This window comes from Bolinopsis microptera, chromosome 9 (assembly GCF_026151205.1).
Source record: "Bolinopsis microptera isolate Bmic1 chromosome 9, MBARI_Bmic_1.0, whole genome shotgun sequence".
NCBI classification, from domain to species: domain Eukaryota; kingdom Metazoa; phylum Ctenophora; class Tentaculata; order Lobata; family Bolinopsidae; genus Bolinopsis; species Bolinopsis microptera.
The window spans coordinates 2536811-2760599 of NC_087080.1; the positions used below are offsets into that span (position 1 = coordinate 2536811).

The 223789-nt window shown below is 37.5% G+C and overlaps 20 protein-coding genes across 29 annotated transcripts; 7 read left to right on the plus strand and 13 right to left on the minus strand.

Annotated features, from left to right (window-relative positions):
• Window positions 1–1996: 1996 nt before the first annotated feature.
• On the plus strand, window positions 1997–43176 carry LOC134820426 (probable splicing factor, arginine/serine-rich 6). Of its 3 annotated transcripts, none has more exons than XM_063830806.1 (6): window positions 1997–2032; window positions 38407–38463; window positions 38874–38930; window positions 41978–42162; window positions 42326–42443; window positions 42662–43176. In XM_063830806.1, the coding sequence occupies exons 2-6, from the start codon at window positions 38415–38417 to the stop codon at window positions 42757–42759; spliced, it is 507 nt and encodes a 168-aa protein (XP_063686876.1). In that variant the 5' UTR covers window positions 1997–2032; window positions 38407–38414; the 3' UTR covers window positions 42760–43176. The 3 variants fall into 3 exon arrangements, with proteins under 3 accessions (XP_063686876.1, XP_063686874.1, XP_063686875.1); XM_063830804.1 differs by lacking the exons at window positions 38407–38463; window positions 38874–38930; window positions 41978–42162; window positions 42326–42443; window positions 42662–43176 and adding exons at window positions 9812–10003; window positions 10173–10293; window positions 10568–10915; window positions 11137–11211; window positions 11717–12109 and having other exon boundaries at window positions 2004–2032; XM_063830805.1 differs by lacking the exons at window positions 38407–38463; window positions 38874–38930; window positions 41978–42162; window positions 42326–42443; window positions 42662–43176 and adding exons at window positions 9812–10003; window positions 10173–10293; window positions 10568–10915; window positions 11137–11211; window positions 11347–11545 and having other exon boundaries at window positions 2004–2032.
• LOC134821067 (homeobox protein 2-like) lies at window positions 19367–20354 on the plus strand. The gene is made up of 2 exons (XM_063831736.1): window positions 19367–19672; window positions 19764–20354. The coding sequence occupies exons 1-2, from the start codon at window positions 19367–19369 to the stop codon at window positions 20352–20354; spliced, it is 897 nt and encodes a 298-aa protein (XP_063687806.1).
• Window positions 23432–54052, minus strand: LOC134820419 (rab-like protein 6). Of its 4 annotated transcripts, none has more exons than XM_063830795.1 (20): window positions 53869–54052; window positions 50825–50959; window positions 49799–49899; window positions 49406–49488; window positions 48920–48983; window positions 48687–48763; window positions 48438–48543; window positions 34748–34795; window positions 33647–33702; window positions 29201–29247; window positions 28404–28463; window positions 27927–28037; window positions 27598–27742; window positions 27231–27443; window positions 26931–26982; window positions 25729–26121; window positions 25340–25474; window positions 24715–24837; window positions 24366–24573; window positions 23432–24152 (listed from the first exon to the last, which is right to left on the minus strand). In XM_063830795.1, the coding sequence occupies exons 1-20, from the start codon at window positions 53990–53992 to the stop codon at window positions 24040–24042; spliced, it is 2394 nt and encodes a 797-aa protein (XP_063686865.1). In that variant the 5' UTR covers window positions 53993–54052; the 3' UTR covers window positions 23432–24039. The 4 variants fall into 4 exon arrangements, with proteins under 4 accessions (XP_063686865.1, XP_063686864.1, XP_063686868.1 ...); XM_063830794.1 differs by having other exon boundaries at window positions 24715–24840; XM_063830798.1 differs by lacking the exon at window positions 28404–28463.
• Window positions 44872–48468, plus strand: LOC134820427 (uncharacterized). 3 transcript variants are annotated; one of them, XM_063830807.1, is made up of 7 exons: window positions 44872–44947; window positions 45151–45245; window positions 45347–45513; window positions 46655–46690; window positions 47090–47140; window positions 47556–47727; window positions 48173–48449. In XM_063830807.1, the coding sequence occupies exons 1-7, from the start codon at window positions 44920–44922 to the stop codon at window positions 48347–48349; spliced, it is 726 nt and encodes a 241-aa protein (XP_063686877.1). In that variant the 5' UTR covers window positions 44872–44919; the 3' UTR covers window positions 48350–48449. The 3 variants fall into 3 exon arrangements, with proteins under 3 accessions (XP_063686877.1, XP_063686879.1, XP_063686880.1); XM_063830809.1 differs by lacking the exon at window positions 47090–47140 and having other exon boundaries at window positions 48173–48468; XM_063830810.1 differs by lacking the exons at window positions 46655–46690; window positions 47090–47140 and having other exon boundaries at window positions 48173–48468.
• On the plus strand, window positions 50515–162330 carry LOC134820423 (AP-1 complex subunit mu-1-like). Its single transcript, XM_063830802.1, has 12 exons — window positions 50515–50544; window positions 148740–148792; window positions 148933–149007; window positions 149604–149753; window positions 150015–150145; window positions 150641–150785; window positions 150992–151182; window positions 151314–151464; window positions 160484–160642; window positions 160872–160997; window positions 161220–161295; window positions 161451–162330. Exons 2-12 carry the CDS (start codon window positions 148751–148753, stop codon window positions 161471–161473), a joined length of 1269 nt encoding a protein of 422 aa, XP_063686872.1. The 5' UTR covers window positions 50515–50544; window positions 148740–148750; the 3' UTR covers window positions 161474–162330.
• On the minus strand, window positions 54304–59355 carry LOC134820422 (RING finger protein 37-like). Of its 2 annotated transcripts, none has more exons than XR_010160888.1 (8): window positions 59028–59355; window positions 58600–58712; window positions 57886–58192; window positions 57666–57727; window positions 57328–57518; window positions 55263–55532; window positions 54581–55011; window positions 54304–54541 (listed from the first exon to the last, which is right to left on the minus strand). XR_010160888.1 is itself a non-coding variant. In XM_063830801.1 (8 exons), exons 1-7 carry the CDS (start codon window positions 59140–59142, stop codon window positions 54690–54692), a joined length of 1380 nt encoding a protein of 459 aa, XP_063686871.1. In that variant the 5' UTR covers window positions 59143–59355; the 3' UTR covers window positions 54304–54580; window positions 54667–54689. The 2 variants fall into 2 exon arrangements, 1 of the variants encoding a protein (XP_063686871.1); XM_063830801.1 differs by having other exon boundaries at window positions 54304–54580; window positions 54667–55011.
• On the minus strand, window positions 59355–60216 carry LOC134820428 (anamorsin homolog). Its single transcript, XM_063830811.1, has one exon. It carries the CDS (start codon window positions 60209–60211, stop codon window positions 59510–59512), a length of 702 nt encoding a protein of 233 aa, XP_063686881.1. The 5' UTR covers window positions 60212–60216; the 3' UTR covers window positions 59355–59509.
• On the minus strand, window positions 60454–61864 carry LOC134820424 (DNA/RNA-binding protein KIN17-like). Its single transcript, XM_063830803.1, has one exon. The coding sequence runs from the start codon at window positions 61824–61826 to the stop codon at window positions 60663–60665; it is 1164 nt and encodes a 387-aa protein (XP_063686873.1). The 5' UTR covers window positions 61827–61864; the 3' UTR covers window positions 60454–60662.
• Window positions 62116–69683, minus strand: LOC134820541 (GTP:AMP phosphotransferase AK3, mitochondrial-like). Its single transcript, XM_063830974.1, has 8 exons — window positions 69668–69683; window positions 65481–65577; window positions 65248–65332; window positions 64989–65119; window positions 63633–63739; window positions 63280–63396; window positions 62912–62979; window positions 62116–62445 (listed from the first exon to the last, which is right to left on the minus strand). The coding sequence occupies exons 2-8, from the start codon at window positions 65536–65538 to the stop codon at window positions 62343–62345; spliced, it is 669 nt and encodes a 222-aa protein (XP_063687044.1). The 5' UTR covers window positions 65539–65577; window positions 69668–69683; the 3' UTR covers window positions 62116–62342.
• Window positions 77964–85022, plus strand: LOC134820418 (integrin alpha pat-2-like). Its single transcript, XM_063830793.1, has 10 exons — window positions 77964–78521; window positions 78971–79106; window positions 79260–79486; window positions 79656–79884; window positions 80103–80572; window positions 80803–81713; window positions 81827–82022; window positions 82206–82403; window positions 82557–82691; window positions 82959–85022. Exons 1-10 carry the CDS (start codon window positions 78018–78020, stop codon window positions 83133–83135), a joined length of 3183 nt encoding a protein of 1060 aa, XP_063686863.1. The 5' UTR covers window positions 77964–78017; the 3' UTR covers window positions 83136–85022.
• On the plus strand, window positions 85244–95419 carry LOC134820416 (integrin alpha-8-like). Its single transcript, XM_063830792.1, has 20 exons — window positions 85244–85443; window positions 85704–85785; window positions 85940–86064; window positions 86171–86286; window positions 86463–86619; window positions 86807–87044; window positions 87280–87393; window positions 87693–87896; window positions 88398–88514; window positions 88944–89036; window positions 89887–89987; window positions 90164–90320; window positions 90497–90603; window positions 90708–90851; window positions 91102–91293; window positions 91558–91656; window positions 93020–93208; window positions 93308–93496; window positions 93647–93784; window positions 93970–95419. The coding sequence occupies exons 1-20, from the start codon at window positions 85351–85353 to the stop codon at window positions 94537–94539; spliced, it is 3225 nt and encodes a 1074-aa protein (XP_063686862.1). The 5' UTR covers window positions 85244–85350; the 3' UTR covers window positions 94540–95419.
• Window positions 96203–103829, plus strand: LOC134821069 (eukaryotic translation initiation factor 3 subunit G-like). The gene is made up of 7 exons (XM_063831739.1): window positions 96203–96251; window positions 98398–98603; window positions 98871–98942; window positions 99147–99279; window positions 102838–102939; window positions 103488–103621; window positions 103776–103829. The coding sequence occupies exons 1-7, from the start codon at window positions 96203–96205 to the stop codon at window positions 103827–103829; spliced, it is 750 nt and encodes a 249-aa protein (XP_063687809.1).
• Window positions 105204–186259, minus strand: LOC134820429 (uncharacterized). Of its 2 annotated transcripts, none has more exons than XM_063830812.1 (9): window positions 186244–186259; window positions 111232–111360; window positions 110815–110947; window positions 110503–110650; window positions 110156–110207; window positions 106866–106944; window positions 105948–105993; window positions 105694–105759; window positions 105204–105514 (listed from the first exon to the last, which is right to left on the minus strand). In XM_063830812.1, the coding sequence occupies exons 2-9, from the start codon at window positions 111317–111319 to the stop codon at window positions 105485–105487; spliced, it is 642 nt and encodes a 213-aa protein (XP_063686882.1). In that variant the 5' UTR covers window positions 111320–111360; window positions 186244–186259; the 3' UTR covers window positions 105204–105484. The 2 variants fall into 2 exon arrangements, with proteins under 2 accessions (XP_063686882.1, XP_063686883.1); XM_063830813.1 differs by lacking the exon at window positions 186244–186259 and adding an exon at window positions 158919–158928 and having other exon boundaries at window positions 111232–111358.
• On the minus strand, window positions 111516–112815 carry LOC134820641 (galactose mutarotase-like). The gene has a single exon (XM_063831145.1). It carries the CDS (start codon window positions 112795–112797, stop codon window positions 111751–111753), a length of 1047 nt encoding a protein of 348 aa, XP_063687215.1. The 5' UTR covers window positions 112798–112815; the 3' UTR covers window positions 111516–111750.
• LOC134821070 (G-protein-signaling modulator 2-like) lies at window positions 119082–124028 on the minus strand. The gene is made up of 9 exons (XM_063831740.1): window positions 123929–124028; window positions 122599–122700; window positions 122266–122350; window positions 121873–122069; window positions 121516–121694; window positions 121103–121230; window positions 120804–120884; window positions 120124–120266; window positions 119082–119901 (listed from the first exon to the last, which is right to left on the minus strand). The coding sequence occupies exons 1-9, from the start codon at window positions 124022–124024 to the stop codon at window positions 119158–119160; spliced, it is 1755 nt and encodes a 584-aa protein (XP_063687810.1). The 5' UTR covers window positions 124025–124028; the 3' UTR covers window positions 119082–119157.
• On the minus strand, window positions 130183–133576 carry LOC134820430 (uncharacterized). Its single transcript, XM_063830814.1, has 7 exons — window positions 133474–133576; window positions 132568–132675; window positions 132299–132420; window positions 131990–132072; window positions 131685–131787; window positions 131434–131558; window positions 130183–131295 (listed from the first exon to the last, which is right to left on the minus strand). Exons 1-7 carry the CDS (start codon window positions 133570–133572, stop codon window positions 131093–131095), a joined length of 843 nt encoding a protein of 280 aa, XP_063686884.1. The 5' UTR covers window positions 133573–133576; the 3' UTR covers window positions 130183–131092.
• LOC134820993 (uncharacterized) lies at window positions 152723–154117 on the minus strand. The gene is made up of 4 exons (XM_063831659.1): window positions 154037–154117; window positions 153702–153862; window positions 153302–153485; window positions 152723–153157 (listed from the first exon to the last, which is right to left on the minus strand). The coding sequence occupies exons 1-4, from the start codon at window positions 154115–154117 to the stop codon at window positions 152723–152725; spliced, it is 861 nt and encodes a 286-aa protein (XP_063687729.1).
• LOC134820420 (two pore channel protein 2-like) lies at window positions 162518–171819 on the minus strand. Its single transcript, XM_063830799.1, has 17 exons — window positions 171604–171819; window positions 171262–171395; window positions 170960–171089; window positions 170748–170827; window positions 170032–170367; window positions 169752–169904; window positions 169465–169630; window positions 169197–169300; window positions 168932–169044; window positions 168580–168726; window positions 168126–168335; window positions 167870–167936; window positions 167560–167703; window positions 167344–167433; window positions 164338–164461; window positions 163242–163505; window positions 162518–162656 (listed from the first exon to the last, which is right to left on the minus strand). Exons 1-16 carry the CDS (start codon window positions 171687–171689, stop codon window positions 163262–163264), a joined length of 2328 nt encoding a protein of 775 aa, XP_063686869.1. The 5' UTR covers window positions 171690–171819; the 3' UTR covers window positions 162518–162656; window positions 163242–163261.
• On the minus strand, window positions 174038–194056 carry LOC134820421 (uncharacterized). Its single transcript, XM_063830800.1, has 12 exons — window positions 193904–194056; window positions 193531–193735; window positions 193275–193419; window positions 192910–192989; window positions 192600–192718; window positions 192248–192379; window positions 179668–179857; window positions 176270–176370; window positions 175391–175521; window positions 175185–175278; window positions 174736–174862; window positions 174038–174402 (listed from the first exon to the last, which is right to left on the minus strand). Exons 1-12 carry the CDS (start codon window positions 194048–194050, stop codon window positions 174236–174238), a joined length of 1638 nt encoding a protein of 545 aa, XP_063686870.1. The 5' UTR covers window positions 194051–194056; the 3' UTR covers window positions 174038–174235.
• Window positions 194057–194173: 117 nt separating this feature from the next.
• LOC134820449 (probable enoyl-CoA hydratase) lies at window positions 194174–195353 on the minus strand. The gene is given in 2 exon segments (XM_063830833.1): window positions 194174–194538; window positions 194541–195353. Coding segments are annotated over 2 exon segments (864 nt in total). The 5' UTR covers window positions 195352–195353; the 3' UTR covers window positions 194174–194485.
• Between the last annotated feature and the right edge of the window lie 28436 nt (window positions 195354–223789).

The window sequence follows — 223789 nt, forward strand, 5'->3', positions numbered from 1 at the left end:
GACTAGATATTATTTGGATTTTAGAAGATTTCGCGTTCGATACACTGTGAATTTGGAATTGAAGGATTTCAGTGCATTATTATGCTTGCTTTCGCTTCAAAGACAAAATCGCAGCAGAGATGTGTCTGATATGAGCTGGAAAGTACAAAATAGGTGCGAGCAATTGGCAATTTATCTCCCGCAAAAGCACATTCGATTTGATACGTATGAAATAGTTTTACCATTTACACTCTATTACTTGCTTTATATTGCATTAAGTTTACACATTTAACGATCAATATTGAAATATGGAGTACGGGTAATCGATTAAAATCACTTTCGAGGCATCTCGATAATAAAGCTACTCACGCTATTATAGCTGCGTGACGCGCTTGTTTCTCAAGTAAAATATACTTGCCGCCTTAAAGAAATATTCCTTTGCCGCCTTGATCGGTGGTCGCGCGCTACTGCAAGCGCAAAGCGCTAGAGGGCTCTGGTTAGAGCAAATTAACTGGCACGGTAGTGATATCATGATATTATTATTATATGTCACGTGGCTGATTATAACTTGCACTTAGAATAGTATAACCTTATTAGAGCACATAACATGCCGGTCATGATATAAGATGATTTGAAAATTAAATCGGTGTCAGGTTATAAGTTATATATTAAGAAACAAAACGATTTTATTTAGTTTCAAATCGACATCAGCTTGCGGCAGTGCTGAGTTCCGGGTCCTACAGATGAGCCGGGGACCTCAGCTAGGCCTAGGCTTTTGTGTTTATACTAAGCTTAATATAAACACAATTTAAAATTATTAAAAGGATTGGCATGCTGAACGCTGCCCATGCAGTGTGCTTTTTAAAAATTTCGAAGTTTCAATGTCAAATGTACAACATGAACATAAAGTGATGAAAGATACTTCTATGGGCAAAAAACAATAACACACTCTTCATTCTGCGTAATGACTCTTTTTCGGTTTAAATGATATGCATAAAATGTAAAATCAAAAATTGAAATAAAAAATTGGTGCGCCGCGCATATTTTAATTAATGCGCCGCGCGTTTATTTAGTATTTTAACTGATTTATACCGCACTGTAAAATCGAGCGCTACATAAACTACTAGTTATGTTGAATCCCCTTTATTTTTTCTTCATGAATTTTCAGATTTACCTCTCACTTTTTTGAATTTTACTTGGGGATCCAATGCTTTGCATTTATAGACACACCGATTGAAGATAATATTAATATGACTGCGAAGCTTAAGTATTACCCTGAAGCAATTATTACTTCGAAGAAATTTGCACAAGTTCTTTAAAACAATCTACACCAAATTATGGCAACATTTAAAACGAACTTCGGTTTTCAGCATAAACATAGTTTTTCAGCAAAATATTGTAGGTTCCTACAAAGTTCTCAACTTTCTGGAGATGGGCCCCTGCCCCACCCCGGCCCCCGCCCCCGCCCCCCCGCCCCCCCCCCCCCCCCCCCCCCCCCCGTCATGCATTTTATGAAGGTAGCTGTTTGCTATTCGCTGGGATTTCAATCACATCACAAAGGAAAAATGACAGTAAAGCTACAAGAGCCTTCTTGGTGTGGGATTCTGCGGGCATATTAAGAATGAGACTTTGTTCTTCTCTACTTCTGAGCATTCTCATAGCTGCTCAAGGGGTCAGGGGAAAAGCTGTCAAAGAAGTACATGTGGGATCCATTCTATTTAATCTCATTCCATCTTTCGAATCATATGACTGTTAACAGTATTCTTGGTATTTTATCTACACAGCTTGGACATACCAGGCAGCTGTTGCTATTTGTTAAAAATAAATGAACATATTCCGGAGATTTCAAAATATTTTTGTAGCAGTGGACCATTTCTGTTACCTTTGTATTGTGCTCTGCCAATTGCATCACTTGATTTAATTATATACATTATACATATATATTGTTTGAATGACCTTTTTTAACAGGGTCAAATAGTATAATAAAGGGAGCCCTCACTCAGAATCTTCCAAGATAATACTTTCAACACTACTATATAACAAATAATTTGAGGTATGACCAAAATGACCAACATGACAAAAATGTAATGTAATTGGAGGTATCAAATCTATTCAATCAACTTCAATCAACTTCAATCGACTTCAATCAATCTTTTTATCTACAACCAACTCAACCAACTCAACATCATGAACGATTCATTGGAAACATTTTTCGGCAAATTATTGATGGAATGTGATACAAAATGTAAAAACTGTTCAGATCTTGAAACTCGCGTGAAGTTTCTGGAGCGTAAAGTGTTCATTTTAGAGGAGATTGTTCAAACCTCACAAACAATAGCAGAGATTAATGAAACTATTTCGCCTCAAAGTGGAAACCAATCAATTGCTCAATACAAGTGTTTCGATGTATCAGTGCAAACGGACTCCAGCAACAATAACATTCAGTATGACAATGAATGCGAGGTACCAGAATCATTTTTGTTGATTGATGATGATGGCTATGTAGAAGCACCTCTATCAATTATTTCTAACAACATAGACATTTCAACCAGCGAGATTACAGACACTTGCTCAGTTATTCCAAGAAGTGGTGAATATTATGCAGGATTAGATTTAACACCTGTGTCAAGTTCAGACCTTACTACAGACTATGAAATCCCTGATATCGCCATCACACCTGTTGAACTTATTGAACAGGCACCATTCAGCAAATTTTCTGTTGAAATCTTATTTGAGGAATTAAAGTTCAGCCACCACTTCCATAACAGGAAATCAGTCTACTTTGGGAAACATCCTTACGTGTACAGTGGAGGAATGCATGACCCAAAGAAGATCCCCCAGGGATCTTACATGGCAAGTATATGTTCCTTTCTAGATGAGCTATTCCCAGAATACAACTACAACAGTGTTCTGGTCAATCTCTATGAATCTGGAGAGGAACATATGCCTGCTCATAGTGACAATGAAGAATTTATTGAAGAAGATTCGTACATTGTAACAGTGTCCCTTGGTGCTTCCAGGATGATGCAGTTGACTGAAATCAAAACAGGACAAGTGGTGACTTCCCTAATTTTAGAACATGGAGATGTATGTCTTATGTCCAAAAAGTCCCAACATCAATTCAACCATGAACTATGTCCCGATCCACTATGCACAGACAAAAGGATCAGTTTAACTTTTAGACTTATCAAACCAGTTGTCTGCAGTCAACCAAGAAAATCACCTTCTACAGCTAGTGGATATGTACCCTACAACGAAAGTGAATTTGAAGTCCACCATTCCAGAGTTCAGAGTTCAGCCAAGTCAACTGCAGCGCCTCCTTCACCTGAACAGATCCCAAGTGACCTGCCAATTGATACCATCTACATCAGCAGCAGTATGTTCAGGGACCTCAACGGAACTCTACTAAGTTCGAGGAAGCAGAAAGCTAAGGTGTTCTTCTACCCTGGAGCGAACTCTGCTCAAATGTTAAATAGGCTGTTACATGATGAGGAGTTCAAAAAACTGGACAAAAAGGATGTAAAGCGTGTTTTCATACTAACAGGCACAAACTACGTAGATTCTGTCTGTAACAATTATATTTCTATGAAAAATGCAACAGAAGGAATTGATCAAATACTTAGTATACTTTGGGGAATGTTTATTGGAGCAAGAATTTCAGTTATAAATATTTTACCTAGGAACAGTTATAACAAAAATGAAGTTATCAACGAATTAAATAGGTTTATTTCTAACACCTGCTCTAGCCATGGGTTAAATTATATAGATTTAGAACGTACCAATAGACTATTTACCAGCCGAGTTACTGGAGTAAGGAAACAGGTATTTTTCAAAAAGGGAATAGATAATGTTCACCTTAATATCAAGGGAATCGCCAGGTTGGCGAAACATTTAAAATATTTATCCCACAATGCAAATGAGCAAACTTAGTCTCTCCATTCAGTTTGTAGAAAGTTCTGTAGTTAAATGAGTATTTGATACTTTTATCAAAGAATCACATTTTAAATTATTAAGTCACAAATAAATCAGCATGACATAAAACTAAATGTCATGAATTTTATTTAAATTGCTTGAAGAAGAAACGTATAGATTTGTCCTCCTTTTAACTTTATTATTACCACATTCGTACCTCAATAAACGATAATCTCTCTCTTGGTCTATGTAATATACAGGGTGGCCTGACTAATCTGGCAAAAACTCTCGAACTACAGGAGCTAATATTTCGCGAAAAGCTTGACATAATTGGAATTAATGAGACAAACCTTAAATCTGATATAGACACTAGTACACTTAACTTCCCCTTAAACTTTGATTTTATAAGGTGTGATAGACCTAACGATAGAGGAAGAGGAGGGTGTGGTATATTGATCAACCAAAATGTAAACCACAAATTACTCAATTTAGATATAACTTACTCTGATATTTCTAAAATCGAAGCTATATGGATACAACTCAAGGATGCCAATCTTTACATTTGCTGCTTCTACAGATCACAAAACTTTTGTCACCTAGATACTTTCCTTGATTATATGACTGAATGTATGATGAAACTTCAAGGTAAGAAAGTAATATGGATTGGCGATGTTAATGTTAACCAAAACTCTTTATCTGATCTAGATTATAAAAAGTTAGATATAACAATGAAGCTCTTTGGAATGATACAGACTGTTACAGGAATTACTAGAGTTGCAAACTTAGATGGTAGGATAACGCAGAGCACAATAGATGTTGTCATGACTAACTGTTACTCTAATTTCATAGAGTGTAAAGTACTTGATGATAGAATAGGAGATCACCAAGCTCTCAAATGTGTTCTCGACTTTAAAGTAAGTAAAGCTAGTAAATTCCAGAAGGTTCTTATCAGAGACCACTCCTTAAACAATCTGAAAGCCTTAAGCTATTTTCTGGGATCCTGCAGCAACTACAGTAATATTCTAAGCTGTACTAATGTAGACCATGCCCTAGATGGACTTAATCATCACATCCAGGAATCGTATGATAATTACTGTCCACCTAAACAGATAAAATGTAATAGTAACTTTCTCTGTAATCCCTCTAAAGAACTGTTGGCAGAAATACGGAAGAAGAAGATGCTTTTCAGAAAGTATAAAAAGTGTTTAGGACAATTAAACAAATTCAAGTGTAATTGTATTAATGGAATATGTAAATGCAGAAAAAGTGAACTACATAAGAAATGCTCTACTTCGTGGGATAACTATCGTCCCCAAAGAAACTATGTGACAAAATTATCGAAAGAAAACAGACGTACAAATATTGTTCAGGACCTTACTGTGAAAAGTGCAAAAAACGATTTAAAAGGCATTTGGAAAACTATCAAACATGCTTCAAACTTACCTGGAAAAATAAGTAGCTCTTCCCCAAGCAACTTAAATGTTAACGGAGTTAACCTGCATTTTGCCACAGTTGGTACAATAATACAAGAATCGATTAAGGAAAAGGATTCAGACGACTTCCTAGAATATATGCCGCCTCCAACAGAGTGTAAACTCTCTGTATTCGAAGAGGTGACTGTTGAACAAGTAAAAGAATATATACTCAGTATACCATCAGATAAATCGATTAACGATATCATGCCCATTAAAATATATAAGTATATTATTCCCCAAATCATCGATCCAGTAGCTCATATTATAAACCTTAGTATGAAAAGTGGAACAATGCCGTTGGCATGTAAAATTGCATCAGTCACTCCAATTCTTAAAACTGGTGACCCTAATGATCCAAATAACTACCGGCCAATATCCATACTCCCCCTACTTGGAAAATGCATAGAATATTTTGTTAACCAACAGCTTACAGAGTATGTTGAAACAAATAAACTGCTTACCAACCATCAGTATGGTTTTAGAAAAGATCATTCCACCACTTTTCTAATGCTTAATCTATTTGATAAAATATTTACGTCTAAGGAATCACAGAAGAAACCTGCAATTGTATTCTTAGATATCAAAAAGGCCTTTGACACAGTAAGCCATAATATTTTATTAAAAAAACTTAAGTATTATGGAGTTGATGGCTTTGTCATAAAGTGGTTCAAAAGCTACCTTGGGGACAGAAAGCAACACACCAAAATACGTGGTAATGTAAGCACATCACTCCCTGTTAAAACAGGTGTGCCACAGGGTAGCATATTAGGACCAATTCTATTTAGTTTATTCATAAATGATCTCAGTAGAAATTGCACACAATCTACTGTTTACTTATTTGCAGATGATAGTGCACTATATTTTGATAACATTTCCCGAGGCATATATGAGAATGTAATTAAGGATATGAAAATTGTGTATGAATGGCTTAGAATCAACAAGCTAAGACTAAATGCTGCAAAATCTTCATTCATTGTATTTGATAGATCACCTAATCTGGACACGTTGTCAATCCCTCTGGATTTGGAAAAAGAATGCCTATTTATAGAAGAAACTAAATCTCAAAAATATTTAGGTCTCATGATAGACAATTTATTGAACTTTCAAGACCATATTGATTATGTGAAATCAAAAATTGCTAAAAGAATAGGGGCATTATACAGGTCGAAAAATCTTCTTCCACTGAAATATAGAAAAATGTTTGTAAATGCTCTTATGCTCCCCCAATTTGACTACCTGGATATAATATGGTGTAGGGCTGCCAAAACCAAACTTAATTCTCTTGATATATTATACAAGAAAGTAGCAAAAATTGCTCTGGATGTACATTGGCAGGAACCATCAGTAAATGTATATAGAAATATGAAGTGGTTACCCTTACACTTAAGAAGACAACTCCATCTATCAACGTATATGTATAAAATTCTTAATGAGGCTGCACCATCATCATTCACAGATAAATTTTCTTATGTATCCGGAGGATCACGTGATGCTGAGAGGTGCAACCTTTATATTCACAAATCCAGAACACACAAAACCTTTACATATTTAGGTGCAAAATGTTGAAATACAATTCCAGAGAACATAAGGACTATAGAATGTAGTGTAAAATTCTCACAATGTATGAAATCTAAATTTATGTCAGATGTAATTCAAGGAGTCTCATCCTATGAAATAAACAATAGTTTCGACTATTTCTACACTCTAGCTATGTGACAACTGAAACAAATTTTATGGTGCTGGAGTTTTTGTCGGGTGGAAAGGCCCCCTGCGTTATATATGACCTAGGTTTTTCCAGAAGTATAGAACTTTAAACATCTCCTTTATTCGTTCCCATTTGTTATCATTGCCAATCTATTATTGTTCTATACTTCTCTGTATATAACTGTAAATAACATTACTAACGTAATCCCAAAGTGGGCATCTATGTAATCTTAATTGTTACCTTCATGCCCACAGTTCACTGTTAAATCATATCTTATTTTATCACTCATTAATTTATTACTCATTATGTTTTACATACTATATCCTTATGTCCCTAGAAGGGTGTTCTGATAACAGTTTTCGACTGACTTGAATGTCCTGCACAGCAGATTGAAGCTTCTTAAATTATTTTTATTCTTATTGTATTGCTGTGTAAATTTGATTCTAATTCTAATTCTAATTCTAATTCTAATTCTAAGACATTTCGTCTTGACCGGTATAATTTACTATGTTGGTGGTGGTGAGTGAGGGCTCCCCGTGTCAAACAATCTACCCAACTGAAGACACTCTTACCATCCAGTTTTCCGCAGTCATTGATTGACATAAGCACTAAGCAGGAACATAAGAAAAACTTTTGTTATGGACAATTTATTATAAAACTTAAGTGTATAGGATGAACTGATAATTGCATGACGTACAATGTACATTATATTTTTTATCTGAGGTCAGACATTACCATTGTAATTTTACTTTTTGAATCATTACACGATGTACATGTACCTTATTCTGATTTGCACTTATTCATCAAAGCTATGAAGATTTGGTGCCCCCTCACAAAGTAGAAAGGTTAAGTTGAACTAATTAGGAGATTTGATTCACTGGTAAAACTTCTTAAATAGTGTGTTTAGCTAGAGAAAAACTGCAATTTTGCTAGCACTTCTAAGTAAGGTTGTCAAGATTGTTACACATTCAAACGATATTTTGGCACCCCACCCCCCCCCCCCCCCCTCTGGACCAGTGGCGTAACGAAAGGCCCTGCTGACCCCGCTGTGCAGGGGGGCGCCGTCTTAGGGGGGCGCCAAATCGTCGTTTGAATGTGGGACAATTTCGAAAACTTAACTAAAGTACTAGCAAAACTGCGCGTTTTGCTCTAGATACACACTTTTTTAGAGATTTTTCCGGCGTATTCTTTAAAATCACCTAATTTGTTCAATTTTAGGGAGGGGCACCAAAAGGGGAGGGGGCGCCAACAGGGGGGCGCTTTTTTTGGCAGGGGGGCGCCAACAGGCAACGTTACACCACTGCTCTGGACGACAGGTTCAGCGTGAGCGGTGCCTTTTCTTATGACACTGTTCCGACTTCCAACTGAAGTCATTATCTACAGTATGTAAATTGATTAATGTTAAATTAAACTTGATTACGACATTTTATTTGTTTATAATAAATCGTTCATCACAAATTTGACATTAGGGAAGGAAGTTATCCAAACAGCAACCATGTCGACGTCACAAAAAATGAAGGACTTCACGTCCGAGCCGATGGGTGAGAAGGCTGTGAAGTCATTGGCTGGTATCGGAGAGAAACTGGGTGATAAATTGATTGATGAGGTATTAAATGCCTTGTGTATACTCTAGATTAGATTTTATAATTATCTATTTATTTAAGCTTTATCTTGCAAGATAAGGTATGAATATGATCAATTTCACATTGAAAATTACAATATAGGGAGTATACTTGCATACTAGTAAAGCACAATAGCTGCCATTTTCCTTCACAAGACAACACTTAAAGAATTTATTTGATTTCTTTCTTGTAGCTCACTATCTTGGCCTTTGCTGAAACATTAATCTCTTACTTTCTTACTTTACCAGGGTTTCCAATACGCATACAACGTGCTTGGACAGTTCTTGGTGCTGGGTAAAAACGAGGACCTGATGGTTATGTGGCTGAAGGACAAAATTGGAGCCAACTCTAAACAAGCCGGTGATTGCGCCAAATGCTTGAATGAATGGTGTGATGCTTTCTTGTAATCTCTCTCACAAAACGGGGTGCAGTTATTAACAAGACGAAACTCAGTACATGAAATGTTACGATTTTTTGTAGAAAACACTTCAACAAATATTGACTGATTACACCGGATTATGCTGTTGAAATTAGGTTTATGTTACCAAACTGTTTTTATCCTCAATCAAGTTCTATATTCTTGTTGTTTAATGTTGTTAAAATTCCTGGAGTTTAATTTTCTTGAGCCTCTTAAATCTTAAATCTATCACTTATCATAAGTATTCCTTCTAATTCTGTCCGAAACTTTTAACTTTGGAACCTGGCCTTTTCGCTATAGAACCTCCTCGAAACTACCCGACCTGTATTTATTTTAACTCATTTGTCTTGCTTGGCGGTGCTGTTTTTAATAGGTTTGGATTACAGAATTGTTATTTTAATCATACAAATTCAAGGTTACTGAATTTATTGTGTTATGACAATTACTTTTAAAATATTTATGTCGAACTATTTATAATTATTTTCACCATTCTGTACCAAAAGATTCTAATTCCTCTTCAATCAGCCTTTTTTAAGGTGTAATTCCCCTTTTATTGAAAAAAATGCTTCTCTTCACCGGAAGCTGTTGATACTGTAAGCAATGATCTTAATATAAAGTTGACAGAATTTGACATTTTTGTTTCTCATATGTTAAGATTTCATCATCATAAACTCCAGTAACTAACCCAACTCACTGCAAGGCATGGCACGAGATAACTGGGACGGAGCAGATCCCAAGTATATCGGTAAGGTATATGTTGGTGGTATCGGAGCTGATGTGACACGCAGTGAACTTGAGGCAGAGTATGGCAAGTACGGATCTATTCGCGATGTCTGGATTGCACATAATCCTGCTGGATTTGCTTTTGTTGAGTTTTATGAAGAGAGGGATGGTAAGTGAATTGTACTCTTTTTGAAATTGAACAGAAACATGTCTTCCGTGTTTAAGGTCTTTCAATTTCGATTTTAGGTTTGTAATTTGAATATTTAACAAGTTTTTCTAATTCGAGTGAGGTAATTACGGCTGGCAACGTTCTTTCACTTACAACATTCTCTCCTCAGCAACGGACGCAATAAGAGCAACTGACGGAAAAAGAGTTTGTGGGTACAAAGTATCAGTAGAAGCGAGTCACGGAAGGAAAAGCAAGCGGAAGCGGTACTTAGAGGATGTGCGCTGCTACAAGTAAGTGTGAGATCCCCCCTCCCCCCCCCCTAGTGTGAGGGTGCGACAAAACAGCTTCACAGTTTCAATAACTACGGTAATAACGGCGAGGGTTCAATACATAGGTCCCACACTCTTATACCATTAACCATAACTTCGTATTGTTTGCACATTCTGGACACTTCTGTTGCATTGTCATGAACATACACGAGTAATGTATAATGTATATCCGTGTTTTTTATGCAATATAATCTATAAAAGTAAATACTTTCTTTGAAAATAACATCTCCCTCAGCTGTAACCGGTGGGGACATCTAGCTAAAGTTTGTACTCGTGCGTATGGAGACTACAGAAGGTCACCACCCCGTGGAGGATCCCGTTCACCGGGCCGAGGATCCCGTTCACCACGCCGCTCACGATCACCCCGACGAAGTGGTAACCGCTCCAGGTCCCGGTCCCGGTCTCCACGGCGCAGGACGAGATCTCCCTCACCTTGCAGATCTAGATCTCCCCGCCGCAGTAAAGACAAATCTCGTGATAGATCTCGTGATAAGAGACGTGATAGGTCCGGGGATAGGAGTAGGAGTAAGAGAAAGACGAAGTCAAGGAGTCGTTCCAGATCTAGAGACCGCAGCCCCAGGAGGTTGGTAATTTAGGTTACCTGGATTTGTTTTCTCGAGTGTTCAAACAAAAATAGTCGTTCTGAGTCTTTGAAGGAAGCAATTTGAGTATCTTAGTGGCGATAATATGGGTCACTAAATAACCTGAAGACAAATGCTGTAACGTTCATCTTTCAAACAATTTGGTTGCTTTTTTTTTCTTTTTCTAAAATGAAGTTAGAAGTGTTACACTCTGGTTTTTCAGGAGCAAATCACGTGAAGACAGAAGTAAATCTCGTGAAAAGTCACATGAGAGGTCACGTGACAAATCTGCTGAAAGGTAAGACTCATTTTATGAACTTGTATTCAGTCATTCATGAAACTAGTCTCTTCTTTACTGGTTTGATTGTCATTATTGTAAGTATTTTATTTTTATGAGTCACATTTGAAAAGTAATCACATGACCGCCACATAGGTGTCAATCTGCATTTCAACATTGATATCAACGGTATTTCAACATTGATATCAACGGTATTTCAACAATCAACATTGTTATCAACAGCATTTCAACTTAAATCCAACAACTACATACGTTTATATCTACGACTTCTTATGAAGCCCAGCAAATTCAACGTTTCGTTTATTCGACTACTTTAAGTTTTAACTGAGCGAAAGTAAGTACTGGGACTTAATGGTGTGGCACATTTTAACTTTTTACAGATAAACAAACTTGAGATTACAATTTATGTGGGCTTTTCTCCTTTCAACAGAGCTTGAGATGCTTTCTATTTCATTATATTTATTAACGAAATATTAACTACTCTCACTACCTGTTCCCTGTTTAGATCTGAAGAAAGGAGGCACTCGATGAGCCTAGAAAAAGATGATTTGAAAGAAGATTTCGTACAGCAAGATGAGGAGAACTAAGAAAGTAGTTAAATTATAATCAGTGAACTGTGCCTGCCTGTTTGTATTGTGGCGAAACTAAAACAAACAGTTTATTAGTGGGGTGATTAAATGTAACATCTTTGTTTTAACTGGAACTTGTCCACGAGGGACATGCTTTTTTGTTTTTATATTTTTACTGAAAGAATGATTGTGCATCTATTTTGAAGTACCGAAACTAATTTTGGTTTGTAATTGGAAAATCTGTGATTGTGCGTTTTTTCAAACTTGAGCGCACTTTATATAAGATAAATTCCCTGTAACAGTGTAACTGTTCGAATGTCGACCCATGATTCAATTGATTTTCTCATTGTCCCAACTAACTGAAGACTATATTGAGGTTATCTGGTCCATTCTACTCAATTTGTCACCCTGCATCTTCAAGTGGGTATAAACGATTTCAGTGTAATTTTCCAATCGTTCATTCGGTGGTCACTCGAGGTCATCGAGTTTACACTCAAGATAATGCATGTCATGGTACATTTAACATTAGTAATCGATCAAACGATGTACAATTCTTGACTATCCCCACTAACGCGCCCGAAACCACCTTTATACGTAAGGCGCGGTAACAACATTGTGTTCAGAGATACCGACTGTCTTACTAATTTCGAGTGTCAGCATTAATTTAAGCACGCGCTAGAATTAACCGCTCAAACAGAGTGTTTAAATTCGATATCAAGGAAAATTCGTTCAATTGAAGAGTAGTAAAGATTAATTTGACAGTCAACCGGGATCATCAGTTAGATAAGACCTCAACAGTGTGATAAATGATTATCTAAACCTCGTAAATCCAAAAACGGGCTGTAACCGCCAAATGTATGATTCGCATAAAATCCACGGTAAAATAATCTTCGACGTAAGGCTCATGGTAGTCGGGTGCCGCGCGGACTTATCGCTCGGTCGATCGAGCGATAAGTAGCTCCTTATCGCTCGTGCGCGTCGTCACTTCAAGCACAATTGCGCGTCGTATCGTACTCGATGCTTGCCAAAGAGCTTTAATACTTTGGTTTTGGCGTGTTACATCTGAAGTCCAGAAGATGAATCCGAGATTGTGGAACCAGATGATACGGTTTTTGAGGCATTTTGATACGGTCATTTCAGTCTTTTAAAGTAGTTTCAGAGTGCTGGAAATGGTTGTACGGTGTAGGGGGATGTGTTTACTAACTATTTTGACGTCAAAATAGTCGCCCAAGACTCCCTGAGTCATGGAATGAACGGAATGAACAAAAATGAAATTTTTTTCTAAAACTCGTCGGATTGCCCCAAAACAGGTCGGAATCGTTTGGTATTGACCCTTATAGTGTTCCTACAAAGTTTGGTGGCCCTAGCACTCCCAGAACGCCCACTAGAGACTTAATTCCATTTCCGTATCAAAAAGCTGGTTCCTGAGTATCCGATATTGATACGGTCATTTCAGTCTGTTAAAGGGGCTGCAGAGTGCTGGAGATGATTGTACGGTGTAGGGGGATGTGTTTACTAACTATTTTGACGTCAAAATAGTCGCCCAAGACTCCCTGAGTCATGGAATGAACGGAATGAACAAAAATGAAATTTTTTCTAAAACTCGTCGGATTGCCCCGAAACAGGTCGGAATCGTTTGGTATTGACCCTTATAGTGTTCCCACAAAGTTTGGTGGCCCTAGCACTCCCAGAACACCCATTATACCCTTGGCTGGATTCAAGAATTTAGAACCAGTTGAGCAGATAAAACGGATTTTGAGAAATTTTGTCTGCTTGTGTTGTTGCAGAGAGTTGAATTTGGTTCAACAGTATTCAAACAAGATGTGTTCCAACTTAGTTTTGTAGCCCTACCAGTTTCAGAACGTCCACTAGAATCCGGTTCCATTTTCTTCCAAGAAGCTGTAGACAAGGTTGTTTGAAATTTAAATTTAACCTCTCTGGTAATACAACTTTTTACTTGGATGGATTTCAATAATTAAAGAGAGCATATTGTTACTTTGTTATTTTTGAGATTTGATTTTTTGATATCATATGTATAAATGTATAAATCAGTTTCTACAAATTGTAACAGCAATTGGCAGTAATAAAGCGGTAGTAATAGTTTTGCACAACATCAATCATAATATCATTCAATACTTCAATACCTTCAAAATAATTTAACTCGGTTATAATAATTTAAACGCAGATCTAAAAGAACTAAGCACAGTAGTAGGATGAACTTCCAGGCAAGGTTGGAGGAAGGTAGAGGTGAAGCTGTGGGTAAGGATAGTAGGCTGGGAAGGATCCATTTCTGATCCAGAGCTGATGATTTGGGTTGAGCTGATGATTTGGGTTGAGCTGATGATTTGGGTGGTACAGATGAGTTGGGTGGTACAGATGAGTTTGGTGGTACAGATGATTTGGATGAGGGACGAGAGGAAGACAGTTCCTTAATACAATCTAGACTATGTTTGGAAATAGATGGATCAATCTTTACATAATCAGAAAACTTAGGCAAATCTATATCTGAACGTTTCAACTTCTTACTCTTAAACTTAGGTGCTTGCTCGAAATCCTCGTCTGAGTCGACAGAGGGTTTGACTGAATGTTTACGTGACTGATTATCTAACTTGGCACCTAGTTCCTTCCTATTCTGGAGTACCTGTTCGGCAGAACAAATCATAACAGAGTACGACTTGTCTGCCCGAACTTCCTCAACAGAATGAAACAACTGGTCAGAGTATCTAACTAAAATCTTAGATATTAAACTTAAGAGACCTATCAGTTATTATGCAGCTATATAAATTTAAGAGAGCCTCTACAGAGCCATCCTTATCTAGTGAGCAGTGGTCAGAACATTCATATACATCTAAAGTGTGCTTACAGGGGAAAAAGTGCTTAAAGAACTGTTGCAACTTATCAGATAAAGGAAACATGAGCTGAACTAAGGAACTACAAAACAATCTAACGTGGGGTATCTTAGGACCTGACTTAAGATCAGAAATGAACACATAAGAACCACACTCTAACCGCAGTACTACAGAGGAGCACACGGTCAGGGGGTCAGAATAAGCATGTGATAAAGGAGGCAAAGCATCCTGCATATTATGATAATATACACCTAAAGATGAATCGAACTTGTGGGAGTCACGAATGAGCTCAACCACGGCATTTACCTGAGATGTATCCATAGGGAGTAGTCGTGTTGACTGAGTTAGCTGTAAAAAACAGCCAATAAGTAAAACTCAGATAGGGAGAAGTGTAGTCAAAGAACTGGTTGTAGGAAACAACACAGTCCAGATAGGAGTAGGAAGGGAGGACTCAGAACTAGTTGTAGAAAACAACGTAGTTTAGAGTAAAGTAGGCAAAGAAGACAGGCACGTAGCGTAAACTACAAAATAAAAATGTGTATTTGAAAGATAGAGCTTAAAGTTGAAATGTCAAAAGATTGTACTCAGTGTGTGAAATAGTAAACTGAAACCGGGTGAGCTATATTTCACGAGGGTATTTATACCCGCTTCATCGTGACAGGGATAACGAGCCAATTGTTTACAAACAAGCAGCAAGCATGTGAATCCTTCTTGATAAGGTTCAGATCACGTTTGATCGCATGCAGGGTTCTTGTCTCCGATAGATCAGATCATTGTCTTCTAAGAAGATCATATCCTCGTTCTTGCCCCCTCTGGCTCCAGTGGATCTCATCATTACTCGATAAGCATCGGATCAAATGATTGCCTCAAAAACCGTATCATCTGGTTCCACAATCTCGTATACTCAGGAACCAGCTTTTTAATACGGAAATGGAACCAAGTCTCTAGTGGGCGTTCTGGGAGTGCTAGGGCCACCAAACTTTGCAGGAACACTATTAGGGTCAATACCAAACGATTCCGATCTGTTTTGGGGCAATCCGACGAGTTTAGAAAAAATTTCATTTTTGTTCATTCCGTTCATTCCATGACTCAGGGAGCCTCTGGCGACAATTTTGACGTCAAAATAGTTAGTAAACACATCCCCCTACACCGTACAACCATTTCCAGCACTCTGAAACTACTTTAACAGACTGAAATGACTGTATCAAAATGCCTCAAAAACCGTATCATCTGGTTCCACAATCTCGGATACTCAGGAACCAGCTTTTTGATACGGAAATGGAACCAAGTCTCTAGTGGGCGTTCTGGGAGTGCTAGGGCCACCAAACTTAGGCGTCCAATCTTTGCAGTTGTTTCTTTCAAGGTAGTTGCGAGCGTCTATACTTTCAGTCTTTAGCTTGCTCATTTTGTATTTACATCATTTGTACAAGACTAGATGGTAGCCATGTTCTGTGTCCTAAACCTAACTTTAGTGTGCATGTTATCTATTATGTTGGTCTCAGTTTAAACCTGAAAGCCATTGAATATGTTTGCCACTGCTTCTCAGCTGATCATAAATAATTTAAAATAGGGTTCAGTGTTCTGACCATTTGTGTATGTAGATGAAGCAAGGTCAGGAACCCAGCACGGTGAAGGATTAGGCCGGTTATCTAGCAAAGATCTCTGTCACTATACTTTTGTTGCTCAGTATCATTAGTATCATCATTGAAGATTGTGCATACACAACTTTATTAAAGTAAATGTTAGACAGTGTTATTTCGAATACATCCCAGCACAAATATTATCAGCTTCATCAATCTTGATATCTTAACGATGACCCTGGTCAAACAATTTAAAACTTCTGTAATTTCATTTCTAGTATGCGTATAGGAAATCGATAAGGCTTCAAAATGATATGTTCGGCGACCTTTTAGCTCAATCACGAGACTCAGTAGGAGTGATTGAACTGTAAGGGACAATTGAGGCTAACGAATTAGCAGTTTCAAGTTAAGTTTAATATAATAACGAATTAATTATAATAACCAATGAATTATACAGGTTGTACGTACACGCCACAGAATTAAAAACGTTCTGATCGAGCTGCACTTGCACTGATGAGCTGAACGTTTGCGGAGTTACAATCGCGAGCTACAAACGCGAAACTTTCAAAAGGCAATTGCGCGGCTTATAGGTAAAATTAAAAATTAGCTTCAGACTATAATTAGATTTAAAAAAAATTGTTGTATTCAGTATACATTTTATTTATAAATTGTAAATTAGATATAATTTAATTCAAAACAATATGCAACAAAATCAAAATAAACAATAAACATTCGAAAGCTAATTTTTAATTTTACTAATAAGCCGCGCAACTATATTCGGAAGTATCGCGTTGGTAGCTTGCGATTTTAACTCCGCAAACGTTCAGCTCATCAGTGCAAGTGCAGCTCGATCAGAACGTTTTTAATTCTGTGGCGTGTAGTGTGTACGTACAACCTGTATAATTCATTGGTTATTATAATTAATTCGTTATTATATTAAACTTAACTTGAAACTGCTAATTCGTTAGCCTCAATTGTCCCTTGCAGTTCAATCACTCCTACTGAGTCTCGTGATTGAGCTAAAAGGTCGCCGAACATATCATTTTAAAGCCTTATCGATTTCCTATACGCATACTAGAAATGAAATTACAGAAGTTTTAAATTGTTTGACCAGGGTCATCGTTAAGATATCAAGATTGATGAAGCTGATAATATTTGTGCCTGTCTAACATTTACTTTAATAAAGTTGTGTATGCACAATCTTCAATGATGATACTAATGATACTGAGCAACAAAAGTATAGTGACAGAGATCTTTGCTAGATAACCGGCCTAATCCTTCACCGTGCTGGGTTCCTGACCTTGCTTCATCTACATACACAAATGGTCAGAACACTGAACCCTATTTTAAATTATTTATGATCAGCTGAGAAGCAGTGGCAAACATATTCAATGGCTTTCAGGTTTAAACTGAGACCAACATAATAGATAACATGCACACTAAAGTTAGGTTTAGGACACAGAACATGGCTACCATCTAGTCTTGTACAAATGATGTAAATACAAAATGAGCAAGCTAAAGACTGAAAGTATAGACGCTCGCAACTACCTTGAAAGAAACAACTGCAAAGATTGGACGCCTAAGTTTGGTGGCCCTAGCACTCCCAGAACGCCCACTAGAGACTTGGTTCCATTTCCGTATCAAAAAGCTGGTTCCTGAGTATCCGAGATTGTAGAACCAGATGATACGGTTTTTGAGGCATTTTGATACGGTCATTTCAGTCTGTTAAAGTAGTTTCAGAGTGCTGGAAATGGTTGAACGGTGTAGGGGGATGTGTTTACTAACTATTTTGACGTCAAAATTGTCGCCAGAGGCTCCCTGAGTCATGGAATGAACGGAATGAACAAAAATGAAATTTTTTCTAAACTCGTCGGATTGCCCCAAAACAGATCGGAATCGTTTGGTATTGACCCTAATAGTGTTCCTGCAAAGTTTGGTGGCCCTAGCACTCCCAGAACGCCCACTAGAGACTTGGTTCAATTTCCGTATCAAAAAGCTGGTTCCTGAGTATCCGAGATTGTGGAACCAGATGATACGGTTTTTGAGGCAATCATTTGATCCGATGCTTATCGAGTAATGATGAGATCCACTGGAGCCAGAGGGGGCAAGAACGAGGATATGATCTTCTTAGAAGACAATGATCTGATCTATCGGAGACAAGAACCCTGCATGCGATCAAACGTGATCTGAACCTTATCAAGAAGGATTCACATGCTTGCTGCTTGTTTGTAAACAATTGGCTCGTTATCCCTGTCACGATGAAGCGGGTATAAATACCCTCGTGAAATATAGCTCACCCGGTTTCAGTTTACTATTTCACACACTGAGTACAATCTTTTGACATTTCAACTTTAAGCTCTATCTTTCAAATACACATTTTTATTTTGTAGTTTACGCTACGTGCCTGTCTTCTTTGCCTACTTTACTCTAAACTACGTTGTTTTCTACAACTAGTTCTGAGTCCTCCCTTCCTACTCCTATCTGGACTGTGTTGTTTCCTACAACCAGTTCTTTGACTACACTTCTCCCTATCTGAGTTTTACTTATTGGCTGTTTTTTACAGCTAACTCAGTCAACACGACTACTCCCTATGGATACATCTCAGGTAAATGCCGTGGTTGAGCTCATTCGTGACTCCCACAAGTTCGATTCATCTTTAGGTGTATATTATCATAATATGCAGGATGCTTTGCCTCCTTTATCACATGCTTATTCTGACCCCCTGACCGTGTGCTCCTCTGTAGTACTGCGGTTAGAGTGTGGTTCTTATGTGTTCATTTCTGATCTTAAGTCAGGTCCTAAGATACCCCACGTTAGATTGTTTTGTAGTTCCTTAGTTCAGCTCATGTTTCCTTTATCTGATAAGTTGCAACAGTTCTTTAAGCACTTTTTCCCCTGTAAGCACACTTTAGATGTATATGAATGTTCTGACCACTGCTCACTAGATAAGGATGGCTCTGTAGAGGCTCTCTTAAATTTATATAGCTGCATAATAACTGATAGGTCTCTTAAGTTTAATCTCTTGGAGAGCCAGAAAGTATTAGATGGAATAGTTGCAAGTTTCCACACCTCCATAAGTTCTAAGATTTTAGTTAGATACTCTGACCAGTTGTTTCATTCTGTTGAGGAAGTTCGGGCAGACAAGTCGTACTCTGTTATGATTTGTTCTGCCGAACAGGTACTCCAGAATAGGAAGGAACTAGGTGCCAAGTTAGATAATCAGTCACGTAAACATTCAGTCAAACCCTCTGTCGACTCAGACGAGGATTTCGAGCAAGCACCTAAGTTTAAGAGTAAGAAGTTGAAACGTTCAGATATAGATTTGCCTAAGTTTTCTGATTATGTAAAGATTGATCCATCTATTTCCAAACATAGTCTAGATTGTATTAAGGAACTGTCTTCCTCTCGTCCCTCATCCAAATCATCTGTACCACCCAACTCATCTGTACCACCCAACTCATCTGTACCACCCAACTCATCTGTACCACCCAACTCATCTGTACCACCCAACTCATCTGTACCACCCAACTCATCTGTACCACCCAAATCATCAGCTCAACCCAAATCATCAGCTCAACCCAAATCATCAGCTCAACCCAAATCATCAGCTCAACCCAAATCTTCAGCTCAACCAAAATCATCAGCTCAACCCAAATCATCAGTTCAACCCAAATCATCAACTCAACCCAAATCATCAGCTCAACCCAAATCATCTGTACCACCTAAATCATCAGTTCAACCCAAATCATCAGCCCAACCCAAGTCATCAGTTCTACCCAAATCATCAGCTCAACCCAAATCATCAGTTCAACCCAAATCATCAGTTCAACCCAAATCATCAGTTCAACCCAAATCATCAGCTCAACCCAAATCATCAGTTCAACCCAAATCATCAGCTCAACCCAAATCTTCAGCTCAACCAAAATCATCAGCTCAACCCAAATCATCAGTTCAACCCAAATCATCAACTCAACCCAAATCATCAGCTCAACCCAAATCATCTGTACCACCTAAATCATCAGTTCAACCCAAATCATCAGCTCTGGATCAGAAATGGATCCTTCCCAGCCTACTATCCTTACCCACAGCTTCACCTCTACCTTCCTCCAACCTTGCCTGGAAGTTCATCCTACTACTGTGCTTAGTTCTTTTAGATCTGCGTTTAAATTATTATAACCGAGTTAAATTATTTTGAAGGTATTGAAGTATTGAATGATATTATGATTGATGTTGTGCAAAACTATTACTACCGCTTTATTACTGCCAATTGCTGTTACAATTTGTAGAAACTGATTTATACATTTATACATATGATATCAAAAAATCAAATCTCAAAAATAACAAAGTAACAATCTGCTCTCTTTAATTATTGAAATCCATCCAAGTAAAAAGTTGTATTACCAGAGAGGTTAAATTTAAATTTCAAACAACCTTGTCTACAGCTTCTTGGAAGAAAATGGAACCGGATTCTAGTGGACGTTCTGAAACTGGTAGGGCTACAAAACTAAGTTGGAACACATCTTGTTTGAATACTGTTGAACCAAATTCAACTCTCTGCAACAACACAAGCAGACAAAATTTCTCAAAATCCGTTTTATCTGCTCAACTGGTTCTAAATTCTTGAATCCAGCCAAGGGTATAATGGGTGTTCTGGGAGTGCTAGGGCCACAAAACTTTGTGGGAACACTATTAGGGTCAATACCAAACGATTCCTACCTGTTTTGGGGCCATCCGACGAGTTTTAGAAAAATGTTCATTTTTGTTCATTCCGTTCATTCCATGACTCAGGGAGTCTTGGGCGACTATTTTGACGTCAAAATATTTAGTAAACACATCCCCCTACACCGTACAATCATCTCCAGCACTCTGCAGCCCCTTTAACAGACTGAAATGACCGTATCAATATCGGATACTCAGGAACCAGCTTTTTGATACGGAAATGGAATTAAGTCTCTAGTGGGCGTTCTGGGAGTGCTAGGGCCACCAAACTTTGTAGGAACACTATAAGGGTCAATACCAAACGATTCCGACCTGTTTTGGGGCAATCCGACGAGTTTTAGAAAAAATTTCATTTTTGTTCATTCCGTTCATTCCATGACTCAGGGAGTCTTGGGCGACTATTTTGACGTCAAAATAGTTAGTAAACACATCCCCCTACACCGTACAATCATCTCCAGCACTCTGCAGCCCCTTTAACAGACTGAAATGACCGTATCAATATCGGATACTCAGGAACCAGCTTTTTGATACGGAAATGGAATTAAGTCTCTAGTGGGCGTTCTGGGAGTGCTAGGGCCACCAAACTTTGTAGGAACACTATAAGGGTCAATACCAAACGATTCCGACCTGTTTCGGGGCAATCCGACGAGTTTTAGAAAAAAATTCATTTTTGTTCATTCCGTTCATTCCATGACTCAGGGAGCCTCTGGGCGACTATTTTGACGTCAAAATAGTTAGTAAACACATCCCCCTACACCGTACAACCATTTCCAGCACTCTGAAACTACTTTAAAAGACTGAAATGACCGTATCAAAATGCCTCAAAAACCGTATCATCTGGTTCCACAATCTCGGATTCATCTTCTGGACTTCAGATGTAACACGCCAAAACCAAAGTATTAAAGCTCTTTGGCAAGCATCGAGTACGATAAGACGCGCAATTGTGCTTGAAGTGACGACGCGCACGAGCGATAAGGAGCTACTTATCGCTCGATCGACCGAGCCATAAGTCTTATCGCTCGTGCGCGCCACCCGACTACCATGAGCCTAAAGTAATATGTATAATGTACTGCAGATTTAAATTTAAGCTGGGCCTCTGACATCGGCGATACTAATTCACTCGCCAGTGATTCAAGGAAAAACACACGAAGCTAGCTAACCTGACCAGTTGCCTTTTCTTGTATCTTTTAAATGTTAGAGGCTAGAGCACCAAGGTAAATGTCAGAAATATTCTATCGGGCATTCCATATTTGGCATCTATCCAACGACGAAAACGGCTTAGCGAAACTGCACACAGCACACGTGCGTACTGCTTCAACCATGACAACGTGAATTTTGAGCCTTTGTTTGCACGCAAACGGTCAGTGCTACTCAAATCATCTCTCTTTTGTGAAGATAAACAACACTACTGAAATGGAACCAAGCACAATCTTGATTCTCATCGCCATCGTCCTCCTCGGCATAGCCATTATGGGAGGAGGAACTATGGTATTTTGCTGCCACGGATTCGAGCGAGGACTTCCCTTCATCTCAGTCCGTGAACTATATGAAGAACTTGCAGATTTAGACAGGCGAACCAGTGAACGGTACAGGGATTTCGCCCTCCTTGTTAACAACGTGGCTGCTGGGCTACAGAAAGAAGCAGCAGGTCTCCCTAGCAAGCTTCTGGTGAAAGACATGTCAACCATCATTGACATAGAAGAAGGAAAAGGAACAGTTGGGTGTCAGAGTACTCCAACTCATCAAGCAATGGTCGCACCTGCCCCAGCTGAGGTGATCATCTCTATCCCTGAAGAATAGGAATTACATTTCTACAACTTCGGCTACCACTATGAAGAGACATTTTATTAACCATCTCTCGGATTTTAAAGACCATTTTTACGATTTTAAAGGCCCAAGCAACACGTAGTGCTTGCGGTCTCAGTGGGGGGAGCAAAATAGTTTTGAACTATATGCTCTTCGTGCCAGCCTTGCAGTTCTGTTAAACCCTGCCTAGTGCCTAGTAACAATGCAAGGTGTAACAGAACTGGAGGTCCCACTGCCGCGGATCTTACCCGGCTGATGATCCTGGAGTGCGGTCAACTCCATCCCCGGCCCTACCCAGACATTAAATAGAGCGTTTTTATTACCCAGTCCATCCCGATTACACCCAACCTTCCCCAGAATGGCATTTTGTACTTTTCTGGTTACTATTCTGACCGGCGATTTCAATCCATTATCCAAACTCCAAAGAGGTTAATTAATTTGAGTGTTTACTGAAATAACGGACGTTGTCAGATTTCAGAATTTGATATGTACACAGCTAAGCCCTAAGGTTGGATTAACATCGCCTTTTCAGTTGCAACAAATGGTCCCACGAATCACTTCCGATACACGAACATCCACGTTACGCTACTGTTTTCATTTGCAAATTTGAAATATACAACTAGGCGAATCTGATTTAACCTCAGGGACAGAAACTCTTAAATTGCAATTATTTGCGATTTACAAATTAAAAAGGCAGTTTATACGAATCGAATGGCAATTTTACGGGAATAAATTACAATAACAAGTAAATCAACAAATTGCTCGTACTACTATACACCACGCCAAGGAAGAAAAACAACACTTTAAAGACTAAATTGTAAAACAAGATTACACAAACTCGCTAAGAAAGTTCACGGCTAATCTTTCATTAATTAACAACTAAATCAAGGACCGTATTTACAATTACAAATGTTAATGTTTGGCTTGTTTATCACAACTTTGTACATGTCTGTGTCATCGTCTCTTAAAGTATTAACGACTCGTTTCAATATTCATATCATAAATTCCTGTTAAAATGTTGCATAAAGTCCAGCTTAATATGCGATGAATGGCCAGAAAATTTAGTTACCGGCAGAATTTTGTATTTCAAAAGTTAATATTATATCAGCAGCACAAGGTATGCCCTAATCTAAATACAACATTGTATAAAGTCATTATTCCACAATCTGTTCAATAAATTCAGTAGAAAACAAGACAAAGTAATATGTAGTAACAACACTAGAAATAGAATATCGGCGACTTATTCTAGTAAATACTCTTGAAATGATTTAAAAGAGAGGAATTATATGCGGTTCTGTAGTTATCTCAAAACTGTTCGTATTCGTCGACACCGGGGTTGTTGGCTGCAGTTCTCGGTTTCTTCTTCTTTGTTTTCTTTTTTCTGGGCTTCTCCCGAGTAGTCGTGGTCACTTCACCGCCTGTAAAATATAACGTCATAAGTTCATAACAATAACATGCCTCGTAGCTTGTGAAATTTGAGCGAGCAGTTCAGATTAAAACAGGTTTTGTTTCAGGCAATATCCCTCTTCTTTTTAATGGCCAATACCTATTTCATGCAAGGACGCTTTTCAGCGAATGGTGGACCATTCATTATTCAAATTGAAAGTGTAAAAATATCAGTTCTGTCGAACCTCCAAAGAAGTCGTCCAATTCATCACGCTCTTTCTTTTCTCTGATCTCGTCTGCAGTTTTCTCCTCCAATTCGTCTTGTCTCTTCTTTTCTCTGATCTCTTCTGTTGGTTTCTCTCGCTTCTTTTTCTTCCCCTTTTTGGGGGCAGGAGTTGGAGTAGGAGCTGGAGTTTCAACAGGTACAAGAGAAATTGGCTCTACGTGGGTAAGCTGCAGGGGGAAGGCTGGTTAGAAGATTTATTTAAACTCTAACTATCATAACGATAAGCTTTCTTTCAAGACTAAAATTACACATATGTGGCGATCATCATTAAATAAATCTTTAACCTTTAAATGTGTCCCCCGTATTACCTTGAGAGAGCCGGTAGAATTGAGTCTCTTGGGGGGAGCTGGATGTGAGACTTCTGGTTCCTCGTACGTACTCATCACTTGAACCGACTCTTCTGGGGTGTGGGACTCTGTAGCTGGTGGGGCCTGCTGGGTGTCGGATTGTGAAGGTAGCGCCCGGTGGGTTACGAAATAACTGTGTATATTTGAACCTACAATCATGGGCAGTTGAAATATGTTGACATGAAGTAACTACACCGGAGTTATTATATTGAAAGACACTATATTACAAAAGAACCTTACTAAAGAAGATTGGGACCGATTATTATATTACAGTTTATACAGTAGTAATACACATTACACATGCACCCTCAGTAATCTATCTGCTAATCCTATAAATGTACTAGATTTGTAGCGTTACAATTAGTTTATATTAGGACGCAATGACTACCGGACCACGATGTATGGGGACTTGCCACCCCATGGCAACATTAAAATATATCGACTCTGTTATATCATGCACGAGAGACGTTATGGGACTGTGCAACCTTAAAGGCCGACAAATGGCCGACAGTTAGATATGCCCAAATATTGCAGCCTTATTGCTTCTGGTCCTTTAAGAGCTGATAAAGTTGACTGATTCACTAACCTCATCATCCTCATCACTACTAGTCAACTGAATGTCGAGCAATGACTTCTTAGGAGGGACTTTCTTTTTAGGGACTACTTCCACCTTTGGACTTTGCCCTCGCTTTGGACTAGAGCGCTTCTTTGTCTTTGGAGACTGAGTAAGTCAAAGATGATTAGATCAAATTTCAAACAACAAAAGATTATTGATCAGTATCTCAATATACATCAGTATCTCAATATACATTATACATTAATATACTTACATTTTAATATATTATACATTTTCATTACTGATTTCCATTATGCCGACGGATTAAATTAAATTATAAATTGAGGTGACCAAAAACATTATAATCGGTCAACTCGAACCCTTCTGCAATTCAACAAACTGAAAATCTAACATCATACCTTCTTCGGTGGTGCCACAGCTATAGGCGGTGCAAACGAGATCCTCTCGAGAACATCTAGATCAATCTGAGGGGCTGGAACCGGAGTAACAGTCTCTGGAGGAGGAGGAGGAGGAGCTATTGTCTCCGACAAAGTCAGATCCTCTAGCGATGTGATTGAGTTGGTTTCCTCTTGCGGCGTCACCTCCACTTCCACGTCATTGATAACTACGATATCAGGAGTGATAATTTCACATGGTTCACTGATGACCTCATCGCTGGTGGCGTCATTTGAAGAGTCTTCATCCCCGATGGAGATAGGTTTAAAATGGCGCGGAACTGATGTGGGGTCTATGGGTTGTAATGGGGAAGGCCCCATGTCGATTACTGAGGCACTGGGTTCTGTTACTGCCACCTGAAACACAAAGCAAGTTAAATACTTTCAAAATCTTTCTACATGTCAAATCTTCAGATGGTAGTCCAACACTGAATAAATTTGGGTTAACTTTGTTGAGCGATTCGGGATGAGCCCTATGTCAACTTTACACAGGGCTCATTCCAAATCGCTCAACTTGAAAGAACACACTTTCAATATATCCCTGTTTAGCCCCTGACCAACAATGGCCGACATCCATAGATGCAACACTTTTTAAATCCCTAATTACACTTTAAGCGTCTAGCCCTGATGAGGAATGTAACATTGTACATTCTGTAGGCGGAGCTAGAGGGAGAGAGACCGTATAGTAGGTATTTGTATAGAAGCTGGATAACTACGATTAACATTTAACACCCATAAGTATTACAGAATGCACGCCCCGCAATGTTATGCGTACTTGTATTACCGTTGGTTGCTGTTAATATAATATTATGTGTTACTTTATTAATAAAGGGTTAGGTTCACACTACCACGAGGTGATTGTCGCACAGTGGTAGAGCCCAGTTCTTCATGAACTGATCAAAACTAACAGAGTTATGCAGAACTCTGATTTTATCTAGGATGAACTCGAGACATGAACGAGGGTATAAATGTGGGTGGCAGTGAGTTCATCTATGAGAACAATTGACGTGCAAGGCTTGACATAGCATGAGATACGCTCTGGTCATGCAATCTAGAAAAATCTAAAATAAATATTTTGTCATGATATTTTGTGGCAATATTACAAATCAAAGCAACACAGCACCATCGCGTCGACAGGTCATTTGGAATGCTGACAATTGACTTACGTTGCTGTTCTTGGTTTCACTTTCGGGCTCGACCGGTAATTCTTCGTCGGCCCTGAAATAATGATTGTTCTCAGTCTTATTTGTTTTGATGGCGGGGTGGCATTTCTCATACTTTTATAGTCAGCTATTACCAAATTTCAATTTCTACATTTAACTCTTATTCAAGGTTTGAACTAAAGGTTTGAACTAAATGCTTTTTTGTGGTGTAGAGTATTTGCTTGATTCAGAACCACTCATATTACTATTATCATGTACATGCAACTGTCAATATAAACAAAGACAACTGGAATTTGTACATACATTACATCGATGGGTTTATATCCATCGTCATACGATTCCTCATCCGAACTCTTCGGAGGTTTCCGTGACTTCTTCAGGGTCTTGGAGGGTTCTGGTTCTGGTACAGGTTCTGGTTCTGAATCAGATGGGACTTTGTACACAACGACCATATCATCCTCGTCAGGTGATTCCTGGTCCATAGTGACCTGTGGATTCCCGGACGGCTCATCATCACTGCAAATCATTTAAAGTTTAACTATTATTCATTATTCATGACATCATTTTTCAGTCTCAATTTTATTGTAATTTTTAGAAAATTAAGATGGTTTCAAAATCTATAAATTCATAAAATATGGTTTACTTAAACTATGACAGCACGATCGATTACCTGTCTGATATATGCACATCATTTATTTTAGCACGTTGAGGTTTAGGACTGGGTTTAGGGCTAGGGTTGTTGCTCTCGGCCAAGAAGTTTGTGTCTAGCTTTCCCTCTGGTACGAAGTTTTCTATTCGTTGCTTGCCCACCCCGACTGTAATAATATAAGCATATGATGTTTAATTAATTAATTAATTAATCAGAATGAAGTACTAAAGTGCAGCCCTGTGAAAAGCATAATCTTCATCTGATCCATAATCACCCATACTTTTAGTTTAGACCTGTAACAGATCAGCAGTGTTTCTAAAAGTTGAAATAATAATGAAGAACAATCTTACCGTCCGTCGGGTTAAGTTTAGCTGGAAGTGGAGTGTTCTGCAACACTTTCTGACTAAGTCTACTTCTAAGGGACATGGCGGTGCCATCCTGTAGTTCCGACACATCTGTTCCTAAACACAAGGAAATATCGTAGAGTTTAGAATATATGCTTAGACGCTAAATAGTGTCACCTAAATGTTGGCTATTGATGATGTTCACAGGCACGGTTATTTCACAAACATAAGTCACATGATTTGATCAAAGGGAGATGCTCAAGCAGCAGAGTTGTAAAAACGAAAATAATGGATAAGATGCAGTGTATCAGGTTGAGCCTTGATAAACTTAAGACATTATACCTGTACCAGTTTGGAGCGGTGAATAAGTGCATTTCCAAAAACAAAAACACAATTTTGCATCTCAAGTCACTAAATAATAATACCAGAGCAAAAGCGCTGTTAACCAAAAATTTATGTGAGTAAGTAAAAGTTCGGCCGAACCTTCAGATGAGGGAATAGAGTCAGCAGTTTCGTTAGCTCCAGCGGACACAGTGCACGGACCTGACAACGAACACAACTTACACTCAACTAGCAGTAGCTTGGCTAGGGGGCGAGGGACACAGGGGGAGGGGGGGGTGGTTTGAGGGGGGCAGCACAGCCGTGAATTTCAAGCTTTTAGTGTAATTATTTGATTGCAATTTCGAGCATTTAGTATTAATTATTTGATCACAATTTCGAAATTGAAGTATAATTCTACTGCAAAATGCACTTTCAAACTTTTAGCGGCTAGCTTTTCGTGCTATCTAGGTTTGTAGACTGGCCCTTCTTTTTAAAATCGCGGCTTAATTTCACCTGTCTTAAACCATTCATAGTGATGGCTTGGATAATTTTCGAATTTCTTGACGTCTCTTTTTGTTCAATTTCATCACAACTGGCAATGCATTAATAGTTGTGTTGTTGTAATCGGGCTGAGTTTAAAACATTGTGCTATTTTAGAGGCGCAGTGCTTAAAGTTGCATAATTTCTTATGAAAATGCTCTAAAAATTTAGCCTCGACTTTAACAAAATGCTAAGTTTAGGGAATTGATTTTATTATAATTTTGCATAATGATATGAATTGGGGGAGTAATTAAAAGAAATCTTGCTACGGGTACTTCATACAAAAACCAATTTATACAGACAAGACGAAATAATCTTGTTTCTCGGAATATGTATACAGCTAACGTCCAAACATTTGGATTAGCGCGGCATAAAATGGTCGGTAATTTGAAATTAAATATCCTAAATTCCCTAAATACCTGTACTGGGGAGTCCTTTTCGTTTCCGCTCTAGGTACTCTTTAAATCTGTAAGCAAACTTATATTTATAATCTTAAACTTATATTTATAATGTTGTGTGGATATTTCTTGAGAAAGTTTGGTAAAGATCGAGGTTAAATTATATTAATGAATGAAACGTGTCACTTTTAAGCACGTAAGAGGAAATATGCCAGACAGAAGCTGAGATGATTAATCAAGTTTTCTTATATGGACATTTCACGTTCTTTTCATAGTGTTTCGCCCATAACTTGTCATGTACGGGGCGCCGCTTATATTGCTACTATTAGTACCGGTGCGGGGTGCCCTTTAGAAGAATCTAGACGTTCCACTGTAAATTAATTTAGTTTGTTCATTACCAGGTCACAGTATAGTACTACACGTACATTGCAGAGTAGTTTTATTTGAGGGACTGCGAGGCTGTGAATACATTTAAAACTTTCAGTACTACAAAATGACAACTGATTTTAGTTAGTGGATGTGTAAGGTGACGTGAGGGTATCCATTACCATCGACTGTCTTCTTTGTATAGTTTCTCTTGTAAAGCTTTATTGTGGGTGACTGCGTCTTGCGTCGTAATAACCGCGTGGTGTAATAATATTGACTGCAAACCTTGCAAAACTAAGATTATCTGTATTGGTAAAGTTATGTTGTTATTGAAAGGTATCCATTTGGCAACATGGTTGTTCAATAGTCATTTACCAACATTCTTACTCTTGGTAGTCGTTAAATCCCTTTGCATATTCACACATTCCACAAGCTCTAGAACGCTAATTACTGTGCACTATACTATATAATACATGCCTATTATAATCTATGTAACTTAACTAGAGTGTAAAATTATGAATATTGAATGTCTTAAATTATACCTTGAAAATCAGCCTAATTTTCAAATTTTTGTATTGCAACATCTTAAGGTTCTTACTTTAGAAACTACCTCATCTAAAACGTTTACCATAAACCTATAGAAGAGTTTCAAGAGTGGAAAACACTAATCATAGAGCAAGTGAAGATTCAACTGCAAGGAGCTAAACCATATCCCTATTATTCAGTATTATCAGATGTTGAAGTCTTAGCAGATTTAGATGAGCTTCATAAAGATTTTGTATTGGTTCCTACCGATAAAGCCAAAAATAATATTACTATTGTTTGTAAAAAGTTCTATATTAGTATGATTGAAAAGGAATTATCATCGAATACATTTACTAAAGTTAATCGTTCAGAAGATGATATAATTAATGAGCATAAAGCATTCTTACTTAAACATCGTATTAAATTTGATGAAGATAATAGCAAATTACCTTATTTATATATTACACCAAAACAGCATAAAAAGCCAGTCGGAGTTAGATATATAACGTCTGGTAGTGGAAGTAGTTTACAACAATTATCAGTCTATCTTAGCATTTGTATTAAATCTATGCTTCACTCAGCTAAAAATAAATCTATATATGATAATAAATTTCACGTTAGAAATGATTATTTTGTTATTGATAATAATGAGCCTATCTTAGATTTTCTTAGTTATGATAATACCCAGAAGGGTTTAAAGTCTGTCAGTACTTATGATTTTTCAACTTTATATACATCTATTCCTCATATTCAATTGAAGGATAATCTTCGTATGTTTGTAGAAAGAGTATTTGATTTTAAAGATAAGTCTTATATTATTCCTAATCTTTATACTAAGAAGGCCTATTTCTCTGATAATGTTAGTAAAAATAAAGTTCATTTTTCTAAAGATACACTTTTGGAATGTCTTAATTATTTGATTGATAATTCTTATGTTACTTATCAGGGTCAAATTTATAGACAAGTTATTGGAATACCAATGGGTACCAATGCAGCACCACAAATAGCTAATGTTTATTTACATGTTTACGAATATAAATATATTAAACTTTTGATAGAACAAGGGGATACAGAAAATCTAAAAAGATTAAAAGACACATTTCGTTATCAAGATGATTTGATAGTTTTTAATGATTTCAATTTATTACAGAATGTATTAGAAGATATTTATCCTAAGGAAATGATAGTAAATAATACTAATATTTCGGCTCGTAAATGTTGCTATCTAGACTTAAACATTAGTATTTATCAAGGAAAGTTTAGAGTGACGTTATATGATAAAAGAAAAGATTATAATTTTAAAGTTATATCTTATCCTTTTTTGGATGGAAACGTTCCAAATAATTTGTCTTATGGAATATTTATTTCTCAATTAGTACGATTAGCCAGAATTAATTCGACACTTAAGGGTTTCAAAAATTGTGTTACCGAACTTTTAGGTAAATTGGTTGCGCAAGGATTTAAGTTAGCTGCTTTGCGCAACAAGTTTGTCAAGTTTTATAAATCAAGATTAAATATTTGGGGTAAATATGGTAGTGATATTTATGATGAATTTATTGAAATGTTTCAATCACCTAATATTATTTTGTAATTTGTATCGACATATATCGTTTTTCAGTTATATAAGTTACCTAATATCTATTAATTATTCTAGTATTTGTGATTAATTTGTATTGATTTATTATTTGTGACTTATAAATTAGTAACCATTATTTTACCGTCTAAAAAATTTTTTTGTCAAAAATTAATTTTATGAAGGAGTAAGTTGACAAAAGATGCGCATTCGTATATTCATTTATTGCATGTTTAATTTGTTTTTTGTGTTTAATTTACGATTATTTGCATTTGAGATTCTGCGATTAAATTTATTTTGTTGATTGTAATGTTATGATATTGCATAATTTATTGTAAATGTAATATATGTTTCAGAAAATTATGTAATGTAACGTGATGGAGGTTCTTTAAGCGGGAAATTCCAGTCCAAACCCTGGAAACATGACATAAAGGATTTGTTTTACTTGTTGCATGAAAAGCACTAATATGACATAATTAAGGGTTGTATTAAATTCAACCCTGAGTTTATTTATTCGGAAACGACCGTATAATCTTCAGAAGCATCGTACCGTGACGAGGAACAAAGCACAAGCTCTGTAAAGTCTCTAAATGATTTACTCACTCCACTTATTCCATAAAGAGCCTAAATTCAGTCGTAAGGACATCTTTACAGACAAGTTCATGATGCACGGAGTTGCGAGCTAGGTACTTATATTACAACCTTGATTTCCGTTTAAGTCTACTTATGACGATATCTGTAAGGACTATGTACCTTATTCGAGAAATTTTATTTGGTAGACAATATTGACTTGCTCTTTTAAAAGGTTTGGGGTTAAGTGCAATTTTCATTTTGTTCGATTTTTAACTGGAGTCAAGCTCTGACGACGTCATCAATTTGGAGATGGATGCGAGATATAATTAACATGCAGGGTATCCAAGAAATGTACTTACAGAATACACAGTTAGTTGTTATCGTCGTACAATTATGCGAGACTAACTAGTAACTATTATATAGTAATGTAAGTTACAAGCACTCATTTCGTCATTCGTGAACTGGTATAATTTACTATTGCCGACCAGCAACCATTCTACCTTATAATTATAATCACCTCGCTTGTATTGGCTGATAATTTTGGGTTCCTTCAAATATCTAAGTGGTTTGATCGTGAGGTTCTTTGCTCAGTTATAACTTCCAGGAAAAGAGGTTGTTTTTGCGCTTATTGTCACGCGCTTGTTTTACTGATACTTTAACAATTACTTATACAGCATTTTATGAAAACTTCCTATAATTTTACGTTATTGTACTCAACATTTTCTGAGTGAATTCAATTCTGAGGAACATAGGGGTCGTTCACATATTTCGTAATCACTTTTTGGATAATTTAATCCCCCCATCCCTCCGTAGTCAGTTTTACACAACACACATAGCTATTGTGTTTACACAGCTATTTTGACAAAATTACACTAGCGTAATAATTTAGAACCCCCCTCAGTGATTACGTAATATGTGAACGAGCACATACGAGAATTTGGTTGACGTGTGCCTGAGAGTCGTTTAGACCATTCCCACGGTTCACACCTTTTATACCATCTGTAGGACACTGGTTCGACATATGCGAACCTCAAGCTGGGATCTCCAGCCCAGCTTGAGTGTTTTGAGTGCACAAATTAAAGGAACAGTGCGTTTAAGTAGAGAGGGCGGGGTCGAGATTGCCATAGAATATTTGACGGGGAGGAAGATAAATTCAGCTCAAATTACAGGACGACAGAATATCTTCTGATTCCTCAATACTTTTTATGGAGTTTTTTTCTGTCGTACGCCAAATTTAAGTTCCCTTCGTTATTTCACTACAAAGCATAAATATTAAATATATTTAGTATTACTAATTTCAATTTTATTTAATTCCTCCTTCCTGAACTTACAAGCTTTATTCACGACATTAACGAACGATTTATAAGATAATTCACCAATAAAACGCTACACTTTAACATGTAAATTAATGGTTTTACAGTATTACTTACCTATCATAGTCTTGTTCCTCAGACTTTTCGTGTACATCTAGCTCTACCTTGATAGCCTGCAACAAATATATTAATCCATTTCTTTATCAAGATAGCTCTAATATTTTTTTAACGCGTGATCTCGAGAACATGTAAATTTTCCATCACGAATAACTTTCCCCATCTTTTTGTTCTCCGGTGACCTCTGACGTAGACTTTTGTCAAGCCATTTCATTGAGAAATAGTATTCAAACTAGCGCGAGTGATGCAAATATAGCTTACTTTCAACCACTTGGTAATTTTGTTATCTGCAAACGTGTTGAACTAAGTGGCAAGGAGGGACTAAGTGAAACTGACGTTAGTTTCACTTCTTATTTCGTTACATTTTCATGAAGGAGGATCACAAACATTCGCTGTTCATTATGAATATTGGATTACCGAAACTAACGGCAGTTCTACTTTGTCCACAAGAAATCCCAAAAAAATAACATTGCGAATACGGCGGTGACGCCCCGACGTTGTCAGATCTCAAATCTTTTTCACGAAACAAATTATTCAAATCATATTGCTATCTTCCGCGCAGTTCCTAACTCAAAACTAAATTAACGTTAGAACAGTTCAGTACTTCACAATTCACATTGGTATCTCGAACAGATAACAAGCCCACAACACACACATTTATCTTAACTTGTGAATCAGGTAGCACCCTTATTAACACCCAATTAAACAAATTATCAGCTAATTAAACTCAACTTCTCCTATCACTGAGCCAGGGAGCCTTGTTTGTTTGTTTCCTCGGTAGGTTAAATTCCCGTGCGACTCTAGGCAGAATAGTTGTCTTGACTCTTGATTACGGTAAAATATTTGACTAAATCTCACAGTCAAATATCACCAGAGAGTTTGATATTTGATTAATGTTTGGCGAAGAATTCATTTTTATAAAGGCTCTATAGGGTCATGCCATGGTTTGCTTTAATTTTATGAAAATGATTGAGGTCATCGATGTGATAGCATCGAAATTGTTTTATCTTGCCCATGTTAGGTCATCCAACGCAAAAATCGTCAAAAATGGGAAAATTGCAGTATCTGTTTTAATTATTATATTCAACTTAATAGATTTACCTCCAGATCCTCTTCATTTCGTCTCAACTGTGCTAACAGGGTCTGCCTCTGAAATAAAAACTTATGTTAATGTTTTCGTATAAAAATGGTGACGTATGAGGTGTGCTCATCGTTTGCTGTACAATCTCGCTGTGTATTTAAGGTTATCACAGCACATAATAGAATTCCAATTGGTTCCATTTTTGGGAGTGTTATGAGAATTGAGTGGATATGGGTTTTGCGGCACTCTTTCACGTCGTTATGACTCTCAATGCATGCAGTACCCTGTTCCAATCATAATATATAGAATTTATGCCCAAAAAGCTTATACACCGACCCTCCGGTTGTATATCATTTTGGCTGTTAAAAATTCGAAACAATTTTAAAATCGTGCCTTCGAAAAGCACATACAAGTCAGAAACCAGTTTGAACTGAGAATATTATACAATGAATTTAATCAAACGATATTCAACTGGCCTGTGCCGTCTGGATACACGATGGTCTTGATATAAGAAAGATAAAGTATTAAAAAGGGCCTACAGTATATTAGGAGTAGGATATTTGATCACCGTACCTTATCACTATAATCAACTATAATCAACCCCTTTAACGTGTTATTCTGTATATTTTCATACCACGGACGAGTTCAGATTTTTGTATAACATGAAAAAATGCCCCCAAATAGAGCCCAAAATTCTCGTAGAAAATTATGCTATATTTAGAAAACAGAAAGGATTGGTTCTCGAGAAAACAGTGGCGGGCGAATCTCGAGACAATGTAGTCAGTTGTTGCTGTGGACATGTTAATTACCACAGCTAGTTGTAACCCTCCCACCACCCACCGGCACCAACACGTACATGCTGAACGATACTACCAGATTATGTGCATGACCAGATCACGCACCCCTTTTTACAATCTCCATTCAGAATCTAAGCTTTGCTTTGTTGTAAGGGAGTCGATCATTCTACAGTACTACAGCAGTTGTGCAATTCGTGTTCATTTCATGCAATGTGGTATCAATGTGCGAAATTGATCGGATTTAAATCCAATCAAATCATACAGAGCTCTAAATCTCAAGCAATTTCAGTTTTCTATGTGTCAAGACATTTTCGTTCAGTTGAGTAGACGTGCCTCTTTTTACAAAGTCATTTCAGGCGTAGTCTTCAAGACTACTAGTCTTGGTAGAGTAACAGTCTTATACCGGGCCTGGGTAGAAAAACCTTAACCTGGTAACCTTGTAGCATGCACAAGAGCAATTTTAACTGCACATCCACATTTTTTTTGAACATACTAATATGAATCCTATCTGCACAAAATATTATGTTGTCTTTTTCTCAACGTATGAATTACCTGGACTGTTCTGAAACTCTCACGACAATCTCACAGCTTCAATCCAATAAAACTTGGTCCAATTTTCTCCAAAAATCAGCACGTACAAAGTACAGCATAAAACATACTTTGATGGAATGACTCTTCAGTGTTCTTCGGAAAATGCATATTCGATATTGGTGGCACCACGTCATTATCCACTAATCAATAACCGGCCATAAAGTGCGCCCCACACACGATGTGTCCCTCCTGATACCCCGTCTATCTATACCCCCGTCTATCTATACCCCCGTCTATCTATACCCCCGTCTATCTATACCCCCGTCTATCTATACCCCCGTCTATCTATACCCCGTCTATCTATACCCCGTCTATCTATACCCCCGTCTATCTATACCCCCGTCTATCTATACCCCCGTCTATCTATACCCCCGTCTATCTATACCCCGTCTATCTATACCCCCGTCTATCTATACCCCCGTCTATCTATACCCCGTCTATCTATACCCCGTCTATCTATACCCCGTCTATCCAACTATTTATACTCGTCACATATTGTTACGGACGGTCATTATAATAGCTTGATTTGTCCAAAATAGCCGTAATAGGAAGAAAGCAGGCTGCTGCTGCTTTACAAATACATACTGGCAGCCAGCAATTATCTCACATCAGCGGATCACAAATAGCTCCACGTACAGGAGAATATAGTATACTGAATGTTGGACTGTGGGTTAGTGGTTATTGTTCTCCAATGGCGGTCAGGCTTTCATACGCTACACTCGGCACACTTACCACTTTTTGTCGTGTTCCATTGGGTCATAGCCAGTGCATGATCTCATGCTATCTTAATCGGTGTAAAGACTTGTGCAGTTTGTGTTTAGTTCTGGTTGTTTATTTATGGTGTGATTAAATTTAAATTGGGATAATGTTTATGATTGTCACAAATTAGTGGTTCTGGGAGTAGTCAGGCTAGGTGGTCTTGATCATGCTTCACTTCAGTATATCAGGCAGAATTGAAGATATTGTCTGTTTAAATATCGATTGATTTTATTATGATGTCAACTTCCAATTTAATTTTCTGGATGGTTGTTTTATAACTGCGACATCTTAGTTCGAATAATGGAGTAATTCGTCTATTGTGTTGGTAATTTGGCTTTGTTTCGAACTAATAATCCCAAATTTGGAGCATCAATATAACATTACAATGTTATATTGTAATATTATTTGACTTTATTAACATGAACTCGTATAAGAACCGCTCTCACACGTACATACCACTATTTCCAGCTCGAGAATTTATTGTTTCAAATTAAATGTAATATCTTAGTTTCTTTTCTTTGTTTTAAAAATTTAGCAGAGCTACTATGACAATACATAAGATATTTAAATGTTCTTTAATGTCTAATATTGATATTCAAGCGGGATGTTTATAAATATAAATATAAATATTCCGCTTCGTTTATTTTCGTTTCACTACTGATTAGTCGGGCATGTGCAGCTTATATTATTATAAGTTAAATACCAATGATCTCCCTAGTTAACGTTACGTAGTGGTCACGTGACGTAACATAAATGGGGGCTTTATATTTGGGTTAAACGCACCAGATATTTAACCTTTTTCCTACATGAAGTCACTTTTTGATTGTACATGCTCCGTTTTTTCGAGTTCTACAAATATTTGTTGGGTTGCAACGAAATAAACCAGGCCTGATTCTCCTTCATTTCAAATTATTTTATTCAGGAAAAGCTTCCATAAAATTAAATCAACGTTGGCTATAAAGGACTAGAGGAGCTATCGTAAAGTTAAATTCTGGTAGGAATATGCTATTTAAATTTACCAAATTAGGAGTCTACAAATAATGCTGACGCACAGGAAAGCTACTGTAGATCCAAAGATCACGTTTATAATGATATAATATGACATCCAGAAGTACAATTTAATGATTAACTACAGAACTGACTAACAGTTGCAATTTTCAGCATGACACAAGTCAGATATTATATAGGAATGGTTTGGTCGCTATAATAGTAACTATAAACACTCTTATTGTAATGCTATTTCTTCTTTGAACATTTTCGACTATAGTTTTCGTAGAATTATATATTTATAAGATCATCTGCGTCACAAATCCCCTACATACATCCAGATGAATATGGTTCTGAAAAACAAGAACCATAGCAAAGAAAGAGGTCATATCACAATTTTAGATTTCTCACGTATTAAAATCGGTTTTGGGACCATAGGATCATGTCAAGCCACGCTTCGATCCAATTTATTGTACATTTTCGAGCTACGTTGATTCAAAAACCGATGGGTTATGACAGTTCTCTACACTCAAAATCACCATCAGTTTCAGTCATGTCCGAACTCAAAGAATGCTTACCAGAAGTCAACAACCATGAAGATCGTAAGTTTATTTTTATTTTCAAGATTAGATATGTTCACTGCCTCGAGGAATCCATTTATTCCTCTGACAATATAAATTGCATTTACCATAAACCGTGTGCCACCTTTTATTGAGATTAATCTCAGGAGGAAAGTCCTGCTTTTAACAATTGATCTTGTTCTTTCATTAATTTTAATTAATTTACAAACGCGACCAAGTCATTTACGGGGATTCCTCCAGCCGTCTCGACTACCCCTATAAAGTATAAAATTGGCCCAAAATAAACATCGTCATTCGAAAATTATGCTTGTGACTCCACACTTATATAACATAAAAAGTGCGGTGGTGATGAACAATCGAATTTGCGTATCATGCGTAATTATAGATGTGGTCAATAATCTCAATGTGAGTCTCATCTAGTGATATTTCAGGTACTCCAACTCCTACGATAAACATAGAGGCTTCACAGGGAGACACAGTATTTACCGGTCAGTAGTTAGTAATCATATCCCTGTTAATTTAGTAGTGTTTACTGTTTATGTCTAATATTAATTGACTGATTTAAAAAAAAATTTCCATTTCAACCGGCCTTTAAAAACTTAAACCAACCTTTTGGTCGTTTTCTGCTTAGATCACTCAAAAATCCAAGGTTTTCCAGCACTTTTGACACATTTATGACAATTTGTGGCATTTTAAGCGGTTTCGAAAGAGGGTTTCTGAGCGCAGCGATTGGTTCTAATAGTTTCTGAAGGTTTTCTGGGATACCTTAATTCTCGAAAATTTGGGCGACAAAAAATTTGAGCGGGCCTCTCGCCCAAATTTTTTGCAGACCAAATTAATTGCATAAATCTTTTCCGTCTGCTAAATTTTTTGCTAACCAAACTTTTGGCATTTGGCCTGTGGCCCTGAAATCTATAGAAAGATGGCTTTTTCTTCATATCCAAGTGAAATAATATTTGAAATTTTAGTTTTCTAATCTGTCATTCATGGCTTGACCAAGTAAAAAGGCTTATATTTTAAATGAATAGAAATAACTGGAATAGCTAACAGCTACTAATAAAACAAATGGCTAGAGGTACGGATAGCTAGAGATTTAAACAAGATCTGCAAATGGATTATCATCCACCGTAAAGTCTGATCTACAAGCATCAGTTATACCCGACTTCTCAAAGCCTTTCCTTATGTCATCTGGCCTCCCTTTTAAATATACAAAAAGTTCGTTGATCCAACGAGCGTGTACTTCACGGATCACTGTCAAGCGGGTATCAATTTTCACATTGTCTGATGAAACTCCTCCATTGAGCTGACACACTATGTTTTTCGCGTACCAATCTTCATACTTATTGCGCATGAATTTCTTAGCCAGTCCATTGATAGATATGTCCAGGGGCTGTAGATGATGGGTCATATTAGCTGGAACTTTCTGTAGGATGCAGTTGTTGGCTGTCATCAGATCTTTTAGTGTCTGTGTGTGTTGGGCCCGAAACACATCTGATATCAGTAGCGCTTTCTGCTCAGGGTTGTTGATGGAGGCTCGAACTGATTCTATGTGGGTAAGAAGGATTTTCTCAAAGAACTGGACACTGGTCAAACCTTTCGACCATCTGGTGAGGCGTCATAATGATAATTGTATGTGAAAGGGGTATGATAAGATATGCTGAGTGTAAGTAGACTAAACTATCTGATTGAGAGACTAAATATCACTATTGTATATCTATCATTTTGTACTGTGCCATCATCACTGTATTTTTTAGTAGTTACTGGGCATATCGTAAATTTCATAATGTGAAACAACTCAGACTACCACCTACATGCTTAAAATTGAAAGCAAAATGACTGGAATAATAATGAACTAAGGCTCAGTAATAGCACATTCACATTTGCTGCTGATTTGTTGCTCTCTTATCGCAGGGCTTATCTCTACTGTTATCACGACACCGCTCAGCCTGTCGCTCGTCTTGTATTGTGTAACTTTAACTGTAATCATGGAAAAGATGGACTTGGAAAGTATTAACTACAGGTGGGATGAGATTTATTCTTGGAGCAAAGAGCAGTTGCGGAACTTTGGCAAACCGTACGGAAAGATGACGGACATAGCAGATCCGAAGTTTGCGAAATCAGTGAATAAGCCAGAACTTGTTGGCATTTGTAGTCGGTCTTATGAGTACATTGGCTATTTAATGGAAACTGTGGAGTCGTACCGAAATTGCTGCACAACTCTTCAGGCAAATTTGATTCAGAACCAGGAAACTCTCATCAGCGTTCAGCAGGAGCTCTCTCAGTGTAAGTCCGAGAAACTGGAATCTATGAAGAAAATCGTGGAAACCTCAGTCGCTGATTCAGTTAAAGAGGAGATTAAGACTTACAGCGCAATTGTAAGCAATTCACAGACGGTAACTGCCCCAGTTATCTGCCCAGAAGCCCTAAAAAATGTTGTGAAGACCGTAGTCGCAGAAGAGGACCGTAGTCGAAATCTTCTTGTTTTCGGTTTGCCGGAGGAGGAGCAGGAAGAGTTAGAGGTAAGAATCGGCGAGGTTTTAGAGGAAATAGGGCAGAAACCGAAGGTGGAAGTAGAGCGACTCGGCAAGAAGAAAACTTCTACCTGTACTCGCCCAGTGAAAGTCTGCCTGACCAGCTCCTTGATCGTACATCAAGTCTTAGCAAACGCTCGGAAATTGCGACAATCAGCCAAGTTTAAGACTGTGTTTTTGAGCCCTGACAGATCACTGGAGCAGCGGGAAGCCCGAAAGGAGCTGATTGCCAGCATGAGAGCTAAAGCTTTAGCGGAGCCGGACAAAAAGTTTTACATTAAGGAGGGACAGATATTCAGCTGTAGTCGCAATTGAGTGTATTTATCAGTACATGTGTGATAATGCTTGTTTTTCAGTGTGAGTGAAGTTTTAGTTAGTGCTAAGCGGGTGCCTACTAGGCTTTTAACTTTCTATACAGGACTGGATAGTCTTCAGACTGTTTTAAAGCTTATTTTTAGTGCAAGAGTTGGTTGCTAGGCATTGCATTTATCTAAGCAGCGCCTGTATTCAATAATTAATGAAATCTTATTAGCGGATTTAGGTATATAATTATTGTATATATAATATATTATTGTATGTATAAATTCTTGAGTAAACATTAACCAGTAAACAAAGCTGGTTCCCAATCAATCAGGCAAATATCTAACTGAAATTTTAGTGGAAAATCGTTCATTTTTCGAAGAATTTGTGCCCAAATTTTCGGTCGCCCAAATGAGTTCAAATTTTCTGCCCAAATTTTTCGGGCTCAAATAAATTGTGCTCAATATAATGGCACACAAATTTTTGGGAACTAAGGTATATCTCTTGACCCGAAAAGGAAATTTGGGTTAAAGAGTTTAGAATTTCAAAAATGGTCTTTAAGCACATTTTTCCGAAAACGGCAGCTTTGCTGTGATGAACGCCGCTGGTAAACTAACATAAGAATTGTAGAAGTTATTGAAGTTAAAGAAGTATGAAAGACCCATAATATAATATTGACTGCACATATGAAACCCATTCCGCAGTGGATATATCCGCCGCAAAGCTGAGATCGAATAGTGAAACACAGTTCAACGAGCTTTCAACTGGTTACCGTGACAACAACTCAGAGTCTGAGCCGCGCAGTTGGGGGGACAGCATGTCAGACATTTCACAGTGCAGTAGCAGCAACAGACCCGTCAGTCTGTGTGTGAAATACGCTGAATCTGAGGTTGGTTGGTAGTAAAGTATGAAGTTCAATGTTGGTGGGGTCGTTGGCAAACAAACCTGCTAATTCAAATTGTACCTTAGTGATTGTGGGGGATGTAGGAGTTCGCTACCGAGATCAGTATTTTTACTTTTCAGTTTTCTAGCGCGACAAAACTATCCACCAGGATAACTTGCTGGCGATAGAATCGGATTTGGAGGCGCTTGAAGATGAGACGAGCTATGACAAGTTGCAACGCCAGTTTGACAACAGTAAACTATCAGATATATTCGACTACGAACAAGGTAAGAAGGTCAAGGTAAGAAGGATTGGGGATACAAGTGTATTATTAGTGAAAATAATTAAGTTATTTTTGTATGTTCTTTCGCTGACAACCATGAATTAAAATAAGGGCTACTAATTAAATGTCCGGAAACAATTTTTTAAATTGAATAACGGACACTCAATAAATGAGACTTTTCAATATTAGCATGTATCTGATTATAGTAGCTCGACCCCTCAGAACAGCGAAGGAGGTCAATGTCAGCGATCCCGACTAAGAAGCCCCGACCCATCTTCCTCAAGGGGAACGAATCCCCAGCCCAGTCACGAGTCACGTGACTGGAAAATAAGTCGGTTGATTTTATTTGATGGCTTATTGTATACACTGTAATCTGTATATTGTATAATGTATATTGTATAATGTATACACTGTATAGTGTATATTGTATAATGTATACACTGTATATTGTATAATGTATATTGTATATTGTATACTCTGTATATTGTATAATTGGTTCATTGATTAACAAATAATCAGAAGCAGTCGAGTCTGAACAGATGACTTTGCTTTTCAAGTTGATGCATCACTCGGAACTAATGGTCTAATGACTAACAATAATTATGAGCGCACTTTTGCAGTGCACCGTGCACGCTTTTCTGATGTTTCGTATGTTTATTTATTTTGATTCACGAGGCTGAAAGTTTTTTTGCAGGTTTTATCGGTATGAAAATGTTGTGATATTTCAAAATTGCTGATAAATTCTGATCTTTTAATTGAGTCAAGTGTTGTGAACTTTTTGTTTGGTACTATAAATATCACGATCTTGAAAAAAAATTCAGAATTGAAAAAAAACCCATCTTGTCACTCGAAGTGGAAAAAACAAATACACACTGTGTACCTAAATTGCTTAAAATTGTTTCGCGAATTTCGGTTTCTCTATTAACTGATGTTTAATGTTTGAGATGGAACCCCGATACATGACAATGGGGGTCACGACGTGACACAAGATTTTCTATAAACTTAATGCTAAATACTTATCATTTTCTTTCTCTCGGTGAATTTCTAAAAGTGCTATCAAAGAACAAATAGTTAAACAATAAATCACGCTGATTATTACTCTCAAGATCGAAGACTTTTTACAAATACCAACAATTATCCTAAAAATATTTACTTCACGAAATATCTAAAGCTTCAACACTTAAAAGTAAAGCGTTTTACGACTGTATGGATTTGGTTAGTGGATCATGGATGCTCAGTGTCCGTCTTCACTGCATTGTGGAATGTGGATTTTCATTTTCATTTTGATGGGGAGCCAAAATGTTTCTTCTCCCCAGGGACTAGGGGAGGAGAATTTGCCTCTGTCATATGATATTCGATTAACCAATCAGCTTCCGGCCTTGACCTAAAAATTGCCAAAAAAATTGAACACGTTATATGAGAACGACCACTTATCTAGATAAAATGTATGAAACCGATGATGAAAAGCCTTTTCTCAACCAGACCGATACATCGGGTCATACTAGTTTTCTCGCCACTGAGCTGTCACAGACTCACATGACAGTTCATCTGATGATGAAATATTTATTTTAAATAACTCATTTTTACTCTTATTGTCCGCATATAATATTATGGTTGGCTCCATTCTTCTGTTCACCAATGACATACAAATTTAAAGAATCTTGAAAATTCTTTGGCGAGTGAATAATAATAGCAATGATAAATAAAACCAAATCACACTCATTTTTCCATCCTTTTTCCGCATAGAGACGAGCATTGCTCTGCTCCAACATCTTCCTCAACAATCACGTGATACGTAACCACACGTGCTGCCAGCCGGCTATCACTTAATACATCACTTTTACACGTGAGAGAAATAATACATTACTCCCACTGGGATTACACACCGACAAAGGTATGTGTACGGCCCAAATTTCGTTTGGTATAATGGATCAGTTTTGGGCGGGGTGTTGTTTAAATCAGACTTTTTAGCACGTGCAAGAGTTGCTAATTACAATGAGAACACATTGCCACATATCGTATTTAGAGATGAAGATTTCGTTTAAGGTATAGCGCCTCGTTATTATGCTGATCTGCTAATTTTCTCATCACATCCTGGGAGACTTTGCACTTGCCGTTAGCTTGTTTGTGTGAGAGTGAGCTACGTCATTGGTATGATTTGTACATTATACCACGTGTTCTTCTTGCTTTGAAACGCAGATCTTACTGGATAAATTATGAGATTGTTGTTTTGTATCTTAATAAATCAGTCATCCATCACACCGATTCATAGGGCCATTACACGCGTAAAATACACGCTAAATGCTAATCCATTCTTATTGTATTGTATTGTGCGAACTTCTTTTGTTACGTCCAATAAGTGATCGTACTTTGCTAACTTGAATTGTAAAATTGAAACTTTGTTTTTTAAGACTCGGTGATTACTTATACAAAGTTTTAAGCTTCTGCAGCAGATATATTACCATGTGACAGAACCAAGTATGGGCGTGGGAGCTTCTTGTGACTCCGGTAAAGAATCCAACTTTCTGATTAAACATCCAATCGTATCTTGTATTTATAATGATCAAACTTCACTTCTTTCCATCCAAAAACAATGAATCAGAATATGTTCAGATCATCACCTCTAACTTTCAAGATTCATAAACATGTACATATTAGGCGTATCGCCTTTCTATTGTAAGCGCACTTATATTTTATATAGACAACGTCAGGTAATTCAGAAAAGGAGTTTCTGTTGATGCAGGCAAAGGACTTGTCTCATGAACTACGACACACCAGAACAGTTTGTGATACTCTAAAAGACGAGGTACACTATTTTTTAATTAATTAATTAATTGAAATGGTTTTTTGACACATTGTTCATCACGTTATCAGAATATGCATACTTTAAATTCCTCCGTTTGCCAGCTCTCAGACAAGAAAGCAAGATGCGAACGGGCAGAGAGTGACAAAAAACAGCTGAAATTTGCGGTGAAACAACTAAACGGGAAGTTACACGAATACGAGATAATGATAGCAAGGTTGCAGCACGCCGTGAAGAATAACGAGATATACGACATGTACGATGAAAACTTGTAAGTTTAGTTTCAGTGGTTAGATAAACGTTATCAAACATGAGGTTCACGTACTGTAGTGCGACACGTACTCTAGTGCGACACGTACCCTAGTGCGAAACCTCCAAGATCGACACTGTCGCAGTAGAGTACGCTACCTGGATCGTAGTGCGACACGTACCCTAGTGCGACAGAGAATTTTCAAGGCCGACACTGTCGCACTACAGTGCGCTACCTGGACTGTAGTGCGACACGAACTAAAGTGCGACAAAACACTTTGCACATTCAATAGAAATTTTACTTTCCATTTTTAATGACAAGAGTGTAGTCGTGTATGAGTAATGGGGTTAAAAATAAATATAAAGTCAAAGATTGCAATCACAATATTCAATTCAAAATCATTGTTCCAACACACTTCAACTAATCCATTCTGTCATAATCATCGTAGCTATCAATCACAGCGTTCAAGCGACGGTCGTAATCAGTCCACTTCTTCAGTCGGCGAGGAGGTAGTTGTCTGAGCATCTTCATTGAAGAAGACATGTTGTTCGATGCTTTGGTAGAATCATCGTGACCTTATTTATGGCCCAAGCATATGAACTTGTTATCCCAATCGGATATATACCTTCATACGATGCGTGTGATAGGAATGAGGATCATATGCTGCTTAAGAGTAACCCAGTGGATCACACACTGCATACGTGGCTTGAACTGACCCGAAAGTTATGATCAGTGGATAACTTCGAAACACGTGATGTGAACTGACGAATCGTATTCGCAAGATCACTTCGAAATAAGTGACGTGAACCGACCCGACGAATCACTTAATGGTCCATAAGAAGGATAGGATGTGACCTGAACTTGAAAATAAGTCAGGATATTTTGTCGCACTAAAGTACGCTACCTGGATAGTAGTGCGACACGTACTGTAGTGCGACAGAGGGTGTTTTTGTCTGACTTCGCACTAGAGTACGTGTCGCACTAGAGTACGTGTCGCACTACAGTACGATTACCCAAACATGAGTACATAGTATAAATTGATAAGAGAATAAAACTGTGTATAATACTAATATAGTATAGGAGATAAGTATAAGATTTAACGTTTAGGATTATAGGATTAATTTCAAATGTCAGTGAACTTAATTTAACCCTAAATCTACAGCAGCTCTCATCGATCAAATACTCCGTGTTCGGCCAGGTGAATACCCGCGTGTGTGTGACTTGGTGGATTAGTGTAGTGTTATAGAGTCTCATGATTTGATAGTTCTTTCATTCAAATTTCTGATTGTTTTTAATACTTTCAACACTACTGTATAACAAATAATTTAAGAATATGAAATATGAATATGACGTAGAAATTTCGATACGTTATTCAGCTATTTATTTCCATTAAAATCTGTCTTCACTGAGTCTATTCAGAAACAATCAGAAATTTTAATGAAAGAACTGTGTGTGACTTGTCAAGCGCATTTTTCGACGCTTCAATTTCTGATTTTTATTTGTGAAAATATAAAGTGATGTAAACCAGTTTTCATTGTCGAGCTACTTGCACAATATGTAGCTTACATTGAAGTTTATAATCTCCCCAAAATCACAGCTCTATGAACTCGTCAGTGTTCAAACTACAGTCACCGATGCCAAAAATGCGGTACTATTATAATATGCACAACGCACACTTCTGGCCTTAACTCTGATTTATTGATCAAATTTCGTGTGTTGAGTGTCTTCTTTAGTTTGTCTGGTATTATCCGCAATTTATAACTGATTGGATATTCTTTTATCCCGGGTGCTACTCCTTATTCATCCTAAATATCATAATTTTTTCTGTTTTAAATTCTCACATAGAATAAATTGCAAATATCCCAGATCAGTTTTGGCAAAATTGGGTGACCCATAGTAAAAATGTGTCCTCATCTAACTTGGGTGGACTTTAACCTTCTTTTATTTTGGTACAACTTGTTTAAAAGCACTTTATTTATACATAGTGATGGTGTGCGTAGTTTATTTAAAAACAAACTACGCAAATTAATAAATTTCATGAAGACTAATTTATTTCTCACCAGACGAAGCTACACGAGCATGGACAGTGGAGTTCACGACACAGCAGTCAGCCCAATGAACGACATCGCAATACAAACGATAGAAGATACTAAGGCATCAGCAGTACAGTGCTCAATGCTCAACGTATCACATTTGCAGTCCATCATGGGAGAAATAGACGCTCAGATTGTTTCAGTAAGGAAGAAATGTTGGATTTAAAGTTGCGACTATAGAATTTTTCCATATTGTTGTATTAGCCTGATTTAAATTGAAATTCAATTGCAATTCATCGCAAGCCGTCGTAAATGCGCATGAAAACCACAATGATTTTATAACGATCTAGTCAACATGTGAAATATGAATCAGTAGTTTTAAGATGGGTTAGAAAGCAGCTTTAAACATATCATTTAAGCATGTAAACCGGATTATATTCAAAGCTACTCTAGATTTCTGTAGAATAAGCCTATCTAATTTGGATATAATATAGCACAATCTTGGAGCTTTGTATTACCAAATCAGAAGTGTTCACTAAACGATTTCATCGAGAACAAATAGAGTTGCTTTCTTGATTTGCGTGCAACTTGTACGAATAAAGTTGTTCTGGGTGTGACTTGTAAGAATGTAAAACAAACTGTTGCAGGTGGACGAGATAATCACACAGAACAAAACAAGTCTATCAGTGTTAGATAGTTTATTCGAGAGTGAAGCGGAAGTAGTGGAGGAAGATGATAGCAGCAGTGAAAAAGATAGCAGCAGTGATGATGAGATGGCAGCAATGAAGACTGCTGCAGTGATAGACGCAGTTTTAGTGTCCTAGATCTGTACAACTGATATTTGATAGGGACAGATTAGATGTAAATTAATGAAGAATTATATTTAAAATTAAATTGAAACTTAAGTCAAACCTGTAGTTCTAAGAACGGAACGTTGAAAAATCTGTACAAATATTTGAGTCCGAATCCGTCCAACATGGACGCCTCCATGTAGTAAACAGCAGCTGCATCAGATGGCCTGTAAAATGGTTTGATGGCAGACAGTTATTTTACTTCCGGTATTTTGAAATTTACTATACATGTTTTGAATGAATGAAAAACGTTTAATCAACAGTTTTCTTCTTCTATTCCCAGAAAAAAAAGAGACATTTTCCATTTTACCTCTCTAGTTCGGCAATGAAAGATTGCACTTCTTCAGTAAGAACAGCTCTTTTATGCTCCATATCTCGATGACTTGCCTGAATGATAGAAAATTTTAGCTTGATAGTAAGGTAGTGCTTTGAATTTATAAAAACTTAAAATACGGCCGTAATTCTGTAAGCATATACCGCCGGCGAAATGACACAATTTTTAGTAGGATTTTATGACAAATGGGCATATTAAAGTAGAATTACCATGATAATCACAGGAATATCCAATGGAACTTTTCCCAATTCCCTTTGTACGTATTCGTAAGTCCTGAAATAACACCACGTGAATCACCCTTTTATTCGATTCGTTTGACTGAAGAAACATAGTAAATCCTTTGAGCCCATAAATCATAATATTACTATGTAACGTAACTTGACACACTCGCCTCTGTCAGCAACTATAGGATCGCTGTAACCTTTTTGTTTATCGAGGTCAAAATATAAACGTGTACACGAAAAGTCATTCAATTCACGCCATGCAGTGTAATTGTTGCAAGCCATGACGCGCGCGCAACTTTCATCACAAGGTTTTCTTAGAAACTAGCAATGTTAGTTGCCAAATCTGGGATTCAATCAAGATTTCGCGAATGCAGTGAAACGTCATCCTGTACTGGCGTACAGGAACACGTAGCAAGTAAGAATGAAGGCTGCTAACGGTCATTATCAGCAGTGGATCAGGAGGTTACTTACCAATACTTGGTAATATCGAGCATCATGATGACGCCAGACGTTCCTTTGTAGACATCAATAAACTCTGCATCCAGGGTTGGAGCCTAAAAGTAAGGTTTACTTCACACGTTTGATTAAACATGATAGAATAACATGCCTGGCAATGGTCTTATGAGAAGAGTACATTATGTGTATAGTACTCAATACTCATCTTGCACATACAAAATGAGGGAGGGAGGGAGGGGGAGGGAAGGAGGAGGGAGAGGGAGAGGGAGAGGAGAGAGAGAGAGAGAGAGAGAGAGAGAGAGAGAGAGAGAGAGAGAGAGAGAGAGAGAGAGAGAGAGAGAGAGAGAGAGAGAGAGAGAGAGAGAGAGAGAGAGAGAGAGAGAGAGAGAGAGAGAGAGAGAAATTTACCACATCAGCCTCTTCTGTGTCCATCTTTAAGCCGTCCCTTTTTTTAACCTTCCCCTTATCAACAATATCCCATATCTCCACCTTTACAACGTCGTCCGTCACTTAAAATGTGGAATGTAGATTAGAAAAAAATCGTTACCGATATAATTGTAAAACATACGACATATAAATCAGAACAATTTAATATCAATAATGATGATAACAATTCAGGGAATCTAATGAGATAGGGATGTTCACTGTGTATTACAAGTGTGCGATCAGATTCTGTCATATTATATTCACATTTAATCAGCTCAAATAACTAATGTGGTTCAAATGATAGTTTTTTGAATGGTTATCGATTAACGAATATACAGGAAGATCCACAATAAAAAACAATGAATCAAAACAGGGATTGAATAAATACCAAAATCATTTACGTCAACAAAATATATCTTATTGTAGTCTTATTATATAATCATCTTCTTCACAAAAACAGTTCATACCAGCGCCAGACTTCTGATAGCGATTCCCACCTTCGGTACTTATTTTAATACGATCGTAAAAATGTGAACCACAATAACTAATGTAAGACATATATATTTTGGGGTGGCCAAGGAAAAACACTCCTTCGAGATTGGATCTTGAATAAAATCCTCAACAAAAAAACTTGCTTGAAACGATTATGTTAAAACCACACACCTCAAAGCAAAGTAAGTAAATATCAGTTTTAATACTTTCAACACTACTATATAACAAATAATTTGAGCGCTATGTAACCTAGCAGTAACGTTGAAAAGGACTTTGAGGGGGTCTGTAGTCCCCCCCGCATAATATGTTTGTGTTTCACTGATTTGTAAACTGAAGACGTAAATAGGGGTCGTTCACATATTACGTAATCACTTTTTAGCTAATTTTTAACCCCCCCCCCCCCTCGGTAATCATTTTTACACATAGCTTTTGTGTTAAGTCTCCCTTCCCATCAGTAATTACATAATATGTGAACGACCACAATACCACATACCTCAAAATAAAGTAAGTACATACCTTTGTAGTTCCACTGGATACATGCAACTTGTATCTCCTGCGTTGGATTGTACTCGTCCTTGAAGGAATTTCCCTGCAATCTGTGAAACAGACAAGACTTTCCCACATTCCTGTCTCCCTTTATCACCACTTTCACTGAGAAATAAAATCATTATTATGAGGTTTATCACCACTTTCGCTAAGAAATTAAATCAATATCAGACTTCTATTGATTTATCTAAACAACATAATAAAAGAATTTGACTTGTTGTCAATAAGGGACATGTATCAAATGAAAATTAGCGTAAAATTCGACGCGAAAGATCGCGGGTAGATACGAAGCTGTCAAGTGCACGTGATAAAATACTCAAGTTTTAGCAAAATTATAGAATCGTAAATGTTTTTCAGGATTGAGCGGTTCAATTTGATGACGAATTAATTCATTATACTGCCCACATGGAAAAGGATAGCTATAGTTTGTTTGAACGTTTTAACCATGATCGTTGAATAAGGATTAAAATCACAATCTTTTACTTTCGTGAGTAGGTGGGAGAAACGGATTGCCTGTAATAATATCCAAGGTGGACTTCTTGCCGTTTTTCTAAACAATCTACAACTCAAATTGGTACACCAAACTACTAACTAGATCAAAGCGATATTACCACACCTAAAATACGTCAACAGCCCAGAAGCTTCACATCGATACCCTTGTTTTCTTCTTTTTGTAGACAAACAAAATAACTAATAGTTTTCAAGATAATTCGAAAGATTAAGATTAACACAACATATTCACATCACCATAATCATAATATCGCTAACTCGGCATTATCACCCTCCCACATAACAGGGCTCGTCCTCAGGCCCATATATTCGCCTGATACCTGCAACAAATCTTCTGGAGAGTTGAATATAGTTTCGTTTTCAAGGACACACAGAAGCTTAAAGTGAATGTTTGATAATTGGCGGCGTAAGAATGGTAAGCCCCTATGTTCCTCCCGGCACGCTGTGATAATCTGGAATGTCTGGCCAGGTTCCGTGTACAAGGGAATCTTACACCACCCACTGCCGTCTGACTTCCAATTCAAAGCGTAAAGGTAAAAACGGAACGACCCTAAATAGACGTTGGAGCTTTGTCTTTTAAGGCTCACTTCAGGGATTTTATCCCGAGATAACTTTACTCTCATATCAAGTAGGCGTATGTTAAATTTGAAATTACCAGTTTTCTGGCCAGCAAAAAGATTGATTTCAATTAATTGGTCCCCGAATATAACATTTTCAATATTCAAATCAGTTTGTTCAAGAAGGTCACTCATGTCACAAGATGTAGCAAATTCAGCTGCTTCTTGACATTGTGGGGTCCACAGCTTCAGCAAGGTTGCCTCTTGTATAGACTCTACATATAACTTCAAGGAACATTTCCTGGTATTTCCAGTTAAATTGAGAATAGCTTGCACCAAAACTTTTCCAACAACGTCCAGATTATCCGACGATTTGTTCACAGATATCCAAGAAAGAAGACACTCTATCAAACAAAACTGGTCTGATTTATCTCTAAATACTGTGGGAAGCAGCGAAATTTCATCAGCTTTGAGAACTTTCCAACTGGAGTACATGCTGCCACTTTCTTTTACGCACGTAAGTGAGTGAACTTTTGCCATTTTCTCGAAAAGTGTTGTCTTGTATCTGCTCAGTTGTTTGTATTTTGTGAATGAGATATTATCAAAATCTTCTATCTTCTCGAATAGCTCCTCGAATTGAGAACGGGAACACAAAGACATGGCATTCGAAACATCTGAAAAATCCAGGGAATGCAGGAAGATATTATAATTGGATTGATCTATGATTCTCTTGACAAAAGGGAGATGGCCAGGGATAAGATCTTTGTGCATTAGCAAGGCTATCAGCTCATTTTTATCGCAGACTTCTGACATAATCCACTCATTGCGCTGTCTAGGTCTCTGTACCTCTCATCATCACTATCAGGGAGGATCATTTTCGGAATGTTTTCACCTAGAAACAGACGGCAAGGCTTGTAAATTTCCTGCATGAATTCCAAATTATCATCATGAAATCTAAAGAAATTATAAGCTTTAGCAGCAACCATAGACCCGTTGATAAACGTGCTGATGTAGTCCAAATCCAATGTTTCGAAGTTAAGCATCCAGTCCAATATCTGTCTCCGTGCTACTGGAATGTCAAAAGCAGTCATGAATTTCAGTATATCTTGAAAGTTATCCAGGGTAATGCTAACTGAGCCACCGTAGAGAATGTTCAGACATTCTCGTACGTGTTTGTTGTCATCCAGAAAAAGCTCATTATCTTTCATCACGTAATCTCTCAGGACATGGCTGTGTTGGGACAGCAGTATCCCGCTGCACTTGATGACCTCAGTTTCCGTCACAACTTTAACTTGGTCGTTGAACATATCGTACTCCAGGAAACTTGTGTAATCAGTGTTGAAATTATCTAGTTTGACAGTCATCGCTGCGCTCTTTCTAGTTTCGGCAGAACAAGATCAAGGTGGCTATACAGTTTGAAGCTTCGCAAACAACCGTGCTAAGTCCACAACACACGAGGAAATACCGAATAATTCACAAAATAAAGGTTGGGGATAATGCTTGTCATATGATATTATCTTAACGAAGGCTGTGTCATATTACTGTCTACTGAATCACATGTTTTGAAGTTTAATATCCAGTCCAAAATCTTTCTCCGTGCTACGGGAATGTCAAAAGCAAATGTCAAATTTCTTATTCTGTCGGAGGAGCGAAGATAAGTTCAAAAATCGAAACACGTACGCTATTTTCATTTCTACACAATAATTTGTAAAATATAAATTGATAGCGGAGGGGCCTAAAAATTACAAAAGGCAAAAAAGGGCACTCAGGATATAAATTTGCTTCAATGGTCTTTTCATTAAACGATCAGCATGACAGGCGTTTTATTTGCATTAATTATTAATTATTGCCGCCACATTGCGATTATTGAAACCTAAAACATTTACATTACAATTTATGATTGTAGTTGTACCATTGCTACCTACAAAGAATGGATAACAAACTCACTGTTATATTGAATGCCTTTAGAGAATCTCTTCTGTAAGTTGGGTCCAAGTGTGCTCATGCCGTGCGGCACCGCGGCACCATTACCCGGCACCACAGCACCAGTGCGCGACTGTTCAGCACCCATTGCAGGAGTCCAGTAACGGGAGGGTTAGTTGGTTTGGACTTTTACATTGCTGACATTCCTACAGTGGAAAGTGTTGTGAGGTAACGGAGTATTAATGCTAAATTAATTTGTTATTTTCGTCATCATCTGTTAAGAATCTTTAGATGAAATTAATATAAATCTTTGAAAATTATTTGCAATTTTTGCCAACGATTGCGAAGAATTTGCGAGAACTGAATGTTACTAGATTCAATCAATGCAATGGTGATGTCTCCCGGCCCCCACCAACTAATACCTCGGTGACTTTAATGAAAAAGTAAGAGACGCCTCGCTTGATTTATTAGCTTATACAGATGGGTAAGTTGTATAAAACTATCCAAACAATTTAATAATATTATAGCAACAAATTGGCCAACAGTTGTGCACAACAGAATAGAAAATGAAATAAATTACAAATACAATGAAATAGAACAAAAGTCGTGTTCTCTAGCTATAGTAAAAAGTTCACAAGATGCTTTAAATAGATCGTTACATAGAAAACATCACACTCAGGATCACCTTATGTACCACCTGGTCGATGGTTTTACCACCTGGTCAATGGTTTACCACCTGGTCACTGGTTTTACCACCTGGTCAATGGTTTTACCACCTGGTCGATGGTTTTACCACCAAGTTTTACCACCAAGTTTTACCACTTGGTGACCTGGACCCTGGTGCTCTAAAACAACTCCAACCTCTCCTCATGCCTAGCTATCAACTGCAATGTCCGCTCCACGCTAGATAACCCACTATTCCCTTCATTAGAATCAAGTGTTACAGTGCTATTACTATTAGAATTAACAGTAACTACTTCAGTATTATCATTATCGTTACTGTTATTTCTCTGATATTTACTGAGACCGGTGGCATCTGTTTGAGAGTGAAGTGTTGTTTCTGTGTTACTGGTTACATTAGGTGGTGTTGTTGGGTTGCAGGGTTGCTGGAACTTTTTTAGTCTTTTCCGCCGAGTTTGGGAGGATTTGTCTTCGTCAACACGCATTCTGAGGAATTAAGCTGTCTATTTAAAGCCGTGTGTTAACCGGCGTTATGTGATCATCGACAGATTATGAGATTACCGAATAGCCGATTTCGCATCATTATGAATTAAAATTTGAAATCACCATGGTTCGTCTTTTATCTTATCGCCGGCTGTGCACGTTGAGATAAAATGAAATATAAAACCAACTTAAAAATCATGAGTAGCTCTTATCAAGCAGGAATACTTGTCACTTGTCAGTACTCTCTGACTCACCTCTTTGCTTGTTTGTTGAGTATCTGTTCGGAAAGAGACACTCCAGAGGAGGAGGCCGCAACACCGACACACCGCCCATAGTGTGGTGACCCCACCCCAGCTGGTGGTGTCCCAACCCCACCACCACATTCCTCACGCCACTTGTCTATCCTTTCTGTTAGGGTGGTGTGATGTATTGGCCGGCACTCCGCACTAAACGGCATACCAGTGAATGGGTCTGAACTTTCTCGGCCCCATTTTAACCCTGCCGCTGTGTGCTTGTCAACCGTGCTGAAAGTAATGATTTACATGTTGATTCCTCAAATCAGGCTCTCTCTCTGAGCTACTTGTTTTTCAAGTGGTCACCTCCAACTCGGTTTCATGTAGACTATAATAGAGACTGTCCTCAAGATTATTGATACGTAAACAGACTGCTTAATCTAACTTAAATCAAAACAATGGAATATTGTCAATCGTCAGTTTTAGCTACTACATTTTGAAAAGTTTAACTTCCAGTCGACCGCATATTCATAAGTAGTCAACCTTTTTTGCTTGTTATTGCTCAGTAAGTACTAAACTGTTGCTAGTTTTAATATCTTCATCACTCTTAGAGTAGGAAGTCTTTCATCGCTATCGGCAGCTCCTTTGCAGTTTGCACTAGCCGAAAGTTTTAACCTTTATATTCGAATAAAACATTTTTAGAGCTCCTACTAAAAGAAGTAGATACACAATGGTTTTCAGTTTAGTGCATTGTTTTCTCCGATATTACGAATGGAGTATGGCAAGCATCTCCGCCGTTAAAGTGCAGCCATACTCTGGAACGTTCAATCTAAAATTAAAAAGCTGCATGCTAAACTAGAATTAGATTAGTCGCTTGTTTCGTCTATAGGTATTGCTACTCTTTCGTATCTAGATATGTATTGGTTGCAGCAGTGCTGGCGATGTTCTTGTGACTTTTCCGTTTTAATGAACCTAAAAATCTGGTAAAAACGTTTTTACCAGGACTCCTGAACGATGGACAACAAAGAGATCTTATTCTTCAGAAACAATCTCAAACGGACAATTCTCTCCCAGTCCCGGTACCTTTGCCCCAGAAAAAGAGTCCAGCCTGCCACGAAGACCCTCTACACTTCACAAAGCGTACCCTTGCTTCCTGGATCTTGTAGGAACATCCTACCAGGCAGTTCGTTACCAAAATCCATCAGTTCAGAAAGTGATGACTTCAAATCTGCCACATCCCTTACAACAGAGATCAGCCGGAAGACAGGGTTGGCAAGGAAGTGTCTGAAAGTAACAATACCAACTGCTCGACCATGGTCCTGCTACTCTGATGACAGTTCATTTCAGTCGTGCTATTCATCAGACAGCAAATCTTGGAATAATCTCAGTCCTGTTTACATAACAAAGCCAAGTCATAGTGTGACGTCATCAAGCCGCCAAGACACGTCATCAGAACACCCTGTGACGTCATCAGATCGCCGAAACACTTCATCAGGCCAAATTGTGACGTCATCAGATCGGCGAAACACTTCATCAGGCCAAATTGTGACGTCATCAGATCGGCGAAACACTTCATCAGGCCAAATTGTGACGTCATCAGATCGGCGAAACACTTCATCAGGCCAAATTGTGACGTCATCAAACTCAAGCACATGGGGAAGTTTTGCGGAGGAAACACCGGACGATTTCAGGGTTAGAAGAGAATCAGAGAAACGGTTATCAGTGGGTTTGGGAGAGGGGAGTGTTAGATCTGACGACAGTAATCAGCTGGCCAACGTGATATCGGGGGTTTGTTTGCTGGACTCTCTGGAACAAATGAGTAACAGGGGAAACAGGGGGTTACAATTTGCAGCTCCTATTAAGGGTGTAAAGTCTGTGTTACACAGACAAATACCTTAGGTGTTCTCTGTTACGCAGATATTCTGTGTTACATCGTGACCGTATCGAACCCAGCTGAGGGTTAATTTGATAGAGGAGTGGTGGGAAATGTTTAAGGAGTAAGGAGAACGGTGAAAATGTGGGCCCCGAGACGAGGTTTTATGAATGTTAAACGAAGTGAAATACGTGGAGAGATAGTTTAACTTACCTTGAATCGACGACATTGCCACTGGGTAATATTACTGGACATGCCATGACATGTCGGGTGATGGCATCTAGAAATTCCTCAGGAACAGAAGTTGTACTCGTTGTGCTCTCGGAATGTGAAGTCTCTGATTTAGTTTGAAGTAATGAACAGTGTGGGATTATTCTAGCTTTCCTTTCTTGTTGAGATTTTTCCTGTAAAAGAATAAAATTGACGAAAGCCCTTTGTTAAAAAACCCTATTGTTTAAAAAAGTGTATTTATGGAATGGAAAACTTTTAAACGGCCGGAAAACAATTGCCGAAACCTCTTGATGCACCTAGTGCACATTTTGAACGATTACCTTTTTGATTTTATCTTTAACATCCTCAACTAACTTTTCGATGTCTTTCCGTGTAATGTTTTCTAAAATGTTAAATGAATACAAATATCTCTGAATATCTTGACACAGTCAAGAAAAGCAAATGAATCCTCGCACAATCATGAACCAATCAACGACCACACATCCTCATCTCTCTCATGAGTCATAACAATAAAATCGTTAACCCTCCAACGACACATACCTCTATTAAGATAAGCCCTGCTCAAAACGCCTACACCCCCAAATATTCTGAGTCCCCTCAAGCACCGGTCCTGTCCCATGGTCTGCACCACAATCCTAACACACTGACACGCCCTGGTGTCACGTGACTCAGATAAAGGGAGGATGGGAGTGTCTCTGGGGAGGTGATGAGAAGAGAGGGTGGAGGAGGAGGATAGGATGATGGTAGAGGAGGTTGGGCTGAGCGGACAGGTGGAGATAAGGGACATGGGGAAGGGTCTGGTGGTCTTTGTTACAGCAGGGATGTTCTGAGATACCCACACTTGAGCCTGAAATAGCGTTGTAAGAGTGTTAGTATAAATATAAAATAAATAATGTTGTCCTAGGGTACAACTTAAAGTAGTCATTATTAAGACTCAGTACTCACTGTGCGGCGAGAGTGGGCTTAAGAGCACTAAGTTATATAATTCAATTCCAAAAAAGTACAATTAAGTCAGTCAAGTATGGATCTATAGCCTATAACATTGCATCTAAACATTATCTTGCAAGTTGCACTTCGTATAGCAAAAACTTCAACTGTCAGACACAGCTTCTATGTTGTGGTCTGGCGCTAAACTTATTGTTGTCTGGCGCTAAACTTGTTGCTTAACTTGAGTTTAAACTACTATTAAAACTGTATTAGCAATCATCTAATTTTAAAATGTATCCGTTTTAACATCTAGTAGTTGAATATCACCTGGGTGGGTTTCGAAGTGGCTGTAGTGAACTGAACTGTATACAAGGTAACAGGGAAGGGGAATATAACATCAACTGCTATGATACCACCAATATACAGGGCCGGCTTGTACCCTGAGTTTGGAAATGTCAAGACATGAAAAAACTTGATGACTCATCAACTACAAAATACAAGTAATGTAACATGGACAATGCAATAATACATCTCAGTTTTCGACACGTATTTTAAAGTATAAGTAAGTTGGGAATATAGTGCTATGTATTATAATGTACATCACAACAAAAATTGAACGCAACAAAAATTGAACGACACGTCAGGTAAATGAAAACTTATGGGAACAGTGGAGGGTGTAAATTTGTCACGTGTCAAAACAAATTTGTTGGCCCACCCAATCAGCTTCAAGTCCGGAAAGTTAATAATATTCTAACCTGTATCTCGTTTGTGGGGGTCAGTACTGATAAGGTTGTTTATCACATGAACATCATCATCCAGAGCGCTAGCTCTAACAGTAGTTCCAAGCCTTCTATCGCACAAGTCTATCATGTGACAATAGAAAGATACATAGAGTCTTGAAATAAAAGAGTTAGGGATTTGAAATTCTGGGTTGTCCTGACTTATATTTAACAGTGTACAGTGCACACTGTGTACAATGTACACTGTACACGACCTCGTGTATGGAATGTGTAAGGAATGCAGCAATTAAATTTTATAGAAGTTATGGTTAATAAATGCAATGAAACATTGTCTTTTGTGGTATAATGTAATGAAAATTCATCCATATCTTTTATCAACACTACAATCTCCATCGATGTTAAACCAGAGAAACTTCAGATAAATAGTTAAGATAAATGAAAGAGCTTGATTACAGTGACTTGCAGCGTATCTGTGAGGGCGGGATACCGGGTAGTGTTCACAGTGCTAGTTTAACATCACCACCAGGCTTAAAGGCGGGCTGACCAAGGAAGGGACAACTGGCGCACCTGAACGCATCTCCCAAATAACAACTGCCACACGCTGACTTGAACTCTGGAGCAGGAGCCCCCGACAGTTCCTCCGCAAAACCACAACTACAGTTCTTACACGCTTTCTTCTTATCGCTTTTAGGCCCACATTTGTAGGTGGTTTTGTTGGGTGCAACTTTGTCTTCTTCAGTTAACAAATCGTCCGGATCTATGAGGTCGTCCAGATCGTCTTCAGTGTCTAACTTCCACACTTTTGGGGCTGATTTTATTGCTGTGGATGTCCCAAAGGCAGACGCTGGTGATTTAGCGATTGTAAGTGTCTGAGAAATTTGCTGCGAGTCACTGAATCCATTAATCAACAAGTCTAAGGATAAAGAAGAATTATCACCATTGAAAATAGCAATTACTCCGCTAGGTTTCATGGATTTCTGGATCAACTCATAGTCTACATCTTTCTCTGCCCGAAACAATCCCAGAACAACAACATTATACAGTGTATCTGATGCGGCCAATCTCTCCAAAAGTTCGAATGATACTGAAATTCCCTCGAGGGAGGACATAGCATGCTGTAGACTGTCTACAGTTACATCTGCGGGTCTTATCACAAGTACTGTGGAGTTGGGGTCAAGATGCGGCTTCAAGGCTTCCATGATCTGTAATTTAATGGTTAAGATGACAGGTTTTGTTTATCATATTCTAGAATTTAGGTAATCAAAGCAGCGAAAACCTGTCATAAATGATTGTTTTTTTTTTCAAGTATGATTTAGAATTTTAAATACGTTTATAAATTTGAGAATTAATTAAGATCTGAATGCATTATATCTGGAGGAATGTTGTCAATGTTATACAAGTATTATAGTGTTCATGTGGTGAATCAAATACAACAATACAGTCAAAATTTAGAAATTCTGTGTTATAAAGTCCGGGACAAAGAAATAAAATCATATCTACCCATGTGCTTGTAAATTAGCTTAATTAATTCTATAATGTAGGAACATTAACTCACTCAATCGGATGAATCCCAGTATGACAACTAATGTCTGAATCAATTGAAAATCGACCAGCTCAGATGAAATACGTGATTATAGTTACACTAAATACTCAGTCATTTGTATACAACTTCGACACATCCTCATAAGGAATATCAGTAACCGTCCTCCCTTTGCAAACCCCTGAACCAATAGTCACGTCCACAGTAAAGTCGTCAACATTCAGTTTATCAAGAATTGCCCTGGAGCCCTCGTAGGCACCGTTTAAGACAAGAATCTTTCTGCCAACTTGGGGTATGACAGTTTCCAAATGAGACTGATCTAATTTCACCTTCTTTCCAGTTTTTATGACTTTCACTTTAGCACCGTATGTATCAAATACTTCTTCGATAACACATTTTGCTTTGTAGAAATCTTTTCCCAAATCCTTAGCAACAATTTTTACTACAATGTTTTCAGCAAGCCAGGAGTCTTTCTTCTTTTTCCGCTTCTTTCCCGCCTCATTTTCAGCCATCAGCTCTTCTATAGCAGACCTCTTCTTCTCGCCACTCTTTTTTGGCTTGCTGCTGTGATTACTTACTTTATCACTATCAACCTGCAAAGCATTATTTTTTATCACAGGTTCCACTTTTAGTTTCCTGGGTCCGATAGATTTGGGCATAGCAAACACCACCTTTTCCTCACTCTCTTCGTCTCTTTGCAGCACTGTGCTTACAGATGGACCAGCATCAGTGTTGTGAGCTTTAGCACGCTCCATCTGTTCCAACAGGAACCTTTCTTGTCGTTCCTCGTCAGTTGATGCCATCTTGTTCTTTTTCTCTGCTCTTGCTATAGCTTCAGGGTCTTTATCTATGTAAGTTACAAACCAACCTTTCTCTGTGTCATCAGCCTTCACAATACCCTCTCGACCAAGCCATTTAACAAATTCAGTTAAAGTCTCCCACTGTGTTGAATTCATATGAATATGTTCTCGGTCAGCGATGTACTCTTGGTACGCATGATTCGCATTGACTCGACGACCATTAAACCGCCTTTTCAACAAACCAACATACTCATCTTTGAACTCTAAAGAAAACTGATCGAGATAAGAGTCTGAGTTATCTGCGAAGAGAAGCAGCTGGCGTTGATGGGACTCAGACAAAGTGTGACACTTAAATCCGTTCTCGTCTCGACACTGTTTTTGACACATTTGACAATAGAATTTTAGTTTCTGCAAACCTTTCGATTTTATTCTGTTGCCTATCGCTTTCGGTGTCATGAATCCGTGTTTCCCCATTGCTTGAACTTGCCTAAAAAGGAGAATTAATTAGAAATGGTGAATGGATTTATAGTTATGTGTTATAATAATACATTTTTGATTTGATCATAAGTACCTAATGTGTGCGTTGTGAGATGCATTGAACAAAATTAGAAGTTAATCTGCAAAGATAGGCGTTTTAAACTGTGAAGCATGAAATGTATGATAGTGAAATAATGATAAACAAATCTTATTGTTCAAACTTTAGTTTCAATCAAATCTTGACAATTGACGTGATATAACTTACCTATCTAATAAAATCAGCATCTACATAAAGGTAGCAATAAAAATATATTGATTATGATCATCTCAGAAACTTAAATCATAAAAATCATTCGTCAATCTGAACAGTTAACATAATAAAATACTAAATTTAGAAACACCAACTTTAAAAACAGCAGTATGCAAGGTGTACTTTCCAATAAATTATAAAGATTTGTGTGCGTTTTAAATCAAATACGATCCCCAAGTTTAATTAAGAGAATGTTGCAGTTGTCAATTAATTGAAGCTTCAGTTTTCTCTTCTAAATATTTCTGGACAAGAGGCCATATCACATTCGTTTCTGTTCCAGAGAATGAAATCACTTTGTCTTGGTCACTGAAAGGTTGAGATTTTATCAGTAAATAACAACACACTACCCAATACCCATGCAATAATTATTCAACCGAATTGAATCATACCTTAGCATTCTTTGAGTTTCCAATAGTTTCAAGACTTAGAATGGTATTTTAGAATTATTTCACAGTCTAGTTATAGGAAACAAATGTACAATTTCGTTCTTACCTTACTCGGGAATATTATGACTGGGATAAAGTGGTGGGTTTTGGAAAATTCCGCCATATTTTTCCCGGTCATTAATTTTCCCATTCATAAATTAACCCGCTATAATGTTCCCGAGTAAGGTAAACTAATAGTAATACATTTTGATGCTTGGTGGGTTTTGGAAAATTCCGCCATATTTTTCCCGGTCATTAATTTTGCCAGTCATAAATTAACCCGCTTTAATATTCCCGAGTAAGGTAGGTGAAATCAAAAAGGGGTTAATAATTAAAGCTATATCCACCTGTAATAATCGAGCAAGGGCTTTGTCATGTTTGAATACAGCTCCAGTCGGTTCTGCACTGATTCAGGCTGAAGTTATGGCCATTGGCCAACCGTTATTTAACATGTAAATTACATACGATTTTGTGAATGAATTTTCAGAAAATCATAATAATAAGATGAGCCAAACTTATAATTTTTAAAATACCTAGTTGTAACAGCCTATAATAATCAAGGTGGAAACTCTGAGAGTTCTTTCAGAAACTGGTTTTCCACCAACATTGTGTCAGCTTACTTCATTGTTAGAGTATGTATCTGGATCATTATTGCTTAAATATTTTCCATAAAAGTCGATCATGCATTGAATTATCTGTGTACAATACAAAATACCTTATCATCTTCTCTTTGCACAAGGTCTTCACCAGTAATGTCATCTTTACCCTCGATGTTTGGTGCATTAAAGTCTAGATTATAGGTTCTACCACTACCGGGGTGGATCCATCTTTTCTGAAGAGATTTTACGCGTATCATTAACTGTCTGATCAGTTAGAAGTTTTCAAAATAACAATAAAATTCATAGGGATACCCAGTTCAAAGTGTTAAATCGGTATAAAATGCACATTAAACCAATCATCTTAGTGTAAAATTTGTGGACTTTCACGATAAATAAAATCAATTTAATAATGGAACTTATGTAAGGTGGTCTACAAAGTAACAACGAACAACATTGTAAAGTTACTCACTGAAATGCGGTCAGTAATTGTTTCAAATGGAACATCGAGATTCAGCACCATATCCACATTGTAATTTCTATCAAGTTCTTCGGCTTGTGAGACTGTCCTTGGATACCCTAAATATGATGTACATTATTAATATAAGTGAAATTCACCTTCTTATATGGAGTCTAAATTCCCTGAAGAGCAGGAAGCAAATAATGATACCTTACTCGGGAATATTATAACCGGGATAAAGTGGTGGGTTTTGGAAGATTCCGCCATATTTTTCCCGGTCAAAAATTTTACCAGTCATAAATAAACCCGCCGACTCAGATTATGGGGTTCCAAGGGGGTGGTGATCATCATATATTTTACCTGAAGTCTCATATGTGCTAGAGAAGACTTTTGAAGCAGTGGATGGAGGGCTGTAACTTTATTGGCGGTTGCTACCATAATTTGGTTATAAAAATCACAATTTGGTTATAGAAATCAGATTTCAGGGTGGACCGTGAATCTCACTTCTCTTGCCCATGAATCAGTGAATTGTAGAAAAGACAACAATTTATATGTTATAGAAGAAAAAGAAAATAATAATAATATATAATATATATTATAATAATAATGTCTCTAAAGATTGATCGCTTCTCGTGTGCAGTGTGTAGAATAAAGAAAAAGGGAGTTTTTCCCGTTAAAGTAACTTGTGGCCACATCCCGCTAGAAGTGAGTAAACTGTGCCACTATGTCATGGTCCACGGTGGATTGATTACTGGAGCAGTTGAAGATGCAAAGCCAAGACGTTCCCCAATACCAAGCGGTGGGCAGGAAATTAAGCTCCGGCTGACCTTCAGAGCAGTAGCCCCATTAGCGGACAAAATGAAAGTCTTGTTAAGACAACAATACAACTTCGAATTTGACGGTCAGCAGCTCAGGGGGATATCAATAATGATAATGGCGGGGACATTAGCGATAATGAGAATGAGAATACGCTTTAATGAAGATTTGACTTATTATTGCTTAGATTTATTTTCCTTTAAATAGACGTGTCTTTTTTTTCTATTTCTGAGTAATATCAATAACTGTAAATTGAAATAAATTCTTTAACAAGTAACAAAAACAGAAATTTCGGTTGAAAATTTGTTGACTTCTGAAAAAAAACTTGAAAGGTCGGCCACCGGTAAATACATGACCGGGATAATTTGGCGGGTTTTGGGAAAGTCCGCCATATTTTTCCCGGTCATTAATTTTCCCAGTCATAAATTAACCAGCTATAATATTCCCGAGTAAGGTAATATAATAAAATCATAAAATGGAGAAATAAAAAAATCCTCCACTGGCTTAAGTAAAAGAAATGATACCTTCCAACTTTCGAGAATTAATTCAAACCATCTAGTAGCCAGCTTTTTTCTCCAATAGACTTCAACTCAGCCAGAACAACTTTAGTAACTAGATTATCAGGAACAAGGAGTCCACTGCTTGTGAACTTTTTCGCTTCAAGTCCAAGCTCTGTGTTACCACTGGATGATTAATTTAATTAATTCATTTTGGCTAATCTAGTAATTGCTTGGTTAGAGTATACCATTTACAAGTAGTGCAAAAATTCTTGCTAACCGGCAAATATATGAGATTTTATCCTTCACTGTACCTGATATGATGTCTCAAAATGTCTCCACTGCTAATATGATTTAAGCTGAACTTTTTGACTATACGAGAGCTAACAGTTCCCTTGCCTGTGAAAGAATATTGCATTTTAGTCTATGATCATTGCAATTGGTCAAGGTTATATTATCAATTAAATAAAAGTTCTTAAATGCTCAATCACGTGAGTTAATTGAATTATATAGATTTAGATCAATAATAATATGCATATGTTCAAACCTGATCCAGGAGGTCCCATAATGATGGCTTTAATCAATGATAAAGGTCTGGGAGGCATTGTAGCCAATAGAATGATAATAACTTTATAAAGCCACACCTATTGGAAAACATCAATTAATGATTCATTCTTGGTAAGTCATCATGTAGCTTGCAAATAACATCGAACCATTTAAAGTTAACTAACAAATTTATTTTCTTGTAAACAATTGATTTGGTAATATCCTGCCCATTATGCTTACAAATATGAATAATGGTGCTTATGACAGAGAAAGAACATGACAATTCAAGATAGTTAACAAACCAGCAAATTAACTGATATTGTCCAAAAAACGGTATATTATGAATATCGAAATTGATATGAAAATCAAAATTGAAATTATAAAAAAGAGATACATCAGCCATTCAAGCAAGACCAGAGGCGGCTTGTGTGACCTAGCTGGCGGTTTACTAGGGCGTGGACGGACTCAGGGTTTAAAAAAAATATCAAATGAATAATACAATACATGCATACGCCACACAACAAACTAAAACGAAATGAGTGTAAACTGTAAAGTGTAACCAAACCAAATACCAATATTTCTCTTGCAAGAGAACACCACATGTGCTACACATCAGCCACGCAAGACACCTAAGTATCTTTGTATCCTTGTATCCTTGTATCCTTAAATTCTAGTATCCTAGCATGCTAATATCTTTGTATCCTTGTATCCTTGTATCCTGGTATCCCTGTACCTTTTTACTACAACTATAAAAAGTATTCAAACAATATGTACACACAATATCACTGTGTAGTACACATTTCCCTTCTAATATTGACTGAACTACTTGAAATTCACAATTGACCTTGTGGCTCTAAATTTAAGTGGCTCTAGAATATCTACAAAGTTCTTTCTTGCATCTCTGTCTCCCCGGAGAGAAGTTACTGTTGTACTAAGGATTACAAATCGAAGATGCTTCCTTATACAGTAAAACCCCTATAAACCGCGCCACGATTTACTGCAAACCCTGATATACCGCAGACATTTCCTTTCCCCCAAATAGGGCTAAACATACATAATGTAAACCAAATTAAAACCCAATTTACGGCGGACCCCGATTTAAATAAGAGTTTTACTTATATCCTTGAACCGTATTTGATATTCCATCTTACTGGCCAGCTTCTTCGCCAGTCTTTCCGCACGTGTAGTAGTGGTTGCTCTATCCAGAGCCCTTGCGCTTGCAGTGGCGCGCGCCCGCCTCACGGCGGTAAAAACTTGACTTGTGGAACAAGCGCGCCCGCAGTGGCGCGAAAGCACATGGTTAGGTGAATAGTAGTGCAGTAAAAATAGCAGAATTAGATATAAATTTGGAGCCAGTTCTTTAAACTGGCTTACTTATATAATAATTATTCAAACAATATACACATAATATAGCAATGACCCTATATAAAATCAACCCTTTAAGAATTCAAAAAATTCCCTTAACAATTGGCTTACTTATACTACTTGAAGGGTGTTTATAAATTTTATTTAGTTTTCTATTGAATTTATATTGAATTTTTATATAGGGTAATTGTTATATTATGTGTATATTGTTTGAATAATTTTTTTGTCTTTCCGCTTCACTACCCATTCCACGAGATGTTGAGAAAACTAACGTTGTGAAGCTTTCTTTCTCCACTTCGAGAACTCTTCGTTTAAACACCGTTTTTTCTCATTTTCATGGGACTGGTACATTGCTGGGATCGATTAGCTTGCAATGGTGGAGGGGGCTGAGGTATGGAACAACCTAACGTCATAATATGGCCTCTCTGAAGCATTCCAAATTGATCATGCAGAAATGTCCAACCTAGCTTGGTTTACTATATTCTACAATTGTTCCCTTTTTTTTTTTTCTTTTTTTTTTTTAAGAAGGAAAATTATTCAAACAATATACACATAATATAGCAATGACCCTATATAAAATCAACCCTTTAAGAATTCAGAAAAATTCCCTTAACAATTAAAAATTACCCTTGGCCTTGTGGCTCCAAGTTAAGATCTAGACTGTTTATATCAACAATATTTTTTCTCGCACCTCTGTCTCCACGGAGATAAATCACTGTTGTTCTGAGGATTTCAAAGCGAAGGCGCTTTCTTATGTATCCTACGGCGTCTGAGTATCTCTGGCCAGTGTGGTAATCCATCTTACTGGCCAGCTTCTTGACCAGTCTCTCAGCTTCACCACCCATTCCACCAAAAGTCGAGAACACTAAAGGTGTGAAGCTTCCTTTCTCCACTTCAAGAACCCTTGCATTGTAACATTGTTCCCTTTTAGTCAGTGTAATAAGAAACAAGCGCGAGCACAAAATTTTTTCCTCCGATTTTGATAAATTTGGCATCAAAAGTTGCTTCTAAGTGTGAATAATGCAAATTCACCGTAAAGCACGATAACGTCGACCTGTATGTGGGCCTTTTGTGCAATTCAAGAGTGTAAAAAGGACGAAAAACAGGTAATTTTTTGCTTAAAATGCACATAACTTCTAAAATATTGAATATTTTGAAATAATTTTACCGAGAAAAACAAAATAATTGTAGCGCGATGCGTTATTGTGCCCCGCCTCTCTAGATCGGCGAGATGCGCTACTGTGCCGCGCCGAGCTGAGATGAATTGACATCGTCAATTAAATTCACCTAACCATGTGCTTTCGCGCCACTGCGGGCGCGCTTGTTTCACAAGTCAAGAAAAGCACCTATCCACGAACCCCGATGGGAAGGTTCGTGCGCGCGCGTGCAGTGCTGACAACAGCGTCTATGTAGCGAAGGAAGTCTTGGCACTTCTCCCTCCAGTATTTAGTAACCACTTTTCAGGTTTCTATAATGCACTGTGACCGTGTATAGGGGTTAATTAGGTATAAACTACAATACAGCTGTACTTACACCTACATTCACAAGCATGCAAGCTCACCTGGTCCAATAGCGGGAAACGGAGGACAAGGTCTGGTGACGTCATAGTCACGTGACCTCATAGGCTCATAATTAGGTGACCTCAGACCCAATCAATGATCAATTAGGTTTGAGCATGGTCAGCCCCCTGTCATCCGATCTTTAGGTGACGTACGACACCTCGTTTACACAATCAATGTCTAAAAGGCTACACACGTTGCATATGAGGACAAAAGCGCGGGAAATTTTGGCACCACTGTACAGTGGTGCCAAAATCGTTGGGTGGGTTCATGGCTAGAGCCCTTTTTACCGCCGTGAGGCGGGCGCGCGCTACTGCAAGCGCAAGGGCTCTGGATAGAGCAATCAATTAAACAAAATTAAAAAAAAAGAAAAACAAAATGTTTATTTACCTAAGAACAATCAATAAATAATGTTATATTCAGTAAGTATAAATTATGACATAACATCTTGTCATACGTTGTATGACCCGCCGCGCACGAGTGCGCGGCTCCCCCTGTATGATCGTGAAACGACCGTGGGGGTCGCAACGTGATACATGATACAAATATAAATAACATCATCACTAATTTTTACAAAGTATCATCACACTACATGGAAAAATAACTATTTCATACTTATCTATCAAATTTAAAGGTAATAATTTATTAAATATTAATCATGAATAAAAAATAACATTAAACAATTTAGTTTATTCATACTTCCCAGTGGAGTAAATATTTATAAAAGGTTTTTTGTTACATAAGGATGAAACCATAAATAATCATTGTGTATTTCCTTATTATTCATAAATAAAGTAAAATTCGAATTTCAACGATATATACCTAGCCCGCCGCGCACACAGCACCACATGACATTGTTGAGAAATCCTTCTGCCTTAGGTACGGATATGATATAAGCGCCGCGCGCAGCGAAGGGTCTATTCAATTGTTATATTACAATTACATGTCCAATGTTACATTTATTAATGTGACATGGATCGTAATAATGCGGCAGGATCGTAATAAGCTTAGTTTTAAAGCAATTCCTTTCCTGATAAATGCATTTTTCCTTGTCGCATCAAATAAAATGTCCACGAGATCAATACAAATGTACACAAGAATACATCGCATTGTAATAAGTTTAGTTATTAAATGCAACTACAAACTGAAACTTTTGGTACCAAAATTATATATATATATATTTCGTTGCTGTACTCCTACACATTAAAAGTCGGCGTTGATTAAATCTTCGAAATTCTTTGCATCATTTATTAAACATCGTTATCTCAATAAATGTAATAGATTTGTAGTGTTGTAATTAGTTTAAATATAGTTTTATATATATATACTTACTTTGGTTACTTTGGTTACTTTGGTGTGCTTCATAGAATCCTCTATCGGGTCATCAGATCAGAGTTGCTGACCACCCGGACAGCGAGATCGCTGCCTTTATTCCACTCTAGTCCAGTAACGAGTTCCCATTTCGACAGCTGTATCCTGCCACTATAGTCTCATCCGGGAATGATTTCACAAACGTGGTAAGCATTTCTTTAAAGTGCAGTGGATCTTCGATAGTATGCATGTTTGGTGGGATTAAGTTCCACAATCGAGGTCCAAATACTGCATAAGAATTGACGTAGAGCGTTTGGCTGCGCTGACTGCTAGATTTATTCAGAGTGGGAATAACTGCCTTTTGGCTGTGTCAGAGTGTTGCGGAAAACTGGATGTTGACATCATTTGGGCACTTTCCACATGTGGATGATAGTATGTCGTTCTCTCCTCCGTTGCAACGATATCAAATTTAAGGCCTTGAGTCTCTGCCAGTAGTTTAGATGCTGTATGCCATCTATTCTCGTTGTGAACGTACGCTGATCCCCTTCCAGTTGTTGGATGTCTGCACTCTTGGAAATATTCCATAAGGGGCAACAGTACTCGAGATGGCTTCTGATGAGAGATTTGTAAAGGGTCAGCATGGTGACTTTGTTCCTCGTTTTAAACGCACTCAAAACCCAAGCAGCAACTTTGCGAGCACGTTCGTGATAATATTATTTAAATCTTCTGATATTAGTACTAAAAGTTTTTTCTCGATGAGCTGTCAGCTGATTGCCATAATAATTATTCCGTAATAACAAAAACTGTGGAAGTTATAATCCAAAAACTAACAAGAATTGCGCCCGTTGTTTTGTTTTGGCGGACGCTAGATTTCCATTTCACATTTACTATAAATTTAAGTATAAGCTCCAATCAGCTCACTTCAATCTTCATGATAATAATATTGATATATTATGCATCAAATACGGGAAACACTTGAAATTCAGTTCAATTGTGAATTGCCGTAGAACTTAACTTGTATCTGTAATTCAAGAAATTATCAGCATAGGTAAAATATACTCGTGTACACATCAATACACAGACACTATGCGTGCAGTGCCACGTACAAATTGGGCGTATTACCTAATAGTAATATTATACATTACATTTAACGGGTGATACTCGTTAAATATCTGTTCCATATAGTCGACGAGTCCAACTCGGCGCGCGTCCTGGTAGGTTGTAAACCTACAAACATTACATGCATCATATACATTAAAACACAGTTGCGCCGCGCATTCATAGATCACAGGCTATCTATACATCACATCTCCGCAAGCAATCCTCGCGCGTGCGCAACTTTTTCGTTGCATGGTAACGGACGGAATGACATCATATTCAGACCCGCCTACTGCTATCTCCAAAATCCACGTTTTTCTGCAAAAACCTCCATTCGTAACCTTTCACTATTGCCTTTTTTCAAAAGGGTGAAAAGGAAAAAATTTGTGTGAAAGGCTCGCGCGGTGAACAGGCGCCGTGCAGCATTTTTAGCGAAAATTGCTACACGTGGTGGAATTATTTTATTCACAATTTTAAACAACTTTTGGTACCAACTTTATCAAATCGGAAAAAATTCTGTGTTAGCGTGTCTCTGTGGTATGGCAACCCTAGTTTAGTATATAGGGAAGGTTGCCGGAGAAATCAAAGTGTATATTATATAGTGGAGGATGTGAGAAAGTGTTATAATCTGAGGGAGATGAGCTGTGTCATGAGGGAACGCTTAAATGTCAGCTGGGCCGGTTGTGAATCGAGCGTCAAAAATTTTGTTTGAGCAGTGAGGGAACCAATTATGTTATTAATAAAGAAAAGCATAATGAATTTCTTAGGTTTAATCCCCATGTTGCCAAGAAACGTTTTATTAACTTATAATCAGGCAGTTTTTTACTGGGTCTTTGAACCTAGAATTTTATTAAAATGTTTAAATTTTGTATAAATATTTAATTTAGTTCTTACCAGGCATTAAAGCTTTAGCATGAGCTTATAGAATATGTCTCTAGGGGAAACCCAGGGATAAGACTGTAGAATAGTCTCTCATCCTCAGTGTGTAGCTTGGAACTGTTCTGCTCACAGTTGTTTCAAATCCTAACATCAAGTTTAAAGTTGTCATATTTGCACCTTTACAGTGTTAATTAATGATGATTAGGATGAGACTTTTACACTAATTTATTTAAACCTCTTTCTAGAATCTTTTATCAGAGATCCCCAGAAACCACAAAATTGTGTTTGCATGATTTCAGGAATCACTTCAGAGCTGCAAGTATCTGTGGAGATAGTTGGGTTTTGTTGCGGAGTTTTGTTGGAGAATTGCTTGTTTCTCTTATATCATCAAGTTTGCTTATTGAAAATATATAAAGATTATTATTAATATTGCTTACTGTAATAAAGTTCACTGAAGCCTAATACATGACCAATGACCATTCAGGTATGAGGTGATATTGTCAAAAGAACACCAGTTACATTGAATCACATCATGCTTCTCCTGTTACTCAGCCTATTTGGACTTTCTCTTCAGTTCAATCTTGACACTCAATCAGTTCAAATATTAACAAGTGACAATGGCATGTTTGGCTACACAGTCGCATTGCACAAAAAAGGTGCAGACGAAAAATTAATATTAGTTGGATCTCCTGATGCGAATACAGGCATACCAGGGGTTGTGGAGGGAGGAGCAGTGTTCAAATGCAATGTTCCACGTCTAGATGAGGTTTCCTCCACACCTGTTGAGTGTGTTGAAACCATTGATGCTTTTAATGATGGTGGTAATGCCTACTATGACGATTTTGGACTAAAAGAGCCAGAGGAAAGTGATATTTATACTATACTTGCTGAGAATAAAAGCCGACAGTTTCTTGGTGTATCAATGGCTGCAACTGATGATTATGTTGCTGTGTGTGGTCATCGATATGAGCACAGATTCTGGCTGAACAGCTACAAAGGGGACCTTCCAAGACAGCTCATTGGTCGCTGTATAGTGGTAAGCTGACACGATTAGTTGTGGACACAACAAGAAAATTGAGAATAATCTTGTGCGAGGGTAGGGACCCAGATGTCGTTTCTAACCCAAATAAACTTTAAGGAGGCTTCTCATCAGTAGCCGCACCTCCTTACTCGGTTTCTGAACTGGAATTCTATGGGCTTCCAGACGGCCAGACCGAGTATTACCATCCCATCCTTCTAGAGTTCATCACAAGTAGCACCCACCTTGAAGATCTTTGACACCCAGACACACCCCATTGGCGAACAAACTTTGGATATAATCTTACATGCTCCCGAAGGAATCCCTGGTTTATGGTCTTTCTCATCGTCACCAGCACTTTCACTAGGTCACCAGCTCTTTCACTGAAGTCATCAGCCCTTTCACTGAAGTCATCAGATGTGACTCTGATCAACGGTATAGTTGTGGACACAACAAGAAAATTGAGAATAATCTTGTGCGAGGGTAGGGACCCAGATGTCGTTTCTAACCCAAATAAACTTTAAGGAGGCTTCTCATCAGTAGCCGCACCTCCTTACTCGGTTTCTGAACTGGAATTCTATGGGCTTCCAGACGGCCAGACCGAGTATTACCATCCCATCCTTCTAGAGTTCATCACAAGTAGCACCCACCTTGAAGATCTTTGACACCCAGACACACCCCATTGGCGAACAAACTTTGGATATAATCTTACATGCTCCCGAAGGAATCCCTGGTTTATGGTCTTTCTCATCGTCACCAGCACTTTCACTAGGTCACCAGCTCTTTCACTGAAGTCATCAGCCCTTTCACTGAAGTCATCAGATGTGACTCTGATCAACGGTATAGTTGTGGACACAACAAGAAAATTGAGAATAGTCTTGTGCGAGGGTAGGGACCCAGATGTCGTTTCTAACCCAAATAAACTTTAAGGAGGCTTCTCATCAGTAGCCGCACCTCCTTACTCGGTTTCTGAACTGGAATTCTATGGGCTTCCAGACGGCCAGACCGAGTATTACCATCCCATCCTTCTAGAGTTCATCACAAGTAGCACCCACCTTGAAGATCTTTGACACCCAGACACACCCCATTGGCGAACAAACTTTGGATATAATCTTACATGCTCCCGAAGGAATCCCTGGTTTATGGTCTTTCTCATCGTCACCAGCACTTTCACTAGGTCACCAGCTCTTTCACTGAAGTCATCAGCCCTTTCACTGAAGTCATCAGATGTGACTCTGATCAACGGTATAGTTGTGGACACAACAAGAAAATTGAGAATAATCTTGTGCGAGGGTAGGGACCCAGATGTCGTTTCTAACCCAAATAAACTTTAAGGAGGCTTCTCATCAGTAGCCGCACCTCCTTACTCGGTTTCTGAACTGGAATTCTATGGGCTTCCAGACGGCCAGACCGAGTATTACCATCCCATCCTTCTAGAGTTCATCACAAGTAGCACCCACCTTGAAGATCTTTGACACCCAGACACACCCCATTGGCGAACAAACTTTGGATATAATCTTACATGCTCCCGAAGGAATCCCTGGTTTATGGTCTTTCTCATCGTCACCAGCACTTTCACTAGGTCACCAGCTCTTTCACTGAAGTCATCAGCCCTTTCACTGAAGTCATCAGATGTGACTCTGATCAACGGTATAGTTGTGGACACAACAAGAAAATTGAGAATAATCTTGTGCGAGGGTAGGGACCCAGATGTCGTTTCTAACCCAAATAAACTTTAAGGAGGCTTCTCATCAGTAGCCGCACCTCCTTACTCGGTTTCTGAACTGGAATTCTATGGGCTTCCAGACGGCCAGACCGAGTATTACCATCCCATCCTTCTAGAGTTCATCACAAGTAGCACCCACCTTGAAGATCTTTGACACCCAGACACACCCCATTGGCGAACAAACTTTGGATATAATCTTACATGCTCCCGAAGGAATCCCTGGTTTATGGTCTTTCTCATCGTCACCAGCACTTTCACTAGGTCACCAGCTCTTTCACTGAAGTCATCAGCCCTTTCACTGAAGTCATCAGATGTGACTCTGATCAACGGTATAGTTGTGGACACAACAAGAAAATTGAGAATAATCTTGTGCGAGGGTAGGGACCCAGATGTCGTTTCTAACCCAAATAAACTTTAAGGAGGCTTCTCATCAGTAGCCGCACCTCCTTACTCGGTTTCTGAACTGGAATTCTATGGGCTTCCAGACGGCCAGACCGAGTATTACCATCCCATCCTTCTAGAGTTCATCACAAGTAGCACCCACCTTGAAGATCTTTGACACCCAGACACACCCCATTGGCGAACAAACTTTGGATATAATCTTACATGCTCCCGAAGGAATCCCTGGTTTATGGTCTTTCTCATCGTCACCAGCACTTTCACTAGGTCACCAGCTCTTTCACTGAAGTCATCAGCCCTTTCACTGAAGTCATCAGATGTGACTCTGATCAACGGTATAGTTGTGGACACAACAAGAAAATTGAGAATAATCTTGTGCGAGGGTAGGGACCCAGATGTCGTTTCTAACCCAAATAAACTTTAAGGAGGCTTCTCATCAGTAGCCGCACCTCCTTACTCGGTTTCTGAACTGGAATTCTATGGGCTTCCAGACGGCCAGACCGAGTATTACCATCCCATCCTTCTAGAGTTCATCACAAGTAGCACCCACCTTGAAGATCTTTGACACCCAGACACACCCCATTGGCGAACAAACTTTGGATATAATCTTACATGCTCCCGAAGGAATCCCTGGTTTATGGTCTTTCTCATCGTCACCAGCAGTTTCACTAGGTCACCAGCTCTTTCACTGAAGTCATCAGCCCTTTCACTGAAGTCATCAGATGTGACTCTGATCAACGGTATAGTTGTGGACACAACAAGAAAATTGAGAATAATCTTGTGCGAGGGTAGGGACCCAGATGTCGTTTCTAACCCAAATAAACTTTAAGGAGGCTTCTCATCAGTAGCCGCACCTCCTTACTCGGTTTCTGAACTGGAATTCTATGGGCTTCCAGACGGCCAGACCGAGTATTACCATCCCATCCTTCTAGAGTTCATCACAAGTAGCACCCACCTTGAAGATCTTTGACACCCAGACACACCCCATTGGCGAACAAACTTTGGATATAATCTTACATGCTCCCGAAGGAATCCCTGGTTTATGGTCTTTCTCATCGTCACCAGCACTTTCACTAGGTCACCAGCTCTTTCACTGAAGTCATCAGCCCTTTCACTGAAGTCATCAAATGTGACTCTGATCAACGGTATAGTTGTGGACACAACAAGAAAATTGAGAATAATCTTGTGCGAGGGTAGGGACCCAGATGTCGTTTCTAACCCAAATAAACTTTAAGGAGGCTTCTCATCAGTAGCCGCACCTCCTTACTCGGTTTCTGAACTGGAATTCTATGGGCTTCCAGACGGCCAGACCGAGTATTACCATCCCATCCTTCTAGAGTTCATCACAAGTAGCACCCACCTTGAAGATCTTTGACACCCAGACACACCCCATTGGCGAACAAACTTTGGATATAATCTTACATGCTCCCGAAGGAATCCCTGGTTTATGGTCTTTCTCATCGTCACCAGCACTTTCACTAGGTCACCAGCTCTTTCACTGAAGTCATCAGCCCTTTCACTGAAGTCATCAGATGTGACTCTGATCAACGGTATAGTTGTGGACACAACAAGAAAATTGAGAATAATCTTGTGCGAGGGTAGGGACCCAGATGTCGTTTCTAACCCAAATAAACTTTAAGGAGGCTTCTCATCAGTAGCCGCACCTCCTTACTCGGTTTCTGAACTGGAATTCTATGGGCTTCCAGACGGCCAGACCGAGTATTACCATCCCATCCTTCTAGAGTTCATCACAAGTAGCACCCACCTTGAAGATCTTTGACACCCAGACACACCCCATTGGCGAACAAACTTTGGATATAATCTTACATGCTCCCGAAGGAATCCCTGGTTTATGGTCTTTCTCATCGTCACCAGCACTTTCACTAGGTCACCAGCTCTTTCACTGAAGTCATCAGCCCTTTCACTGAAGTCATCAGATGTGACTCTGATCAACGGTATAGTTGTGGACACAACAAGAAAATTGAGAATAATCTTGTGCGAGGGTAGGGACCCAGATGTCGTTTCTAACCCAAATAAACTTTAAGGAGGCTTCTCATCAGTAGCCGCACCTCCTTACTCGGTTTCTGAACTGGAATTCTATGGGCTTCCAGACGGCCAGACCGAGTTTTTTTTCAAAAGGGTGAAAAGGAAAAAATTTGTGTGAAAGGCTCGCGCGGTGAACAGGCGCCGTGCAGCATTTTTAGCGAAAATTGCTACACGTGGTGGAATTATTTTATTCACAATTTTAAACAACTTTTGGTACCAACTTTATCAAATCGGAAAAAATTCTGTGTTAGCGTGTCTCTGTGGTATGGCAACCCTAGTTTAGTATATAGGGAAGGTTGCCGGAGAAATCAAAGTGTATATTATATAGTGGAGGATGTGAGAAAGTGTTATAATCTGAGGGAGATGAGCTGTGTCATGAGGGAACGCTTAAATGTCAGCTGGGCCGGTTGTGAATCGAGCGTCAAAAATTTTGTTTGAGCAGTGAGGGAACCAATTATGTTATTAATAAAGAAAAGCATAATGAATTTCTTAGGTTTAATCCCCATGTTGCCAAGAAACGTTTTATTAACTTATAATCAGGCAGTTTTTTACTGGGTCTTTGAACCTAGAATTTTATTAAAATGTTTAAATTTTGTATAAATATTTAATTTAGTTCTTACCAGGCATTAAAGCTTTAGCATGAGCTTATAGAATATGTCTCTAGGGGAAACCCAGGGATAAGACTGTAGAATAGTCTCTCATCCTCAGTGTGTAGCTTGGAACTGTTCTGCTCACAGTTGTTTCAAATCCTAACATCAAGTTTAAAGTTGTCATATTTGCACCTTTACAGTGTTAATTAATGATGATTAGGATGAGACTTTTACACTAATTTATTTAAACCTCTTTCTAGAATCTTTTATCAGAGATCCCCAGAAACCACAAAATTGTGTTTGCATGATTTCAGGAATCACTTCAGAGCTGCAAGTATCTGTGGAGATAGTTGGGTTTTGTTGCGGAGTTTTGTTGGAGAATTGCTTGTTTCTCTTATATCATCAAGTTTGCTTATTGAAAATATATAAAGATTATTATTAATATTGCTTACTGTAATAAAGTTCACTGAAGCCTAATACATGACCAATGACCATTCAGGTATGAGGTGATATTGTCAAAAGAACACCAGTTACATTGAATCACATCATGCTTCTCCTGTTACTCAGCCTATTTGGACTTTCTCTTCAGTTCAATCTTGACACTCAATCAGTTCAAATATTAACAAGTGACAATGGCATGTTTGGCTACACAGTCGCATTGCACAAAAAAGGTGCAGACGAAAAATTAATATTAGTTGGATCTCCTGATGCGAATACAGGCATACCAGGGGTTGTGGAGGGAGGAGCAGTGTTCAAATGCAATGTTCCACGTCTAGATGAGGTTTCCTCCACACCTGTTGAGTGTGTTGAAACCATTGATGCTTTTAATGATGGTGGTAATGCCTACTATGACGATTTTGGACTAAAAGAGCCAGAGGAAAGTGATATTTATACTATACTTGCTGAGAATAAAAGCCGACAGTTTCTTGGTGTATCAATGGCTGCAACTGATGATTATGTTGCTGTGTGTGGTCATCGATATGAGCACAGATTCTGGCTGAACAGCTACAAAGGGGACCTTCCAAGACAGCTCATTGGTCGCTGTATAGTGGTAAGCTGACACGATTAGTTTATTGTATTTGATAATTAAATCTACATGAGTCTGATTTTAGCTAATATTTTTTGTTGTTGATTACTTTTGTATTTTACTAATCAAGAAATGAGAGTGAACTTCCTTATCTTGCGAACCCTACGTTTGGAATCTTACCTACTTTGTTACAGCTTCCTTATAAATTGAGAACATTGACTGATATTGTCTTGTTTAATAAGAGACTTAAAAGACTCATATTTTTGAAAGAGTATTCATATAAGTTTCATAAAATAACTTCCTCATAAAAACCCATATCTGATAAAATGCTAAGTTCTTATGTACAATATAATGTTCATGATTCGCTTTAGATGGCTTGAACTGAATCTTTGGATTTTGAGTTCTTTTTTACTATAAATCAATGTATAAATTTCTAGTTATTATCATTATTGTTATAATAAATTGTATTTCAGACTAATGGTGATCTTGATACCTGGGACCTACGAAACTTTAAACCCTGTGATAACAACCAAGATGCGGGTTACATGACTTACGGTTATTGTCAAGCTGGTATGTCTGTTGCCCTACGCGATGATACCATCGTACTAGGTAAGTTATACAGGTCTTATATATCAACTTTTATTGAACTCAATTAAATAACTTAGCTCATAGTACTTTTCTTTTTAATCAGTATTTTAAGCAATTTCTCTTAATATAAGGAATTAAACACTATCCGTTTAAACACTATGTGATTGGTTTCAGGGGCTCCCGGAACTGATCAAGCACTTGGTCGAGCCTTCATGTACGATCTTCTAAATCCCGTGGATGAATCTATCGACATTGTAAAGATTGCCACCCCTCAAAATGTACCAACCACTGACAAATACATGGGCTACAGTTCTGTTATTTGTAATATGGATGGAGATCAAGATTGGAATGGTTACGAAATGGTATTTGGCGGGCCGAGAGGTGAAATGTATTCAGGAGAGGTAAATTATAAAATTTCTATCGATCACTTTTGCCGTACAAATCAAAATAATCCATAAATTTAAATAACAAACTATTTTAACCATGAAAAGTCTGTATCTAGATAAGTATAATATGAAGAAACGGAGCTAATGTTTTCAATTTAAAATTTAAATCATCATAATTGTTCAGGTCAGAATTTATTCATCGATGATGGAGGGTATGCCAGCACAGGCTATGGAACAATTTATTAATGACGAAGAGCCTGGTTGGATATACAACTTCGCTGGAGAACAAATGGGCAGCTATTTTGGACACAGTTTAGCTTGTGCAGATGTCAATGGTGATGGATTCGAGGATGTAATAGTCGGAGCTCCTTGGTTTACTGATTATACCGCCCATGACATTTTCGCTGATACAGGTATCACAGAATTTTCTTTATGTAATTGAAAAGTGAAATATAGCCCTTACATACATTTTTGTATTACAATCTTTAACATCGTCCTTAATACATTAATTAAGTATATGCAAATTAAAATGCAATCGATTTTCATGTAGATATATTGCTTTTAAAGAGACCATCAATCACGTGGCATTCGCATGACTACGGCACGCACAATTTATTCTGATCCTTTCCAGGAAAAATCTACATCTTGTATGGATCTGACTATTTGGACGACTTTGACGCACTAGAAAACCCAACGTCTATAATGGGGGACCAGGCCAACGCAGCATTTGGTTACTCCCTATCTAACGGTGGAGATATGAACGATGACACTTACGCAGACATTTTCGTTGGAGCTCCTTATTATGATGACGGTGAAGGAGCTGTATTCCTCTACCTAGGTGGGCCGGCTGGTCTCCAATCCAAATACTCCCAACTCATCAAACCTTCCACTCTCAACGTTTTGGATAATATCAGGACGTTTGGTTGGAGTCTCTCACCTGGAAAAGATATGGATGGAAATGGATATCCGGATATAGCTATTGGAGCTTATGAATCTGGGCACGTGGCGTTCATTAGGAGCAAAAGTATCATTGATGTTGTTCCTGATCTGACATTCAAGTTGACTACTTTTAATGACACACACAAAGTCACCTCTTTACAGGTCAGTCACCCTCAGTCACCCTCAGTCAACTGGTCGACCTTTACTAAAACAGCTTATTATAGATTCAATTCACGTTAGGAATTATCTATTGCTATTTTATGTTATAATTGACTCTATTTTCTGGCCCAATGATGTAAAATTAACCGCTCAGATTTTCAATTCAACGCATCAAATTGAAAATAGCCATTTATTAGTAGACTGTATGTTATTAATTTGTTGATTTAACACAGGTGTGTTTGCACTACGAAGAGCGACTTGATCGTGATCCTATTGCTATTGACGAAGTTCCCATCAAGTTTAGCATCACTGTCGACCCTGAATACTTCCGCCTGTCATTCTCGGAAAGCGAACGAGTTCGAACCTGGGTACCTCTGACAATGAACGTATCTACTCAGACTGGCTCACCATTCTGTACCAACAACCAGAAGATATACTATGACAACAGCACTGGACATGTCAACCCCATGCCCGTTATCATGACCGCCGAGATTGACGATCCAACCCTAACGTCATTGGTTTTGAACCAGGAGATTATCAAGGGCCAGAGAAAGGAGCTGTCTATTCAGTCGGAGTGCCACCCTGATACTGGTATCTGTACAGCTGATCTCTCCGTGGAGCTTGATCCTGTGGTGACTTTCTCTCAGAGTAATCTCTACCCCTCAGTTGTTTTTGGATACGTACCATCCTTTACTCAGATGATAACTGTTTCCAACATTGGACTTGACGAATACAACTATGTTTACAACGCTGCTGTTAACATATCATTCCCCGCTGAAATGATCTTTTCTACCGTTTCAATAGATGCTGCTAATGTGAACTGTCAAATGATGGAATCCTATCTTCTCTGCAAAATCTCGGATGATGGACCGATCAACAAGGACGAAAAAGTTCACACTTTTGGAATAGAGTTCGATATCCCCGATATCACACAGCCAACTTATCTAGATATAAGTGTAGAGGTGGTCGTAGATGATCCTACTATTGATGAAGATTTTAGCAACAATGTAGCTGGGAGAGTGATTGAGGTGAAAGAGTTGGCTGATTTGATGATAAATGGCGGAGCTAGTCGATCTAAGGTTGCATTTAACAACCAATATACTGTCGTGAACAAGGCTATTGGTAGTCCCGGCATCGAAATCAAGTTAGTCAAACAATTTACTTTATTTAAAAAAAACTGTATCTAAAGATCTAATCTGATATTATTCGAGAAAATTCTAGTTATCTCACTGTATACTGATAATATATTTTGTCTAGGCACGAGTACTCGATAGAACTGAGCGAAGACGCCCAGCAACCTTCTGTGGAGGGTGTGGCAGTGAGCATTTACTGGCCCCAGAAAGTTCCAGTAAAAGATATCCACATTGTGCCTCTCTACAACATAAGTATGAGGACCCCAGATGATATGGAAGTGTACTGTACTCCCTCTCTTGCAGAACTGTACCCTGCACCAGTACGTTCAGATTGAATTTGTTTTCTGTTGATTCTAGCTGTGGGTGAAATAGCTGCGATTGGAAACTTAAGTGTTTCCTTATAAAATTCCCGATTTCCCAATTTATTTGATGAAATAAAGCCATTAATATTATTCGTTGAAATGTAACGCAAGTTTCATGTCTCAATCATAGTTCCCTTCCAGGTTGGCGACAAAAAATCGCTACAGATAACAGATGACCTAGTACTACCAATCACTGATAGAGACGACGACTTTTCAATTCCTGAGAGTATGAACTGCGTTGCTAACCCAGAAGCTTGTCTCCAACTTAATTGCAGCATCAACAACATAAATAGAGGTTCCGGATTTAACCACGGCTTCAAAATCTCTCTATTCGGCAAGGTTTGTGGTCGTAAAGTCGATTATAAACAGATTATAAACAGATTATAAACAATGGAAATACGAACCAAAATATTACTGTCAGCTATAATCGTGTGATTATATCTTTACCCACTGTACGTTAGACTTGTTCCTTAACTTCATAATTTATTTCAGGTTCACGAGGCCAATTTGTATAACAGCCCGGGAGTTAACATAACTTCGTTTGCTAGGATATCTGGTGTCGCACATGACTTGGTACTGCCCATTAAACGATCCGCTAATGCTAGAAGTGAACTCTATCCCTCAGTGGTAATTGATTTAAATTAATTTTGTTAATTTTTTATAAGAATTTTGGCCCTCCTGAAGGTTTTTATTAGAGGCGAGTTGAAAAGTTTACCGATATTTAAAATATTGCATCCTATTTGTAAGGTCGGTTTACCCGATTGCCGCTAAATAATCGGGATGATCACTAAATAATTGTGCTACCATGCGTGCCGTTCTGAAATTAATTATAATTCACTAATTATAATTAATTAATTATAATTAACTAATTATAACACCTCTCCTTCTTTTCAGAGAAAGAGCACAAACATGTTATGGGTTATAATCGGAGCAATTATAGGTGGTATTCTCATCCTCTGCCTCTTCGTGCTGTGTCTCTGGAAGTGTGGCTTCTTCAAACGGAAACAACCTCCAACTATCAAGGCTGACAAGGTTGACGAGCAGATTGATATGACCGTTTACGGTCAGTAGGTTAGGAGGCTGAGTGTAGCAGAGTACTAGTACCCTTATATGGGCATCACGTGTAGTTCTGTTGAACTGAACTGTTTAACCAATATGTTATCGTGGGGATAGGACTGTAATTTGCGCCAGCTAAATTCAGTGAAATGGAAAAATTGGGTAAGCCACCGAAGCTATGATCAAAGGCTATGAAGAAAATTGAGTTTGTGCTGGTCGATCCCCAGGGTCAGTTAGATATTAAAATCGTTTTTAGGATAAGATTCTTTTTTGGTAATTAATGGAGCTGTATTAATTTCTAATTCAAAGAAAAATTAATCAGCAATAATTAATTAATCAGTTTTAACTTTTCTACTTCATATATATAAATTGTAATCACGAATCACAAGATTAGATATATTTGTTATTTTCACTATTTATTACCCTTCGCATTCACCACGAGCACCCAGTATATGTTCAATATAATATAATTGAATGTGAGTAGAACATAGGAAAAAATTCATTAGTTCATAACCATGGTAGGTGGAGAATTTCTTGCTTTTATTTTGTAATTTATACCCGTTCATAGTCACGACCACGTTTATTTGTATTTATTGATTAGTAAATTAATAATTTGTGCCGAAAATCTTATGTTTATACTGATTTTGTAATGAAAGATTTAATATTAATAACTATTAAGTTCGTTTGATTTAAGTATTAAGTATTATTATATATCAGTGAAGTAGTTAAGTAGTTATTATCAAGGTTAGATATCTGATTATTTTCTAAGTCGACTGTTTGTACGCTTTGTTTTGAGATGTAAATAATTTTGAAGATTTAACACATGTTACCTGTTAATAATGCATATCTTTTACAGTAATATATCTGCTACTGAATTCTGAAAGCTTAATCCAAGCTACATCATTATTGTAAAGGAATGATTCTTCTAAATATGACGATTTGTAGATTGTTCGAGGGACCCTGACAGTTAATTATCATTTTCTTTCACTTTCTAACGTTTGTAAATCACTTTCTTATATACATACTGAAGATACTAAACGGAATAGATTTCCTTATATCGGTTCATGATATTGGTATTATTAGGTCTAATTAGGTATGATTACATAATGGCGTCAGTTCAAGAACTAACAATTAAATAATTATCCCGGAAACGCATTATCCGACCACTTGAAATGGATTTGTCCTGCTGCTTGTCCTGATTTGAAATGAAGAGATGATGACATTTGTCTCGCTGCTGCCACGGTTTCGTTTGTATTTTGAATTTCAAAGATTGTGCTACCAAAAATCCAAAAGGCAGAGTTCTAAAACCGAAATGTTTTATCTTGAAGTGCTATTTTTAGACTGGGATGAATTTTAATGGTATGGGTTTCCTAAAAGTTTGTACCGTTCAACATTTCGGGATGTCAACTGTTACGGTTTAATCTATATTTGAGTATTATGGGCTGATGTTTTTATTTGTTTTATACAATTTTTTATGCTCACAAAACGAGATATATAATTATACAGTTTCTTTTTATTATTCTTTATATTTTAGTTTTACCTTTGTTAAATTCTTAAATTCACATCACCCGTCCAACATTGTTAAGAACAATACATTGATTCACTAAAAATTGAAAATTATATTATATCTACCTTAATATTTGATTGATACTTCGAAATCTCCGTGCTTAAATGATTAAAATTAACAACGATGTTCTGCATGAGACTTAATCAGTATTTGCTTATTTATGTCTATTAATAAAAGAAGATATTTGGACATGATATTTGTTAAAATGATAAAAGAATGTTATGAAACATATCCGGGAGCGTTATTTGCAACTTATTATTTGTAAGATATATTGTTTTTATCCATAACAGTGTTGTGTTGGATCTACTCGACTCTTATTACACCATTTTACGAAATTGTGTTGTTTTTTTTGTGACTTTTAAACTATAATGATGATCCTAAAAAGCTGATAACTTATCTTCTGATTTGTTGCTGAAGATTAACGAATTAGTTTGAATTCTTAAATATATATAAGATGAATTGTGATCATTTCAAATTTGTTAAAACAAAAATACACCAATATTTATGATAATTTTGGTCTCCCAATTATGCCCGTCTCTAATTATGAAAACTCTAGCTATGACGCAACAGTGAAACAAGCTCGGACGGAAAAAGGATTAATTCCAACAATTCCTGACGATAATTGAGATCGATTAACACCAGAGATCCGGATCAGATCAACAGATGTATTATCAAAACTATTTACTGCTAATTTCCTTGCTATTTAACGCTATCTTCTCTTATAATATTGATGTTCAATCCCCCTATGTGGTAAAGGTGAGTTGAAATTGTATTATTTTAATGGTCTAGCAAGTCGTGATATCATGTCCCGTCATTACAGTAGAATATGATTTAATAGTAGCTCTGTGAAGGCTTCAAATTGTTAGCTCCGAACCAACCGTCCTATAAATTTGGCTATTTTAAATCACTTTGACAAGTTCTATGAATTATTTAGATTTATATTTTAATCTTCATGATAATATTATGAATTGAATATAAGAGCTGGATAATATATGTTCACGGTGATACTATTTTAGGTCCAGGCCAACCAGGAGGGGTCATTGTTTGGATTCTCTACAGCTCTTCACATATACAACGGCGAAAAGTTCATTTTAGTCGGTGAGTTAACCATATTGCAGCGTGATCTATACTTAATGTTAGATTCTGTGGGAGGCAGGCACGAGTTTGATTTTCACGAACGTAACAACTAACAACTAAGTAAACTCTAGTTTAGGAATCTATTTTGTCAGCTTCACTATTTTATCTTGTTAAGGTGCTCCACGAGCAAACTGGACGTCGGGTACTGGAGTAGGGCTTGACAGTCCAGGAGCTGTTTACAAATGTCCCCTGGATGACTCCATTGCTAACCCTGATTCTGAAGCTACGTGTACAGAACAGGTTAGAAAAGCCTGCCCGTATAAACATCTAGTTTTCTGACCTGAACATTTATAGTAGATCATGATATTTTAAAAGCAACTTTAAAACCCTCATTATTTTGTTTTAGATAACGCATTTCACCAACGACAACGAGCGAAACGAAGCAAAAGAAGATAAGGCAAATCAATGGCTGGGTGTAAACATTCAGTCGACTGATAACCACGTGACAGCATGCGCGCACAGGTACATTTCTTTATTTTTATTGAATTTAGCTGAACAGGGTCATCATTATTCTCCTTCTAAATTTGGAACCTATTACTTTTGAATTCTTTAAAAAATTACCATCCGAATGACTCAGTTTACCATGTAAAGTATTAAAAATAGTAAAACTGCAAGGTTTGAAATTGACTGTATCTCAGATACGTGTCTCTGGAGGGAGGAGATAATAAAAGGATGCCGATAGGTAAGTGCACTGTGATCGGACCCTCTCTTGAAGGAAATGATGGTGTTGAAAAGAAGACATTGTTTCCTTGCAGAGATAGCGCAGGCCTCAACCTCGACAGTGGCTCTTGCCAGGTATGTGATGACATTATTGTGAGGAAACGACCGGCTTAAATTCATTTGTTTTTCTCAAACAACTGTTACTTACTCAAATGTAATCGCTCAAATTGCACAACCCACTAGAATCTAACCCCCGCCCCCCCCCCCCCCCTCTAGAATCTAACCCCCCTCCCCCTCTAGAATCTAACCCCCCCTCCGTCAGGTTGGTTCAAGTCAAGTTCAGTACAAAGACGGTAGTAAGTCCTACCTGCTGTACGGAGCACCCGGTGTAGATATCTGGGAGGGAAGTGCTTATCTAGCTGAGAGTCTGGACGATGTTAAGTCATCTAAAAAGATTGACAAGATGGATCCAGGTCCGAGGGACTTTAATCAATATAACGGATACGCAGTAGCTATTTGCAGGATGAGTGGTGCTGACCAACCCCTCGACTTAATTACCGGTATGTTTATCTTATATTTGATCTCATTATCTCTAATTTCTATATTTGAATAATTAGCCGGATAAGCAAGTTAGCAGCTGTTATCATCTCAGTTCAGGGATCTTACAATGAACCATAAGTTAGGAAAGTTGGCACTTGACATACATTTGATATACACTTGACATACACTTGACATACATTTGACATACATTTGACATACATTTGACATACATTTACAGTTGACTTGTATTTTCAGCGGCTCCTCGTGCTAACAACTACCTTGGCATACTGTACTTCTTCGTCAGTGACAACACCAACACAAACGAGAAGACTCTACTCAGGAACAGCAGATTCAACGAACAACTCACAGGTTTGTGGATACAAGGATACAAGTATACAAAAGTGATAATTATTTTATTGAGTACACAATAGTTGTAATTCTGAAATAATTTAAGTTACACAATACTAATTATTTACAAATGTGTAGGTTTGTGTGTTCTGTCAAACTTTAGAGCAGCCTGCCCTGTCTCAATATACTGATTTAATGAACTCTAGTTTGTCTTACAGTGAACCTGATGATTTAAATGCAGCAGAAAATAGCCCTGCTTGTTAAATTAATTCATTTCAATTCTAATAATTCACGAATTTAATCCCCGACCTTCTTAACAGGTGACCAGATGGGGGCTTATTATGGCTACTCAATGGCGTGTGGTGATCTGGATGGTGATGGTAACGACGACCTGGTTGTCTCCGCACCTTGGTACTCAATGGTAACCAACTCCAAGTCTTCCATTGTCAGTGTGGGACGGGTTTACGTGTACTACGGGGATCCCAACAAGGTTGTGGCTAATGCCAACAAACCCACTATTATTGGTACGTTTACAAGGTTGTGGCTAATGCCAATAAACCCACTATTATTGGTACGTTTAAATTTGGAGTTCTTATATATCATTATATCTTGTGATCTTATACAGGATTATATTGTGATATTAACAGATTTTGTGGTGTCTAGTGAGCTAGTGATCTCATTCCGTCGCGCTCTAGTGATTGGATTGTATTAAATTGCACAGATTTGATATATTTTACAAGTCAAATTGTTTAATATTCGTTTTAAAATTTATGTATTTAAAGTCTAACTTGTATGTTCTCATTTTACAAGTGCATCTTATGGAGTTTTTTGTCCGTTATTGCTGAAGGAGTGTCCATAATATTAACCATATTCGTACGTAAATCGATTAAGTTAATTGGAAAATAAGGCGATATTACAAACTATGTAACATTATGACATGGACACATTATACAATTTACATCTAATGTGCAAAATGAAATATGTATGTACTTATTTTAAGTAATTAATGTTAACAAATATTACAGAGGCGCCCCACACCACCACTTCTGCGTTTGGACTGGGTTTAGCCCACATTGGTGACATCAACAAGGATGGTTACCAGGACTTTGCTATCGGAGCACCGTATGAGAACGACTATAAAGGTAAAGCTCATGTCCATATAAGGAATAATTGACTATACGTCTAACAAGATAACTGATAAGGATACATGACTGTACATGTACACTGTACATTACTGAACATTACTGTGCATTACTGTACATTACTGTACATTACTGTACATTACTGTACATTACAGTTGTACAATCAGTTGTCATGTGACAGTTACCGGTGTCGTGTCTGCTACACTGATAGTGTGGTTTTAAAAAGCTCTGGTGGATACTGTAGTGATGACGAAATGACGATCATATTATTTTATTTGTCGATCCAAGCGGAGAGTATTTTGTCCCTCAAACTTAAAAAGTACTTTCAAACCGACTATGATATGTTTTTATCATGGTCTCATGGTCTGCGTCTCAGCCTGATCACGATTTTTAAATGATTAATAAATTATGACACAAACTATTGTTCAGGTGCTGTTTACATATACCACGGCTCAAGAAACGGCATCAAGAAAACTCCTGTCCAGGCCATCTACCCAACTGAGCTAGGAAATGGATTAGGAGGTTAGTTTAGGATTTCATTTAGCGAGTTCAGAATTAATACCTCTCGTATCCGTTCTCCTGTCTACCTATTAGTTAATAGATACTCTAATTTCTTCAACCTAATCAGAATATAACAATGACACAATTAACAATATAGCGTCAGTTCTAAAGCGCTGTTAAGATACATACTTGAGCTATGTGTATAATACGTGTAGTGTGTGACTAACGTGTTATGTGTGACTAACGTGTTATGTGTGACTAACGTGTAGTGTGTGACTAACGTGTAGTGTGTGACTAACGTGTTGTGTGTATAATACGTGTAGTGTGTGACTAACGTGTAGTGTGTGACTAACGTGTTATGTGTATAATAAGTGTCGTGTGTGACTAACGTGTAGTGTGTGACTAACGTGTTGTGTGTGACTAACGTGTTGTGTGTATAATACGTGTAGTGTGTGACTAACGTGTAGTGTGTGACTAACGTGTTGTGTGTATAATACGTGTAGTGTGTGACTAACGTGTAGTGTGTGACTAACGTGTTATGTGTATAATACGTGTAGTGTGTGACTAACGTGTAGTGTGTGACTAACGTGTTGTGTGTGACTAACGTGTTGTGTGTGACTAACGTGTAGTGTGTGACCAACGTGTAGTGTGTGACTAACGTGTTATGTGTATAATACGTGTTATGTGTATAATACGTGTAGTGTGTGACTAACGTGTAGTGTGTGACTAACGTGTTTTGTGTGACTAACGTGTTTTGTGTATAATACGTGTTATGTGTGACTAACGTGTAGTGTGTGACTAACGAGCTATGTGTGACTAACGTGTTTTGTGTATAATACGTGTTGTGTGTGACTAACGTGTATAATTTCAGACAATCTGCTGTCCTTTGGTTGGTCCATATCGGCTAACAAGGACATGGACAGTAACGACTACCCTGATATGGCTATTGGAAGCTACATGTCTGAAAGAGTGGTAATTATGATAATATTACATTAATTAATTGTTTAATTGACGTGTATGAAATGTTCATAAAATAGAGATAACCTCTATTGGTTACGACATCTTTCCCAAACTGTTCTGTCGTTTTTATCTGTTCTACTATATTTAAACAGTTTTCAAACCCCGCCATTGCAACCACAACCTCTCAGGTGTATCTCCGATCTCTTCCAATTGTTGATCTAAATATCGAGATAGTGATCCCTTCGGACCCGGTGGATCTAGAAGATGAGACCAAGAACATTCCTGGCTCTGCCCCAGTCCAGTCTTACCCTGGCACTACTCTCAAGATCTGCTTCAGAACTTACAGTCAGTTCATATTTACATTTCTTTTAAACTGATATTTACTGTTCTGATAGTCAGTTGAGGATAACGGGCGTATTTCTTAATTGTAAACCTTTGTAAAATAAGGATGTGCAGTAATGTGATGAATACCTAAAATACAAAATTCCCCTTTTTGTTTTCTTACATTTCATCTTTCAAAGGACAAAGTGTTGGTAAATACGAGATAAACTACGAAGTAGAGCTCGACTACAAGCAAAGCTATGCTCCACGTGCTTTCTTCCAGGAGAATGCAGCCAGCAAAATTGAGGTTCCCTTGAAATGAGTTGTTTAGTTTTTTTTGTCGCATTGAAGTTTTTTGACATTTTTTGTTTCTGTCTCTTTTTCTGATTCTGACCGATATTTCTACCACAGTTCAAGAAGAGTGACACAAAGTTGATAGACATCAACTCACCTGAGATACAGTGTACACCCGAATGGACAGTGTTCCTTAAGAAGAAAGATCAGATGTTCGACGCGCAGACTTACATTGAGGTCAACATGACAGCTAATATCAAGGTAACTATCTTCAACTTTATAATGATAATATTATCTGCTCTTATCTAGTAGTAACTAGTAACTGATCACTTAATTCTCGGTCAGGACAAAGAGTGGTCTGAAAATAAATGGCACTGCACAGTGCTCCTTCAATTGTTACGTATATTAGCCAAAAGTTTTTGTGTACCGGAATGCATAGCAAATACCCCGTAACTCAACATTCACCATATTATCCAATATCTATAATGAGTAGTAAACATTCCCACCCTAGGAATCAGACGATATCGCGGACAGAGCAGTGCTGAAGCAGGAGCAGGTGACAGCAGCCAAGGGACGGATTGTTATCAAGTCTATCTGCACCTCCGACACAGGAATATGTCAGTGTGATGTTAGTCTGAAGGAGCCCAGTGTTACTTATCTACCCGCTGGTTACGATAGTATAGTGCTGGATAACGTTAACCAGGTAATAATGTATAATGTATAATGTACACTTTATAATAATGTATAATGTATAATGTACACTTTATTAGTTTGACAACTTTGTTCAATGTAGCAATTTGATGTCCATGATGATTGGTTTGTAACTTAGGTTTATCAAGCCTACAGGACTAACATTTGAATTTTTGAATCTATGCTTAAAGAATTATTTTAACAAAGCAGATAGTATCAATTAATATATTGTGTAGATGCCCGATACCTTATCAGTTGATAACCATACTGATTACAGGTGATAGTGAAGTATGAAGTAGAGAACCTGGGACCAGATAACGCTCATGTTCCTACCCTGATATTAGAACTCCCACCGAAAGTTACCTTCATCAGAAGGGTAGGTTCAAGCACTGATAATAATTGTGGTATTCAAGTTGGGGCTTTCTTTAAACTTAAATCTTAAAACGTCAATAAGGGTTGTCTTGAATTATCCATTGCTATTTGCCTGCGAGGATAAGTTTCAATAGTTGGAGTATCTTTTTTGTGTTTTGTTTCCCACACGTGTCACGTATCGCTTTTTCAAGTTTAAAAAAGTAGCAATTAGCACATAACTTCTTTACTTTACTTAATATCTCAAACTAAGTTAACATATCAACTTCTTTTGTTAAGTAATGAAAGGTGGGTTAGAACTGACATCTGATATATAATACGGCTAGTCCTGATAACACATATCACTGTGATGACAGTACTATACTAATATGTGAACTATCAGAACTGTTAATTTTAGCTCACCTTGCATTACCTACACAGGGCTACTACATTTTCCTAGATATAATATTCCAAATTACGTGTGTAAAATAACAGTCTGTGTGTAAAAGTCGGACGTGTGACCCTTATATCCCACCCTTAGACCACCCATGGAGCAGTTAAGTAGTTTACAGTCTTTCTCGTCAGGCAAAGTTCCCCTTTGCACGACAGCACTGTACAGCCGACTAATTAATTAACAAATTAATTACCAGCAGAGTATTTAGTGTTTTCTATTTCACATTTCACGTCCGCCTCCTCACTTATGTACACGAGTACATTCCATGCATTATGTACAACTTATGCTATGCATAGTATACCCTGTATACAGTATACATTTAAACCTTTGGCTTATTATAAGGAATCTGGAGATCTTAGTAGAATCCAAGAAGCCTGCCACAGCTGCACTAGGCGGAATTCCACCATGGATTTTCACCGCGCTGTGTTTGGCTTCTTAGATTCTGCCGAAACCTAGTCAAGTTAATAATCAAAAACCCGAGATGAGATTATCTTTTCCCACAATGATTATCCTTTACAAGGTTAACTTTGACTAGATTCCAACCAGATTGTTTCTTAAGAATTTGTCACTTTTTCCTCGCACGTCCCAGGATCTAATTCGTTCCGAAATAGCCTCTTTTAAATTTTAAAATATTTTTGTTTTCGATTTAAGCGGGTTCGATAACATATTAATAATATTCGCCGAATTTTCTCGGATATTCACTAATAATGCACTGAGTATCATCTAATCAACTTTGACGCAGGAATGAGTGAGATTACTTGAATGTAAATAACACTGCAATCTGAATGTGATATGTGCTTTGTATTGGGTTGTTCAAATTTTAAATGAAACAAGAAAATTAAATTCATGCAAAATTAAAGCTTTTACTTTTACTCAGATCAATCACTAAGATTAAAACATCTACTTATCCTTTCTGAACTTTATCTCCCATATTTAGACGCCAGTAGATGATCAGACAGAGGCTGACGTTTCTCAGATAGCCTGCTCAGAAATAGAAGCTAATGATAAGAATTACGTAATGTGTTTCCTTCAAGATCCCCTTAGGGTGGGCGAACCCTCAAAGTTCGGGATCAAGCTCGATACAATGAGCTTAACTGATGTTGAGGCTATTAAGTTGACTGCCAAGGTAAGTTTTGTTTTTAGAATAAGAAATCCAAACATTTAGACGATTGAACCCAAGGAGCTGGTTTTTGTAAGATCTAATTAAAATCGTAACATTCTTCAGGTGAACATTGGCTCTCCTAGCGAGGAGAAAGAAGGTAAAAAAGGAAATAACGAGCAAACAATAACACTTGATGTTGGAGAACAGGCTAATCTGGAAATCCGGGGCACCTCAGCAACTGACCAGAATGCTATCAGGCCAGACCTGGCTCTACTTGAAGACAATGCCTTCCTCAGAAGCATCAAACTCGAGGTTTGCGGTCGAACCATCAGGAATTATTGTGCGAGAATTCCTGCTGTTATAATTCAATGAGACCCCGTACATTTTGTGGTACAGGACAACCGACCGAGTTATTTTAACTGTTAAAAGTTTATACACAACATGTTACTGAAATGTTTGTAGGTTCGACATACAGTGTCAGTACTGATAAAGGAGAGCGATAAGAAAGACGGGGATGAAGATGGAATTACAAACATTGTTGTCGAGGTCAGCTGGCCAATGCGGGACCATGATGGCAATTATTTGCTTTATCTTAGTGAGGTAATTATGAAATTAAGATAATTCATGAAATGAAATCGTTATAACAATCCCTTTTGTAAACGTTCTGGTGAAGTTCGTGTATTAGTTTTGATCGGAACGTCTAAAGAACTTGTAGTCCAGCCAAACATTGACTTTCTTAAATTTATGAAAAAGGATCATAATAGCTTAACAACAACCATCTTCAGGTGTATGTGAAAGATAACCAGATCAAGGATAACTTCATAGTCGACTCCAACGTTATAGACCCTAAATGTTTCTTCGACTACAACGAGGACTGTAAGAAGGCTCCAGAATTCTCTGCTGTGTCGGAAGGGGAGAAAACAGAAGAGGAGATGGAGCGAGCAGCAAATGCAGCTGTTCTTAACACCAACTGTAGCATTCCCGATCCAGGGTGTGAGAAATTCAACGTCACTATCAACCTGCTCAAGGCAGGCAGTATCAACATGAAGGACCTTGAGTTTGAGATGCGGTCCATTATTTGGCTCCCTAACGTTATTAACCGCGGAGATTTCAACGCGACGTCAACCGCACGAATTGTCTCAGTCGGACAAAACCTCGTTATTCCTCCTGGATCATCAGTTGAGATGAGGACGAGGGTCTTTGAAGAAACTGAAGAGAAAAGAGACGTGTTATGGATCATTATTGGGTCCGTTATCGGGGGAGTAGCAATTCTCGCCATTCTTATTGTAGTTCTTTGGAAGGTCGGTTTCTTCAAGAGGAAGATGCCACCCCGGGATGGTAATGGTGGAATGTGAAACTGAGACTTAGTTAATTTGATATTTTGTGATACGAGTGTTTACTTTTATTCATTTGCAGTCATTTCAAGCAGCAGTCTGTGAAAATTGGTTACAAATTTGGGAATATTAAGTTGCACATTGTTTAAATATCGTTTAAAGTTTTGTCATTCTTAATAACTATTGGAAGTAAGTGCCGTTGTGTTTAGGTGTAAAGTGTGGACACTTATCTAAATTTCATAGTATCATTCCTTGTGATGTCAATAATAGTCTAGATTGTTCTATCATATCTGGAGGTTGGGTGGCCCCTAAGTGCTGGCACTTTAATTTTGAGGTTTCATTTTTGGGATGCAATACAATACATACTTAACACGGTGCATTGAATTCTCAACAAAAATATCATCGTAATTTTGAAATATGAGTTACAGTGGGAATCCTAGGGGTATGGTGTTGGTATCTCTGATTTTAAATTTTAAATTTTATGAGAAAAAGTGTGATGATGATTCGTTAAAATAACTTAGTATAATCGTTTTAGTGCCATTTAATTTAGGTTTAAACGGGTTAGGACAAATTTGTAGTTAATAAACCAAATGTTTTAAAATACGTCGAGTTGTCGAATGTAGTTGATTTGATATTTGCATTCAGGCTTCACAGACCATATTTCATCTTTGCAGCTTTTTCATTACTTTCTACCTTTTCGATACTAGAATTTTAAGAAATTATAAAGAAACTAAGGAACTTGAATGCTGAAACGGAATGATTCATTTTTTCGTATTTTTGAATCTTCAGAAGAGCCTTAATGATAACTAGAAATTTATATTATATTGATGAAGAATAATATGTTCTTTTTAGACTTATTTAAATGTTTTTATCAGAAATTTATTTTTATCGATAACTTATTTTCCAAAATTCGTTTTTATAAGCGGATTTTGGGAATTTAGATCCAGAAATTTGAATTTCAGTTTTGGGTGAAAAACGTTCGGCTCCCACTCAATCGGGAAGTTCAAAAATCCACTTAAGTTTAATTAATTATTTCCTGCTTCTAATGATTACGTTAATTCATTTCAACGAGTCTATAATGATGTAGATAATATTTTTATTTCATTTATTCGTTGTTACGCTGAATTTTTACAGATTTTGATACCAAGTCATATCTTTGATACTGAGTATTGACTGTTTCAAAATATTATGCGTTTCATATAATATATCAAGTCTCCACATCAGTTATTGAGCACAAACTCTTATTGCTAATAGAGAATATAAGATTTAGTTTTTTTGACATAGTTAACACAGTTTACCATTTGTTCGTGCGGTCTAGTATGTACTTTGTGTTAAGTAGTATTATATATATTTTGTAAATATTAACATTATAATATTACTTATTTCAACCATGTTCAACCAACAATAAAATCTCATCATTAGTGTTTGTAATTACGGTGTTCAATTCATTAATTACCAAACTAAATCTGCTACAAAATATGGTCTGCATAATTGCATGCAGTAATTTCCTTATAAATCTTACAACCAGCATTTACAGCCTAGATACAATTCCATTCCGTTAATCCGAGAGGTAAATCTCTTGAATCAAACCTTGAAATTTCAACAGTAGACCTCCAAACAAACTTTACTTTAGTAAGTACCCTAAGTAACACTTGTTTACGCAGTAGGCAAGTAAGAAGTCAACATGACGATTGATCAACAATGGGGAGACATGATGGACGAAACCGAGTTTGGTAGGTTACATTCCTGGTTACATTCCTGTGGGATTCTTTCTTTATCTAGGCCCACTATTTTTGTCTGTCTGTATGTAAAGGAGGGATTCGCGAACCCTGGCCCTGGTGCGGCAAGTAGCCCCAATTCAGTTCCTTTAACATTGTTTGTCTAGTTCTGTTGAATACGACAATCAGTACAGTACCCTGTACCATACAATATAGTACCCTCAATATTGTACCCCTAGCAGCAACAACAATCACCTGTTGAATTGTAGATTAAACCTCCACTTGAGTAGATGAGCTGAGCACCGCGTATTGTTCAACATATTGGATATTATTTATAGCCCCTAAGTTGTAATTGTGATTGCAATAATCCCCAATGATCTCGCCCATTATCAAATATTAGCACCATGTAAACTAGGAACTCTCCCAAAGACAAAAACATAATTTATACAACTTGTAATTATCTGATGCAGATGCCTACAATTCAAATGCTCAGGAATGTGCTCTAAATTGAAATTAGTCCTAAGTTTGGGGACAACAAGATTTGTCAGAAGAAATTTACAACAATTCTCCAGATTCTTCTTCCGACATGATGTACAGTGATATTAAATATAACAAATAGGATTATGATGAGTGTACAGTGTTACAGTATACATGGTTCAGTATTAGGGTGGGATCACTGATTACAGTGTAGGAAAATGTTTGCTAATATTATCTACTCATCACAACGAGCAGCCAGGCCATGGTCATATCATGATTTTTGAGGTGTAAAAAGGGTTATAATATTAAAAGTAAAATGGATTATAATGTTATTAAGTAAAATCACTCTTGAGATTATCCCTCACGTAACGCTCAGTCGCCGCTGAATGAGCCAAGCCCAATAATAACCATGGTTACTTGTACTTCCAAAGTTCAAACTGATGACAAGCTTTATACAGCTTTACACCCGCTAATAATATGCATTATATAATAATCTGAGTAATTGAGAGGCAATGTTTTGTTGCTGTATATCAGTGCCATTCATCGGAGAGCCTCCCAAAATTTGAACGCTCGTAATCTCTACCAGGTATAACCTTATGTAGTAAGTAGTGAGGAGGTGATATCACGTCCCCACTAATATGAGCACACTAATCTGTAAGGGGAACACTTCTCACGATAAGGCACTTGCCAGGCTGCAACACCAGCTAAGCTTTTTGTCGTTACATTACAGAAGCACTCTTCGCTCTCTGACGTCCCTCCCTCCCTAATACTCACTAGCCAATCACAGTCCAGTGTCCGTATCACGTGAGGTTTCATTAGCCAATCACAGCTAAGTGTTGTGTCACATGGCAGCAGCATCATAAAGTATACACTCGGCGATTGACAGTTTTTGTCATCACCATGGCTTCCAAAACCCTAACACGTGCAGAAAAGTCTGGCTCCCTATTGGGCGGTGGTGTGGTCACGTGTTCGCTAAGCCTCTCCTGATTGGCTGATGTCCCCAATTCTGCCATCTGATTGGTTAGTGTGTTGGAGCCTATTTTTTACCAGAACTCTGGGCTTGTTACACTGGGGGTGTACATTGCAAAGCAGCTAAAGCTGCAATGTGTGTGAGCTGGAGGTATCTTGTAGGGGTTCACTGAGGCGAATCCTCCAACTATTTATAGAGTTAAGGTTTCACATCAGCATATCCTTTGTTTTTCTAGATCATACCCGAATAAATCACGATATGTGATCCATATCAGGCTTGGTAAATTAGGTTCAAATATTTACATGCTAAACATTTTAGACTTTTTCTGTGAAATATGAAGGATGTCAAGATTCAAGAATAGCATGTTAATTGTTAGGACCAGGGTACGGTGTTGTTGTTAACAGTTATTTTAGGTATACATACCACTCCCAGTCTCAGAGTCAGTCTGTATCAGTATAGCAGAAGCACTATAATATAGTGCACTATATTATAATAGTGCACTATAATATAGTAGTTCACCACATATTATAAGTATGTTACTCTGTGATATATTATGATAAGTTATAATTTGTAGTACAACAACATAGTGTCAGGCCATGACACCTTCTGCCTGACCTAAATAGTATAAGATCATCTTTCTGGGTTCCTTCCACATTTCAACAGGTTAAATATCTAACGTTATTTAAGTTATTCCTGAAATATCTGTCATTTCAGGGTACCCGCCCCAAACCGAGACAGTCGAGGGAGATATTAAGAAGATAATATCCTACGAGGACCGGGACGAGAAAGTATGTAAGGTAACCAGGTATTACAAGCTTACCAAACTCAAGGTAGCTAAACCGATCGCTGAGCGAAAGAAGTGGAGGAAGTTTGGAGATTGTGCTACCGACGTATCGGGAATCAATCCAGCTAACAGCATGGTAAACTAGATCATTATCAAGTTTGTAGATATTGTTCAACATTAGCAACAGTGATTTAGCTTCATTACACCCTTCTTTCAACATTAAAAGCTCACTCTAGCTCTGAGACACACTGATTTGTCATGATTACGGGAGATTTTAATTAAACCTAGATTTGAGCCTCTAAAACTATGCCTGCTCAGTGCTCGCCTACTTTTACTACTTTTACTCACATATTTTACACAAACCTTATCTCTCAGCACATGTTTTTACCCCTCCCTTATCCAGGTGGGAGACGCTGTATTCCTTACACTTGCTACCAAGAAAGAGCAGCAAGACAATAAGGACGACGATGTTGCGGTTAGTTATATTTCTCACTTCTAACCGTAAATACCTACTAACCTAGTCCTACTTATACTCCCTTAATGATAGTGTGAGGCGTGTGGGTTATGCAAAAATGATTTAACGAATCTTCCGCATTGTATTTTCTAAACTCTACAATAATGTGAGGTTGTCTAAAAGTTTCAAGTTGATAAAAAAGTAAATATTACATAAATGTTACAGGAGAAGATGGCTAAACTGAAAGCCAGTGGTCAGGGCATGGTTGTATGCAGGATATGTAAGGGACCCCATTGGACTAAACAGTGTCCTTACAAGGACACTTTGGGCGTGGCTCTGGATGTGCAACAAGGAAATGGTAAGTTCAGGTGGTTCAGGTGGTTAGTTATTGGAGCGTACGAAATGGTGTACAGATTTATATTCTTATTTCATATCTATTTTGTTATAATAACTAGAAGTATTGTGTGTTAACTTCTGCGTTTGTTGTTTTCTAACTTGTTGTGAAAAGTAATTAACACTTTCTGGTGTGAAAATAGAAAACTCCCATTAAACCATGGCAGATGATGTAAAAACAAGTCTAGAATATCTAGGAATATGTAAGGCGCAATGTTAAAAACCCTGCTTTCCGTGATTTCACAGTGTAACTGAGTAACGCCTAGTGATTACATAACAGCACGTCATTCAACGTGTTGAAATGTTGAAATGTCAACGTGTGTTCTAGGGCACTGGCTTTACTACCCAGACACTTGACGCAGAAGGGTGTTTTTAAAGTTTGTGGAAAGTGATGCCTTGTGAAGGCCTGTCTCATATAATACGTGTGAAACATGGGGTTCGTTATGTCGTGTGGTTAAAATGTGGTTGACATCATATGACATATCCGTTCAGTTCTCAAATTATAAGTTTGAAAGATATGTGAGAAAATATGGAAATTGTTTCGAATACTTTAACTTCCCTATAGATTCTAGAATTTTGTGTTCAGTAATTTGAGCTAATATTTGTAATTTTCATCATTGTCCTCGTCTCGAATAGCACCTGTTAAAACTCGTTCCTCTCCTCTGATACACTTGATGTTTAACGTTATGTAATCTACCATTACGTGTTTAACTGGAATGTGCAGAAAGGCAACACTTACTTGACGTTCCCGCTGAAGAAATGAACCATCTAGTACTGGAATCAAGGTGAATTTTTATACACGCAGTGTTACATTGCAATGCAAATGAAATTAAGTACAGACTATAAAGTGGATAAATTAGGAAATTTATGTACATGATATTATTTATAGTATTATGTTTCCTCATATTAAACATTCATAAAATGGACTGCATACCTTTCAACATATTTGAGCGTATAGTTTACATTCCTCATGAGTGTGTGTGTAAGTAGTGTATGATATGAATGTTTAATTTTGATTTGTTTATCTTGTGCTTCATGACTACGTTACCTCATTGAAGCAATTTTGCCACATTTTCAGACGAATCTAACAGTACTGCTTAGAATGTACTGGAAAAATGATCTTATCTTTGAAGATAAATTCGAATTATGTCATTCCTGAAGCTGTTCTACCTTTACACAATACACATACACACTATGACCATCCGCCTCGATTAGATAATTAGATATAACGACAATATCTGAACATTTTGGAAACATTCCCTACTCAAGTTCCATGATATGTCATTAATATAACACCTTGCAGAACAAACAGCACTATACGAATGTGATAAGATATGCTACACTCGCATTTGTAGATAAAATGAGAAATAGTTACATAAGTTACAAATAAGTTAGGTGTTACAAATAAGTTAGGTGTTACAAATAAGTTAGGTGTTACAGTACGTCTGGGAAGTTCACACTGTCTCCAAATTATTACTGTTTACGATGTTAACCGTTGTTCAGTTATAAAAACTGGATTCCACTAGATATTCTTGAACGAGTTCAAAATGAACTTTTGAGGGTTTTCCATATCGATTATCGAAGCTTCACAGCTTCACATTCATCTACATTCAAGAATCCACCTTGACCAGCGTCTAAAATTCCAAGTCTCTAGGTTTAACGAAGTAAATTATTGTAATCCTAAAGATAACTTCAATAAACAGCTTTGAGATACAGCTTCTTGATTTGCCACCTTCTAACATCTCCCGTACGCGTAGTTTGTCTGACAACGTGCTCTCCTAACTACTTGCTTCACTACTTGCTCACTACGACACTACTTACTTCACGCTGCGTTACAGCCCACTGCGTTATTATCCCTACACAATATGACAATACAATAACCCACCCAGACTTAAAGGTCAGGTTTAATTACTACACAAGCAGCCAGCAGGTTCACAATACTAACATGTTCTCTCTCTCTCTCTCTCTCTCTCTCTCTCTCTCTCTCTCTCTCTCTCTCTCTCTCTCTCTCTCTCTCTCTCTCTCTCTCTCTCTGCCTCGACAGGATGCTCACTGTCTTCTTTTAATTATCCAACTTGAGCATCCCCTACACTACAACCTGTTAGCGTGACTGTGTACACTAGTAGTGTATTGTTTACAGTGCAGAATATATTAAAGTACGGTATGTAAAGTTAGCGAACTGTAAATAATATGTGGCCTAGGCCTCTGCTGTTTAGCACAGTCTCGTCATCTTTATCAAGTACCCTCTAAACTTGACGACACCGTGACTGAGTCTATTTCAACATTCCAATTTGGCAGCGAGCCTACTTCCATTTAATATTATCCAATCGAGCTGATGAACATTGGTTTCCTTTTAAGGTATGATTGGTAACCACTAAACGGGGGGTGTATTAATGTGATAGTGGTACATTTGCTTTAAATGTTGTCAATCTTGTGAGTGGTAAATTTCATTAAATGTAATATTTACTGCTCGTAAATCGTAATCACTGTAATTAATGGGGAGGTAATCAATAGAATAGGATATCAATAGCTGAGTAAGAACAATTTGCGGTTAACAAATTTACATTTCTTATAAATTGGTCCAAACGTTTGTAACGCTGCAACGCTCCAGGAAGTCTACATTTGTGGGTAGAGATAATTATCTTCTAGCAGCTTTACTCTGCTAATCATTTCCAGGATTACCAAACCATATCCTATTCGTTTCAACCAATAGGTAATCATCTTTCATGTTACCTGACATGTTTTATCCAATGAGAAGTAAGCCTCAAGACACGTGATATTTTTAATCCAACCAAAGATCATTTCAGTTATCACGTGATACAGTTATGTTTCCTGTCAAGGGTTCTTGATGTTAATTTCCGTGTTTAATTTCAGCTTGGGTTAAAACGATTATCCTTAAAAACTGGGAGGATTACCTATCAGAAACTGCTCAAAATTTACAGAAAATGTAATCATTCTCTAATATCGGCCATGTTAGCTTTGTTTGGTAATGTTATATTAAGTGTTCGAATGTTGTTCAATGATGTCATGTCACACTTTGAACTAGGATAACATTTTGACTATAGCTTGACAAATCGAACATTATTCCTGAAAGTGCGAAAGTGTGAGTTGTATTATAGCAAGAACATTAGCAATAATTATTAATTACATCTGTATGGCTGTAATTATTATTGCAATAATTGGTTCTGACGACGGTGAAACCTTTTACAAACCGTTTGTTAATGAAGTTAATTAAATAATTCTAACTGATAACTCCATATAATTATAATAACGAAGCTGTCAAAATTATAATATGTATAAACATGAACAAAAGCAGGTGCTGCTTGTTTCATAGTTATTTCATTCTCTAAAAACCACACCACTCATCAGAATCTTCTATAAGTGTTATCATGTAAATATTTCCTATATTAGTGTATAATGATATGAACTAGTGTATAATGATTTGCTTAATATTTAAATAATAAAATGCCTACTATTTACTAGAATGCCCAATATCCGAGTACTAAAATGCCCACTTTTTCAGAGGAAGCTAACTCCGTGAAGCCACCAACCCGGGCACCAGGAGCCTACGTTCCACCCTCAATAAGAAAAGGAGAACCTGCAGACTCCCAGACAAGGCAACGAGGTAAAATAACATACCATCATGCTATTAGTATAATTAGTGCTGTTAGTGCTATTAGTGCAATTAGTAACCCACATTCCTCAACCGGACCATCTCATATCGGTTGGGGCACAAGTTGTGAGAGCTATCGCTTTCGCAGTCAGATTATTTATTACGTGCACGACGATCTACAAATATATTACCTACTATACAACCTACTACTTAGTACTTACATATATATATACAGTATATACTATACTACCTAGATAAGGAAACGTTACTCGGAAGTGTATAATTCTGCTTGTTGCAAGAGCGAATGTACATCTAGTGTTCTATATTATGTTTATTACCGATGATTTCATTTAGAATGTCTAGCAGTAAATTCTCTCAACTATTCTGTTATCAAGACATCTAGTTCTTGAAATGATTTTGTTTTTTATTTGAGTGAGTTTGATTGTGTCAATTTGTTGTGCATGTTGAAATCATGTTGACTTCAGTATGTTTACATTAATTTGATGGCAAATTCCTCACGGTGCAGTATTGACACGTTATTGTAATACGTTTAATTTCAGATGAAAATCCAACCATTCGTGTTTCAAATCTGGCTGAAGAAACGTGTGAAAAAGATTTGCAAGATTTGTTCAAACCATTTGGGCCAGTCTCAAGAATTTATCTCGCCAAAGATAAGAACACTGGAATTTCAAAAGTGAGTACCACTCCCCTAAGAAAAATTCTTATAAGGGGGAGTCCCCTTATAACTTTATAAGCATTTTCTACAATTTTGCAGACCCACTCACACCTAATCTCATCGTTCCTAAAAATCCTACACCCACTTTCCCACAAATCAATACATATCACAGAGCTCACGCCGTGTTACCATGTGTTACACTGAGTACAAGTGTAATGATATTTGATACCAACTCGAAATCCTCGGCGCTTCATCGCCTTCCTCGCGTTAAATCATTGACTGAATCATTTATGACGTGTTATGATTAACAGTAAATATCCTGCATGCCACCATGACTTGAGAACAGTAAATATAAGACACCTATGTGACTTTCCGTTCACATGTAATGTAAATCTCGTATTAATTTCAATCATATAAATGATTTTATATCTTTCCCACGAAAATCCCTCCATTAAACCGCGCAACTTTGGGACACTTAACGTCAAAGGGGCGCATCTGCGGCACGCGCGAAACAAATGTAACCATGAAAATATGGAGGCTCTTGGTCCATATTTACGGCGCGTAGAGCCGCGCATTACATTTCAAAGTTTGCGACACTTTTAGGGAAGCGGGGCAGCCCTTCTAGACCAGGATACAACTGACAATAACAATTAAAATGTGATTAATTCCAGGGGTTCGCATACATTACGTATAATAGGAGAGAGTCAGCTGAATCCGCTTTACAAACGTTACATCGGTTCAGATATGGACATCTTATTTTGCAAGTCGAATGGGCCAAGTAAGTATCCACTATCCAATATGTTTTTAAACCAAGCTGAGAGATATTAGTTCATTCGTTGTCTTATAGTTTTTAACAGATGTCAGTTTATAACACAAGTGACATTCTTCGTGTAAGATATCGAAGGGGCACATTTCATGTGGCTCATATACCATACTGTGTCAAACTTTAACACGAACAAGTTTTTTTCTCGTGTAAACAATGCGCCTTTCTGTCACATTGTTTATCTTAAGATTAACAACATGGTGTATGGGGCTCTGTTGTAGTGTAGTATATTATAAACTAATGTCTCCCATTTCAGACCTTCTGGATCATGATGACCTATGACAGGCAGAGCATGACGCGGGACATCAGAAGACTTATTTATTTGAGTTATATTCGTTGTTTTAATATATGACACGATATCTGCGTTTCATTTTGTCAGTTAAACAATTAACAATAGAACGTTTACCAGTTACGATATAAGGTTGTATTATTTGCGTGGCTCCAGAGCCAGGCTTTGTTAATGTTTCGATCGCCCAAAAATTATCACGTGACTTGGATTTTGCAGCCGAACTAAACGGCTTCACAAAAACCCGAAGCTAACCCCACAACGATCGAATTTGCGTTCTACTAGCTTGTCACGTGACCAAAAACAGCTGCTTTGCCACTAACTCCTCTGGGGAGTATTTCTATCCTATGTCATGACGGTGACTCTGAATCAGTGTCAAAAATAGTCAATTTTAAATAGCCTCACAAGATTTTTCAAAGATTTGGGCGAGCGATTTAATGGGAGCGCCAGGTGCCACCTTTGTCAATATTCATACAATGAAAGATAACGTGTAAAAATAAATTAACGATAAAACGATCATTATACACAATAATTGAGCTCTTAATAACACATTATATACGAAAACAAAAGATCGCTCTGAAATATCAAGCCGACCTAAAAGGATGCTCAACTGAAGTACATAACTCAGAGATAACTCTCCGATAATAGATCAAAACTCAAAGTAATTCATATGATTCAATCGTTAATAATTTCCAATTAGAAGATGAGTCTTCGCCTGCAAAGACTGTGTCCTGATAATCAAATAAAAGGCTTCCATAATCTATATCCTTTTCTAAGCACCACCGACTTTCTTGTTGTTACCCTGAAAAGAAACTGGTATCAAATCTGAAAGCTACAATTCATATCATCATTTAACACATTTACTGCTTGACGAGGTAATGATAGAGGTATGACCGTAAAGAGTAATCTCTCACTGATTTGCTCAGTTCAGTTTATTCTAGTTATGAAAACAGTCCTGTAATGTTAGATGAAGTAGCTTACCAGTAGGACCGCAATAATGACCCCGAACAGTCCAATAGCACTACCGAAGATTTCAATCACCAAAATCTGTGGATATTTAAGAATTGTCAAAACAGATCGCATTGTTAAACAAGTTCTACCCCGGATATTGGGTCAAACTGTTTCAAGTAATATCATTAAACGGAGTTTTTGTTATTGATACGCCATGTAAAAGCTATGATCATATCATGCTGCTCACATCATGTAAAGAGTGCTTATTAATTTAAACAACTTACCCTGACGAATAGATCTGAGTTCTGTGCATCAGCTAGGGCGGCCCCACTGAAATGGTTCTGTGATTACATCATTACACTTGACACTGGTGTGATTGAATCAGTCTTGACTCTCGTACACTCCGTAAGCTTGGGATCAACCGGATACACCAATTGCGCGCAGCATCTATTGCTAGTTTTTAGTGCCGACAGTCACATGCTGCATGTATACGCGCGTATAAGTTCCGGGCGCGCGGTAGACCCTTCAAATAATTATGTGACAAAACATGGCACACACTCGTGATGGAATTTACACAAGGCAATGAAATGTAACTCGATCATTAGGTCACAATACTGTAGTGATGACCTCTATCACCAGGGAACGGGACAGGTTTTTGTTTCAGACTTTTCCGTTAACATTGATGATACAAAGCAGTCCTCTTTCATTTGCTTTTTAATCGATGCTTGTTAAATGTGAGCTCATATTTCACCCTTCTTCATGAATATTAATATGGTCAGAAATACCTTGGCTCATAGCAAGAAGTATAATTAGAGCCAAAACATAAGTAAGCTCATCATTACCTTTATAGTAAAACTGTGTGTGAGTATTAACTATTACATGAAAAGAAGTGCACTAATTGATCCAGGTGCTCAGGTGGCGTGTAAGCAATATGTTGCTACTCCGAGAAAAGCACACTATTATGTTGACTCATCTGGTTCCTACTTCCTTAAATACTTAAGGAACTCGTTAAGCGAGTCGGTACAATGTTTCTAGATGCTGTGTCCTCATAACACATCCTACGTTAACGTAAACACTGTAGTTCTGTAACTACTACTGTAGTTCTGTAAGAGAATAGTGCTTTAAAGATCACGTGTTAAAGATCAGGTGTTAAAGATCACGTGTTAAAGATCACGTGGTGGTACAAACCAATTAAAACGCACCTGCCGACAATACCAACACATATCCCACAGGCTAGATTACACAGTCCAGTCAGGAGTCCAGCGAAGAAGAGACAGTATCCTGAAATTGGCAAGCAATCAAATATACTGCATATTTAGTTACATATAACATATGTAACATATTTAGCTGCATATGAAACCACTATATGATCTGACTACAGGCAGTGTAAAAGTTCATTATAAAACACCATCATCATGTGAGCTACATCATGAAACGTAAGACTTGTACTAGGATTTACAATGAGACTCAATGTTATTCCAAGTTACCGTTGTAGACGTAAGTAAAGGTTAAAGTTACCGTTGTAGACGTAAGTAAAGGTTAAAGTTACCGTTGTAGACGTAAGTAAAGGTTAAAGTTACCGTTGTAGACTACACTATACTATTACTACTACTCTCTACTATGTTATTCCAAGTTACCGTTGTAGACGTAAGTAAAGGTTCAAGTTACCGTTGTAGACGTAAGTAAAGGTTAAAGTTACCGTTGTAGACTACACTATACTATTACTACTACTCTCTACTATGTTATTCCAAGTTACCGTTGTAGACGTAAGTAAAGGTTCAAGTTACCGTTGTAGACTACACTATACTATTACTACTACTCTCTACTATGTTATTCCAAGTTACCGTTGTAGACGTAAGTAAAGGTTAAAGTTACCGTTGTAGACGTAAGTAAAGGTTAAAGTTACCGTTGTAGACTACACTATACTATTACTACTACTCTCTACTATGTTATTCCAAGTTACCGTTGTAGACGTAAGTAAAGGTTCAAGTTACCGTTGTAGACTACACTATACTATTACTACTACTCTCTACTATGTTATTCCAAGTTACCGTTGTAGACGTAAGTAAAGGTTCAAGTTACCGTTGTAGACGTAAGTAAAGGTTAAAGTTACCGTTGTATACGTAAGTAAAGGTTAAAGTTACCGTTGTAGACGTAAGTAAAGGTTAAAGTTACCGTTGTAGACGTAAGTAAAGGTTCAAGTTACCGTTGTAGACGTAAGTAAAGGTTAAAGTTACCGTTGTATACGTAAGTAAAGGTTAAAGTTACCGTTGTATACGTAAGTAAAGGTTAAAGTTACCGTTGTAGACGTAAGTAAAGGTTTAAGTTACCGTTGTAGACGTAAGTAAAGGTTAAAGTTACCGTTGTAGACTACACTATACTATTACTACTACTCTCTACTATGTTATTCCAAGTTACCGTTGTAGACGTAAGTAAAGGTTAAAGTTACCGTTGTAGACGTAAGTAAAGGTTAAAGTTACCGTTGTATACGTAAGTAAAGGTTAAAGTTACCGTTGTAGACGTAAGTAAAGGTTTAAGTTACCGTTGTAGACGTAAGTAAAGGTTAAAGTTACCGTTGTAGACTACACTATACTATTACTACTACTCTCTACTATGTTATTCCAAGTTACCGTTGTAGACGTAAGTAAAGGTTTAAGTTACCGTTGTAGACGTAAGTAAAGGTTAAAGTTACCGTTGTAGACTACACTATACTATTACTACTACTCTCTACTATGTTATTCCAAGTTACCGTTGTAGACGTAAGTAAAGGTTAAAGTTACCGTTGTAGACGTAAGTAAAGGTTAAAGTTACCGTTGTAGACTACACTATACTATTACTACTACTCTCTACTATGTTATTCCAAGTTACCGTTGTAGACGTAAGTAAAGGTTCAAGTTACCGTTGTAGACTACACTATACTATTACTACTACTCTCTACTATGTTATTCCAAGTTACCGTTGTAGACGTAAGTAAAGGTTAAAGTTACCGTTGTAGACGTAAGTAAAGGTTAAAGTTACCGTTGTAGACTACACTATACTATTACTACTACTCTCTACTATGTTATTCCAAGTTACCGTTGTAGACGTAAGTAAAGGTTCAAGTTACCGTTGTAGACTACACTATACTATTACTACTACTCTCTACTATGTTATTCCAAGTTACCGTTGTAGACGTAAGTAAAGGTTCAAGTTACCGTTGTAGACGTAAGTAAAGGTTAAAGTTACCGTTGTATACGTAAGTAAAGGTTAAAGTTACCGTTGTAGACGTAAGTAAAGGTTAAAGTTACCGTTGTAGACGTAAGTAAAGGTTCAAGTTACCGTTGTAGACGTAAGTAAAGGTTAAAGTTACCGTTGTATACGTAAGTAAAGGTTAAAGTTACCGTTGTATACGTAAGTAAAGGTTAAAGTTACCGTTGTAGACGTAAGTAAAGGTTTAAGTTACCGTTGTAGACGTAAGTAAAGGTTAAAGTTACCGTTGTAGACTACACTATACTATTACTACTACTCTCTACTATGTTATTCCAAGTTACCGTTGTAGACGTAAGTAAAGGTTAAAGTTACCGTTGTAGACGTAAGTAAAGGTTAAAGTTACCGTTGTATACGTAAGTAAAGGTTAAAGTTACCGTTGTAGACGTAAGTAAAGGTTTAAGTTACCGTTGTAGACGTAAGTAAAGGTTAAAGTTACCGTTGTAGACTACACTATACTATTACTACTACTCTCTACTATGTTATTCCAAGTTACCGTTGTAGACGTAAGTAAAGGTTAAAGTTACCGTTGTAGACGTAAGTAAAGGTTTAAGTTACCGTTGTAGACGTAAGTAAAGGTTCAAGTTACCGTTGTAGACTACACTATACTATTACTACTACTCTCTACTATGTTATTCCAAGTTACCGTTGTAGACGTAAGTAAAGGTTAAAGTTACCGATGTAGACTACACTATACTATTACTACTACTCTCTACTATGTTATTCCAAGTTACCGTTGTAGACGTAAGTAAAGGTTAAAGTTACCGTTGTAGACTACACTATACTATTACTACTACTCTCTACTATGTTATTCCAAGTTACCGTTGTAGACGTAAGTAAAGGTTTAAGTTACCGTTGTAGACGTAAGTAAAGGTTAAAGTTACCGTTGTAGACTACACTATACTATTACTACTACTCTCTACTATGTTATTCCAAGTTACCGTTGTAGACGTAAGTAAAGGTTAAAGTTACCGTTGTAGACGTAAGTAAAGGTTAAAGTTACCGTTGTAGACGTAAGTAAAGGTTAAAGTTACCGTTGTAGACTACACTATACTATTACTACTACTCTCTACTATGTTATTCCAAGTTACCGTTGTAGACGTAAGTAAAGGTTAAAGTTACCGTTGTAGACGTAAGTAAAGGTTAAAGTTACCGTTGTAGACGTAAGTAAAGGTTAAAGTTACCGTTGTAGACGTAAGTAAAGGTTAAAGTTACCGTTGTAGACGTAAGTAAAGGTTAAAGTTACCGTTGTAGACGTAAGTAGCGTAGTTTTCCTTGAAACCCTCCTCAGTCGAAGCCTGTGAAATATTAATTAATACAAAGCATGGTCCAGCTGCCAACATGTTGCTGCCGTACATGGAAATGAAATATGCATGTTGAACGCAGATGGAATGAAGTATGCATGTTAGTGTTACCCTAGGGCCAATAACAAATGTGCTGGAACATGGTCCCGGCTAATCACAAATTACGGTAGTCAATTGACCAAAGCCGAAGTCGTTATTTAGCTTCTATGGTCATACAACATTATTATATCGTATTTAAGGTGATTACTTGAAAATGATACGTTTGAAAATGATACGTTTTAAAACTTACGTCGATGTTCTGGACTAAGATTATAGCAATAATGATACCGTAGATAGCTACAGCTTCGCAGAAGATGACACTGACAAGATTCTTGGTTTTAATTCGGGGTGCTTTAACTCCACCTCCAACAATGGACACTCCAGTTATGAACATACCCCTGAAATATGAAACATTAATTAAAAACAAACCGCTGGAAATAAAACGCTTATTATAAATTTACACAGAAAACTGAAACATGGTATAAAAATAGCCAAACCCAAAATAAGATCATGTAAATATGATAATTTTAAACAAGTCAGTTAAACCAGCTGACAAACTAACCAAGCAGCACCAAGCACAGAGAGGAACATAGCACTAGCGATACCTAAACAGGCCCAGGTGTAGGGGGAGATGGCTTCCAATACCCATCCTACATCATACTCTCCTCCTCTACCAGAGAACATGTAGTACAGACCTGAGGGAGGGGGGGTTAGATGTTGGGCAGGTAGGTGATGGGGTTAGATGTTGGGCAGGTAGGGGGAGGTGAGGGGGGTTAGATATTGGGCAGGTAGGAGGTGAGTGGGGGGTTAGATGTTGGGCAGGTAGGAGGTGAGGGGGGTTAGATGTTGGGCAGGTAGGAGGAGGTAAGCGGGGTCTTAAAATCATTATTTCCGTGGCTTCTCTTTCTAGAAGAAACAAAAGTTTAAGAAAAACAACAAGTAGATGTATAGTGAATAGATTTACAGTTTGTTGACTAACCGATGACGGCGAACGCTAACAGAGTAGCATAAGAGGTGTAGTAACAGCCATAAGCGTAGCTTCCTTTGCCAGAGTTGGCGTACGGCATGTTGATTTGCTGTTGATTTGAGTCTTGGTACTTAACCGCCTACTTTGGGTTGAATGTGTTACTCCTCAAGTTAAATAAAATTTCCAAATATTTCGCGGTTCATGGTTGACACAACATCATTAGATTACAGCTTTTTGAAACACATAAATCTGGAACAAGAAGTTTAAAACATCATTTCATATCGAAATATTTATCTTAAATGCTGATTCACCTCAAACTTAATATTACCAAAGTCAGTTTAAATTTAAAAATTACATGGAAATTTAACAAACCTCAAGTCTGAAAACCAAATCAAAAAGTTAATAAATTATCTAAACATGCAAATTGCAGATCAAATCATTAGCATATAAAAAGGTCCAGCCTCTCTTCAAAAAATATATTATATATATACAAAAAGCATCCCCATAAATCGATAATCAGTCTGATAAAACTTAAAAACAGAAGCTAAACGTAATATTTCTCTTGTACTCCTCTCCTTCAGGTAAGATACAACTAGGAAAAGCTGGAACATTAACCGCATTCGGAAAGTTCTGGGCTTCCAGTGCAATCCCTCCATGTTTACCATAAACCGCCCCTCCCTTACCCTTGCTCTCATCCAGGAAGTTACCAGAATACACGTGTACACCTGGCTGGTCAGTGAGCACTCTGATTCTGTACTGTTCATCTTTAGAGGCTATCTCAGCAGCAGGAACTACAAATCCTGATTTGGAACATAAGTGGAAGGAGTGATCGTATCCTCCCGGAACATCAGTTATGAGATCTCCAATTCTGGAGATATCCAGGTTGAAAGGGGTTCCTTTAGTTGATAATATCTCCCCAGTTGGGAGTACAGTTTCAGGATCCATTGGTAGGTATCCAGCGTAATCAAACACTGTCAGTTTATTGTCCAGAGCAGAGCCTGAATCCTGGCCGTCCATGTTGAAGTATGGATGGAATGTCAGGTTTATGGGAGTGGCTTGATCACAAGTAGCAGTCATGTCAAGTGACAGGAATGTTCCTTTTACCTTGCCACGATTAGATTTAGTTCTGATAGAAACAATTACAGTCACCTCCAAATTTCCAGGGTACCCCTCACTCCCGTCTGGTTGGGTATGAGAAAACTTGAGTGTATCTCCGACAATCTCACAATCCCATACTACTTTAGATAAGCCAGTAAAACCACCGTGTAGATGTGTCTCATTGTTGTTGTTTAGTGTTAGCTGGTATTCTTTACCATCAAGTTCAAATTTACCATGTGCTATTCTGCTAGCAACCCTACCAATAATACACCCAGAATAGAAATCATGAGTTTCATATCCTGATACATCATCAAACCCGAGCAGTACGTCTCGTTTGGAGTCTGTACCGCTAAAAATGAATGATACTAGCGAGATGCCATAGTCTGTGATTGCTATTCTAACGCCTGTGCCAGTATCTGCTGTGTATAGAGAACATTCTTTGCCTGAAGTTAACTTCCCAAATGGTTCTTTCGTCCACATTCAGCTATCCTGAACTAAGTGGTTGTTAGATATTGTGCTTCAATTTGATCCATTTGATTAAATTTCATTTTAGGAGTCGTTCATATCATATTGCGTAATCAATTTGTGGCCGATTTAAAACCCCTCCCCTTCCCTCCGTTATCAGTTTTACACATAACTATTAACTATTGTGTTTAAATCGCAAGTTAGCGTAATTATTTGGAAAACCCCTCCCCCTCAGTTATTACTTAACATGAGAACGACCCCTTATAAAAATTTCAATTTATAAGGTACTACCTGACGCATTTGGTCAAATTGATTGAAAAATTATTTCATTTCATAAATTTATAGGTTCATTGTGAGATCAAAAAAAAGCAATAGTTAGAATAACAATAGATTCATAGATTGAGGTACATTGTAAATAAATAATATATAAAATATCGAAAGATAGTTTTAACATAAAAGTTTTTGACATATATCAAAAAGTCTCATCGTATTTAAGAACATGTAAAACAATCAAAAGTTTCAAGACTATACCCTTTTGAATATTATGTATATCATGCAAGTTATACATTCTAGGAATTTTAACCAAACATTAGGAAAATATCCCTTGCCTGAAGGTTTCAGATCGTAAGTGTTAATTTTACTGGCCAAAAAAATAATTGCACATGTTACATCCCGTTTTAATCAAACAAAATCCTAAGCAAATATTTTGTGAATTCATAGAAGTGTGAACGATCGATGCAATGTAGATGTAAAATTTCTGTTGGAATAATTTAAAGTTATTATCAACCCGATTAAACCCGAACAAATTGAAAACTTTATAACGATCATATGCTGTGATTTTAAATATGATTCTTCTCAACAAAAACTACGGAATCAAAACTTCTGAAAGATTAAAAGATTAAAAGAATACTGTGATAAAGTACTAATTATTAAAATAAATCATCTCTAGCTGCTAAACTTGGAGCATTTAAGGCCTTCAAGAACACGTCTGTTAATTAGATATAATTTGTTTTATATACTCTGATCAAAGAGCTTCCACTGTAAATAAAATAAAAATCTGTCTATGTACATGCATATTACGAAAATATACGATATTTTAGCACTCTGTCTGCAATAAAAAGGTTAATCTGAAGATAAAATCAAGATGAATGATGAATGATTTTAAAACTGAAGTCCTTGAAACCCTGGACCTTCAGTAAAATGTCTCTGTTTGAGAACACTGTACAGAATAAGGGATAAGCTTAGTGCCAAACCACTTCGAGCTTGATCAAAAATAGAGAAAATAAACATTTAAGTTATTATAATATATGGAGTGCTTTACATTAATCACTATGAATGAATTTCTGATCAAAATTATTCAACCTAAATACTTAATAAAAAATTCTGAGGGTAGTTAAAATCTAATTTCTACTGATAGGAGCATAATTCTGTTTGTTTTTCAACTGTCTTCGAATTTCTTGGCCTTGACAAAGCCGCATTCCTTGAGCTATTTAAGTCCGTTTACCTTTCCACCTGTTGAAACCTTGCAACTTAACGCCTTCTACCACAACAGAAGATGTAGACCAGTACCGCAACCACAACACCAACAATAACCAGTCCAATTACCACGTACAGTACTTCTCTAAAGTCGTTCAGGTCAGCTGATGGATTGTACGAGCTGTTTCTTTTCTCAAGCTTTAACACTTCCTCGTCTTGTATTGATCCAGAACACACAGACTGGAATACATCCAGCATGAGCAACAACATCACAATTCTTGTTCCAATCATCTTGGTAGTTTAAGGCTATGGTTTTAATGTTATTAGTGAATTTAGCAAGTCATTTAAAGCAAAATAGATATCATTAGAATTAGTAAAAATTGGGATAAGCATTATTTATTATGTACAAATTTAATCAAAATGAAATTAAATAATGAAATTTCACAACCCCAATGGATATTTAATGATGAGACACATGAAATGGTGCTTCTCATGTGTTGCAGGAAGAACAGGATTTTATACTGTTCACTTGGTGAGTCATTCGTTTAGCAATTTACATTGTGCTAGAATGAGAAAAGTTGATATATAATAGGTTAATGATAGTGAGTTACACACTCGTGTGTAACACAGTAGCTGATAAGGCATGTAATGTGTAGTACAAGTATTGAATTGTTGGGACTGAGTTGTCCGCAAGATAACTTAATCATATAGCATCTGACTGGTTTCCGTGAGGTCTTGGGTTCAATTCCTGCTCTCGGCACATCTCACCCCGACTTTTCACGAAAACATACTATCTTACTGCCTTGATTCGGTTAGCTGAATGAGAATGAGCCATGCTGGCCCACAAGATGAATTATATATATAATACTACTTTAGATAGACGAAAAGTTGTACATGAATAATGAGAAGTCTTATAATGCACTCACTGCATTAAAATAGCAGCAGTAAATATGATAGCCCAAAAAACTCTGTTTTTGAGCACAATTCCGTTTGTTAACCCTAATTGGTGGTGTTGAAAACCCAAGTTGCTTACTGCTTTACTGAACCCAGAAGCGGCCCAAACCCGCACAAACATTAAATACAGTTAGGCAATACCAGACAGTGTGAAATTACTGGTGCACGTATTTGAGTACATTATTATTATTAAATCTAAAATAGCTAATAATTTAATAAATTATTAACAGGCCCCTTAACGTGGGCAATAATATACGCTTTATAAATTATATAAACAAATTGCAGTATATTTTTCCAATGTTGTTAAGTGTCTCTTTAGATCTGTTTTGGTGTTTTGTGGGAGTTCCCACATTTGTTGGTTGAGAATGCTCAACATAACATACATGATGCTTGACTGCTTTATTGACCCGGACAGGCACCGGGGGCACACATCCCAACACCAGTGCGTTGGGACATAGTGTTGGTCTGCTTCAGGATGTGTTAGATCCTAGAGAAGCCGCCATCCCCTCTACTGCTTTAGCTCAGCGGCAGCATGAGCCCTGGTTTCCTGCCACATTGGTACCTCTGAAAGTACAGAAAAGTGGTGGATTTCGGGGTCCAGGATCCTCCCTCTTTAATCTTTACGGTGGTGTTATTTCTCTGAGATGTTTGCAGAGTCTTTATTTTATGATCTTTCTAGTTTAGTTGGATAAATCCTGGAGAGCATCATTTTGACCCCAAAGAAATTCGACTCTTCTAATGAATGCTTTTTGTGTGCTGCTTTTTGTTAACACTTCATCTAGATAGGAATGTGAGTCAGCCCACCCAGCTCTTCTTTTAGCTGCAGGTAACTAGTGTCTTGCACCTCCAGACACAATAGGAGCTGGTGTACAGGAGAATCATCGAAGCTGTTGCAGAAACGACAGGCCTCACCACTGTCACCACCCATGATCTTTTGGATATTCGCAAAGAGTGGTGAGCTGCCGTGAATGTAGTCCATTATTCGGCTGTCCAGATTTTTACTCGTGTTGTGCCCGAATAAGAAGTTGTTTTTGTCTAGGAGCAGCCCACTGTTTTTGATCTTTGTGATCACACCAAGTATCTTGGTCTCCTTGTTGTTACTGACAGTTCTGCATTGCAGATTTGTTTCGATGCTGTCAATCCAGATCTTATTTTTGTAGCTCATTATGTCTGCCTGAGTGTAATAGGCCAGATCCTTGAAATGTTGCTGCGTTAGGTCTATCATTCTGGTTCAGTGTGACTTATTTTCTTTCCAAAGGAAGTACTTTTTCAGTGACATTGTTAAGACATGAAAGCTTTGAGTACAACTGATAGTTTGAGTACAACTGATAGTTAAAGCAATACGTAGTCATAAGGTTAAATTAATGCGTTACGTTTGACACATTTTCGTATAGTTGATGTGAATGATAAACACCTCAGTGTATCGATATATGGTATGTGTAATAGTAATCGCTACTCATGTGATGTGTAAATGAGCCCTAATTGGCAGCAATTTTGAGGTATAGAGCCTTGATATATTTAGATACCTGGTATGAAGAGGTTATTTATAACAGAGGGCCAGGGGGAAGAGGGTTTAAAAACCTTTGACACGCCACGCAAATTCTGATGCTTGCTTTGCATTGTGACAAATTCGCAATGCAGCTATACCACGAGCTAGAACAAATTGACATCGTTGATCAACCTTGGGCCTTGCTTAGCCAGTTCCTACAGGAGTAATATGTTTTAAACGGAACAAAAGCTATCACTATCAACTTAAAATTGAATTAAGTAAAACAAAATTTTATATTTGAGACCATCTGGAGGGCCTCCAGATGGTCTCAAATCTTGAAAAGACCTTTTCAATACGGTATAGGTATTAGGTATAGGTATTAATAATCAAAAATCAACTTTTTGCTTGTGTCACCTAGTAGCAATTGTTTTATATACAGTCCTGGTCACTCAATTTCACAATAATAGAAACAATAATGTGCAAAAATTTTACGAGTATCACCCATTATATTAAGACCGAAGACAAGTCCAACTCGGCGCGCGATTTGGTATAGATTGTAAATCTTGTCATACGTTGTATGACCCGCCGCGCACGAGTGCGCAGCTCCCCTGTATCGTCAGGACCATAGTGAAACGACCGTGAAACGACCGTGAAACGACCGTGGGGGTCGAAACGTGATACAATGTAAATCTACAATTTCATTCAACAACATTTTAAAAAATTGACATGGTTCAATTGACGATGTCAATCCTTCGCACGCGCAGCTTGGCGAATCAAAATGGTACATTTTGCCAATTTAATGAATGTGATTGCGAGAAGCATTATTGGATGCGCGGCGCATGAGTGCATGATCGCGCTACAAGCAAAACATAGCCAATAAAAAATCGAGCTTAACTAGTATTTATTTGTCATACGTTGTATGACCCGCCGCGCACGAAGTTTTTTCTTTTTAACTATAAATACTTGTATCACGTGGTGACACAAGTATTTATTTACCTGAGGACCCCAGGCTATTATGTTCATTAACATATAGATTTGGCGGAATGACAGGCTGAGCGCGGCCCAGTAAGTATTTATAGTTAAAAAGAAAAAACCAAGTAAAAGACTATAACCAACCTTAGTAATCGAAATCGTTGCTTTGCTTTGCAGAGCAACGTTCTGCATAAAGCAAGAATGATACTGGATAGTTTGCGCGTCGAATACCTTCGATTGAGCCGCTATTATACAAAACGTGAAGGATTTTAGCGCGATGCACCACTGGGCCGCTACAATAGCATACACATTATTTTATATCGTATATATTCATGTATATTGATATATTATTCATGAATCAGTAATCAATATTCAGCTTATTAGCGCGCATGCACAGGTGAATTAGCTAGGCTAAGCAAGACGCGCGAACACTTTTGCGCAAGCAGTTCAGCAATAAATCTTTACGCGCCTTCCGTTTACACAAAGTTTAACGTTTGTTATGGAGTTGCCGTCGTAAATTATGCGTTATCTTTATGTTAAATCAAGTCTCCTCCATTCGTGCAGAAATCTCCAGAAAACTTCAATTCTCTACTTGTTCATTAAATTGACATACTATTATTTAAAACATTTTCAAGTTAAAATAATTTATTACTACGAAATGGTTTAAATAGTTGTCAAGAAGATAGTACTTGAACTTTTTCATCATAAGGTTAATTTGGGACCGAACCAAGGTCGTGTAATTATCATTCGAAAGTTTTTACATGAAACACAGAGTATGGATGCCGAAGATATCGGTAATTTTCTTAATTACATCGCTTTTTCACACAACTATAAATTATGCGCTCATCGACAAATATTCCAACGCCACCTCTGCCTAGTGTCTATATTAACTTAGAAAGAAAACTGCATCTTTGGTTTATGTACTTAGCCATTATACAAATCTGAATTATAACAAATTTATATAGCATTCAAATAGTCTGATCAAAGTTAGAAGTCGTCAAAATCGGTATAAAAGTATAAATGTTTCTAAGTTCGAGCAGCTAAATTCGTCTGAATACTGTGTTTAAGCTCTTATAATCTGTACAACCAATACAAGGTTATCAAAGCTTTTCTGTAAACTTAGCAAGGAAATATTAAAATGGGTAATAAAAATAAGTTAAAGCTCTGATAATGGTTATTTAACAGCATGGCTCTGTTTTTGAGCTGCTCCAAAAACGGAACAAAGTAATTTAAATATTATCATAATAAATCATAACTGAATTTAACCCCTTTCCACGTAATTCAATTTAATCGTGAAGTCTTCAAACTGATAACGAAACGATACAAGACTTATCAGGACACAAATTTCAATTGTCTTTCGTTTGTTGAATATGACATGAATCACTGCAATAAGTAAAAGATAGATTTATAAATATCTCAAAGTCCTAGGCCCATAGGTCTGGAGCATCTCTGATCGTCAAGTCTATTGCCCTGCATCCGAGATATCAGCTGAAGAAGCTCTCCTCACTCTCCGTAACGCTCACGTTGCTCGGTGCTCCACGTAACTTGTTGCTGCGCAGCTGAGTCCAGATCTCAGAATTAGGTGCTACACGAGTGTTCGTCTTCAGCAGGTTCTGAGAGATGGGCGGCATATTGTTGGAGAATGTTCTGAGAGGAGCGTGATTATCTGCCCCCTCGTTCTTATTGAATCTCTTAGGTTTAGGTCTGACTGGAGTGTTGTGGTAGCCACGTATCTGAGATACGGGAGGGTAGGATGTATTGTTTATGGGCGAGGTAGAGGGGGATTTTATCTCCTCCTTGACGATGGGAAGCGGAGCACGCTGGTCGTCATATCTGTTAGCCATGTGCTTGTGGAGGAGCTCGAAGAAGTCCTCATTCAGTGACATGCCGGAGAAATGAGAAAAGTTAGTTTGACCAGTCTGAGCTGTGTGTGCAGTGCGGACAGATCGCACTGATTGGGTCATGTTGGTGTTTGAAAAGTTTTTAGATTTAGGTTTGAGATATCCCAGGCCAGGCTCCTCGGGGAGGGGTTCGTGAACTTGGGGTTCGCTGACCCAGTTGTTGTCGGGAACTTGTATGCGAGGTGGTCGAGGTGATGTGGTTGTGCAGGAGTTGCGACGTTCTCGTGCGAACTCTGATTTAGGGACGGTCGGTTTATCTTCCAGCTCACCATCAGGTCCAACCTCTACACCCAAGAAGTTACCTGTAGATAAAGCAGGGTTAGCATTCTAATTAATAAATACGATTATTAGTTAACTTTATAAATGATATCCATTTAGGTTTACACGTGTATAGTATGCAAGAGGAGAATCTTCTGATCTTCTTCCAATTTAAAAGTTAATCGATAAATCAAGAATACGAGGAATACGCAGTAAACACAAGCTATGAGTATGATTAAACTATCAAATCACAGACTAAAATCTCACCAATATCGTTGATCATCATTTAGCAGCAGCGGACGCGACATTGTCCTCCATTTCTGTCGCTAGATCGTAGAACTTTCTAGCATTATCCAGAGCTTTGTTTAGGTGACCACTATTGCTGAAAACATTGGATAACATCCAAAATGCTCTTCCTTCCCCAACTTTATCACCTGAAAGAAGAAAATCATTAGATTTATTAATCGCAGAACACTGACCGAATATCCACTAGGTGGGTCAGTAAGCTGGTAAATAGCATACTGTTAAACAGAGCTTTCTAGTAGACTCACAGTTCTTAGATCTTTAGATCACAATAGATGGCATTGTGGCATTGTATCACCAGCATATACGGTAAGATATTTCCACTTAGAATTATATTCTTAGATCACAGCTAGAGTGTAACATGCTGTGAACCAAGTGTGCGCGTCTCTGTAGTGTTAAGAGATATGGAAATTAGTTGAAACATATTGTGTAGGGTTGACACTAGTCGTGTGCTACTAAGAAGCAGATTTCATCACCCGGATGATCTAGAATGTTCTGAATCATCGCCGTGATGATTCAGCAATTACAGCAGAGAGATATTTTGTTAGATTTAGCTTGGGTTGACCAATTGCGGTCAAATTAGGGTCCTTTCAAGAGAGAGCTGTCGTGATCTTAAAACGTGTAACTTTCTAATTTTGTGATTGGGTGAAATTAAGTTATCTACTCACCAAGTTTCTGAGCGATGCAGAGATGACGATTGTAGTATTCGGCAGCTTTCTGATAGTTCCCCACAATACTGTTGTTATTACCTGGCGGGTAAATAATTGTTAGGAACGATATTATAAGAGAGTGAAATTTAAAAACCAACGTTCGATAAAGGTATCGATCTAAAGAAAGTTTACAATATTACCCAATAAGCATGTCAATATATCAAAAAATGTAACTTAAGCAGTATATTTATTATAACTTATTATTACTTGTTATAAGCTAAGTTGTTCCTACTAATTAGATCTAATTAGTTACTCACCTAAGCAGTAGTAAGCTTGGCCCTGAGCGGCCGTGTCTCCCTGCTCAATAGCCACAGTCAGGAACTTCTTCCAGTACTCACTAGCTTCCTCAAACTGTCCCAGTAGGGCGTGGCACAGCGCTAGGTTACTGCAATTATATGGTTATTAGTTAAGTTACTTACTTATTGTTAATTATATGGTTATTAGTTAAGTTACTGGAATAAGATATGTCTTAGTAAGTCAGAGCTAATTGCTCTCCCTATCATCTGTTGTACAATAATAAGGAGTTTCTCAAAATCTTTAACACCCAAAAGTCATTGAAATTGGATACAGTTCTTTTCCTTCCAAGTTTTAATAATACCGTATAATATTCCAAGTTTCTATGTACAAAACGTAATAGTGAAAAAATATTTAACATAAGCCTGTCTCTCACCTGTAAGCTCGACGTTCAGCCACTTGATCACTATTCTTCTGGGCTAACAACAATCTCTTTCTGTAATAAAACAATGCTTTGCTGTAGTTACCAAGCAGGTAATACACGTTACCAAGACAACCGCAAGCTTGTCCTTGCATCTTGATGTCCTTCAGATCCTCTCCCAGTAACAGGTAATCCTGAAATTCACACATAATTATTATTTATTTATCTATTAGCTTCTAAAAAGCATGAAACACATCATATATGACTAAGAGCCAAAGCGGACGCTGCAAAATTGGACAGTGTTCTTAGTAAGTGTTTAACAGTAAACTGTACTGAGTAAATTATTCAAGTTAACAAATAAAACTGACATACCTGCAAATGATCCTGAGCCCTGATAAAACAGTTGTAAGCGTTAATCTGATCCTGAGACTCAGTAGCAATGTGTCTCCCCTGCATGTAGGCGACTACACCCGCGTTGTACCGGGCACTTGCTTCTGATTTCTTGTTCTTACTTAGTTCCGCTAGAGTCAGCTGCTTCTCAGCTGCTAGAGACGCTTCACTGTATTTTCCTGGATAAGATAAATGTTATGGTAATTGTACTTGTTTGGTACCGATATTGTTACTTACTAATGTGAATTATATCAAATATTAGGCAGCTGTATCACTTAAAAACTCCTGCGTGGTACTATAAATAACGAAGCTTTATTCATGCTTTTCATACAAGTTACAAGTTATGTTATATAACAAGCAGTAGTATTTACTAACCTAGCATTCTGAGAGCGCAGGAGAGATTGTTCAGAGCTTCAGCCTGTCCCGCCATGTCGCCCAGGTTCTGCGTTATCTTCAGGTCCTGTCGTTCATAAAGTTAACAAACTTAAATACAATTATTGGATCAGTGAACAGCAAACGTCAAGTCTCAGTCTCTAATGAACGATTAACATGGTCGACCAGATCATGGACTATGTATGTTATTAAAGGATATCATGGTATAAGGATATGGACTTTCTACAGCTTGATTCATGACGAATTTAAGTGGTAAACCAGAATGATCGGCCGTAATAACTTAAATTGTCAACTTTACAGCAGTATTTAGCTTACCTGTCGGTGGTACTCCATCGCTCGGCCGTAGTTACCCAAACTGTAATGTATGTTACCAAGGTAACTGTATACGATCCTTAGCTTCCCTCTATCGCTCCCCACCTGTAACAATACATCACGTTACCATAGCAACACACATGTCTCTCTAGAGTCTTTATACAGAGACCACGTGACTCCAAACCGTACCGTTGTCATGGCAACACGGTAATAAAGTAATGGTTATATTCACAGCGTGACATTATAATTGCGTTGCTAAGAGATACGCTAATTAGGCCGGCATGGTTATCGTATGGAGGAGTATGTAGGAGCGGCAAATGAGCCGTTGTCATGGTTACCATGTTAGCGAGGACGGTATGTAAATCTCTCTACAAATAATATCAGCGGATAGCAACATGATATTACTGAGATAAACTGATGTTTTATCATTTTTCTGTGAGAGCTATACATTGCTTATCGTGGCAAGCATCATGATTCGAGCTTAGATTTGAGTTTTGACGAACGACTCAGTCAAATTGCGGTCAGGACAATGCAGATCATAAGATGGAATAATTTATGTGAGTTATCTGGATGATGATCGTAGCAATTAAAATCACGACTCATATCTTCCAGCTGATTAGTTTCTATAATTTTGTAATTCATTTCAGTTTCACGAACCATTTTCAAGCTCTAAAGCTAAAAGTATTTCATCATTAGAACAAACCATTAGGACACGATGGCAATGAAAAACATACGATAATACGATGCTTACATTGGAACCCTCATACCCAAATATGGTCATATCACTCTCCTCCCTCCCCTACCACTCGGTCTTGTTATGGGCAAATTGTACTTTGTCCATAACGGGAACACAGCAAAACGAAGCCGGCAGCGAGTTTTAGTAGCCAATAGCAACGCAGTGTGGTGGGCACGTGGTTAGTGATGACCAATCAGCGCGCATAATGGATGGCACGTGACACATATAAGTTGATGCACAGCGAGTAAGGGGGCTTGCGATCACGGGGTCAGTTGACAGCAACCGCTGCTAGACTCGGAATGTTTGCACAGAGCCCTTTAATTAATTATTGTACACTTAAAGTAGGGTATAAGTGACGTCATGAACATAAAATGTCATAGTTTATAATTTATCTATATATATATTTATTATGTTTGCAAGTATTTAATAGTTAGTGCTGCATTCAACTGTGGCTTTAGATTAGATAAAATATCAGTATAATTGTGAAAATCGTAATCAGATAGAGGATTTATCGTGAGAATAGTCGCTACATTAATCAATTTATAACCCTTATGTAACTAAATTCCCGCTACAATAAGTAATTAAAAAAGGACGTACCTTGTAAAGAGCCTTCTCCAGAACGGGTAACGCATCATCAAACTTGTTGAGCTGACAAAGTCTCTGACCTTGCGAGAGGAGATCCAAATATGTCATAGTAAGAGCTAGGGGTATGTGTGGTGGTAAGTATAAGAATGTGGAATGTGGTGGCAAGTGATGATGTGTAGAATTGTACGGGAAATGTACCATATAAAATTGTGATGAACCTTGGAACCGAAATACCAGCACAGCATAATAACCATTACAGCATAGTATTGATATTGTACATTTGGAGAGGAAAAGGAGAGCTGAATAATTTGTAGTAATATGGCAATTTTTCAGAAATATCACAGAACAAGGAAAACAAGTAAACTAAATCGCAGGTAGAAAACAATCACAACATTGCCTAGTCCCTCTGATCAAGACATTTGCAACCGACAATTCAGATCAGACCAATCAGCAGCAACCAACAGAGCTTCAAGCAGACCTGATTGGCTATGCTCGACATATGATCGCCTAGCAACGCCCTGATTGGCTGTACCAGACCACGTGATCACCTAGCAACGCACGTGTCGTAAACCCCCTGTGATTAGTCAGCAACTTGTCACGTGACACCCTGAGGAAATTCTGATCAAATAATCTAGAGATCGTGATTTGCTGTACCAGTCCACGTGATCAGTGAACTTTACAGGTTTCTCAACACCGGATATAAGATATATTGCTTGTGTTGATAAGGCTTGAGAGGAAGGAGCAGCCTGGTCACGTGACAGCCTGGTCACGTGACAGCCTGGTGGTGACACCTTGAGAAGATAACTGGAAATATTATAGGAGAAAAAGGACGGGACCCGGGCCTTGATATGGATTCCACCTTAGACTAAGCTGGATAAACATTAAACATCAGACTATAAATATAATGTGCACCTAGCCTAGATATTCAATACTGTGTGGTCTTTAAAGTCAATACAGTGCCTCATCAGGTCGATTGTACTGGGAAAAGAAATGATAGTGAAAATACAGTTATCAGTTTAACAACCACAATTTGACTCCAAACTACCAACAACAAGTTTTAAGAAAGAGAATATAATAATACATATGATTATATATGTAGATTTTCAGAGTGTGGAGTTCGAGGACTGTGTTCTGATTTCCGACCAAGAGGACACATGCGAAAATAATTAAAATGCCAAAATCTAGAAGATTCTAGTAGTTCCACAAGCAAGCATCTAGAAGACAATATAATTTATCTCCCAAATAAAGTAGGTCAATATCAGCAATATGCCGGGCTGTAAAATACAGGTAGTTCATGTAAGAGATCAACTAAAATCTAGATCATGTAAGAGATCAACTAAAATCTAGATAATGTAAGAGATCAACTAAAATCTAGATCATGTAAGAGATCAACTAAAATCTAGATAATGTAAGAGATCAACTAAAATCTAGATCATGTAAGAGATCAACTAAAATCTAGATAATGTAAGAGATCAACTAAAATCTAGATCATGTAAGAGATCAACTAAAATCTAGATAATGTAAGAGATCAACTAAAATCTAGATAATGTAAGAGATCAACTAAAATCTAGATAATGTAAGAGATCAACTAAAATCTAGATAATGTAAGAGATCAACTAGTAATCTAGATAATGTAAGAGATCAACTAAAATCTAGATAATGTAAGAGATCAACTAAAATCTAGATAATGTAAGAGATCAACTAAAATCTAGATAATGTAAGAGATCAACTAAAATCTAGATAATGTAAGAGATCAACTAAAATCTAGATAATGTAAGAGATCAACTAAAATCTAGATCATGTAAGAGATCAACTAAAATCTAGATAATGTAAGAGATCAACTAAAATCTAGATCATGTAAGAGATCAACTAAAATCTAGATAATGTAAGAGATCAACTAAAATCTAGATAATGTAAGAGATCAACTAAAATCTAGATAATGTAAGAGATCAACTAAAATCTATATCATGTAAGAGATCAACTAAAATCTAGATAATGTAAGAGATCAACTAGTAATCTAGATCATGTAAGAGATAAACTAAAATCTAGATCATGTAAGAGATCAACTAAAATCTAGATCATGTAAGAGATCAACTAGTAATCTAGATCATGTAAGAGATAAACTAAAATCTAGATCATGTAAGAGATCAACTAGTAATCTAGATCATGTAAGAGATCAACTAAAATGTAGATCATGTAAGAGATCAGCTAGAGATACACTAGGAAGATCACCTTACTAAACACTATCTTGAGTCCCTGCCAATATCTCGTGACACACAGTTCCCCTCTCCAGTGTCAAGGTGTGTCCCGGATTATATATACAGTTAGTAACTGCGAGAATTGAGGCAAAAGTAGTCAGACAAGGAAGGAAACACGGTTAGAGGTGGGTAATTGAAACAAGCTTCTGTGCTTATTATTTAATTAATTAGATAATGAGAGGTTTACAGGAATTTTACAGGAATTTCCCAGTCAATTAGCCGCTAGATTAACTTTTAGAGGCCGGATTTACTGTAATAATAAACTGTTTTAATGCTGTAACGGTAAGATGTAACTATTTTAGCGATGACTACGAGCAAGTACACAGAGTACGTCATGATACAATTATGATATCTATCACAGAAAAGTAAAATAGATTGCTCCTAGAAAATAAACGTTTACCAATACAAGTGAAACAAAAAGGACTATGTAAGAAAGGGCAATTTCGTTTACTAGGAGATGAGACAAGATAAAGTGATTAAGATAGGTCATTACAAATTACATTACATAAGTGTAATGTGTACACTGTGTAGAAGTATACTGTCAGGACTCAGGAGCTACAATATATTATACTCTAAGCAGTTGAACGAAGTCTAATTATATATAATCAATTCAAGGGATGATACTGCGTATATGCTGTACGGTTAAGCCGCACTCTACTATTTGCTACTTCAGTCAACGAAGTTCTAGAGGAGGTTCTATTTCAAAATTTATTAGAAACAAATAATCCATGAAAGCAAAACCCGAACAAGCTACAACAATATCAGTGCATGGAAATAACCTAACAACATTCAACATGAATTTATATTAACTTTACAGACGAATTCCAGGAGCAGCCCACGCTATCGTCTGGCGAGATACTGGCTAAATTCCTCACTGTCGTCTAGACACAAGGGTACAAGTAATACACATCACCATGGTGACTGGTGATATGAGGGTGATGTGAGTACCTCAGTACCAGACTGATATGAGATCTGGGTGATCTGAGATGAGGAGAGTAGTTAACCTCAGTCCATCAGCCGGGGCTAGTCCGCCAGCTGACACCCCCATCATTGCATCCCAGCAGAAAACGTAAGAGTGGGATAGGTGAGACTTAAGTAGCTGATTACGATATATAATTATTGCTGTGGCCGAATATGATGTATATCTGAGTAGCAGCTCATCTATCACAATTCAAATATTTTAATAAACAACTTATACTGCTACAATGTTATAAAACTAAAGCAAGAGAACACTAAGTAAGCTTTTGTCCCAAACAATTGATACTTTCCGCAACAAGTGCAGACTGAACCAGACGGTCAGGAACGCTCAGATGAGGAGATCAGCAGACAAATGATATTGTCAGAGATTGTCAAGATTGGAATTGATGTTGAACAAGAAATTCACGCCATTAAGAAGAGCAAGTCCATCCAATTTACTAATTTGCGTGTCAATGGTAAACATTTTGTGCCATGTAATGCAAGACATCTCGTAAGAGTAGAAAAACAGTTAACACAATGGAAAAGTGAGGAAAGCTTGTTAAAGTGTACCAAGGGAAAGAAGTTAACAATCACTTGGAATCAATCACGGTGCTTGACAGTATTACCCAATCAATATTGCCCAAAACAATCCAAGACACGAGGTACCATGACTCAATAAATGAGCACTCAAAAAACAGGGCCAGACCTATTTAAGAGCAATAAATGGAACCATGTGAAATGCGATAGACGGCAATAGAGAACAGATTAAAACTGGTGGACACTGACAAATCACACATTATCTAGTATAGACGTCCTGCAAGCAATTAACAGAAACTGCTACATGGGCGAGGTCGACTGTGTTACGTGATGCTGCTCTCTGATTGGCTTTCGTCAGAACACGTGTTTTAAGTACTGTGATTTAATTGGTCGAGCCCAGGTCACGTGAGCGGCGAACTCCGGACCCTCCCAAGGAAGGCTACAATGGTAACAGATTGTAGCAAATTAGTCGGAGTAACAACAGTGCTAATTGGAGGGAGACGATGATCAGATCTGTGGGAATGGGAGGGGTTGCTAAGCAGAAGAGGATCGGATTAAGTATTAAACAGAAGTACTTAGCAAGGGAGGACCTGTCGTGATGAAATTAAAGTAGCTCTGTTTCTCTTCAGAGACCTTACATTAATAAACAATACATTGTTGTACGATACATTGCTTGTTCAAGTATAATAAATCACGAGTATAAGTACGAGTGTTGTACAAGACATTGCTTGTTCAAGTATAAATCACGAGAATAAGTACGAGTGTTGTACAAGACATTGCTTGTTCAAGTATAAATCACGAGTATAAGTACGAGTGAGGAATCGTCTGGATGTTCACAGATCTCACCAGTTTGCTATCGTAATCGTGTCTTGGCGTGATTGCGAGACCAAACTGATGTCTGATCAATGTGCGTGGAAGTTAGCAAGTAATTCTCAGACAGAAAACAAAAATGAGGCATTTGAAAATCTTGCTTGACCGAACTGCTGATCAATTTTTCAGACGAGAACTTATCAAATCAATCAGCATGCTAAATACTGAAAATCCAGTCAACGAAGTCATTATCATTCAGCCAGCCAATCTCTTACTATACGAACAATCGCGTGACATGGGATAACCAATGAGATGGGCCTATTCTAGTCACATGACTCAGATCAACCATTCAGACGCAGGTATTCTTGACAGGGCATCCAGGGCCTGGAGAGGAGATGTTGGCAAGCAAGGTTTTTCCACAATAGTAAATAAGGGCTTTGATGCTTTGAGTGCACCTTAAACCATTGAGTACACAGCTGCACAGATTGCATCATAAGACAACTAGTTCAGCTAATGTTTAACAACAGTAGTTTGTGGTGTAAAAACCGTGACGTACTGCTTCAGAAAACTAAACAGGGCCCAGGTTCAATAGTTAAATGGTTCATGTGCATCCTGGTTTTGTAAAACAGACACCCTGAGGCCGAGGGAGGTTCTCGTTTAGCAACTGTTACAAAACAAAGTGACGGTTAGACCGTTCCCAAACTTCCGATGAAACATTGCAAAATTACCAACTGTAATTATAACCGACTGATAAACCACACCTCTGCAGATGATAAAGACTAACTTGACTCAAACCACGAATTAGAGTACAATTCTAAAGAAGTTGAAAGCGGCACAAATCTACGGAACAAAACATTGAACTCCACAAATAAACAAGAGAGAGAGCAATGAGCATACATACGGATTAGGGATGGATCTCATATTTATATATAATTGTTGATACCTAAACCATCTGCAATTAGGTAATCCTCATCACCACGAAATCGGTATCGAAATAAAATCCTGGAATAGTTAATTAACGTGGTACTAATTATTATTAATTGATGAAAAGATCGGGTTAACCCCGGGGCGGTGCACGATGTTTTGCTCGGATCAATTAGGACTTCCAATCAGCGATGATATTGAGAAGTTATATCTGTAGAAATACAAGAAGATAGGTGTGTATATTTACAGATGAGACTAAGTGGGGCGGGATTGCACCTTTAACCATACTAATATAAACAATCCAACTTTGAAGACAGAATTAAGTGGAATATTTGGACAGCAGGAATAATGTCGACAAAATTTGTCGGACAAATCAATGAATTAAGTTCATTCAGCGTACATCCGTGAGGGACTGAGGGTGCTACACTACTCCCTACACCACCGAACTAGAACTAAAACAAAATCCGTCAAGTCAATAATGAGACATCTTGATTGAGCAACCAGCTTTCCATCTGTCATATCAATCAGTCAAAATCACAAGCTGCTATCGATTAATTAGTCAAAGATCTGCTAGAACACACGAAACGGAAGAAATAAGAATATCAACTATAGCAAAACAGTACGAGTCGTAGTGACATGATAATTTCGTCTGTGACAAATGTTCAAAGACCGAACGGTCAAAGAACGTATGCACTACAATTTAAAAGCATGCATCTTTGCTAGTTTCTGGAAGCAGCATTTGCATTGTTATGTATCGTGGACAATAAAAACAATAAAAATACGTGATTTTGAATAAATTGATTTTCTAACTTGTCTATACTACAGTTCAAACTAATTTGACAATCACTTCAAATCAATTAATATAAGAACTTGAATTATCGTTGTAAACGCGAGAACATACTTTACCTTTAAGTAGTTTTAGCAGAGCTGACAAAATATTGCAACTCAAACGGGTTGATGTACCCTAAATTTAACTTTATGTATCCGAATGAAGTTAATCATTCGTAACTTTACGTAGTTAGTTGATCTTTAAAAGTAACTATAAAGCAATCATGTAATAAATTAAATCAAAATTGCAAATTCGGGAGATAAATTGGTGAGGATAGCAATAATTTAAAATCGATTGTGTAACTGTCTCCAACCTATAATTCAATCACCGACAGTTTCATGTCAACTCTACTTCAAACTGTAAAAACAGAATTTAGATCTAGTAACTATTGCCATGTATTTCTGACACGCTGTGATCGAACGTTGGAACGGGACGAGAACTCGAAAAAGGCAGTGAGGTCAGTGATCTGGTAATTAGTAATTAGTAATTAGTAATTAGTCAGAGATGAGGTCTGGATAAGGTCTGGGGGAGGTTAGGTATTGGAAAGAATTTTAGACTTGTCAGTCTATATTAGGATACACGTTGTCACATTAGACACGTTCATTTTACTATACTACTGTTAAATCAATTGCGCTCATACTACTTGGTAACTTGGGCTACTCGATAATATTTAATAATGATAGTCCAACAATATGGAGTCTATCAAATTAACTAATTAATTAATTAACTAATTCTTTCAACTCGATCAACAGTTGTCCGTCCAGGTAATCATTGTAAAACGTAAACCTCCCAACAGTATAAGTAACATCCTTAATTTTCTCATCATTTGAAAAAGTAAAAACTTCAAAACATGGGCTCCTCTCAGTTGAGCTTGTCCATGGGGATGGTTATCTTCTGAAGGAAGTCCTGCAAGTTTCCCTTCTGACCGTCATTCCCGTCAGGTTCAGTTGTAGAGGGTCTGGAGGGTTGAGCTGGGACTATTTGAGTCAGATTCTGTATCCTTACCGGTCCTTTCTTCTCCTCCGGGGTGAAGTCCTTGCTCATCTTGATATGGAAGAACTTACCTGTACAAGAATCACATGTTTAATAGTTAGTCGACAATTCAGAGATTTGTATAGTAAGATATTCTGGTTGGAGCCACAATCCACATCCAAAGTTTAAACAGAGTTACAATGTTATCATTCATTATACTAGAATATTACCTTGTGCAGCATTAGATCCCTTCATCCTTTTTTGACCATTCTTTTCTTCCACCACACTTCGTTTTTTAAGTGGATCAAAGTTGTGGATTTTGAAGTCAACTTTCCTGCTTAGCTTGAAATCAAACCTGACCATGATAACGCTTGTTAGTCTTTTATAGCAATTTTGCTGTAGTTCAAATTAAAGGATTCAATCTTGAAGCTTGTGATCACAATCATACATTCCCAAGATTGATTTGAGTGTTAACACCTACCTCATATGTTCCATTTCCTTCTTCCACTTCTGTTCATCGGTCCCCTCCTCTTTATTAAGATTATCTTGTTCAGCTGCAGATGTTACTAACTCCATGGGGGTACCTGTAAAAAAGGAATAAAATACACTGAATTTCACTAGCATGATACAGTAAAAGTGATCTAACACAGACATCTTTCCGAAAAAAAAACTTATCACAATTGCAATGGGATAATATTTAAAATTTATGTAATTCAATTAGTAAATACAATGTATAAGACAATGTTCGATTTTGGTAAAGAAAATATAAAATAATATTTTACTGACTGTCAGGCTGAAGTCTGGGTTCTCTGGCCTCCCCAATTCTGTGTTCTGAAGTGTTTATCCCCGAACTTGTGGGTTGCTGGATTCTAAAAATAGGATATTCAGAAGATTAGAGAAATACAGAATGCACTATCCATTAAACTCATCCTAACTTTATCTGTGAAACAACTTGAAATAGAAATGAACTTAGACAAGGCAAGGGTCAATTCAATTAAGCGTAGCTAGGTACTATAACGAATGGAGCAAAGCGGTTAAATTTAATGAAAATGAGGATTGTAGTATGAGAATAAAAACACAACAATACCAACTAACCTGGGCTCGAGAGGTTGTCTAGGAGCTGGACCTTGCTCCTCAATCACCTCATTCACATCTCTACTACTCGAACTAGGACTCTCCCCTCCACTCTTCAGATTAAGTATGACTCCTTGTGGACACTGCGATTGCATTGTTACGTTTCAAAACTAAATCCTAACGGAATCTCAGTAATGTTACCAAATGATTAAGTTCCATAGCGGCTAATGATTACAATATAATATGAGCTTAATTGCAACGTTAAATATTTTTAAAGTTAAAAATTTCACCTGAGAGTTTGTGGTCAGTTTCCTCCAAGACATTCCATTGGTGATGGACATTATTTCTACAATCTTTCTTAGCTGTCTGCTTGCCTCAATATTGAATACGGCGTTGACCTGACAGGGTACAATGTAAGTTGCCTGTTGACATCAACTCACATCAAGCAATATGTACATTTTATTGGCTACAGTGCTTTGACCCCTAGTAATAATAATAATGAATATTTATGTAATAAACATTTATATATTTATGTAATAAACATTAATATAATTAATATAAACATTTATATATTTATGTAATAAACATTTACTGTAGTGTAGGATTGTTTTAATCTCTATTTGCTAAGCTATATAATATACACTTTGTGATTGTTTCTCCCGTTTTTCTTCCCTTGCATTGCAAGTTCTGTCTCTTGTAAAAACAACCACTTTTGTAGATACACACAGCCTCTACGCCTTTATCCTCTGGTCCCTAGGTTCAGCTGACTCCGGGCCAGAGGTAAATTACCGATTGCCAAGGTTTGATGCCTAGGCAGTCGAGACCTCTTATTGAGACCCGATATAATAATGAATGGTATTTACAACATTACTATTAAGTGAGACTTGTGCTCAGTAGTGTGAAAAGAACTATATATTATACAGGGATTATACAAAGAACCCAATATTAAGATTTAAATAAAATATAAGACTGAGACAAACAAACAACTAGTTTTTACTCTTAAAACTGTACTTTAAACATACTTTAGCTGAGTAAATATGTCCTAAGAATAGAGCTTTTCCAAATCATATTGTGACATATTAAATAAGAATGCCTTTAAACCAATTTTAAACACCTAAAAATGATTATTATCCACTGTAAAAAAGCTTTAAAAAATATATTAAGTGGATCACAAAAATTGTAAAATGAACACTTACAACTTTTCGCTGAAGACTATCAGCCTCTTCGATAAAACCGTCATCTTTCAGTTGAGAAATAATCAGGCTGTACAGTAACTCATCGTAAGGCTGACCCATTATCTCTCCTAGACCGAATATTAAAATTAATATTAGCAATAATATTATATTTAATATTTATATTAGCAACAGATTCATTTTAATCATGTACAGGGGTTCACATTGGTACGATATAATTAAGCATCTGTAGGTTAATTTTTAGAAGAGCAATCAGCGATATTTAGCACTCGTTTTCATTGCACATCGGTTGCAATGTTGTTACAACCAGTTCAGAAATAAAAACTTTGACGTATAAATTTCGAATATATGCAACAATCAGGGCGATATAATATGAGGAGAATATTTTCACGATATACGAAATGTACAAAGCAAATAAACGCTTAATATAGCTGATTGCTCCTTCATTAACTTATCTACAGATATTTAAATCAGCACCAATCGTGAACAGTGAACACCCTGTGTATTGTATATTTTACTTTTAGGTTTTAATGGTATTTGATTGAGAATTGAAAACAGGTTCAGTAATCGTCTAACACAGAATAAAACTATGAATAAAACAGAAAATCCCAAAAGAATCAGCTCATTTTAACAATCAATAATACTAAAATTCAAATTAACATCGTCTGAAATTATTATACCAAACTAAAACATAAAACAGCAGTTACATGATTATCTTCCATAAATAAAACCCAGCTTTAGTTTTCTTTGTGTTAAAACTGATTATCTCAAACTATGAGAAAATTTACAAGTTCCCTAACAACTCATTTGTTTGTAATTAACTATAATTTAAAAAGCAACCCATGTTCTGTCACTGTTAATGAAATTTAGTCACGACAATGAAAATGTATTGGACACAAATACAAACGATACTAACAAAGCTACCACTCCTCCCAAGGTGGCCATGACAATGTTCCTTAACTGGGTGTCCTTTTCGTCATCACTGATGTCCCGATCTGTACTAACCAACTCCTTGCATTCCTCGTGAGCTCTGATGTTCTTGGGCTGTAAATCAAACAGCTCGCTTGCAACTTGTTCTGCTTGGGATATCTTCTCGTCTTGGAGCAAGTAAACACTTAATTCTACCAATCCAATGGGGAATGTTACTCTGTATGGGAGACGAATTGAAGAGTCTTCTATACTGTTCTCACATCTTGTTTCTATTTCCTGTTCTGCAAACTCACAATATGATTCAGCTCTGCAATAAAGACTCCTAGCAATGTCTTCCAGCATAATCTCTCGTGTGTGCTCTGTTGTCATCTTAGGTGGAATGAAAATGTGTGTGTAAAGTGATCCAACAAGCATGGATACACTTGTTTTACAGGCATCTGTGTTCTTTGTGAGCGGTAAGATCAGTTTAGGATGTAGCACTTTCCCAATAGCATTTTTGGCCTTTCCGGGGTCCTCAAAGTAACTTTTGTTGCCCTTACAGGTATTTCCTTTAAAATGAATCTTACAGGTGCTGAGGTTTTTAATAATACTGCAAATTTCTGTACGGAATGACAACTTCCATTGTTTGACATTTTCAAACTTAGGGAGGACTAGAGTTTGATCTATGTTAATGTATGAAGAAACTTCATTCCAGGAAGAGAAAAATGATTGATACTTTGTTGAAAGTGGTTTTAACTGCCCATCAATTAATACTTTGCCATCAAACTTGTTCCCACTCCTGCACAATACAGACGGTTCAAACAGCTGCTCATCAACAGCAATCAATTTCTGGAGCTTTTGATTGCCCTTCCTTATTATATTCAGTAGTGAAATAACTTTTTCATTGCTTATAAGTCCAATGAGATAACATCCACCAGGCAGAGCATATTGCAATTGTTGTACACTGGCTTCAAAGTCTCTTTCAAGGTCACCAGTAAGCGGCACCTGAAAAATTGCTACAACATACCGCTTGTCCTCAAAGATGGAGCCAATAAGAATTGAACATAAGCCTTTGTTGAGGGCATTTTCTAAATCGTCTTTGAGACTGTCTTCAACTGCCAAAACTCTCACCATGCTGCCAATAAGAAAACTAATAGATCAGAAACATACTTGAAGAGAAAAATAGATATCAAGTAATAACTCAAATAATAACTAGCCATGTAATTCAGTTTAAAGACAATATTGGAAACTGCGATGTGTTGACATTATAATCAATAATGAGGTACCACCACCTGGCAACAGGTTTTATCCAAATTATGGGTTCATACACTCAAATCTTGATTATTATCACAAACAGTTTCAATCGTCATTGACAAACTACAACAAGGCATCTTTTCATTAGTAGATCAATTATCATTGATAAACTACAGACCAAAAATTGCACCATTCAATTAATTAGGAAATAAAATCCTTAACTTTTACTGTTCTTAAACTGATATGATACATTTACTTGACTAATTTTATTATATACGTCTTCTTAGTGTGGTGACTTGTGGTTCATAAATATAACAATAAAAGCTGATAAACCAGAAGAACTATTGGGGTAGGCATGTGGCCCTGGTGGCTGCATAATCCTTACGGTCTGCTCTCTCCATAATCAGCCTGCTTATTCATTTTACCGTGTAGCTAATTTCTAGTTTTTATAGATAAAATGCAAGAGCATGTTTACTAATCTTAATCTACTTAACAATTCAATAGTCCAAGTCACCATACCCATTATTGTACAGAATAATGTTATAGCTCTTATGTCTAGTAAAATTGTTTTCATTTTATTAGGTCCTAGTATTTATTCCTATTGTCTTAAAGTTTTAAGAGAACTCACCTTAAATTATTTTAATGCAGTCACTCAGATAAGTTTATATCAGGACAATTCAATAAAGACACATACTCGGCCCACAATAAGGGGCCATAATTGTTTCAATTATGTAACTGTATAGAATTATTATTATTAGTAAAATTGTTATAATCGATTAAAATAAACATTGTTCTTTTTTTAAAGAAAAAAAGTTGTTTTCGAGAGCAAAGTCCAAGGCATGAATACCAGTTTCGCCTGGTCTAAGGAAATAGCTAAGGTGTAAGGATTCCGTTGGATCTACACGAAATTATGCTTCTGTGTAATGTATATCTACATTGTAGTGCACTGTAAACACATACGGATGATACCCGTATATATTTGTTTGAAAGACCCGACAACGAGACACTTAGACACAGCTTGGCGCACATGTCGGTAAGTTTAAGACCTACAACAAAAAATATAGTACTGTACTGAACTCTGTTATACAACAGTATAAAGTATTATTATTCTATCAACAACAAACAATCGGCGTATGTTTCAAGCCTTATTGACTTGTAGGTTTACAACCTACCAGGACGCGCGCCGAGTTGGACTCGTCGACGGTCCAATATATGGAACAGATATTTTACGAGTATCACCCGTTAACTTATTGACATATATTGTCTATGTGACGCAATAGTTGATGAAGAAGCAATTTGCCTAACCAAACCAATAACCAATGGCTTTCGTGTACTACGTAACGCTAGTATTGCAAACGTCAGCGGGCTCTGGTTGGAGTAAAATCAAATTCCGAGTGTGAATGAAATGAAATTATTTTGTTTACTTACACAAAAAAACTACAAGTTGTTTAGTTGTTGTATAACAATTAACACAATACACATGCAAGTGGCATGCAGGCATATTATTTTAGCTGTTTATATTACGTATGCATGTTAAGCATGATAATGACAAAAATATGGTGCTAAAAGAGGCATACATTTTAAATTCATGCGCGGCGCGGCTTGTTTGTTTATGTTAGATAATATTACAATATAAATACAATTAAATACGATTTAACTAAAAGCAATTTTCCAAGTTATTTGCCTTATATGTAATAAAATATTTAATATTGCTACCGCGATTTCGTGAAGTTGTGATGAGCAAATTATAAAAAAACTTATGTGTGCACCGCGACCCAATACAAATACAAAATAGTTATTACACTACAATTATTGTAGGTTTACAACCTACCAGGACGCGCGCCGAGTTGGACTCGTCGACGCGGTCCTGAATAATATTTGGAAAAAACATTTTACGAGTATCACCCGTTTGCGTTAATACAATTATTACAAATTGCAATTGTTTAGATTTTACTTAATTAATTTACACTGCACTATAACAATTCAAATTTATTAACAACAATATTTTAAAGTTTAAAATAAAAATATAATCTAATCACTTGTAGGTTTACAACCTACCAAAACGCGCGCCGAGTTGGACTCGTCGACGGTTCCAATATAGTGAAACAAATTTTAGTGAAACAAATTTAAAATTTTATCCTTTATTTTACAATCATAATATAATAATATTTATAAGCCTCCGTTTTGAAAGTTTTAAATTTTAATATATTCACATTTCTATTTAAAATTCAATTTAATGTATAAGTCAATAACTGGCCGCCAAAGCCGCGCATTCTTAAAAACATGATTAAATTGTTTATGATTATACTACAAATAGAAATACATTTAAAATTATCCGTGTTTTTTTTAAAAAAATAAATTATAATCTTTCCTAAATCCAAAGCCAGCTTTGTAAAATTTACTTTTAGATCAAAATATATCGTCAATTCTAAATATTTACAATGCAACATTTCATTAATTTACATACAAGCGTACTCCAGCCCCTGCACGCATCCGTTCTTATGCGGCGCGGCTCAAGCCGCGCACGCACGTATTATTTTATACTTTTTGCTTTCTAATAAATATCGTGTCAATGTGTACGTCTAAATGTTCATGCTTTGTGTAAACCGAATCCAATTGAGATTAGTGACAAGGATAAGGACCCAAGTGCCTGTACGGCTTTTTCGGACCCCTGTGGACCACTACTCTTGAAGTCGCTCTACAACTATTGAACATTTATAACTGTTATATAATATATAACGACATTTGACAATTATTATCATTAATCTATAATCTAGCTGTCTTGCTGAGGGGGAGGAGTAAACGCTTCACAAACTAAAGTGCTTACAACATACAAAATTTAAAACCATCAACACGGTTATAGTTCATATCAAGGGCCAATTTGGTATACCTCTATTTCGTTGTAATATCTAGTATATCTTCACATCTTAATACTATAATGAAATACAATAGGATACATGTTTCGAGAAAGAAAGGTTGGTCCGATTATTAACAAAAGTAAACAAAAGTCCATCAGGGACTCCACGGAGTCGAAAAAGGTACACGGCTGCTGTCTGGTGCTGCTAGGCATTTATTGATCAAGATGTTTTATTGTATTGGTTTTTGATGATTCTATTGTTCGTGACTAATCAAGTTCTAAGTGGGGGTATAAAGTGCTGCTTAAGATACTTCGTCATCTCATGTCCAGTATAATGAATAAGATAGTAAACAATATAGTTTCAGTAGTTGACCCATACAGTTAAGTCCGTCATAACTCACAATTGTTTAGTCATCTGTCAAATGTCAAAGTCGTTGTGTGTTTAGTCGCTGAGTTAGCAGTAAGATAAGTTGTTACGCGCGCGCGCGTTTAATCCCGTCGACGTGAGATGTGACAATGAAAACGCTACAGAATTATTGTTTTCGCGCGTTACGTAGAATTTACTAGTGTGTAATACTGGTTAACACTGGGTGTACACTGAGTGTAAGTCGCTAAGTTTCATATACGAGCCGAATATTTCTAATTTTGAGTGTATCGTGAGCATGTTTTACAGTGCAATTGTTCGGTACTAGTGTGTTTGTGTGTATATATAAATATATCATCTGTGGAGTATGGTGTGTGGACTGTGGTAAATAATGTGTTTAGTTGGAGTGCAGTGGTTGCATGTATGAGGAAAGATAAGTGGTTATTTTAGTAACTCACTGTTATGATTTGATATTCTATCTATAATTCGTGAGTTCTTCAGAGAATTGATACACTTGTTATAACTTGGACTTGAATCCTAGGCTAAGGATAGAAATGGTTAATAATCATTATATTGCATAATATTACAATTCACAACATTCCTCCTTCATCTTTCAATACCTCGTGTTAGGATAAAAACAGCGCGCATAAAAGTACTGGACATAAATTACTTTATAAAATTTAAAACGTTCTGCGCGTTCCATAAAATCCTTCCTCTCTCTCTTCTGTCATTCAAATACGTGAACATTCAAAGCTTTTGATCCCGAAATAATCAATCAAGTCTGGTTTAAAAATGCACGATACTTTAATTATACGAAACAAAATTATTAAAAAAACAATGTCCTTCTCGGATTTCTTACTCCTTGTCAATATTCAGTTAACTGTACATATTGTGTAAAAAATTCACCGTATAAAATTCGTGTAATACTCGAAAACAATTGTGTGTAAAAATTTAACGTTTGATCTTAACGATATTTTTCATAAGATTGTTTAGGTTTTAGAGCTAATCGCTCTGACCTGCGAGTTTGGTTAGTTTCTTGTGCTTCACCTGAACTGGGGTTATTGTTAGTTAACTCTGGTTCGTTCGTTCTGAGAGGTGTGTTAGGTAAATCAACTTCAGTTAATTGTTCTGACGACACAACCGTACTAGAATTAGGTAAAGTAAAACATTCAGTTTCTGGAGAATTGTCATTTTCCGACGTCTCTGCTTGTTGTAGTACCGAAACTGATCTTTGCTTGATATGGTCTGCGTGTTTAATCACGTTTCTTCCGTCAAACATAACTTCGTACATGTTAGAGTTCCCGATTCTTCGTTGAATTTCTCCTTGACTCCAAGTGTCTTTGTTCTGTGGTTGCACATATACTTTCTGCTTGTCTTCAAACTGGCGGTTTCTGATTCTGCTGGCATTCAGTATTTCCTGTTCTTTATCCACGTTCAATCTTTCAGACGTTTCACGATCTGCTGGAAATACGTGATTCAACCTTGTTCTTACATAGGGCTTCTTAAATAGTGCTTCAGACGGTGGTATCCCAGTAACGCTGTGCGGAGTGATTCTGTAGTTAACTAAGAAATTTGCTAGATTCTTGTCGACATCTTTACAATTTTCATACATCTTTTTCATCGCGTCTTTGAATGTTCCTACAAATCTCTCACAGCATCCATTACTTTTTGGGTGATACGTTCCTGTCTTTAAGTGGTGTATGTTGTTCCTCTGCAAGAAATCTTCGAATTCCTGTGAAGTAAAGTTTGTTCCGTTGTCACTCACTATAACAAACGGTAGTCCGAATCTACTGAAAATGGTTCTCAAAGCTCTGATCGTTGCTGATGATGTGGTGTTATTGTTCATCTTTACCACTTCAGGCCAACGTGAATGAGCGTCATAAACTACTAACCACATGCTGTTGAGAAATGGTCCAGCGTAATCAATGTGGACTCTTTGCCAAGGCATTGATGGTCTGGTCCATGGGTGTTCAATCAAACTTGGTAAACTCTTCCCATGTTTCCCACATGTTGTGCACGTATTAGCTATTTGCTCGATCTCTGAGTTTATTAACGGCCAATATACGTAAGATCGTGCTAATGTTTTCATCCTGCTGATACCTAGGTGTGTTGCGTGTAACATGTCCAATACCGTAGTCCTTAACTTAACTGGAATGATAACTCTGCAACCCCATGTCAAACATCCGTTTTCTATTGAAATGTCGTTTCTCCGATTCCAATAAGCGGTCATTTCATCTGTGAAATTTGTTTCTCTATCTGACCATCCATTCTTCACGTAGTGTAGAACTTTTGATAAGACAGAGTCCTTCCTGGTATGTGATTCGATGTTTTTAGCCGTTAATCCTGTATTTTCTATATCCACACTCTGTACCCAATCGTTTTCTGTTTCCTTTTCATCTTCTGGGGTGTGTGGTCTTGGTAGTCTCGATAACATGTCAGCGTTCCCATGGGCTTTGGTTGATCTGTAGCAGATATCATAGTCGTAATCCATGAGAAATAATGACACATAAAAACAACTCTAAATCAGTAGGCTGTCACTCTATTAATGCACCACACCGCTTCCTCCACTGTACTAAAAGTTATACAATAAATTCTACAATCCTAATTTTGTATCGTGATGGAGACCGGTGTCCATACAAAACATTTACTAGGTTGCCGTTTGGTGTGAGCAATAGCGAACAGCACGCACACTCCTTTGCCCCGTCAACCTATATCTAATCTATTTAAAGAGTGACAACCATACTACACATTGAATTAGGATTCCTTTAAATATCAAATTGATTTATTGTAAACTTGTTTACTCTGTAATAAATGGCATAAAATTGAATTTTTGTTTAACTGAATTTTTGTTTAACTGAATGACCATCTGGTTAATCTTGCTGCGGTCATGACTGACAGTTGCTTGTTTTTGCTGAAGATGTGTACTAGTGGCTGGTTGTCGGTTATCAGTTTAAACTTCCTTCCATACAGGTACAAATGGAAACGTTTAACAGCCCACACAATCGCTGCTGCTTCACGGTCGATTTGTGCGTAGTTCTTTTCCGCTGCAGTTAAAGTCCTTGAAATATACTCGATTGGACGTTCTGATCCATCGGGCATTGTATGTGACAGTACTGCACCCAATCCGGTCGGAGAGGCGTCGGTGTCAAGTTTCAGCGGTTTCTTAGGATCGTACAAAGTCAGCACTACATCCGAGCTAAGTAGTTCCTTCAAATTCTTCCAAGCTTCTTGTTGTCTCTTTGTCCACTTCCATTCTACTCCTTTCTTTCTGAGTTCATCTAATGGAGCAACAACCTGTGACATGTTTGGTAGATACCTCCTGTAGTAGTTCACTCCTGACAAGAATGATACTAATTCTTCTACTGATCGTGGTGCTCTCATGTTTAGCATATCTTCCACTTTCGACTTAACGGGTCTGATCCCGTCTTTGTTTACCTCATGTCCTAGGTAAATCACAGAGTCTTTTAAGAATTCTGACTTTTCCATCTTGCATCTGTATCCTTGGTTTTCCAATCGGCCAATAACTTCGTTGAGTATTCTCAGGTGTTCCTCTCTGTCCTTTCCGGAAACGAGGATGTCGTCCACTCTGCAACAACACATTGGTATCCCTGCCAATGTCTGATCTATGGTCTCTTGAAAAATGGCTGCTGCTGGAGAAATACCGTAGGGTAAACGATTCCACAATAACTGTCCTAAATGGGTGTTAATCGTTGTCAGTATTCTGTCTTCTTTCCTGATTGGGATGTTATTGTATGCAGCTCTAACGTCTAGTTTTGTAAACTGCTGTCCTCCCGTTACTTTGTTCAGGCACTCTTCTATAGACGGCAGTGGGTACTGCTGTGCTGCCATAGCAGGATTCAAAGTAAGGTTATACGAGCCACATATACGAGTCTTTTCTCCTTTGAACACGGGGACTATAGGTGTTCCCCAAGGGCTTGCTCCCTCTACCTTGGTTAGTGTTCCCTCGTTCAACATTCTTGTCAGCTCTTTCCCTACTTGATCCTTTTTCGCGTACGGCAAAGGTCTCACACCCAACGATTTTGGTTGAGCATCTTCTTTCAGCACTAGTTTTGCCATTGCTCCTTTGATGAGCCCCAGTCCTTCTTCAAAAATAGGACTGATTTTCAGCTCGTCTAAACTTCTCAAAGGTTTCTGAACTTCTTTCTTCTGTGTGACTGTTCCCTCGTTCATGGTTCTTTGATCACCCCTCTCTGAGGGTCTTTGTTCACCCCTCTCTGAGGGTCTCTGACTAAGAGGTAAAAGGGACACGCAGGACTGGACTTCGACAGGACTAACATGGACATTACTAACATTCACAGACTTACTTACACATGGGGAAAAATCAAAACAAGAAGAAATAGCAGTCTTTGATCTCTTCAGTGTTGTCTCCAACCAGTCATCTCCTAAAAATCTGGTTATCCAAGATTGTCCCATTAATGATGGACATTTTCCTTCCACAATGAATAAGTCTAGTTTTGGAATCATCTTTCCATTGAATTCTACGTCGACTTGTGCTTTCGCCATCACTGGTAGTCTCTCATTGTTCGCTGCTCTCAGTCTTTTTGCCGAAGGTATAAGAGGAAGTAAATCTAATCCTACCTTAGACAACACATTACAACTAACAATACTTACGCTTGATCCGGAGTCAAATTCCATGTTCAAATCTCGTCCATTTAGTTTCACTGGCACTAACAGTTTTTCTGAGGAAGTATGGTTACAATTGAATTCAACAATCTCTTGATTGTCAATCAATTCTATAGAAGAAGAGTCATCACAAGCATCTAAATTTGAATCATCATACTCAATAACTGTGTCAAATTCAGAATAATCATCAGAGGGTAATAACTTCGAATAATCAAATTTGTCAATTTCAATCAATTCGTTTTCACTTTCTCTCACTCTAAACATATCTACTGATTTCTCCTCAACACAAACAAAAGCTATCTCGACGTCGCTCTCGTCATTCTCATCGGTCTCGGAAGATTCTTCAACATGGTGAGATTTATCACCTTTTCTGTACTTATAGTTCTTCTTAGTACCCGTGCAGTTTCTAGCAATGTGGTACTTCTCTTTGCACTTCCTGCATACTGTTTTACAGTCCTTTGTGTTATGACTGCGCAATGTACACTTTTCACAGTACATTTCTCCTCTTGGTTTTAAACTACTTTCTTTTCTGAAATGCTTTGATTTCCTATCCGAAACCTTATTCACAGTTCCAGTAGTTCCACTGTTTCTGACAGTAACACTATTTTTCGACATATATTGAGCTTCTTCCACAGATTTCTCTAAAGTTGCTACATGCTCTCTCGCTGTTGCTAATGTTAAATCTGTTTTCTTCAGGAGTTTCGTTTTCACGCTTTCATCACACAGTCCAGCTATGAATTGGTCCAGCATTCTCGATTCCAACTCGTTCTCAAATTCACAGTCCATGGCAGTTTCGGTTAGTCTTTCGACGTATTCTGCCACACGCTCTCCTTTCACTTGAAAGATTCGGGTGAAGGCGTATCGTTGAGCGAACTTGGTTGGTTTTGGTGAGTAATGGTTACAAAGTTTCTGTTTTATTACTTTGTACTCCGTTGTGGTTATATCCTCTGGTTTTGCGAAGTGGTACGCTTTTTTGAACATTGCTGCGTCCATCGATACTATCAACATCTGAGTCCACTGTAGCTGTACATTCCGGTCGTTTCTCCTGTCTCGCTCTGTAGTCCAGGCGGTTCTTGCCTCTACATCTGCGTTCAGGTTCTCCGGTACAACTTCAATTACTGGCTCTACGATGCATCGTTGATGATTAACGAACACTTCGAATTGGGTGAACCACAACCTGATGTTGGATCCGATGTTGGTGGTCAATTTCTGGTCATACATCCGCGTCGCCATTGTTATGATTTGATATTCTATCTATAATTCGTGAGTTCTTCAGAGAATTGATACACTTGTTATAACTTGGACTTGAATCCTAGGCTAAGGATAGAAATGGTTAATAATCATTATATTGCATAATATTACAATTCACAACACTCACATTAATCAAAACTTGAGCTTATTCGTGGCAAAATTAAGCTCACACCAATCAAGTGTATCATGCTTGAATTGCAATTCTTGTAAAGCAATTTTCAATGTATTCTTAAACCCGTTTGTCGGAGTATTAAAACTTATCTTACTTGATGTTTGTTGACAGCTGTTCCACATGTAGGATGATTGGTAGATGAATTGTGAGGATGGTTGTGATGTGATGAAATAATCCTCTCGTCGTGGTGACCTGTTGAATGATGAGTACAGTGATAATGGTTCCTCTAACTTATTAATTTTGAATAGTTCTAAGAGACAAGTGTACTTATACAGGTTGTGAACAGTTAACAATTTCTGATTCTTAAACAAGGGCTTAGAGTGTTCTTTTTTGTAAAAGTCCACACCTAGTCTTTGCTCACCAAATGGTCGTGTCCGGGCACAAGTTCTAAATTTTTCTAAGTATATAGAGTATATGGAACAAATATTTTACAAGTATCACCCAGGAAAAGTTACCGGCTGGTGGTGGTACTAGAGTTGGTTTAATTTAAACAGACGGCTTGACCTCGCGCGCGACAACAAGCATGAGTTGCACGCGTGGCGTATTCCAATGTTCAGGCAGCTACCACGTGACACAATTCAGCCAACCAGAGTACAGGAACCCGCAAAGTTAAAGTTGCAAACTTTTGATCGGCCCGAAAGGGGACTTTTCTGGAGATTTTGAGATAACTCAACAATTACGTTGTCTTGAATTTTCCTCCTGGAGAGGTAACGTTACTTTTTAACGGGCGATACTCGTTAAATATCTGTTCCATATATTGGACCGTCGACGAGTCCAACTCGGCGCGCGTCCTGGTAGGTTGTAAACCTACAACGTTACTTTTAAAAGAGGAACATGTTACAAAAAACCGAAAAGTCTCCAACTCTTTTACTTTCAAAGTTAAGCCCCATCCGGTCAGGGTTCCTGGGCACCCGTTAATCTAATCACTGATCACATAATTTAATGTTAAAATTGCCCAGAAAACCTTATTGCCTGCTGGGCTCGCTAGAGGTGATAGATTTTCAACAGCACGTTTGTCGTCGCGCGTCACGTCAAGTTTACCTTTCGCACGCTACATTTAGCCTCGTAGTCCATAGTCATGATTGACGGATGTTACTCGTCTAAATTTCTTCGAAGTAGCGCGCGCCCCTTTCTTCTCGAAATGGCACGAGCTACGAAGTAGCGCGCGCCGGGCCAAATCATTAACAATGGTCAAAGTCATGACAACGACATCACTTTGCAAAGTTTAAAAGCTGTGATCGTTTATTTAGCCCAAAATCAAACTTTTCGGTTTAATTCAGAATCTAAGTTGTACCAAATTTGGCTCCTGGGGAGCAAACTTTAAATTTACGAAACGGAAATTTTGTTGAAAACCGGAAGGTTCTATTTATTTTACTTTTGGAGATATACACTAGTCGGTAGGGTTTGCTGGGTGAATTTAAAATTTAATGATTAATGATTTGGAGGACTTCACCGCTTCGACGCGCCGCGCAAACTACAATCCTGTGTAATCCTGTGTAATCCAATGGGTTGAAATCATCAATCAAATTAACGATGTGTTAATAAAAAATTAAATTCAAGTGCACTGCGCCGCGCACTATTTTATTTTAAATAGATGTAGTTTTACCTGAGGACCCCAGGCTTTAATGTTGGTAAACATAAAGATTAGGCGGAATGACAGGCTGAGCGCGGCCCAGTAAATGTAGTTCAGAATCGAGCGCTAAAACTGAAAAATACGATTATAAACTCTGGAGTGTGGAAGGGGAGGGGAGTTTTAAAATTCATGTATAATCCGTTTCCATTTTTACACATTTTTTCAAAAATCGTATTTTCTCAACATACTGGTTTAGGCAGGATCTGATGAAGTGTTATTTTAAGTGAAGAATCATGTTGGTTGAGATAGCTCTACGATTAGTGCTTATCTGGGGTTCCGTGTTCATTTACTCATCTCAGCACCCTAAAAGAAGTCCCAGGGCTCGAGCAAAGAAGCGTGATATTTGCCCGTAAGAGCCTCTACTACATTAATATAATAGCTTTAGTTTAATTGTTAAAGCTATAGTTGAATTATAATAGCAAACAGTTAAAGTTGAATCGTGATTTTATATTAATGGTACCATCAAAGTGGGCAATGACATAATTTGATAAAATCATATTTATGCTATTGTTTATTATCGTCGTTTTTGGAAAAGTGGTAAATTTTAGGCCGATCTTTGCAGATCTCACATAGAATTTTCGTTGCATGGGAAACGCTTCCAAAGCAATTAATTCATGGCTTATTCCAACTTCTAACATCCTTGTAAGCCGTTATTTGATGAAATAAGTTCTACAATTACTTCCACAATTTACAATACCCCAGCATCACCCAAAATGTGATGATTCACTCACATTTAAAGACACATGTCCAAATTCTTACCAAATTAGGATTCAGTGCTCAATTATGCTAAAATTCTATATAATGTATCTTGATTTAATCTGGAGTTCTGATCATCATCATCATGTCAATAACTATTCTTCACAGGTTATAATCACCATGGGGATCAAAGAAGTCATTCTAAGTTTGAGTGAACTGTTATCTCATTTTGGTCTCCCTCTTCATCCAGAGACACTAAGATTAAGCAAGTTTAATGATCCGAAAGCATTGAAAAGCATGCAGACTTTTTTAATTAATGTTACCAATTTTATTTCAAAGAACACACGATCTAATCCTCCTGAAACCGAAACATCAGACGATTTGATTGAAGTAGCAAAACTCATTGGATTTTCACATTGGATGTCTTTAGCTACCAGCTCTTATGCTTGCTTAATGTTACTGGTTTGGTACATCGAAAAGATAAAGCTTCTCCCTTTGCTTGAACAGCTGATTTACAGCCGACTAAGAGCAGCTCTAAATGGTCAAATAAATGCGTCTTCTTGTGTAAATTCAGTGAATGAGAATGATGATATTTATGAAAGAATGCAACAAAATCATTTCCAGAAGTTGAAATTACATCGTTTGATCAGGGAATTCTGTATGACAATAATGAAAGACAACATTTCTAAAGATAAAGGTTTTGTTGGACTGAAAATTCCATCCTCAGAAATAACTGGCTCTACTGCCTTAGATGTATTTGTGACAAATAATGATAACATTACCGATCAGTTGAGTGAAATGGACAAAATAATCATAATGTCAGAATGTTTATCAAAGTTCAAATCAGATTACCATGTGTTCAACAAATGGATTACTTCAGTTGACTATGGTTTGGAGAAGGATTCACCAAGTCTCGAAACAGAACTTTTAACAAGCATCATTGACTTGCAAGCTCAGATTGAAATGAGTACGGAAAACAAAGAGTTCAGTTTAAGTGATTGTTTGTTTGTCAGAAGTGCAAATAATAAGCACAACAACATAAATTTGACCAACCGGGCTATGGAAGCTGCTTTATTTGAGGTCGAAGAGAAAATTGCTCAACAAAAAGCAATTATTCTTGATCTTGTTGAAGGTAGTAATGTAGATATCGGATGATACACATATTTTATTGAGAAATTATTCGATATTCAATTTTTAAAGTTTTTTTAAAGATACTGCAATGGTTGTGTATCAGTTGTGGTACGTACTAATTTATAATATAATGATGTATTGATCGAAATCTTTTGCATTTTAATTTAGTAAAAAAACCCAATTTACACAACTACTAAAAGAGACATTGGTGAGGTCCAGAGAAATTGCCATTTGGTCACCTGAATTCTCCCCATCCCCGTATTTCTGGAAATTTCGTTGAAACTAAGAAATAACAACTTTTATTGATATGTATATAATTAATAAGTTTATTTCAATAAATATGGCCTTAACTATTTTTAGCAGCCCAGGATGTCTGCTTCAGCGGTATTCATCCTGGACCTCAAAGGCAAGGTGAGTGAGCTGTAGACTACAGACCTCTAGTTTTTAAATCTCTTTACTTATTTTGGTAATACAAGTACCTATTTCCCTTAAATCTAACTGACCAATTGTTTACAAACTCCTGAGCACCAATTAACATACTATTTGTACAGGTATTGATATCACGAAACTACAGAGGTGATATCCCTATGTCAGAGATAGATCACTTCATGCCACTCATCACTGAGGTATGTGGTAATTAGAACTAGTTTCATGTTCATTAACTTGACCTTGCTTAATTAGCCGGTCCCTTACTGTTTTTACAAACACCGACCTCGTATTACGACTGAATTTGAAGATCTGTACAGTGTACTCAGTACTGAACCTACCAAACCTGGTAATCCTGGTTATAGTGGTATTATCCTGGTAATAGAGCTAGCAATAGCTTTTGCTAGTATGTGAGCGATTTCTGTGTTAATAATGTTACAACGAATCCAATTGTGGTGTTTTTCAATCCTTGCAAAGTTGCCTCATCTCGATGTGAAACATTTTCCGCGTTGTTGACTTGCTCAATAATTAGATATGATATTTATCCCAATATTCCTTTTATTGAATTAAAAGTTTAACTTTTGCTGATAACATTTATATGCCTTCAAGATTCATAAGAAGACCGTGCCATTCTACAGTATGGTTTCTTGAGACTTCGTTAATTACATTATGAGTAGATGTGGATTCTGGCGGGGATGTGATACATATTTTTAGACACGTGTCAATATGTCTCACCTCCCACCAAAATCATATCTATAAACGTCACACAAGCATTAAAAATACGCTTCGCCGATAGGTCGAAGAGGAGGGAACAGTAAGTCCAATCCTCCGTCACGAGAAAACCACATTCGCGTACATCAAATACAGCAACCTGTACATTGTGGCTATGACGAGGACTAACGCAAACATTGCTCTGATATTCGTGTATCTGTACAGAATGGTTCAGGTATGATGTCCATAAATTGTCTAACTTTTTAAATCATTGATTAACAGCAAATATTTTTTTCTTAAATCATAATCAGATTTGGGGGACGGCTTTTAGAAACTTACTCGAAATTTGAAGCACTGAGTATTTATTTAAAATTTAGATAAAACCAACGATTACCTAGTACCCAGAATATTGCATCTCCAGCACGGGTTACAATGATAAATACACAGTTCCCTTGTTATTAATACAAACTCATGAGACATGCACTGCACTTGCCAGGCGTTTACGGAGTATTTCAAAGAAGTTGAGGAGGAAAGTATCAGGGATAACTTTGTGATTGTGTACGAGTTGCTGGACGAGTTCATGGACTTTGGTTATCCTCAAACAACAGACCCTAAAGTTCTTCAAGAGTATGTTTCTGTTGAATAACTATGTTCTATTTTTACCTAACTATGTTCTATTTTTACTCTTGTTCATAAAAATTCATGATCTTAAATCAAATCAAATAAAATAGTAATGACACAAACATTATCACACGTAATCATAAATATTTCTACAAGAATTTATTGAAATGCCAAACGGCTTATGTTATAACCTTGAAAGCTTCAATAAGATCACCACGTATACATTACGCCGCTCTTATGACACTGTTTTAATCCTTACATGCATTTAATTGTGGTACTACCTTAGCAGTTAAAATCAATTGCTAAGTTATTAAACAAGTAAACTGTAATATTGAACAGTGTTAAGATACTCCCTCAATGCAGGTTGCTAAGTTATTAAACAAGTAAACTGTAATAGTGAACAGTGTTATGATACCCCCTCAATGCAGGTTGCTAAGTTATTAAACAAGTAAACTGTAATAGTGAACAGTGTTATGAACTCATACCCCGCCCTCAACGCAGGTTTATCACACAAGATGCCCACAAAATGGAAGTAGCCCCGCGGCCCCCACCGACTGTTACCAACGCCGTGTCCTGGCGACCTGAGGGAATCAAATATCGTAAAAATGAAGTCTTCCTGGATGTTGTTGAGAGCATTAACCTACTGGTGAGACATTTTATTATCAGTTTTAGCATCAATATTAACTTTCTGTTCCTACTGTTCTCACTGTTCAAATCAAGCTAAAGATGTAAAGCTTCTATTGTGGTTATTAATGCCTCATTGAATGCGAGTTATTGAAATTTGGGAAATTTATCTTAGAATTCAGCCACGTGTTTCATCGTGTCCCCCTTACAACACATCAAACACTTCAGGTATCAGCCAAAGGGAACGTTCTACAAAGTGAAATTGTGGGATCTGTGAAAATGAAAGTCATGCTGAGTGGCATGCCTGAGCTGCGGCTAGGTTTGAACGATAAGATACTGTTCGAAAGTACTGGAAGGAGCAAAAGTAAAGCAGTGGAGTTGGAAGATGTCAAGTTTCATCAGTGTGTCAGATTGTCCAGGTTAATTAAATGTGAACCAACCCATTTTGTATGTTTATCACAAGACATAAAATCAATATTTAATTCTCCATGCTGTGTCTTGAATGCCGGCCCACCTATTGGTCTTGATTTCACAATCGAATGTCATCCAGGTTTGAAAACGATCGTACAATATCGTTTGTGCCTCCTGACGGCGAATTTGAGTTGATGAGCTACAGGCTGAATACGCAGTCTAAACCTCTGATGCTGATAGAAAGTGTCATTGAGCGTCATTCTCACAGCAGAGTTGAATACATGATTAAGGTAAGTGCGACAGAAAATAACGTTTTGTTAAATCGAATGAAACTATGCACATCTTGATGTACTTAATTTATTGTAAATGCATAGTATGTGAACGTTTATGTTCTCAAACGTTAATATAGTATACTCATGTTCTCATTTGAAAGGTGCATGTACGCACTATCGGAAGGGTCTTCTTGACAATTTTGCGGAACACGCGAAATGATTACATACATCGAAAATAACAAATGTTACCATTTGATTTGCGCGTCTAGAGCCGCGCACGTCACGCACTCTATTTAATTGACCACTAAACGTATTAGCTAGACTCATTACACAATTAGTGATTTTAACTATTGTAGTCAAATTCGGGAAAGAAACTGAAAGAATTTTCGATTTTTGCCGAGTCAATAGTGTTTAAATGCTAAAAGCCTTAACAAGAGACTTAAAACTGCCGGGAAGTAGATTAAGATGCACGACTTAGTTAGGTATAACTGAAAGCCGCATAACGCGAGGGAGGACGGTGCATTTTTGGCACTATCAAAGAAGCCCGTTATTATCACGGCTCACGCCGGACGTTAAACAGTTCCACAGAATTCAACACCAACTCTAAATATAACTTTTACTCTAAGATTCCACCGTTGTGTGTTTCTGTGGAATACTACGAAGGTGTTTTGGTTATAAAATAGGTCAGCATTTTACTCCGCGTTATCACGGGATTTATATCGTGTTTTAAACATTACTGGTTAAGGTTTCTCAAGAATTTTTACGAAATTATGGATCTGGAAGTAAAATTAAATACTTACGCTTAATGTACAAAATCAAAATAAAATTTTAGAAAACTTACAGTCTTGTGTCGAAAGACGAATATGATTTGAAGCTCATTAAAAATACCAAAATCTTAGCGAATCAAGAATCCAAAAACTCAACAAAACTCTCTTCACATAACAGAGGTTTATTCAAAACTAATTCTGCTAGCCTCTATTTTGGGCTTTTCACTAAATTCCAACAACATTTTACCAACTTTGTCACACAAAAGTTCCCGTTTATCTCCTTTTAGACCAAATATCATCAAATTCCGACTTCAGTCTCCTTCTGCCACAAATTGATGGCAATAAACCAATCAGCTTACACTCTTGACCTTTGACCAATCAAACCCAAGAATCACTGTCACTTGTCAAATAAAATATGCTCCACACCAGAAACCACATCTCTCGGGACTGCGATTGGTTGAATTCCAGCATTTGGTGGCCGTAGCCCACTTTTAGATCAGTTTTCCTGCTCAATCTCCAGACAATCCCCTAGAAAAGTTGGAAGGAATAATTACTCTGGAGAACCTTGAAGCTGCTTTAACAATCTCAGTTTGAGACAGATTCTCCATTACTCTAGGATTAGTACAGTAGTAAATAACAGAGTCGCATAGTGGGGAGATATAGAATAGAGTCACGGTAAAGAACTGAGCCTCTTTATACTCCATGTGAACGTTCATGTAGAGTAGAGTCTGTGGGATTGCTATCAGGACTCCAGAAGCGCAGATAGACAGGGACGTAAGGAGTAGCTTCCTAAACTTGATATTCATTCTGATAACTTGTACTAGCAGGACGGTGTAGACTGCTACTAGAGTTATGATCGGGACGAAGTAGAGGATGATAGCCTCCATTTGTCCGGTGCTTTGGTGGTCGAAGGTACAGCGATGGTATTCTGGCTGGTAGCTTATCTGAAGATTATTGGAATGTGATTTTTTGTCATTTTAAAGTCATAATAGACTATTTCGGGCATAACTCTAGATATTTTTTGGGTTTTCTTCAATCAAGAAACAAGCTGAAAACATGCAATTAAGGGTGATTTGTAATCTTCCCACCTTAGCTAATCCACGTTGGTACTGAACCAGATGGTACAGAGTAAAAGAGAGAGAAGGGAACCACCACAGCCCTATCATCAGAAATATTATCTTGTGGGACATCCACTTTCTGTGCATGAAAGGAAACATAATCACCAGGACCCTGTCTATTGTTAGAGGCATTAACACTGTCATGGGGCTGTTCCTGAGAGAAAGAGATATCCAGAGCCGTACTTTATAGAATGAATTTACAAATATTTCCCGTGTTTCCTCAATAGTCTTTGTTATTCATATTCATTTTCTCATTTTGATAACTTTATTGAGAAAATGGGGTTGGATACTGACAACCATTCATTAAATTAACAGGAAAACTAAGAAAAATGTAAAGGATGTAACCTTGTTAAGGTATCTATTCTCTCACCAAAAAAGTTGGCCGACAAGCGAGAAAACGAAGCAGAAATAATTCTCCTGTCCATCGGTATTCACGCCAACAAACATCTTGTTGATTATACCCAGACCTCTGATGAAGCCTATGATTGCCACAATAGTATCGTAAAACAGCACGTTTATCACAAACATGTTCTGAGGAATTTATATCAGCTCTAGTGTTGTATAAAGTAGTCATTTTGTATTATAAAACAAGTTATATAAACTTATATTAATGAAGTTTTGTCATCTTCAACCGGGTTGGCCTCTGTTATAATAATAACACAATACAGCCACCCGCCCCCCCCCGGCCCCCCGGCCCCCCCTTACCTGAGTCCCATGAAGTCTGATGACAAAGAATATGATGCAGTAAATCACCCAAACGCAGATCACCAGACCAATAAGGCTCATTAGCGAGAGGAAGCCACCCTGTCAGGAGAATAATACAATTTTGTAAATTTCTTAAATTTGTTGTACAAATGCAGAGAATCTTTTGTTATTAGAAAACCGAAGAGTTCGATAAATCTTCAACTTACGTTTAAAAGCCGAAACGAGCACAGATTTCCTGTTTCGTTTAGACACGAATTATAGGCTATGTCGTAGACTGCCATCACATTGCCATTCTTTACAAAGTTTGTGTCGTGTATATTATAGTTGTGAATAACATAGCAATTTAATAGCTCAAATAAACTCATACTGCAACGAGACTGCAAAACCTGTTCGAGCTTGATGTGTAGTGTGTAGTATGTTGAAGATGCAGTAAACGGAGTTTTGGATGACTCGGAGCTAGTTAATCTAAAACTGAATACAGGAGAGACTGAGTTAGTTAAAGACATTATCAAGACTATGTTAAAGAGACAACAATCTCCCTTAAGCAGAAGTGAATGTTCAGTTTATTGATAGCAAGCTGGAAGAGTCAAGAGATAGACTCGCCACTTTCTCGAACCCTTCTTGATAGGCTACGTACACGATATGTTAAGAGAAAGAACCTTAACTATCGCTGGTAACGTTCTACTCGGACCCCGGTATTCTAGCTGCAGATGTATATCAAGAATACAGAATGATCACGAAGTAAACCTTGATACGTAATTATAATTCTCTGCAGAGAAACAATAGGCATAGAGAACATTTGTCGATGAAATATCGGCTTGTTAAAGGGCAATGCCAATATTGCAATTGATTCTATAACAAAGCATTAAACAATAAAGCACTCGATAATGCTATCAAAGTTTTCTATTTTTATCTTCGAAGTTCGAATTTTACCGATATTAATTTTATTGAGGATTTGTCATGACTCAACGTTTCTGCATTTTTGGAAATTAAATTCAATTAAAGATATTGTAACTACATGAACTAATGATATTGTAACTACATGAACTATATAATGATGATGTAACAAGGTTGCATAGCATCTAAGGAGCATAGGAGCAAGTATGCAGAGTACAGACAAATATTACTTCTATTATCTTGCCAAATTTATGATTTTGAAAAAGTTATAGATTATCGTGATAAAAAAATTGTACCGATAATGGCAACTCTATTAAAAACTGAATAGTTGAGTACACGATAAACAAACAAACAAGTAAGCCATTATAAGCCACCCTGATAAGGATCTATGATTTTTTATATTATATGTCCTACAAGTGATATATGCGAACCTCTGCTTCTTCAATGGCATTAGTGCTAAGTGCTGATACACGTGCCCCGTGTCTGGCAGATCGCTATAATTACACTCATCTTGCTCGCCATTGTAAGATAACGAAGTCTGCTATACAAATATATTTACCGGTGATGTAGGCTCATTGCTCAATTATAGTATATTACATTTTGAACTGATGCAGTAAACATGACATTGAAAACGGTTTCAATGTTGTCGCCATGGTTCTTTACTATAGTCTCAATAAGTTGAAAGAATTTTCCAATTATATTATAATAATTTATAATTTTACTTTATTATAAACGTGGACCCCTGTAATAAGAGATGGAACAAAATAGCTTTATAAACTGGCAACTCGCCAACTCGCCCTTATTGTAACGACTAAAGACTAAAGACGGTGCAGCGGTGAGGTTATCCATATTTGTTTTGACACGTGGTAACGGAAATAGGTTTTGATTGGACACTCTGGAAGACGTTTATTGGTTAATCACTATCACGTATCACGTGTCAAACAATGGTTCGTCTCTCCACCGGTATCCGAATCTATCAAGTTCAACGGCGAAAATATTGATCATTCCGAAATTAAATGTAAGAACTTTCGACAAGGAAACCGACTGATATCAAACGAAAGAGAAAACGGGAAATTTTATTCGGGAAATTACATTACCGATATTTGGCAAAATACTTGAAAAAATAATTTATAATAGGTTATATAATTACCTCAGTGCTATGAACGTGATTTATGATCGACAATTTGGTTTTAGAAAACAACACTCAACATCTCATGCCGTAAACTATTCTGTCAATAAAATACTTAATGAGATTGAACAGAAAAATCATGTAATTGGAATATTTATTGATCTAAGTAAAGCATTTGACACAATTGAGCACGATAAACTCCTGCATAAACTTGAACACTATGGAGTAAGAGGTATTGCACTAAAAACTCTTGCTAGCTATCTAACAAACCGTAGCCAAGTAACTTCTTTTCAAACTGAAAAATCGGACAAGTGTTCAGTTGAGTATGGTGTACCCCAGGGGTCAGTGTTAGGACCTCTACTATTTCTGATTTATATAAATGATATTGTGAGCTCCTCAAGTTTGGCTGAATTCGTCCTGTTTGCTGATGATACAAATATTTTTGTGATAGGTCGTTCAGCACAGGAAGCTTTTGAAAAAGCTAATCATGTAATGAAACAGGTCAGTAACTATATGGAGTCTAACAAGTTACATATAAATGCAGGGAAAAGTTGTTTTATGCATTTTCAGCCAGGTTTGTCAAGAGCAACACAGACCTGTGCTAGAACACGGCCCTTTAACAGGAATCTAACGATTTCAATAGATGGCAAAAAGCTAGAAAAAGTTCAATGTACAAAATTTCTTGGGGTGATAATAGACGAACAGCTATGTTGGGAACCACATCTTAATCATTTATCTTTAAAGCTGAACTCCAGTATTGTATCGATTAAGAGAATTTGCAAATTCATTCCCAAATCTGAATATTTGAAACTATACAATGCTCTTTTTATGTCACATCTTAGCTATTGTATAAGTTGCTGGGGTGGGATCCCTAAACATAAGCTGAATAAAATCTTTGCTATTCAAAAACGATGTATACGACTGCTATTTGGTAACATTCCCAATTTTGATCATAAAGAATACTACTTAACCTGTGCACGTTCAAGAACTTATAACGAACATATGGCTAAAAAGAACTACTGTCTTGAACACACTAAACCGCTATTCACTGAGCAGAAAATTATGAACCTGGAGAATCTGCACATGTACCATACATTTATGGAGCTATTCAAAATTCTTAAATTTGATGTCCCCCAGTCGATTAAAGATCTTTTCAAGTTCTGTCCTAGAAATGAAAAACTTCGTCTGATTGTCCCATTACTGAGGTTAGATATCTCCCAACAGAACTTTTTGTACACCTCTACGAAAATATGGAATGATCTCATCCCCTATGTATTCGAAATATGTGATGCTAATGTAGATGGGATAATAATCCCGGGGTCTTCCAAAAACTCAGACTTATCAGCCTCGTCAGGTATTATTAAATCTAACCTTAAAAAGCACTTGCTATCCCTCCAAAATCGAGGTGACCCTAATATATGGTAACTAATCTATATTATATCTCAAACTCTACATCTGGTACGGCTCTGCACACATGATATCTCTCTCTGCCATGAAACATGGCTAACCTTTCAAACTATGATTTAAAACATAAACCTAAACTAAAACTCAACTGGGCTCTCCTATGTCACCTAACTAGACCAATAAGCAATTTTAGCTTAGATAATTATATTTTTCTATATTTGTATAATAAGTATTATATTGACGTAGTGGATGGTTGAGGGGGTTTCAAGCACAGGTCACTCTCAAATCCTAAAGATAAGCAGTGGCCTTCGGCACTTGAAACCTCTTCAAACCTCCCCTGATTTATTTATTATTGATATTGTTTGATTGTGCCGTAAAAATAAATATTTGTTTTATTAAATATTTGTTTTATTAACACCGCGTGCGTGTTCAATTTTTTACTGAATAGTGAGTACCGATGATGTACAGGGTGGGCCAAAAGTCAGTACCCATACGTTGGCCTTTATAGCTCAGTCACTGAGTGCCCAATTTAAATACTTCTTTCTGGTATGACTTAGTACCACCACTGGTTCGAGGAATTTGTCAACTCGAAAAATATTCGCGTTCATTTTTTTCAAATGGAAGTTCATTTTCACATTTATTTGATAGTTTGGATAGTCGGATCAAGCTAAATGTTATTGAATTGTGTTTGGCCATTCGAATTACGTTTGTCCTGAAAGAATTAGAACGGTAGCTTCTAAGGTGACCGAGATATGAAGCATAACGAGTTTATTCATTACGTGTGATCAGGTGATTGGTTTACCTAATCACGTGATAAGGTGACCCCGTTAACTACCCCGTTAAACATTATGTGAATTGTTAAGGGTGCCCAATTAAAGTGTCGTGTCACGGTGTCACATAATCACCCAGTCAATTTTGTTAACGAGATACAGTAAATGCTTGATAACTTCGTCATTTCTAATCCGTTTTGCCTCATGTTTTCAGATCATATGCAACATTTGATAATCTACCGTCTCTGAAAATATTAGGTGTTCAGCATGTTCAGAGAAAACAATATAGGTGTTTTAATATTGAATGGGCGTGGTCTAAAATATTCGAATTTTCAAATTTTGACGACGGAATCCTCGAACCAGTAAGTACAGTATGCCATCTGCAAAGCAACAGCTCTCAAATATAAAACACGGCGGAGCTATTAAGGCCAACGTATGGGTACTGACTTTTGGCCCACCCTGTATATACTATAATATAAACTGATGTATCTTATGGTAGTACTGATGGTAGTGACATTAAGAATGGACGTCGTAAATTACAACTTATAATTGAAACAAAAGTAAGGACACAGACAAAGCATTGGTCTGTAATTACCACTTGTAACTGTGTTGCTCATGAGCGGGCGGCGACTGAGCAACTCTTTAAACCTCATGATGTGACGACTCTTCAGTCTCCTTGTTATCAAATTATTCTAGTGAACTTACACATCCTCATGATAATATTCGGTAGAGTGTTGGCTTTATTTCATCATCATTATGACGTCATGTTACATCTCAATATTTTAATGGAACAATTTAAAAGCTTTAATTCGGCAACTGGAAGCTTTTGACGTGTCTCCATATCATAATGGACCTCCAATTGATTTACGATTGGGCCTTTTATTCACTGGATGGTGAATTAGTGGATAGTGGATACTTGAGGGTTAACTAGAAAAAATTAAGTGGTTAAATAATTCAATAATATTACCATATCAATGGTGATTTTTGTACTTAGTCCTCCCACCATTTTAAATCGTTTACCTGTTCAGATTCAATATAAGAAAACACATTTGGATGCAACTTAATAGTTAATAGTGATAACAAAACCATTTCCAAGGATTAATATCAAGTAAAAGTCTAGTTAAAGAAAGTGATATTGTCAATCTCCAGAGAACCAGTGCCAGATTGTTTGTACTGTTCGTAAACTCCCCCAAAGGTCTGTATACTGATCTTGTCCACCTTGGAAAGATCCAGCGGAACTGGATTAGTCACCACCTTCCCTCGGTAGTAAGCCTTAAAGTCTGAGAACAGCAGTTTCTTTTCGGCAAACGAGTCTTTTTGGGTGATCAAGAATTTGTACTCAAAGTCGTAGTTAACGTCAGCTTGGTTAAGAACGATCTTGTAGTAATCTAATTCACCCTGTCCTCTAACATTTAGTGAGAGTCCCTGTGCGTTCTTCTGGGCGTCACTAAGAGCTGGCATGGCTGTTCTAAAGCCTGCAAAGCCCGCTCCGTTTGGTTGTGGGTTCAGCATTCCGAAGAAAACCGCCCGTTGGAAAACCTTTGTCTGTTGAAGTACGAAAGCAGCCTTGGATTTCCCCGGAACCCTAACAGTGTCGCTGACTTCTTTCCAGGCGTCCAAGTTTGGGGTGCTGGAAGAGTCCGTGAAGTCAAAGAGGGTCAGATCATCTGCTGTGAGGGGCCCTCCAAGAGTCAGGGCCAGGAGAGAGAACAGAGAAATCACAACTATCATCGCTAGGAGTGCTACTGGCTAGGTTGGATATATAATAATACAGAAGGGTTCTTTGGTCGCTAAGCTGACTCCGTTGAGATTCAGTCGAAAATTATGCATCTTAACAGGGTCAGTGGTTGCTTTTATACAATTGGTTCGACAAAAGGAGCAGCTACCTGGAACTAATCAGCTTTCAGAAATTAATGCCAACGAGATTCGCTACCCTCTCCAACGAGATTCGCTACCCTCTCCGACCGTATCGTATTATTTTTTACTTTTGCAGGGCTTCGTAAAGCCACCTACCATGAAACGAGTTTTATCTTTTATGGTTATTGCAATTGTTAGGCAGCAAGTGTTCAATGTAAAATATGATTAAAGGTTATCAGGTGGTTTAAAATTGAATGATTTCGGTTATGAAACTAATTGTGCTAAATACATTCATTCAATTAACGTCCTCCACAATCCACATGTATTCAGGATGCACATTGCACCTCACCTTCTAACACGGACGTTGGACTAACGGCCATACATTTTCAGGCTAAGAGTCAATTCAAACGCCGGTCAACAGCGAACAATGTTGAGATAATAATCCCCGTGCCTCCCGATGCTGATTCCCCGAAGTTCAAGACCACTATCGGCGCTGTGAAGTACGTACCAGAGGAGAATGCTGTTATTTGGAGCATCAAGCAATTCCCTGTGAGTACACATTTTAATGCCTTCTATTATTCGGCATTTTCTGACATTCTCAGGGTATTTTACCATTTTATATCGTTCTTAAGTTCCCGTCGAAGTGAAATTAGATCCTCATAGTCCCCATAGCCTACTGTGGATTCAACGACGTATTTCACTTGTTTAATATGTCGGTACTCACATGTAATTTTATTGATTTGACCAGACCTTCGCACTAACACATCATAAACCCTAGGGCGGTAAAGATTTCCTGATGCGAGCCCACTTTGGTCTGCCTAGTGTGGAGGCGGAGGAAGACGAAGGGAAACCTCCCATAAAAGTCAAATTTGAGATTCCTTACTTCACCGTGTCCGGAATTCAGGTTAGATTTGAGCGATTGGACGACATCTGTCCGACAGCGACATCTGTCCGACAGCCGAATTAGGGATTTCGGACAGATGCCGCTGTCGGACAGATGTCGTGTTACCGATTTGAGCCATACAAGTCTTTGTTTTTCTTCACTAGAGTAGATTTGGCAATTTCTAATTTTAAAAACGTTGTTGGTGCGCGTGTTTTAATAATTGTTTACACATCCCCTTTTCAGGTACGGTATTTGAAGATCATAGAGAAGAGTGGTTACCAGGCGTTACCCTGGGTACGGTACATCACACAGAACGGAGGTATGTGCTATCTTCACTCTTCACTGCTCATTCTCACCTTAAGCACTCGTCACGTTTTTATCTTCTTTGCTGCCATTAAAATTTCAATTGAATTAATTTTAGCACTTATATTGCTTATGTTTGAACTCTTTAAATAATGACCTCTACCTTTTCAGATTATCAATTGAGAACGTCATAAAGCATGCGACGTCAGGATAAAGTTTCCGAACTATAAATTAAACTTAGGAAAATGAACAGTTTTAATTAATAAACCAAGCTGGATCTTGGAATATTATGAGTATTGTAAAACCTAGAGGTGTTGTGTTGAAATTGGGGCGTATGTTTTCCGTTTATTATTCATTTTCATTGCAATGTTTAAGGTTTGATTTTAATTTCACGTTATCTTTGCATCTCACCGTGTCCAGTGAATCTGAAAGAAGGCAGTAAACTTAGATAAACAACTTAAATAAATAGAATTCTGGCCTGTTGGGCTGCGTTCCCCACGTTCAATTTTAAACTAAAGTTTTAATTAAAGATGGTAAAATGTTGAGTACCAGAGCACAGTAATTCTGCTGATCGTTCTGTTCTATCTTCAACTGTTAGATTTGTGATAGAGTTACTTGATATAGTGCCCTCATATTGATAGATAAGCTATAAGTTATGATTTTCTTATGTAGTGGTTTTGTAGTAGCATTAAAGCTTTTAATGGAAACGGCTTCTTAACTATGAAACGATTCCTTTTGATACTTGGGGATAGAGCTCTAGTCATTAATACCTTTTAGTTTTATTTTCATCTCATAATTAATTAAGAATATTTACTTTGAGGCCTATACAAAATTCCTTTATTTTCAGTAATTATAACAGCCAGCCGGCAAATTTCCAAAGTAAACTTAGAAGATTATCAGTAATTACTCATTCATTGAATTTGATATTTTCCGAATTTAGACTCTTCGAAGTTGAGTTGATATTAAATTACGATAATAGATCTCGTGACATGTGAATATTATATAATGTGTAGAAGTTCTACCGATTTGTCTATTATATTGTGATTTGAAATACTTGTTTGGTGCTTGAACATAAGAATTGGAACCCCAGATTAGAATTACGACGGCTGAACCATGGACATAGGAGTAGAATTGGAATAACATTTAACCTAGCTGGGCTTCTTCTCATCAATATCACGGGATTAAATTAGTATCGAATGAAATATTCATAAGAAGCAACAACAAAAAAACGAGAATCGTTAAAACATCAAAGAATCAAAATCGAGAACATAAGACTAACAGTAAGGAATAACATTATAGATTGCATCTGAAGTACATAAACATAAAAATTAAAATTCATCAAAAACTTCCAGAACAGCATTTTTTCCCGATCCATGACTCGTGCCGAAGGCACAAAAGAGTCAAGGACAAGGGTTAGCGATCGAGGTTTTTTTGTATATGGTAGCTTCGCGACCGTGCCTGCGAGCGTGCGTGCGTGCGTGCGTGCGTGCGTACATGCCTTCGAGCACTGTTATCGCCCACGTGACTACCTGCGCAAAGTTATTTTGCGTGATAATCTGAATTATATAATTGTTGGCGCTGAACCAACCAAGTACATTATTAATTTCATCATGTACGTATTATATATATATCCCACTAGGCACTAATTCACTAATTGATAGCATGTTATTATTATTTTGAGTTAGTATTACTATTTTGCACAGATCCGTGTCAGGTTGCATAAACAATAAACATATGGTTACATAGAAGTATACACGATTTTCAAATTCAATATAGATTTATATTAACTGGGCGGCGCTCGGCAGTCGGCATGTCACTTCGCCATATTTGCATGTTTATATAAACAGTAAAGACTGGGCCGTCCCCAGGTTGTATGGAATATGATAAATACGTCATCACGGATCGGGAAATTGAGCGGCCATCCACAAAAGAAAAGCGGCCGCATTTCTTGTTTCGTCTTACATTACACTCAATATTGTGAATCACCTACGTAAAGAATTAGGCGATTTGGCACAAAATATCTGCTGGCTATTTACATAACTTGCACTAGGTACGTCTGGAGTGGTCGAGTTAATATTAAGGAAGGGACTTTTGATGATGTTGTTGCGATGGAGCGCCGTGACGAGTTCATTTTCTGAGAATGCACGAGCTCGTTCGTGTGGATCCACAAACTGGTTCACGTGGAAATTTCCCCGATCTTCGGTTACATCGTCCTTCTTGTCCCACCTGCGGAGACAAGGTATTTTTGGGATACGGTCATGTGATTGCTGTACAAGAATGTGTCTTCTGCCTATCTTAAGTCTTAATTTGTTCTAAGAAGCACTGATAGTAATTTGATGCGGAATGTCAGAGGTGGACGAGTGATGTTTGGCAGTTTCACAAATGTACGGAATTCAAGCCGGCCAAGCTTCTTAGAACACGCAATCGATTATTTTACATTTATGTATAATGTAAATATACATCATTCCTTTTTATTGATTGTAAGGAACCTGTGACTAGCAGGGCTAACAAGCCCTGAAATGGTGACACCACCATAAATTCGTGTGATAGCGTTTTAGGTGCAGTCAGCTGTATAAGCCGGCCCATAAGCAGGCTGCAACCAATCAAGCGGTGCATGTGAGCCAAACAGGCCATTAACCAAGTGACGAGATCACTGACTGAGTGCTCGGATCACGTATCCGATGAGTTTTGAAATGGTCATAACTTAGCCATATTTTAACCAATGAACTTGAAACTTTGGGAAAGGTTTTCAATTATCAAGCCAAATGTGTGCAAAAAATTTTGAGTTCTTAGCTTAAAGCGTTCTCATTTTATGAAGACAATAGTGAAAAAGAGGGAGTGTCACGCCACGCCCACTGTAATTGGGCGTGGCTTACGAAACTTTCAGGAAATCTAAGTTTGACCCATATCTATAATCTCTGAAATTTTGGTGCAATTTGGAGACGAATTACGTGAGTTATTAAGAGGTTGCGTGTGGGTAGTCACTTATGGGCCACCCTGTATGTATATCAGTTATCAGATGTACCGGAACAGTATAAAAGTAAGAGGCCAGGTAAACCTGTCGATGAAAGCATCGAGAATGAGGGCTATGATAACATTAAGAATAAGTAGAACGCAGATGATCCACCATGATATGAAGTAGTAGGTTGACCACCAGTCTCCTCGTGAGTAAGAGAACGCATCTGTGGGATACATGATTAGTTTATAGTAAGTTGACCACCAGTCTCCTCTAGAGTAAGAGAACGCATCTGTGAGATACATGATTAGTTTATAGTAAGTTGACCACCAGTCTCCTCTAGAGTAAGAGAACGCATCTGTGGGATACGTGATTAGTTTATAGTAGTAAGTTGACCACCAGTCTCCTCGTGAGTAAGAGAACGCATCTGTGGGATACATGATTAGTTTATAGTAGTAAGTTGACCACCAGTCTCCTCGTGAGTAAGAGAACGCATCTGTGGGATACATGATTAGTTCATAGTAAGTTGACCACCAGTCTCCTCTAGAGTAAGAGAACGCATCTGTGGGATACATGATTAGTTCATAGTAAGTTGACCACCAGTCTCCTCTAGAGTAAGAGAACGCATCTGTGGGATACATGATTAGTTCAGTAGTAAGTTGACCACCAGTCTCCTCGAGAGTAAGAGAACGCATCTGTGGGATACATGATTAATTCATAGTAAGTTGACCACCAGTCTTCTCGTGAGTAAGAGAACGCATCTGTGGGATACATGATTAGTTTGTAGTTAGTTGACCACCAGTCTCCTCTAGAGTAAGAGAACGCATCTGTGGGATACATGATTAGTTCATAGTAAGTTGACCACCAGTCTCCTCTAGAGTGAGAGAACGCATCTGTGGGATACATGATTAGTTTATAGTATGTTGACCACCAGTTTCCTCTAGAGTAAGAGAACGCATCTGTGGGATACATGATTAGTTTATAGTAAGTTGACCACCAGTCTCCTCTAGAGTAAGAGAACGCATCTGTGGGATACATGATTAGTTTATAGTAAGTTGACCACCAGTCTCCTCGTGAGTAAGAGAACGCATCTGTGGGATACATGATTAGTTTATAGTAAGTTGACCACCAGTCTCCTCTAGAGTAAGAGAACGCATCTGTGGGATACATGATTAGTTTATAGTAAGTTGACCACCAGTCTCCTCGAGAGTAAGAGAACGCATCCGTGGGATACATGATTAGTTCATAGTAAGTTGACCACCAGTCTCCTCTAGAGTAAGAGAACGCATCTGTGGGATACATGATTAGTTTGTAGTAAGTTGACCACCAGTCTCCTCTAGAGTAAGAGAACGCATCTGTGGGATACATGATTAGTTTGTAGTAAGTTGACCACCAGTGTCCTCGTGAGTAAGAGAACGCATCTGTGGGATACATGATTAGTTTATAGTAAGTTGACCACCAGTCTCCTCGTGAGTAAGAGAACGCATCTGTGGGATACATGATTACTTTATAGTAAGTTGACCACCAGTCTCCTCGTGAGTAAGAGAACGCATCTGTGGGATACATGATTAGTTCATAGTAAGTAGACCACCAGTCTCCTCTAGAGTAAGAGAACGCATCTGTGGGATACATGATTAGTTTGTAGTAAGTTGACCACCAGTCTCCTCGAGAGTAAGAGAACGCATCTGTGGGATACATGATTAGTTTGTAGTAAGTTGACCACCAGTCTCCTCGCGAGTAAGAGAACGCATCTGTGGGATACATGATTAGTTTATAGTAAGTTGACCACCAGTCTCCTCGAGAGTAAGAGAACGCATCCGTGGGATACATGATTAGTTTATAGTAAGTTGACCACCAGTCTCCTCGCGAGTAAGAGAACGCATCTGTGGGATACATGATTAGTTTATAGTAAGTTGACCACCAGTCTCCTCGAGAGTAAGAGAACGCATCTGTGGGATACATGATTAGTTCATAGTAAGTTGACCACCAGTCTCCTCTAGAGTAAGAGAACGCATCCGTGGGATACATGATTAGTTCATAGTAAGTTGACCACCAGTCTCCTCGTGAGTAAGAGAACGCATCTGTGGGATACATGATTAGTTTGTAGTAGGTTGACCACCAGTCTCCTCTAGAGTAAGAGAACGCATCTGTGGGATACATGATTAGTTTGTAGTAAGTTGACCACCAGTCTCCTCGTGAGTAAGAGAACGCATCTGTGGGATACATGATTAGTTCATAGTAAGTTGACCACCAGTCTCCTCTAGAGTAAGAGAACGCATCTGTGGGATACATGATTAGTTCATAGTAAGTTGACCACCAGTCTCCTCTAGAGTAAGAGAACGCATCTGTGGGATAGATGATTAGTTTATAGTAAGTTGACCACCAGTCTCCTCGTGAGTAAGAGAACGCATCTGTGGGATACATGATTAGTTTATAGTAAGTTGACCACCAGTCTCCTCTAGAGTAAGAGAACGCATCTGTGGGATACATGATTAGTTTTAAATAGTATGTTGACCACCAGTTTCCTCTAGAGTAAGAGAACGCATCTGTGGGATACATGATTAGTTTATAGTAAGTTGACCACCAGTCTCCTCTAGAGTAAGAGAACGCATCTGTGGGATACATGATTAGTTTTAAATAGTATGTTGACCACCAGTTTCCTCTAGAGTAAGAGAACGCATCTGTGGGATACATGATTAGTTTATAGTATGTTGACCACCAGTTTCCTCTAGAGTAAGAGAACGCATCTGTGGGATACATGATTAGTTTGTAGTAAGTTGACCACCAGTCTCCTCTAGAGTAAGAGAACGCATCTGTGGGATACATGATTAGTTTTAAATAGTATGTTGACCACCAGTTTCCTCTAGAGTAAGAGAACGCATCTGTGGGATACATGATTAGTTTATAGTTAGCTGCTGTATCGAATTTCTTCGACTTTTAAAGATAACAATAGATAGGGGTTACTACAGAGAGGTACTGGTAGTGTAAGTTACTTTTTAAGACACGTGGCAGTGATCAACCGATCAGCATTCAGCTTGCCGTACCAGCCTCATCTAAATTCATTGTCGTCCAGTGCAGTTGTCTGAACAATTTATATCACCAACTTACTGACGATAATGTGCCAGTTGTTCACCACCATCAGCGTTAAAAGAGTCACTATCGAAGCAAAGAAATCGTCAAAATTCAAAGTGTAGTAATCTGAAATAGCCTTAATTATGTTAAAGCATCACCAGAATTCAAATAAAACAGCGTTAAACTCGACACAGTTGCATATAATTGATCAAAATATCACGGTGTCTGACATAGGTCAAAGCCATTTCATACCAAGATTCCAGTAGGTGCCACATTGAGAAGCCAGGGTCTGGTTATCCCTCACAGCCGATTTGTTGTGGATCTCTGAAGTTACATCCGCTGAGAACAACTCCATCCCTATTATAGCGTACACGTACATCAGAGCCATCAGTATTCCTGCGAGTTTCTTATGTGATCTCTATAAAGACATCCTCTCTTTAATAAGCTGGCCATAGGGTATCGGGGAAATGACAGTATATTACTATTAGTATTAGTTATAGGACTGAAACGAAGTTTCATAATCTTGCTTTATATTGACGAATATGTAAAATAGTTAGATTACCCAAATAAGAGGACATGTGCTTGATGAGTGTTACATAGGTCTTCACAACGACCCTCAGTCGTTTGACCTGTTGAAAAAGAAGGCACTCTAAAATTATTTAGTTTTATAAGTTTTTAGCTACGATACAGTGTAAACATGGCTACTTTAATTACTAACACACATGAAATAGAAAATGACAATCACGATTTACTTTGAACCAATACCACTTAACATTTAATATAATGATATTTCGAATCCTAAAACAGTAATTCCGAACCTGCATGACCACTCTGATGACTCTAAAACAAATACAAAGGTTAATACTCCGCAAGATATTGGTAGCAGCCAGATCCTGACCGTCATCATCAAGGTCTCGAGTGTAAAAAGTTGTCATCAATATGGATACAACAACCGTCAGGATCAAGTCGTAACAGTAGGAATATGTTCGGATGTAAACTTTGGGTCCAACACCCATGAACCGTAACACCTAATTAAATCTAACTGCAGTGGTCAATACTTAGCGCCTTATTAGTAATCGGTCAAAATATCAAAACAATTTTAGTTTAAGTTGTATATCCATTATGTTCGTTTTTAAGATGCATAACAACTTGAATTAGATAAGATGATGATTATTGTTATGGTTCAATGATAGTGAAAGATAATGTTGAAAGAACTTCTTTGATCTTGGTGCTTGTTCTACAATTAAATTATTTTCACGAAATCCATCATACTTGTTCGATAATGAAGTAGATTGTGACTATAATGTTCATGAAAAAAACGAAATCTGCTCCGGAACGAACTCCATCTTCATCAGGGTTTTGGGCCAGAACGACTAGCAGTGATACCGTGTTCACAAACGCAAAAACTGTTCCGACAACCTGTAAATAAGTTAGTATTGTAATCCCTTATACTACAAATTATCCTAAACAAATCCATCAGTGCTAACCCTGGCCGGGTTTGGATCTGGTGAGATTTGATAAGCTTGTAAATTAATCGTCTTAAGAGTTTAGTTTGGAGATTCTTAGTGAGTGAGGTCCTTATAATCCCAAAAGTCAGTAGCTCATTGTAAACTTTGTACTGTACCTCAAAAAAAGGATGTAGAACAATCTTCTTTATGTAAGGAACCTCCCATGTGTCTCTTCTTAAATATGCGTCTCGTTTTAATAGTGCGTCTGCCGCATAGTCCGTCTCGACATCTGGGGGAGATAACAAAACCGAGGTAATCCAGAATCCATACCAAAGTGTTATGTTTAAAGGAAGATTCTACAGTGGAATTTTCTAGAACATAGTAGAGTATCTTATAAGTTGGAATATACATGATTTAGTTTAACGGCCGAGAATTGCTCACCGAAAAATAGTTTCACAAAGTCTTGTTTGTCAAGATGATCAGTTTGCATCCTCTTATGGTCGTTCAATTTATCGTACAGGAAATTTTTATACTTTCTGTTCATTCTGATGCAATATAAATGTTGATCAATTTCATAATGATAACCCACTTATTATATACTATGTATTATGTTAAACTTTGAGTTCCAGTTCATGGGAATTTCCATAGTCAACTATTAAGAATTATGAAATATTCTGACTCTCTGCATCCCCCTCTTACTCCCAATTACCTAAGGTCGTCCAAAATGTCAAGAACAGCTGAAACCTCTAAACACTTGTTGGTGGGATGTGTTGGTTCCTCATCATTCATGTCATCCACAATCAGACAGTCGTCCGAGTCAGCAGTCACCTCCCAATTTCGATTAGACTCGAGGCTTTTCTCGTGGGAGGTAGTTCCTGCAAAAACAATATAAATTATGGAGGTATTATAGGAAGAGATATCAGAAATTCCAAAGTTTAAAAGTAAAGCCGTTCATTTTTATACGGTAAGCTGTAAACACTGATAGTTGATACCCACGATTTCTGCCGACCCGTGGGTTTGTTAACACTTCGAACGCAGCTCGTAAAGCAAGGCTTCGTCTTTTTATAAGCTCTTTCACTGAAACCTTGAAATTGTGCCGAAACTGGTTGTATATTACCGCCAGCAGCAAATTCATCAGCCCGTAGGTTCCTGAATGAATAATAAATATTACCGAGCCATAAAATTCAGTGGGGTGTTATGCCGAACACATTAGTGTCATATTAATTTGGCACTGACTACTAAAATGATGCAAAATGATTTCCACAATTTAACTCACCTAACCAGATATAAGCAATGAAGAAAATAAAGTAAAGTCTGTTAACTTTATAAGCTGGAATCATAACATCTGGATTATTTGCAGTTGTTGTTAGAACTAAAAAATTCCACAAGCTATCCTCCATAGTTTCAAAGTATTCCTTGATAGTATCAGAAAAGAGAATGTGCCCACTAAGTCCAAATACCACCACATTCAGTGTCAGTACCACCAGCACTCCGATCACTTCGGGTAAACTTCGCCTCACTGCATTCAGCACCTTCTTCATTATCGAGCTGTTTTGTACCATGTAGAACGGCCGTAGTACCCGGTAAACAAGCAACTGGCTCGACCTCAAACCTGGATATTGTTAGAGTAATACTAATATTGGATAATCCTACTTTATTGGAGGCGGACATCTTAATAAATTGCATTGATCGTAGATAATACTGATAACATAATGACATTTTGTTTCAGTTTGATACTCATCTTGTAGATTAATAAGATAATACTGATAACATAATGACATTTTGTTTCAGTTTGATACTCATCTTGTAGATTAAGATAATACTGATAACATAACGACATTTTGTTTCAGTTTCATACTCATCTTAAATTGACCAAAATGTCACCAGTCCACTGTTATTTTTTATCAACACTGCAATCGTAATTTTCAAGTTTCAATCATTGATCACTAACTAAAATTTCACAAAAATCATGTCTCGATAGTGATTACAAACCAATGAACAACCAGAAAAATATCACGTAAACTAAGTTGACAACTCCGTAGGCAAACAGCCATTTGCTTTTCCATGGAGGCCTGAAATGCAATAAGGTCATCATTTATCATATCCAACGGCAAAAAGCTCAAAAAACATATTGTTGTCATAGTCATGCCAACCATTATCCACCCTACTTAATTAATTAATTAATTAATTATTATTAAACGAACTTATCGGATATCCTGCAGCGAGCTAGGAAGTCTGCAATGAAGGAAATGATACAAACAAACTCAATAGAATGCGTCACTCCAAATGGGAGTTCGTATCTCGTGTTCGTGTTGTTGTTCCCGACTGTGAAATCTGTAATATGTATAATAACTGGTTAAATTAGAATTGTTGGCTGGTACGTTTGGGTTAATTGTGCCGGAAGTGAGTGTTTAAAATCACGTGCTTGATACTTCTGGGTACTACTTAATTATCTTAGGTGTCACTTTTCAGAGGACATAGATCAAATAATGAACAGGTTTATTACCTGAGTTGATACTGAGAGAGGACGGACGTTCCACAAAAGCGAGGAGGAGGAAAATAGCAACAACCAAACCATATATAATTCTGTAGCGTACACTGCCGACAAATCTGTGTATCCGCAGTGACAAGGGGTCCGTCCTGAATGATTTGTGTTTAAAATTTATTCATTGCAGACTGCAGTCGTGATTTATTACAATCGTATTCAATGCTAAAAATCGTTATTATAGGGGTTTCATTTGTTTCTTAATTTAGTCAATATAATATAAAATTTCCAAATATAATATTTCTATCTTAAGTAATTAGTAATTAGAGGATTAATTGGTAGCCTAACTACAGTAACACTTACTTATGACAGAGGGATTTGTAGGCAAGAGCATCTTCCACATACACGATAACTCTCAGCCATGTTTCATTAGCCCTGAAGATGTGCATGCACCCTGGTGCTAAGCACTGTTAGTTACGAAGTTGTCGTTACTTAACACTGTCTAGTGTGGAGGTTCTCGTCAGATCGAGAGTTCTGTACCAATAAAACTAGTGTGATGGAGATCTTATGAGGACTCCTGTTAATCAATTAAATTTTGGTAAAATACTGGTTGTCAAAGAAACCATGATGAACGACATCGTAAATAATAAGCGTATCGGTTTTATAAATAGTCGGCCTAGTGTATTGCTATTTCTAATGAGCCGAATCAGTACTATACGCTAGGATCATCAGTAACAGTTGAAGGCAAAAATACAAAGGCAGGATTCGTTAAGCTTATAAAAAAGTAAGTAGAAATAAAGATTTATAATTATCAATGCTTTAACGCATATCAAGTTGTGCAGTAGCGTACACAGAAAACGGACAACAAGTTAATTCATGCGACATCTCAGCAGCTTACATCAAATACTTTTAGTCTAAGTCATGAGTCACATGTAAAAATGCATTCATACTGGTCACATACTGGCCACAAATAAGTTGTCTACTATATATAATATTATATATTATACTAGAGCTATAATATATACTTCCTACTTAACTAAGGTATGCACTATTATATACGACTAACAACTACTCAACACAATCCTGCCAAGAAACCAAGCAATGAAATATTCAATATAAATGAATTACTTATGTATACATATTTTATCAGCACTCTTACCACGACATCATCATACTGCAACTGTGAGATCAACCATAATCATTAATTTGTGTATCAAACATTCAAACTGTCCGGCTAAAAATAACGCTCCCACCTAATGATAGGACAAACAAAGCAAAAACGAAATCCAAACAGAAATGCGGAATGTAGTACACAGTACAATATGTGGAAAGGGTATAGTGTAGTATTACAACAGAGAACTATACATGGCCCGGCAAAAATCAACTCGATGTATATAATCACTATCAGGTTCCTAGTTGTATAATATTAGTGCGATATTGTCGGTCAGTGTGAACTTTGAGACTCATGTGAGCTAGTAATCAGAGCAGCAGATATTTTAAGGTTACAGCACACTTGCACCTAGCAACCTATAGTGGTGTACGATTTCCAAGATATTCGAGTGTCAAATTCAGTCCATAGGAAATGTCACCTGCTTATATATCTATACCTACCTTATCGGACGTTATTTGACCGGACATAGCGGCAACAGTCATAATTACGAACGTGAACATTAAAATGAACGGCCAATAATTAGGCAATAAAAACTATTAAAAAATTGAATTGTTTTCAATTCTTTTTGGGCGTTCTTGTTCCCCCCCCCACACCCATGCATGATTGGGTAATGGGCATTTGCACTAACTTGGGGACTTCAGCAGTGGCTATACTATCAGCAGTGGCTATACTATCAGCAGTGGCTATACTATCAGCAGTGGCTATACTATCAGCAGTGGCTATACTATCAGCAGTGGCTATACTATCAGCAGTGGCTATACTATCAGCAGTGGCTATACTATCAGCAGCCCGATTTGGTCATGAAATTCCGCCACAAATATTACCATGGATTTAGGGTTGGAGTTGGATGTATAGCATGTAGGGTCAGGGTTGACCACAAATGTCCTCCCGAATCACGCTGAAGACGCAAACTGACCCATTGCACAGTACACTGATGATTAAGACGATCATATATAGACTATAGTGCCCAGAATTTTGACTAAATCACTCTACAGTCGATCTTTCTACAGAATTTATATGCGGTGCTGCCAAGGCGTTAGTTTGGCATCCTTATTTATCGCAACAATTATATAGTTGGCACAGTTACGGGCTGCAAAGGAATGAAACATTACATTAAAGACTAAGTAAGGAACTGATCTGCTAATTTCGTTTTATTCGTGGACAGATATTTAAGTGCAGAACATGTTCGGATGTAATGCGCGCGCCAGAAGTATTACTTTCGTTGCGCTCCATTTTCATTAAGTAAATGTCATTTGGCGACCAGAAAGTAGCGGACGCGCAAACAGTGTTGTGATCGCAAAGAAAGTGTAACGTTCAGCTTGAATCCTCAACTATTTACTATCTTAAGGACAATGAAAACAGTCAATTTCGGATTCATATAAATTATAACATAAAAAGCTATATTCACGATAGCGCCATCATGGCTGTGTTTTAAATTCTGTATGTAGAATGTAGCAACATTATCAACTTCGTTTGAAAATTAAAATAGAGTTGCAAATTGAAATCGTGTAGTAAAACATTTACAAGCAAGCTAGGAAGCACCTGCACTCATTAATTAAGTTTTGCAGGTAATAAAGCCTATGAATCAATTATGGCAAATACACTCATTGAGGATATGGCCAAATACTACGGCTTTAAAAATAAAGCCAAATTACATTTTATGCGATATCTCGACATAGCGTAATAAAAATTAACTATTTGTGAATAAAACGATTTGTAAATTACAGAATCTCAGAATCTCATTAACTTTAAATCAATAAATTTTAACAGCCAAAACTTGTTGTCGTAATTATATTCTTTGACAAAATTCTGCTACAGAAATTACTACTTATTCTGGGAGTCTTTCAAGTGCTTTTCACGGAGGAGTTTTCGCTGGATTTTACCAGAAGGAAGTTTAGGAATCGACTTAACGAACTCGACCTCTGCCAGATGTTTATAGTCGCTCACTTGACTTGCCACGAACTCTTTCACGTCATCCTCAGTCAGTTTCACTGGAAAAAGAAATGTTAACATGTACTAAGAAACAAAACAAAGGGATTTAAAATAATTATATCATTTATCAAGCAGCTTTATTTATACAGGTAATCACATTTGCCAGTGCACACGTGTAATCAGTCTAGAGTAAATAAACTGATGAAAGCAATAAACTTCACGTGCATAAATTAATAGTATAGTACAACATATAATATATGCGGTTTACGTCTTCAACTATTTTTAATTCGGGAAACTTGCTCCTATGATTGAATCTCCTTAAAAACAGACACAGTCGAAGAAAATTAAGGGTTATTTATCGTATAAAATCCACAATCTGTAAGTGAACGTACCACCAAAGGGAAGACAGACATAAGCTTTGGGCGCCTCTCCTGTCCTCTCATTGGCTATCCCAATAACTGCTGCATCTGCTATTTGGTCATGTGTCAGGAGGATTGCTTCCAACTCTGCAGGAGCTACCTGGTGGCAAATAGTTGTTTAATTGATTGATGAATCTACGTAACAGGAGGGGGATTATTTAAAACATATTAGTGATACGAAAAGTTTGTTTCAAAATACATGTGTAAATCGTCTTCAGCTGCCTACGTACCAGTTTCTTCAGTCTATTTCAATAGTCAGTGTTTTGAGCCTAGAATCCGTCTAGTAAACTGTATGCTCTTAATTTACTGGATATATCATAGATTTTGTTTAGATTCCAGAACGGAATGAGTTTAAATTAAGAATCAAAACTTCAGAATCCTTAGAGAAAATTAAGTCAGAGATAACAAACTAAAATTCAAACCTGGTAAGCTTTGACTTTGATAAATTCTTTCAGTCTATCTACAATAAAGAAGTCCTCATCTTCATCGTAGTACGCGATATCACCAGTCTTTAACCTGCGGTAATTTACATTACCTTATTTGCTCATTGAGTAAGTTAAGTAGTTATTAACAAAATTCCTGGACCATTTATACAAAACAGAGTAAAAACACATCCCTGCATATTTACCATTCACCCTCGAAAGTAGTGGCATTAGCTGCAGGGTTCTTGTAGTACCCCTTCATAACTTGGGGTCCTTTAATGTAGATCTCTCCTCGCTCGTGAGGACCACACAGCTCTCCTGTCTCTGTGTCTACTAACTGAGGGTTTCATTATTCAATAAATAACTATAAATTAAATTATAAAATTATATTATTAGATAATTCCTGCAGCTTGAGTTACACTATTAGACTCTAAATAATAGTATTAGAGACACACAGTTCTCCTGTCTCTGTGTCTACTAACTGAGGATTTCATTATTCAATAAATAACTATAAATTAAATTATAAAATTATATTATTAGGTAATTCCTGCAGCTTGAGTTGCACTATTAGACTTTAAATAATAGTATTAGAGACACACAGTTCTCCTGTCTCTGTGTCTACTAGCTGAGGAGTTTCATCTTTATTATATCGGGTCTCAATAAGAGGTCTCGACTGCCTAGGCATCAAAGTTCAAACCTTGGCAATCGGTAATTTTCCTCTGGCCCGGAGTCACCCTAGGGCCCAGAGGATAAAGGCGTAGAGACTGTGTGTATCTTTATTATTATTATTTCTATTAATGTAAGATTATTCAATAAATTTAAACTGTAAATTAAATTGGGTTAAGTGATCGGTGAGGATTCTTATTTGATGAGGTATTTGTTTAAATTACTAATTGTTTGCAGGAAGGATACATGATTCAAGTGAACAATTTAAAGGGTATTAAAAACAATATATTCTGAAATTCAATTACCCATGATTCATGAATAATGTCCCTAATGACAGCGTCAACTTGTAATAAGTTCTTAACAAACTTAACAAAACACCAACATATTTTCAATAACTATTTAATAAACTGTTGACCCACCTTAATCTCCTGGCCAGCAATGACAGCCCCAACTGAGCCGGGCTTGGTAACCCCCTGTCTACATAACAGAGTTGCTCCTGCTGTTTCAGTGCAACCGTAACCTGGGGGTTATTGTTACCAGACAAAACACAGCATATTTTCAAGATATTTATTATGGTTTTAAGCTTAGGGAGTCAAAGCACAGTAACTGTTTGTCTGGTTCTAAACCAATAAGTTAGGAGAAGCAGCCAATAAAAAGTACAGACTGATATCAGTCGACAAAACACCTTCTCTCCCTATACAAGATCAGGACGTACCAAATACCAAACGTGCAAGAACTAAATATATTACTAAGGACACCAGACATAAATACATAAATACAGTTTACTTACAGACACGAGTCTGTTCACTTACGAACAAGAGACGGCAGATAATTTATTATATAGCTAGGTTTGCAATGATAGAATTGAAGAAACAGACACATTCCAATTAAATGTCTCAGCAGTATTTTTAACTCCAATGGAACATCTTGGTCAACAACTCATTTGCAGTTCAGGGACCTAAATTGTGGAATGCAATCCCCTACCATCTGAATGTCATTCAAGATCTAGAGCACTTCAAAGATAAGCTCACAAAGTTCATGTTGTCTCTCCCTGATAAGCCGCCGATCAGGGGATATACTCCTCCAAATACGAACTCTCTGCTGTGCTGGCGCAACGAGCGAGACTCTACTTCGCTATGGGGTGGTTAGAAGATGTGATGGCCCCGTCAAGTCTTGACGAAACTCAACATAGGTCACATAGGTAGGTAGGTGGTCACATGATACCCATCTCAGTCACGTGATACTAGCCTATTGTGAGAGGATCTGCTGTACATAGTTTTAAGAATTAAGATGTTTCGAATTTTCTGAATAGAATTGGTCAAGTAATCAAAGATGGTAGGTTCGATTTGCGTTTCTTGTATGGTATGCATTACAATGTTGTTTATATCCCTGTTTGACTGATTGTTCACGCACAGTAACTCAAATGTAAACCAGTATTTTCAGCCGATTTGTAGGGGATAGTAGACTCACTTCCAATGGATTGTTAAGTTATTCACTGAATCTGTCTCAAGTATATAACAGAGACAGGTGAAATAAATACCAGTGGTGTTAATCTCGCATTCCAACAAACCTTGCAGAACATTCTAGTGTTACAAACGGTACTAGACTCTAGCTCTCTAGAGTCTCTGCTTTTGAGATCTTATTAAATTGAAATTGCCTCATGTCTAGTTTGTAGTCAGTAGACTCTTTACAGCATTAGACTATAGTCTCCCTCCGCAGTCTCCCTCTGCAGTCTCCCTCACAGTCTATTAAAACTAATCTCACAATTCAAATCCAGTATAAAAGCCGAACTCTCGTGAGGCTTACACAAATTGTTGAGGTTATGGTTCGTTCTCATGTTCCGCATTCTATATTTTGCCCATTAAGACCCCCTCCTTCCTCCATTTAAATAACTTATGTCCTATACACAGTACATAGCTATATTAACCCCCTCCCTCCCTTTAAACCGGTCTACATAAAACATGAAGCATCCTTAAAATATTCAAACGGAGACCTTTAAAATGTCTAGATAGTTGGCTAATAACCTGGTGCCTAATGCTCTTAGCTCCTTCAAAGACCCATTTCTTTTGTGAGCCCCTTGTTAGAGTTCAGAGCTTCTACAAATATATAACACATGGTGTAATTTGTAAAGTTCAATTTGCTTTCGTTTCTTTCGTTTCTGTGTAGTAGACGTATTTTAAATAGTTTTCATAGTTTGAATTTTTTCGATTGATTGTGATTTATTTTACTAAAGAAAGCATTAACGCAGTAATATAAGAAATTTTAGGTTTGAAGATAATTATCGGAACGGGCATTTGGCAATTGAAATCAGGAGCTGAAAATGAATACCTGGAATCGAGATTTCCTTCAATACCCAGTAAAATTATTTCAAGTTGTAACTCAATAATCTCATGAACGAATGTAGCTTTATGGAGATCAGATAACAACATCACATCAAGTTATGACTAATTTATTCAGATGTACTTGTTGATAAAATAACTTTCATTATATACTTCATTCGGTATGTTCCTTAAAGTTAAGCGAAACTTGTACTTCTTATCACCAAATTTGTAGGGCTAAAAAAGGCCTGGCCGACGCAAAAATGCATTTTACTGAACTCTGCCCACCTCCAAAATGTAATCAAATCAACGAGTATTTACTGATAAGAAATACGACTGTGGGACTTCCACTAACTTCAATTCATTCTCCCGAAATATTAGGTGCAACGTACATAAAGTAGGGGAACCACATTCATTTTCATAGTCTAACATGGAATCTTATAAAACAGAACAGCAGATGTAATAATAAAGCATATTAAGAAGGCTTTTCGCTGAGAATCTTTGTTGGAGTTTGGGAATACTAATTTACCAAAACACGTACGGAGTGAAATTGATAGGAACAAGATAATAAATCCCCTAACATGTGAGCCTCAATATCACGTACCATTCTACATTATTATAGGTGCAGGTGTGTAGCATACTTCCTTAATCAGAAATACCAAGTGGCTACATACTTGTAATACAGCAATACACTAAGACCGTCCCTTGACCCTAACTTATGTTATTTGTCCCTTACTTATACTACTTAAGGGGGCCGGGGGGGGGGGGGGGGGTCTTCATCAAAATTCTCTCGAAATCGACTTTTAAGTTGTTTCTGATAGAGGGGAGTGATATCTATCAGCTGCTTTTGGTCCCATGGAAAAATATTGTTCCTAGCCGAAATTATCGCCGGTCTAAGGTCAGCGCTTATGTGTAATTGTATTGCGCAAGCGATTTTCAATCGCAAATTCTGAAAATCGAGTCTAAAAATCTATCTTCTCCCACAATTTTTGAGCAATCACCCTGAAACTTTCAGGATATGTTCTAGGGACCATTTAGAAGAGATTGATCATACAAAATTTTGAGATAGGCCTTTAAACATTTTTTATTCAATTTTGAAAATCTTGGACCTCGTTTTTTTACGATTTTTTGAGGTCCAAGATTTTCAAAATTGAATAAAAAATGTTTAAAGGCCTATCTCAAAATTTTGTATGATCAATCTCTTCTAAATGGTCCCTAGAACATATCTTGAAAGTTTCAGGGTGATTGCTCAAAAAATGTGGGAGAAGATAGATTTTTAGACTCGATTTTCAGAATTTGCGATTGAAAATCGCTCGCGCAATACAATTAAACATAAGCGCTGACCTTAGACCGGCGATAATTTCGGGTAGGAACAATATTTTTCCATGGGACCAAAAGCAGCTGATAGATATCACTCCCCTCTATCAGAAACAACTATTAAGTCGATTTCGAGAGAATTTTGATGAAGACCCCCCCCCCGGCCCCCTTAAACAATGTACCTTGAGTAACTTCCAGGTTTATTCCAGGATTGCACGCTCGCAGCCTCTCTTTAACCGCCTCTTCTGTCTCCTGTGCAAGTGGAGCAGCACCCACCACAATCAGGCGCAGGTGGGACAGGTCGTAGTTAGCCACAATGTCGAGCTTACTGAGCATTATCATGATTGGGGGTACCACTGTTGTACTGGGAGCCTGAAATATTATTAAGTTAAGTTTTATTTTATAATATGGCATTTTGTTGCAGACGTAAAAGTAGTGAGTAATGGCTCCTGGCAATGGTGGTATGACTCATGAGTTTCTATTATTTCACGACCTTTGCGGTGCGTTGTTACTCAAAACAGCTAAATTATCCAATTTCAAAAATTACAGGAAAAATAAAATCATTCAAGCGACAATAAATTAGAGATGAATTGCTCGTTATGTAGCTAGGTGTACAACTATTTGTAGCCATTATAGGATACTGAAGGGAAAGGAAGCAGTTCTAACGAGCTCTTCTCAAACACAAGGATATATCTTGTGAACTTGGCTAGTATATATGAAACATTTGATATGGAGTTGTAGAGGGAGTTATGTGCCTCGCCGGGCTAAAGTAGTGGATGACCTTGCTGTACGGCAAGTTAAACAAGGATCTGAAACTACTAGGTTCCGTACAGACTCAACTCTGCACCCGTGTCAATATGTTCATTATATGCAAGCCTCTTGATTTATTATCTCACATATCAAAGAGAATTCTTTAGTTAGTTGTGAAACTGCAACTAAATCACTACAACTCAGGGGAAGATAATGGCTTCCAGGTTTCCATCATCACAATTATCTAAAGTATTCTAATGTTTTCCCAGTTAGCGTGGCCAGGTGTTTAGGCACCTGGGGCGGCCGTGCACAGATAAACTATCTCCTTCCCAACTTGCTAATAGAGCTACTGGAGGCTTATTTCTCTGAATTTCGATTATCGTGTTTTGACACTTGACTGAGAAATGTTCGACAGTTTATCAGAACTACCGTCCAACTAGTTGATATTCGGCTGCCAAATTTGTAGATATAAACTGCTCTCCAACTTACCAAGTACGAACTACAGCTACAGGGTGGGCCAAAAGTCAGTACCCATACGTTCACCTTAATAGCTCAGTCACTGAGTGCCCAATTGAAATAATTCTTTCTGGTATATCTTAGTACAACCACTGTTTCGAGGAATTTGTCAACTCGAATAATGGGGGGAATGCAACGTCAATTAATGTCAATTAATGTCAATTAATGTCAATTAATGTCAATTAATGTCAATTAATGTCAATGTCAGTTTTGCAAAATTTTGGAATACTGACATTAATTGACACGATATTTTTCGACCAGAGATTATGTAGTTCTACCATATTGTTAGTACTTTAGAACGTTTATATCATCAATTTATTCACTACTATCACATATGAAAATGTGAAAAAAATTCAGATCATTACGGGTATCGGCCTTACAAAATGACAGGCCTCACAAAATGACAGCCCACATAGACCATGCTGTAGCTTAGGTTCCCTATACATTGAACCCTATTCCTTTTACTGTATGAAAGAAAAAGCATTAATTAACACTTCCCAAGGAATGATAATGACATAGAATCTATATTTCTTACATAAATATGGACGTTTTTGCTGTTCAGTCATTGCCCCGCCTAACTGTTCATGTTACCCAGAATGGAGACCAAAGTTTTGAATTTAACCCCAGAAAACCAGGTACTACCATGACTTATGTCAATCAAAGACTACTCTGGTCAAATAAAAAAACTGATTTAGTGACTTTGGTAGAAGAATTGACAAAAAAATGAGCTAGCCTCACAAAATGACAGTGTTATGCCTCACAAAATGACAATTTTATTTTATGATACAAAGATGGCATATTTATATTGGATGCCCCTTGCCTAATTATTGGTATTCTTAAACCCAGTAAGCTCATGATGAGCCTTAATGTGTTTGTTTGATCATCAATTTTGATCAAAATGCCTCACAAAATGACACCGAAAAGCCTTACAAAATGACAATGTTTCAGATTGAATTATTTTCATCATCTAAAATGGATCAGAGACAGTCAATACAAGAAGGAGTTAAAAATAATCATAATCTGACAGTTAACAATCAAGTAGCATTAAAAAAGTGCAGTTCTGGTATCAAAACTTTGATTTCAAACTCTTTGATTTCAAACTCTGATTTCAAAACTCAACGAAATAAAGCTTCTATTTTGTGAAAGCAGAGAGTAATAACAACTCCTAAAACATGTCAAACGTTAACTAAACACTGAAAAGTGATCTATCCAGTCATAGAAAATATCAAATATAACCAAATACTGTGTTCAAGTATGAAAACAAAAAATGATTTTTACGCCTCACAAAATGACATTTTTTAAATTTTTTCAAAGTATAAAAAATGTTCCTTTTTAAATATATTTTGGTAAAAACAGAACTGGTATAATATAAACAAAATATATATCTAACAGTAAGACACGTGAAAGAATAATGAAACTTTTTCCCAAATCGGATTTGAAGTGATGCCGTTTTGGGTTGTCATTTTGTAAGGCACTATCTCACGCGAAATTGCCCAACTTTTTTTAATCATCCTTTTTCCTGTAAAAGCTATTCTAATCTTCAATCTATTATATTTCTCTAACTGTCCTAGGTGAAATCAAATTTCTATAGGCTGCTGTTAAAAAATGACAGCCGTGACGAAATTGTCATTTTGTAAGGCATGTTTTTTTGGAAGATTTCAAAGATGACAATTTTTATCGCAAAATTTACGGTTTTTCAATCAAATCAACCCCCGGGAAGAAAAAATATACCTGTTGAACTACCTATCTGGATAATAAAACATGAACAAAACTCATTTTTGTGCATTTCAGAGCCATCTCCTTTTTCGTGTCATTTTGTAAGGCCGATACCCGTAAACAATAAAACTAAAATAATACGGTTTCCCGAAATTTAATTTTCTTAAATGGGCGTGGCCATCCAAGGGCGTGGTTCTCAACATCATCAGAACTTAAAACCCACATTAAACGAAATGCCTTCATGACATTTATATGTGAATAACGAATCTTAAACAGCTAACATTACTCCTTCATACTAAAAAAGCCGATTCTAAATATTTTACCTGTATAAGAAACCAATAAAATATGGGCGTGGCCGGTGGGGACCGAAGATGGAAGAGTTGGAAGCTGAAATTTTTTTTGGTGGTCTTTGAACCTAAGGATCAACAGATAAGAACATGCTCATAATTATTCAAGGACATTTTGTTTTTTTGAACCGGTCTAACTTACATAGACGTGAATATCTTGAATATTTATCGAATAATGCTAATCTCAAATTTCAAGACATATTAATGTCAATTAATGTCAATTAATGTCAATTAATGTCAATTAATGTCAATTAATGTCAATTAATGTCAATTAATGTCAATTAATGTCAATGTCAGTTTACGGTTTTTATGGAATACTGACATTAATTGACGTTGCATTCCCCCCCGAATAATATAAAATATTCGTGTTCATTTTTTTCAGATGAAGATTCATTTTCGCATTTATTTGATAATTTGGATAGTCGGATCGAGCTGAATTTTATTGAATTGTGTTTGGCCATTCAAATTACGTTTGTCCTGAAAAAAATTAGAGTTATAGCTTCTCAGATGACCGAGATACGAAGCATAAAGAGTTTATTCATTACATGTGATCAGGTGATTTGCTTACCTAATCACGTGATAAGGTGACCCCGTAAACTACCCCGTTAAACATTATGGGAGTCGTTAAGGCTCACATAATCACCCAATCAATTTTGTCCAGTTAGCGTGGCCAGGTGACAGTTTATCAGAACTACCGTCTAACTAGTGCAGGTTGATATTCGGCTGCCAAATTTGTAGATATAAACTGCTCTCCAACTTACCAAGTACGAACTAATATCGAGGTTGCTTTGACTGTAGTTTTAAATATCAAATTATTCGAGATCCCGGATCAGCCGATGATATATTTAAATATGTTCTGGGATTTCAAATCATTATAAGTCAATTAATGAACACTAATATGGTAGATGCTTGTCACCATATCACACGATAGGATCATAAGCTATATCAATTATCTCAGGGACAGATCTATATTGTAGGGTGTTAGTAACATACCAGAGTAACATACCAGAGTTACATACCAGAGTTACATAATACAAACCAGAGTTACATACCAGAGCTAACTAACAGACTGTTACAGTGTTAGTAACATAGTCTGTAACTCTAGTGTTAATTAAATACTGCCTGTAACTATGGTCTCTACTATCTGTACGACACGAAAATTTAATCATGTTTCATTGAAATTATGATCGTTGGTCATGAAACTGTGGCTACGAATTAATACACATGGTAGGAACAATTAAAACTATCTCGCACTGTACCAATTTATAGCATTAGCACATTCTTTTCGTATTATTTTGTTTGTTCAATATTATAATTAAATGAACATTTAAATGAACATTCGTGCACATTTTTCTATCGTCTATACAAGGAGTCGTAGCCAGCACACGTCTACATTTCAACTTTCATTCGATACTTAATTTATTTTTATGATTAAACAATAAACATATTATATAATATGTGCAGGTAAGGTATTCTACATGATAACGTATTTAGTTGATGTGGTAGTGTATGTCTCAAAGTAATTATAATACAATCATCATAGCCATAATTTTGATATTATTATTATTTATTTACTTATTTATAAGACTGTTTGTTACAGATTTATCGTAAACTGTTCATAATATGACAAACTGAAGAACGATATTTTAAGGTATCTTTAAAATGTTGACGCAGTAATTCTCCAGGGAATAATTTATTACATAATTTAAAGTCGTTTAAACGGCACATTTTATACCAGCAACTTTCGTCTCAGCTTAATATAAGGAATGTAGATATTAAATTAAGCAACTCATTGTTAATGAGCCGTAAATACTGTATAACTAAATACTATATAACTATATATATATATAACTGGTCGTTGTGTTCGAGGGAACGAATGATTATTTCAATAACATTTACGCAATATAATACGATTAAAGCATTACCATTATATCACTAATAACCATTAACAGAGACACCTTATTATTGCTATTATTGTTATTGTTGTGCCAACACGATATTGTGACAGATTCGCAATATAGTGCTTTCGCATTTCGTTATAATGTGCGGTTGCCCAAAAACCATTTACTGCGCATACATAATATTATGTTATTTATGACGTATCCTCTTTTTAACAAGATAATCCAAGATGTGCAGTGAATCGGATGTTTTTTATGTAGTCTAATAACATCGTATGATACTGTACATTATCTTGAAACCTACATATTACCGCCATATTTATAAGCAGTTATCTAGACTAGTGGGTCTACGAGCCCGTCTATACTCTATAGGTGAATTTGAACTATCTAAGCGCTTTTAAAACCCAGAATAGTTCCTATTCTGATAGAATAGTTTCAAGAATAATGCTGTTTTATGAATTCGTTTAATTAACAATAAACAGGGCCCTGAAACCTAATAACGCCACGCCTTAACTTCTGCTTGTTCCTACTGCTCTTATCCGCCTTTCCTCTTCCACAGCAAACTTATAAACTGCCACTATTTACTATTTGTAGCTAACCTTTCAACTTTCTCAAGATAATTATTAAATCCTGGGCCAAATACTTTAATTGCTTCCTTATTCGTTTAATAATTCTAATGACCGAATTATCAATTAACGTTACGCTTCAATATCATATCTTGTAGAGCAAAAGAAGCTCATTGCTTGGCAGTAATATGCTTGTTAATACATCACGCGATACATTATTCAGTGAGAAATTCTAGAAATAACCGAACAGTTCGCACCGGAAAATTCTATACTATATTTACCTATTTAATACATTCTTAAATTTTATAATTTCCCGTTCAGTACGTTCGCAACAGGTCGATTTCATCGAAACCTTTTCATTTTGGCAGAAAAACGATCGTTTAGGTAAGTGAGATCACCCTGAGCTGCGCCCCGAAAATAAAAACCACCACCTGTGAATCATTAGTAGAAGCACGATTTGGAACGAATACTTCCCCTGTACTATCAAGGGGGCTAAGTCGCTAAGAACCCCCACCAGACAGAGTCCAGGTCGCCATTACCTCATGAGAGAAATTACTGTTTTACTGATGACCTGGAGCTATAGTTTGAAAACGTAGGCAGAGTAAAATGGGAACAGAGAGAGAGAGACCTCTGGAGAGCAGGGACTAGTGACCAGCCAGCTTGGTCTCTCTTATTGGTTGTGGTGCAGGTGGTGTATTTTACTATCGACCATCTTTCTACCCGTGTGAGAGAGATTATTACATCTCACAGAGATGGATAATGTGAGTTCTTAAGCGGTTCTAAGTACGCTGCGTGAAAAGTTGCTGTGAATTTGTTTTGTTGTTTAATCCGGTCCTTGATGCTTTCTTGATGTTATGCTAGTGTTGAATAATTACAGCGTGGTTATTGTAATTAAAGACACATTAGACCAAGTATGTTGACAAAAGAGGACGATGAGGATTGGACCCTCAGTAATTTATCCGTTAACTCAAATTATTTGTTAAATATATTATATATAGCAATCTTGTTTAAGCATTCAAAGTTCTATAACAGTAAACTGTTCATCTTCAAATTTATCCGTCTTACTGTCATAGTTGGTATGTTGGCTAAGTTTTTTCGGCACTTTTTCGGCACGTCAACACTACTTATCAGCTAAAATGGTCGCTGCCTTTTGTCGTGAGTTTAAAACAGAGCCGTAACAACGGATCCATTTCATAAACCATTGTCTGAAGTAAAAACACAGCAACATCACATAACACCACCAGCACCTTGATGTACCATCTAATTACCATGACAATAGTGCTAGTTTGTCCTGTGAAGCTGGCTGACTTGTGAAAAGTGCCGCGTGGTAGATTGTTCCTCTATAAGTTACAATGACGCCGGCCCATCTCACATCTGGCAACATCTCAGTCCCTGATCAGCCACTAAAAACTAATTGCCAGCAACTTTTCACGCCGTTGGTAGGATCACAGGTGCCCTCGAATTTTCTAGGAGCTCTTCTGTTTTCCTCGCAGATTGGGTTAGCATCACTCCGACGACCTTGCCAGAGCTCTTCTTCTCTTACAATTGTGGCTGGATAGTGGATCAGCCAAGTCACGCATTGATGCCTTTATGGTAAACTTAAATCTTGTTTCATTCATCTTAAGTGAATTAATAACACAAATATTGATCATCAAGTTCTGCATAATCATGTTCATATTGACGTATCTTAATCGAATTATCATAAAGAGGAACTGATCATATAGGTCACAGTACTCGAAGAACTACATTATCGAATGTTTAATTTTTTATGAAAGCGCGAAGTGTTTTGTTTTCTGTCTTCATAACTGGTTTATTTCATTGACATATTTTAATGTCTTCACCTGCACAATTTCTCGATGACAGTGTGGAAGCGTGCCCTGTTTAATAATTTCTTACGTGCTCTTATCCATAGCTTTCATTTAGTTTTCGTTGATACTTTCAATTTTGTAACCAGCTTACAGCTGTTGAAATGCAATCATAATAATTCGATTCAGTTTGAAAAGAGATCAATCTAAACATGTGGGAGTTTACCACAGGGGGCATTCCACGGTAAATGCTAAATATTTCTATACATCTAATTTCTTTTTCTTGCCATTTACTTAGTTAGTAGTTAGGGCCATAATGTTTGAAACCGTCACTGCAGCTAGTATGTTATCTGCTTTACCGTGCGTGATCTCGATAATTCTTAAATGCGGCTCGGAAGGATATAAACCAGGTTGTTAATCATACAATTGCTATTTGTTATTAGTCAGCACCAGCACAGCTGTTTATTGTACAAATGATGTCTGATAACAACTCGGTAATTTCCTTACATCTGTCTCTAGTCGAGTAGCACTTCCGTTAATGGCACATCATGTGGGAATATAATAAGATTGGAATGGTTTAGGTAGATAGCTACTGATTTGTCAATGGAGTGGTGTTTATTACATAATTGTTTTAGATAATAGATCGGTATCAAGCTTTGAGGAAAATTAACCGCTGTTCATATAAGAAATACGGAATACCAGTATCAGTAACAGTGTTTATCCACCGTTAGTAAAATTAGTAGTTTACAGCTTTTGAAGGAATCAACTATGACTTATGAGTATGTCTAACCAACATGTTTTGGGAAGCCTTGCCTTAGATTGTTGCACCGTGAGAAAACAATAAAGATTACTGAAAGCTATTTTTTGATATCTTACCGCGTACTTAACCTTTTAACCTTTATAAATGCACAACCTATTCATGATGGGGGGTACACCCTGTCAATATAACACCAGTTGGTGGTACGCTCACATTACGCAATATTAGACTGTATTAACAGGTAATACCCAGGATAATCTTACAGCCACAATAGCGACACATCGCCTGGGAGTTGCACTGCAAATAAATGCAGTGAACTTGATAAATCCAAGGTCACATTTTGTTCTTTAACTATCGTTTCTTTTGTTACGTTCTATGTTGCTGCTTGGTAAACGCCCGACTTGAATCCCCCAAATCACAGTTTAGCATCCATTAAAGCCCCAACACAAAGACGATCGGTGCTTAAACGGCATCACGACTAAACTTTACACTCACTTGAAGAACTTCAAGGCTATGTTTTCTCGATCATTCTCTTGTAAAGTGTAATCAAGCTTGTATCTATATCCTCACTTGCATACTCCATTATCAAATCCTTACTTCATGCACCATCAAATGCACAAAACCGCAAAACCACCTGGCTATTTAACGCCTTAGTCAGCCATGCAGAGAGCTAGTTATTGCAATCCATCATGATATAATCTAGGTTACTGACAATACAAATCGTATAATTTATACGATATAACGGAGTGAGGACAAATGGTCGGCAGTTAATGTGCGTGAAGATGACAAGGTTTATATCGAGCTAATGTTTTGTTAGTAGCATTAACCTGTGTTGTTGTGTTGTACCTACTTTAATTTTGCATTACTGTGTATAGGAACCGAGCATTTATTAATGCATTGATTTGAAGATGTCATGTTTTAACTAAGGATTTTTTAAATATTAAGAAGTTGTATTTTTTTTAAATATTTTCGTTTGACCTTAGACAGTTGGGCTTTATAGTGGAAAATTGGTAGTGCAAAAACAGGTTGCATCTGAAAACGTTGCTATCTTACTATATATAAAGCGAGACGATATATATATATATTTATCCGTGCCATTTTACTGACACCACGGCATCAACTTTAACGCGAATTTCTGCAAAAACCGTCAAAGATATACAACTGAATCTTTTTTGACTGGGTTAAATGCTTTAATGGCCTCCAAATCAGCATGAAAAAATAAAAAATTGGCCAAGAAATAGGAGTTTTAGAGCCCAAAATTTGGTACCCCAAGTGGTGTCAAAAACGCGAATTAAATAGGTAATAATTGTTTTAGTCTCTTGAGTCTTGACACCATTTTAGGGTTAGACGGGTTCCTGCTCGTATGTTCCAAATTGACAAAATTCAAACAATCATCTTTACTGGATACAAATCATCAGAAATGTAACTTCACTTTAAAAAACAGACTACAGATGTTTAAGAGTAACCAATTGCTTAGCGCTTTCCTTTTATTCACCTACAACTATCAGTATGGCAATTGTTTACCTAATACCCATATGCATAATATATAATATTATCACATCCCATGTTATGTTGCAGTATGTGTTGGAAGACATTGTGGCACGTGCGTTATGTACAAGTTGCAAGTGCTATTCTCTAGACTAATGTTCCGGCTCCCCAATATGAGTGGGGGCGATATTAAATATTATTATGTTCGTTGCACAGATGTCCTTGGATCAGTAATCCATTAATTGCCTAATGCCCTGTAAGCAATGGTTGGGACACAGACAGTTTGTTACGAAAATCATTGCACAAGGCTTTTTTTTGGTGCTGTTGTTTCAGACACAAGTCGGCAATTTGTGACTAATTTCTTATTACATTTTTGATTGGAGTAAGGCATTTTTATCTTTTATACAACTATTCAACTTTTATTCAGAAATAAATCTAGAACAACATCAAATCCGGAGCTCTAGTTCTTCTGACTAATGATTTATTGTGCCATTTTAATTATCCTTACACTGTATTAATTATTATATTTCTTATTTCAGATGCTTTTAGGAATTTAACATTATATTATTATCATAATTCACAAAATGATGAATGCACAGAGTCCAAGCTCTAACTCTCTAACTCTTACACTGGTGCTGAGTCGTAGAGAATTTATCTAGATTGGTGGCCTCTGAGCTCTGTTATTTACGTTACTCATGTGGGTTCAGCCTATCTATTTTGCTTTTGGCTCTGTGTCTGAGAATTTCTCAATTTATAAGATAATTGCTAAATTGATCATTTAAAAATATGTGCAATTGTTGCTAAATTCTTTATTAAAGCACTAATGACTAAGACTTTAAATTACAACCTGGCATCAATCATCAAGTTATGAAATATATCATTAATACTAAAAGCAGATTGCTCCTGCAGATCATAATATAACAGCTGCCGTTTCGTTTGCACAATGTGACAATGATGTCACATTTTTATTATAAATTTATTTGGTAATATAAACTAACAAATAATAAAAAAATACTTAACTAGCAGAAAAAAATGACTCAACTTGGATCACATATTGAGTGGCATATAGTCAACGGCACAATAGTGGAGTTCAACAAGAATGCAGACATCGGCTACGGAACAATACTGATACTAATAACCATTTTGGGAACCCTTGGAAATGCACTTTCACTCTACTACTTCATCTCCAAACGCAGAGACGTCTCTGCTATCATATACATCAGCGTCACCGCTGTGGACACAGTGCTATGCCTCTGTGCGTTCCCTGTGGCGCTCTCCTACTTCAACAGCAGGAACCCCACCCTGTTTAGCAGCTTGATCTTCTGTAACATGTGGCACCTGGTGTATAAGACTCTCTCCTCCATGTCCATCTTCTGTGTTGCTACACTGAGTATCACTAGAACCTACTTTCTGTTGCGGCCCTTCAGGTCTATTTCTAAGAAGCTGGTTGTGGCTTCGTTAGTCAGCTACTTCCTGTTCCAATGTGTTGCTTCTACCATAATATACTGGGAGCAAGGAGGACAGTGGATGTATTTCAGTATGTTTGCTGAGTGTTCATTTGCAGCAAACGTAACCAAGTTTGAGAAACTTGGAGACGTAATTCTGAACATGTGCCACACTTTTCCAGTTTTCCCCATAATCCTTAGTTGTTTCATCAGCATTTTTGCTCTGATGGGTTCAGCGCGGGAGGGGAGAAGTGCAGAGCAGAACATGGAGAAGCGCTACGCTTCTGTAACAATCGTCATGTTCACTGTAATATATGCAGTGTTCAACATCCCCTCATCCTTCCTAAACCTCTATAAACTATTTGACATGGAAGGATTTGACGAAATGTTAGCATTCGACGAACTGGGCTACTTTTCTAACTTTGTGTGGAGCCTCAGCATACCATTAAACGCATTGTGCAACCCCATTCTCTACATCATTAGGATGAAAAACCTCCGGGCAGCCCTGTTGACTACAATAACAGGTAAAAATTCAAGAGAATCTGATGATTATGTGACAGCACGCACTGAGCTGGCTAGTCGTGTCTGAAGAATTAATGCTTCGGGAACTCCACGTCAATATGCCTCTTGATCGGGGCTAGGTGGCTTCAAATGGTGAACATGTAATGTGCATGTCATGTGATTTGAGTCATAAACATATAATGCATGCCTTATGCTTTGGGTTGTTTGCCATAAACAAACTATCGCAAACTTGTTTAGAGTTTAGTTAGAATTAGAAAGCTACCATTAACGTTCAATTGCAGGGGGTTTCTACAATCCAACCCAGGAGAGACAATCATGTACTAAGATAACAAAAACATCATCCCGTATTCCTGCTCTGGTGTAACACATTGTGCTGGAGATGTGGCCCAGGAAGGCTATGACTATGATTAACAATTATGTTGGACATATCTAGAATTTTATTGAAAATTGATTGACTGATTAAAGAATAAAGGGCTGAGTGTATTTATACACTTTTAAACTTGATGTTTAAATTATTAAATAGGTTTCTGTATATATTCCACTTCTCTTTGTCTCACATCTTATAAATTTACTGTGCATTGTAGATCTTAGCTTGAGCCTTGATTTAAATATTCGTTTTCGAAAATGATTTAAAATGATTTGAACCGCGATTTCAATTTTGAACAAGTTACCCGTACTGAAAGTAAAGGGAAGAAGTAAAAGGTCCTGCTAAATAATAAAAGATAAAATTCCACTGTATTCATGCTTTTCAGTACAAGTTAGAACGAAGTCTTCATGTTATGAAACCAGGAATAACACTGTTTTTCGAGGGTTGAACAGTATTAAAATTATGGCAAAGACTTCAATATAATAATAAAAATAACTGCGTGCAATTGATATAGACTATTACATTAATTGGTGTCCTTAATTGTGAGTGATTCAGAAGATTGTCAGTTCCTCTTATTGTACTTACTTTGAAGTCTTGCAGACATTGTAAAAACAGTTCAGGAGAAAAGAAAGGAAGAGCTATCCTTTGATACCCGTTTAGAACGCCAAACTGGGCCAGCAAACTTCCATATGAGTGGAATTCAGGTAAAAAATCGACCTGTAAAATATTTCTGTGATAAGATGAAATCACAGGGACATTTTCAAGAAATGAATTACATCAGGTAAAAACAGTGCTACCAGAACGTTATACTGACAAAATATGACAGAAACAGCTCTTATAAAACTTAGCAGAATTGCCACAACTCTACACTGGTCACTGAACCTTTTACAAGAAATTCAAACAGAAAGTTGAAAATTGATAATTTACTAGTACTCACCATACGAGGGTTTTTAAGTCCTTCCGTTTCAATTATATCTTCAAATTTACCGGAAATGTTAATGCTCTCTAGCTGAGAGTTCATGTTTGTATGTGATATTTCAACTGCTTTTGGGAGACCTGGACATGTTTCGGGTGAAGGAAAGTACACAGAGAAAGTATCTAGACAAATCATTTAACAATTTTACTATCAGCTGATACAAGTAGACGTATTGGCCTCTTAAAAGATCCTTAATATAATGTAACATGACAAATTTTGCATAATTAAAAGATCTACAAAGGGTCTACAAACAGGAAATTGAAATGAGTACCTGTTGTTCCACTACTGAACATCATGATAGCTGTATCGTCCAAATTGCCATTGTGTTCAGGACAAATCGTCGATTCATCTCTGAAATAATTATAATATTTTTATCATCTGTATAAGTGCCCTTCTTCATTGTGTTTTCAAATACAATCGTTTAGATTTCAATGCCATCATTAAGCCAGTTGAAAATACATCTTTTCATTGATAAGCAGTTTCTTGACTGTTTTGGTAAATAATGTCAGATATACATGATGTAAATTTTATTTTAGATTTTGAACAGCTCCTATCACAATTGAGCAATGAAAAAAAAACTGATAAAGGAATATGATTGATTACATTTAATTAGGCTGAATTGAGCTCTACACTTACTTCGACCATTCATCAAGATCCTCAATATTTGGTAAAATCTTATACTTATGCTTTCCTTGCAGTTCCTGTAGTTTATCAGCGCTGCACATATGTCCAATTGCATAGTTACACTCGCTTACTTCAATCAGTTTACTCGTCTCTTGATCTGCGCATTATTAGGTTCAGAGGAGAACTCATTAAAAATAAAATTTAGAGTTATTGGATAATAAAACTTGAAAATCATTGACTCGATCACAAACAAATAACATGAGCTTACTAGTATGCATTGGGTTGAAAAGAACTGGAACAGCTCCGGTAGCAACAACTCCTAGTCTAGCTGGCAGATAGTTGAGATGGTTGAGTCCCACAATGGCAACATGATCACCATGTCCCATTCCTGCAGCTTTGAACTTGTTGGCCATTCTTCCAATTTGGGCTGCAAGCTCAGATCCCTTGACATCTTGACGTGTCAGACCACAAGTCTGAATATTTTGTTTGTAAGTTTAAATTACTTTCTAATCGGTGCAATCAGTTTAATTCAATTTAATGAATATAGATTAAAATGGCTTGCTGAATGTTGGTACAGCATTGATATCAGATTAGACATGGAGACAATCAATTATTATAACAGACACACATAAATTACTGACCAACAAAACTGTATCAAGTTGAGTGTCTATACTGTTGAGGATATTTTGATGCATTGGAAGAGCAGGATAAACAAGTTTGTCTGGACAAGTGATGATTCTAGCTGCTTTAGCTGCAGAGGACAAGCATCGTTTCAGGACAACAGCCATTATATCTTGGCTAATGTAAATAATGTATTAACACTTTATATCTGAACATGTTTGATAGGTGATGCCCGGTTTGCAAAACTAATTTTAGATAATCACGATGATTGTGATGAATAAAAGTTTAAATTCTTGATTTCTACATGAAATTCATTGATAAAATATTGCATATTCCATTGTAAAAAAAATATATGGGTACTGTATTGTGATGAAGATACATAATCAGTAGATCTACGATACTTCAGAACTAAATGTTAAAAATCAGTCATGCATTAAACTTTCCAATAAATTATTTTAAAAAGGATTTGTTTTTCACCTAAGTTCACTATACTACCTAAGTTCACTGTACCAAAACTAGAAAATTGTTAACTAACTTCTAATAGTTATATCTGAATGCAGTCAATAATTTATAAAAATACATTATAAATATGACTTATGAATTCATTCATCTGTAAACTGAGGTATTCGCTTCTGCCTGAAGGCACTCATGCCTCTTTTTGGTCTTTAGTTGCAAAGGAAGCATAGAACAGTCGCTTTTCGTAGTCCAAACCAAGTTGCAGTGAAGTTTCATACGCAGCATTGACAGCTTCTTTATTCAAAGCAACAGCAATCTTCGAAAATGAAGCAATCTTTTGTGCAGTTTCCACAGCCTTGTCAACAAGTTCATCTACAGGAAAAATTTGAGCAGCAAGTCCTATCTGCTTAGCCTCTTGTGCATCAATGAAGTTGCCTGTCAGACACATTTCCATAGCCTTGCTTTTCCCAACAGATCGAGTGAGCCTCTGTGTACCCCCAGCTCCAGGCAATACACCCAAAGTAATTTCTGGTTGACCAAACTTTGCTTTCTCGCCAGCATAGATAAAGTCACACATCATTGCAAGCTCGCAACCACCTCCAAGGGCAAAACCGTTGACAGCAGCAATAATCGGCTTTTTAGCTTTAGTGACATTCTCCAAGTCATTGAATAATCCTCCCATGTAAGTATCAGCAAAAGAAAGGGACTCCATCATCTTAATGTCAGCTCCAGCAGCAAATGCCCTTGAGGAACCAGTGAGGACAATGGCTCCAATGTCACTGTCAGCATTGGCATCAAGTACAGCAGCGTTGAGATCTGTAATGACTTGCTGGTTGATAGAATTAAGAGCCTTTGGTCTGTTCAGTGAAATAAGAGCTACTTTTTCACGTTTTTCAACAAGAACAGTCTCATATGCTGATGCATCACAATTGAGAAATCGAAGACCACCGAGGTTTGAAAGGCCTCTTCTTGAAAAGACTTTTCCTATCATTTCCACCTGCTGGTATTTCATAGTTATTAATAATAAATGGTTGCATATTGTTGGGGGGGGGGGGGGGGGGGGGGGGGGGTTGTCAACATGTAATGTTATACCACTGAGAAAAAAGAGCAAAACAGCAGAGTCAATTGATGTACATGGGTGATCAACAATCATTAAATTAAGTTTACTCATTTAACATAATAATTTTAGCTAGCAAATCAAGGTTCTTGGGATGAAATTGAATTGACAAGTACGACCCCTTAAAGGCATAGTCTATAGATGAAGGGGCCGTAGACTCTGGTGGCTTTGGTCTGCACAACCCTCTAGAGATCTGGAGAAGCTGGATTACCTCAGTGAGTTCTTGGGAAGTAGAAATTGTTGATGTTTGAAACAGAAACTACGAAATTCATATATTATATCGCTACTTGTTAACCAATTGGAATCACATATTTACCACGTTTTCGACATTTTTCAGTGGTGATCGACATTAATAACTCTACCGGTCGATCACCCAGGTAATCCAATTTATTAAAATGAGGTGGTAAAAAGTCTACTGAGTGCTAAGCTACATGTACAGCTTCGTTGTAGCGCTTACTGTAATGAAAATAAAGCAATGTACACAATTACAAATTAGGAACTTAAAAGACAGTGTAATTGTAAATTATGACAATTTACCGAAGTATTTACTAAGTGACAGTTCACAGTGAATGGGTGAACGATAATTCACGTTTGAAGTTTTATTTATTGCATGGCGCACATTTTCTTTAAAAAAAACAGTTTCAGACAATACAACGCTCGATTTTAAAGTAATAATTTGCCATAATGCGCGGCGCGAGGTTTTTAAAATATTGTAATTGTTTGTTCCATTGTTTATTTATCATTGTAATGATAATCAAAATTAAACTAATTGTTTTTTACTTGGTGATCGTTTTGTGTGAAAGTGTATTTCCTAATTTGATAGAATGCCATGCTGTGACCTTCAATTTTGGATCTGAATCATATCATGAATATTGAATATACGCGCGCGCAGCTGGCTGCGTGGGCCGTACATGGCGCATGTAGCATGATATGAAATTATTTTGTATTTGTGACTCCGTATTTGTTCAGCACGTGGTCTAGTATCTCAGTACATGCCGTCAAATCATATTATTCGTTTCATAATGCAAGTCTAGTGGCATTTGTTTCACCCTATAATGTATAAAACACCTAGCTAACTTCAAACTGAAGGTCCAATTTAGAATCATTCATGATCAGTTTTTGATTCTTGAAGCGTATCCATATATTCCACTTATTTTAATGATGAAGAACCTTAACACTAAATCACGATACTTATGTCTTAACGGGTGATACTCGTAAAATATCTGTTCCATATATTGTACGGGCGAAATAGTTGGTCGCGCGCAGTACGCCGCGCTTTTGGTGTTGACCATTGGCGGCAGGTACTTTTTGTCCTATTACGTCACGGCGCACTACTGCAAATACATTACACACTGATATAAGGCTTCTCTCACAGTTTATGTTAGAAATCAAACCTAATTAGATCATCGATCAGTTAGTGATATCAACAAAGAAAACAAAATATTGAAACAACGGATTATAATATACAATGGTTATCTTTCTAAATCCAGTGCAGTGAGTATACTAATACAGTGTATCATTATGAACTGGAAATATCATCTTAATTTCTTTGATAGGAGCAACATCTATTAATTGTTTCGATATTATTATTAAGACTCAATCTTCAAGTTCAAGCCTTCGGCATCATTGTAAGAGGATTTGTAGAAGAACATTTCGGCAGTAACTGAAAGTAATTCATTTTAATTGATCAAAGATGTTGAAACTCGGTTTATCAATATCAGATGGTTTGGGACATGATGCATTACTGATTTTACTACAAAAACTTTACCCACAATTATGACTGTTTACAATATTGAATATTAAGCCTACTGCAGTGTGACTAAATTGTATTTGTAAGCCATATATTCCAAAAATTCTAATATGTTCTCACCTATATATAGTGTATGTTTTACAGTTTAAGGAGAAGGAGACCATTAACATTACATAGAGTATAAATTATTCCCAGCAGTACATTATCTTCCAGAAATAGCCGTTTTCATGTCAGAGAGGTCCTTCGCCGCACTATCAGTATCACACAATGGCAGGTCAGTCCATCAGTAACTGAAAATAAAACAAATTACGTCAGTGTTGCTATTAAGAGCAAATATTTAGATACAAACTGGTGTTATTGGGAAGGTTGGTATTCGTTCGTATTTCTGTCGATAAATGGTTACATTTTCATGTACCATTTCTCGACAAAAATGGGCAATTAGTGCGTGTACATGGTTAATGTTGAATTTTAAGTGGAATGATACGCCTATGTGCAGTGTTCACCCTACAGCGTGTAAAGGGATGTGTGTAAAGTATGATTATTTATAGATTACTGTAATAAAGTAATGACAAAGTAAGCGATCGTGTACATCTCGTTATAACATTTCGGTCATGAAGTTGAAATATTACAACAATATATTATTTTATTTGCCCACTTCTCTTGGAGAGAATTTAGGTAAGGTACGTGTGCTAATTGTACATAATTTTGATAGGAGCTTTAACGAAAATCTAATACCAAATTGGTCGCCAAATTGAATATGGGATACCCAGGAGGAATAAGAGGATTATTGGGACAAAAGTGGAACATTTGTTACATCGGTTCTAGACATGAAGTGATTCCCAAACTTGGTTTAAGTATTCCTTTAAGTCATTATATGTGGTTGCGGCGGTATAGTTCAAAATCTGAAACAATATGGTCAAGATTGCTTGACTGATTTTGTAAGCTAAAAGATTGTCATTTGCATCGATAATTTTATCAAATCATTATAATTTTACCGGATCTGACGAGAATTCTGTTTAGTTTGAACAGGATATTTGACCACTGCCTCCCTTGCAAACCACATCTTTGTTTTGGGTACCGCTCTTGAGTTTTGGTTCTGTTGAAAATCTTATCCTGCAAGTAGTTGACTTATAAGTCTACAAATTTGCACAGAAATAAAATAACCTATTTCACAACCAAGTTGCATTCAAGTTAACAATAAATGACATTAGAAAATGATTTCACGATTTAATTTCATTAGAAACTGAGTCTATTAAAAAAATTCGAAAATTTCATCGAAACATATAATAGTAAACGACTAAATTAGCACTGTCTTACTTAGAGGGGTATGCGGAAATTATGATAAATTTACTTTGTGAGAATCTGAGATAACAAGATCAGAGTAGGTCACCTTCGGGTTTTATCTTACGTGATTGTGATCCAGTTCCAGGGGAAGTGTTGTCCGTAAACGAGCTTCAGCGAAAAAGCAAAGGGGAGAATAACAGTATAACTCCTCTATCATATTCTAGTAAAATGTAGCAGTGCTGATTTGTTCGTCGTCTTCTGCAGGATGGTACTCTAGCGCTTTTCTAAGATCTGTCCGACTCTGCCCAAACACCTGGATAAATATATTGAATTAGTGAGATGTATCAATTTAATTACGTTTAAATAATTTAACTTTAAGTTTACAATGACACAAATGTATAACCTACCAACAGAGAAGAAGACAGTTTTGAAGAACCTTGATTGATGAGATAGTTAAAGTTAAGAAAGAGTAGTATTATAGCACGGGGTTTTAATTCACCTGTTGGATTTTTCCCTCCTCTATCATATTCTAGTCAAATGTAGCAGTGCTTATTATTAATAAATATGTTCACCATCTTCTGCAGGATGGTACCCTAGCGATTTTCTAAAATCTGTCCGACTCTGCCCAAACATCTGGATAAATATATTGAATTAGTGAGATGTATCAATTTAATTACGTTTAAATAATTTAACTTTTAGTTTACAATGACACAAATGTTTAACCTACCAACGTCCAACAGAGAAGAAGACAGTTTTTACCTGTTGTAATATAAATTAAAAACTTATCAGTAGAAAATGATATTTAAAAATCACTTGCTTACATTCTCCATTCTCCATAACGAAAACTTAACTCTGCTTGTTCTCGTTAAAAGTTAACAGTACTTCATCTTGCACTAGATCAGTCCTGGCTAACGAAATTTTGAAGAGTATTAGTTCATGATAATCTCACTGAGTTAAATATTTACCGTATTTATACCGTTAAAAGCACACATTTTAAGGTTACTAAGTAACGACAAAAACCAGTAAAGAGGACTTATTCACACGGATACTAAATACTCAAGTACTAATTAACAGCAAATTTGTTAAAAATATATATTTTATTTTAAAAGGAGGTTATCATACATTTAAAGAGTGTACACCGTCAGATCATTTTCCGATTGTATGTAGGATTTTTACTCCTGTACTGCAGTGTACAAAGGCGATGAAATCAAGGGTTCTGTAATCTATTGTCTATAAGTCTGATTTAAACTAATTAACTAAGATATTTAAAGATGAAACTGTCCGGGACCTGGAGACGATCAATTTAGTTCCAAAATGGCGTGTTCAGTCAGCTAACCAAAAACATTATTAACACTAGACTACAACTATGTCACGTCATTAATAGCCAATGATAATTGCACTTTCTACGGATTCGATTATACAATTATAGCGATACTGGGTTAGAAAGACGCGTGATATCTCTTGGATTATCACCATGGTAACTGGGAGGTGTTCAGACTCAAAAGATTTACTTTACAAACTGAGGTCTATGTTTTAATATCCATGTTCAACGGATAATTGAAGCTTAAATAGTAGGTATGATAAAATGTAATATTTACACAAATGGGTTCTTGTTATTATAAGCAAATCATTCAGTACACACTGAGTGTAAACGGATGTTTGGGAATTGGGAGTTGGGACACACCTTAGAAACACTTAATAGCTAATCGTAGTAGCCTTACGTTTAATACCCGATATATAACTGGTGTCCCTCACGTTATTATATCAGGTCTGTTACTATGGAAACGTCCGAGGGGCTAGCTAAAGAATTCAACTTGGAAGTTTAGTCACAGTTCAATAAAAATTACTGCCACTAAAAGTAAAAGCCATGATGATTAGTGTACTCTACGCATTCAATTATAACAATTTACTTGGTTAGCAAATCGCGTGATATCTCTGGAATTATCACCATGGTAACTAGGAGATGTTCAAACTCAAAAGATTTACTTTACAAACTGAGGTCTATGTTTTAATACACAAATGGGTTCTTGTTATTATAAGCAAATCGTTCAGTACACACTGAGTGTAAACGGATGTATGGGAATTGGGACACACCTTAGAAACAATTAATAGCTAATCGTAGTAGCCTTACATTTAATAACCGATATATAACTGGTGTCCCTCACGTTATTATATCAGGTCTGTAATTACTATGGAAACGTCCGAGGGGCTAGTTAAAGAATTCAACTTGGAAGTTTAGTCACAGTTCAATAAAAATTACTGCCACTAAAAGTAAAAGCCATGATGATTAGTGTACTCTACGCATTCAATTATAACAATTTACTTGGTTAGCAAATCGCGTGATATCTCTGGAATTATCACCATGGTAACTAGGAGGTGTTCAAACTCAAAAGATTTACTTTACAAACTGATGTCTATGTTTTAATACACAAATGGGTTCTTGTTATTATAAGCAAATCGTTCAGTACACACTGAGTGTAAACGGATGTATGGGAATTGGGACACACCTTAGAAACACTTAATAGCTAATCGTAGTAGCCTTACATTTAATAACCGATATATAACTGGTGTCCCTCACGTTATTATATCAGGTCTGTTACTTATACTATGGAAACGTCCGAGGGGCTAGCTAAAGAATTCAACTTGGAAGTTTAGTCACAGTTCAATAAAAATTACTGCCACTAAAAGTAAAAGCCATGATGATTAGTGTACTCTACGCATTCAATTATAACAATTTACTTGGTTAGCAAATCGCGTGATATCTCTGGAATTATCACCATGGTAACTAGGAGGTGTTCAAACTCAAAAGATTTACTTTACAAACTCAAAAGATTTACTTTACAAACTGAGGTCTATGTTTTAATACACAAATGGGTTCTTGTTATTATAAGCAAATCGTTCAGTACACACTGAGTGTAAACGGATGTATGGGAATTGGGACACACCTTAGAAACACTTAATAGCTAATCGTAGTAGCCTTACATTTAATAACCGATATATAACTGGTGTCCCTCACATTAGTATATCAGGTCTGTTACTATGGAAACGTCCGAGGGGCTAGTTAAAGAATTCAACTTGGAAGTTTAGTCACAGTTCAATAAAAATTACTGCCACTAAAAGTAAAAGCCATTATGACTAGTGTACTCTACGCATTCAATTATAACAATTTACTTGGTTAGCAAATCGCGTGATATCTCTGGAATTATCACCATGGTAACTAGGAGATGTTCAAACTCAAAAGATTTACTTTACAAACTGAGGTCTATGTTTTAATACACAAATGGGTTATTGTTATTATAAGCAAATCGTTCAGTACACACTGAGTGTAAACGGATGTATGGGAATTGGGACACACCTTAGAAACAATTAATAGCTAATCGTAGTAGCCTTACATTTAATAACCGATATATAACTGGTGTCCCTCACGTTATTATATCAGGTCTGTTACTATGGAAACGTCCGAGGGGCTAGCTAAAGAATTCAACTTGGAAGTTTAGTCACAGTTCAATAAAAAGTATTGCCACTAAAAGTAAAAGCCATGATGATTAGTGTACTCTACGCATTCAATTATAACAATTTACTTGGTTAGCAAATCGCGTGATATCTCTGGAATTATCACCATGGTAACTAGGAGGTGTTCAAACTCAAAAGATTTACTTTACAAACTGAGGTCTATGTTTTAATACACAAATGGGTTCTTGTTATTATAAGCAAATCGTTCAGTACACACTGAGTGTAAACGGATATATGGGAATTGGGACACACCTTAGAAACACTTAATAGCTAATCGTAGTAGCCTTACATTTAATAACCGATATATAACTGGTGTCCCTCACGTTATTATATCAGGTCTGTTACTTATACTATGGAAACGTCCGAGGGGCTAGCTAAAGAATTCAACTTGGAAGTTTAGTCGCAGTTCAATAAAAATTACTGCCACTAAAAGTAAAAGCCATGATGATTAGTGTACTCTACGCATTCAATTATAACAATTTAATTGGTTACCAAATCGCGTGATATCTCTGGAATTATCACCATGGTTACTAGGAGGTGTTCAAACTCAAAAGATTTACTTTACAAACTCAAAAGATTTACTTTACAAACTGAGGTCTATGTTTTAATACGCAAATGGGTTCTTGTTATTATAAGCAAATCGTTCAGTACACACTGAGTGTAAACGGATGTATGGGAATTGGGACACACCTTAGAAACACTTAATAGCTAATCGTAGTAGCCTTACATTTAATAACCGATATATAACTGGTGTCCCTCACGTTATTATATCAGGTCTGTTACTTATACTATGGAAACGTCCGAGGGGCTAGTTAAAGAATTCAACTTGGAAGTTTAGTCACAGTTCAATAAAAATTACTGCCGCTAAAAGTAAAAGCCATTATGACTAGTGTACTCTACGCATTCAATTATAACAATTTACTTGGTTAGCAAATCGCGTGATATCTCTGGAATTATCACCATGGTAACTAGGAGGTGTTCAAACTCAAAAGATTTACTTTACGAACTCAAAAGATTTACTTTACAAACTGAGGTCTATGTTTTAATACACAAATGGGTTCTTGTTATTATAAGCAAATCGTTCAGTACACACTGAGTGTAAACGGATGTATGGGAATTGGGACACACCTTAGAAACAATTAATAGCTAATCGTAGTAGCCTTACATTAAATAACCGATATATAACTGGTGTCCCTCACGTTATTATATCAGGTCTGTTACTATGGAAACGTCCGAGGGGCTAGTTAAAGAATTCAACTTGGAAGTTTAGTCACAGTTCAATAAAAATTACTGCCACTAAAAGTAAAAGCCATGATGATTAGTGTACTCTACGCATTCAATTATAACAATTTACTTGGTTAGCAAATCGCGTGATATCTCTGGAATTATCACCATGGTAACTAGGAGGTGTTCAAACTCAAAAGATTTACTTTACAAACTGAGGTCTATGTTTTAATACACAAATGGGTTCTTGTTATCATAAGCAAATCGTTCAGTACACACTGAGTGTAAACGGATGTATGGGAATTGGGACACACCTTAGAAACAATTAATAACTTAACACATCAGCCTTATATCTAATAACCGATATATAACTGGTGTCCCTCACGTTGTATCAGGTCTGTTACTGTGGAATAACGTCCGAGGGGCAAGTTAAAGAATTCAACTTGGAAGTTTAGTCACAGTTCATTATTTGGTAAAATGAACAGGGACTCCATGAAATGCCGTTAATAAACATTACTGCCACTGGATTACAATTGTGTCACGTCATTTCTAGCCAATGATTTAGATTATTATTATCATACGATATTTGGAGTACCTGCAGCATAAGGAGAACTCGAAATTCTAGTCTTGAACATATAGTTCAAGGGATATAGTTATAGCAAAAACGATCGGGTTAGGTCGCATCGACAATGCCAATAGCAAAAATATGTTTGATCTTCAAAATTACACTAAGGTAAGCGACAAAAACCTTCATTTACATTGGCATGCACCACAATATTCGTTTGTTCATCTGCATATGCAGGTAGCAGCTTAATTATGGCCCACTGAATGACTGAACCGTAATATTGATTGATGCAGATACACCGGTCAGATTGAATCTGGAAACAATCAAACAAATGACATGCAACTCAGCAAGCGATCAAATTAAAGCTGGAAGTGAATAGAATCTGTTATCGAATGTTAAGCTTAATTTCAATACGGTCATAGACAGCGAACAAAACAACAGTGAATCGATTATAAACTGCGTAGCCGTAAGGAAGTGAAGTTACAGAGCCAGACAAAATTGATGAACGCTCGATTTTATCACAGAATTTCGAACTGCAGAGTGATTTTACGCCGCGCATAGCTCACGTGACTCAATATAAGCTCTCCTATTGGCGCAAACGTCTCAGCCAATCAGCATCTACGGCACTTTTCTGCCGTAATTGAGTCGTATTTCTACCTACCAGGACCGTCGACGAGTCCAACTCGGCGCGCGTCCTGGTAGGTTGTAAACCTACAACTTATGTCTTATAATGGGCCCTACTAGCCAAATAAATAGGCTCACGTCACTGGTTACCCTATGGCTATTACATTACAGTCCATTTCACATTATTAATGTCCCGTACGTATCGAATGGAGCTGCAAATCATTTCATTACGATTATATCTGATTCGGGACGCGGGTGGGCACTATCCGTCGCGGAGTCGAGTCCGCGGCGGAGCCGCCGGACTCCGAGCGGACTCCGAGCGGACTCCGGCGGTGCTCCGCCAAAATGTATTTACAGTGGACTCGAGTACATTTTGGCGGACTCCGAGCGGAGCCGAGCGGACTCCGAGCGGACTTTAAAGTCCGCCGCGGACTCCGAGCGGCTCCGCGGCGGCTCGGCGGAGTGTCCGCCGCGGACTAAGCCACTAGGCGGACTCCGGTCCGCCGCGGACTCCGGCGGAGTGCTTGGCGGACTCCGCCGGACCTCTCCGCCAGACTTGAATCCGGCGGAGTCCGGCGGAGCTTGGCGGACTCCGCCAGCTCGGCGGACTCCGCTCGGAGTCCGCCGGACTCCAACAGAGTCCACTGACTTCCGACCTCCGTCTTCCGACCCTCGGCTAAATTTGTCACGTGACATACAACATAGCATTTTGCAATATTGTGGTCAGATGAAAAGGTCGCTAGTGATAAACCTTAACCATTACCCTCACAATGTCAATAGTGTACAACTCTAGTCCTAACTTTGACCCTATAATGTATAAACGTTGTCCCTAACCCTCCACCAAACCGTCCGCAGCGAAATATCAATGTCATTGACTGGTCACGTGACCAAAACAATTTTTGTCATATTATCTCATATGGGGAAGCGTTTTTAGCAAGCAAAAATACGTCGACCATCACAGGACGACGCCAGCCAGCACTCTCTACGCTCTTCGAGCTCCGATCGTCCTGTGACGGGGTAAGGACGAAACCAAAGGTGCTCAGGTAACATCGACCACCGATTGAAAATTCAAAGATTTTTTGACATAAAGGTCAAATGTAAAACTAAAATCTTGATGTTGATTGATTGACGACGTCAATTTTTGAGCACAGCGCGAGCGCATGCGGAAAAGGACCGCGTAGCTAGTCAAGATGTTGATAAATATTTGGCTTGTGGCGCGATGTGTTGCTCTAACTATAGCCCTCTCGCTTGCAGTAGCGCGCGACCGCCGGAGGCGGAAATGACCTGGTTAGCTAGGTAAACGCGATGTGCCTTGTAGGATGAAATCCTACTAGCTGACGCCATTCGCAGCTGTGCTGCTCGCTGTACGTCAGCGATCGAAATTTATACGCGTGCCACTCGACGCGCCACACAATTTTTCTCGTTGCTCGTCGCACGTCGACGAACAACGAAGCTCGTTGCGACGCGCCGCGCAATGAGCTGCCAGGCTAGGACATCGTCCTGGTCCAACAAATTTTGGCGAGCGATTTTCTCCAAAAATTTAATGAGGGCGCCGACTTCCACTCTGGCTAGGTTTCTTTTTACCCAGCGCGCGTTCCTTAATGGGATGAGGTAAAATTAGGTAAAAAGAATCCACTGACTTGGCTGCAGAGTGCTTTCATAAAACTCTATTACTAGCTTAGCGTTGTAGGATTATATACTTTAATTTCGGATCGAGTGAAGCGAGTGATACACATTACTTTGATTAAACTCATGCTGATCACAATACAGTACAGGGAAGTGGGTAACACGGCTTGCAGTCGTTGACGGATGTTACCTGTCTAAATTTCTTCGAAGTAGCGCGCGCCGCTTTCTTCTCGAAATGTTATGGCTACGATGGCAAGAGCTACGAAGTAGCGCGCGCCGGGTCAGATCATTAACAATGGTCAATGCAGTCGCAGCTGCCGCTCCTCGCTGGCGGTAATATTTCAATGAACAAGAATTAAGAAAAAGAGAATTTAAGAAAAAGAGAATTTTATTTGCCACAGAATAATCAATACATATAATATACTTCAAAAAAAACTTCAAAATATATTGTTAGTTCATCTATCGTTCATAAGATGGGGTACTCTCAATAATCAAGTACATGAGTACCCGACCCGCCGCGCCACGCAAGCACCACACTGCAATTGAAATTGGAGATGTAAGCATAATGGGCGCGGGGGCGCCGCGCACGTGGATCGAGCCGGCCCACGTACCCAAATTGCAAATGCAAATCTATGAATTTTCAATCGGTGGTCGATGTTACCTGAGGACCTCAGGCTTCGTCCTTACTTCGTCACAGGACGATCGGAGCTCGAAGAGCGTAGAGAGTGCTGGCTGGCGTCGTCCTGTGATGGTCGACGTATTTTTGCTTGCTGGGATCCGGCCGAATGACGCCACATGCAACGTGTAGGGTAAAACTAAAAACGCTTCCCCATATGAGATAATATGACAAAAATTGTTTTGGTCACGTGACCAGTCAGTGACATTGATATTTCGCTGCGGACGGTTTGGTGGAGGGTTAGGGTCAACGTTTATACATTATAGGGTCAAAGTTAGGACTAGAGTTGTACACTATTGACATTGTGAGGGTAATGGTTAAGGTTTATCACTAGCGACCTTTTCATCTGACCACAATATTGCAAAATGCTATGTTGCATGTCACGTGACAAATTTAGCCGAGGGTCGGAAGACGGAGGTCGGAAGTCAGTGGACTCTGTTGGAGTCCGGCGGACTCCGAGCGGAGTCCGCCGAGCTGGCGGACTCCGCCAATCTCCGCCGGACTCCGCCGGATTCAAGTCTGGCGGAGAGGTCCGGCGGAGTCCGCCAAGCACTCCGCCGGAGTCCGCGGCGGACCGGAGTCCGCCTAGTGGCTTAGTCCGCGGCGGACACTCCGCCGAGCCGCCGCGGAGCCGCTCGGAGTCCGCGGCGGACTTTAAAGTCCGATCGGAGTCCGCTCGGCTCCGCTCGGAGTCCGCCAAAATGTACTCGAGTCCACTGTAAATACATTTTGGCGGAGCACCGCCGGAGTCCGCTCGGAGTCCGGCGGCTCCGCCGGAGTCCGCTCGGAGTCCGCTCGGAGTCCGCTCGGAGTCCGCTCGGAGTCCGGCGGCTCCGCCGCGGACTCGACTCCGCGACGGATAGTGCCCGCGGGTGAAGGTCCTGAAGGATCAGAAGCAGTCAGTACTCACAGCAGCCTAGTGGCTATGCGCTGATTTATTTGATGACTTCTTCTCCCAACGAAATCCACGATGGTAGGTTGGTTCAGAAAACATGTTGTGATTAAAGAGACCATATAATTGAAACGCCAATTTTATTAATTTAAATTAAGCTTTAGATCGGTTGATATGTTTCCCAGCCTGTCTACTAGTTAACACAGATTTCAGTGATCAGTCTATAATACATTATACAATGTGGAGCTGTCGAATTATTTATTATCCCAAAGTATTTTGTAGAATATTAGCGAAATAAAAAGCAAATAACTTCTAAACTGAATGCATTCTTAAATAGTTTAATTGACAAAAATAACATGTAGGCCTTACACTGTGCTTTCAGCAATACTCATACAATATGCATAATTATTACTTATTATCATTAATTTGCCAGTTGTCACATTATAATCGTAGTACACGATGGGCATAGTCCAAATAACCGTGCTAGTTACGAATACGAATTACAAAGTTTACAGTTTTCATTGGTATTTCCTACGATTTTTATCACTCATGTTGATACGGAGTAATATTATCAGATCAGGATATAAACTAAGAAGTTTAAGAAACATTAGAAAACTGTCTGGTTAGACGCCCACTGCACAGTGCACACTCACTCTTCAAAGTTCACTACACATATTCAGACTTCATCACTTCACCTTAATTGAACGATTTTTTAAGTGTTAAAATATGTTGGTTAGTGTTACTCGACTTGAGACGTGATTCATAGGTAAATCGCTGAGTTTTAAGTCTCGGAGACAGTTTAAATTGCCTCCTTTAATACGAAAACCGTAACGTGTTAACCTTGTTGCCTGCACTAATTCTATCTGCAAATTCGCATCAATGAGATTTCTGCGAAGACTGTTATCAAACTGATTATACAACTTTTATTTTGTCTGATCATAAACTTTTGATGGAGGCTTTGTAGATTAATTATTTGTTTCCTTGCTTTAAAATCTTTTCATTGCCTTATATTATATTTATACATAACATGACTAAGCTTGGAAAATCTTGCGACTTAATTTGTAATTGGCCCCATTTCAACGAATCCACCATGCTGATGACCAGGAACAGATGAATCATCAACACCGGTCACAGTACATTAGTATGAACAGTAAGATATCCGACCAATCGCCAGCAAGGGTTACTTTCGGAGGTGATTATAATACTCATCAAGACAATAATTCATTTTCTGATATTTGTATTCGATATTATTGTTATGAGTGAAGAACACACTACAGTCTGCACTGATCATCATCTTTATCTACTCCTGGTGCCAGGTACCTACAATACAGTAAAGCACTGACTACTCTACTGTATTGTAGCGCTGACTACTGAGCATTGTGTTTAATAACTGTCCCTTGTTATTAGTATTCAGTGCTGGAAACCAATGGTCTGCTTGAATTTTACAAATTATTAACTGTCAGGTCTCGCCACACGATGGAACACTCTTAATGTTTATTCAACATTCTTATTATGTTTAACCGTTGCAGGCAGCTTATTTTCTGTTCTTTGCATAGACTAAATAAACTAATTAATTATCCTTCGCATCACGTACTCTTACTAGATGGTACGTGATCTCCTTTATGTTCATCTTTTCTACCAGGAAAAATGAGGTTCTTTTCTTTTTATGTCAGTCTTTTTAATCTTTGTCGTGGTTTGGATAAAAATAATGAGATGATCCATTACAAACCGAAATCGTTATTACTATTAAAAATGGAGCAATTCTAATAATGATCTCAGTAAAGTTGCAGACATTAAATAATTACATCTGCCAATTACTATCCATTATAATGAATATTCTGGTTGCAGCATTTAACGGATACAAACTTCAGCATAACATGACCTGTAACTGTTCCGATTCATTTCATACGTAACATACAACTAGAAACTTATGTCCGTTTCCATGGCAACTGGCCTGAACATTGCATGCTTTACAACGGAAGTGTTTACTCTCATTAAGGCCTGTTTTGCGAAGCATTAAACAATTACCTGCTATAAGTCACCAACTTATAATTATAAAACCGCAAATTCAAGTCTGCTGCGTACTAATTACTAAATATGTTCATGAGTTTTTAGCGTTTTTCTTGATGTCTTTACCGTGGACAACTTACCGTTTGCCAATTATCTACTTCATTTCAGTCTTCAAGTTATTTTTATGAGCGCTACCAACCATCACTTTATCCACGAGCTATTCTGAAATTGCGCTAGGTCACACACATGCTTCCTTTCTCAGAGCAATCAGGCACTTCAGCTACTCACCGGCACTGTTAATTGGCAATTATCGCGCCTCTAGCACTTTATATCATGTGTACCTGACACCACGTGTAAAAGAGAGCATGCTAGAGTGACCACTGACCTGGTCTCTGTGCTAGCTTTAGAGCTGGTTCTGTAGCCGGAGAGAGCTGTTTTAAATAGTGATCTATAGCTCTCACCTTCGTTACCTACTCTAAAATTAGATATCATTGTTGTATATATTGAAGTCTGTATTCCAGACGCTATGTTTAAAGTAAATAACAGGACCTGTCGGCATTTTAATTTTGTAGATGAAGTTCTTTTTCTGAACTTAACGTTAACATATTAAACGTTAAGATATGAGTTTGCTGGATACAGATCAGGCCCTTGCAGTTATGAGTCTTCTGTAAAGTGTTACTTTTGAGATGTCAGTTCGAGGTCGCTAGAGACAGTTTACAGTTAAAACTTTGTGTCGACTTACGAAAGTTTCCCAGCAGACGCTTTCATTGTCATTTTCTGACACGTTGAGTTGATGCAAATTATGATGTCTATCTCCAGTCACCACTACTCCCAGAATAAAACACACTGTACAGTGTTATTAGCCACCATGGATAAAGGCTGGTGAGCTGCACAACACAGCGATCTCTATTCCACCCCTCTAATGTTTTGGATGGTTGATGTGGGGGATCATCAGTATATTTTAACTACACGTTTTGGTTTTAAGGGTGCCGAAAAACGATCGAAACTCTCCAGCAAATGTCTATATTTGATGTTTTTCGACGGCTTCCGTGCAGATTTTGATATCGGACATTTCAAAGTTGCCTCCATTTTTTAAGTATTTGTTCATCATTGCCGAGTTCCTGTCGAAATGAGCTCTCGGAAACAAGATATGCCGTGAATGTTAAAAATTTCTTGGCGTCAACAATCGATATTGGTGATATTTATGCTATAATTTCAATAAGTTAACAAAAATCGGACTAATCAACTTATCAAAACGACAAAACCGGCTTTACTTCTCAAACGTGAAGCTTCCCTTCCACAGTACTCCAACATTTATAGCAGCTCGCGGTGAGCAATTAGCAATTAAAAACGCCGAAAGTGCTTGTTCAACCGCACTGCGCTTGTTGTTCACCACAACCTCCTACTCCCATACCCAGAATACCCGCACTGCACTGCTGAATATAAACCACAGTTATACAGTATAGTGCTGACAGTCCTCTGCTCTGGGCGCTTTCGCACTCGCCAATCCACCTACACTCTACACTTCTCTTTTGATAACCTCCTCTTGAACTTAGTTTATGTTTGGGGGATGATTCCACTTTTTTCATAGCATTAGTGTAGTCATGTTGCGAAAAATTGGTTGAATCAGGTTTACTGAAACATTGTATCGCATCAGGGACCTACGCGTCAGGATTTGGTCAAGATATGTCTGGTTTTGGTAGAAATCTGTCTGGATTCTATCGAGATCTGTCAGGATTTGGTTGGGATATCGTCCAAATTATGTTTGTGTTTAAGTTTTGGTCGGGATCTGTCAGGAAATGTCAGAAAAATCAATGGTTGCCTGATCCTATTTATTCAGGGTGCAAAAAAAGAAGGCCTGACTTATTTCCTATTTTTTTAAATAAAAGGACATTAGAAAACTAAAAGGACATTAGAAAGAATTTTGGGGCAACGGCAAACAAATGTAGCGGGGGGCTGGGGGCGGCACATATGTATGTTTCACCACTGGTATGGCGACTATAACTTGGTCTCTTTTTGTTGGTTAGAGTAAGTCAGCACAGTACTATCTGTTAAAACTTAAGTCTGATTCAGGTCCTACGTCATCCATCTAATTTTTATTAACATTTCTGCTACATTTCTTTGCTTGATATTACTAGACGGCCCCAACGTTAATGTGGCTCTTGCTATGTGTTGGTTCAGCCGAATTAATTATTATGTAATCAAGTTTATTTTTCTCTTTCAGTTAGTTGTCATCCGGCCAAACATTAAGCAACTTATATTGCAGTACCATTTATCATTTAGTATATCAAAATATGTCATTGTAATTTTGCATGGCTGAAATGTAACGCTTGATTTATATATATGATAATTAATTGAATTTTCAAATAAAATTTTTTTGAAAACTACATTTTCTATGACCATCTCCACTTGCAGTGCCAAGGTAATTTGTTCCCCTTTTTCTTCAGTTTAATTTCTTGAGCATTTCATCGTCATTACTACTTCGGAATAAAGAAGATGTTGTGTAGTGACGCAGCACGCCTGTTTTTAATATCGTGATTGAAGTGACTTGAGATCATTGAACATCTAAAGCTCACATTTAGATTACATTAAAAAACCAGAATGATATTAATACTCAGTTTATTGTTCCTTAACAGCATCATCCATAACCCAGAATTAGTTTTGACGACTCCTGTAAATATTTTGACGATCATGAAAACGGACTTACCAATCTACTGAATCAGAACCGAACAAAACATTATTAAAATCATATCGAATATAATCATATTAAATTATGTTGATGTAATTATGATCCATGCGAAAATTAGTGTCCGTTAGAACTTAGCGGTAAATTATGTCTACGAAACCGGAAAAGCACAATCAAGGTTTGAGCTTGTGAACAAGTTACTGACCAGTAGAAATACTTTTGTCTGGTACGACTGTTTCTAACTGTCTGACATACGTTTTTATTACCGGTAGTGGTTTTAGCGGGACAAAGTCCGAAATGAATTTCCTTGTCCGAAATGAATTTCCTTGTCCGAAATGAATTTCCTGGTATTCTTGTAACGAGACTTGTTTAACTTGACAGGGTACTTGGGTATTAGAATTACTTATATTCTTGTTTCTTATCTTACCTAGAAATTAGAATTGCGAATATCCTTACTTCTGATCCTTCCAGTCATTGCTGATTCCTCTAAACATATTTTCTGATAAACTTACAGATATTTATATCTAATTACCCTTATTATAAACTTCATTCGCTTTATTTCTGCCTTTTATATCAATTTTGCTTATCATCTCAATTAACCTGGGCGTGGCGTGATTATTTTTTCTGGATTTTTCCACCTGTAAATCTTTAATAATTGAGACAATCGCTGGTAGAAACCTGAAACATAAGTGGATCCACCTGCATTTCTATTTAGTTGCATGACTTGCAGATTCATTTGAAGATTTACTTATACTGCTTGTACTCTAATTTCAAAATTCACTCCCAGTTCGACATTTCCGTTTCGTCTACCAAAATTGTAAATTCAACTAAATGCCGCAATCCGGCAATCTTGGAGATATACATCTCAGATGAATATTTACTAAAGTGATTTGTCGTACGGTTTATGTAGATTGTAGACCTCTTGCTTCTTTCTATTTAGACTGGGAAATGTTACCCTTATTAATATCATCAGATATCATCAGTGGAACAATTAGTAGTCGGTCGAAGATAGGAAGGATAGGAAAAGGCTATCTATACGTGCCATATATATGATCATTATTGATTGATGATTGTGTCAGGTGCTTCCAATTGTTACCAAGTAAACTTACACATGTTGCACGAGAATTCATTTAGTTATATCATATAATATCTCTAGTGGGGTAGTATATACTGTGTTTCGTTTCGTAAGAAATCTGAGCAATAGATTTGGTATCCAATACCGTAGTTTCCTCCGCTTCAGTGTTGTAGACGTAATGAACATTCCTATGTAAACCAATGTGCTGTGTAAATCTGATTTCAGTTAATAGTGGGTTAGGTCCATCAATTTCGATCAATGATGGACTGTAAGATTTATATCGCAATTAAAAAATTATTCAAAATATTATTCAAAATCCATTTCAGTTCCCAAGATATCTTCGCTACAGCAAGGTGCTGTAAAGCTAAAAGTTGTGTATAATGTATCAAAGCGGTCTTTACTCTTTTCTCTTTACAGATCATCATACTAAAGACTAACTAGTTAATAATAAATTAGTGTAGTTTTAGTATGCAAGCGTGGACGGCATAAGGTTATATTGTTACTGTATAATGCTAAATAGCCTGAATATGCTTAAACATAATATTGATTTCCCTAAGACTAAGAGGCTAATAAACTTCGTCCTCTACCAAATATAAGTCTAGCTATCCAGTGCCGTCTGACACTGAGGTATAATTCTGGGAAAGGTCGTCTTGCCATGCCCGCATCTACTTGTTGCCCCAGATGTGATTTGGAAGACAGTAGTTTTGCTTGTATTGTGATTGAGGTTAACGTACAGATTAGGGCCAACATACTATTATTAGTAAACTGTAAAACTGTAAGAACTGAAAGCAAAAGCCAATCCAAGTCACGCTAAACCCCTTCATAGAACCTCCCGCCCTTTACTTGTTAAGTTGTTAAGATCTAGTCTCAGAGGATACTGCAGTAATATTTAATATAGTATTCAATTTAGTATATTATTTTATAATATCATTTGCTATATACTAAATACTTATATGGTCAGAGCCAGTTAACCTCAATGGTGTATGAGGTGTTCCCATAGAATCAACAGTTAAATGACAACTGAAACTCTGGGGCCTTTTTAAAAATACCTGATCGACCATATTTTGCCGGTTCAAATTATACCAGGTTAAAAATTAAGCAATCTTTTGGTTTGCCAGACATGGCATTTTGTCAATCAGTATTTGATTAGCATTGATTTCCGATGTAATATTGACTGATACAAACAATCATCAATGATTAGAATCAGCTGGCAATAGTATTATTTGAATGTTGTAAATGCTGTATTTTGTAGAAGTTAAAATCAAACATTTGAACGCAGTGAAGAAGTAATGCACGTGCAAAAATTATACACGGTTCGCATTTGTTCGTATGAATTCTTATCCGTGCTAATTGAATCCAGTAAGAACGGGGGGGGGGGATGCAACGTCAATTAATGTCAGTATTCCATAAAAACCCCAAACTGACATTGACATTAATTGACATTAATTGACATTAATTGACATTAATTGACATTAATTGACATTAATTGACATTAATTGACATTAATTGACATTAATTGACATTAATTGACATTAACCCATTAGGGACGACGAGTTTTAAAGTTTGCCGATTTTAATGCCATTTCACACACAAGGTCACTTTACAGCAAAAATGAGATATCCAAAAAAGCTAATCTGTATCTTCGTTACTTTCATAGATATAGCGATGGTCGCATGCGACCCACTCGTCCGGGTCGCAAACGACCCACTTTGTTTTTCGTATATTACTCGTGAAACAAAGCCGTAAGGAACAAATAAATGATATAGAATACATTAAGAACATATAGTTAATACTGTGCGATTCAAAATATTGAAAATTACTGAAATTGGGTCATTAATGACCCACTCGGCACACTTGCTAATCTTTATAAATTATCTTGTAACTGCTTGCATACAGTCTAAAAAAGGAAACAAAAGTACCGAATCGCTTCTTAGCGAGTGATTATCATACTTAGACAACCAGAAATTTAAAAAAATCAATTACATATGGGTCATTAACGACCCACTCGGACAAAGTCAAGAAATTGATAAGAAAAAATGTTATGAAACGTTTGCAAATGTCAAATAGTAATACTAGAATAAAAACTTGTTATTAAAATTTAACAAAATATGTAAACTGGGTCAATAACAACACACTCGGAAGTCGGACCATAATTTTAACCAGTCTCATACTGATCCACAACCATGGAATGCTGCAAAACAGTTTGAATGCAACTTCACTGCACACTTCGAACATTCGTAGATGGTCTTACTCTTGCATAAACCACATCTCGTTCTCTTCCCTATCGTTCTTTTTATCACGTGACCTATCCCGTCGTAACGCACACTTTCTGGGGGTCTTTGAATTAAATAATAGTCAATTAAACATAACAAGCAATATACTGTTAATCGGAAATGTTAAACAAATTTGTAAAGGACCAACACTTATTGTTTAATGGAGACCCACCAGGAACCCGAGCTGCAACTCCTTTACAGGGGTACAAGTTGTTCGTCTTTCCGCGTTTCCTTGTCGTCTTGTACAAGGTCAGGTAGGGACAGACGATGCTTCTGATGAAGTCGAGGAATGTGTTGCTGGCGCTAGAATCAGCATACCTGCTCAGCTTCCAGGCATTATACGTGGAAACTTGCAGAATGTACGAGAAGAGTGGCCAATACCATTTCCGGTTCCGTATGACAGGTCTGTAAACATTTATTGCCTGATCCATGTTATCAGTTCCCCCCATGTGTGTGTTATAGGATGTGATGGATTTAGGTCGGGGAACAGAAATCCTCTCCTTCTTCTCGGCAGACCATCTTTGACAGGTATCGGCAGGGGTGTCACAGTCAAAGTTTGAGCCGATGATCACTTGTTTATTGTCCTGCCACTTGGTGAGTTGAATATTCAGGTCCGTGTGTACAAACGACTTGAATATACCTCTCCCAGCCTTCACCATCTCGTTATCGGTTGGAAAAGGGCAGAACTGAATCATTCTCCTACTAAATGTTCCAGTGCATCCTATACCTTCTTGTCCGAGATGATACAACAACTTCGTTGAAGTAAAAAAGTTGTCAAGGTACACTTCGTAGTTTCCCTTGGGGAGATCATCCATTAGCCCGAGAACAACTCCAGGTCCATGGCCAAATGCCACCTGGTAATCGGACTGACTCCCCTTTCCTTGGTATATCTCGCAGTTATACATATACCCGTTGTCTAGGTTGAGAGACCACACTTTGTACCCACTTCTTATCGGTTTCATTGGCATGCGTTGCTTTAGGGCATTGCCAGACTTTCCGAAGTATTGCACCATTGATTCGTCTACATTGAAACATTTGGTGAGGACAGCGTTCTTCTGGAACCTTGACAGTAACATATTGTAAATAGGCCGGATCTTCCAACATCTGTCTGTTGTCGAACCATCAAGGACTGCATTGTCACAAAAGTGAATATACCGCAGCAGGTCCAAAAACCTATCCCGCCTCATAGCATCGGACACTAGGTTGTTGTGAACATCTTGTGTTTGCTCCCAGTACATTTTCATTCTTGGAAGTTGGTTGTACCCACTGAGGAGCAGTATCCCAAAGAAGCACCGCATTTCCTCGATACCCACATCATTCCACCTGTCTGCACCTTTCTGAAGAGCGTAACGATTAGTTTGTTGACAAATGAATGTGACAACGTTTTCGTCGAAGAACAGCTCAAACAGCTCGATGGGACTGAGTGTTGCCAGGGACAGTGGATCCTGATTTGTCGTTGGACATTCGAATTCTGCTATCTTGCAGAGCAGCTCTGAATTTTCGAACTCATAGGACTCTTTCCACTTGTTCCTTTTTTGCTGTCGCTCCAGTTCTGCTTTTTCTGCGGCCCTTTTCTTTCTCTCAGCAACAGCTCGAGCAACAGCTTCCGGAGTTTTAGGAGCCTTCCCCTTTCTCTTCGGTTGACTTCGCTCTGTCGGCTCTGTCGGCTCTGTCACCTCCTCGATGATCGTGTCAATCTCTTCTTCCACAACGTTGGTCAGCCGTAGTTCTTCATCTTCGGGCGTTAAAATCACAAGTTCAAATCCAGCCTCGAGCTGACAAGTGTTCATATTATCGATACCCCCGCCGTTTGATTCTTCATCACCTGAGTCCTCGTCTGTCAGCTCTGCGATCGCAGGAGGGCAGATGAATAACTGTGCTGAGCTCCAATGGTTTTCTTCAAGGTAGTTTACGGCATCGTTTACTTTATCTCCTCTGGTCTTCCTGGGTCTCTTGCTAGGTATTGGCGAAAACGCTGGCTCAAGTTTAGCTCTCTTCTTATTCCTGGCGCTGACTCTACTAATTGGTGGTAATGAAACAGTAGACACTGAGGGGGGATCAGACATAGAGCAAGTAGCTGTCTTTCCTGCAGCAACTCTAGGCGACTTTCTCGACATGCTGTTCACTAACCGGATAATACCTGAAGGTTAGTTCTATTAAGGTCAAGGATCGAAATATATATATAAGGCAAGAGTCAAACCAATAATATGGGAACAAGCCAAAGTTATTTATTAACAGTGCTACTGCAAACAAAGCCGTTATACATTTTCAAGGCCTACCTGGTGGATAAGGGGTAGTAGTGTTGTGAACTGTACTTTCTGTCATTACCGTCTCCTCCAACATCACCTGGACTGTACTCTCTGTCTGCTCCTCATCTCCTATAACCTTGACTGTACTGTCTGTCTGCTCCTCATCTCCTATAACCTGGACTGTACTCTCTGTCTGCTCCTCATCTCCTATAACCTGGACTGTACTTTCTGTCTGCTCCTCATCTCCTATAACCTTGACTGTACTCTCTGTCTGCTCCTCCTCTCCTATAACCTTGACTGTACTCTCTGTCTGCTCCTCCTCTCCTATAACCTTGACTGTACTCTCTGTCTGCTCCTCATCTCCTATAACCTTGACTGTACTTTCTGTCTGCTCCTCATCTCCTATAACCTTGACTGTACTCTCTGTCTGCTCCTCATCTCCTATAACCTGGACTGTACTCTCTGTCTGCTCCTCATCTCCTATAACCTGGACTGTACTCTCTGTCTGCTCCTCATCTCCTATAACCTTGACTGTACTGTCTGTCTGCTCCTCATCTCCTATAACCTTGACTGTACTCTCTGTCTGCTCCTCATCTCCTATAACCTTGACTGTACTCTCTGTCTGCTCCTCATCTCCTATAACCTTGACTGTACTTTCTGTCTGCTCCTCATCTCCTATCACTTTGACTGTTCTTTCTGCCTGCTCCTCATCTCTTATCAGCTTGACTGTACTCTCTGTCTGCTCCTCATCTCCTATAACCTTGACTGTACTTTCTGTCTGCTCCTCATCTCCTATAACCTTGACTGTACTCTCTGTCTGCTCCTCCTCTCCTATAACCTGGACTGTACTCTCTGTCTGCTCCTCATCTCCTATAACCTTGACTGTACTCTCTGTCTGCTCCTCATCTCCTATAACCTTGACTGTACTCTCTGTCTGCTCCTCATCTCCTATAACCTGGACTGTACTTTCTGTCTGCTCCTCCTCTCCTATAACCTTGACTGTACTCTCTGTCTGCTCCTCATCTCCTATAACCTTGACTGTACTCTCTGTCTGCTCCTCATCTCCTATAACCTTGACTGTACTTTCTGTCTGCTCCTCATCTCCTATAACCTGGACTGTACTCTCTGTCTGCTCCTCATCTCCTATAACCTGGACTGTATTCTCTGTCTGCTCCTCATCTCCTATAACCTGGACTGTACTCTCTGTCTGCTCCTCATCTCTTATCACTTTGACTGTACTTTCTGCCTGCTCCTCATCTCCTATAACATTGACTGTAGTCTTCGTAGATTCAACAGTTACTGCATCAATCGTACCGGTCAAACTTTTCGAAAGATCTGCTACCGGAATGCCAACCCCTTTGCCATCCACATCGAATTTTACGTATGCTCTTCCATTTGATTTTGATATTGTGATGATACTTCCCCATAGCACAAGAATATCACAGGATAACGTGGCTGAGTAACTGGTTTCTTCACGATCGAAATAGTCTCGGGGAACTGATACCCTATCTCCTGGCTTAACAACCGTTCCTTCCTTATCCTTGTGTCCTCTGCGTCTTTTAGACATAATCTAAAGATAACTATCAAAATATATCACATTATTACGCCCTAATAACGCATTAAACGGAAAACAGACGTTTCTAGACTCATGTACTTCACTTATGATACCGATACGATTTTGAAAATAACGAGAAATATTTTAGATTAATCAGGCTTGTAGTTGTAAATATTTGCCGAGCGCTCTCGCGGGGGCCATAACCCCCTGTACTTTTTCTGAGATCCAACCCCAGCTTAAGGATTTGTATAAATGATAATGCAAAGAGAGAAACATTAACTTGAACCTACAGTACAAGCTCAGGAACTAATGTACACAGAACGGTATCTCCCTGATAATCTGTTAAAGATTCAGAGATAAGAGATATTGTGTTCGAATATATATTTTACAGATATACAATGGAAGTGAAACTATACTAAATTGGTTTTTATACTTTGAATACTAATGGGTCGTTAATGACCCGATAAGAAAATGTTTTGTTGGAATGTACATACAATTATAATCGTACATAACGTTTATAATAGGATATTTCGACCGTTACATCGCAGGGACAAAAGGATTTCGCGATTATTTTGGCCAAAAATCGCGGTACCGCGAAATTTAACATGCTATACATTAAACTATACATAAAATTTGTCGCGGAGAATGGGAAATTTCGCGATTTCGTACATGCCGCGAAATCCTTTTGTTCCTGTTACATCATCGTTAGAGCATAAATTATAGTAAAAACTGGTTTAGGCGAGTGGGTCGTTAATGACCCAATAAAATAATTTTCGATATTTTTGATACCACTTGATTGGTAATGTCGATTGTCACTATTTCTTTGAAAAATATAGCTTTTAAACTACTTACTTCATCGTATGGCGTTAGATTAAAGTAAAAACTGGTTTAGGCGAGTGGGTCGTTAATGACCCAATAAAATAATTTTCAATATTTTTGATACCACTTGATTGGAAACGTTGATTTTCACTGTTTTTTCGAAAAATTGAACCTCTAATATACTTACAGGAGCTGTACCTGATATAATTGTAAATGGGTCGTTTACGACCCGGACGAGTGGGTCGGATGCGACCGCAGTTAGGACACAGCATCTAGCTCAGCTTGTGAATCTCTGATTTTCACGGGCTTTTCACTGACCTTTAGGAAATCGTTGCCCGCAACATTTTTCGCATAGCACCTATGGCCTTCATGAAGTTTAAATGACCCAATAGAGGCCAGAAGTTAATTGGAATAATTTCCAATTATCACGACTAATTAACCTAATTATCTAATTGTTAGTCACTCATTAGGCCCATATTTCGAAGTGAATAATGTAGCCCAATAGATTTTGAACATTCGTGCATAAAATTTGTGTAATCAAGTATTTTGGTTTGTCATCTACAGCCTCTAGAAAAGATGGGTCGTAAACGACCCTATCGTCCCTAATGGGTTAAGTTGTCTTGAAATTTGAGATTATCATTATTCGATAAATATTCAAGATATTCACGTCTATGTAAGTTAGACCGGTTCAAAAAAACAAAATGTCCTTGAATAATTATGAGTACTAGCAGGAACCCGTCTAACCCTATAAAGTGGTGTCAAGACTCAAGAGACTAAAATAATTATTACCTATTTAATTCGCGTTTTTGACACCACTTGGGGGTCCAAATTTTGGGCTCTAAAACTCCTATTTCTTGGCCAATTTTTTATTTTTTCATGCTGATTTGAAGGCCATTAAAGCATTTGACCCAGTCAAAAAAGTTTCAGTTGTATATCTTTTATCTTTATCTTTTATATATATATATTTGAGACATTCAGTGAAACAGTAAAACACGAAATTCACATTAAGCTATCGATTGTGTAATCTTTACATGTCTCATTCTGAAAGCAAGTTTATTAAAATAACTGTTCTATGAAGTAAATTAAAAACATGACAAAAATAGATCAATACTGAGATGGGAAATTTGTGAGTAAGTCTCATTCAATCATAAGATATAAACAAAAGATGCAGAGGTGAAAGTAAACAACAAAATGCAAGTGTCTGTGGAAAGATTAAATATTAAAGCATATCATATAAAGGTCAATTTTTTATTTCATTAAGAGCACTACGTTTATTAAGTCCTCCAAAATCACTGAGGGTCATAAGCTGGTTTTGCCAAAATGATTCTCTTTCTTTAGCAACCCTACTTCTATCTTCTAAGGTTAAACATTTTATAAAATCTAGCTTTTCAAAAATAATAACCTCTATCTGATCGGATAACTCATTGTCAAACGTTTTTAAGGGCTCTTTGGTAAGATTATGAAACTGGTTATCGTTAAAATGACAAGAAATTTCACAACGGGGGGGGGGGGGGGGGGGGGGGGGGGGGGGGGGGCCAATGACTACTTTTGGGGACTTGGGGAATTACGTCAACGATTTTACCCCGAGTCCCCATGATTTTTAGTCCCCATTAGTCCCCAAAAGTCTCCATTAGTCCCCATTTAGATGATTTTTAGTCCCCATTAGTCCCCAAAAGTCTCCATTAGTCCCCATTTAGATTTATCCTACTCTTATCTTGGACAAAACATCTCGATCGTATCGTTATTAAACTAACTTGAAAACCATAAATAACTGTCAAAAATTCTGGGGACTTATGGGGACAAATGGTGAATTACGTCAACGAGTTGACCTCTAGTCCCCATGATTTTTAGTCCCCATTAGTCCCCAAAAGTCTCCATTGGTAGTCATTGGCCCCCCCCCCCCCTTCACAACTCCTAACCGCTTTCCTAATATGTGATTTGTGGTTCTGCCATCTGGTCTTAAAATTGTTAACTGTGCTTCCTACTGAATATATATATATATATATATATATATCGTCTCGCTTTATATATAGTAAGATGTTCTTATCTGTTGATCCTTAGGTTCAAAGACCACCAACAAAAATTTCAGCTTCCAACTCTTCCATCTTCGGTCCCCACCGGCCACGCCCATATTTTATTGGTTTCTTATACAAGTAAAATATCTAGAATCGGCTTTTTTAGTATGAAGGAGTAATGTTAGCTGTTTAAGATTCGTTATTCAAATATAAATGTCATGAATGCATTTCGTTTAATGTGGGTTTTAAGTTCTGATAATGTTGAGAACCACGCCCTTGGATGGCCACGCCCATTTAAGAAAATTAAATTTCGGAAAACCGTATTATTTTAGTTTTATTGTTTAATGATCTGAATTTTTTTCACATCTCACATTTCCATATGTGATAGTAGTGAATAAATTGATGATATAAACGTTCTAAAGTGCTAAAAATATGGTAGAACTACATAATCTCTGGTCGAAAAATATCGTGTCAATTAATGTCAGTATTCCAAAATTTTGCAAAACTGACATTGACATTAATTGACATTAATTGACATTAATTGACATTAATTGACATTAATTGACATTAATTGACGTTGCATCCCCCCCGTAAGAACAGAAATTTTAGAAGATTAACTATTTAATATCATATCAGCATATTAATTAAAACACTTGGCAAATATCTTAATTTTCGAATTATCTAACGGCGTTTTATCGACTATCTTTCATATGGCTTGATATTAAAACCGGTTTCAATGCCAAAATCTTTTACTCAACACGAGTTGGCGAGTTTAACTCCTGCGAATCCACCTCTTTTCCACTATTAGTCTGCGAAATAATTTTAGACAACAGTAAGTGTCCTGATACTTCGTGTGGCACAATTTCTTGGAAAATCGAACGCAAAAGGAAACCCCTAATTCTTTTCAAGGCAGGTCTGTTGTTTGTAGCCGGCTGCTATAAGCTGACTAATTGCCATGAGAAATTTGGGTAAACGCTGGATAGTGGATATCAGCTGGTGTTCCATCCAAATCCTGAATTTTCATCAGTTCATTAGTTCATAGTTCGAGGCGATAAAGTTAACAGAAGACAGACTTAATAAACATCAATCTGGTTGACTTCCCTAATTCAATTTAGTTCTAGTTTATGCTTTTATTCTTTTGAATAATCCATGGCTGTAATTTAAGTTTTTATAATAAAGTTATTTAATTCGGACAATTTTGTATTCTAAAGTCTAACTAATTTGAATTACTACGTAAGAGCTTTAATAGGTACCGTTTTGCAATAGTCCCGGGACTGTATTGGCAGTTTTTGTGATACCTTTAAGCAAACACGGGAATATAGCTAACCAATCAGCGTTATAGCAAAGCAACTACGAAAAATCAAACGTGCGAGCAGCTGTCACTCTTCATAACATTAAGTGGTCTCGCCTTCGAAAATCACCCCACAATTAATTTGTATATTGGCCAGTCTCATTTCAGACCTGAATTTGATAGACATATGGAATATCGGTTACCGG

Bases quoted from the DNA above. Each gene is read 5' to 3' on its own strand.
- LOC134820426 (XM_063830804.1), top strand. From the start codon at position 9,814: ATGGCACGAGATAACTGGGACGGAGCAGATCCCAAGTATATCGGTAAG. The intron at 10,004-10,172 runs GTAAGTGAATTG...TTCTCTCCTCAG, and splicing joins GTTTTATGAAGAGAGGGATG to CAACGGACGCAATAAGAGCA. The intron at 10,294-10,567 runs GTAAGTGTGAGA...CATCTCCCTCAG, and splicing joins GAGGATGTGCGCTGCTACAA to CTGTAACCGGTGGGGACATC.
- LOC134821067 (XM_063831736.1), top strand. From the start codon at position 19,367: ATGATTTGTTCTGCCGAACAGGTACTCCAGAATAGGAAGGAACTAGGT. The intron at 19,673-19,763 runs GTACCACCCAAC...CCAAATCATCAG, and splicing joins CTGTACCACCCAACTCATCT to CTCAACCCAAATCATCAGCT.
- LOC134820427 (XM_063830807.1), top strand. From the start codon at position 44,920: ATGGGCGTGGGAGCTTCTTGTGACTCCG. The intron at 45,246-45,346 runs GTACACTATTTT...TCCGTTTGCCAG, and splicing joins GTGATACTCTAAAAGACGAG to CTCTCAGACAAGAAAGCAAG. The intron at 47,141-47,555 runs GTACTATTATAA...ATTTCTCACCAG, and splicing joins TCACCGATGCCAAAAATGCG to ACGAAGCTACACGAGCATGG.
- LOC134820419 (XM_063830794.1), bottom strand. From the start codon at position 53,992: ATGGGTGCTGAACAGTCGCGCACTGGTGCTGTGGTGCCGGGTAATGGT. The intron at 49,900-50,824 runs GTATGTACTTAC...CCACATTTTAAG, and splicing joins TATCCAGTGGAACTACAAAG to TGACGGACGACGTTGTAAAG. The intron at 25,475-25,728 runs GTATGATGTTAG...TGACTTACTCAG, and splicing joins CTGTGGCACCACCGAAGAAG to TCTCCAAAGACAAAGAAGCG.
- LOC134820422 (XM_063830801.1), bottom strand. From the start codon at position 59,142: ATGATAGACTTGTGCGATAGAAGGCTTGGAACTACTGTTAGAGCTAGC. The intron at 55,533-57,327 runs GTAAGTTAAACT...CATTACTTTCAG, and splicing joins GGCAATGTCGTCGATTCAAG to CACGGTTGACAAGCACACAG. The intron at 55,012-55,262 runs GTGAGTCAGAGA...TTAATTCCTCAG, and splicing joins CTCAACAAACAAGCAAAGAG to AATGCGTGTTGACGAAGACA.
- LOC134820428 (XM_063830811.1), bottom strand. From the start codon at position 60,211: ATGGAAGCCTTGAAGCCGCATCTTGACCCCAACTCCACAGTACTTGTG.
- LOC134820424 (XM_063830803.1), bottom strand. From the start codon at position 61,826: ATGGGGAAACACGGATTCATGACACCGAAAGCGATAGGCAACAGAATA.
- LOC134820541 (XM_063830974.1), bottom strand. From the start codon at position 65,538: ATGCCTCCCAGACCTTTATCATTGATTAAAGCCATCATTATGGGACCT. The intron at 63,740-64,988 runs GTTTGAATTAAT...CATCATATTTAG, and splicing joins AAAAAGCTGGCTACTAGATG to GGTATCCAAGGACAGTCTCA. The intron at 62,980-63,279 runs GTATTTTGTATT...CCATAACTTCAG, and splicing joins TGCAAAGAGAAGATGATAAG to CCTGAATCAGTGCAGAACCG.
- LOC134820418 (XM_063830793.1), top strand. From the start codon at position 78,018: ATGCTTCTCCTGTTACTCAGCCTATTTGGACTTTCTCTTCAGTTCAAT. The intron at 79,107-79,259 runs GTAAGTTATACA...GATTGGTTTCAG, and splicing joins CGATGATACCATCGTACTAG to GGGCTCCCGGAACTGATCAA. The intron at 82,023-82,205 runs GTACGTTCAGAT...GTTCCCTTCCAG, and splicing joins CAGAACTGTACCCTGCACCA to GTTGGCGACAAAAAATCGCT.
- LOC134820416 (XM_063830792.1), top strand. From the start codon at position 85,351: ATGTATTATCAAAACTATTTACTGCTAATTTCCTTGCTATTTAACGCT. The intron at 85,444-85,703 runs GTGAGTTGAAAT...ATACTATTTTAG, and splicing joins AATCCCCCTATGTGGTAAAG to GTCCAGGCCAACCAGGAGGG. The intron at 89,988-90,163 runs GTAATTATGATA...ACAACCTCTCAG, and splicing joins GCTACATGTCTGAAAGAGTG to GTGTATCTCCGATCTCTTCC.
- LOC134821069 (XM_063831739.1), top strand. From the start codon at position 96,203: ATGACGATTGATCAACAATGGGGAGACATGATGGACGAAACCGAGTTT. The intron at 99,280-102,837 runs GTAAGTTCAGGT...CCACTTTTTCAG, and splicing joins GGATGTGCAACAAGGAAATG to AGGAAGCTAACTCCGTGAAG. The intron at 103,622-103,775 runs GTGAGTACCACT...TACATATCACAG, and splicing joins AGAACACTGGAATTTCAAAA to AGCTCACGCCGTGTTACCAT.
- LOC134820429 (XM_063830812.1), bottom strand. From the start codon at position 111,319: ATGCCGTACGCCAACTCTGGCAAAGGAAGCTACGCTTATGGCTGTTAC. The intron at 110,208-110,502 runs GTAAGTTTTAAA...AATATTTCACAG, and splicing joins TCTTAGTCCAGAACATCGAC to GCTTCGACTGAGGAGGGTTT. The intron at 106,945-110,155 runs GTAACTTTAACC...TGCCAATTTCAG, and splicing joins CGCTACTTACGTCTACAACG to GATACTGTCTCTTCTTCGCT.
- LOC134820641 (XM_063831145.1), bottom strand. From the start codon at position 112,797: ATGTGGACGAAAGAACCATTTGGGAAGTTAACTTCAGGCAAAGAATGT.
- LOC134821070 (XM_063831740.1), bottom strand. From the start codon at position 124,024: ATGACATATTTGGATCTCCTCTCGCAAGGTCAGAGACTTTGTCAGCTC. The intron at 122,701-123,928 runs GTACGTCCTTTT...GTATTGTTACAG, and splicing joins TGGAGAAGGCTCTTTACAAG to GTGGGGAGCGATAGAGGGAA. The intron at 122,351-122,598 runs GTAAGCTAAATA...TATGAACGACAG, and splicing joins CGATGGAGTACCACCGACAG to GACCTGAAGATAACGCAGAA.
- LOC134820430 (XM_063830814.1), bottom strand. From the start codon at position 133,572: ATGGGTCAGCCTTACGATGAGTTACTGTACAGCCTGATTATTTCTCAA. The intron at 132,421-132,567 runs GTGAAATTTTTA...ATGCAATCGCAG, and splicing joins AACTGACCACAAACTCTCAG to TGTCCACAAGGAGTCATACT. The intron at 131,296-131,433 runs GTAATATTCTAG...ATTCTTGTACAG, and splicing joins GGGATCTAATGCTGCACAAG to GTAAGTTCTTCCATATCAAG.
- LOC134820423 (XM_063830802.1), top strand. From the start codon at position 148,751: ATGTCTGCTTCAGCGGTATTCATCCTGGACCTCAAAGGCAAG. The intron at 149,008-149,603 runs GTATGTGGTAAT...CTTCGCCGATAG, and splicing joins TCATGCCACTCATCACTGAG to GTCGAAGAGGAGGGAACAGT. The intron at 149,754-150,014 runs GTATGATGTCCA...TGCACTTGCCAG, and splicing joins ATCTGTACAGAATGGTTCAG to GCGTTTACGGAGTATTTCAA.
- LOC134820993 (XM_063831659.1), bottom strand. From the start codon at position 154,117: ATGAGCCTTATTGGTCTGGTGATCTGCGTTTGGGTGATTTACTGCATC. The intron at 153,863-154,036 runs GTAAGGGGGGGC...TAAATTCCTCAG, and splicing joins TCAGACTTCATGGGACTCAG to AACATGTTTGTGATAAACGT. The intron at 153,158-153,301 runs GTGGGAAGATTA...AATAATCTTCAG, and splicing joins ACCAACGTGGATTAGCTAAG to ATAAGCTACCAGCCAGAATA.
- LOC134820420 (XM_063830799.1), bottom strand. From the start codon at position 171,689: ATGCACATCTTCAGGGCTAATGAAACATGGCTGAGAGTTATCGTGTAT. The intron at 170,368-170,747 runs GTTTGTAATCAC...AACAATATCCAG, and splicing joins ATTTTTCTGGTTGTTCATTG to GTTTGAGGTCGAGCCAGTTG. The intron at 164,462-167,343 runs GTAAGTTGGTGA...TGTATCCCACAG, and splicing joins CAACTGGCACATTATCGTCA to ATGCGTTCTCTTACTCACGA.
- LOC134820421 (XM_063830800.1), bottom strand. From the start codon at position 194,050: ATGGCTGTTGTCCTGAAACGATGCTTGTCCTCTGCAGCTAAAGCAGCT. The intron at 192,719-192,909 runs GTACTCATTTCA...AAACATGTCCAG, and splicing joins GTTCAGTAGTGGAACAACAG to GTCTCCCAAAAGCAGTTGAA. The intron at 175,279-175,390 runs GTAAATATGCAG...AAATTACCGCAG, and splicing joins ACTACTTTCGAGGGTGAATG to GTTAAAGACTGGTGATATCG.